The 203,884-nt window shown below is 39.2% G+C and overlaps 21 protein-coding genes and 3 pseudogenes across 37 annotated transcripts in view; 15 read left to right on the top strand and 9 right to left on the bottom strand.

Annotated features, from left to right (window-relative positions):
- The window catches only part of LOC115745221 (eukaryotic translation initiation factor 2A), a 7,482-nt gene extending 6,440 nt beyond the window's left edge, over positions 1 to 1,042 (top strand). Inside the window, exons 13-14 of the mRNA XM_030680668.1 lie at positions 623 to 645; positions 745 to 1,042. Coding sequence (XP_030536528.1) covers positions 623 to 645; positions 745 to 829 — 108 coding nt within the window. The 3' untranslated portion in view covers positions 830 to 1,042. The remainder of the gene's footprint in view (positions 1 to 622; positions 646 to 744) is intronic.
- A 2,534-nt stretch (positions 1,043 to 3,576) lies between these two features.
- Positions 3,577 to 14,585, bottom strand: LOC115745218 (something about silencing protein 10). 4 transcript variants are annotated; one of them, XM_030680660.2, is made up of 17 exons: positions 14,422 to 14,585; positions 14,071 to 14,211; positions 13,855 to 13,946; positions 13,383 to 13,446; positions 11,266 to 11,399; positions 10,917 to 11,063; positions 10,648 to 10,787; positions 9,245 to 9,332; positions 8,646 to 8,825; positions 7,539 to 7,715; positions 7,409 to 7,462; positions 7,164 to 7,303; positions 6,950 to 7,091; positions 6,278 to 6,531; positions 4,255 to 4,315; positions 4,087 to 4,155; positions 3,577 to 4,001 (listed from the first exon to the last, which is right to left on the bottom strand). In XM_030680660.2, the coding sequence occupies exons 2-17, from the start codon at positions 14,174 to 14,176 to the stop codon at positions 3,870 to 3,872; spliced, it is 1,980 nt and encodes a 659-aa protein (XP_030536520.2). In that variant the 5' UTR covers positions 14,177 to 14,211; positions 14,422 to 14,585; the 3' UTR covers positions 3,577 to 3,869. The 4 variants fall into 4 exon arrangements, with proteins under 4 accessions (XP_030536520.2, XP_030536521.2, XP_030536519.2 ...); XM_030680661.2 differs by having other exon boundaries at positions 14,071 to 14,208; positions 14,422 to 14,582; XM_030680659.2 differs by having other exon boundaries at positions 14,330 to 14,562.
- A 10,367-nt stretch (positions 14,586 to 24,952) lies between these two features.
- Positions 24,953 to 26,169, top strand: LOC115745305 (endochitinase EP3-like). 2 transcript variants are annotated; one of them, XM_048283632.1, is made up of 3 exons: positions 24,973 to 25,059; positions 25,201 to 25,420; positions 25,621 to 26,169. In XM_048283632.1, exons 1-3 carry the CDS (start codon positions 24,991 to 24,993, stop codon positions 26,028 to 26,030), a joined length of 699 nt encoding a protein of 232 aa, XP_048139589.1. In that variant the 5' UTR covers positions 24,973 to 24,990; the 3' UTR covers positions 26,031 to 26,169. The 2 variants fall into 2 exon arrangements, with proteins under 2 accessions (XP_030536645.1, XP_048139589.1); XM_030680785.2 differs by having other exon boundaries at positions 24,953 to 25,420.
- Positions 26,170 to 27,009: 840 nt separating this feature from the next.
- On the top strand, positions 27,010 to 28,648 carry LOC125313577 (annotated as a pseudogene).
- Positions 28,649 to 39,757: 11,109 nt separating this feature from the next.
- Positions 39,758 to 41,004, top strand: LOC115745306 (endochitinase EP3-like). 2 transcript variants are annotated; one of them, XM_030680787.2, is made up of 3 exons: positions 39,758 to 39,894; positions 40,036 to 40,255; positions 40,456 to 41,004. In XM_030680787.2, the coding sequence occupies exons 1-3, from the start codon at positions 39,826 to 39,828 to the stop codon at positions 40,863 to 40,865; spliced, it is 699 nt and encodes a 232-aa protein (XP_030536647.1). In that variant the 5' UTR covers positions 39,758 to 39,825; the 3' UTR covers positions 40,866 to 41,004. The 2 variants fall into 2 exon arrangements, with proteins under 2 accessions (XP_030536647.1, XP_030536646.1); XM_030680786.2 differs by having other exon boundaries at positions 39,811 to 40,255.
- Positions 41,005 to 41,844: 840 nt separating this feature from the next.
- LOC125313578 lies at positions 41,845 to 43,490 on the top strand (annotated as a pseudogene).
- A 20,995-nt stretch (positions 43,491 to 64,485) lies between these two features.
- LOC115732265 (E3 ubiquitin-protein ligase RNF144B-like) lies at positions 64,486 to 65,028 on the top strand. Its single transcript, XM_030662915.2, has one exon. It carries the CDS (start codon positions 64,486 to 64,488, stop codon positions 65,026 to 65,028), a length of 543 nt encoding a protein of 180 aa, XP_030518775.2.
- A 4,464-nt stretch (positions 65,029 to 69,492) lies between these two features.
- LOC125313580 (E3 ubiquitin-protein ligase RNF217-like) lies at positions 69,493 to 70,068 on the top strand. Its single transcript, XM_048273241.1, has one exon. The coding sequence runs from the start codon at positions 69,493 to 69,495 to the stop codon at positions 70,066 to 70,068; it is 576 nt and encodes a 191-aa protein (XP_048129198.1).
- Positions 70,069 to 71,676: 1,608 nt separating this feature from the next.
- Positions 71,677 to 72,422, bottom strand: LOC115745287. Its single transcript, XM_030680753.2, has one exon. The coding sequence runs from the start codon at positions 72,292 to 72,294 to the stop codon at positions 71,770 to 71,772; it is 525 nt and encodes a 174-aa protein (XP_030536613.2). The 5' UTR covers positions 72,295 to 72,422; the 3' UTR covers positions 71,677 to 71,769.
- A 1,089-nt stretch (positions 72,423 to 73,511) lies between these two features.
- LOC125313581 lies at positions 73,512 to 75,834 on the bottom strand (annotated as a pseudogene).
- Positions 75,835 to 77,837: 2,003 nt separating this feature from the next.
- On the bottom strand, positions 77,838 to 81,288 carry LOC115745273 (protein GAMETE CELL DEFECTIVE 1, mitochondrial). Its single transcript, XM_030680733.2, has 4 exons — positions 80,478 to 81,288; positions 79,055 to 79,244; positions 78,212 to 78,462; positions 77,838 to 78,174 (listed from the first exon to the last, which is right to left on the bottom strand). The coding sequence occupies exons 1-3, from the start codon at positions 81,191 to 81,193 to the stop codon at positions 78,244 to 78,246; spliced, it is 1,125 nt and encodes a 374-aa protein (XP_030536593.2). The 5' UTR covers positions 81,194 to 81,288; the 3' UTR covers positions 77,838 to 78,174; positions 78,212 to 78,243.
- Positions 81,289 to 82,517: 1,229 nt separating this feature from the next.
- On the top strand, positions 82,518 to 92,774 carry LOC115745268 (small G protein signaling modulator 1-like). The gene is made up of 13 exons (XM_048282757.1): positions 82,518 to 82,774; positions 83,034 to 83,236; positions 84,235 to 84,333; positions 85,265 to 85,368; positions 86,671 to 87,482; positions 87,626 to 87,748; positions 87,889 to 87,977; positions 88,054 to 88,254; positions 89,324 to 89,722; positions 90,346 to 90,429; positions 90,910 to 91,141; positions 91,642 to 92,006; positions 92,432 to 92,774. Exons 2-11 carry the CDS (start codon positions 83,114 to 83,116, stop codon positions 90,973 to 90,975), a joined length of 2,100 nt encoding a protein of 699 aa, XP_048138714.1. The 5' UTR covers positions 82,518 to 82,774; positions 83,034 to 83,113; the 3' UTR covers positions 90,976 to 91,141; positions 91,642 to 92,006; positions 92,432 to 92,774.
- A 5,630-nt stretch (positions 92,775 to 98,404) lies between these two features.
- LOC115745269 lies at positions 98,405 to 102,657 on the top strand. Of its 2 annotated transcripts, none has more exons than XM_030680724.2 (11): positions 98,405 to 98,681; positions 99,253 to 99,383; positions 99,907 to 100,043; positions 100,113 to 100,315; positions 100,388 to 100,669; positions 100,742 to 100,800; positions 100,981 to 101,017; positions 101,139 to 101,210; positions 101,350 to 101,500; positions 101,600 to 101,743; positions 101,888 to 102,657. In XM_030680724.2, exons 2-11 carry the CDS (start codon positions 99,266 to 99,268, stop codon positions 102,305 to 102,307), a joined length of 1,623 nt encoding a protein of 540 aa, XP_030536584.1. In that variant the 5' UTR covers positions 98,405 to 98,681; positions 99,253 to 99,265; the 3' UTR covers positions 102,308 to 102,657. The 2 variants fall into 2 exon arrangements, with proteins under 2 accessions (XP_030536584.1, XP_030536583.1); XM_030680723.2 differs by lacking the exon at positions 98,405 to 98,681 and adding an exon at positions 98,770 to 99,141.
- A 291-nt stretch (positions 102,658 to 102,948) lies between these two features.
- LOC115745270 lies at positions 102,949 to 108,779 on the top strand. Of its 5 annotated transcripts, none has more exons than XM_048282773.1 (11): positions 102,949 to 103,229; positions 103,625 to 103,800; positions 103,911 to 103,971; positions 104,120 to 104,168; positions 104,335 to 104,389; positions 104,463 to 104,550; positions 105,410 to 105,528; positions 106,711 to 106,836; positions 107,414 to 107,597; positions 107,905 to 108,059; positions 108,458 to 108,779. In XM_048282773.1, exons 1-11 carry the CDS (start codon positions 103,022 to 103,024, stop codon positions 108,515 to 108,517), a joined length of 1,281 nt encoding a protein of 426 aa, XP_048138730.1. In that variant the 5' UTR covers positions 102,949 to 103,021; the 3' UTR covers positions 108,518 to 108,779. The 5 variants fall into 5 exon arrangements, with proteins under 5 accessions (XP_048138730.1, XP_048138736.1, XP_030536588.1 ...); XM_048282779.1 differs by having other exon boundaries at positions 103,658 to 103,800; XM_030680728.2 differs by having other exon boundaries at positions 102,950 to 103,229; positions 103,613 to 103,800.
- A 2,407-nt stretch (positions 108,780 to 111,186) lies between these two features.
- On the top strand, positions 111,187 to 116,799 carry LOC115745266. Of its 5 annotated transcripts, none has more exons than XM_048282748.1 (5): positions 111,187 to 111,340; positions 112,259 to 113,265; positions 113,354 to 113,662; positions 114,282 to 114,373; positions 115,701 to 116,799. In XM_048282748.1, exons 2-5 carry the CDS (start codon positions 112,291 to 112,293, stop codon positions 116,569 to 116,571), a joined length of 2,247 nt encoding a protein of 748 aa, XP_048138705.1. In that variant the 5' UTR covers positions 111,187 to 111,340; positions 112,259 to 112,290; the 3' UTR covers positions 116,572 to 116,799. The 5 variants fall into 5 exon arrangements, with proteins under 5 accessions (XP_048138705.1, XP_030536579.1, XP_030536578.1 ...); XM_030680719.2 differs by having other exon boundaries at positions 111,303 to 111,445; XM_030680718.2 differs by lacking the exon at positions 111,187 to 111,340 and adding an exon at positions 111,480 to 111,949.
- A 675-nt stretch (positions 116,800 to 117,474) lies between these two features.
- LOC115745272 (F-box protein SKIP16) lies at positions 117,475 to 121,779 on the top strand. 3 transcript variants are annotated; one of them, XM_048282766.1, is made up of 6 exons: positions 117,475 to 117,728; positions 118,211 to 118,933; positions 119,356 to 119,415; positions 120,136 to 120,354; positions 120,955 to 121,061; positions 121,317 to 121,779. In XM_048282766.1, the coding sequence occupies exons 1-6, from the start codon at positions 117,525 to 117,527 to the stop codon at positions 121,393 to 121,395; spliced, it is 1,392 nt and encodes a 463-aa protein (XP_048138723.1). In that variant the 5' UTR covers positions 117,475 to 117,524; the 3' UTR covers positions 121,396 to 121,779. The 3 variants fall into 3 exon arrangements, 2 of the variants coding, with proteins under 2 accessions (XP_048138723.1, XP_030536590.1); XR_007199327.1 differs by lacking the exon at positions 121,317 to 121,779 and having other exon boundaries at positions 119,356 to 119,420; XM_030680730.2 differs by lacking the exon at positions 119,356 to 119,415.
- A 10,055-nt stretch (positions 121,780 to 131,834) lies between these two features.
- Positions 131,835 to 133,379, top strand: LOC115745254 (probable xyloglucan galactosyltransferase GT17). Its single transcript, XM_030680701.2, is given in 1 exon segment — positions 131,835 to 133,379. A coding segment is annotated over 1 exon segment (1,545 nt).
- Positions 133,380 to 144,237: 10,858 nt separating this feature from the next.
- Positions 144,238 to 145,931, top strand: LOC115745253 (probable transcription factor PosF21). The gene is made up of 4 exons (XM_030680700.1): positions 144,238 to 144,986; positions 145,139 to 145,271; positions 145,457 to 145,541; positions 145,696 to 145,931. The coding sequence occupies exons 1-4, from the start codon at positions 144,238 to 144,240 to the stop codon at positions 145,929 to 145,931; spliced, it is 1,203 nt and encodes a 400-aa protein (XP_030536560.1).
- A 3,254-nt stretch (positions 145,932 to 149,185) lies between these two features.
- Positions 149,186 to 150,972, top strand: LOC115745252 (probable transcription factor PosF21). The gene is made up of 4 exons (XM_030680699.1): positions 149,186 to 149,925; positions 150,086 to 150,218; positions 150,400 to 150,487; positions 150,638 to 150,972. The coding sequence occupies exons 1-4, from the start codon at positions 149,186 to 149,188 to the stop codon at positions 150,970 to 150,972; spliced, it is 1,296 nt and encodes a 431-aa protein (XP_030536559.1).
- Positions 150,973 to 152,096: 1,124 nt separating this feature from the next.
- On the bottom strand, positions 152,097 to 163,517 carry LOC115745285 (electron transfer flavoprotein-ubiquinone oxidoreductase, mitochondrial). The gene is made up of 18 exons (XM_030680751.2): positions 163,016 to 163,517; positions 162,782 to 162,858; positions 161,895 to 162,001; positions 161,245 to 161,326; positions 161,064 to 161,172; positions 160,136 to 160,182; positions 159,969 to 160,043; positions 159,673 to 159,789; positions 158,954 to 159,022; positions 157,599 to 157,691; positions 156,816 to 156,918; positions 156,178 to 156,302; positions 154,860 to 154,909; positions 154,700 to 154,766; positions 154,047 to 154,126; positions 153,128 to 153,256; positions 152,977 to 153,043; positions 152,097 to 152,417 (listed from the first exon to the last, which is right to left on the bottom strand). Exons 1-18 carry the CDS (start codon positions 163,341 to 163,343, stop codon positions 152,334 to 152,336), a joined length of 1,809 nt encoding a protein of 602 aa, XP_030536611.1. The 5' UTR covers positions 163,344 to 163,517; the 3' UTR covers positions 152,097 to 152,333.
- A 13,838-nt stretch (positions 163,518 to 177,355) lies between these two features.
- LOC115745276 (caffeic acid 3-O-methyltransferase-like) lies at positions 177,356 to 179,387 on the bottom strand. Its single transcript, XM_030680737.2, has 4 exons — positions 178,829 to 179,387; positions 178,267 to 178,586; positions 178,039 to 178,103; positions 177,356 to 177,844 (listed from the first exon to the last, which is right to left on the bottom strand). The coding sequence occupies exons 1-4, from the start codon at positions 179,227 to 179,229 to the stop codon at positions 177,542 to 177,544; spliced, it is 1,089 nt and encodes a 362-aa protein (XP_030536597.2). The 5' UTR covers positions 179,230 to 179,387; the 3' UTR covers positions 177,356 to 177,541.
- Positions 179,388 to 183,180: 3,793 nt separating this feature from the next.
- LOC115745277 (caffeic acid 3-O-methyltransferase-like) lies at positions 183,181 to 185,169 on the bottom strand. The gene is made up of 4 exons (XM_030680738.2): positions 184,706 to 185,169; positions 184,125 to 184,438; positions 183,763 to 183,830; positions 183,181 to 183,592 (listed from the first exon to the last, which is right to left on the bottom strand). Exons 1-4 carry the CDS (start codon positions 185,107 to 185,109, stop codon positions 183,290 to 183,292), a joined length of 1,089 nt encoding a protein of 362 aa, XP_030536598.2. The 5' UTR covers positions 185,110 to 185,169; the 3' UTR covers positions 183,181 to 183,289.
- Positions 185,170 to 189,026: 3,857 nt separating this feature from the next.
- Positions 189,027 to 191,086, bottom strand: LOC115745275 (caffeic acid 3-O-methyltransferase-like). Its single transcript, XM_030680736.2, has 4 exons — positions 190,609 to 191,086; positions 190,149 to 190,468; positions 189,521 to 189,585; positions 189,027 to 189,358 (listed from the first exon to the last, which is right to left on the bottom strand). Exons 1-4 carry the CDS (start codon positions 191,007 to 191,009, stop codon positions 189,056 to 189,058), a joined length of 1,089 nt encoding a protein of 362 aa, XP_030536596.2. The 5' UTR covers positions 191,010 to 191,086; the 3' UTR covers positions 189,027 to 189,055.
- Positions 191,087 to 197,218: 6,132 nt separating this feature from the next.
- Positions 197,219 to 199,338, bottom strand: LOC115745274 (flavone 3'-O-methyltransferase 1-like). The gene is made up of 4 exons (XM_030680735.1): positions 198,845 to 199,338; positions 198,235 to 198,548; positions 197,944 to 198,011; positions 197,219 to 197,723 (listed from the first exon to the last, which is right to left on the bottom strand). The coding sequence occupies exons 1-4, from the start codon at positions 199,246 to 199,248 to the stop codon at positions 197,421 to 197,423; spliced, it is 1,089 nt and encodes a 362-aa protein (XP_030536595.1). The 5' UTR covers positions 199,249 to 199,338; the 3' UTR covers positions 197,219 to 197,420.
- Between the last annotated feature and the right edge of the window lie 4,546 nt (positions 199,339 to 203,884).

A 203,884-nucleotide genomic window follows, 5' to 3' on the forward strand; every position in this document is an offset into this window, starting at 1 on the left:
TGTAAGTTGGTTGTTTGACTCTTAACGATTCTCCCATAGTGGAACTATCCCCAACGAAATGTTTGCAACACCATAAGAAGCATCCCAATTTCTTTTAGGAAAAAACGGAACACAGCCTTGGGCATCTCTCGCAGGATTTATTATATTTTAACTGAAGTAAAATTGAAAAGCATAAGACGGGGTCAATGGCAACAGTTTTGGTAGATACTTGCAATGATCTTGAGAACTGAAAATGCACATGACTTGGCAATTGCAAAACTTTGCCATTACTGTCATCTGTATGATTTTGATATCATTTCTTATGCTCAGTATGAATGTACTGCTAGATGTTTTTGGCTGATGTAAAAACTGCCTATCCTTACTTCCTCCATTTTAGCTACAGTTGAAGCCATCTTCACCCTTTTCATGTAAGAATGTAATATACCATGAAATGTTTACATGTGGTTACAGTCAGCTGAGTGATCATTATAGATGAATGAATTGAAACAGGAGTGCAATCTTCTTCTTCTTCTATTGTGCGGAACTTGGAAGTTCTACTTCTCGCTATAATAATGGTGGTATCATATTGTTTGATTTAACTCATGCCTATGAAATTCTGATTTCCTTTGTTTGTGTCGTACAGCTGTTTGGAGAGAGCTCTTCGGAGTAAGTTGTTCATTACATGTTTCGTCCATTGTTACATCATCCATTAGGTGACTAAATACTGGCCACTAATTCACAATGCTGGTTGGTTTTTGATAACAGAACATTGAGCAAGAACGCATTGAGAAACAAGAAGAAAAGGGAGAAACAAAAAGAAAAAAAAGCTGCGGAGGCTGGTGATTCCTGATGTGATAGTTACTGTGAGTTTCATGTCTAGAATCTTGGTCATCGGTTGGATTTCCCGCGCACAACAAAGGCGCCCCGGTGAAGAACAGCGGCGCAATGTCTTCTGGCAATCCCCTTGGAGTGGAGCTCCTCCAATGATGCCGGTATTGGGCTTTTGAGTGAAGATTGGAAGACTTGACTTGTGAGGAGATGATCAGAGTACTTCTTTGCTCTCTGTTTGCTCTTCTTTAAATTTATTGTGGTGAGGGGTAACACCGTGCGAAACTAGGAACCCCTTTTCTTCGAATAATGTTTAAGGCATCTGTGAAATAGCATGAATTATTTCTAGTTTCACTTAGCTTCTCTTCTCTAATTTGGCAAATGAGTCGTGTTCCCATGTGTCTTTGGTATATGAATCCACATATAACGAAAGCTACTTTTCCATCCCATTAGCGGTTGATAGAATCAGGGTCCTCGTTTCGAAACGCATCGATGAGGGACGTTTTGCTATTTATCAAGTAAATCTTACAATGGAGAACGTCTCTTTCCCGCATGCTCCCTGGTAAAATGGGGCCACAAACAATTTGCAAGATTCCTCATAAACATGGGACCCTTAAGAGGCAATAAGTTATGAGCGACCAGATTTTACCTTAAAAGCAAAAGGCGAGGCAGAGCGCACACCTGGTGCGGGAGTGACGAATGCTTGAGTTAGTCCAAACTCCAAAGTGGTCTTCCGACTTAGGAATTATTTTGCTTCCGTGGATCTCAAGACTTGGCTGCTTCATCCCACTTCATCCCAAATCCATCATCATCCTGATGCCCCCATCATGAGATCAATCTTGACTGTCACCTTTGCGGTAGGCAACGCCCTGACCCTCGTTCCGACTTCGGTCCTCAGGCAAGACTCGTCGACCTTCAGAGCGCTAGCAGGGACCATCATGCTTGCCTTCGCATCTGCTTTTGTTCTCTCCTGATGATCCCCCCGCAAGAAAGGCGGGTTTCGCAGCGAGAATTTGGCGATGGTCTTCCATGGTTGCCATGGCTGCAGTTTCAGTGTAGCTCCTGTCCGTCTTGGCCCTCCATCAATGGTGAAGCATGCACTCCAGGGGATCTGATCGTGTTCACAATGGTATCGAGAAGGGAGGCATGCATGGCGGGCCGAGATGGGCGATCGTAGACGGGAACGTTCAGGATGCTTTTGCTCTTTGTGGCTTTTAAAAGAGCAACGGCTCTCCAGCTAAGGACTTGCTGCTTTACCTGTGTTTATTTACTGCCTTCGGCTTCTTATCTGCGCTTGGAGGCAAACTGTTCCTCAGCTCCAAAATGGCAGGGATCCACGGCTGCGATGTACCAGTTGGGGTGGCATGGGTTGATAAACGTCGAACATGATCATCAAAAAGCCCAGCGCAGCTGCCACCGATCCGATCCCTGCCATTTTGGGGCTTTGGTACATCTTGCCTTCAAGAGCAGATAAGAACCCAAAGAAGTAAACAAACACGAGGAGGTAAAGCAGCAAGTCCTTATTTTGTGATGAACTGTTGCTGGTTTTGAAAGCCCCAAGAGCAAAAGCCACGTCCACGATCACCCATCTCGGCCGGCCGCACGTGGCTCCCTTCTCGCTACCATTGTGAACACGATCAGATCCCCTGGAGTGCATGCTTCCCTTCTCGATACCAATGTCCTCAAGGTAAAATCATTGAAGAAGCAATCTACCCAGATCGATCCAGGGCAATAGCTGCAAAAACAAAACACCAAAAACGAAAGAAGAAGAAATTGTGCTTTTTTGAGCTTTTCTTGTACTGAATGATTCTAAGGGTGAGCATGGTTTCGGGGTAGAACCGAGAACTTGAAACCGGAACTTATAGGATCCGGCCTGGTTCCGGGTTCCAAAAATTGAGCAACCTGTTCCAACGGATAGGTTTCGGGTTCCACTACCTAAAATCTGGAACTTGGATCCTAGATCTTGAAATAAATTTTTATATTTTTTTTTGTATATATTTTTGCACGATCCTACAATGTTCTATGGTATCCGATGATGAGTGTATAATACGGAGCCAAACAAATTTTTAGATTTCAGGTTCCGTAAAATGATAAACGTGTTCTAATGGATTGGTTTCAAATTCTAAATGTAACATGTACAGAGCCTAAAACCACTTATCTCTACTTTCTTTTAAATGTTGTAGCGTTCACTCTCATTTTGCTTAACTAAGAATGAAAACATAAAAGAAATTGATAGGTTCTCGGGTACCCTAGAACCGACCCTAGAACATGTGACAGGATAGGTTCCAAGTTCCAAGGTATGACGGGTAGGTTCCAGATTCCAAAAAATGAGGAACCCGTTTCGACGGATAGGTTCCGGATTCTAGGTAGAACCTATAAGGAACCTGAAACTACTCACCCCCAAATGATTCTCTCTCTCGTGTACGACCAGCTATGCATGCCTCTTTTTCCTTCTCGCAACCCTCTGGTTTACTCTTTAAAATAGCTTTAATTCTAGCTATAACTCTCTCTTAAAAAGGATCACCAGGCATCACTTGCATATATTGTAATGTGAGCACTAGCCGCAATGTGTCCTTCCCCGGCCATTTCTGGTAGGCCTAGCCTGAAATCAGAGCGTTGCACCTCACGTTCTAAGAGTATACCACGCTTCGTGATCCCATATTGGACCACGGTCCATTTTCAGCTCAAATTCATTCGACAGTATTCAGTCGTAGCTGAAGAGCAAATTCCATTTGGGCTGGAGTAGAACTGTGAACATACAGATTGGCCTTTTTTTTTTTATAAATAATGGAAGATGTTACAATCTTTAACACGAAATTCTCCCGACATCTCGTGCTAATAATACAGGCCTTCGACATTGAAAGCAATCTCAACTCAAGCAAAACTCCAGTCTGATACTAACAAAAATGGCCTGCCAATGATGGGAATATGGATCTGCCAGGGCTCCTAAGTCGTCCCTTACATCCCCGTTAGACACCAACTGATTCTTGTGCATCATAGAAACCAAATCACCGGCAGGTTGATCCAAAATCCGCACTACAGATTTCAACCCAAACTGGCATTTAGCTCTTGAATCTAACGCTTCGACTGATTCCTGCATTAATACCAGATGCTTCCCCACCATAAGGTCCGGAAGGCTTCCTGATCTCCCGAACTTGCCCTTTTCGTCGGACCACTGCCTTCTCATGCTTACTCTGCACGCGAAATGAACATAAATTCCATGCAATATGGAAAGTCGACATGAGAATATACATCAACAATCTGATTCTCTTTACTCACCCGGTACTTCTTCCTTGGATTTTTCAGTTGTTTCTTCCGATTACGCGTCAGTCCTCTATTTTTCTCCATCTAAAACATTTTCACAGCAAAAGGTTAAAATCTTTGCTATGGCAACGAATAGCCCAGAACATTAATGCAACTGATGAGAACCATCGCATGCAAGCCCACCTGATAACTGATAAGGCGCTTTCCATCGACTGTTTCAGGCAAGGATGGAATTGCCAGATTCCTGTAGGCGCATCAAAAGTTAAACCACAAATTGATCACATTCTGAAAGTAATTTTACCATGACATGACACTGAATATTTCTATTCAGTTTTCATATGTTACACAAAAACGAAAAAGAAAACTCATGCATTTCGCAAGCATAGGTCGATGATTTTGATGCACTGGTAGCTATCCCACGGCTTTTCCTTAATCTCCATTTCGCTTCTACTTTTAATTAGATCCAGAATGTTATGCACCCTCCTCGAAAGTTCCTTTATTTTCCTGCTATATTGTTAGTAATTAAAATATAGGATAAAGTAGCAAAAAGATTGACGAAACATCTTTTTCTTATTTCATGATAGCAAAAAAATATCATAGAAATGTAAGTTCAAGTTTTAGCTAAATCCAGATGCTTGATAAGGTTCAATATCCTATAAGAAGAAAGAAATGGTTTGCTTATATGAAGACAAATGGTACATTCGCACCATGTTAAGCATAAGGTTCAATATCCTATAAGAAGAAAGAAATGGTTTGCTTATATGAAGACAAATGGTACATTCGCACCATGTTAATTTTGCGCTTTATACTTGGTAATAACAATTGGACTGCATTCCAAAAGATTGCTCAATGTTAAGACTTTCCATTGTAAGAAAAAGTCTCAGCCCTTGATATCAAATGACTCAGAAATTTTTTCAAGATATAGAAATGGAGAAAATACCAATCTAAAATTAGGTATATTCATGAAGCTCATACATGACTGGAGAAATTTCTAGGATCTCCTTGTTCTATACCAGCACTTAACTATTAATATACTTTTCAAAGCATAGGTTGTAACCGGGCAAAAAGACACTTTTAGTACCAAAAGTTATGCACGGACATCATTTTGGTGTCAAAAGTTTCAATCGAATCACTTCGGTGCCGAGTCGGAGACAAAAGGATCACTTTGATACCTCCGTCGAAATTTTCCGGCCCAAACGACCACGTGTCATTAATAATTAATTTTTAATATAAAATGACATTTAAAAAATAATAATAAGTCCACGTGGACTACCACGAGCACTTATGCACTTTAAAATAAATTAAAATAAATCAAATTCAAATTTAAAAATTAGCTAAAATTAAATTCATTTAAAATACAAACTTTATTTTAAAAAAAATTAAAAATTAGCTGAAAAATTTAACAAAAAACCTTAAACTTGAAAAAAAAAAAACAGAAAAAACGTTTCTAGGTAGAGAACCAGGCCCACCGTCCCCACCATCTCCAACAATGGCCGGTGGTGGTGGGCCATGGCCAGCGGGGTTGCTGAGCCCCAACCTCGCCCTATCTAGGGGAGGTCCACGACCCTCACCCAGATCCGGGCAAGGGCTTGCAAGTCTTTGCCTGCCCGCCGACCCCCGGCCTAGGCTCGACAATCCCCGCTGGCCATGCCCCACCACTATCGGCCATTGCCGGCAAACGTGGGGGCGGCGGCAAGGGCTATGCAAGTCCTCGCCGCCTGTTCCGCAAACGTTCACATTTTTTTTTTTTTTAGTTTTGACTTTTTTTATTAATTTTTAACCTAATTTTGAAAAAAAATTGTATTTTTTATTTTTTTTCCAATTTTTCCAATTTTTATTTTTATAAACTAATTGAGTTTGTATTTTAATTTTTAGTAATTTTTTTTCAATTTTTACCTTTTTTAATTGCTGACTAGATTTGACCGGAGCCACGTCAGCTTCAAATAATAATAAAATAATGCCACGTCAGATTTTCGACGGAACAAATCGGACTAGACACTAAAAGGATCGTTTTTCAAAAAACTTGGCACTAAAGTGATCCGATTAAAACTTTTGGCACCAAAGTGATCTCCATACACAACTTTTGGCACTAAAAGTGTCCTTTTGCCAATGTAATTGATTGATGAAAATGGGTGGCTAATATCACTCTTCTGGGACCACGTTAAGATTTAGATGGAACATACTGGGCGAGCAACAGAAAACAAACCTTGAATACATCTCTGCTTTAGCAGCAAGTTTTGCAGCTCGTTGCTGCTTCACTTGCTTATAAAACTCGTCTGCTGACTCTTCAGATTCACTGTCCTCAGAGTCAGCACCTCCATTAGCCTCAAGATTCCCATCTTCCTCACCGAGATCATCCTCTGACGTAACTCCAGCTCCAGCCAATACTTGAAGCTCATGTTTCCTCCGCCTTTCTCCAATATCATCCCTCCTTGGCAAATCATCATCACCCAATATGACCTTCCAGGAGCAAGATGAAAGGATTCTCATTCATTATATTCATTTCAGCATTAATATGGTACTGTCAAATTAGAGCTTCCTTTGAATCCTTCCAGAATTAACATGGCACTATACGCTCGAGCTGTTTAATAATATAGTAGAAATCCAGCGCAAGGCCAATCTATAAGTTCCATCTATACTAGATTATCCTAACAGTTTCATCCATTCTAGAGCAACTAATTCCTGAATAATCAGAAACTCTAATAGGAACATTGTTCAAGGACCATGCCAAATGGAAATTTACTTTCATTTTGAATCTTCAGCCCATATATTCCCATTGGTAGGAAGTTGTCTAGTTGTAGCAAAAACATTTTTGATCAATCACATAACCTCTTGCACTTAAAGGAAAAATTTAACATAATCATGCTGAGATCCAAACCTTCTGTCTCTTGTTTTCAACCCGCAGAAGATTGGAGACTTTAGTTAATTGCAATGATCCTGCATGCCCATTCGTCAACCCATGACGAGATGCTACATCTTCAGTAGCATGATCATCGAAATCTGCATAGGTCTCTAGCTGCCTGTTGAAGAAGGAACTTAAGTAAACGCCTTAAATTAATACAAAGAGCAGTAGTGGGCAATTAGAGCAGTACCAGTTCACTGGTTTCGGATGTTTTTGGTTTTTCTCCCCTTTTGAAGCAATTGAACTAAAAACATTCTTGTGCCTCAATTTTTCCTCAAGGGCAGCCCTCACCTTTAACATCTTTAAGCTTTGCACCCCAAATTGTTCCTTCTGCCAAATTTTGCGAAATCATATACAAGAATAATCAAGCTATTTTATGCAGCTAGGAGAGAGAGGAACTGACATTTCTGGCGCTTTCAATTGAGCCAGACTCACCTGAGGTTTATGTTTCTCTCTGTTATTCTCATCTTCCTGAATGGGTTCATGAGGCTGCAAAACCAACGTTCATGTTCATACCAAGGACACAAGGAGGCAAATATACAATCTTGGCTAAGGTGAAACATACCCTTTTTGCCTCTTCTTGAACATCAATAGGCGGTAGAATGGACTCATCATCTTCATCAGAATCATCAGATTGCAATAAATTTTGATCATTCACCAACTTTTCTGGCATGTCATCTAAAGTACTTTGTTTTAGAATCTCTTCAAGATGAGATGGAAGGTTTTCATCAAGTTGTTTCATCTGCAAAATGTAGTAAATCTAAGATTTCTGACAACTATAAAATAAAGACTGAAAAGTAACAAGACAGTAGACAAAACCACATGCAATGCCGTGCAGTGATATGTTCACAAACATTGAGTGAGGAGTACAGTTTTATGCATGACTCACCCAACGAAGTCAACATTAACATCAACATCACCTTTATCCCAAACTAGTTAGGGTCGGCAGTCGATAAACCCAAAAATAAATGAAAGTAAAAAAAAGAGCAATCTTCGGGCACTTGCATAGTCAGTCAACACTCAAGGAAACCAAAAGCTAACTGAGATGTTGAAGAACACATCTACATGTGCAAATTCCTGACAAACTTCCAGTCATCCCCTTCTACCCTCAGAATACGACGCCACACTAAAGATTAGGGATTACAGAAGAAGATCGTTAATTTATAAGGATCAGGGGCCAGTTAACGTCGATTCCAGCATAATGAAAAGGGAGACACCACAAAAAAATGGCTTATACAGTTCAATCAAAGGGATCATTAGTCCTCACTAAATGGAAATGTAAAAATCAAAGTAGGTTTTAGTAAAGATTTTCAACTAGCAGAATAGACTGAACCAAACAGCCCTACATACTAAAGAGACAACTACAACAACATTTAGCAAATCACTGAACATAAGAAGATTAAAAAATGAAACAGGCTAAAAAGTACATCCACACAATCCTTGAGCAGCATATTCCCCATAATCATTACAATGACAGGAGCAATGAGGAGCAATGACACCATTCAGAGTATTGTGACTTTGCCTATCATGCCTAAGAGTGATTTCTAACAGGAATTAACAAGTAGGCCAAAAGTTGATAACGATATTCATCGGCATGCCATGCAGCATGCATGCCCAGATTTATAGATAAGATCACTAATGGAAATTTAGAACATATAGCTTCTTTAAACACCTTCTCCAATAAGCTTTTGATCTCCACAAGACGAGCTATAACAGGATGATCACGAACTGGTTGTCCCTCAGACTTAAGGAGGAGATAAAAGGTAATTGCTTGGCAATAGGCCAGCAGCAGAATCTGCTTCACTTCCAAATAGCGTGATCCTCCTTTCATTGTACTTTCCCTATTTTTAACCTTCAAAGAATAGAAGACACATGTCAAACAACAAGAAAATATGAGCTGTAAATTCCACATTCAACACAAACCGTAGGCAGCAACCAATAAAGAAACAATGCTGTATATGAGCCAAATGGACCTAAAATGTCATAGGAATACAGGTCAAACATTCAAAAAATATTAAAGAACCAAACAAAGAAAACTTCAAAGCGAGACACCAAAGCATTCCACCAAAAGCATAACAGAAAAAATTGGACAGCTACAATTCATCCCCTTTAGTGAGATCCTTCCTAGGGACCTTCAAAGTGATCGGTGTAGAGAAATAAATTTCTGCAAAGAAAACTTGAAGAAATCTTGAGTGAAATCATTCCATACTAGAGAGATTCAAAAAACAAGTCATCTGTTAGCACGTGCCTATTTGACAGAGCAATAAGTACCTTGCTTAGAAGCGGATTGATTCTGCTTTCAAGCTCTTCAACTGCATCATTCAGCTCAGACAGCAGTCCCACCAATTCTGGAGCAGAACTGCAAGAAAACCATTCTATAAAATAAAGAGGTAGGAACATAAAGTACATAAACAACATATATGCTCCCTTTTCCTGGTAAGTAGGAAATTCATTCAACGCAGGGAACTTACTTCATACATATCACTTATGTTTCATTTGTTAACTTAAGGAGTAGGATTGGATGCAGATGACTTCTGACAGGAAAATACCGTATATTATATCGAGTATGGCCAGGAATAAAATCTTTGAATGGATGACTAAAATTACATATGAGTTTTTTAAATTCATATGTAATCGATAAGTCCAACCACTTCTTTACTTGCTTCTCTCTTGTGGACAAGAATTTTTCTCATTCAACATTGCCAAAATTATTGCAAAATCTACCATGTCTCGACAATTCCATGCGTTTCCTCCTCTCATGTGTGGTCGTCTCCATTAGCCTTTACCACAAACATGTCTTCCTCATCTAGTTTGACAAATTCTTTTCCCAACAACGATGTGGCTTATAAAGATCTTATGAAATGAAAAAATGGAACATTTTCTCTGAAAGGCCACATCACAGGAAGGAAAACATTGTGAGATATACAAGGAGAAATCTGCCGATTGTCTTTCCCTTTGCATTCACAGAAGTAAAATCCAGAAAATCAATTCGTCGAATTGGCTTTATTCATTTCTTCAAAACCATAGCCAAACAATCCTCAAGCTGTCCATTAGGTTTTCTAATAAAGGAAGAAAAATGTTGCCGAGTTCTACTTCCGAACATTTGGTTTGATTGGTTTATCCTGCCTGAAATTTCAGTGGCTAGTTCTCATGAATCTAAAAGGACTGACAATCACCACCTGGTGGATAGGAATAGCTAAGATGCACAGTGGAATCAGAGAACAAATTATCCAATTTTATGCAAGAAGGATAATGCGAATTGCATAAGCTTCCAGAGTCTAATTTAAGGAAGCACAGTGAAGACAGTGAAGAATGATGAGCAAATATAGTGCAGCACTTTAATGTACCATAACCAATTACAAACACGCATTGGAAGATCCATCTTTGGAGATCTTTTCTATATTTGATAGATAAAAAGTTCAACCATAGGGCCCCAAGGGGGGTGAAAAACCATACACAAAAAGAGCCAAAAAAACAAAAGCCATACACAAAACAGTTCATAGTAAATATCAATTGTATGTTCATGGTCAATACATTGTGCCAGTCTATCTAATTTTCCCATACTAATCTTCCCAGTAAAAGATTATGCTCTTGCTACTTTCAGTTGAAATTCCATAACCAATAGCAACAAATCAACCAAGGCAGCTTTTAGTTCACTTTAAGAGAGGAAATACCTATATACAACATCCATTTGCTCCTCCTTTGACAGTGCATTCAAATCTTTTTTGACCTCCTCAAAAGCTGTTACAGTATCATCTCCAGTGCCTTCGTGTATGGCAGATTCAAAGTTACCTTTTCCTCCAGCCGTAATTTCCTGCAGAGTCACGAATAAGTTGCAATTGAAATAGCACTAGTACATTGAAACTCCACCTACCTCCAGGTGGAAAACATCTCAGAACCACTTTAAAGCCACACAGTAAACAAGGTTATCAGAAAACACTACCCCTAAAGTTGGTTCCACGGTAGCCTCATCTGGACTAATATCTTCAAGCCCAAAATCCTCCATTGATAATGATTTTGCTTTCTCCCTCTGCAATCTTAACACCTCTGCCTCCTCTTCTGCTGGAATTTCCTCATCACTAGAGGCTGCCTGTAGTTCGAATAAACAATCACAGAATTTAAGCCCGCTCAAACGCCAAATACAAATCCAGGTTCTTAAGAGAAATACTTTATACAAGTGAAATCACAATCAATTTGCAGTTTATAGAGAGCAACCCCCCAAAAAAAAAAAAAAAAATCAACTTAATAAAGCGTGTCATGAGGGATGAATTCAGATATCCAACTCAACTTACCTCATCGGCATTATAGTACTGTCTCTTACTTCTGCCCCAAACAGCCTTCTGGTTTTCATCTTCTTCCTCCTCATTGTGCATTTCGTCTTCCACCCCACCAATTTTCGTCCACAAAAACTTTTGCTGCCTTGCAACTGCAAACGACACAAATGACAATATGAAAATTGAACTTTAAAAGTGGCAAGTCAACATCACCAACAAAAACCAAGCATTTTTCCACTACATGGTCATTACGCTTTTAAGTAGTGGCGAATCATCATTAGGGGATTGATACCATTTTCTATGAACGAATGCATACATATTTGTTAATCATTCAAAAGACCTATTCGTAAGAATTTTTTTCCCAATCTATAGATAAAATAGGATAGAAGACAATATTATTAAGAAAATAAACACATTGTTACGCTTCCACATCAAAGTGAAATATAGTACTTAATTCTTTTTTCTTTCATTTTATGCCTATTGGTGTTCCGAAAGTACCCAGTTGTGAACCAAAATGACTTTTCTTACGGATAACTGTAACCATTACCATCTATCTAATTATCCTAAAAGAGTATAGATGTAGAGTCCCCAGCATGGCAGCACATGGATTTGATAATAGAAGAGCATACTGTTATTGGCTGCTTCACCTATACATTCTATTATGGCTGGCTTGGAGAAATCAGAGGATGATTTCCTCGCCACACAAATTCACAAGGAAATATTGAAAAAGATAGCAGAGCTCCCTAAAAATCATTATCATATTCAAGTAAGATCAAATTCCGTCACTTATATTTGATGTTATAACATCGCAAATTAAACCTTAAGGCTGCGTTTGGTCGTCGGGATTTCTGGTTAGAATAGGATTGGATAGGATAGGATAAGAAATCTAGGGATTTGGCCATATCCTATCCATCATTTGGTGAACTACGGATTTAAAGTCGGATATTCTCATATCCTATCATATCCTGCATTTGGTAGAAAGCGTATATCAATATAAAGGACGTATATGTCCTACGTGATGCTCATGAAATATTCCGATCTTACTACTATAAAAATAATGTTCTCATACAAAAAAAAAACAAACCTTGAAAATATATACATTTTATTAGATTTTCAAACCTCTTTGCAAAAATAAATAAATAAAATGAAAATAGAAACAAATGGGACAAGAAAGTTAGCTTTTATATGACGGATAAGAGAAATCCTATCCGACCTTATCCTACCCCTTCCCCTAGGATTTTTTTATCCGGGTTATATCCCCCTATATCCGACATTATACTATCCGGGACACCTACCAAACACGGGATAGGATAAAACATATCCTATCCCGAGTTTTATACGGACGACCAAACGCAGCCTAAAGGTTTTACCCTTGGAGTGACACGAACAGGCAAACAAGAGTGTAACAAAGAGCAAACCAACTCTTGGAGACTGGTTAAAAGATTAAACTATTTTTTAGGCCAATCTCATCAATAACTAGCACCTACTTCCCATAAAAACCAGACTCGACAAAAGTGAACAAGCACTTAGACTGCAATTTCAGGGTTCTTCATCTATTAGCAGTTAACGCATTTACTCTCAAGGGCTTCATGGCCAACAAGACTTCCAGTTTCTTAACCAGAATTATTGACTGCAGCGCTCATGCCTAGATGACAGCCGCAACTTGAGTGGCATTTTCTTCGTATAAAAGCTACTCTATTCTCGGACTATTCCCCATCAAGCAGTTATTCCACTATTTAGCAAATTAGCAGGAGCAGCTATTCCTTAGCTCCCCCTATGGAATATCTATGACATGGAATGAGGAATAGTTTCAAAACTAATTAGAACAAACCTTTTAGGTTTAATCCACTTCAATGGGATAAATGTCGAGCACAAGAGAATCGGGATACTGCCACCATAGACTTTTGACATGAAAGACTACATTGAGTGCGTTGACAGAAAGCAACCAAACCGGATACATTTCAACATGATATACTCCACTTAAGAGAACAGACACACATGGAACGATGAGCAGGTATGACGACTTATTCCAGAGAATTAGGAACTTTCCAATGAATTGGCATGTAGAAAAAGGACAACTTCAGTAGGATGTAGTAGTAACTCGAGAAAAGCAAGATAACATAAGAAAATCTTACTTTTGGCAGCAAGCCCTGTCAATTGAGTGTCATCATCTTCATCCTCCCCTTCATCATCTTTATCCTAAATGTGATTCCAAGAAAAAACATCTTCTGAATTTTTCTTGCCAACAAACTAATGTTGGGAACAACTAATGACTTTGAAGCGCCTATATAAATGACCAAACATCCAAAAGGAAGTCTCTCAAGCACGTTAATTTCACAACAGTTCACCAGCTAATGTGAAGAATATAAAGAAAACCGTCAAAAGAAAATCGTTATCAAAGGTCAGATCACCAGAAAAAGATAAATGTCACAACACCAGTTAGATCCACACAAATTTACAAAGGCAAATTCCATGCAGACATTCATTAATTATCGCTAAATTCCTCAAAAACCTTCTCTACCATGTGCTAAACAAAATTCCACTGCATCCCAAACCAAGTTGACTAGATGAACTGTACCGATTCTGCACCAAGGGAACTATGTGTACCTTAAAATCAAAGACAGGCTCTTCGTTGTCATCATCTGACTCCCCAGCATCACTATGAATGTTCAGCGGCACAACATCCCTTTGCTTGTGAACTGCAAATAAAAACATCGAAAAGAGGAACCCATCGATAAAGCAGCAACCTTCACACTGGTATTTACACAAACAGAAAGCACGCAACACCAATTAGCAGATGCTCCAGCGAGGGAGATAACTCACAGGCATCTATTTCGTCATCAATGTCTTCTGAGGCGACTTCATCATCTAAAGACCTCCTCTTAGAGCCCCCCTTCTCCTTTGTCCGACTCCTAGACCTCTTCCCCATGGTCTTGCTAGCTCAAGTCCTTCGAATTCTTACTGCTGGATCAACGAAAGAAACGAAACATTCAGTGGGAGACCAATTCCAAATGATTGATAAAACAATGCCGAACTAGTAACGAAATGCGAAAGCTTTAGCAGCCATAATGCATTCTCCTACCACTACAAGCATCAGAAACATAGAAGTGAAGCTGAACCGACCCTAATTGAATGAAGGGGCCACGAAATTCAACAAAAACGAGACAAACCCACCGTTTCGCAAAGAGAGAGCTGAGGAGGGCGCGAAGAAAGATTTAGGCTTTGATAATCAGAGGAGGCCAAATTCGCAAGAAGCCGAAGCCGAAGCCTTTGCACTGTTGATCTCCACTTGTACCTGCAGCTGCAACAGGCATGCATGAAATATATTTATTTTTGTTATTCGCGTTTCTTTTCTTAGGGTTGGAAGAAATATGAAATAAGAGAAACTGTTGGCCTTTTTGCCGCCTCCTACAATTGGGGTCAACTTCCTTGGGCCGGGCCGGGCCGGGCTGGGCCGGGCTGGGATTTGGACCTGGTTTTCAAAACTTCTTTTTCATTTTTTTTTTCCCTTTTTCTTCGACGCACAAATTTCCTTATCATTGAATTTATAGGCAAACCCATTCCATCTTTTCTTCCTTAAATATACTTTATTCCTTTATAAAGATGTGAAGTTTCAAAATTAATATCTATATACTGAAATTTTCAATTACATCACCCTTTTTTACCCAAAAAATAAAATAAAATTCATCTATCTTTTTATTTCCTCCCCGTCGAGAACTTTTCAAATGGAAAATCATGTAGATATACTACGTATCTACCATTGATCTTATTACTTTGCTATCATCTTTCGGAATCTTTCCGTCATTATGTCCTAATATATTTAACTTATACGTGGTCAAAATGTCTCCAAAAAATTAGGGAAAAGGAATTTTTCGAATGGGTAATTTAAAGTCGAAGGTTTGACACCTAAAGAAAGCAAAATATAAAGGAATAAGTACACTGAATGTCTTAAAATTTGTCAAAAAAGTACATTTAAATCTTAAAACTAAAAAAAAAAAGCATAATCAAGTTATAAAACTTGTTAAAATGGTGCAAGCGAGACCTTATGTTAACTTTGCTTAATTTGACTAACGAAAAATACTAACATGTTTTTTATTATTTTATGTCTCTTACATGTAGGGACGGCCGGTTCGGTGGAACCGCCGGTTCCCGTTCAGGAACCGGAACCGGCCGTGTTAATTTCCGGTTCCGGTTCCGAATCGGAACCGGCGGTTCCGGGCCGGTTTCGGTTCCGCTTCGGAACCGCCGGTTCATTCCGATTTCTTTTTAATAATAATTTTTAAAATAATAAATAATAAAATAAATATAATAAATTATAAATTATAAATTATAAAATACAATTAAATTGTACATTGTAATAAAATATGGGAAAAAAAAAAAGAAGGAATGGGCTTGAACTTAATGAATTATCATTAAGCGCCTACATATCTTCTTGGGGATAGAAGAATCAAAGCCCATGTAGTTCTTTTACATTTGAGAACCCCAACTTACCTCATCGTCAATCGTCGCTACCCGTTGTGGTACCCGTGGCGGTGGTATCTCCAACATCATCGCTAAAAAATTCGTGTTCACGATCTAACTCTTGATGTCGATATTTCGCCCTCGTCCAATCGCCGACACAAGCTTGAGCTTCCACAGAGTCCGGGCTTAATCTTGAACGGCGAGAGTCCAAAATTAATCCTCCAGCACTAAATGCTTGTTCAACTGCAACCGTTGAAGAAGGGGTTGCTAATATTTGACGAGCGATGAGGGCGAGAACTGGATACTCGATTTGGTGACTCTTCCACCACTTCAAGATTTCGAAATCTGTACTATGTTCTGCATCACGAAACTCAAATTGAGTGGTTAAATATTTTTCTAATTCAGAAATACTACCTGTTGCCCCTTTTTGTTTTTTTTGCCTACTCTTAAGCATATTATACCCTCTACTAAGTGAACTACCACATTCACTACATGAGGCAGTAAATTGTAAAGATCCGGAATCACTTAAATCATATCTACTACAAAATTCTCCATATAATGCTACTATAGATTCTTTAACATGTCATAATATATTTGAAATATCTATTGAATCTTCCATATGTAAACAATCATGATAATACACATTCAAATAATCTTGTAAACCGTCTAATTTAATACGTGGATAAAAAACAATACCAACTAAATAGACAAGAGGAATTTGCAAATAATAATGCAACCATTTTTCTCGCATTACTAAAATAGTTCGACCTAATTCGGTATCATTTTCATATTCACTAAAAATACTACCAATATTAACACACTCTATTAAAAATAAATGCGTTGTAGGATAATAAATACCAGATAAAGTCTTAGTAGCATCATTAAAAATTTTCAAAATATCTAAAATTTTCTTGCAAACGTCCCAATGTTGAGGAAGTAAAGTAATTTCGAGAATATTTTGTGAAATAAACAAACATAATAAATCTTTATATTCAAAAGTTTGTCGAAGCAACTCGTACGTAGAATTCCAACGAGTCGGAATATCTTTTGGAAATCTTCTTGGCCTTCTCCTATTTTGTTTACAAAATTTTCCCCATGATTTCATACATTGGGGACGAGTCCATAAAAATTTAATTACACTTTTTATTGGGACGAGAGAAGTGTCAAGAGTTCGTAAACCATCTTGTACACATAAATTTAAAACATGACAAGCACATCTAATGTGAAAAAATTGTCCGCCAAAAGTGGGTTTGCAAATATTTTCTAATTCGGGAATAGAAGCGGTATTTGCGGCGGCATTATCAAAACTAATTGAAAATACTTTATTTATTAAATTATATTATTCTAAAACTTGCCTAATTATTCTGTAAATATTATGAGCCGAATGTCTTTCATCAAAAACTCGGAATGCAATAAGTCTTTTTTGAAGCATCCAATTGTCATCTATCCAATGACACGTGACACCCATATAAGAATGAATTTGCCAAGGATCACTCCAAATATCGCTACCTATATGCACACGTCCATTGAATTCCGCAAAAAATTTTGCTAAAGATTTTTTTCCTTTTTTATAAAGATGAAAAACTTTGCGTTTAAGAGTATTTTTTGGAATAGTTGGCGCTTGATGAACCAACGCAGTATTTATCAAATATTTCATATTAAAATTTTCACCAGTATTAAATGAAGCATGATCAAGGGCAACATATTCACCTAATGTTTGTTTATAAAGTGCTTCAGTGAAACGAAATAAAGGATGAGGATTAGAAGTGGCGTACCCGGAAATTTGTTGTTGCGTATTGTCGATCCCCGCTTGTGTTGGATGTTTTTTGGTCAAATGCCGACGGAATGTTCCGTAGCCGTCTCCTTTCGTAAATTTATATGTTTGCGAACAATATTTACATTTTATATTATACTTACCTTCGACTTCATCACGTACCTTGTCGAAGTGTAGCCACAAGTCCGATGTATTATCTCGGCCCTTCCGTTCCGGCTCATTTACCATTGACGTTTCTTCGACACCGGTGGGAGGATGAAGACTTTCTTGTGTTGGGATGTGCTCGACGTTCGGAATCGGGACATAGTTGATATTATCGTCGTCGTCTTCCCAACTTGCATACTCACGAGGATCATATTCGGGAATGGGATACTCGGAATCTCCCATAATCATCTTGCCCTTGTCAGCATTTCTGCTTCCACTTGCCATTTTTGAGAGAATTGATCGGAAATCCGATTGAGAGAATTGAGTCGGGATTAAGAGAATTGGGAGAATTTGAGCAATTTGAGAGGATTTCAGAGAGAATTCGAGAGATTGTTCAGAGAATTTGTGACAAAAGTGAAAGGGGAAGCATATGTATTTATAACCTAGAATTATTTTTAATTCTTTTTTTATATATATATAAAGCAACGGCCAATTTGGCCGTTGCACGTTGGCAACGGCCCAAAGGGGGGAGGGGGGGACGGGCGGGCCGGGGCGAGAGCCCAACGGCTCTCGCCCCCGGGCCCCATTTTTTTTTTTTTGTTTTAACGGTTTGGAACCGGAACCGTGGGCCCGGTCAACGGGCCGGTTCCGGGCCCACGGGCCCAATTGGCCCCCTCTACTTACATGCTACTAATGTGGCTAAAAATGAAGGATGAGACCGTTTTCGTTTTGGTCAAATATAATCTTTAATTTAAATATTATTTAAATTCAACTAAAAAAATAAGAGTAGCACTTTTTTCACTCCCTCTTCTACTATCACACTCCTTGAAATAGTATCTTTATAATAATATCTCTTAGGAGTCTCACCTTTTAGCATATCATATTCATTAACAGATTATTAACTTCAAACGTGGACCCCATTTTATGTTTACTTATTTTTTTTCTTTTTCTTTCCCCTTTCTCTTCTCTCTCTTTGAGTGTTCCTCGATGCCTCTTTCACTTACGTCCTCCACCATGCCTTAGACCCCAAAGGCTTCATTGCTTGGGCCGTTCGCTCGCTTCGCCATCTCGCCGTTCCTCATCGCCTCAACACGCCATCATCAAGACCTTCTCGATTATCATCCACTCCACCGTGAAGGGGTAGTCACCTTGAGAGTATCGTCATGTTGGTCGCTTCTTTCTCATCTCTCTTAAGTTCCTTAATTTCATCATCCATGGTTGGATCTTCATCTTCAAAATCATTCAAGCATACGATGGGGCCAAGCTATGCCTCGACGATCTTGTGCCCCTTTAGAGTAGAGTAGAAGATGGTCAAGAAGGTCTCGATGACAGCGAGTCAAGGCCTCAAGGAACAGCGAGATGGAGAAGTAAGCGAACGGCACTACCAGTGGAGCCTTTGGGGTCAAAAGCATAGGGGAGGACGTAAGGAAGAAGACCATTGCAAAGAGAGAGAAGAGAGAGATAGGGAAGACAAAATTAAAAAATAAATACAAAATGGGGCCCACGTTTGAATTTAATAATATGTTAATAGAAATGATGGACTAAAAGGTGGAACCCATAAGAAATATTATTGTCAAAATACAAATTCAACGGAGTGTGATAATAAAAAAAGGAGTGAAAAAAGTGCAACCCAAAAATAGACTAAAATTTTCATTAAAAATAGAAAAAAGGAAGGAAGAAGCAAATAGCGAGGACCTTACCATTGCCGCCCCTCCATAGTTGGAAAGGGTCAGCAATGGTAGGATGGTCGGCTAGTGGTTGGCAATCGTCATGAGGGTCGCGAGTCGCCAACCCTCACCCAATCTAGGAGAGGGCCGCCAAAAGAGGGGATCGTCGGCTACCATCACCCACCACTAGCTGGTTGTCTTCCACCATTGTTGGCCCTTTCCAACAGTGGTGCGATGATGACGGCAGGCCCTTGTTGTTTTGCTCCTTCTTTCTTTTTTTAACATTTTAGTTTATATTTTTTAAATGTTTAAATAAAAAAACATATTTTGTACTAAGATTACGTCATCTTAGCTTTATCCTTTATGTTTGGCCACATCATGCCACGTAGGAGAGAGAAAATAATAATAAAAAATTCACATCCATATTTTTTTTTAGTCAAATTGGATGGAGTTAACGTAAGGACTTGATTGCACTAATTTAATAAATTTAAGGATTTAATTATATATTTTTTTGTAAGTTTTAAGACTCAATTATACTTTTATAACAAGTTTTAGAACTTTCAATAGACTTTTTATAAATATAAAAGGCTTGATATTTTTTTCATTTTTCCTAAATTTGGTCTTTCTTTTTTTAGTTTAGTTAGTGAGAAATAAATTACACGTTCCACGACTATGAAATACCAATAGTATCCCCAACTTAAACAGACTAATCCCAGGACATCTATCAACTATGTATAGTGGGACAACTGAACAAATGCGTGCTAGTGTGGGCCAATGCATTTTGCATCGAAGGAATAAAGAATTAAGAAAAATAACACAAATAGTTCTTAAATTTTAACCGAATATGTTATGTTGTCTTTCAAATTTTAATTTGTTCATAGATCATGAATTTTAACCTAATATGCAATGTTGTATCTGAACTTCTAATTTGTGAAGTACGATCCCTGAACTTTCAATAAAAGTTCAATATAATCCTTTAGCTATATGAAAATACACAATATTTTCCTTCTGTTAATTCAAACTAACATAATTTGCTGATTTGGATTCCAATGTAGTACGTTTGAACAGTGGACAAAAACATAACATTACACATCAATTATCCACCTAAAATATTCAACTCAAAATTCAATGAAAACATGACACATTAAGCTAAGGTTCATGGATCACATTGATTAAATTAAAAATTTAGGAACAATATTGCACATTGAGCCGAAGTTCAAGGACTATTTGTGTTATTTTCCCAAGAATTAATTGTCGTGCCCTTATAATGCTTCATGTGGATGAGCAAAGAGATGAAAAAAAGAAAAAAATCAAAGGAAAATACACTCCATTTTTTCGAAGAAAATGAATGATTTGGAACATATTTTCCTAAAACGATGGTTAGTATCACTTACAAATATGGATGAATAAAAATAATTTTCACTGCTTGAGAAAGTGTTTAGATATAAAATATTTTTGAATTTTTTTCTCTATTAGATAATTATTTCAAGCGATACCAGCGATCATTTTTAGGAAAAAAAAATTTCACATCATTATTTTTTAACAAAATAAAAGGAACGTTAGTTTCTTTATAAATAGGCGTGAGAAAGTAAGGTTGGCATGTGCAATTCACTAATTTGAAAACATGAAAAATAAACAATTGTGACCTTGCACACGCCAATAAATAATCATGTTTTTTGCAAAAATGATTTCAAGGACAATGAAAATTGATGATGGCAAGTGATGGAGTTTGAAGGGAGCAGAGTTGCAATATTGAAACTCACGATGCATTGTGGAGAACCGCAAATGACGTGCGGGGATTTGCTGGTGACTGAAGTTTTCAAGTCGAGATCAACTACAAAACCCACGTAAATTTGTCTTTCAAATGAGAGACAAGTTGAAAAAATCTCTAACTTATTAAACTCCATTTATTTCATAGAAAACAAATTTCAAAATCTTTTTTTTTCCAATTTTCAAGCATTTGGTTCACAGAAAATAAACTAATCAATGAAAACATTTTCGATCAATGGAAAAAGCACATTGAAAAATAAAGAAGAGGAAATCATTTTCCACCTCTTTCTTCCTTGCACTTCTTCATATTCTTTTTCTTTTTAGTTATTTTTTATTTTTATTTTCTTTTTTCCTTCTCCCTCGGCTGATTGCCATACACGGCAGCAATCAACGACGAGTAGAGAAAGAAAGAAAAATTACCCAAAAAATCATAAGCCTATTATAATTATGTCAATTCTATCCTAAATATTTTTAGCCAATTGAGTTCAAAATATTTAGTATTTATGCCAATTCAGTCCTCTTGACCGAACGGGGTGGACATGAACAAATTTTTAATATTATTTTAATATTCCTTATTTTTATTTTTTCCCCTCCTTTTATTTTTTTGTAACCTATTGTGGCCGGCGAGCTGCGGCCAGCATCGCGGAGCTTACCGACACACGGTCGTACACACCTTGCCTAGTGGTTGGCAAGTTCCGGTGACGTTGGTCGCAGCTCGTCAACCACAGTGGGTTACAAAAACAGAAAAGAAGGAAGAAAAAGAAAAAAGAAAAGGAAAAAAATGAAAAAAAAAAATTATCCGTGTTAGCATCAGCATGCCACGTCAATGCCGGTTAGCCAAGATGAATGAATTGACACAAATACAAAAATTTTATGACCCAATTGGCCAAAAGAAAGGTTTATGACTGAATTGACATAATTTCAATAGATTTAAGACAATTTTGGTTATTATCCTAGAGGAAGGAAAAAAAGAAAAACAAAAAAGTTAACAATTTCAACTTTTTGCTAATTTTCCCCATGCAAAATTTTCATTCCAAACGGTAGATAACTATTTTCCTATTCATTGTTAGATTTTAGTCAGACACCAAAAACTATTTTCATTTTTTGAAAAATGACTTTCTAAAATGTAGATATCCAACATAAAGTGAATTCGAGGAGGTTTTTCAACCCCTTAATCTTTTATAACATCTTTAATGAACAATCACGTCTAATATTAAGATAATTGCAATCATACAATAAAATTGGATGGAAGTGTAGCTTCGAAGAAGTCAAACTTTATCTATGAAGTAAATGTACTTACACAAAAGAAGTCCAATTTGAATGAAGCTCAAATTTTGAAACACTAAAATTGTAAAGTATTACGATATTAAGCTAAATGTACATATAGTTAAATACACAAAACTGAAGCCACTCTATTAGGCTTACACAACAGCTACCAAGTTCAAGCCTTTAACTATTTGAACTCCTCAGATCTGGAAAATCATCCGGCTGAGTTCGAGTAACCAATCTAATGAAGCAAATGTTTAAGGAGATTAGAGATTTTCTTATTAGTGAATATTATTAGACACATTACTTCATTTTTCGTTATTCTCTAAGGTAATAAATTTCCTTGCCCGCGTCTACTGCTCGGGTATAAATCTCCTCCTTTAATGGAGTGTAAAGTCAAATCAATTGAGTAAACATGTAATCGCTATTGATTCTTTCTCGCTCTCTCTCTAAGATTCTCGAACATTTACGCCATCGGTGGAAATCGAGTCGCTCAGGGTACGCGTTCTCCGTTCTCGAGTGAATGGCAACGGATGAGAAGAAGAGATGTTCTTCGCATGCTCCAGATGGTCGATCCGACTTAGTCAAAAGACGCTTCCCCCACGCAACCGGGAAGTGCGGAGAAGTTGAGGTCTGAACATTAACGTTCTATTCTGACCACATGGGGCTTGTCCCTCAATTGACCCTCAAATTTCAACCACGGAGGAACAAATTTAGGCCCATCACAACCCTTTGCCTAATTGACAAAAGTCATCACATCGAACGGAATTGGTGGAATAATTGGGCAATCCCATTTTTTTATTTATTTCTCCGTACCGTGTCCCAAAACTTTGGGATGGTTCTTAGAACGATCAAGAGGCTTTCATCTTTGGTTTATCAAGGGAGTGGCTCGGCCATACTGCCTCTAGTCTTCGACCTCGAAAAGCTTGAGAAGTTGGTTTTTCGTCCAGCACATACCGGTGCTGTCGTTATCGTGGAATCGGGTCGAGATGGTTGGGTGAAAGGCGCTTAATTTTAGGTCGCGTTAAGCATGTGAGATAAGAGCCCGATCAAATTCAGAAACTCTGAAACGAGGTTCATCAGCTTCGAGAGGCATGAAGAACCTCGAGATCGCGCAGTATCCGACTCGTGCTCGGACATAGCAAATCATTACATATCTATTCTGGACATGTACAAAATTATCTTTTCTACTGAGCCGATGATTCACCACTGCGTCGGTTGATCGAAGTTCGATTCTCCTATCTATCCAAGATAGGCCTTTTTTTGGAGGGATCGAAATTCTGGATAGAATTAACTTAGCACATATACGTATAGTTTCTCGAACTAAATCGATCGCCAATAAACGTTACGCGCATAAATGAAAGCTCATCAAACCGTCTCGCTTGACAAAAAAAAGAAAAAAAAAATTGACTTGGCAGAAGAGCCCCACTCAGCATTCCAACTTCTTCGCCCTTGTTTGGTTCAGCATTTGGTCAAGAGATTTTGAGAAAATACAAATACCTTTGAGCTAAAGGCCTTTTTCAAAACGCAAGTAGTGTTTGGTAAAGTGTATTTTAAAAACACATTTGTAAAGCAACTTTGGCATAAATGTTATTTGGTGAAAAATAAACTTTGTCAAATATTTTTAATTTTCGAAAAAAAGCTGCGGTCGGCAGTGTCGGCCAATGGGGTGTAGCAATCGGCGGGCGAGTGACGGGGGGCGGCGGGCGGGCGGGCGGGTGGCAGCGGCGAGAGGGCAGCCGGCGGGTGGCGGCAAGTGAAGGTGACAAAGTAAAAATAAGTAAAAAAAAATTAGTTGCATTTCACAAAAGTCTTTTAGCCCAAAGTACCTCTAGAGGTACTTTGGGCTAAAGGGCTTTGGAGAGCATTTGAGATGCAATTGCATCTCCCCAAAGTGAGTTAAAAAAGTAGCCAAACACTATTTACATTTGGCCAAGGAACTTTAGAGCCTCAATGCTCATTTTCAATGCTGAACCAAATAGGGCTTTCGTCATTCTTCGCATCGCATCATTGACTAACTCTGTGAAAATGATGGTATTACCCATTCCCTTTCCTTTTGGGCAGTGCTAAATCTAATAGGATTGGTTTACAAAATTAATTTATTAAATGATGTGACAAATTATAAATGAGTCATATTCTACAATTCAATAAATAAATTAATTTTGTAACCTAATTTAAGGCTCCGTTTATTTCACGAAAAATGAATGATTTGGTAAATATTTTTCTAAAAATCATAGTTGATTTTGCTTAAAATGATTAGCGGATAAAAATATTTTTATTGTAGATAATAATTTATGTCTCATTATTTCGTGATCAATGGAATATATTTTTTGTTCATTCATTTAATGAGTAATATAGGCTATTCTTTTTAGAAAAATATTTTTCAGATTATTTATTCTTTGTGAAAAGAATGGAGGATTAATAAGTTAAAAATTTCTTTTTCATTTTCTGACAAGTCTCGCGAAGTCTCTTCGCAGGGTCGAAGTGGACGCTTCCTAACGCGCACGACACGTCCTCCTTCGAGTCAAGATTTTGAATTTTTCCAATCCTAACTCAAAAACCTAGCAGCCTCAAATCAACTGTGTGCCTCATCTCTCAACTTTACCCTTATAAATACCTCTCGTTGCATATTCACATCCCTCACACCCATATTTATCCAGAATGGCCAAATCAATAGCAAGAGCCCTTCTAAACGTTCTCATCGTGTCCGGCCTCATTGCCGGATTCTTGCCGGCACACATCTTCGGTCAAAATTGTGGCTGTGCTGCCGACCTGTGTTGCAGCCAGTATGGGTATTGTGGGACCGGAGACCAGTACTGCGGGGCCGGTTGTCAATCCGGGCCGTGTTCCTCGTCGTCCACGCCCACCACCCCGAGTAGCGGGGCCTCAGTGGCGGATGTGGTGACGGATAGCTTCTTTAATTCGATAATTGGCCAGGCCGCCGCGAGTTGCGCTGGGAAGAGCTTCTACACTCGGCAAGCTTTCCTTGATGCTGACGGTGGTTACCCTGAATTCGGCACAGTCGGATCCGCCGATGACTCTAAGCGCGAGATTGCTGCTTTCTTCGCTCATGTCACGCACGAGACTGGACGTAAGAACCTCAACAACATGTTTAAAGTCCTTTAGTCTATACTTGCCATGTTTGTTCTTTGCCATGAATTTTATTCACTAGGACTTCTAAAAGACACGCAGTTTTATTTGGATGGTGAGCACACATTAAGATTCGATCATTCATGAACTATTGAAACCAAAATATAAGCATCAAGTAACAATTAATCTTCTTGGGCGCAGACTTTTGCTACATTGAAGAGATAGATGGTGCCTCGAAAGATTACTGCGACGAAACGAACACCCAGTATCCATGCAACCCCAACAAAAAATACTACGGCCGTGGACCCCTCCAAATATCCTGGAACTACAACTATGGACCAGCGGGACAAAGCATCGGGTTCGACGGCCTCGGCTCTCCCGAAACCGTGGCCAACGACGTGGTCGTGTCTTTTAAGACTGCCTTCTGGTTTTGGATGAACAACGTCCACTCCATTATTACTTCCGGTCAAGGCTTCGGCGCGACGATTCGAGCCATCAATGGAGGAGAGTGCGGCGGCGGAAACACCGGCGCGGTTCAAGCTCGGGTTCAGTATTACACTGATTATTGCAAGCAACTTGGTGTCTCTCCCGGAGATAACCTGACCTGTTAGAGAGCATAGAAAACCAGCTTCCTTATGGCATTATAGCCAACCTCGGTTAGCACCATGACCATACTCGATTTGCAATAATGTACGACACTCAATAATGGATCCCAAAAATAAAAAGTAATATCAGCATCTTGTTAAGTAAGAGTCTGAGCCATTTTGTCACCCTCAATAGACAACTCGATCCGCCAAAAAGACTTTGTCGAGTTATTATTTGATACACCAAGTCATTATTGCTTTACCATATTCAAGTGGCGTCGCAAACACCCGCAATCTTCTCTTTGAAATTGGTTCGACATAGTTAGTTAAACACCACACCGAGAGAGCTTTTTGGCGACACGAAAACGATGATTCGTTGAACATAGCTTCTTGACTTTTGGATCAAGATAAATTTTTTTTTTAATTGTCTGAGGATTGAATGCAATCTCCATGCCAATCAACGGTTCAATCACGCAATTTGAAAAGAATGAGTCAACAAGGTGCTGATGAATATCCACCGACCCAGAACCAGCACAACCTCCAGTTCAACTTGGGGAAAGTGACCCGTCGATTCACGACAGGACTTCATTTGAATAAGAGTTCAAAGTCAAGCCTTCCCTAACACGCAAGCTAACGATTGAAATCAGACATGGTTCTTCTTCCAGTCAATATAAATACGAAGTAGAGCCAGGTCACATTCACACGTCCCAAACTTCATCTCTTCACTCCTTGCCCCATTGATCACGGACAATCTGCCAATTTTAATCTAGTCCTGAAATGCTAGCCGTCATCATCATCGTTGCCGTAGCCGTTTTGGTCGCCGGGCCACCAAATGTCGTGGCCCAAAACAGCACATCGTCCTCACTAGAGGTGATATCGAGAGGGACAGCGTCTTTAGGAGAGTAATTGGTCTAAGTATCCTCGGGTCGCGCTGGGGTGAGCTTAGAGCCGGCAAAATGGTCTCCAAACTCATTTTATGACTCAGATTTAATGGGCCCAATTCAGCATGGGTAGCTCACTTTTTTTTTTTTAATAAAAAAGGCTAAATCGGGTTGAAAAAAAAAATATCAAAGCCCAAAAAACAGGTCAAAAGGGGGTTATTAAGGGCATATTTGATTACTGTTTTATTCCTCTATTTTTCTGTTCTTTTATTGCCCGAAACAAAAGAAGAACAGAAATCTGTGTGTACGTGGGTTAATTCTTCTATTTCCCGGAGTAGATCAGTGGCCGGTGAATAGATTTGCAACATAAACAAGAAATAAAAAAAAATTACTTTTCAGTTCCCCAAAAACAAAAAAGAGAAACATGAGCATGTAAGGGAAACAAGCTCAGTGTAACCCAGCCTGACCCACATATATCTAATGCTGGTCGGGTTGGCCCGAACCTATTTCAGGCCAAGTTTAGGCTTTAGTTTTCTCTTTTCATTTTATTTTGTAGAAGGCCATTTATATTTTTGGCTTCCATAGTATACTTGTCAACAAAATAATGTTAAGAGAAAATCGAAATAACTGATTTGATTTCTTTCTAATGTCTACGATAAGATTTTTCTTTGAGTATCCTCATTTACATTTTACATAAGTGCACCAAAAAATTCAAATGCAACGTGAAAGAATTGACAACACTGGAAGAACATTTAAATTTGTATTTGAATGCTTTATATCTACATGTATGAATTATGCTAACACTTGAGTTTTTTTTAACGTTTAAATTCGTATACTAACATTACGTTGGATTTTTGGTGGTCATCTTAGAATATCTTGATTAGTTATGTCCTTACTGAAGTCCAGTTTTATCCAAGCATGAATTGTTAAATGAATAAAATTGGGAATATAAATTTTTACGGTCGTACCAAATACATTTTTGTCCTTTACAATTACCAAACGCTGCACAGAAACTCACAGAAAAAATAGAAATAGAAAAAATTATTTCTGAAGAGAAATTATTCCCGAGGATGGAAATGTTGCTAAACACACCCTAAGTAAAACAGATTTTAACCTGTTGTAACCAAAAAGCCCAAATAACTTGCTTCCAGAGCCCATACTTCCCTTATTTTCACACGTGATTGAGACTTGAGAATCACGCCACAAGCTGTCCAACGTCCCCGTCCTCCCCCGGTGCCTCCTCAACTCCACCGTCCTCCTCCATCACAAGCCCCGCCCGAGGTTCTCCCCTCTCCTCGACCGTGTCCCTCGCTCCATCTGCCTCTTACTCCTCCTCTGCCTCCTCTTCCCTCACCCTATCCCAGCTCCGAGCCCCCGATCTCCTTCGAAGGGCCAAGCCCGAGGGGCTCGTGTTGATCTCCCTCAATGCACCGTGGAAGCATGCGCGGAGATGGTGAGCGCAAGTACGGAGTACCTGCCACGGTTTGCAGTTAGAGCTTGCTTGGACTTCGATTACGACAAGAGCAACGATGGAGGGAGCATTAAGTGAGCCATATGGAGGGTGCGTGAGCACGATGGAGGCGGTGGCTAGGGTTTTGATGGTGAGGGAGACGAATGGGGCAGAGGGCTGAAGGGAGGCTGATTGGGGCTTTGGAGGAGATGGTGATGTTGCTGTTGAGCTTCTTGAAGCCCGATAAACCTCCGAATAAGCTGTTGAAGAAAGGGAAGCAGAGTCTGCCTAGAGGTGTCAATGCACGTCTTTGACCTACTTTTTAACTCATTGTTATTCACTTAGGTTATATATGTGTTCAACAAATTTAAAAAATGGGCTAAATTGTCTGAACCATTTTGTTGCGACCCATATTTAAGGTGGTTTGGTCCAGCATTCTCAATAGGCTTTGAGGTTTTAAAGCCTCTTGGACAAATGCAAATGACGTTTAGCAAATTTTTGGAGAGTTTCGGGAGATGCAATTATATCTCCAAAGCTTTCCAAAAGCCTTTAGCTCAATGGAAGGTTGAAGATGCCTTAGCATTTTCGGAATGCTAGAGTTGGGTTTAATAAAAACTTGCTAATCGTTATATGGATAGCTCATTTCTAGCTCTGCGTTGAGAAACAATTATAGCCCAAACATAGGTCATGAATAGGTCACTTTGGCAATCCCTATTTAAATTATAAGTCAATCAGTTTGACGAAAAATAATATGACAATCGAGGTCTTCTGCTCCTACAGATTGAATTAACAAGTTGTTATGCATCTTCCACTTATTAACTATTTTAATGATAAATTGAATTTGGCGACAAAAGATATAGGATTAAATTGACTTGGATCAATAAAGTATGATTTCACAGCGTATGTTATCGCAACACATGCACACTTTTCTAGTTCTTTATAAGTATTTCAATCTATAAGTTTTTTTTTTTTACTTTGTTTACTAGCATTTTATTATTATGAAAATTTAAATTTTTGATGATATGAAATTTTTATCTAAGCAACATATACATGTGAAGATTTTAAAGTGTATTCATTAAATGGGTGCGAGATTTCACAAGTTGGATTAAATGTTGATGTGCTTTTGCAATATGAATTAGGTCTGGTATGGGCCGAATATGGATCGGGTATAGGTCACTAAAATTGTATTGCAAATAAATAATTGTAACCTTGCACAGGCCAATAAATAATCATGTTTTTTGCATAAATGATTTCAAGGACAATGAAAATTGAAGATGGCAAGTGATGGAGTTTGAAGGGAGCAGAGTTGCAATATTGAAACTCACGATGAATTGTGGAGAACCGCAAATGACGTGCGGGGATTTGCTGGTGACTGAAGTTTTCAAGTCGAGATCAACTACAAAACCCACGTAAATCTGTCTTTCAAATGAGAGACAAATTGAAAAAATCTCTAACTTAGTAACTCCATTTATTTCATAGAAGACAAATTTCAGAAAAAAGTTTTTCGGATTTTCAGGCATTTGGTTCACAGAAAATAAACTAATCAATGAAAACATTTTCGGTCAATGGAAAAAACAACTTGAAAATTAAAGAAGAGGAAATCATTTTCCACCTCTTTCTTCCTTACACTCCTCCATATTCTTTTTCTTTTTAGTTATTTTTTATTTTTCTTTTCTTTTCTTTTTCCGTTTTCCTTCTTCCTTGGCTGATTGCCATCCACGGCGGCAATCAATGACGGGTAGAGAAAGAAAGAAAAATTACCCAAAAAGTCATAAGTTTATTATAATCATGTCAATTATGTCCTAAATATTTTTTAGCCAATTGAGTTCAAAATATTTAGTATTTATGCCAATTCAGTCATCTTGACCGAACGGGATTGACATGAACACATTTTTAATATTATTTTGATATTCCTTATTTTTATTTTTTTCATTTTATTTTTCTTTTCTTTCCTTTTTTTTTTTTTTGTGACCCATTGCGGCCGGCATCGCGGAGCTTGCCAACCCGCAATCGCACGCATCTTGCCCAGTGGTCGGCATGCTCCGGTGACGTTGGCCGCAGCTCGTCGGCCACAGTGGGTTACAAAAACAGAAAAGAAGGAAGAAAATGAAAAAAAAAAAGGAAAAAAATGAAAAGAAAAATATCCATGTCAGCATCAGTGATGCCACCTCAATGCCGGCTAGCCAAGAGGAATGAATTGGCACAAAAAAATTTATGACCCAATTGGCCAAAAGAAAGTTTATTTCGACCAAATAAAAAAAAAAGGTTTATGATTGAATTAGCACAATTTCAATAGGTTTAGGACATTTTTGGTTATTATCCTACAAGAAGGAAAAAAAGAAAAACAAAAAAGTTAACAATTTCAACTTTTTGTTAATTGTTAACAGAATCACGTTCCTCCACAAAATCAAATCAGCAACAATCAAGCTTCATTGAATCAGATATCAATCAACAACAATCAAGCTCCATTAAATGAGATACCAAATTTTCCTCTTCTACTTCAATAATCAAATCAGATATTTAGTTTCCATTTGTGATTCCTTAATTGTAGGTATTGTTCACCTTGTAAAATTATAATTATATATATATATATATATGAGGTTCTATCAATGGAAAAATAGACAACAGAAAAAGATTGTATTCATTCCTCTTTCTTCTTCTTCGTCTTACGAATACTTCTTTCCCTCGTCATCATAACTTCTAATAATTCTAACATGGTATCGGAGCAGTCTAGCGAAAGCTCTTGATCCAACACAAACCCAATTCCTCCCCCCTCAACATCCAACCTTCATTTTGGATCCCCACCTACCATAGGGGAGAAGCTCACTGGACAAAATTACTCAATCAGCAAAGCTCAAATTTCTCCATACCTACAAGCAGCCAACCTCCTCTCCGTTCTTGATGGTTGAGAACCGGCTCCTCCGCAATACTTCCCACAAGAATCCGACAACACCACACTAGTTCTTAATCCGGAATACAAGGCATAGCGAATCCGTAACTCGATTACGATGGGGTGGACCCTCAATTCATCCACCTCCCTTGTCATCGCACAATTGACGAACCACACTAGCGTTGCAGCAATTTGGAAATACCTCTCCGAGTCCTATACAACACAGTCAATAGCACAGGCATCGGCTTTGAGGCTTCAATTTCAATCCATCACCAAAGGAAGCCGCACAATCACAGAGTTCCTTCAAGAGCTAACAACCATCACAGATCAATTGGCTACTATTGGAGAACCTCTCTCGGCTAACGAAAACCACACACACATCTTCGTGGTCTTCGCCCAAAATTTTTCGGATTAGACATGGCAATCTACGTCGTATCTCAATCATGGGCACTCTCACGCAACACACTTCACGGATTGCTATTTCAACACGAAGGAATACCAGAGTTGAGCAAAATGGCCTCCAACGCACCTCCACCTCCCCTGTCGTTGCACAATTGACGAGCCACACCGATACAGCGGCAATCTGGAAATACCTCTCCAAGTCATATGCAGCACAATCAACGATACGGGCATCAGCTTTGAGGCTTCAATTTTAATCTATCACTAAAGGAAGCCGCACAATCACAGAGTTCCTTCAAGAGGCAGCAACCATCGCAGATCAATTGGCCACTATTGGAGAACCTCTCTCAACCAACGAATGTCGCGACCCTCCTCGATCGGAACAGAGGAAGAGGGCTAATGGGTCGCCCTTCCGGCCCGGTCGCGCGTGGACCTTCGGACGCGGGCCTCTCCCAAGGCCCATTACCCAAATCGCGGCGGAGGGTAATAATCGAGTCGACCTTTCGGTGTGGTCTAGTGACATGTGCAACGTGTACATGCCAAGGAGTCGCCACCAATCGTTTCGTGGAAGGTACGATTGGAAACCCTATCGAATAGTCGGGAGTTTCTATTCGATTCTGCGAGAACCGGAGAAATGGGATCGGGGACTTAGTTACGCCAACTATCAGAGTTGACGCCCTTTCGGTACCTAAGTTGATTGAATTTTCTAACTTCGAGATTTCATGCGGAAGAGTAGGGTACGGATCCTAATCTAGGAGTTCATGCGGATGGGAGTGACTATCCTAGCAATCACAATCAATTAAAGTAAATGCACAAATCAAGGAATCCATAACGTGCGGATAAATCGCATCAAATCAGCGTGTCATTCCTAGTATAGCCCTATTGGCTTAGAGAAGGGACATTCAAAGCAATAGGAGGGGATCGGGAGTGATTTGGAAGTGATTCGCCCATAAGGGGTAAAATCGTAATTTTGAGAAAATTTGGGGACGATTTGCCAAAAAAGGGCAAAACCGTCATTTCGAAAGAGATTCGGAGTGAGAAATGTTAAAAATAGGATTGGCCACCTAAACTGACCCATTTCCTAATTTTCGACATTTTTTGGAAGCCCGGAGGAATTTTTGGAGACAAATTACCCCTAAAGGGTAAAATTGTCATTTTTTGAAAGATCGGGAGGAGAAATCTCAAAAATAGGATTGGCCAGTTGATTGTGGCCATTCCTCAATTTTTGAGAATTTTTGGGATTTTTTGGGAATTTTCTACAATTTTTCCTAATTTTTTTTGGATTTTTAAATGATTTTTCGAAATTTTTTTTTTTTTTTTTTTCGGACCGGGTCAACCCGGTCAACGGACCGAGTCAACCCGGCCCACGGACCGGTCAGCCCGGTCCGAACCCACGCCCGGACCGGCTTCCCCAAAAACGGCGCCGTTCGAATAGTTGGCGCCCAAAATTTCGAAAATTCCCGCTTGAAAGAAAATCGACGCTCGTGATTTCGCCACGTGGCGCGGCGTCGACAGCCGGATCATGCGACCGGAACCAATGGCTCAGATTAAAGAGTGACTCGATCTCCACCGTACATTCTAAACACCAAGATCAACGGTCCAGATCGAATGGTAAGATTAAATCTCAACCGTTCGATCTAATCATTTTTTATTTTCTGAAAATGATTTTTTTTTTTTTTTTTTATAATTCGAAAATTCGAAAATTTGATCCAACGATCGGAGTGGTGACGCGTGGCCAAACCTGGGCCACGCGATCACAAAATATTTTTTTTTTTTCGAAAAATGGAATATACTTGAAAAATGATTTTTATTTTTCAAAAATCCGAGATCTAGACACGTGGCGTATGGAGAGCCGTCGGATCATTTTTTTATTTGTAACAGACTTGCCGACGTGGCTGCCACGTGGCCGCCACGTCGGCGACACCTGGACGTTGACCGGGTCAACGTATTCGCCGGAGAAGACGATCGGCACCGGCGAACCTCGCCGGCGCCTCGCCGGAAGTTGATTCCGACGCCCAAACAACCCCAAAACGTCGCGGTTTTTTCCTCTTTCGATCTCACCACTAGCCTACATTGACATATTTCAAGTTTAACGCGAATGACTAAACCGAACTAACCTAAACCGGCCTCCAATGTCCGGCCGAACCCGCAACTTCCGGCGAGTGAATATACATCATCTACCGGCCACTCAAACTCACATTTAAGCATATATTGACATCAACAAATAGTTTCGGAAGCTTACCCGATCCTCTTAAGAGGTTTGAGCTCCTCATTTAACAGCCTCCAACTCAGAGCTCCGGCGAGGTGAGTACACGGGTTCGGACGAACATTTTTTGTCCAAATCAATGCATCGAAAAGAAGAACGAAGTTCGGGAAGCGTTTCGGATGCGACGGGAAGTGTGTGAAATACGATTAAGCGAGTTTGCGGGTTTATAATCTGGATCGGTATTTGTTGGTTCTCGGATGCATTCTATCGAACATGTGTTCTACGACTATTGAAGCTGAATGTGATCCTATCCGAGACCAAATCACCCGAAACCAAGCCTATAGCTGTGTTCCTCTAACTCAGATTATTCAAAATATCACGTCAATCCAGCTCAACGCAGGCGAAATCGATTGAAATCGTAAGTGTACGGTGTTCGCCGGAATACTAGCAGAGGGAATAGAGCTCACCTTTTACGTTGAAGGTGATTTGAGATGCGACGGCGATGAGCTCCCGATTCAAGATGCAACGATCACGAGCTCTCTCTTGATCTTCCACTCGTTCCTCCTTCCGTAACTCCTGTTCTCCTCTCTCAAGTTTTCTTCGCCTCTTCCTTCTGAAAATGCCCCTCCCCCCTTTTTTTGTTTGCGAGCACCACCGTTTCCGTTAATCCCTCACTTGCTCCCCCCTAGCGCCCTGTCTTCTAGATCCTTCTCGAAGCCTCTTCGTTGACGATCGCCGCTCGAAAAACGGACTCCCGCCCTCTAACTTGCGCCGGTGGACATTTGGGGGAGATGATGAACAGTCTCGGGTCTCCGGGTCGGATCCGCCCGACCCGGCGGACCCGGTTCTTGCAAAGAAAGGCCAAATTGAGCTAGCAATTAACATTTTTTTATAAAATTGATGTTAAAAATCGCTTTCCCATCATGGATTACCTCTGAAAATGAGATTTTCGTGAAAAATACCCCACGAATTGAACGAAAACCCCAAATATTGAGTAGGATCCGAAATTGATTTTTGCAAAATTGGAGTCCTTAATGAAAGAATTATCCTCAATTGAGCCTACCATTAGATTCAAGAGGTCAAAAACTATAGGATAGGCGTCTTGGGGTTCGATGGGTACCTCTTAGTGAGATTTAATTTTGAATTTGGCCTTCTAGGGACTAAAATGAAAGAATTTTATGTGCAATTAAGTCCCTAATGCCAAAATTGAGCAAATTAAGGTGCAATTGGATCAGAATGTGAAATGGAATACTAGAAAATCATGTCACAACCTTAATAATGAAGAAAGAAAAAATAAAATGACCCCAAATGGTATTTTTATGTCTAATTGGTGGGGTGCATTTGTGAAGGAACACACAAATCCGAAATGGAATTTTCAAACTCTAAGAGGTCAAAATGAAAAGGAAATTAAAAGAAAAATACTGACTATTTTTCTGTATTTTTGTGACCTCGAATGGTATTTTTCTGGATTTTTTGGGTATTTTCCTATTTTCTGAAAAATATCAAAAAATGCAAAAAATATGAAAAATTATTTTTTGTTCAAAAATGGTTCCTTGAGCTTGGCCAAGGCTACCAAAGTTGATTTTACAATTTTCTACTTTTTTGTGAATTTTTTATGAATTTTCAAAAAAATAAATCGAAAAAAAGATGATTAGAAATCGGGTGTCAACAACGAATACCACACATACATCTTTTGTGCTCTTCGCCCAGAATTTTCCGGATTAGACACGACAATCTCTATCGTATCTCAATCGGGGGCACTCTCATGCGACGCACTTCACGGATTGTAGTTTCAACATGAATGAAGACTAGAGTTGAGCAAAATGACCTCCAACGCACCTCCACCTATTGCTTTTGTGTCTCACCGGATACGATTTACACCTCAACATCCTAAAAGAAGGTCTCAAAATTTTAATCCATCAAATGCAGGAGCATCCAACACCAGTCCACTCTTGCCTACACCAACATGGTCTCTCAATTATCGGTTGTTTGGTGGAGGTGGCAAGCGACGCAACACTGGGCCATTCTATCAAATATGCTGCCGCTAAGGTCATCGAGCCAACAATTGTAGGGAGCACTTTAATCCCCGGTTTGTGACACCGCTACCACCTTAGACAAATTATTCAACCCCAACCGGAACGGCTCAACCAGTAGCCTATTATGCCCCTCCTAATAATCCACCTTCTTCCATGGATATCCAATCCTGGTATCCCGATTCCGGGGCCACCCACCACATCACGAACAGCGTTTTCAGCCTTTCTCAAGTCACTCCATATACGGGGAACCAACAATTGACTGTAGGTGATGGAGTTTCTCTTCCCATCACTCACACAGGTACATTCATGCCTTCATCGGGTCCTCAATTCCGTCTTTTCAATGCTTTGGTTGTTCTTAATATCACAAAAAATCTGTTGTCGGTTTCTAAATTTTCTCGTGATAACAATTGTATTTTCTTATTTTACCCTACCTCATTTGTTGCTCTATGTGCTCATACTGGTCGGGTATTCCTCCGAGGTCATCTTGAGAATGGTCTTTATCGGATCTCCACCTCCGACGTGTCTCCTTCTACCTTTCTTAGTTCCTTCGGTTTGTGGCATCAACGCTTGGATCATGCGTCATCAAATTGAGTAGCACGTCTTCTCCAGTCCACTCAAACTAAATTTTATAAGTCGTCTCCCTCACATTGTACGGCATGTGCACTTAGTAAGAGTAACACCAACCCCATCCCCCTTCCCCGTCTAGAGCTAAATTTCCTCTTAAACTGGTTCACTTTGATGTTTGGGGCCCGCCCCGAGTCACTTTTGTTTCGGGATATAAATATTATGTTTGTTTTGTCGATGATCATTCCAGATTTACTTGGTATTATCCATTTACCACTCGTGACCAATTTGCAAACATTTTCAAAGCTTTCCACAAATTTGCAAAAACTCAATTGTAGTGTCAAATTCAAACAATTCGGTGTGATGGTGCACTAGAATTTCGCCACTCTCTTGAAGTGCGTAACTATCTCCTCCAATACGATATACATCAGCGAGTATCTTGTCCCTATGCCTCATTTCGGAATGGCACAGCATAATGCAAACACCACCACATTATCGAGACAGGCCTCGCGCTTATGTGTCACACATAAGTTCCTTACCGGTTTTGGGAGTATGCCTTTGAAACGGCAAGACATCCGATCAACAAGACTCCGACTCCTCTCCCCAACAATCTCACTCCTCCGCAGACACTATTCAAAACACCACCAAATATTTCCCACCTCAAAGTTTTTGGGTGTACAATTTTTCCATATTTACGTCCCTATGCTACTTACAAGCTTGCCCTCGGATCTCAACGCTGCATCTTTCTTGGCTATCTTCCGGGGTACAAAGGCTATCGATGTTACCGTCCACGAACCAAGAAAGTCTTCATTGTGGCTGATGCGATTTTCGATGAGCACACCTTTCCATTTGGAGATCCACCTTCTCCACCACCATGCTCTGCTCCTCCATCTACAAATGTCGTATCGCCTCTACCTCCGATGGACAATTCCGAACTGCCCTCCACATATGTAGTAGTAGACCCCGACCCCGAGTCCACATTGTCTCTCTCACCAACTCCATCTGCAACTCCCTCCACAGCTCCGGACGCCGACACTTCCAACTCTTCTACTTCGACCACTTCCACCTCGGTTCTAGCGCATCCCATGGTCACTCAATTGAGAGATGGCACAATTCATCGGTGAACACTCACAAAAAATCAAACTTTTGCTTTGATTGTAGGCACATATACTCTCATTGAGCCTACTTGCTTCAGTAGGCATCCCGGGATCCAAATTGGAGAGCAGCTATGGCAGTAGAATATGACGCCTTAATCAAAAATGGAACTTGGGAACTTGTACCGCCACCTTCTCATGTCCGCCCCATCGGCTGCAAATGGATTTTCAAAGTCAACCTCGGGTCTAATGGCTCCCTTGAAAGATACAAGGCTCAACTGGTCGCTAAAGGCTATCACCAACAACCGAGAATTGACTATATGGAGACATTCAGCCCAGTAGCAAAACCGGTCACCATCCGCACAGTCCTTACTCGTAGCTTACTCCAAGTGTGGCCCATTCGTCAACTAGATGTCTTTAATGCTTTCCTTCATGGCCACCTATCTGAAGAAGTTTACATGACGCAGCCACAAGGATTTGTTGATCCCCAACGTCCGACTCATGTCCGCCGTTTTCGACACTCTCTCTATGGTTTGAAACAGGCGCCGCGCGCGTAGTACCAGCGGCTCAATTCATATCTCCTCAAAATAGAGTTCTGTTTATCTACTGCAGACTCCTCTCTTTTCATTATGCATAATTCTCATTACAGTATTTTTCTACTTGTATACGTGGACGACATCACCCTAACGGGGTCACCTCAAGCTCCTTTGCAAGCGTCACTCAACTTACTCCAAGGTGAATTTGCCATCAAGGACCTCGAACCACTTCACTATTTTCTAGGAATGGAAGTACAGCATACATCCACCGGCCTTCTACTCAATCAAGCCGGGTTCACTCAAGAGATCCCGCAACGGTCCAAGATGACCGAAGCTAGAGTTGCACCTACTCCTTGCACCACCGATGAACCGTTATCTGCTCGATCCGGTGATCTTATGTCCGATCCTGTGCTTTATCGTAGCATTGTTGGAGCTCTTCAGTACCTCACGCTAACACGCATTGATATAGCTTACTCTGTGAACACCGCCTATCAGTTCCTTCATGCTCCCACTACCATGCATTGTCAAGCTATCAAGCGAATCCTACGCTATCTTGCCAACACACCACAGCACGGACTGCACCTTACCTAGACGTCATTCACAGCTCTCCATGCATTCTTCGACGCTAGTTGGGCCAGTGATCGAGACGACCAACATTCTGTTGGTGGCTTCTGCATCTTTCTTAGTTCCAACCTTATTTTTTGGAGTTCTCGCAAACAACGAATAGTTGCCTATTCTACTCGAGATCGCGCAGTATTCGACTCATGCACGGATATAGCAAATCAGTACATATCTATTTTGGATATGTACAAAATTATCTTTTCTATTGAGCCAATGATCCACCACTGCGTCAGTTGATCGAAATTCGATTCTCCTATCTATTTAGGATAGACCTTTTTTTTTTTAATTGAAATTCTTGATAGAATTAATTCAGTACACATAGGTATAGTTTCTCGAACTAAATCGACAGCAGATAAACGTTACGCGCATGAATGAAAGCTAGTTAAACTGTCTCACTTGACAAAAAAAAAAAAAGAATAAAAAAATAAAGTTGACTTGGCAGAAGAGCCCCGCTGAGCATTCCAACTTCTTCGTAATTATTGGCATCGCATCATTGGCCGACTCTATGAAAATGATGGTATTACCCGTTCTCTTTCCTTTTGGGCAGTGCTAAATCTATTAGGATTGGTTTACAAAATTAATTTATTAAATGATGTGACAGATTATAAATGAGTCATATTCTACAATTCAATAAATAAATTAATTTTATAAGCTAATTTAAAGTTCCGTTTATTTCACGAAAATGAATGATTTGATAAATATTATCCTAAAAATCATGGCTGATTTTGCTTAAAATGATTAACGGATAAATTTTTTTTATTGTAGATAATAATTTATTTCTCATTATTTCATGAGTGATGGAATATTTTTTTTTTTTGTTCATTCATTTTATGAGTAATATAGGCGATTCTTTTTTTAAAAAAAAATTTCAGATTATTTATTTTTTGGGAAACGATTGGAGGATTAATTAGTTAAAAGTTTCTTTTTCATTTTCTGATAAGTCTCGCGAAGTCTCTTTGCAGGGTCGAAGTGGACGCTTCCTAACGCGCACACGACCCGTTCTCCTTCGAGTCAAGATCTTGAATTTTGCCAATCTAACTCAAAAACCTAGCAGCCTCAAATCAACTGTGCCTCCTCTCTCACCTTTACCCTTATAAATACCTCTCGTTGCATATTCACATCCCTCACACCCATATTTATCCAGAATGGCCAAATCAATAGCAAGAGCTCTTCTAAACGTTCTCGTCGTGTCCGGCCTCATTGCCGGATTCTTGCCGGCACACGTCTTTGGTCAAAATTGTGGTTGTGCCACCGACCTGTGTTGTAGCCAGTATGGGTATTGCGGGACCGGAGAGCAATACTGCGGGGCCGGTTGTCAATCCGGCCCGTGTTCCTCGTCGTCCACGCCCACCACCCCGAGCAGCGGGGCCTCAGTGGCGGATGTGGTGACGGATAGCTTCTTTAATTCGATAATTGGCCAGGCCGCCGCAAGTTGCGTGGGGAAGAGCTTCTACACTCGGCAAGCTTTCCTTGATGCTGACGGCGGTTACCCTGAATTCGGCACAGTCGGATCCGCCGATGACTCTAAGCGCGAGATTGCTGCTTTCTTCGCTCATGTCACGCACGAGACTGGACGTAAGAACCTCCACAACATGTTTAAAGTCCTTTAGTCTATTCTTGCCATGTTTGTTCTTTGCCATGAATTTTATTCACTAGGACTTCTAGAAGACACGCAGTTTTATTTGGATGGTGAGCACACATTAAGATTCGATCATTCATGAACTATCGAAACGAAAATATAAGCAACAAGTAACAATTAATCTTCTTGGGCGCAGACTTTTGCTACATTGAAGAGATAGATGGTGCCTCGAAAGATTACTGCAACGAAACGTACACCCAGTATCCATGCAACCCCAACAAAAAATACTACGGCCGCGGACCCCTCCAAATATCCTGGAACTACAACTATGGACCAGCGGGACAAAGCATCGGGTTCGATGGCCTCGGCTCTCCCGAAACCGTGGCCAACGACGTGGTCGTGTCTTTTAAGACTGCCTTCTGGTTCTGGATGAACAACGTCCACTCTATTATTACTTCCGGTCAAGGCTTTGGAGCGACGATTCGAGCCATCAATGGAGGAGAGTGCGGCGGCGGAAACACCGGCGCGGTTCAAGCTCGGGTTCAGTATTACACTGATTATTGCAAGCAACTTGGTGTCTCTCCCGGAGATAACCTGACCTGTTAGAGAGCATAGAAAACCAGCTTCCTTATGGCATTATAGCCAACCTCGGTTAGCACCATGACCATACTCGATTTGCAATAATGTACGACACTCAATAATGGATCCCAAAAATAAAAAGTAATATCAGCATCTTGTTAAGTAAGAGTCTGAGCCATTTTGTCACCCTCAATAGACAACTCGATCCGCCAAAAAGACTTTGTCGAGTTATTATTTGATACAACAAGTCATTATTGCTTTACCATATTCAAGTGGCGTCGCAAACACCCGCAATCTTCTCTTTGAAATTGGTTCGACATAGTTAGTTAAACACCACACCGAGAGAACTTTTTGGCGACACGAAAACGATGATTCGTTGAACATAGCTTCTTGACTTTTGGATCAAGATAAATTTTTTTTTTAATTGTCTGAGGATTGAATGCAATCTCCATGCCAATCAACGGTTCAATCACGCAATTTGAAAAGAATGAGTCAACAAGGTGCTGATGAATATCCACCGACCCAGTACCAGCACAACCTCCAGTTCAACTTGGGGAAAGTGACCCGTCGATTCACGACAGGACTTCATTTGAATAATAGTTCAAAGTCAAGCCTTCCCTAACACGCAAGCTAACGATTGAAATCAGATATGGTTCTTCTTCCACTCAATGTAAATACGAAGTAGAGCCAAGTCACATTCACACGTCCCAAACTTCATCTCTTCACTCCTTGCCCCATTGATCACGGACAATCTGCCAATTTTAATCTAGTCCTGAAATGCTAGCCGTCATCATCATCGTTGCCGTAGCCGTTTTGGTCGCCGGGCCACCAAATGTCGTGGCCCAAAACAGCACATCGTCCTCACTAGAGGTGATATCGAGAGGGACAGCGTCTTTAGGAGAGTAATTGGTCTAAGTATCCTCGGGTCGCGCTGGGGTGAGCTTAGAGCCGGCAAAATGGTCTCCAAACTCATTTTATGACTCAGATTTAATGGGCCCAATTCAGCATGGGTAGCTCACTTTTTTTTTTTTTAATAAAAAAGGCTAAATCGGGTTGAAAAAAAAAATATCAAAGCCCAAAAAACAGGTCAAACGGGGGTTATTAAGGGCATATTTGATTACTGTTTTATTCCTCTATTTTTCTATTCTTTTATTGCCCGAAACAAAAGAAGAACATAAATCTGTGTGTACGTGGGTTAATTCTTCTATTTCCCGGAGTAGATCAGTGGCCAATGAATAGATTTGCAACATAAACAAGAAATAAAAAAAAACTACTTTTCAATTCCCCAAAAACAAAAAAGAGAAACATGAGCATGTAAGGGAAACAAACTCAGTGTAACCCGGCCTGACCCACATATATCTAATGCTGGTCGGGTCGGCCCGAACCTATTTCAGGCCAAGTTTAGGCTTTAGTTTTCTCTTTTCATTTTATTTTGTAGAAGGCCATTTATATTTTTGGCTTCCATAGTATACTTGTCAACAAAATAATGTTAAGAGAAAATCAAAATAACTGATTTGATTTCTTTCTAATGTCTACGATAAGATTTTTCTTTGAGTATCCTCATTTACATTTTACATAAGTGCACCAAAAAATTCAAATGCAACGTGAAAGAATTGACAACACTGGAAGAACATTTAAATTCGTATTTGAATGCTTTATATCTACATGTATGAATTATGCTAACACTTGAGTTTTTTTAACGTTTAAATTCGCATACTAACATTACGTTGGATTTTTGGTGGTCATCTTAGAATATCTTGATTAGTTATGTCCTTACAGAAGTCCAGTTTTATCCAAGCATGAAATGTCAAATGAATAAAATTGGGAATATAAATTTTTACGGTCATACCAAATACATTTTTGCTCTTTGCAATTACCAAACGCGTGTTTCTACTAAGAAGCTTGTACAGAAAATAGAAGTAGAAAAAATTATTTCTGAATAGAAACTATTCCCGGAGAATGAAAATGTTACCAAACACGTCCTAAGTAAAACAGATTTTAACCGGTTGTAACCAAAAGCCCGAATAACTTGCTTCCAGAGCCCATACTTCCCTTATTTTCACACGTGACTGAGACTTGAGAATCACGCCACAAGCTGTCCAACGCCCCCGTCCTCCCCTAGTGCCTCCTCAACTCCACCGTCCTCCTCCACCACAAGCCCCACCCGGGGTTCTCCCCTCTCCTCGACCGTGTCCCTCGCTCCATCTGCCTCTTACTCCTCCTCTGCCTCCTCTTCCCTCACCCTATCGCAGCTCCGAGCCCCCGATCTACTTCAAAGGGCCAAGCCCGAGGGGCTCGTGTTGATCTCCCTCAATGCCGCATGGAAGCATGCGCGGAGATGGTGAGCGCAAGTAAGGAGTACCTGCCACGGTTTGCAGTTAGTGTTTGCTTGGACTTCGATTACAACGAGAGCAACGATGGTGGGAGCATTGAGTGAGCCATATGGAGGGTGCGTGAGCCCGATGGAGGCGGTGGCTAGGGTTTTGATGGTGAGGGAGACGAATGGGGCATAGGGTTGAAGGGAGGCTGATTGGGGTTTTGGAGGAGATGGTGATGTTGCAGGCGAGCTTCTAGAAGCCCGACAAGCCTCCGAATAAGTTGTTGGAGAAAGGGAAGCAGAGTCTGCCTAGAGGTGTCGATGCACGTCTTTGACCTACTTTTTAACTCATTGTTATTCACTTTGGTTATATATGTGTTCAACAAATTTAAAAAATGGGCTAGATTGTCTGAACCATTTTGTTGCGACCCATATTTAAGGTGGTTTGGTCCAGACGTTTAGCAAAATTTTTGGAGAGTTTTGGGAGATGCAATTATATCTCCAAAGCTTTCCAAAGGCCTTTAGCTGAATGGAAGGTTCGAGATGCCTTAGCATTTTCGGAATGCTAGAGTTGGTTTTAATAAAACCTTGCTATTCGTTACATGGATAACTCATTTCTAGCATTGTGTTGAGAAACAATTAGAGCCCAAAAAATAGGTCATGAATAGGTCACTTTGGCAATCCCTATTTAAATTATAAGTCAATCAGTTTGACGAAAAATAATATGACAATCGAGGTCTTCTGCTCCTACAGATTGAATTAACAAGTTGTTATACATCTTCCACTTATTAACTATTTTAATGATAAATTGAATTTGGCGACAAAAGATATAGGATTAAATTGACTTGGATCAATAAAGTATGAATTCACAGCATATGCTGTCGCAACACATGCACACTTTTCTAGTTCTTTATAAGCATTTCAATTTATAAGTTTTTTTTTTAACTTTGTTTATTAGCATTTTACAATTATGAAAATTTAAATTTTTGATGATATGGAATTTTTATCTAAGCAACATATACATGTGAAGAGTTTAAAGTGTGTTCATTAAATGGGTATGAGATTTCACAAGTTGGATTAAATGTTGATGTGCTTTTACAATATGAATTAGGTCTGGTATGGGCCAAATATGGATCGGGTATAGGTCACTATTTTTTTTTTTTTATGACCGAGGTTCCACGCGGTCGGCGAGCTTCGCTCAACACGGTGATGGAGCACGACTAGTCCTTGGGAGGGGCTAGCGTAGGAGCCCACTACCACGACCCTCCACTTAAGATATAGGTCACCAAAATTGTATTGCTTATAAATAGAAAAACTATTAAAAAAGCCCTAAACCTATTGTATTTTTGCTAATTTAGTCCTAAACCTTTTAGTTTGGCCAATTGAGTCCTAAACATTTTCACATTTTGCAAATTAAGTCTATTTGGTCAATTTTGACTGAAAATCGCTGACGTGAACAACCACCATCCTACGTTGAACGACATTATTTTTTTTGTTATTTATTTTATTTCTATTCTTTTATTTTCCTTCTTTACTTTTTTATTTTTCCTTCCATCGGCCTTAGGTGAGGGCCGCCCTCGCCCGGGCTGGCAAGGACAACCCTTCGTCGGCCTTCGGGTGAAGGGCGCAATCGCTCGATCTGGCGAATGGCGGCCCTTGCCGGAGGCCGTCGTAGGGAAATTGGAAAAATAAAAAAAGAAAAGAAAAAACAATAAAAAAACAGTAAAGAAGGAAGATAGAAGAAAAAAAAAAGGTAAAATTAAAAATAAATTAAAATTAAAATATTATTGAAAATTATCCATGTCAACGCCGACCTTGCCATTTAAAATCGCCGAAGTCCACGTCTGTGATTTCTAGTTAAAATTAACCGGATGGACTTAATTGACAAAACAGAAGAATGTTTAGAGCTCAATTGACAAAATTAAAATGTTTAGGATTGAATTGGCAAAAAGACAATAGGTGTGGAACTTTTTTGAACAATTTTCCCGAGAAAAAGATCGATGGCCTCTTTTATTTTTTTAACCAACAACATTTTTAACACGTGCCAAAAGTTAGAGACACGGAAAAGACTTCGTATTGTCGAGCATGAAACAATAGAATTCCATCTCCCCTTGATATAATACAAGGATGAGAAAAACAATAACCCAGCAAGAGAGGATTAGGGAAATATTAAAAGCCAACGTTTACCAAAACATGTCCACGAATCCTACTTCTTCACGTTATATTTTGCGTGGCGTGGCGTGGCGTCGCGAAGAAACCTCAATCATCTTCAAGCATTGTGGGAGTATTAAATTGACGGCCCCGCTATCCACGCTACATGCATTACTCTAGCGATCAAAAGCTTCTCCAATTGGTCGACAAAATCAAGCCGACATTACTAACATTTTTTATATCGAAAAGGGTCTAAGATTTGCCAAGAATGAGGGACCTACAACTCCATTTGTCTTGTGAAAAATAAATAATTTAAAATTTTTTTCTCTAACTTTGATCGTTGTCATCGGTTACAGAAATTGAGTCAATAATAAAATATTTTGTTTATTAATAATGACTCACACCTAAACATTTCTTATTGATATTAAGAAAATCTTCCATTACCTCTTTCCTAAGAAATGTTAATTCTCAAAATTAGAATAAAATTTTCTGAATCATTAGTCTTCCGTTTGTTCTATCTCTTTACTTTGGCCATTTCCACCTGTTCACTTTCACTTTCAATTGATTCTTCTCAATTGTGGGGGAATTACGTTGAAAAAGTGGACTTCTTTCCAATGTTTGTATTGTCTGAATTCGACTGATTTGATGTGAATATGTGCTCAATCTATCAATATCAGTGTACATGGATTAAGTGTCGGGTTTCGTGTCCTAGCTGGCAAAAGTGATGCCCGAAAGATCTGCAATGTCGGGTTTGTCATAATGGTTTAAAATTTGCTGATGTGCCTTTCAAGATGAACGGGAGAAACAGGAAACATTTGATGAAATGGCACGTTGTTATCAGACAACACACAATCGATCCGAGCCTTATTCGTGCTTTTAAATAACATGGTTGAAGAGCCCCCTCACGGAAGAACTAGAGACAGTTGGAGGAGGACAGCGTCATCCATGCATGTCCTTGAGGTCAATTTTTCCTAGCTTGCAAAGTGCAATTGCAACATTATAGCTATTGCCTCGCATCTCCATTGTTTTGAAAAATTTGCTGGACAAATTAGTCTCGTTTTGGCGCACTTGTCCGTACTTAGACTCGAGCCTTATCTAGTTGATGAGATCAAGATAGGTCCTAAAGGGGGAAGAGCCCCCCGTCAACACTGGTTCCGCGGTCTCAAAATGTCGCCTATCCCTTCACGGTGGTTTGGAACTTCTCTTCCTTACATGTGTTATCGGATGTTAACAAAAAGAAAGAAGGATTTCTCTAAGGTACATCATCGATGTAAAAATACTTTTTACACAATTCAGTCATGAAATAAAAACTCTCCCACCTGTTAATGGAATGAATACAGATGCCAAAATTAAAAAAGTTTAGAGCATGAATCTTGCTTGTATAATGATTTTTTATACCGTCAGTATACCATATAAAATTTCGGAAAAGAATGCTGGTGGCTTCGTATGGCCAAGTGATCAGTACTTAATTAATGCGCCTGAAAATGATCAAGTGTTTAAAGTGTAATCATAGGCTATGTTACTTTACGTGATTTATAGGTAATTATCACCTTTTGTCAATATGGCTTCAGTTAATATTAGCTCGGACAATGGTAATTTCATTATATTTTTACTGCCGGCTTTGTTTCGTAGACCTGGAAACCTATTTTATCCTAGAAAGTTAGAACATGAGTTTCTGTACTTTCAATATTGGGGATCTATGTGTATAAAACTCAAAAGTTTAGGGGCCACCACGTGGAATATTAAAACAAAATGGCGTGGCTAGTTCCAACTAAAGTGGGATGCCTTTCTGTTTTCTGAAAAGGTTGTTTATATCGTTTAGAAAAATGACCGAAGAAAAATATATTGATTATTCATGAAATTATTTAGCTATAAATTATTCTCGACAGTGAGATTATTTTTTTATCAATTTATTATTTCAAGCGCGCGAAACAAACGAAATATTAAAGAATCAAATTTTATTTAAGTATCACAGTGTGAAGAGTGTATAGAATTAGATATGTGCTTGCCCCATTCTAGTATTACTATAATTGAAATGAAAGTAATTTGCACGGAATATTTGTTAAATGTAAATGAGGAACCGATTTTAGATAATTAAATTACGAGTGCCAATGAGTCATTGCGTCACCAGCAACCATCGCAATCAAACACATCAACATTGAAACTTTAGGATGGCAACTTAAAAGAAAGAAACAATTGATCTTTTCTCAGCGTCTGTCTCCTTTTGCAACTTTTTACATATGAAGCTACATATTCTGCTGCCTTCTCTACTGTTCCATCAAACATTTGATCAACAAAATAAAGGAAAAAAAATGGAGAACAGACATAGGAAATTAAACCCCAATACAATTTGCCATTCACTTTCCTAGTGACCAGGGCCTTGAGGACTAGGCCCTGATTCCAAGCGCTGGAGCCACCAGGACATGCTTTGCCTCACTTGCTCGGACAGTACAGACGACGAATAAGAAGCCAAGTTGTTCGCTCTCGCAAAATCCTCCGGCAACACCCTCACTGCCTCCGCGCACCGGAGGCCGAGCAAAGTCACGAAGACAACCAACACGAGCACAATGGGGCCGATCACGGACCTTCGAGCCTCCATTATCTCCGAAATAATGTAAGTTGAGAGAGAGAGAGAGAGAGAGTAGTTGAGGGAGGGTTGTAATGTGTTGTGGTGAGGTTGTTGGAAAGAGATGATGGTGCATTTATATAGGGAGGAAGCAGGTGTAGGGTCAAGCCAAGCTGCTGAGACTAAGGGAGGCTCAAACTCTTTGACTTTGGAGGGATTACGTGTAGACCAAGGAATTTGTAGGCAATATCCCGGAGTCTATACATGTGCATCCCAAGTTTGAATATGTCAAAAAAAAAAAAAAATACTCGTGCAATTCTAATTCAAGAAAGTTCATCATAGAACACACATGTTGCTCGTCCAACGTTGAACGTGCAAGAATGTTGTTACACTTTTGACGGACTTAATATTAATCCTTTATTTGAAAAACCCGATAAAACTTTTTTGTTCAAATGAATTTAGTAAATTAATGCTTTTGGTAGCACTGTGAATTGCTCGATTTTGCGACTTTCTTGGGCTCCAGTCCAGCTTGACGTGTTCCATGCCATAGATTCAAAATAAGACACTTCTGTCTGAGTCATTTTGCTTTTAAATTATTCCATGGAAAGAAAGAAAAATATACGTTGAAGCTTATGGTCAAGAAAGGATGGTCATGGCTCATGTCATCTGGAGGAATCTCCCGTCTCTTTCCCGTATATAGGGAACTCATACGGAACCGTTGATAGCTATAGTCAAAGTGAATTTATCTCATGCACCAAGGCATTACATTTCTCTTTCCGTTTACTTCATGTATATAGAATATATACATACATACACACACATTTAATTTTGTCGGTTAAGTGAGTTTAGTTGGTTATGATCGGCAATCGGCATGGTTATCGATAAATGTACGATGTAGTTACTGACCATTCCATCAATGACCATAATGTACAGCTTTCAACGACAGTAAAATACAGCCGTCATTGAGTGACGAAGTGCAGTTGATCAGAGAAAAATGATCGACGAGAGCGCTTCGCGACATGAGTATCAATATCTGCAAAGAAGAATCTACGATTATGTGGAATCGTTATCGACGAGCAGCAGACGGACATTCAACAAAGTTCGTTGATGGAACGAGCAGCGACTCGGCCAATCTAAATTTGGCCGAGCGTCGGAAGCAATGAGAGAACATGAGGACAAGGACAACGATCGAGGGCAGGGATACCGAGCGATGGTCGAGTAACCCAATGACCTCGGACGTTGCAACTGTTTATGGGTGAGATAGGCATGCGAATAAATGCTGTGCTTAGAAGAATAACTGCTATATATTGAGCGGTTATAAATAAAAGGGATTATTTTATATGGCGGCGTGTAATTATGTAGGGCCCAACACAATATTCTCGGGTAGACTTTTATCTAGTTTTATTTATGTTACTTTGTTTTCGGTTTTTCATCATTTAAGGTCTTTTTACCTTTAAATTCATCTTATTTGTCTTTGTTGAACTCCCATCTAAAGTCACCATTGAATTCGTCACGCAAAAGAATCAATAATCAAATTTTTAGTGTAACGATATACATGTAGTATCCGACCAAAAAATATATAATAGATTTAGGTCGTTTTCGGTAATTTTTCCCGAGAAAATTGCAGAGAATTGAGGGGGCTGTACGGTGGAGGGTGGCGAGTGTCAATAAGCGATCGCGTGGTGGAGTGGTTTACCGGTTACGCCGTGAATTCAACACCACTGCTCGTTCTGGAATTTGTCTTTTCCCCACACCAGGAGAACAAATGGCTCGCGCGCTTCCTTCCTGCTTAGAACTCGACAATCTCCAAATAGAATAATTATTCCAATATCCAAACAATATTCAGAAAAGTTTTCACATGACTCTGTATATGTGCTTCCTGTATTTGCGGGGCCCTTTCCCAAAATATAACATATGAATTTTTGGTAACAAGTATCATCCCCGTCAACATTGAAAATCGACATGTTTTGGCATGGAAATGTCTGACACAAAAAAAGGGAACAAAATATGGGTACACTAGTTAAATAATTGTGTTGTGCAGCTCCGCGACACCGCCTTCCATGGTACCAACCCGAAAATTGAAGTAGCCACACCGACTCCCTAGATCCTGAGGGAGATTGGTAATGACCTTTGATCAATGCCGATTATGGACGATGTCGATGCGTTTGATTTAAGCTTGTGCTGTCGGATTTTAACTTTGAGACATCTTTAAGTCTAATTCATATCCTTGTTTGGATTGTAACTGTCATATCGATAATACAAGGGCTGAATACCTTTCACATTTTCCAGTTTCGAGCTTGGTTGTCATATACGAGTGTTTTTTTTTAGAGGGTTGGCATTCATTTGGCGAATTTACGGGAAACACATGGACACTGTGCATCATTCAGCAAAGACAAATGAATGTGACAAAAGTGTGTCATAACTTTGTACGTGCGAGATTGGAAACATGCAAAACTTATCTTTTTACACTATTAAAGAAACACGGTATTGATTTTTCATTTTTGGCATGTGATGATGTCCATAGAATTTATCCTTCAATCAGAATGTCCAAATCGTGAAAATCTCCCACCACGTGAATCTTCCCACATCACGACTATCGTTTAAGATTCAATGCATGCTGCGCGTAAACTTTGGGAAGCTCTTCACCAAGAACACTTCAAAGCAAGATGATGTTCTCAAGGATTAATTCTTCATGTATTATGATGCCCAAAAGAAGAAGCGAAAGAATTGAATAAAGAGAAGAACGGTATTATTGCTCGTGTTCACATCGTTTCCACTGTATCTTGGTTCACATGAAAATGAAATAAGTAATGAATAAACGGAGTAAAAGGAACAAGAAAAATGTGTCTACTGTATTGCCGTATACAAATGAAGCAAAAGCCATGGTGTATCTCGCCCTCTCGTTGCAGGCGAAGCGAGAACGAGCTCGTGGGGATCGCGTGTTGACTCGTGACGGTGGACTGAGTCGGGTCAATGACCGGGGCCACTAGGACTAGGTCCTGATTCCAAGCGCTGGAGCCACCACGACATGCTTTGCCTCACCCGCTCGGACAGCACCGGCGACGAATACGATGCCAAGTTGTTCGCTCTCGCGAAATCCTCCGGCAACACCCTCGCCGCCTCCGTGCACCGGAGGCCGAGCAACGCCACGAAGACGACCAACACGAGCACGATGGTGCCGATCGCGGACCTTCTGGCCTCCATTATCTCCGAAATACTGCAAGTTTAGAGAGAGAGAGAGAGAGAGAGAGAGAGAGAGAGAGAGAGAGAGAGAGTAGTTGAGGGAGGGTGGTAATGCGTTGTGGTGAGGTTGTTGGAAAGAGATGAGGGTGTATTTATATAGGAGGGAAGCAGGTGTAGGGTCAAAGCCAAAATGCTGACGCTGAGGCAAAGCTCAAATACTTTGACTTCGGAAGGAATTACGTGTTGACCAAGAAGCCCGCCTGCAATGTCCCGGCGTCTAGGTCCGGTCCATACATGCGAATGCTTCCCCGGGTTTGAATATGTCAAAATAACTCTCATGGACAATTTTGATTTAAGGGTATTTATCAAAGATATTTACAAAAGTATAACATGCATGTCGCTCATCCAAAAATTTCGGATATTTCTACACTTTCGACGAACCTAATATTAGTTCTTTAATTGAATACCCGATTAAGAAAAAATTCAAATTAATTCAGTAAACTTTCATGCTTTTGGTAGCACCACGAATTACTCGATTGTTGAGACTTTGCTGGGCTCTAGTCCAGCTTCACGTGTTCCTCGTAATAGATTCAAGATGGGGCTCTTCTGTCTGAGTCATTTTTTCTTTTAAATTATTCCACGAATAAAAAGGTCACCAAAAAAAAAAAAAAAAGCAAAAGCAAAAGGTTGAAGCTTATGGTCAAGCAAGGATGGTCACGGCTAACGTGATCTGGAGGAATTTTCTGTCTCCTTCCCGTAAAACGTGGAAAACTAGCATGAAAAATCAAAGTGAAGTTATCTTTGTACACAAAGGGCATTACATATCTCTTGGATTAATACCGTGAAAAAATCTCAAATTTTATATACTTGTAACAAATTTATTTCAAACTAGCTTTTGGGTAACCAAAAACTTCAAATCGGCACATGCGTGACACATTTACCGTATATTAGCTTTTATCAAATTTTACCGTGAAATTGCTAAGTTGGATGTTGCATGACGATAACTCAGTTGACCTGACATGTAGAAGGATAAATTTATATGTGTACATGTACTTTCGATGAAGGAAGGATAACAATTTTCCGAATATTAGGTTCTATGAACCTAGCTCCACCACTAGTAAAAGGTCTGCTCAACTATGCCCGGAAATCTATCTGTTCATTTCTCGGATTTTCACGTGCACTTGCCGGATGAACTTAGCTATTGTCACGTGTCATCCAGCTTACCAATTTCACGATAAAATCAATGAAAAGCTAACGTGAATGTGTCATGCGTGTACCAATTTGAGGTTTTAGGTGACCCAAAAATTAATTTGAAGTAAATTTATCACGGATGTATCAATTTGAACTTTTTAGTGATTCAAAAATTAATTTGAGGTGAATTTGTTCTTGGTGTACTACTTTGTGATATTTTGTGGTATTAATCCATTTCTCTTTCCATTCACTTCATAAATCTCATTTGACATAGAGATTTAATCGCATTGTACAACATATACGTAGCATGTTTGTGGAAAAGGAACCACAAATGCAAATTAGTCCAAAGTACCTAGAAAGAAGATATGCTGACTACGAAAAACTGTTTAACCTAAAAGAGGACAGTTCTTCGGTGGACCAGGTATGTTCTACACAAGAGAAAGCAAACCCAAATCATAAAAATCGCTGTTGTTGCATATATTAAGGGTGAGCTACCCGTTTTCTAATTAAACTAAAATGCATTGTGTGACATCTACTGTTGTTAATGTTAGCGGACACCCATTTTCCTCTAATTGAGCCATACTTCTCGGACTCGGTTGACTAAGGCCATGACCATATCTGAATATCTAGTACGTAATATCTTTATTAAGCATTAGTATTGTACCTAATTCCCACAAAATGTTCACGTGATGACATGTCGAATATAATTAGCAATATCTTGTTACTTATAGAAAAAAACATGGCTCCCAATTGATCGACTTAGTTTATTTTCGCATGCAGCACAAGCTTTGCATTTGCGTATAAATCTGGATAAACCGCGTCCACATGCTCTATCCTCTTTCCGAAATCTAGGCTTTTTTTTTTTGTGCCAAAATCTAAGTTTTAAATGCACGATTTTCATGAAAAACCCCAAACTAATATATTTGCGATAAATTTACCCAAACTATTTTTTTGACTATGAAAAACTCAAAATTAGTACATTTGTGGCAAGTTTACTTCAAACTATTAATTTTAATACAAAAATCCTAAACTGGTACATCTATATTGAATTTATCATAAATTAATTTTTTGACCACGAAAAATTTCAAATTGGTACATCTGTTACCTAAAAAAAAAATTAAACTGGTACACTTGTGACAAATATAACCTTCGTTAATTTTCGTTAAATTGGATTAATACCCCAAAAAATCCCTAAACTAATATACTTGTGATAAACATAGGTCTTAAATTGGTACCCCTATCAATTGCCAAGTTTCTTTCAACTCAATAATTTGACAAGAAAATTTAATAAAAGGTAAATTTGTCACAGGTGTGCCATTTTGGGGTAAATTTGTCACAAGTATACCAATTTAGGATTTTTCGTGGAAAAAAAAAATCATTTGGACTAAATTTGTCGCAAGTGTTTTAGTTAGGAGTTTTTGGTGGTCAAAAAGTTAGTTTGGGATAAAATTGTCATATGTCCACCGGTTTGGAGTTTTTTGCGATACTAATCTTTTTCTATATCTGACATCTTCATTTATTTTTTATTTTTATTTTTCTCCTTTTCTTTTGGTAGGTAAGGCAGATTCAGTTCAGACCAAGAAAAATAATAGAATTTTTGGGGAAACATATGGGAGCTTTTTTAGCGGGAAAGTTGCAGAGAATTGAGGAAGGGGTGGCGTACGGTGGAGCTGTCGACCGGTTGCGCCTTGGATTTAACACCACTGGGATTGTCATTGTCTTTTCCCCTCCCCCAAAACAACCAATGGCTAGCGCTCTTCGTGCCTGCTTAGAACTTAAAGGAGTCCTCATATAGAGGAATTATTTTTATAATTCGAAAAAAATATTCAGAAAAGTTTCGCATGACTTTGAATATTGATATAAATAAGAAACCAAAAGTAGTTTGTTTATAATAAACGTCGCGAGCCTTTTCAAGAAAAGTCCGGTAACAGATAAGTGTCGTTGTGTCGACACAAAAAATTAACGTGTTTGATGTGGACATGTTGATACGAAATAAGAGAATAGAAAATGGGTACACTAGTTAAAGAATTGCGTAGCACTGCTTCGCAAAGCCAACTTCTAGTGGTACTAACTTGAAAAATGAAGTAGTCACAAAGACTCTTTAGATCCCGGTGGCCTTGATCGACGCCAATTCGTTTGGTTTAAGCTTGTGCCGTTATATTTTAACTTTTATGCATCTTTTAAGTCTTATTCATATTCCATTCTGGACTGTAATCGTCTTATTGATAATACAAGGCCTGCATATATTGTTTGTTTCTATTTGCCAATTTCGAGCTCGGTTGTCATTGATGAGTGCTTTTTTTAGAGGATTGGCATCGACAAATTTACATAACAAAAGTGCATTACAACCTTATGCGTACGATTGGACCAAAAAAAAAAAAAAAAAACCTTATGCGTACGAGATTGGAAAGCTTTCTTTGAACAATGTCTAAATGCTGCACGTCTACTTTGGGAAGCTCTTCACCAAGAAGACTTCAACGGATTGGCGTTTTAAGTTTATGAATATAAGGAGCGTTTAGGACCCGTTGTCAAGCAATGTGGGAAAGTAACAATTCGTAAGGATCGACTGTTCATATATTATCATGCACTAAACAAGAATAAAGAGAAACGAAAGAATTGAATAAATATAGGAACGTTATTATTGCCCGTGTTTACAACCGTTTCCACATCTTGATTCACAAAGAGAATGGAAAAGTAACGAATAAAAATAATACGACAGAAACAACAAAAACGATTGTCTTCTGGTTTCTGTATTGCTGGTACAACTGTGAAGCTAGTGACCGGGGCCTCTCGGACTTGGCCCGGAAGCCAGGCGCTCGAGCCAGCAAGCCACGGTGGTTCTCGCCCTCTCGTAAGCTGCCGACGAGTACGTGGCAAGGTTGTTTTCCCTCGCGAAATCCTCCGGCAAAGCCCGCGCCGCCTCCACCCCAAAATGGCTCGCAACGGTCGCGAGAACGAGCAGAACAATCACGAACTTGCAGAAATTCATCTCTTCTTTTTCCTTTCTTCAAACGGGAAGCGAGATCTTTCGATTGGTGATTCAACTTTTGGTTGGAGAAGTCGTGGAGAGCCGGCTTGGGACGCGGTGTGATATATATAGCGGAAAGAATAGAGTGCAACAAGCAAGTGGTGCTGGCTCGCAGAGTTGGAACTCAGAAGTGAGAACGGGCGCTTGTGGGGATTGCGTGTTGACTCGCGATGGTGGACTGATTCGCGGGGGTGGGGGGAGGAGGGATCTGCCGGTTCGCCATGTTTGAAAGTTTGAATGAGTCAAACCCTCCAATCTCATGCGCTTTGGTTTTGATTATCCTCATTAGATGCCTTCCTTTATAATATATTAATCTTTTTCTGTCATATGTGATGCAATAATATTATTTTTCTTTGTCAACTACATTTTGTCTATTTCATTCCATTTCATTATAATTCTCATGAGTTACGCTAGCAAAGAGAACACACGTAGCATGTGTGCAAAAAAATTAACATTTAAAAGATCTTGCGAAGTCACTTTATTAGCAAGTATTTGTATCGTTGACGAATGGAAAGAAATTATACACAGCGGCTCCATTTATTTCACAAAAAAAGAAGGTATGTTTGGCATATATTTTCCATAAAGTCATTTCCAAGAAAAGAATAATATTTTTCTGTGTTCGGTTGAAACCGGAAATGAGATGAAAAATATTTTCCATCATTTGATATGGAAAATATGGTTTGATTTTCCTCCATGCACTCCTTTTGATAATTTTTTATTCATTTATCATTTTTTCAATTTTTTTATTTTTAATTCTTAAAAAATTCAAAAAATTCATTTTTGTTTCTCTTTTCTTTTCTTTTTACTTTTTCTTCTTCTTCTAGCCAAGCCCCTGCTTCGCCAAATTTGGTGAGGCTTGGACTCACTTGCCTGCGGCCAGTCGTTGGCTGTGGCTGTGGCGGCGACCAACCAAAAAAGAGGGAAAAATAAAAAAAAAAAGAAAGAAAAAAATTTAAAAGTAAAAAATTCTGATTTTTATAAAATAAAAAGAAAATATAAAATCCATTAATACACGACACCATACACATTTCCTTTTGATTTCTAATAAGGTATATTTATTCCATGGATGGATGTGTACTTTTCCCATCTACTCGATCACGTTTGAATCCTTCAAATATTGGTAATGGAGAATTCGCGTTGACATTTTCCGCAAGAAAAAGTTAATTCGCTGCCTTGTAGTTTCGCCTATGTACATACCATGTTTTGTACCATTTAGACTATATCCCCCTTATGCCGACCGGACGGGGATTCGCCCAAAGCATTCTCCGGACTGTTTCCGGTGCTCTTTTGTATTATTCGGAGTTCCATTTTGCGCCATACGCTTTAGCAAAATGAACGGGACGTGTTTGGAGTTAGTTTGGTAACCGCATTGTTTTACATGTATCAGAAAACTTAATGACAAGTGCGAATTATTTCTGTAACGACCTCGCTCGGTCTATGTAAGCCTGCAAGAACAATACCTTGTGGCGATCATTTGGGGGGTCAGTATTGGCTGACGAACCACTCAAGTGAACTTCCTCAATCGGCCAGCAAGATACTGATGTAGAACTTTGAGATATCCCAAAATCCTTCACTTAAAGAATTCACCGTTCCCCCTCATCCGATGTGCGGCCAGCCATAATCCTGACTCGCCACCATCCTATAAGGCTGTTAGGAGCAGCATCTCCTCTGAAATCTTCTCTCTCCGCCCTCATCAAAACGGTCACGGCCCTAGTCCGTCGGTGCACGACACATCCGTTGGAAGAGCCCTGTTCTGATATGATTCAAGCTCTCAAAAGGAATACTCTAAGCTGTAACTATTTGGATTGGGTATCGTCTTTTGAATTAAAACTTTATTTGCAATTGACTTAATAAAAAAGAATAATAATAATAATAAAAAGCAATAGGGAATATCTCCTTAATTGCTTCCGTAAACTCTAGGGACGTGAAAGGACAAGAAAGTGGGAACTCATCCTCGCATGGTTTGACGGAGAAATTGCCGGAATTTGACCTTTCTGATCATTTTCAAACACCGTTGCAAATTCCGAGGACTAAATATACAAGAAACAAGAAGGTGCGCACAAGGAATTCTTTTTGGTCGACGAGCCCAAAAGTCTTCACCCCTGACGAGTTCAACGATTTACCCAAAAAATAAAATAAAATTCGTGACACATTTTCGTTGCGCGATTGATTCGATCAACAATGATTTCGTGGGAAAAGCACCGCACCAACCGTCCAAAAGATCTCGTGGGACTCACCTGATAACATTTAAAATTTTTACAAGTCCGCCGCCGCCGATTGTTGTAAAAAACTTGATATGTTATCTAAACGCATGGTTTAATATTTTGATATCTTAATGCCTGTCGCAGTATAAGCAATTTTCGGAAAATAGCTATTCGAGAAAAAATAAGTCATTCGAGGTTTATAAGGTTAATTGAGGGAGATCCTAGATGGCACGACAACGAGAGACATTTAGAGGTAATAGAGAAATCATATCATAACAAACGTTGCTATTATTGCTTATTACATTTCTATTTGTTTTCAATATTGAGGACTCCATCGAGAGAAGTAAACGTCAAGGCTTCGGCTGATTACTCTCAGTTGACTTATCGTTTGTTTCGCAAGAAATAAATAATTTCAATATATATCTATATTTCTTTGAAAATGAGTAGTTATCGCATTAGCCAAACAAAAAAGTGATTCATTATCAATAACAATTTATGCCTAAATATTTTCGTGGATGATGACAATATCTTTCGCTTACATATTTCTGCGAGCGATATAGACGATTGTTTTTATGAAAATATGTTTTCAAAAAGCGGGTTTCTCGCCAAACAAAACCCAAGTCTAAGTGCTGCACATTTCCAATCCCCTAGAGTGGACTGTCAAAGGAAGAATTTAAGGGTAGCTCTAAGTTAGGTTGGTCAGTTCTTCCCCTCGGCGGATCGAGGGCAATTCTTCTGGTCAAGTCCAAGAACGTGATCTCACTCACCGGGTCTACCCAATCAAAATTGAGAAGAAATGCACACAAAGTTCAAAATTGAAGAACACGAGCTAAGCACGTTCAAATTAGGACGGTTGAACTTTGATTGACTGGTCCCTCCTGTTCCAACACTTTGAATCAAACTCTCTCCGCAAAAAGTTTAGATAGGCGTTTACTGGTTTCTCAGAGGAAGCAACCGGGCAAGATCTCATTTCATAAGTTGGTCATGATCATGATGATGTAATACTCGTCGATTCAAACTAATTGACTGCTTCCTGAAATTTCCAGTCCAATGGTTGTAATTTATTTATCGCGTCAGAAATAGCTACCAAAAGAATAAAGTAGGCTCTAAGAAAAATATTATCATTCTTCTTGTCTTAATATATATATATATATATATATATATATATATATATATATATATACACACACACACACAAGCGCGCGCATATATATCCGGTAAAATTTATTATGTTATTCGATCCAAAGTTATATGGTAACTCGAGCACATACTCCATATAAATTTTTTCAATCGAGCTTATATGGAATTTCACATGAATTTGATTAATATGGACTGGTTTAGTTAATCTCTTCTTGAGATTGAGTATGTATATGTTACAAAATACCGCACACAATAGTTTACAAGCAGTAACTTTATCGTAGGATAAATCACGAGTACGATTAACATATCAAAGTAATTCCATATGAAAACCAACTGAGATTCTTGTGGCAAATTTGTCGTGTGTCATGCGACGTCAAATATGTTTCATATTATCTAATAATGCGCATTTTCAAAATGTTTAATAAAATTGAAAAAAATCTGAAGATTGGAATAGTTGAGAGAGGGAAAAAAAAGAATAAATAAGTGGACTTTGGCCCCGTTTGGTTCAGCATTGGAAATGAGTATTGGGGCTCTAAAGTCTCTTGGCCAAATGTAAATGGTGTTTGGTTTTTTTTTTGGCTCACTTTGAGGAGATACAATTGCATTTCAAATGCTCTCTAAAGTCCTTTAGCCCAAAGTACCACTAGTGGTACTTTGGGCTAAAGAACTTTTGCGAAATGCAACTATTTTTTTTTTTATTTTGTCACTTTCGCTTGCCGCCACCCGCTTGCCACTTGCCGACCGCCGCCTGCCTCCGCCCACCGGCCGCCCCCGCTTTTTTTTTTTCAAAAGTAAAAATACTTTACAAAATTCATTTTTCACCGAACAACATTTACGTTAAAGTTACTTTCCAAATGTGTTTTTAAAATACATTTTACCAAACACCACTTGCATTTTGAAAAGGCTTTTTAGCTCAAAGGTATTTGCATTTTCTCGAAGTCTCTTGATCAAATACTAAACCAAACAGGGCCTTTCTCATGAAGTAGGGAATGACCTAAGCTCGTGATAACTTCACTTTTGAGCCAAGCCCAAGCTCGTGAAGCAGTTGGACTAGACTTATCTCTGACATAGCATAGGGCAGAGTAAGGGCCTCATTTTTGTCCAGGGCTTACAATGGTCATTGATTAAATTAAAAATAAAATAACTTGGAGTTATTTCCGTGCCTGATTTAAAAGAAGAAATGATTAGGACACTATCCTTAATCTTCTTTTTTGAGAAAGACCGTATGTTATGGGCCATAAAAATAAAAAATTAAATAATTAGAGGTTATTGTAGCGTTCTCTCCTTCAATAACGTGTGGCTCACAACATATTATTACCCTTACAATAGTCCAAAAACTGTTATGCTAGCAAAGTCTCGTTTGACTAAAAAGTTGTAGTTCCATTCGCAATATGGTGAAAACACGGTAAGCATCCCTTTACATCTCATAGATTTTTGATATTTATCTTGATTAAGGAACGGATAAATTTGGGTTTTTGATGAAAGCCAATCCAGTCTTAATTTGAAACCATAGGCTTTCCCAAATATTCCATTAAGGCCCATGCCAATTCGTTTAAAACGGATGAAGGAATGTAATCCGACAACGTACAAAATTCAGTGAATCTCAAAAACAATAGAAATTCTCTCATCCACGATATTTGAAATTGAGATTTTCGCTGTAAACTTCAACATGTATTTGCTCCGAGAAGAAAGGGAAACTTCAAAAAAATTATAAGAGTACTCTTACGAGAAACGCTTATATGCCTGTAATTAGGGTTCTTTGTCTCACGAACATCCTATCTCTGGTTCAATTTAGCTCTTGGTCTCACAAATAACCTAGATATAGCCACTACCAATTAGATTTTTAGGTCTTTGATTCGAGTTCGGACGTCTATTTCCGGCTGCAACAACCGCGTACTGCGAAATATGGAAGGAACAAGTCCTGTCGGCGTTGATCTTCAGGACCACAGCGGGCTGCAAGCCCTCCTACTGCAGAAGATGCTTGTCCTCGTACATCACCACGGCCATTGGCGATGGAGTTGCAAAGTGCGGTGCCCCGGTTTGCAATGCCGAGCCAGGCTCGACCCCCTCCAGGTCAAAGAGCTCCTCTCGAGAAAAACCTTTCTCGCATGGTGCGAGAGTCTGTGCGAGTCACACGTTCTAGGTCTTGAGAGGTGCTACTGCCCGAACTCGAATTGCCGAGAGGTCATTGTGAACGAGTGTGGACGGAGGGGCATTGCCAAAAGATTCGAGTGTCCTAATTGTCATCGACTCTGTTGTTTCCGGTGTGCGAGCGAATGGGTTGAAGGTCATCGATGCAGGGGAAGGCATGATGTGGACATTAGTCTATTGGAGCGCCTTGCGAACAGGAAGAAGTGGGCGCAGTGCTGTAATTAGTCGAGTGCAGTGGAGGTTGCGATCGAATCTATTGCAGGTAATTAAGAGTTGTTGTGGTTTCCTTTTACATATTACCATAAGACCATTTACATGTGGGGAGACGATACTATTTGTCCATGCTTTTAATCTACAAACCATGCTTACAAACAATCTAAGGGGCTTTGGTTTCGATATGAACTGCAGATGCGAAACGGAGTTTTGCTACAGATGCGGGCGCGGGTATGAGAGCAGCAGCTATGGTTGTTTATGTGAACTAAGAACTGGGTCGTTTCGGGAAGACTTAGTAGCTTTTCTAGCTACATACATCTTCTTAATGACTATCGTGTTCATTATAGTCCTCATCGCCACAGGAATGAACTCGAGTCGACAAGAACCGGCATTCCGTTGAGGCTGCGAAAATACCGTTCTCCTCCATTCGCCATCCATGGCTCCCACAAGACTCGTGCAGCTGTAAAATCTCGTTTGATTCTAGTGGTGATGTTGTCTCCAGTTGCCAAAGTGGAATAAGCTCTCCATCTTTGACTTAGCAGAAACACTGCTGCATCTTACGCCGGCGCCAAAGGGTTTGATTCTCACCAAACATACTATGCCCATGGTGCGTCGGATGCAGAAGTGTCATATTCACATAAGAACAGCACAAGTGCCATAACATTCATACAACACTCATTTAAGTGTCATATTCTCATAAGTTTTTTTCGATCACTTGAGTGCTATATAATTTTGAAATCGATTACTCGAGTGCCGTAAATTTTCAAAAACATTCACCTAAATGTCAGAAATCCGATTGTGGCATAGCGCTTGCAGGTGAAAAAGTTATGGTACTTAACTGATTGATTGAAAGTAATTGTTTTTTCGAAGTTATATCACTCAAGTGATCGAAAAAAAACTTATGAGAATATGACACTTAAATGAGTGTTGTATGAATGTTATGGCACTTGTGCTGTTCTTACTTAAAAATGGTGTGACTAGGGTTACATCTAAGGACACTAAGTAAAGCTAACTATTTGGCTTTGTCTCGAGATCTTTCTTGGCCCACCCACATCTGGCGCCCTCGCTCAATAGGAGTCGGCCAGCGACTCTTGCCAACCCTCAATAAAAAAAAAATAGAGTAAAGAAAAAAATAAGAAGAGGAAGAAACCAATTTTTTTTTTTTTGTAAAATATAAAACATGTAAAAATTATAAACAAAATGTCGGGCGATTTTCGGCCAAAGGGTATCAGTGCACTTCAGTTTACACACACAACCATAGTCGCCGCTCAAGCACCTGCATCTGTAGCAAAACTCCGTTTGGCATCTACAATTCATATCGAAACAAAAGCTCCTTAGATTGTTTGTAAACATGGTTTGTAGATTGAAAGCATGATCAAATAGTGAAATATATTCCAGAGTTTTTCATGATATGGTCTCGTGTAAATGGTGTAAAAGAAACTCCAACAACTCTTGTCCGTCTTCGCGAGATGTTCCAATTGACTAAGATCCCCATCCTGCCTACTTCTGCATTGACGTCCTTCGGTCCACACCTCCACACACCGGAAACAACGGCTTCGATTCCGTCGAGGTCCTTGCACCGGAGGGGGTCGAGCATGGCTTGGCATTGCAAACCGGGGCACCGCACGTTCGCAACTCCGTTGTCCATGCTCCAAAGCATATATATAATTTAATCAATGACCATTGTCAGTCGTGGACAAGAAAGAGACATCCATCCTCCATATTTAAGACCCTCGACACTGCTTTGTTTTTTTTAACTCTAGACACTTCGGTTGTAGAGCTAATACAATGTCGATGATCACTCCAATCCAACTGCTTCGTGAGCTTCGAGGCAGATGAAAAGTGAAGTTGTCGTGATATTTAAAACACACCAGACATGCAACATGACATGACACATAAATATGGCACGAGAAAGCTCACTTAATCTCGACTTGGAATTAGAGAATTCGATATATCTGAATTAGCTTTTACAAAATTCTAATTGTGGTATTTTCTTATATGTACACATTCAATCTAAAAAGGAAATTGATGAAATCTACCATGTTAATCAAACACTTGTGAAAAACCATGCAAGCTCACTCGACAAAAATTTAGCAATGAATATATGTACTCGAGTTACTTATCTTCGACATCGTATAGGCTCTTCAACCGGAGTGTAGGGTAAAAAAGCAGTGCCGACGGCCTACAATATGGGCGATGGATGTCTTTTTCTTGTCCAGGTGTCATAACGGTCATTCATTAAATTTAAAAAATAGAAATTTTGGAATTATTTCCCGGCCTATTTTAAATGCAAAATGAGTAAATTTTGTAAATAATTTTATTTAGGATTAATATCATGAAAAACTTCAAATTGTACACCTATGATAAATTTATCCCAAACTAACTTTTTGACCATAAAAAATTCTAAACTGATACACTTGTGATAGATTTACCATAAAATAATTTTTTGACCACTAAAAGTTTCAAATCGATATACCTGTGACAAATTTACCATCCATTAAATTGGGTTAATACCACGAAATATTTCAAACTTATACACATGTGATAAATAGAGGTAAAAATCCCAAGTTGGTACACTCGTCAATTGTCACGTGTCATACAACTTAGCACTTCAACGATTAGATTTAACAAAAATTATCAGAGGATAAATTTGTCACGGATGTACTAATTTTGGGTAAAATTGTTACAAGTATACCAGTTTGAAATATTTTGTGGTTAAAAAAATAGTTTGGGGTAAATTTGTTATAAATATACCGGTTTGAAGTTTTCTGTCGTATTAACCTATTTATTTATTAATTGATTGAGTATTAATTGGATAAGGTGAAAATTGTGGTGAAAATAACCCCATCCTTCTCAATGTGATACACAGTAAACATCTATATGCATCTCATTATTTTTAATATCTATTTTGATTGGAAAATACTTTTCCGACAGTTAGACAGTACTATCGGTTAGTTCTAATCGTAAATCCACACGACATCATCGCGTGTTTTACATAAATCACTCTTTAATTAGAATATCGTGGGAGTCAGAAATAATGACAGTATTATTAGACTATCATACTAGCAGGAGTCATCTTGATTAAGATCGGATGGGTTTTGATTTTCAAGAAAACAAATCCATACTTAATTTCAAACCACGAACTTTCCCAAACATGCAGTGAAAACCCATGACAATTGCTTAAAATGAATGAATTGCTATATTCTGTCGAATTGAATTTGATTGAATATCGACAACATACTATATCAAGTAAATCTCATACAATAGTTAATCTCGAAATTCAGATTTTCTTTCTCAATTCCTAGTCGTATTTCCTCCTAGAAGACACATAAAATCTCAGAATGTAAGTCTACTCCTCTAGGAGACGCATACATATTTACAATTAGGGTTCTTAGTTGCAAACTTCCTATCTGTATCTCTGGCTCAATTTAGGTCTTCGACTTGCAAACAGCCTAGATAGAGCTACCAACAATGAGATTTTTAGGTTTTAGATTCAGCTTCGGATGTCTATTTCCGGCTGCGACAACCGTGCGCTGCGTATATGCACAGAACCCATCCCATCGGCCTCAAGCTTCAAGGCCACAGCGCAGTGCAACCACTCCTTCTGCAGAAGCTGCTTGTCCTCGTACATCGCCACAAGCATCGGTGATGGAGTTGCGAACGTCGCGGTGCCCGGTTTGCATTGCCGAGCCAGGCTCGACCCCCTCCGGTGCAAGGAGCTCGTCACGAGCGAGTCCTTCCTTGCATGGTGCCACCTTCTGTGCGAGTCGTACGTTCTAGGTCTCGTGAGGTGTTACTGCCCGAACTTGAACTGCCGCGAGGTCATCGTGAATGAGTGTGGAAGGAAAGGCAATGTCAAGAGATTCGAGCGTCCTCGATGCCATCGAAGCGGTTGTTTCCAGTGTGGGGCGGTGTGGACCTCCGGTCACCAATGTGGAAGTAGGCGGGATGGGGATCTTAGACTCTTGAAGATGCTGATCAAGATATCATTTGGGCTGATTGACATCCTGATTGATATTGTTGAAGATATCGTTTGCGCCGATTGACATTGTATATTTCATATGATTGTTGTTCTTAATTGATTTACCAGAATACTGTATATAAGGGAATTGTGTGTGTGTGTGTGTTTTTTTTTCCTTTTCTTACTGGGCTCTATGTTGAAGATATCATTTGTGTTTTGTTTTCCTTTTCTTAGTTGTACTCATACGGTTTCACTATGAGAAAGCAATACATTTTCCCTCCAGTTAGCTCATGTCGTGGCGTGGTCTATTGGAACATCTCACGAAGACAACGATTTCGTGGGAAAAGCACCGCACCAACCGGCCAAAAGATCTCGTGGAACTCACCTGATAACATTTAAAATTTTTGCGAGTCCGCCGCCGCCGATTGTTGTAAAAAAACTTAATATGTTACCTAAACGCATGGTTTAATATTTCGATATCTTAATGCCTGTTGCAGTATAAGCAATTCTCGGAAAATCGCTATTCGAGAAAAAATAAGTCATTCGAGGTTTCTAAGGTTAACTGAGGGGGATCCTAGATGGCACGACAATGAGGGACATTTAGAGATAATAGAGAAATCATATCATAACATACTTTGCTATTATTGCTTATTACATTTGCATTTGTTTTCACTATTGAGGACTCCATCGAGAGAGGCAAATGTCAAGGCCTCAACTGATTACTCTCGGTTGACTTATCGTTTGTTTCGCAAGAAATAAATAATTTCAATATATATCTATATTTCTTTGAAAATGAGTAGTTATCGCATTAGCCAAACAAAAAAGTGATTCATTATCAACAACAATTTATGCCTAAATATTTTCGTGGATGATGACAATATCTTTCGCTTAAATATTTCTGCGAGCGATGTAGACGATTGTTTTTATGAAAATATGTTTTCAAAAAGCGGGTTTCTGGCCAAACAAAACCTAAGTCTAAGTGCCGCACATTTCCAATCCCCTAGAGTGGACTGTCAAAGGAAGAATTTAAGGGTAGCTCTAAGTTAGGTTGGTCAGTTCTTCCCCTCGGCGGATCGAGGGCAATTCTTCTGGTCAAGTCCAAGAACGTGATCTCACTCATCGGGTCTACCCAATCAAAATTGAGAAGAAATGTACACAAAGTTCAAAATTGAAGAACACGAGCTAAGCACGTTCAAATTAGGACGGTTGAACTTTGATTGACTGGTCCCTCCTGTTCCAACACTTTGAATCAACCTCTCTCCGCAAAAAGTTTAGATAGGCGTTTACTGGTTTCTCAGAGGAAGCAACCGGGCAAGATCTCATTTCATAAGTTGGTCATGATCATGATGATGTAATACTCGTTGATTCAAACTAATTGACTGCTTCCTGAAATTTTCAGTCCAATGGTTGTAATTTATTTATCGCGTCAGAAATAGCTACCAAAAGAATAAAGTAGGCTCTAAGAAAAATATTATCATTCTTCTTGTCTTAATATATATATATATATATATATATATATATATATATATATATATATATATATAGACACACACACACACAAGCGCGCGCGCATATATATCCGGTAAAATTTATTATGTTATTCGATCCAAAGTTATATGGTAACTTGAGCACATACTCCATATAAGTTTTTTCAATCGATCTTATATGGAATTTCACATGAATTTGATTAATATGGACTGGTTTAGTTAATCTCTTCTTCAGATTAAGTATGTATATGTTACAAAATACCGCACACAATAGTTTACAAGCAGTAACTTTATCGTAGGATAAATCACGAGTACGATTAACATATCAAAGCAATTCCATATGAAAACCAACTGAGGTTCTTGTGGCAAATTTGTCGTGTGTCGTGCGACGTCAAATACGTTTCATATTATCTAATAATACGCGTTTTCAAAATGTTTAATAAAATTGAAAAAAATCTGAAGATTGGAATAGTTGAGAGAGGGAAAAAAAAAGAATAAATAAGTGGACTTTGGTCCCGTTTGGTTTAGCATTGGAAATGAGCATTGGGGCTCTAAAGTCCCTTAGCCAAATGTAAATGGTGTTTGGTTCAATTTTTGGCTCACTTTGGGGAGATACAATTGCATTTCAAATGCTCTCCAAAGTCCTTTAGCTCAAAGTACCTCTAGAAGTATTTTGGGCTAAAGGACTTTTACGAAATGCAACTATTTTTTTTTTATTTTAATTTTGTCACTTTCGCTTGCCGCCACCCACTTGCCCCTCGCCAACCGCCGCTTGTCGCCGCCGCCCACTGGCCACCCGTCATCGCCGTCGCTTTTTTTTTTTTTTAAGTAAAAATACTTTACAAAATTCATTTTTCACCGAACAACAATTACGTCAAAGTTGCTTTCTAAATGGGTTTTTAAAATACACTTTACCAGGCCGAAGCTCATGAAGTAGGGAATGACCTAAGCTCGTGAAAACTTCACTTTTGAGCCAGGCCGAAGCTCATGAAGCAGTTGGACTAGATTTATCTCTGACATAGCATAGGGCAGAGTAAGGGCCTCATTCTTGTCCAGGACTTACAATGGTCATTGATTAAATTAAAAAAAAATAACTTGGAGTTATTTCCGTTCCCCGATTTAAAAGAAGAAATGATTAGAACACTATCCTTAATCTTTTTTTATGAGAAAGACCGTATGTTTTGGGTCACAAAAAATAAAAAAACTAAATAATTAAAATTACTGTAGCGTTCGCTCCTTCGAGAACAGGTGGCTCACAACATGCTATTATCCTTACAATAATCCAAAGACTGTTATACTAGCAAAGTCTCATTTGATGAAAGAGTTATAGTTCCAGTCGCAATATGGTGAAAACACGGTAAGCATCCCTCCACATCTCATAGTTTTTTCATATTTATCTTGATTAAGGAACGGATATATTTGGGTTTTTGAAGAAAGCCAATCCATTCTTAATTTGAAACCATAAACTTTCCCAAATATTCCATTAAGGCCCATGACAATTCGTTTAAAACGGATGAAGGAATGTAATCCGACAACGTACAAAATTCAGTGAATCTCAAAAACAATAGAAATTCTCTCATCCACGATATTTGAAATTGAGATTTTCGTTGTAAACTTCAACATGTATTTGCTCCGAGAAGATAAAGGAAAACTTCAAAAAAAGATAAAGAGTACTCTTACGAGAAACGCTTATATGCCTGTAATTAGGGTTCTTTTCTCACAAACATCCTATCTCTGGTTCAATTTAACTCTTAGTCTCACAAATAACCTAGATATAGCCACTAACAATGAGATTTTTAGGTCTTCGATTCGAGTTCGGACGACAATTTCCGGCTGCAACAACCGTGTACTGCGAAATATGCATGGAACAAGTCCCGTCGGCCTTGATCTTCAGGACCACAGCGCGCTGCAAGCACTCCTCCTGCAGAAGATGCTTGTCCTCGTACATCACCACGGCCATTGGCGGTGGAGTTGCAAACGTGTGGTGCCCCGGTTTGCAATGGCGAGCTAGGCTCGACCCCCTCCGGGTCAAAGAGCTTCTCTCCAGAAAATCCTTTCTCACGTGGTGTGAGAGTCTGTGCGAGTCGCACGTTCTAGCTCTTGAGAGGTTCTACTGCCCGAACTTGAATTGCCGAGAGGTCATTGTGAACGAGGGTGGACGGAGGGGCATTGCCGAAAGATTCGAGTGTCCTAATTGTCATCGACTCTGTTGTTTCCGGTGTGCGAGCGAATGGGTGGAAGGTCATCAATGCAGGGGAAGGCATGATGTGGACATTAGTCTGTTGGAGCGCCTTGTGGACAGGAAGAAGTGGGTGCAGTGCCCTAATTGCCGCATATTATTCGAGCGCAGTGGAGGTTGCGATCGAATCTATTGCAGGTAATTAAGAGTTGTTGTAGTTTCCTTTTACATATTACCATAAGACCATTTACATGTGGGGAGATGATACCGTTTGTCCATGCTTTTAATCTACAAGCCATGTTTACAAACAATCTAAGGGGCTTTGGTTTCGATAAGAATTGCAGATGCGAAACGGAGTTTTGCTACAGATGCAGGTGCGAGTGGGAGAGCCGCTATGGTTGTTTATGTGAACTACGAACTGGGTTGTTTCGGGAAGACTTAGGCTGCGCATGGTAACCATTCTGTTCCAAAAAACTGATTATGATTAAAATGATTTTTTCTGATTCTGTTCCTGAATAAGTTTTAGAGAATTAGAACGCGTTTGATAACAACCTCAAATTTATGTTCCTGATATAGAAACGCGTTTGATAACAGGCCAATATTTTACCGTAATAGTTGTCGATTTCGAAGCTATATATGATTGAATATCGACAACATACTATATCAAGTAAATCTCAAACAATAGATAATCTTGAAATTCAGTTCTCAATTCCAAGTCGTATTTCCTCCCAGAAAATACATAAAATCTCAGAATATAAGAATACTCTTCTAAGAGACATATATATATTGACAATTAGGGTTCTTAGTTGCAAACTTCCTATCCGTATCTCTGGCTCAATTTAGGTCTTCGTCTCACAAAACAACCTTGATATAGCCACCAACAATGAGATTTTTAGGTTTTAGATTCAGTTTCGGATGTCTATTTCCGGCTGCGACGACCGTGTGCTGCGCAATATGCACGGAACCCGTCCCATCAGCCTCAAGCTTCAAGGCAACAGCGCTGTGCAAGCACTCCTTCTGCAGAAGCTGCCTGTCCTCGTACATCACCACGAGCATCGGTGATGGAGTTGTGAACGTGTTGTGCCCCGGTTTGCATTGCCGAGCCAGGCTCGACCCCCATCGGTGCAAGGAGCTCGTCATGACTGAGTCCTTCCTTGCATGGTGCGACCTTCTGTGCGAGTCGTACGTTCTAGGTCTCGCGAGGTGTTACCGCCCGAACTTGAACTGCGGCGAGGTCATCGTGAATGAGTGTGGAAGGAAAGGCAATGTCAAGAGATTCGAGTGTCCTCGATGCCATCGAAGCGGTTGTTTCCAGTGTGGTGCGGTGTGGACCTCCGGTCATCAATGTGGAAGTAGGCAGGATGGGGATCTTAGACTCTTGAAGATGCTGATCAAGATATCATTTGGGCTGATTGACATCCTGATTGATATGGTCGAAGATATTGTTTGGGCCGATTGACATTGTATATTTGATATGATTGTTCTTAATTGATTTACTAGAATACTGTATATAAGGGAATTGTGTGTGTGTGTGTGTGTGTTTTTTTTCCTTTTCTTACTAGGCTCTATGTACTATAAATAGAGTTGTACTCATACGGTTTCACTATGAGAAAGCAATACATTTTCCCTCCATTTAGCTCATGTCGTGACGTGGTCTATTGGAACATCTCACGAAGACTATGAAGCGGATACCGTGCCCTAATTGCCACACGAATGTCTAAGTGATAAAACGATTTTAGTAAATATAGCATTACAATCATCTATCCTGGAGCTATTATATTGAAATTACCAAGTTGAATGAACCATTGCCAAAAAGATAAGTTCTCGATAATGTTCAATTTATTACAGCAACGCATAAAACCTATGAAACCTCTCGAATCCAACAAGAGATAAATAGGATGAATCCCATTAAAACCCACGACAATTCAGACTTAGGCTCGTTTTGTTTCGCAAAAAATGCCAAGTCTCACAAACTTCCTGTTTGCTTTATGCGGTTCAACATAGGTCTTACTCGCCCAAACATACCAGTTATAGTGACCAACAATGAGACTTTTGGGGTTCAGATTCGGTTTCCGACGTCTATTTCGACCGGCGACAACCGTGTACTGTAGAATATGCATGGAACATGTCCGGTCGACCTCGAGCTTCAAGACCACAGAACGGTGTAGGCACTCCTTCTGCCGCCGCTGCTTGTCCTCGTACATCACCCAGAGCATTGGTGATGGAGTTGTGAACGTGCGATGCCCCGGTTTGGATTGCCGAGCCAGGCTCTATTCCCTCTGGTGCAAGGATCTCCTCTCGAGCAAATCCCTTCTCAAGTGGTGTGACCTCTCCTGTGCGAGTCGCGCGTTCTGGGTTTCGCGAGGTGTTGATGCCCGAACTCGAATTGCCGAGAGCTCACCGTGGACGAGTGTGGATGGAGCGGCAATGTCGAAAGATTCAAGTGCCCTATTTGTCGCCGAAGCGGTTGTTTCCAGTGTGGGAGCGCATGGGTCAAAGGTCACCGATGCAACGGAACGCACGACGCGGAGCTTATCCTATTGGAACGTCTTGCGGAGAGGAAGAAGTGGGCGCTATGCCCTAATAATTGCCGTACGTATGTGGAGCGCGACGGAGGTTGCAATCATATCAATTGCACGTAAATCAAGAGCACTTGTAGACAATACAAACTCATAATCATGTTTTAGAAACGATTTGCCGAGAGCTCATTGTCTGCGAGGGTGCGAAAAGGCGGGGGCAATGTCGAGAGATTCGATTCGACTCAATTCGATTGTCCTAGTTGCCATCGGCGCATCGCTCTAGTATGCATGGATGCGGATACATGTCGAGAAGTGATTAATCACTCAAGTAGTAGGCGTGTTATGTCGTCCCGATAGCCACGATCCGCTCGAGAAAGTGGCTTCTAGTAAATTTATTTGTGTCTCCATATGGCCACAAGTTGGGGTTTCATCAAACAACGAATACCCGACCCGACCCGATCCGTTCTAATTACCAGCAATATGACCAATCACCCAAACATTTTGCTGTCGCCACTTCAGTTCATCTCATCAGAACAGAAGCAGCATTCTCGAATTCACCAATTTCATCATATTGCAATCCGAACGAGTTGCCCCGTATTGAAATTAACATTTGATTTATAAACAGAAAATTGACAAGTCAACTAACCGGACAAGCCCAGATAAATCGACGTCGCCACGCCGAGCGCGTAGACCCCGATCAACGACCCGACGACCTCCTTCCCGCTCCTCGTCGCCATCCCCAGCCCCGCGATCCCCGCCACCCCGATCGGCACCCGCGTCAGCACCGCCTTCCCCGCGCTCTCCACGACGGCGCCTGCGAACAGCTCGACGGCCCACTCCCTGAACTCCGCCTCCCCGAGCAGCTGAGGCCCATCGCCTCCCCCACCGCCGGCGGGCCGGGGCATACGGCGAGTGGTGGCGCGGAGGGCGCGGTCGACCTGGGACTGGGAAGGGGGAGACGGGACCCACCTGGACACGAGAGCGGAGGCGGAGGAGAGGGAGTGGTGGAGGCGGGCGGAGGCGGAGGAGAGCTGGTAGGGGAAGACGCCGTCGAAGGCGTGCTGAGTGAGGACGAGGCAGTGGTCGTAGGCCGAGTCGCAGGCCGAGTCGAACTCGGGCAAGCTGTGGAGGGAGGACCGGACCCGCTTCGACGCCGAGATTCCCATTCTAAGGCTTGGCTCGAAGATTGGACTGCCCGACGGTGAAGATATTTCTTCAAATTTCTCTTTTTTTTTTCCTCCTCTTTTTCATCGAAAAGCTTGGGGTACTTTTCCATTACTACCCTCGCAAATGTGCTGTTATTGCTACAAACTTGGAGGATTAAGGTACGGTCGATTCCGGTCTAGTGTCTAGAGACGGTTTTAGCCTTCCAATTTGACTCGGCTCGACCGGACCTTGTCTCGACCCTCGAGTAAGTTTTCTTAAAGCTCGAGCAATCTTAAGTTCGTACTTGAACTCTAAGAACATTTAATTGTTTAATTATGATCGTGCGACTTTAGTTGGATCAAGTATTTTCCAACCTTGAGGTCTACTTAGTTGAGTACTTTAAGGTAATCAAACTTGAGAATAACATAGTCGAGTTTGAGTTATGTACAAGAATCGAGCTTGTCCTAAAATATGCTTCAAAATGTTTGAGCTATGCAAAACCGAGTATTAAACACCTACCTTCTCTTTTCGAGCTTCCATCTAGATGTAGACCTCCAATGCAAATAACCATTTTGGTCGGAACCAAAGTACAATTTTGTAAGATCACAATTAACACTTGAAAATTTTAAGATGTTACATGATGGCGTGAATCATTATTTAATTATTCTAACACTCTCTTCACATGGAGGCTGAACTTTGGCATAAGACTGAAAACATATAATAAGATAGAAAAACAAAGGGTTTGGCAAAATTTGGACTTAGCATCTTTTACTTTTTATCGTATAAAGTTTAGAATAAACCACAATCAACCATTCTGAAAAAAAGAAATTTATGCTGCCAAATGAATACGTGATTCAATATTGAAAGTTCATCGTTCACAAATAACTGTCTATTGAAGCACCTAACCTTGAAAACATATTCAAACTGACATAAGATTCACGAAAACATTGAGCTCATTTCTGTGTTCCTTTCGTTTGGTGAACCCATTTTTATTCCTTGTACCAACCCACCATTTGCTAGGACATCGGAAAGTCAACCATATGATGTAATAAATAATGCCTCAAGGCTTCAAAAGTGCCACATGCTAAGACAACATGATGCATTTGACGTGTAGTTTCTCTATACATTGATTGGTACATCCAGAAATTATCGACCTTGAAAGTGACTATTAAAATCAACTTCATCTCGTACAAGTTGCAGTTCAGATCATGAAAATGGTGCACCGCTGACCTTGTAATCATTCCGCATTCGAGGGCAATGCAGAAGAAGATGAAACGGAAGATTGCTTAGAAGGAGAGGCAGTAAATGGAGATAACTCGATTAGAGAACTGGATGGTTCGCCACTAGTTGTGGCCCCGTAGGATGAGATAAGCGACGGAGCTGATATCGAATTCGAATGTGCACGAGATGACAGGAATCTCGGAACTAGCGATTGAGACGGAAGACTAGGCAGTGAAGCGTTGAACTTCAGAACATTTACCGTGTCTCTTATGGAAGGCCGACATAGACGGTCTGTTTGCGTGCACCAAAGCCCCACAATCATCAAGCGCTCCATTTGCTTCTCGTTGAAGTGCTCGCCTAGCTTCAGGTCCGCCGCATGTAGTAGCTTTCCGGTTCCATAGGGCTCCCACACCCACTGCATCATAAGCCGTGTTTCGCTTCCTTCTTCTCTAGGGTCGGTAAGTCTTCTTCCGCATGCTATTTCTAACAGGACAGCTCCAAAGCTGTAATTGTCGGATTCCTCGGTCGTTCTGGCTGTATAGACATATTCAGGAGCCATATAGCCCACGGTTCCAGCTGGTATGGTTGTTTGTGACCCTTTGGCACGGTCAACCAGCCTAGCCAATCTGAAGTCCCCTAGTTTCGCGGTGAAATCTGCATCGAGCATGATGTTGCTTGGCTTTATATCCCTATGATGACGCATTGCATCCACCCTTCGTGGCGGTATAGCGATGCAGAGGATATGTCCTGAGCAATTTTATACCTCCTTTCCCATGTTAGGAAAGCTTTGCTGTCGAAAAAATTGGAGTCTAGGCTACCATTACGCATCAATTCGTACATGAGGAGGAGCTCTTTTTTCTCGTGACACCAGCCGACGAGCTGGACTAAGTTTCTGTGCCAGAGTTGGCTGATGATCTTCACTTCTTTATCGGCCATGGCTTGCTCGAGGGACTAAGAGACTAGAGCTCAATACCCACGCATTAATAGCATGCGCCTTGATTCCGTATCCCGTTGTAGCCGAGAAACTGAAAGTCGCACATTCTGGCAAATAGTTCTTCAAGTTAATTGGTTGGTAAAGACTGGTATAATTGCCGTAGTCACCTGCAACTGTAACACTTGAATTCTGTGTGCTAGAACCATTAGTGACCTCGGCATGAAGTTGTCGACCATATTGTATGTGGTACTCCAACCAGTCGGCACAAACATTTTTCGCAGAAGGTATGCTATTTACATTGATGCCCACATGAACGCAGGGTGGATCCCATGAATTCCAATAGCAAGTATCGAATTCTACAGCAACGAATGGGAGTACTAGAGTTGAATGGACTTGGCTCAATTACAATCGCAAAATAAACTCCGGAGGAATTTCCGGGTATCTGAGATCCTCTAGGAGTAAGATAGAAAATCATTCCATCAGCATAGTCTGGGAAGGCTGCAGATTTGACAGTGAAATTAAACCGAGCGCTGAAGTCCGCCACATTTCCTGTGGTATTATCCCAAAGGTGCATCGATTGATTATATGCAGCCCAACCACTGATGTTATTGAAGCTCCCCGATAGGTCGTCAAGAGTAAGCCGTATAACGTTACCGGCTCCTGTTACATCTGCTTCTCCCTGACTGGATATGTCGCTCGAGTTGAAAGGTGGGAAAGTGTGAGAAATTTTTTCTAAAGGTTGCTGAACCTGCAAAATGGACATTAGGAGAGAAGATAGAGACTGCCAATAGTAGAATACGTCGAAATTCCATTGTCGGGAGGCAACAAACAAGATCAAGCATTGAGATCTTATGTGGGTCTCTTGATCTCAGGTGACCATGTGCTCGGCTTCCTCCTCATGTACAGTCCTGGACAGAAGCCTGGAAAATGAGCGTACATGAGTTCTCTCGTCCAGGACTGATTCATTCCATGGGATCGAAAACAGTTAAAAGTGGAAACTTTGCAATGAACAAAGTCTATTCCTAAGTTGAGGAATGAAGGTCAACGATCACAAATTGGATACGAGAGAAACGAAATGGAAACAAGGACATCAAGGATGTAATACTATATTGTAATTGGAAGCATGTATCAGACAATGAACATGCTGATATGCAATGTAATGAAAACCAACGGTCTCAGCAATTTGATTGGGAGTCTGGGCAGGCCCTTGAACGTCTCCTCCACTATTAGACTTAGATTGATTATGATAATGTAAAACAGAGAGCTTTACATGACCCATCAACATGGAGAACGAGACGCGCAACGAATGACTTAGTCATACTTGAGAGGTCAGACTCCTGCAAATGTTGGACCAGCTCTCGACTTTGATGCAATTAACTTTCTGATGAAAGTATGTTGTTGCCATGAGCATACACTCTAGAAGCCGGAAGGCCAGGCGCGTAGAATTAGGTAGAAGTGACAATTTATACTATGATGACATTCGCAGAGCCGGCTATTAGTATGGCACTGCTGCAGTATACCAACTATGTATCAATGGCATTGGCAAAGATTATCAAACCAGGTACAGCATATCAAGCGCAGAAAAGAAGGAGATTTACGGAGAAAAAAGAGCGGAAACAAAGTATTGGTAGGGATGCAAAGTCAAAATTCAATAGGGTACACTCAAGATCAAGGTCTGCTTGAATTTCCAGGGTGTTTGGATAAGGCTTTAATTGTCTCGCGCTTGAACTTCCTAAGAGCAGATGAATTCCAACGGAACAAGGTCCATGCTATAATTCTGAAGCTCCCGCTTTAAGCCTTCTTAGAAAACTAAATGAGCCTTGATGTTAAGCTGGTGCTAGACATCAGCTCAATAATTCGTGGAGCATGAAATTCATTTTCTTTATTACAATAGGTAAAAGTCCTTGCACATTGTAGTTGGAATCTTTCGCAGCTTGACTAGGGTCAACAGTTTTAGAATGGATTAATTTTCACCCTGAAATCGATGATCAAAAACCGAACTAGACATGGTGTATGTGGAACCGAGAAGGTGGGATTCCAACCTGTCCAACCTGGAACCAGACAGGTCAGTGCTGGTCCATCTAGGACAAGAATGGTACTATTCCTAGGAGATATTTTTGAAAAATCTTTTATTTTCTTCCTAAAAAATTTCTAAATATATTGAAAGTTGCTTTAATGTACAACTAATTGAATAATATCTGGGAAGTTACTAGTAAAAGAAGATATTACTCCCATAAATAATCCTTACTTTTTGCTATTACTGAATTAGAAAATAAAAAATATACGTTGGGCCAGTTCCACTGGTTGGTTACACTTTTTCCACATGATTAGGGAGGGAAAAGTGTTCAAAAAGTCCTAAACCTATTGTATTGGTGCCAATTCAATCCTAAATATATTTTTTTTGTCAATTTATTCCTAAACTTTTCGTATTTGTGTCAATTGAGTCTTAAATCTTTTGCATTGATGACAATGTAATCCTAAGGCTTTTTGCATATGTACCAATTAAGTCAATCCGGTCAATTTGACGGTTATTGTTAACGTGGCATAGTTGGGCTACCATGAACATTTTTAATATTATTTCAATTCATAAAAATTATTTAAAATAATTAAAAATATTAAATGATATTTAAAAAATATCTATGTCGACACCATCAATTTGCCATCAATTTCACATAGGACAACTAATGTCCACGTCGGCGATTTCAAATCAAATTGACCAAATCGACTTAATTGGTACAAAAATAAAAAATTTAAGGACTGAATTGACATCAATCCAAAAGGTTTATGACTCAATTGATATCAATAAAAGATTTGTGACTGAACTTGCACCAATGCAATAAGTATAAGACTTTTTGAACACTTTTGCTAAATTCGAGAATGAGGCCAATTCTTGCAAAAACCTCCCAAAACCATATGGTCCGGTCTCATTCGGTTCTCAAGTTGCCTCAGGACCATTGCAGGTTCCTAATTGACTCATGCAATTTTTTAGGGGAAAATTTCAGATACAAATCTAAAGTGGAGCCATTTTCTGAAAAATAGGATAAAGTAGGATTTGTGTCAAATAAAGCCTGCAATAGCCAGCTTAGAGTCTCACATAAGATTCTGAATTTGAGGCTTCATGCTTTTTTTTGAGTCGAGGGAACAAAATGAAAGCCTTTTTTTCAGACTTCTCACTTTGTTGGTTATATTTCTCAAAAATGATTTTTTTTTGGGTCGAATATTTCTCAAAAATGATTATAGAACAAAAAATCAACTTTTTTTTATTCTTATTTTCATTTCAAATCTATGAATCAAAGAATTTGAGAATCAATTATCAAAGAGGTTTCTCAACTTTTTCTGTTCCGAAAAAATTTAAAAAAATCAAAATCGTTGCCAAAGATACTCGAGGGGTCTGGCCACAAAACACACTATGAACACTTCTTTCCATCTTGCTCTAACTGGAACTAATTATAGAGCATTTCGACCATACACATAACCGGAGAGATCCTTGCGGAATCAAGGGTTTTAGAGGTAGCTATCTACATGATCAGCTCTAAAGTAAAATCATCAGTGATCAAAATAAAGTCCAGGTAGACCAAAACAATTGTGGCCTTCATTCTAAGTACTTACAGCTGAATTGTAACTCCGCAACAAAAAGAGGCGAGGTAAAGAAGGTGCACCAACAGCACAAAGATACATAAAAGTAAGAGGAAAGAAACAGACATTTCCCTGGTAATATAGCACCTAATCAAGTCACCCTCTATTCCGATAAAAAAAAAAAAAAAAAAAGTCACCCTGTATTTGAAAGAAGCAGCAGAACCAGAATCCAATGCGATCAAGGGAGTATCCTGCGTCGGCGACGCGGTGTCTCCCTCCGTACGTACATTTTCTCCATCTCATTAAGTGGCCGGCTAGATCCATCAGGTAAGCTTACGAATTTCCATCCACCACCACCTCCACGCTTCCCACGTGGTCCGAGTTTCTCGACTGTGATATTCCATCCTTCTGAGGGCCGGCGTCGGCTATATTTGTGGCATTTCACCTTCCCAGCCACCTGTAAACAGACCAAATCACGTCCATTAGTTCATCAATGTTCTATTGGAATTCAATATGCAAAACAAGAGAGTTTATACACAGCAAAGAGAGGGGAAAAGAACAGATATCAAAATGTCAGGAGGCCATTATGATTTGCAATCTCAACTTTTCTCCACAGAGCAGCTCTTCCTTTATGGAGCTAAGGGCTGGAAAAAGCTTTATCAAAAGTTGCATTGTACCAGGACACCAACCCATTTAATAAGAGCTTATATCCCATATTCTCAAGCAATTTGGAAATTCGCTTCTGTCCATACTTATCTGACCAGCACCAGTTGGTGAAGCATTTGTCATATTCAACAAGCTTTAGCCTATTAACAGCTCACTTTCTCTGAAGCTTTATCATATTAACAATCAAAAGAGGAAATTTTAGAAATTATCCTAGATGTTCATGGCATGAATATGTCACTTCAAATCAAGACAAATATCCAGATTTATCTATTGACTTAATCATTTCCACCTAACTTTACAAACCAAAGAAGCACCCAAATCCCGATTATATGTTTGATTTCACTATCTTTCCAAGAGTTGAGAAAAATAGCAAGTGTACTTACTTTCATCTTGTTGAAGTTCAGTCTTTGGACAAATTCTTGATACAGCATTTCATCTTCTTTCTTTGAGATCTCATAGTGGACCTCATCTAGATCTTTGACAGTTCCATCCCAACCCTCTGGCATAACCTTGAAGTCAGGTTTGTAAGGAAGGGATGCCACATGGAACTCCCTGCAATGGGAATTGAAAAATCTGCAAGGAGAAAATGATTAATATGACACTATTCCACCCGAGTTGAAAGAATTGCATTAGAATATCTAAAATTTAATATGAAGTCACAGGTTACATAGAAGTACCAAGTGATACTGTCTAAATATAGACTTATCAGTATTCTTGATTGAAAGTAGCTAGTTATCTTCAGTTCTCCCCACAAAACCTCATCACAAATCAAAAAAAAGTTCATGTCCCCTAATGTTGTGAATTAACTAAATCACTTGAAAAGTAAAGCCAACAATTTTGAGGCTATCCATTTTATTTTTCCTGGATAAGGATTCTGTAGAGTGCACTCCTAATCCACAAGAATGCATTCAGGGGATCTAACATAAAGCCAGACAGGATATACATTATCCAATCCCACACTTGGAGTCAATGAGATATAACCACAATAGTTCGGATATATCTCCAGATTAACTCTGGCCCCAAATCCCCGGATAAGACAGGATATGATTCCCTTATCTAAAAGCAATAATACCAAAATTTAGAGAGCACAAATCAGCAACATTTCAAAGGGAGAGAGTAAGGACAGAGAGAGGAAGATGAGCCTTGGACTCAGGCAGTCGCCTCTCTCTCTCCATGTGCGTGCCTGCGTGCGTGCGTACAGCAGCAGCTGGGCCATCGCAAATGAAGGCATGTAAATAGGTCATGAATTAGAACCTAACCTCTTACTTGTGATTATACTGCACAACAAGATTTTCTCCTCCTAAATTGACAAAGAAGTTAATTCAACAGAACTTGAGCAGTGTGCCACACCTGCTAATGGCCAACAGACAACAGCATCGGCTCATCTAAATCTACATGCTTGTATTATACCAAATTATTTTGTTCAACAGAAAGATCAACAATGCAAAGACAGTAGCGAGCTCTCTAATTACAGAGAATACAAAATTGAACTGATGTAATGATCAAAGCCTAAAAAGATCTTATTTAAAGCTCCTCACTGGCTACAATGCTCCATCGTCACAGAAAGTAGCAAAAGACTAGATTCCACACCAAATCCCAAACAGTTAATTTTGAGCATTCTTGAGTTTAAGCCCTAGTTGTCCTAATTGAATGTCCTCCCAACCATACAAACTAGCAAAATTAAACCGTACAGCCCCAACAAATGAAATAATCAATCCCATCAAATTGATCAAACCTTTTAAAAACCAATTGAATCACCGCTATAATATTGTGATGCAACAAAAATCGAACAAAACAATTCCTTACTCGGGGCAATTATCGAGCAAGAGCTCAACTGAATCGTCCAAAGGGTGGCCAAGCTTCTTCTCCTCCTCCTCCTCCATCTCCTTCAACCAAAGAATGGCGTGCACTCTCTGTCTCATGATCCTGTAATCTTTGGCCAGCTTCTCCACAGTATAAACGTCAGGGTTCTGCTTGTGCAGCCGATAAATCTCCGCCTTCTCAGAGTCCTTCAAATACGACCCTCTCGCCCCTGGTTCCCGCACCTGCTTCAGCAACACGCTGATCTCGCTCAGCCGTTCGCCCCAACCATCCACAAACGCCTTGCTCTTCCTGTTCTCTTCATCCATTTCTCTCAACTTGTCCTCGATTTCCTGTAAATCGGAGATCATCATCGACTGGTAAGGGTTCGAGTTAGGGTCTTGACCGCGGGTCGTGCTCGTGCTGGGGCTCGGGCTCGTCCTGCGGCCCACCGCTTCCCCATCGAAGTAGTCCTTGGTCATTCCCGTGGACCACGACGAAACCGAATCCCAACCCCCCTCATCGAAAGAACCGGGGAAGGACGGGTCGCCTCCGTCGGAGCTCGCCGAGAAAGCTCTGGAGCTCGCGAGAGAAGAAGCCATTTTCGCGTCGTTGTTGAACGACGGCGCGACGGCGCCTCTCGGCAAGGTCGGTGATTTGGCTCCAGCTCTGTGATAGGCGGCGGCCAGACGGGACGCGATGCGACAAAAGTTGTGCGCCATTGAAAGGTGCGCGAGTTGTTGGGAAGCAAAAATGTATACTGCGAGTGAGCTCTTGTTGAAGAGACGACGACGATGTAGCGAGAGAGAGAGGGAGAGCTAGGGCATCCTCAGTCTCAGCCCATAAAATGAAAATTACACTTCGAGGTATATTTATTTCCAAAATAGAATAAAATAATTCTAAAAATAATCGTATATAATGCTAATAAAAATAAATAAACGATTTAAAAATTTTTCAATAAAATATTTTTTGTTTATCAATTATTTCGAACGACAGCTCATATTTTAAAAAATATTTTTCAAATTATTTATTTTTTTTTTTTTTCAATTATTTTTCAATGAATCACAAAAAAAAATATGTTTTAATTTTTTTGATACTAGCTTTAATTATTGCTAATTTTTTTATTTGTTTTCAAATAAATAAAATAACTGATTTTTTGCTCAATTAAGTTTGCATTCGACTTTCATTTGACTTCATATATGTTAATCCTTTGTTTATTTTTTTTTTTACTGGCACGTATATTTTCTTATTAGGCCTTCACGAAGTTAAAATTACAATTTATTTAGTCCTCAATTGCTTTGAAATAAAAAAAAAAAAGGGTACAAAAGAAGAGAGAAATTGTTATAACCTCCCATGACTTACATGAGGGCATATTTTTCGACAACAATTATAATTACAACCGGATGACATTAATTTCGTCAACAAACCAAAGGATGAAAATATACTATTATCTTCATGCATTAGTCAAGCATATAAAAAGAAAACGAAGTATCAACATCATGCAAAAGAATTCTATTATAATTATTTTCATGCATTGGTCAAGCACATAAAAAGAAAATATAGCTATTTCATCATTGGAAAGTACAAAATAGAAATTAGAAAAATTATCTTAAAAGTTGGAAAGAAAAAATGACAAATTATCTCAACCTATTATAACTTTTATTTTTTGTATAACTAAATCATCATTGACCGTTCATTCATCCATTTATCTATCAATTTGTTTATACTATAATTATTACAATGCATACATCTTGACAATGCGTCACGTTTAATCATGTATGCATCAGTACATACATTTATCATTTTGTATATAATATGCATTCAAATGAAAAAAAAATGTAATGATAAAATAATCAAGCAAGTTTAGAACATAAACATTTGAAAATATTACCAAAGACACTTTGAAAAACAATTATATTTTGGGTGGCCCCCCCAAAAAATAAAAAAAAAAAAAGGAGAAAGGGGGAGAAGAAACGGTCTACGATTTGGTGACATTGACAAAGGGAGGAAGAGGTTTGCCTCCCTCCTACCCTTCGCCAGTTCGCCTAAACCCATCCCCCTCCGCCATCTTTTTCTCTCTCTCTCTCTCTCTCTCTCTCTCTGCTTCGGAGATCTCGTTTTCCTCCCTCCGAGCTCCAACCGACGCCCACCGCGTGAAGACGCATTGACCGCTGTTCGCGCGACGACGACGACGACAACGACGCATGCCCGTCCCCGATCTTTCTTCCCATTCGCCATCGAATCGGGCAAATCTGACCGCCGTCCTCGTTCGTTGTAATCATCGGAATGATGCATCGCCCCTGGTGAGCCCCCCCCTCTCTCCACGCGTCAGCGGTTGTTTGGTCGCTCTTCGCCGTTTTCCAGTTCCCATTCAGATTGCGATCGAGCAATGTAAATTCAATTCTCGATTCTGATCTTCACTGACCTCGCCCGAATCTCGATTGTAGCTCAAACGATCGACAAAAATGATTTTTTTGAAGCTTTCTTGGATTACTTGTCTGGTTTGGTTCCGATGGGTTATCGTGTATTCGACTGATTTTCGGTAGCTTGTCGGTGTTGCAGTTTGTTGTTGATTCTTGAGTTGGCATTTTGCTGGTAATGATAGCTGGTAAGAGAGGAAGTAGGGAATTTTGGAAAGTGTGATGTCTTGTGGTCGTGAGGAGAAGCCATGCAGATGCGGGAAAGCGAGCACGGTGAATCTGCAGAGGATGAGTTCGATTGTCCGCGATATTGGGGATCCTTGCCTCTCTCCATCTTCGATGAAGGTTATTTTATGGCAGTAATTTTCTACAGCGGTCTTTCATTTGTTCCTTCATTTATTTCCATGGTTCGATGAGTATGGAGCTGAATCAGTTCGTGTCCAAGTAGATTGACTGGTGTGGCCATGCTTATTGTTCTTGGTTTATGATTTTGTTGCCATCTCTTCTTTCACTTGCTTCTGTCAACATGAATTTGCTCTCTCCATGTCACTCTACCAGAAGATAGACAATGTAGGTCGAATTGTGCTGATGCTTCTGAAGAAAAAAGCTTGTTGCAACTCTTCCCTGTCTTGATGCATCCGTGCAACAGCTACACCACTGTGCTGATGGCTGATGAGATGTCTCCAATGCGATGGGAATATTTAAGTAGTTCGTGATGTGGTTTGGTGGTCCCTCTGTTAAAATTAAATCATATGTTTACATTGGCCTCTAATTTACACCAATCATGCACACTAGCTGGAAGGATGTAAGTGGATGCGCACGTCCTACCAGTCAGTCCTACAATTGGTGGGCACTCTAAGTATGCAGCTTCGGTGTTGCTCCTTTCTGTATTGGGGGAGACAGCAAAGAGGGAGAATAACTAAGTATATGAGCCAACAAATGACATTTATCTGAACGAAATTTTAATGGGCAACACATAAAGATAGTAATAGCCTAGTTAGGTCTTCATTTAACATCTCATGTAAGATTATGCGTTAAGGGAAATGACTTGCTTGGGTTCACTTAAGCTTCTCAAATTTTAGGACATTGACTGCCGAGGAACATCCTAGGTTCCTAAAATGGGAATGTAATACTGGCTGATTAAAGAAAGATCATGCTAATCTAGAAGCGTGTTCTGATTTGAAACTTTTTTAAGACAAATCTATGTTATTGCATGAACTGTTAATTAGTGACATGCACATTTTGTACTTTAAAAAGTATGTTTTTTTTTTTCATTAATCTGGCTCATGTAAACTTTTTGCTTTCAAAGTGGTTTGAGTTTTCTATTTTCTGTCTTGATTCAGGTTGGCCAAATGCTCAAGCCTGAAAAGTGGAGGGCGAGTTTTGATAGTGATGGAAAGGTTTTGGCTTTTCATAAAGCACTTAGGCTAATCATTCTTGGGGTATGTACATTTTGGGAGTTGTTTAATTTGCATAAACATGCCACGTGCTTTTTGCCCTTTTGAGTACGGTATGTTTTTTTGAGAAGGTCACACCCTTTACATAGTTGGTTCCAGGATAATGATATTCTCTAGAGAGATTTCTGCTCAGCATTGCTTTTAGGGCTTGCTTCACTTGACCTACTTCTTGCATAGACCAGTTGATATATTTTGTACCTAATATACCAGATGGACCTGACCCCATTTTGATAGCTGAATGTATTACATCGGCCCTTATGATCCTATTCCAAATGAAGATGTTTCAATCTTTACAAAGCTAATGGTCGTCTTAACTCAAAAGTATGGTTATTTGGTTAATTATTCCATACTCTCTGAACGAATTCATTACCTTTTAGGCAATTTAGCCGAGACTTTGGTTGAAGTATGGTTCGTTTGTTGACCATGCTTTACTCGCAGGGTGGGCAATCTTGTACCTACTGTATGCTTTAACTGAGACTTTGATAGCAATAGTGACATCATTGAATCACTGATTTGTCATAAGCATGGGAGTTTTCTGGTTTGTACCTACAATTAGAGAAAATGTGATAAGATCGATCACCTGAGTGCTTGACAAAAATTTGTCAGTATCATACTTGCTATGATCTCCTTTATGTTGTAAAAATCTGCAGAAGCAAATTCACGCCAATTCCTAATTTATGGGCAAATATTCTGATGTTTCATCCTTTTCCTATTTGCTTACCTCAGCTTTGTCACTGAGTTCACGAGATGTCTTTATGTGGTGGAAAATTTTATTTATTTGTGACTATTAGGCATTGTTAATTTATTTGTTGCTTCTGTTTCTCATAGGTATCATCAAACTTTGTTGAATGGACTGCTTTTTTATTTTGTAGAACGAATTACAGTAACCATCTTTCACTTTGTTTTCTGCAAGTAGGGTGTAGATCCATCTATAAGACCAGAAGTATGGGAATTTTTGCTTGGCTGCTATGCACTGGACAGTACAGCTGAGTTTCGAAGGCAATTGAGAGAAGCACGGAGGTCTTGGCCCACTTATGTAAATATTATTTCTGTGCTTGAAATGTTGCATGATAACAATATGATATAATCTCCTCTTTTCTTGTTCTTGCAAATAGATTAATCCGAAACATTGGATCCGATTGGCGTTGCTGGTGAATGACATGCCGTTCCACTTATTACGTCAATTTTTTTCCCTTTACTTAATAATATGATTGTTTATGTTCTTCTTTGTACTTGGCATTTCACAATATTTTTTTATGAATGATAAGTAAATTGAACTAAACAAAGATACAAACTGAGTGTACATGTTTATATATTTGAAAGTGGCAGCAAACTCTGACCAACAATAGAACTTTGAGAGTGTGGTTTTCCTTCTAGATATCCGAAAAAGGGAAGATGAATGTAACAACAAAGGAAATGTAATTGAGACTACAGAAAAGTCGTTAAGTAATATGGCAATCAAGTCAATAGCATGTTTAAAGCAATACATGTAACTTTTGACATGAGAACTGTAACCTTGAAATAAATCCTCCCGTTTCTTTTAAGCCATAACATCAAGATAATTGATAAAGGAGGAATTCTCCAATTTCTCTGTCTAAACTTCAGGATATTTGAGGTCCTTTACAAGGATCAAGTATATTTCAAACAATGCATGTGCTTTTGGTTTGCTATTTGTTCTGAATATGATGATGATTTTTGAGGATCTTTACTTATGTGCTCTAATGCTCTGATTTTACACTGTATGTGGGTTGTTTATGACAGTGTCGTAACATGATTTTTTTTTTAAATAAAATCTTCCCTGGAAATGCTATCATGAGAATAATAGGAGTTATATCTCCGTCATGCCAATCCAATTAGTCTCGGCAAAAGGAACATCTTGAAAAGTTCAAGAAGAATCGGAGCTAAGCGTTGGCTACCTAGATCAGCTAAAATTGCTTCCCGCACAAGATTAACTCATGTTACAATAATGTACCTGTATGAATGTGTGCTCAGGTAGGAAATTGGCATTTTAGCAATTCTTGGAGAGATGATTATTGTGAAACTAAAAATTTTCAGTAGGCAGATATTTATAGTGTTGGTAATATTCTTAAGATAATTTGCGTTTGCTTATATGTGCCTTTTACATTAGTTGGTTCATATTACGTGTGTTGATATTTTATGCATATTGTTAACAATTCCTCCCCCTCTACCCCCTTCCCCCCTTTCCTGCCCCTCCCAGTGCTGGAAGAGTTTGTGGAATTACAAATACCCCTTAACTTGTCATTTGCATCATGATAAACAAGGCTGAAAATTCAATCGTTAAAGCAGTTTATGAACTTGCAGGGATAGATACAGCAGTCTGATCAGACAATGCCAAATGATGAATTCAAGTGTAGGGACTGGTTCACTTGCCTATGTGGTGGGGTCTAAAGTTTTGGACACAAGGACATCTTCAAAAGATGACCGTGGAAGAGAAGACAAAACTGAAAGCAGACAAACTTCCATAGATAGTGTGAGTAGATTAGATAACTTCCAACATCTGGAAAATGATTGTACAGATATGTCACAGTCACAAGCATGTCAGAGGGAAAGTTTCACTGATTCGGCTGATCTTGTCAGTGTGAGGGACAACGATGTTGGTGCAGCCTATGACACTTCTACTTTACTGGCCAGTTCCCCTCCATATACTTCTGGTTCTCAAGAAGTTGGGAGAGAAGCAAATGGATCCCAATCTGGAATCCAAACTTATTTTGATTTTCCTCCATTGTCTGTAACTAATTTGTTTGAGGAAAAAGAAGAAGATAGGGAAGAAAAAAATGATGCTGACAGCAAATTTGCTACACACGATATGTTTCAAATGGGAGATAATAGAATGCATAGTTTCCAAATTACTAACAACACTGATTTAGTTATGGAGCAAAATGGTTTTCCTTCTAATGATGTCCCCCCCATTAAATCTGAAATAGAAATGATCCCACCTAATGCCTGTGGGACAGTGTCACAGTCCCAAAAGCTAGCTAGTAAACCTCAAATTGTAAGCAGTTTGAAGATATCTAGTATTCCAGAATCTCCTCTCAGAGGTACATCTTCATCTCGAGAAGTTAATGTCAGTGAAGAGAGAGTATCAGAATGGAGATGGACTCTGCACCGCATAGGTAAGTTGAGCATGGTTGTCTCATTTTTTCAGAAAACCTGTACGTATGTTTGTGGTATACTTACATAGTTTTTTTTTTGTTTGGTAAAGAGGTATACTTACATAGTTATATTCTATTGGAGTTGATTTCTGTTATTTTCTCAGTTGTAGATGTGGTGAGAACAGATAGTCATCTTGAATTCTATGAGGATACAAGAAATTTGGCTAGAATGTCTGATATCCTTGCAGTCTATGCGTGGGCTGATCCTGCAACTGGGTATTGCCAAGGTGCAGTCCCTTTTCTGCGTACCCGTGAATGTTTATAATCAGTCACGCCAGCTTTTTCCATGTGTTGCATTCATTTAGCTTGATTATGGGTGTTGTATTCTAAACTTCAACTTAAAGAGAGCTTTCATTGGAACTTTTAGGTATGAGTGACCTTCTGTCACCTTTCGTGGTTCTTTTTGAGGATAATGCCGACGCATTTTGGTGCTTTGAGATGCTTCTAAGGAGAATGGTATCGTTTCATTAGAAACCAATGAGATTGATAACATCATGTTTCCCCTCAACCTAAGCATTTCTCCCTTTTCCAGCGTGAAAATTTTCAAATGGAAGGGCCGACAGGAGTGATGAAGCAATTGCAAGTTTTGTGGTGCATTTTGGAACTCACAGACAGGGAGATGTTCGCGCACCTGTCACATATTGGTGCTGAAAGTCTTCACTTTGCATTCAGAATGCTGCTGGTGCTCTTCCGCCGCGAATTATCTTTTAATGATTCTCTTCGTATGTGGGAGGTCCGTATGCATCTAAACCTTACGTCCCCCTCCCTCCACACACCCCACCCCCCCTCTCCCCAAAAAAAAAAAAAGAAATGCAAAATTCCCCACAGATATCTCATGAGAGAAGAAAAGGGGAAGGAAAAAACTGTGGAGACTGTCTCGAGATTTTGCAAATAAAGTCATATGTCCAGGACTACTAAAACATCAATAAGACATGCAAATTTAGGACAAGAGCCTTTTTTAGGACTTGGAAAAGATCAATTGCTCATCCTCAGATAGGCATAAAAAGGGATGAGAATTTGGAAACTGAAAAATGAGCCTATTGCGGGGATGTTATCCTTTCTGATAGCTGCATTTTACCACTTAACATAACGGTGTGAGTCAGGTTGTTACTTATGCTAATGTAGAGGTAGTTGTTTTATGTGAATTGTTTTATCATTGTTGAAAAGGCTTAAGTAACTAAATTTGACCTGATATAGACCAGCATAATGTTATTATTGGCGACTTTTATCAGTTCTGCAATGGGTGTTAGGGAAAACATTGTCTTAACTACTGAATTTGAAGGATCTGAATCTGTAAAAATATCTGGAGCTCTTGTGTTTGTGAGAAAAATCTGACATTAGGTGAGCTTTGGGTGTTTGTTCGCTTCACCTAAGTGTCGTACAGCTACTATTTATTTGCCTGTATGGGAAATTGAACACGTCTGGCTTGCGTCTTTTCTGAACTATTTAATGGTTGAGAGAATTACTTCCTGATTATAGATTATCGTCTATTGCTACAGATCGTCTCTCTCAGATCATTGGGCCAGCAATCTTGATTTGGAATTCTTTTAGTTTCACCTGATGCAAAATACTTTTTCCCCTTAAATAGGCATATTAGAACCAAGATATTCCATGCTACTTAGTATTTCAATAGGATCAATATGCTAAGAAGAGCTTATTAATTATACAACCATTAAATCTGTTACAGGTGGCTTGGCTGCATCTTTGCAACCAAATTTTTTATTTTCTGAAGGCATGAATTTGATAGGCATGTGTTCATTTCAATTTTTCATTGTTGGTTCTGACTTTGATTTAGAATGCAGATGATGTGGGGTGCTGATTTTGACGAATCCCTACAATACAATTTGGAGGAGAATTGCTTGGATTTATTGGTGATTCATGACCCTACGGATCTTGAAGCTGATGCAGCATTAGCAGCTATAAATAATGGTAGCGATAATTCAGAAAGTGCTGCACAGTCAAAACACGGCAAGGGAGAGTCTAATTCTGAGAATACTGGAGTGAAATCTTCATCAACACGTCCCTTCTGTGGCTTGACAAAAAGTTTTTGGTCGAGGAATGATCGAGTGCCAATCTGCAGTCCAGTCTCGTCAACTACAAAAGGGGGTGACAGGTTATCTGTCTTTTGTGTGGCAGCGATTCTGATTATGAACCGCCAGAAAGTCATTCGAGAAACCCATTCATTTGATGATATGATAAAGGCAGGTCTATTGTGCTTCCCATTTGTGCTTATTTTCTGAGATCATGTATATGCAAGCTCTGTTGATCACTCTATGGATTTTTTTGCTCTAGTTAAGAGAACTAGTGTGCGATAATAAGTATGTACCACGTTTATATGATTGCTGGATTTATCGTGGCATGCTTCTCAGATATACTGGGGCTACTTTAATGTAGTTATAGGTCAAAATATTTTGTTTGGCTTTTCTTCTGCTGGTAACAAGTATGCTGATGCACACTTAAAATGCCTGATGCCTATTTATTATATTCATAGCATTCTTCGTTTTTGTGGGGTTAATGTTAACTCTTCTTGTGCCAGCTGATAGTTTTATGGCAAAAAACCATGGCTTGAACTTTTTTTATATTTCGACTAAAAAAAAAACTGTTTTTATATATGTAATTTGAGAACCTCCGTTAGTTATTAAAAGTCAAGTCTGAAAGGTTTTGAAACTGTCAACGTGAATATGAAAAGAAGCTTCCTTTTTTTCTTTTATAGAAAATAGGAAAGAAAGAAAGTCTCAAATACCTGGCTTGGGTTTTCATATATTATTCCCTCCGTAGTGATTTCTTCGAGTTGAAGGTGACATTTCTATGTGATGCATTGCAGATTTTCAATGATAACATGCTCAAGATCAATGTCAAAAGATGCATACGCATGGCAATAAAACTTAGGAAGAAATACTTTTACAAGGTTTGCTCTTGTACCTTTCTTTTATGTTGCTCCAATGATGTCCATGTGGCAGTATTTGGATATTTGCCATTGCTGTATTCGTTAATGCAGAAAACTTGTTAGTATTATATTTTCCTTGTCCTCTCTGAAAATATGCTCCCTATATGTATGCAAAAGAACTAGCCTTGCTTGGCAATTTCTTTAGGAAGAGGATATTTGGCTATCTTATGGTACTTCTGAATACTCTGATTTGGAGTAGATGTTGTGCATTCAGACGTGTCTATCAAGCATAATATTGATGATGATCATGTTGCCCACTTGAATTAATCTTAAATTGCGGCGGGTTTGATTGAAGTCGTAGAACATGATAAAGTATTTCACAACAAAAATTTGAGTCAACTGTATACTTGGTAGATTCACTTCATGCTAATACTGAAAATCACCATCTTTTGCAAGTGGATCCATTGCATTATTTACACCTTTGAGTTCTTGTTGAAACAGATCGTCAAGAGCAAAAGTGCTGCTCGGGATTTTGACTACTGCCATGCTTCCTCTCCAACCTCATAGCAGAAGCGCAGCTAGGTCATTCAATTCTTCTGTTTTGCCTGGTTCCGATGTTCTAGTATGGTGTTGATGCGTTGAGTACTGAGAAAAATATACTGCAGTTCAGCCACTAGCATGTTGTTGTTTGAAGACTCATCCATTTGTTGTCCTTTTCCACTTGTAACTTCAGGTAAATATTACGCAGTTGCTCCTCTCACAATTGGTGCTGCAATATTAGCAAAAAACACAGTTGGTTCTTCAGTGAGGATTACGTCTACATGGTTTAAGATATTCATGGATTTGAATCAGATTTCGGATCCATCTACATTGATTGACTGCCTCCATTTTGTTGTTGCTAGCAAATAACACTATTTGGATCTTCCAAATCATTCCTGCAGGAGATATTTTTTCTTTTTGCTTTCTTACTGCGAGAGTGGACCACTGCTAGGTTAAGACATTGTATTGGGAGACTGGTGAACGATAAGAGTGGACTGCTAAGTCAATAAAACACGGTAGTCTATGAAACATGCAGTAGTATTATAAATGTAGTAACTGGGATGCCATAACCATTGAAATTTCCACGGGGGAGAACATCGATGTAAAGGCTACGATGAAGAATTTAATTTTGCCAAATGCTGTAGCTTTGGAAGCTTGTTGAAGAGAACTTAACTGCATTTTTATTTGAAACAGCCTCAGTCATCGACAAGGGTGTTATCCGATGACAACGATACCACATAATGTTGGGAGTCTGGCACTCCTGTGCGATTTGCAGAATGATGGCATTCTTGGAAAGGTAAAAACCTATTGCAGCATGTGGAACATTCAGCTAGAAAGAAGCAGGAGACTATCGCACTTCAAGTTTTGGTGCCTTGCATTGTTTTTATGTTATGGAATGTCACTTTTCGGGTGGTGTAAGATCATTTATCGGTACCTACTTGTCAGCATATGATACTGGTGATTTCAGTCTGAGCACTGCAGAGAGGTTCTAGTAGCAGGGACTAGTTTGTCAAAACATAATGGCATGTCCGGGTTATTCTAGGGTTAAGCTGACACAGGTCAGGCAGTCAAAATCTCTCTCTCTCTCTCTCTCACACACACACACGCAAGAAGATGTTTGTGTTGAGTTTGAATCTCATAGTCAATGAGATGTTGACTTGCAAGAACTGGTAATTGACTATATTAGTAGGTGGGGAAGCATCCTTTCTTCCTTTTTTTAGCATCTTCTTTGGATTAAATTTCTAGGGTCTTGTCAACGAGTGCTGCCAGGGCATTGATTAACCATACTTGATAAGAAAATACTTCTAATTTTCAATAAACACTAATCGCACGACCAGTATAATGAAGTGGGGCACTTGTTAACAAAATCCTCTATTTGTTTGCTGCAAATAAGCACTTCAACTTATGTTTTTTGTTAGATTCCCCTTCTGCTTCACATCACCCTTTAACTCTGATTTGACGGCCTATGCATTTCTATCTCCAGGTAAGTATTTGATGTTTATCATTTGACTCCATAGACAAATGACATCTTGAACGCATGGAAACCAGCTGCAAGCTTGCGGTCAAAATTAGTGAGAGTTGTCGGCAGAGAGCCACCACCAGACCCCTCCAGGACAGGTTCTTGACAGGATACTATATGGATCTGTCTCTAACTTGAAGATGCTTTCTGGGTTTAGTAGTTCTCCCTGTTCAGTGGGCTGTTTCTTGATGTTCTAGGCCAAGTTGTTTATCTTCGTTGAAAAATGTTGTCTTCAATCATCTGGCAATCCTGTATTCCGGAAGATACAACAGTCTGATTGGTAATGCAGAACAACAACGTTACATAACGCTGTCTGTGTAGTAGGAAAATGTACAACTATCCACTTCTGGTAGTCACTTAGAAAAAATGAATTGGACCATAAGGAGCATGTGCAATAGAAATACATGGCAGAGGGGGAAATCTATGGAAGCCCTCTACATTGATGCTAAAACGTCTCCAGTCATGATCATGATCTCTTTCAGTTCTATTCTCTGCTTCTATTCTACATCTCTTGGTTCGAGGTTGGATCATGTATGGCCAATTCCTTTGAATTGTCTATGATTTAGGGCTGATGGCTTTTGTGAAGTTGGACGTGTGCTTTTTGAATGGATTCATAACTTTTACCAAAACAAGAAAAAGGAAAAAAGGGACTCGTGATTTTGTCTTCAAAGAACCATGTACCCAAATAATTCGATTGTTAGTTGAAATTAAGAATACACTTGCATATGTATTCTTAAAAAAACATCTCGATAATATTGAATTACTGATCAAGATTACTAGAGTACGATAAGCATATTAATGATGACACAGTAAACAATGTCGTTTTCGCAATGTCACACTCGGTTATCTAAATCTATGTACTGACGGTAATAAAAGCTCAAGGGCCCTAATACTTGTAAGGGGAAAATTTATCAAAAAGTCCTAAATTTATTATACGTACATCAATTTAATTTTAAATCTTTCAATCGTGACAATCGATTCCCAAGTCTTTTGACGATTTTTCAATGTTGTACATCTGGCCAATCTCTGTTAGAAAACGTTGACATGGACGATGATTGTCTTACGTGGCACGATTGAAATAATTTTTTTAATATAATTTTTTAATATATTTTCTTTTTTTTTTTCTTGTCTTTCTTTGTTCTTTTTTTACAACTCTGGGCCGGTGACGTCACCTACCTACGCTTGTCTAAACACAAGCAAGGGTTGAGAGGCCCCCGTCGGCCCTCTCTTGGATGTAGGCAAGGGCCATGAGCCCTCGTCTAAATCTCACCAGGCCATGATTGAAAGTAAAGAAAGGAAAGAAAAGAAAAAAAGACAAGAACAAAATATAAAAAAAAAAAAAAAATTGTAAAAATTGTCAAAGTCAACATCAGTCGTTTATCAGCTATGTCACGTAGGATGATTGGTGTTCGTGTCAGTAATTTTTATCCAAAATTTATCGGATGAACTACACGGTAAGTTGTGAAAGGTTTAGGACTGAATTAGTATAATTGAAAAGTTCATGACTAAATTGGCACAAACACAATAGATTTATGACTTTTTTGGCGATTTTGCTTTTTTACGGGATCACAATGGGTTTTTTTTTTTTTAAATTTCCAAATTATTCACAATTAATTTTTTATAAGTATTTTGTCATTGGACAAGCGTCTAAATTTACGATTTCATTTCATCATCTCACGCATTTCAATTTATTATTTGAATAATTTCTATCTTATAAACAACCTAACACAAAAAGTTCAAATCTTGAAATGTTCTCTCTTTACGCATCTATTTGTACAACTTTTATTTTGTAAATAAATTAGTGCCTTAGTCAATAATTCGAACATGCTCATAACAAGCGATTCTACAAAGTCTATTCCATGTCTTCCTTGTGCATACACCCAAAAGCATCATTTTGTCTCGCCTATAGATCCCCAGCCCAATCTCAATCATTCTCTCGTGCCGACACATTTCATAAATGAACACCCGCTTTCGATCTCTCCTTCTCACTTTTAGACTTCCTAAATTACCGTTGCTTCCTTCATCTCATGCTCCTCGGGTTCATGCATGACTAGTCTTTATATGTCCGTGCATAATTACCTAATTATCGGGTCAAGCATACAGTAATTAAGCCGCAAAGTGGGCTTAAGGTTAAGGTCAATATGGGCGATGGCAGTGGTCAGATTGAGAAGAAGTGAGCTCCCATCGCTTGCTTGTGAGTCAAACTATCAAACAAAAGGAAGCCCTCAGAGGTCAACGGAAACTGCAACACAATTAGGCGGAACAAATCAACTTCTCCTGTCTTCTTCCAACAAGAATTTTCCCATGGGCTGCTGTGTTGCTTTCCTTTTTTCCCTTTTCTTTTCCTTTTCCTCTTTCTCTTTTCTACAGAATAGTTCTTGCCTTCTTACTTTTTGTTTCTTTTAGCAGCCTGGGAAAAAGAAGAAGAAAGCTTCTTGCTTTCCTCGTTTGTTTCCTTAATCCCCAAGGGAAAAAATGTGGGCTGTGTTACACTTTACTCACTACACACCAACATTTATATCATAACTAACGTAACGCATGACAAATTGCAGATTATAAAAAAAATTTGTGTAATTATACGTGAGATTATGAATTAATTTATCTGAGCGGGAGATTTAATTAATCGAGATTCAGAAACGCAAGTCAATTTGTTTGATGCTACATAGATATAGGTGAAATTACTTGAGAAAGGTTAAAATACGCGCGCCCAGAAATTTCCTTTTTCTTCTACCAATAAAATAAAATAAAATAAAATTCCTTTTGTTCGGCAACTTCGGCTTATCACTCCCAAAGGTAAAAAGCAACCTAACTTGTTCATCCACCGGCTCGAATGGTCAAGTCTCTGGCTTTCTTTGTCCAAATTAGCCCACCAAAAGTCAAAAGTAGAGCAATTGACGACATGCTCAATCCGAGTACACGTACCGGTTTCACACGTACGGTAGACTCTCATCGTCCTAAAGGGGACATTGGGGAAAATTACCGATTCTCAATCCTAAATCTATTGTAAAGTCGAGAATTCAGTCCTAAATTTTTTGATTTCGCTAAAGCAATCCGAAATCTTTGCGCGAAATTTCGAACATAATCATTCCGACAAATTGTCATGACACGGTGGTCCACGCAAGACGTCATTTGGAGTAAAGTTGTCCATGTCAACATGTCACGTAGGATGGTCGATGACGATTGTACGCTACTATGTAAGCAATTTCAGGCCAAAATTTAGTGAAAGTATTCTATTGAAATTTCATATTAAGAAAAGGGGTTCAGGATTGCATCGACCAAACCAAAAAGTTTAGGAGTGAATTGTCATATATATATATAAAAGAGCGAGTAACCATGTTTGGTAGAATTCGATTTTCTTTAGCGAAGGGCCACACCCTCAAATCTGATAAGGCCGTCGATCGAACATGACCGAATAGGCTCAATCAGTAACAATTTTTCTAAAAAACGATCTCGACCTCACATGCTAAAACCCAAAACTATAGCTCAAAATTTGCCAACCAATATATATTTTTTTTTTTTGCCTACATAGTCAGATTTGTTAACCTTAAACGAACCATGGAGTGAACGAGACAATGATACGTCCTTATCTTTAAAAATAAATGGACCACCAAAGTTTCCTTAATGAAGTTATTCTTACAGATAGAGTCAGCAGTTCAATTGATGGGCCCCACCTCTTTATGTATGGCGGCAAAATGTTGTGCTAATTGCATGCGTAGTAGTTAGGCTAAGGCTCACCGGTCGACGTAGGTGCTTCCTTAACTAATTTGGCTTTCCTCTTTGTCTATTGTAGTGATAATCTTAATTAGGTTTCCTATTTCCCTTGGCAAAAAAGAAAATCCCTAAAATACAAAAAAAAAAATTGATAGCTTATTTATTTTATGATAAGTGCCTAAATTACCCGTTTTATCTCTCAACCTCATTTGTTCTTTCCGTTTTGTGTTTTCTGTCTTTCACTTCTCATTATCGATTTACGATGTCAATACCCGCAATCTCTTTTTTTTTTTTTTTCGGCAACAAAAACTCTAAAATTATGCCCTTCTGTCCCACCATATCCCAAACTTTTTCTTTTCCTGTCACGAAAACTAACAAACTCTCTCCACCAATTTTTTTCCTCACGGTTGTACAGATTTAGGGCAGTGGCGACACCAAAAAAAAAAAATTTGAGTATTGGCATCGTGATGGGCAAGGTTTAGGGTTTTCGGTGGTAGATCGAGAGGTTCTTTGGCACATTAGAACAATTTTTAAGGTTTCGGTGACGCCAAAAAAAAAAAAATTTGAGGTATTTGTGTTACCGTGGACACCGTTTTCGGGTTTTTTTTTTGGTGTTTTCTCCAAATAAAAAAAAATGGGTACGTCTAGAAACACGACATATGTGTGTGCATAATGTAGCAAACTATTGACCGTAGATTAATCAAGTACGAGATAATATGTTGCAATTAACGATGGACATCAAGGACCAAAAAGGATTTGCTGAATTTTTGTTGGTCTCTTTTTGACTCTCTTATGCCATCCAAAAGCCAGAGAAACCGTGTCTAAGTCACTCTGCTACTTCTCCCCCTTTTCCCAATTTTTTATCAGTCATTTTTCCTCAGCAATTCATGCTCTGATGCGACCCGCGAAGCTGAACGAAGACAAAGAACCGGCATAAGTCATAAGCTTTGACCATGACTTTCCCTTCTTTTTTTCTTGTATTTTGATCATTTGATTTTGGGTTAATACCATGAAAAACCCTAAACTCGGTATACCGTGACAAATTTACCCTAAATTATTTTTTTGACCACGAAAAACCCCAAACCGGTACACCCGTGACAAATTTACCCCAAACTATTTTTTTGACCATCAAAAATCCTAAACTGGTATATCTATGATAAATTTACCATAAACTAATTCTTTTGACCACGAAATACCCTAAACTGGTACACCCGTGACAAATTTACCCCAGTTAAATTGATTTAATATCACGAAAAATCTCAAATTGATAAATGCGCTGACAAGCGGATGGTCAAAACTCCATCTTGGTATACCTGTCAACCGTCACGTGTCACCAAATCAACGGTTTGATGCTTAAATTTAACGAAAATTAACGGAGGGTAAATTTGTCACATGTGTACCAGTTTAGGGTAAATTTGTCATAGGTATACCAGTTTGGAGTTTTATGTGGTCAAAAAAATAATTTGGGGTAAATTTGTCACAAGTGTACCAGTTTGGGGTTTTCCGTGGTATTAACCCTTTGATTTTTGATGCCTTTTGACCAGAAGTCCATTGGGAAACTGCAGCACGAAAATTTCAACTCCAATCCAGATTGCATGATTTCCAGACATGTGATCACGTCATTGCAATCGAATGATGCCTCCTCTGTTTTAGTCTCCACAAAACCTTGGAGTTGTTGTGCTGTAGGGAAGTGGATTAAGTTGAACAAAAGCTCTCTCTCTCTCTCTCTCTCTAGAGACAAATAAAAAGAAGTGTTTGACACGGTTTGTTGGTCCTTAAGCATTGAAGGGGAAATTGATTATCAATTCCCTCGTCGCCTCCCCCTAAAATGGTGCCAGCTTCCGAATTCGAATCGACGTCGTGTGATTTAAAAAAAAGAAAAGAAAAGCATAAAAGAGAGACTTACACGGATGATATTAATTAAATATATGTTTAAAGTTAAGCGCGCAATCGTATATTTCGAGGGCTCAGGAGCAGACCAATTATGCCGACACGGGTGAACGGAAATCTTCTTTTGTTCACATAAAAAGTATATAAATCGATGAAAAAGTATAAGGAAAGGTTATAAAAGGACATGGAATTTAATATGTAGCCTAACAAAAAGAAGAGGGAGTTTTTTGACTGTGTTTCGGTTGAGATTATTGACTTGGGCATCTCTCTCTCTCTCTGTCCTCTCTGTTTTATTATTACGAAAGTTGCAGGAGAGTCGGAATTAGGCTTGGATTCGGACAGCCCTTGAGTCAGGGCAGGGGGGCTCCTACATAACGATATTTATACGGCTCTCTTCACGTATGAACATGTCGTGACTGGAGACGGACACGGGATTTCGCCATTGGATTTCGTGGGTGTTGTGTTGTGGATTAAGAAGAAGGTGAAGCCGGCCCAGAACAGAGGATCCTTGAAGAAGATGCGGAGAGCCCAACTCCGAACCATATAGTTTCGCCGGCTTTTCCCGAGTTGCTTTGGATGTGGAGAAACCCCGCTTGCTCTGTTTTCAGCTCTGGTTAGTGAATTTCAATCAGTTCATTGGATGATCACATTCATCCTCATTCCAAGTCCTTGTTTCAAGAGTCTCCATACAGAGGAAAAAAAAGAACAGGACAAAAAAAAAGCAAAATCTTCTTGTCCTTGCGCCAACAATTTGGCAACAAGACGAAGAATGAATCTGCTTTTAGGAAAGGCATCATTGGCGTGTCATTGTTCATAAAGCCAAAAAAGAGATGAAAGCAAGCGTCTTTCACATTGAAACTGAATGTCTCCTCCTTTTTCCTTTGGGTATGATATAGGATTGGCCGCATGAGCTTTGTGCTTTACTTGCTTGCAAATCTACTTGCATATATGAACCTCAAACCTCTTGCCCAAACCATCTCTCTCTTTCTCTCTGTCCTCGGCCGGCTTTTGTTTCGGTGTCTGCATGAAATGATCATTCCTGCAGAAATGATACAAGTGTTTTCCTTTCATGGGTAAAGGATTTGTTACAGAGTGAAAACCCACAGTGGATTTTTGTTAACATTTGAGGTGTGAGAACTCTGCAGGCAATCTTCATTGCGGTCGTTTCGCTTCTGTTTTCGCAGGTTTCAAGTAGAAATGGGCTCCAGAAGTCGCAGACAAGCTGTCCTCCCTGTTCTTTTGATGATCGTGATCTTCGGAGTCAGTTTGAAAGTTATTGCAGGGAGCACATTATCGTCTCACGGTCGTGCACCAGGTGAGTGATCGCCGATCAACATGTGCCTTTTCAACTCTGTTATCGGTAATGAGGAATACTGATGAAATAAAGAGTTCTTCTCTCCATGTTATTGGCTTGGAAAGTATAGTTTTGGCCAGAGAGATAGAGAAAGAGAGAGCCGAAGATTCGAGTCCTTGACCTGTTCTGTGTAGATATAAGGATGTTTTGTTATCTTAACACCCTGCTCGGGGGCCTAGGGATCGACGACTGGCAGGTACAGGCATGAGGCGAGTGAAACACCGGTGGAAGGCGGTGTCAGCGGTCCCGGCGCACATCCCACTTCGTTACAATCCCTATCTCTTTTTCAATACGAACGAAACAGCAAATCGAATGGCAGATTTGTGCAAAACCAAGTTACAAAAAGTTTCTCGATGTCCAGTCTCATGAATTCTTTTGCTCCAAAGTTTTCCATTTCCATGCCAATTTGATTTGATTTCATTTAAATGATCGTGTGAATTGGTATCATTTTTTATGTTCGAAACTTATCTGTTTTTCTTCTCAGGGAGACATCTCCTTCAGGTTGACAATGCTTCAGATACCATAAGGTACTCGGGTGACAACACTGTTAGAGTCGATCCGCTCGACAATTTCAAGAAATACAGAGGAGGATATAACCTCACCAACAAGCACTATTGGAGTGTAAGACTCTCTCTCTCTCTCTCTCTCTCTCTCTCGTGGCTGATGACATTTTCGTCCCTAAACATGCAGTCGACAATATTTACCGGAGTTTACGGATATGCCGTCGCAATCTTGTGGCTTCTGATTGGAGTAGCATATGGGTTTTACATGCTATTGGCCAGGTTTTGTGGGAGAAGGGAAAATTGCAGAGAACTTCAGAAGAGATCAGAGTGTCACAAGCTATGCCCTCTGTGGCCTGTTCTAATCGCCCTCACCTTCGCCGTCTTAGCAATGTAAGTCATATGGAAAGCACGACGGTTTTCAGTGATAACAAAATGGGAATTCATGAATCTGAATTTGTGCAGAGGGGCGGTCGGGTTAGTGCTCGGGGCCAATGCTAAATTCCATTCAAGGGCGAAGACTGTTGTGAGCATAATCATCAATACAGCAGACGATGCATCGAAAACGATATACAACACCACAGGAGCGATGAGAGACATCAAGGACACTTTGGAAGTGTCGAATGGAAGCGCATATGCCTCTAGCTTCCTCATGACCACATCCGAGAAACTGGACTCCGAGGCTGCCGATATCCAAATACAGGCTAGGAAGAACCGGCGATTGATTGACAAGGGCTTAGAGATAGTGTAAGTAATTCTCACTTGTGTCTTTCCCTGATCTTCCAGGGCCATTTTGTGACATGCTTGTTCTTTTTACAGGTACATAGTAACCACGGCGACCATATGCTTGAACTTGGTTGCGGTCATAGCTCTGTCAGGTACAAATTCCAGGGCTCACAAGCTTACGTTGTTGACAATTGAGTTTGAAAACATATACTTTTGCCTTAAATGGATCAAAACAAAAACTGGAAACCAACAAAAATCTGACTATTACTGTTCTTCGTACCCGATGAAAATGTATAACTGATCATGGTTTCATTTCATTCTTCCTGATGCAGTTTCTGGGTTTTTAAGACTACGGCATCTGCTTTACTGGTAAGAAATTGGCCGTCCAACATCAAATAGCCATTCCTGTGCATGCTTGAAAGATCCTCCTTTATCCAAAGTACTAAGATTTTCTGAAGAGCGTGTTTTTCCTCTTATTTACTCTGGACAGGTTGATCGTGTTATGTTGGTTATTGACCGTCCTTTGCTGGATCTTCTTCGGGTTATATTTCTTCTTAGACAAGTAATGCCATCCGAGTTATTACGGCGCTTCTCGTAGTCGTATATGACCTTTTTCTATCACAAAATTGAAAGGAAAACAAAATAGGTGTTCTTTCTATAATGCAGCCACATATTGAGAGAACATCCTTTTTCTTGTGCAGGTTCTCGAGCGATACATGCACGGTTCTGGATGACTTCCAACAGGATCCGAACAACAACAGCTTGAGTTCAATCCTCCCCTGCGACGAATTGCGCTCGGCAAAGTCCATTCTCTCGGATGTCAGTGCAGGAATCTACGACATGGTCAACAAGGTACAAAATTTGCGTGTCATGAGTAAATCAATCACACCGCCTTTTGTTGATTGAAATCATCAGATTACAACTAAAAATGGAAAACAAATGTGCCTATAGGTGAATGCAAACATATCGTATCTTCAGGCGACATCATTCCCGAATCTCATGTACGTCTGCAACCCGTTCTCGCCGCCACCTGAATATGATTACCAGCCGGACAAATGCCCTGGGAACACAATTCGAATAGGAGACATCCCAAAGGTATGCGCAATGTTACCCTAGGCATATGTCTTTTTTAACATCGCCTGACCGAAATCTGTGTCATTTTATTCTGTGACTTGGAAATTTCGCTGTCAATGCTTATTGATTTCTCTGATTGTTTATCTTTTCCTTGTCCCCGTGAAGGTTTTGAAGATTTTCACTTGTTCTGACCCCAATGAGGATAACTGCTCCGGCGGCCAATACTTATCCGCCAGTAATTACAAGACAGTCGAGGCCTACACGAGCTCGATCCAGAGCCTGTTAAATGCTTACCCGGGCATGGAGAGCCTGATCGAGTGCCAATCGGTGAAGGACGCATTCTCGCAGATCCTGACCAAACATTGTGGGCCATTGAAGAGGTATGCCCAGATGGTCTGGGCGTCCCTCGTGTTCCTTTCAGTGATCATGGCGTCCTTGGTTCTGATATGGACCGCAAAGGCAATCCAGGACCAGAAACATCAACATTCCGACGGTTCGGTGAAGCCTCACTGCGCAGCACCGGATCCTCAGGAACCTGGGAAAACTAAAGAATTCCAGGACAATGTTGAATATGGCTCTGTCTAGGGAATGTTTGGGATTTGTCGGCCGATTTTTCGGGCGGGAAACATTGGGAGGAGAACGCGCAAGCGAATTCCGAGAACCCGGGTTATACGATTAACTATGTCAACTGTACAGAGAGATAGATAAAGATACACGAGACTGTCGCATAGCTTTGAGGTGAACAGTTGCTGGTATCTTCCCAGGAGAGAAGAACAAGCAAAGATTTGATTCTTTTTTTTTTTAGGTAGGGAGATATGATTTTTGGTTTTTAATATAGAGAAAATGTCAATCAGGGGATCCAACCCCGCCATAGAAATTCAATTCAATGTAATTTTCATTTTATAAGCAACTGTAAAGCAATGAAATTATCGAGATGAAGATGAAATTCAATCTACATTAGGTTTTGCTTTCGCTAGTTATATATCTGACTTCCCTTCATCGATTTGGATCTCTGACTATTTTTCGCTAGTTGAATCAAATATGTCACTTTGTGACCCACAAGAAAATGTGACGCAATGGCTCCAATTTGTTCGTTCACACAAACTGACTTGATTGGACAAATTGAAGAAGTTTTAAGGACTTAGCTGCTTTAATTATATAAATCTGAGGACCCTATTTTAAAAAAGCGTAAGTTCAAGGACCGGTGCACTTCTCCCCGTGGAATAGTACAGTGCTTCCGTACAAAGCTGGGAAGCTAGCGTTTCTCTCTGGTGGAGTTGCCTTGCAGGGAAGAAAGAAATGGCGGACTCAGGAGCGTCGTCACCGGGATCGAGCCCAGTGGAGCTCAGACACTGCGTCGATGAGCTCTTGAGGTTCACCCTCCAATCTCACGTCGCCGGAACCCTGAATCTCGCCTTCGATCTCGGCCTCTCTGTGGAATTCTGCTCCGCTCTTCTCAGAGATGATCCGTGCGGTCACTCTCCGGTGTCGCCGTCTCCTTCTTCGGGTACCGTTTCGCGCTATTGGCTTTGATTTTGGTCGTGCTCGCTCCTTCGACGGCCTTTGTCGTAGCTGATATTGCTGAAGTTAATGAAGAGAATGTTAAAAGCGACAATATTTATATGTTTGCTGTTAAAGCTTTGACAAATCGTATCGTTATATAAAATTGGAGGATGTGAAAGTTGAAAGTGTGGCAGAAAAGGTTCGAAAGTAGGACACCCACTTAAGAACGATGAGTGTCCTCTCTCCTCTGAGTCAGAATGGAAGAGACTTCAATTTTAATGGATAGAGTCGTAAAATGTCTTGTAAAGAAGTGCTTAATTTCTTTCCACGTCAAGCTCGCATCTTCGGCAGAATCATATTCTTATCTTTGGCGTCAACATCATGTAGAAATCGTTCAAGGTGTGCCCGCCTATCCTTTATACAAGCGTCTAGCTTCTGCTTTGGAGGAAGCTTTATCGTCCGGGGTGTCATTTCCGAGGCATGAGTCACTGGCATGGTTTAATCAAGAGGATGACATACACAATAAGAAAGTGCTGGACCAATTGATTTCGAGTAAGGGAGCTGAACTGCTGAATGTATGCATCTTTCTCATGCTATGGAAGTTACTACTTTGTGTCAAAGTTATGTCTCAAGGCCAGACGGAATCTAATTCTTTTTGTAGTGAGCTAACGTTGTATATCTACAGATTTTGAAGAGCATAAAATTTGAACTTCATGTGCAGGAGCCTTATTTTACTCAGCTTAAAGGTGCCCATCCAACTCTAATTCTCTCCTTTAAGGAACTGTATCATTTGTATGATCACGTCATTGTTATAATTGTATATTCCCAAGTAAGCCTGAAATAACGATGCATTAGGAATGCCTTTGTTTATCATGAATTTGGTAATGTTTTCAGATGGGCTGAAAACAATTGAAGGAAGATGTGCTCATGGAAATTATAAACGGTATGCGTAGTTTCTTATGGACATGAATATTAATAAGGGTATTCTTGGCATTTGCCTTTATTTTGTTGTTTTTTCCAATATGCAGCTGTGTTTCTGTTCTGCCTTGTAATCATGTTTTTGGGGCAAATTAACATCTTTGAGTTGCTCACATTAGCTATATCTTCAGCATTGTGTCAGGGGACTTGATTCTGTTCAACAAATGTCTGGTTCTTGAGGTTCAGGTGATGATCTTTTGAAAACATGCAGTTGATCCGTGCTACTTTGGCAACACGTCTATAACAGCTCAAGTTGCAGGATGTTCATTGGTATGCTTCCTTTTTCGAGATGTTGGGTGCAGAATGTTTGAGTGAAGTTCTTCCTGGTGTTAATTCAGTTGCTGAAGGTACTAGACTGCAATTGGATTTTTGCCTCCTTTATCCCGACGTCTTCTGCTTTGCCTTGCGGTTTTTGTGTGTCTTCTGCATTTGTTGGAATTATGTGCCTATTCCCATGCTGATGCTTTACACTATTTCCGTCGCCCTTGTGATATTCTTCCCACTGAAGTATAAAGTACATCCCATGACCAGTTCCTCATTGAAAAGGAGAAATCTCCAATTGTCTATTGGACGGTCAATGAGTTGGAGATTGAACTGGTGCTAGGTGTCTTCAGCAGGGCCGTGCATTTATTATCCTTATACACATAAACGAATAAAATTCTTCCATTGTTATGCATGTCTTTTAGTCTATTGTCACATCTTACTGTTCAATTTCATGGAAGCATCCAAACACAAGTTTGGCAGCTCAGTGATTCATCAAGTTCCCTGACTGGATAGTATGCAGTGACAGTATTTACTCTACCAGTGATCAAAATGCAGGATTGCTATGCCAAATGTCTGTCAACGAATAATATGCAGAAGTCACTCATTACTTTACAGTAGTTTAGTAAACTAAATGTCGTTCTTGTTCATCTAGTGTGACAAAATGGTAGTTTAAGAAGCATGATCTATCACTTAATACTTATCTAGAGATTGTAATGGGATCTACCTTTGAATGTTTTGCGTCGGACAATTTGTTTATTCTGGTGTCATTGACCTGGGATAAATAGAGAGTTCTTATGAAGTAATTCATGTTTTTTTTTTTTCTAATGTTTCATGAAAAAGACGATTGTATGACTTTTTTTGGGGACTAAGTATTAACTATCCTTCGACATGATCTTTCTGTTATCTTTTAGGCTGTGTGTAATGTGTCACAGCTACTTTCAGGTGTTCAATTTTATAGGAAGTTTTACACTGAAGAGAAAGAAAAGTCTAATGGTGTTCTTGCAATTGGTGTCTCCAGATCGATTGATCAGCCCTACATCTCTTTGGCTAGAATAATTTCTGTAAGTAAATTTGCTTTGGTCTTGCATATTCAATTTGGGCTTGGAGAGGTACCATTAATTCTTGTTTTAGAAGAAGAGAGTTGCTTAGATAATACCTTTCTTGTCTTTTGGCTCATTTGAAGAGAAAGAAACTAGCGCATTTCAAGGAGCTAGATCGTCATGCGTTTCTCCTTGGCCCAATTGGTTATACACCCTTCACCTTTGGCATAGTGCGGAATTCGATTTCATACTCATAATTTGTTGGATATTTTGGAAAAACTCTTTTATTCATATCTTCGAGGAGTGGCTTTGGATCTGAGGCTGTTTTGTATGGGTGCTGTACCCTGTAACTTTCTTATTAATACTTTTTTATGTTTACAAAAATAAAACAAAATATTAAAGAGGAAAAAAAAGTGCAGAAAGACTTTAAATTTGACACCACAGATAAGGACAAGCCAAAGAAAACGCAACTCATTAGTTAGTCAGGATAAGAATCCAAAAATCCAAAGTTCGTGATGCAGTAATCCACCCAAACCTATTTACCCTCCTAAATAACCTTTTTAAGATCAACTAGACAAACTGATTTCTGATGAAGCACGCAAGTCCATGAATTTAATAGTCTGTCGGTCTTGAAATATCCCTTGCAACAAACCATGCCTTAGGAGGATCATTCATAATGCTGGTCTTCAGTCCAAGAGTTTGATCTAGTCATTCGTAATGTACCGTTGACCAGGTCTTTTGATGCAAATTTTCACAACCATCGGCAAAGTTATATAACCATCCTCCAATTATCTGGATTTCACATCCAACTGTAGGTTTTCTTTTGTGGACTTGTAGTTCATTCTTGGGTGTTCATGGTTGAGAAAGACGGATTGTGCACTTCACATTTTACATAAAATAGTGACAATGTGTTGTCAAATTCATTACAATCATTCAACGATCTAGTGATGTGATTCTGGAAAAGATAGTCAAATGTATAATGTCATTGTCACTTTACACTTATGATGATGGGGCAGTCTTCTGAGATGTCACTGGCCCTTTAACTTGGCATGAGTGTGTATGACTAGAATCCTTGTATTCCTACACATTATTGGAAGCTGGTGATGGAAAACTCCAGATCTCACATCTTTCTGTCCGTTATTATATACAAACTCAGAGCATTTTGGTGCCAAAAATAGTACTGATGTAATTGTCCTGACACAGGGATTGACTTCTAAGGGCGTTCAGAAACTTCTAGGTCTCGTTCATACTGCGGGGACAGTTCCTGAGTCACTTCCTCCACCTAGATCTGCTCTTCTATCCGCATTTCAGCTGCCTTACAATCCAAATGTACGATTATGGTGCTCTCACTTTTGTCTCTTCTACCTGTCCTGCTTAGAGTACAGCTTTTCGATGGGGATAAGGTCAAGCAGGATTTGATATGTAATGGGACTTCCGCTTTACTCATAATGCTTACTCTGTCCTATATATCTTTCTAGAGACTTAAACAGAGGCCTGAAAGCTAGGATCTGTTGGTGTGGTCCCTAGATTTATCTTAATTGTACGTACCACAGAGATTCATGAGGTCACTAATTATATTATTATGGGTACTATATTTCCCCAATAATTTTATGGATAAAACCCATTCATGTTGTAGAATATAATTCCTTTTCTGCTGGTGCTGAGAGATTTGCAAAAGATGCTGATCAAACAACATAAACTCAAGTAGATGAATATTATATGTTGGTGTATGGTAAACAAATCACATGATGTTAATGTGAAATCTCTAATTAATGTACATATTGCTTTTTAATGTCTCATTCAAGTGTTCTACATTGCTCTGTTGAATGATTAGAAGGCCTTTTTTATCTGGTGGAAATTCATTGAATTTGATCTTTTGATGAGTTTTATCCTTTATCCATACGAGGTTAAAGGTAGCACCTTAACTGATGGAGCCAGGGCTTTGGCAAAGCATGTCAATAGGAGTAGTGACAAGTATTGGGGGAATTTCAAAGGGAGTGGTGAGAATTTGGGCTTGCTTTTGGTGCTTTATTGCTGCCTAATTGACTTATTCCACTCCAGCTATAATGATATTTTCCTGGCAAACTCAGGTTTCTGAACATGAACTCTATTAGTTAACTTCATCTGCATGCCTTACAGACATTTTCTGCTGAAGAAGAATCATTTGGTTTTTTGTTGATATGTTGTGCATACTTCGAGAATTTGCTAGTATGATCCTCTTTCTAAAGAAGCATAACACTAATCATTAGAAGCTGAAATATAAACTTTCCAGTGCACATAAAATAATTAGTTACCTCATAACAGAATTCATATTGTCATGGGAGTTCACAAAATGATGTCATTTAAGCACGTCTATGATCATCTACCGATCAAACTGATCAGTCCTTTTATCTTCAGATTCATGTAAGAATGAACTAGCAAAGGATGTTATCAGCCGGTTAGTTGCAACCTGTCAATGGCAGAATTTGCATGCTGGTCCACCACATGGAGTTGTCTTTGAGATAAGGGATGTTAGTGGTTATGGTGCACGGTGGTCAGAGGATGGTTTGAAGGTACTCGCCTTGAGCAAACTCTAGCTATGATGATAGCTCCCCTTTTACTGGCTGTGCAAATATATGCATCAATTATTGTAAACCTGCTTGGATAGATTGCAGCGGGTATCATTTGATTCTGAAAATTACCTAGAAATCTTGTCAGCAGACCCGAAGCATAAGTAAAATATCTTTGACTTGAATAATATGGTAAAAGATATGCCCACATCCTTATGATCCCTGTCTTTTGCAATGTTGACACGGAATAGGCCAGTGAAAGCCCGAGGACAGGAAACAAGAAACAAAAGGACATGTTCTTTTATTTAAATCTTGAACTTCATGCAGAAGCTGCGACACTTTTGTTTAAGGCAATTGCCTGGAGCTTTTAGTACTGACATTATCTGGCTGATTGCTCTCAGTTCATTGGATTTCTAGAGCCATATGTGAAGGATGGTCACGTCAAAGGATGGAAGCATTGAGTTGATCTGTGGAGATCTCGCTGGCGTGATCCTTAACTTGGGGTATACTATTGAGTAGTTCTGGGGGGCATTATCTGTACATCATTTTGTTTCCTCGCAGAAGAAGCTCAAAAGTCTTATCAGATCATTTCACATTATTGGTAACAAATGTTTTTTTTTTTTCAAGGCAGTGACTTTTCCTGTAATGTATGTGATTCCTTGCTTGACTGTTGCAGTTTACCTTTATCGTTATTAGCATTCTAAGTCATACTTGGGTGGTTCAACATATTAGTTAATGTTTTCATGTGGGGTAGTGGCATATCTTTGAAGCAGGTCGCTTGTTTGAAAATGGAAAGGGAGGGAGAATCAATAGAAGGGAAGGCGAAAAGAAGTAAGATGTGGGATTGCCAAAACATCATCGATAGGTTGGCCGATGTGTTTTTGGACGCAACGGTTTCTCATTACCAGCTAGATCCATTCCGGGACCAACTCGACAGATTTATGTTGTAAATCCCATGTCGACTGTATATACTATGTCCTCGCTGGCAAGAAATGGTGTAGTCACTAATGGTTATTTTACTCTCAAGTACGATGGATAGTCTTGGTTCTTTGAAAAAACAGAGGCATTGTGCAAGGAAATAAATAATTTTCCCACGTGTATATGCCATCGATGTAACAACATGATCTCCTTGCTTTTGTCGTAGTCATAACATCACATGAGCAACATGACAATGTTTGTTCTCAAATATAAGGTGGACTCTAGTTGCAACATTCGGTTTTACCAAGTATAAACTGTACTGACCGTCAATGTTCGAGTCGATGGTAACGTGACATGGCGGTCGAGAGCACTTGACAATTAATTTCTCATATGTTAGTCGCTATAGACTGCAATATTACTTTGTCCTCGTGACACTATTTTTGTAGTCGGAGAGCATCCAGCTCTGAATATGACGGGGTCCCAAGTTCTTCAACACTCGTGGCGTAGCCGAAATTCCTCCACCCTCATTCGGTTGACTTTTCCAGCCCCCTTCAATTTTGGCAAACTTCTTGTCCTTTTTACGGGCCAAAAGTCAATTCGGCGCTTTTGACTTACCACCAAATCATTTAGGGTGACGTAACCCTAGTCTTCATGCGGTTTCTGGATGCCTTTCACTAGTTCAAACGTTGTAATTAAGCCCTCCCTCTACCAACTTTATTACCAAATGATTAAGGCTAAGCTGTTTGATTAAAGTCAAGGACAAATGTGGTGGGCGGAACATGCCATTTTCAAATACGTGCCACCCAATTATCGCTAATCAAACGTTGTGATCTGCAATGGACCTTATAATTAAGCATACAAAGATGATTTAGATACTAGGAGTTAATTTGATCGAATTATTTAATAAGGGTCAGCTAGGGAAATTCTGATATTCTATAGTGGAATTAGTCTTCGAGAATATAGGTTGCTTCCGCTGATTAGGCTGAGGGAGAATTTGGAGCCTCTTGTGCTCTTCCGAGCTTACTTCAATACAAGAAATGATTGCGGCCACTGTGGTACTAACTATGCTCCAACTTTGCATAAATTTTAACGCTTTGGCAAAAGAAAACAGTGATTAATTTGGAAGCTTTCGTTGTTTTATTGGATCAGATTCGCACGCAAAGAGCATAGTAAGGTCATGAGCCACCCAACAAGTGTGCCGGCAAGTTTTGGAGCATGCGATGATTCAAGATAAACGTAATGATTGAGATGAAAAGATGAATCTGTATTTAGCTATTCAAAAGGTAATTTGTGTGTTTATTCTACTGAAAATTTTATGATAAAAAAATATTTGCTATGAAAATTAATTTTTTAAAAGAAAAATAGCTAGTTTTCATTTGCATTGTTATTCAGAGAAAACGGTTTCTTTTTGCTAGAAGGGAAAAACCGTTTTTCGCCAATTTAAATTTGTTGTTTTCGGTTCGTGAAAAATGTTTTCTTTAGATCGATTAGTTTTCCGCCGTTCAAGCACCATAAAAATCGAAAAATGATTTCTCGAGTACAATTTTCCATCGAATAAACGGCCCTATAATTCTGAAATTAGAAAATTGTATTATAGGGAAATTTTGCTTTCACTTTGAATGAAAAAAGATTAAATTCAATTCAACAAAAAAAATAAAAAAATAAAAAATGCACTACTGTCATTTTCCAGTGACATCATCATATAGCATTACCGACAAAGTTCATTTACTCACATATGTCAATCTGATTTCGACCAGAAAAAAAACATAGGGAATATCTTAATATGAACGATCAATTTCCAACCTCATTTTACTCGAATTTCGATTCCCTTCTCTTGTTACTTTCAGGTGATCCTAGAATATGGACCACTAGGACTTTTTTTTTTCTTTTTTTTTTTCGGGTCGAATTTTGATGAACTCATTATCCATCATGAATTTTATCGGAAAGAAATAATAACAACAATAATTAAAAAAAAGAAAGGAGAGAGAAAGAGGAAAAGGGACAGCGGAACAAACTGAGGCTTCGATTATTTTTCGTGATGGGGACACCTTTCGTGCCAGCCGACACGCCATTACCTTGTTCCTCGCACCCCACACCACTACCACCACCTCTGCACATGCCCTTGATTTCCAATTACTGCACAAAACCAGAAACATTAACACTGTACATCTTCATATGCTGAGAAGGAAAATCTCCACCTAACATGAAATAAAATAATCGTTTTCATTGTGTATACGTTATCGATAAGAACAATATCAAAGTCTCTGCCCGAGATTCCTTTCCAGTCTCTGTGACAAATCGACAGTTCATCTTGCTTCATCAGCTAAACCCAAAAAAACCAAAAAAGGAAGGAAAAATAAAAAACTGTACTTTGCATCTCTGCTGCTCTCTCTCTCTCTCTCTCCGAAATTCTGAAGCCCAAGAGAAATCTGTAGGGGGGGTCAGGTCTCATTTCTGGCTGCTGAGCCAGAGTAGGTCGCCCCCTTTTTTTTTTCTTCTTTTGTTGCATGTGTATAGGTGTTCAGACGCTGACACACAAGAGCGCTCTCTCTCTCTCTCTCTCTCTCTCTCTCTTCTCTTTGTGCATCTACCCAATGATGCAGTGAGGCTTACTTGGCTAGGCATCCATCGAACTATCTGCCCATTTACCATTTCTTCTGTTTTCTGTTGCTTTCCGCACCATCCCATGTTCAGTCTGCAGTTGGACACTTCTCAATGATCTTTTTCTCCTCTCATCTTCTTCCACAAAGCAAGCTCCTCCCTTTTTTAATCGTACCGCTTCTGGATTCTTGGTGGGTAATGAATGCTTCTTTACCTTTTGGTTAGAGTGTGCGAAGCCATATAATGTTTCCCCAATCTTGCGGCTCTTCCCATTGTTACCTTCGGAGGCGTTGCCCTGTGCGCACTCTGTGATTTTGCGCATCAGACGAACCATTGGTCCTTCTCTAGCTTCATTTCGTCCTTTTCTCTTCTGGGTCGGTCACTACAAATCTCTTCCTGTCTACCTTACTAGGCCCTTGCATTTATTCACTCATTTTCACGTTAATCAAGCCAGTGCATTTGAGTTTCTCCTCGAAATTTCATTGATTGATCCCCTTTTTTTGGTAACTCCTGTTAATAAGGCAACGATTGCTTTAATTAGATTTCTCGCTCATTTCTTTTTTACAGTGAAAGAAGAAAATTCGATCTTTGAATCTGGGTCATGCTGATGATGCTAGTTCTGCTGGATCTCCTGAATTTGCACGCAAAATCTTGAATTTTTCTTTACCTGGGTCTTTTCTCAGAGTGATGCTCACAGTCGCTGAAGCAACCAAGAATGGCGAATCTCGTTCCTGGTGTCCTCCTCAAGCTTCTACAGCACATGAACACGGACGTGAAAGTTGGGGGCGAGCACAGATCATCTCTGCTGCAGGTGGTGAGCATAGTCCCTGCACTTGCCGGCGGTGAGTTGTTCCCAAACCAAGGCTTTTACCTCAAGGTCTCTGATTCATCTCACGCCACCTATGTGTCCCTCCCCGATGAGCACGATGACCTCATTCTTAGTGATAAGATCCAATTGGGTCAGTTCATTCATGTGGATAGGCTCGAACCTGCCTCACCTGTCCCCATTGTGAAAGGGGTTCGGCCAGTTCCGGGTCGGCACCCTTGTGTGGGCACCCCTGAGGATATTGTGGCAACTCATTCTCTCGGGTTTCTTAATGGTAATAGCTCTTCGAGTTCGAAAAGCGAGGGGAGAGGGAGAAGTTCTGCTGATTCCAAAGTTCTGGTTGCTAGTAAAAATGTAACCAGTGAGAAGGGCAAAATGTCGCCGGTTAGGTTGAGTGTAGGGTCTAGAGATGAGCAATCGGATAAAAAATCGTTGGCATTCAGTAGATCAAAGGCTCAGTTAACGAAACCAGGGTTGAGAGTTGAGGTGAAGAGGGAATCTTTGACGAGGATGAAGTCATTGAATTCGCGGTCGATTCCTTCCTCTCCGTCAAGCTGTTACTCATTGCCTACTACTTTTGAGAAATTTGCAAATGGGGTGAAGCAGCAGACTGAGATAAAGGGGATGAAGAAGGTGGCTCCGAAGTTGGGGTCAGCGGAGAAGGCCAGTTCAGTTCGGAGTGTGAGTCCGGTTAGGAAGAAGTTGCCTCGTGGAAGCCCAATCAAGGATTTGCTCCAAGGGATTGAACACGGGGCCAAGGCATTAAGGAAGAGCTGGGAAGGCAACATTGAGCTGAAGAACATAGACAAGTCGAAACTCACTGCCTCCAAGCATGATTATAAGCCTGTCTCTCGGAGTGCCTCTGTAAGTTCAATGAACTGCATGCTTTTGGAGTTCTCATTCATATAATTTCTATTAAACCTTGAATTTAACTGATTATGCGTTCCTTCAGGCTCCACGGAAAAGCACTTCAAGTGAGAGATTACCATCAAAAGAGGAAAATATAGTGGTGCCTGGAAAGTCATCTAAAGAGGTGAACACCGTTCACATGTCAGCGAAAAATGTTGCTGGAAGTGGAAATGGATTGACGGATGATTACGGAAAATCTCTTAAGCAAAGACCAATAGTGAGGAAATCATTGACAGAATCTAATAACGGATTACCAGGGAACTTTGTCAGGTTTTCTTTGAATAGCAGGAGACTGACAGATGGAAATGTTGCATGGGGTTCACTTCCATCTTCTCTTGCGAAGCTTGGGAAGGTACAATCATCACCTTCTTGGCTTTTGTTTCTGCAGTTTAACTTCATATCTTCAATTTGTCGAGTTGTTGTGCATTTTTAGGGAACAATCAAGTCTGAGGACTCTAGGGATTCTTTGGATGTGCTTTGATAATCAATTTTTCCATAAGAAGGGGAAGTTTGTGGAAATCGAAATCCAGTGAAGCATTAGAGTGTCCATTCAGGGAAAATACCTTGTCATGTGCAAATTATTGTCATTTTAGTTTGAAGTGGCTGATAGCATATTCCCAACCTGCATGAATACTCCTCGGAACCTCCATGCCTTCACATTTCAATGAAAAAATGCCTTCTCAGTTTAGTTTCCTCTTGCTGATAGGCCCCATATGATGACATAAGCTGCCAAGGAGTTTGGTTAGTTTCGCATGTTTTGACCGTATAGGAAATGTCCTGTTTAAGCTCGATTTGTACTTTCCCTTTCTTATGCAACACAAATGAAACAAATTATTTGATGCATCACCCACTGAACACGTGATTGTCATGAGCTTGAGACTTGATTGAGGTTTATATGATTCTTTGCATCAAGTGCTTCGGATACCTGTATCTGCTGATCTGTTGCAATGAATTCGTGGTCGCTATTTCAGGAGGTAATGAAGCATAGGGATGGTGCACAAATAGCAGCAATAGAGGCTATGCAGGAGGCTTCTGCTGCTGAGAGCTTACTTCGATGCTTAAGGTAAAATGATTTCGATGAACATCAGTAATGGTTTGGTAGAAGTATCTTTGTAGGCATTTTGCAAGTTTTCTCTAGCTTCAATTCGATATACAAATTCAATCATCCCTTAGCTTTGGCCAAGACACAGCTCTCTATATCTTGTGATTTGTCAATTTTAGACCACTGCACCGGCTGTAGTGGTTGATTCCAGTATCTACGGACCTGATGAGGAGTGTAAGGTTTGGAAGACTAGAATGCCTGATTGACAAACCTTCAACTGGTCATCTCCTATAACATTATATCATCATGAAGTAGAATCATGGTCGAAGTTGGGTGTCATCTGAAGGTGGTGCTGTTACTGTTAGCACGTTGGCCATACTCTGTGCTTGCTGAGCTGTACTGCGCAAGTTTCCAAAGGATTACTGCCCTTGTCGGGCTCTAACTATGTAGAAGTATTGACTTTGTGTTATTGTGCCGTTTCTACTGAAGAGAGCACTGGACCTTATCTATGGCCCTCAGCTTTTTAGCCACCAAGAATTTGGAAAATATGAGGAATAAAGTTGTAATGGCTTTGAGAATCTCCTCCTGGCATCCTTTATGCTAAGAATGCTTAAAGAATATGAGACAAAAAAGGCTTGAAGTGGGCACAGAAAACACTGGATTAGAGGTTGTAACCTTTTCTTCAAGAAGTGAAGTTTCTACATGTAGATTTACTTGGAAAGGGTGAGAGCTCCAATGGGTTGCTTACAAATCAAGCTGAAAGTAAGCTCGAGCATTTATCATGGAGAAACTATATATGGCTGCATACTGCTAGAAAGATGAGGGCCAGTGAGTATCGATTGATAACCTGACTGGAGAATTAATTTCCATAATTGTGCTGTCCAATACATATAGAAGGCTAGTGAAGTAACTGCGTATCTCCCCATCTAAACTATGCAAACTTTGGTTCTGTTTGTTTGATTGCATTATTCAGGTATAACAGAGAAAATTTTGACGTTCTGGCAGTTTCTCCTGTTGTGATCTGGTTCCCCATATATGTTACTCTGGCCTGTGAACCAATATACAATTTCCGAGGCTCTTCTATGGTTCCTTAAGGAATGGTTTTCCAGTTGCAATGTGTTGTATGGTATATGTTATGTCTTAATTCAGATATGAAGTACTCATGTCATGATTCGAATATGAGTATTACATACATACACTTGAAAAGTTTCTAATGATCATCCCAGGACTATTTTTCTATGATCCAATGGCTTCCAACTCCTGAGAAATTGCTCCTCCAGGACTTATATATTTACCCTAGTTCCTGTCTTTCTTTAATAGTATCTTCTGTTGTTTGTGTCTCTGGCAGCCTATACACAGAGCTGACAACAAGTGCAAAAGAAGATAATCCGCAACCTACGGTGGAGCAGTTCTTGACCCTCCATGCAAACCTAAACAATGCTCGCACCATTGCTGATTCTCTTGCCAAGACCGTCATGATGGGATCATCATCCCCCAGTAGTGGAGAGACTTCACCAGAAGAGGCCCTGAAGATGACAGCGGAGAAGCGAAAGCTTGCAGCTTCATGGGTACAAGCAGCTTTAGCTACAGATCTTTCATCCTTCAGTGTATATACTAAAGAACCTATCTCAAGCTTAGGTTCGAATCCATCTCAAACCCAGAAGGTTGTATCTGGAAACCAACAACCTGTCCTACTCCTGGGGAGCTCGGGAAAGAATGATGCCGCCAAAGCACCGGGCAAAACCCGTGCAAAGCCAGCAGGACCCGCAACTCCACGGCGGGTTGGGGACACTGCTTCCAATGGACCGAAATTACCAGCTCCGCCTTCATTAGAATGGGAAAGAGGGGAAAGCCTCGATGAGGCAGTTGACATGGCGGAGGTGCTAAAGGTGGAGTCGAGAGATTGGTTTCTGGGGTTCGTGGAGAGATTCTTGGATGCTGACGTGGGCGCATCAGTTCTGTCTGATAATGGTCAGATAGCAGGGATGCTGAGTCAGCTCAAGAGTGTCAATGACTGGTTGGATGAGATCGGATCGAGTAAAACAGATGAAGGGGAAGCACAAACTCCAGGTGTTTCTTGTGAGGTCGTCGATAGGTTGAGAAAGAAGATCTACGAATACCTCCTAACGCATGTCGAATCAGCTGCCGCTGCTCTTGGAAACGGACCCACCCAATCTTCCCCTCTCGTCCCTGCAATGGAGCCAAGGTCGAGACGGTAATGGGGCCAGAATAGTAGCGTCAGTAGTGTCCTGTTATGTGTATATACAGTCCAACATGGGTATGGAGGTATAGGTGGAGCAAGCCACTAGCCACGGTCGATTATCAAACTGTGAAGTTTCGGGGTCACACTTCTTTTATGTATCTATTTTCATTCTTCTTCTACCAGGAAGAAGGGCGGGCTTGTTTGATGCAATGGAGCAAAATGAAGGATTTCTTGTATACTGAAATCGTCGCGAATTTCAGCTCTTATTACGCCGGAGTTGCTTGCGGGATGTGAGCTTATCGAGTTCTGTCGCGAGGAACCGGTTCATTGCCGAGGCCACAAAAAACAATGCTTTTGAGAGTTTGCGAAGCCATTTGCATTGGGGACATCCGCCATTGATTTCATCCCTTGCGAGCAGTGTCTGCAAATTTTTCGGCCTTTGTTGTGCATCTGCAATTTTGCCTGGGATTTTTTTCCCATATGCTCTTCTCGATCATGTTGACAGTGTCTGCAAAATTGTGGGTTTACTAATGAAAATGGAGATACAAAATCTTGATAAATGTTCAAGTTTTGATTTAATCTGAATTAGTTCAGATTATATTGAATAAATTAAAAGTTTGTGGATGATACCGTAAATCTTATTAAAATTGAAGGATTATTTGTGTAATTATGTCCTGTCAATAAATTTAAAAATTTTGAGACGGTATTGTACTTGTCGCTCAGTTCAAGAGCCATTTGAGAAGAAGGTCAAATCAGTCAATTCTCCAAAAGGCAAAGCGGAGCGTGCAGATGCTACAGAAGGAAAGATCGGGTACACCCACGCCTACTGAAGAGCAGTTGAAACGTCCTTATCGTATTTGCTTCGTCACTTTCACAGAAAATCTCTGAGCTCCAACCGCCATAGCCATTCTCTCTCTCTAGAGAGAGAGAGAGAGAGAGAGAGGGGATTCAGGTGAGGAAGAGGTGAAGATGGAGTTGGAGTCGGTGGGCGATTTGGCTCTGCACATAATCCTGACGAAGTTAGGGCCCGAGAACGTCTGCAGGGCCGCGTGTGTGAACAAGAAGCTCAGGCTCTCCGCCTCGGAGGACACTGTCTGGTCCAGGTTCTGCTTGCAGGAGCTCGATCTCTCCGCTCCTCTTGGTCCTCAGGGCGATCCTCTTCCTTCTTTCAAGGTCTCTCTTTCTTCCTCTCTTTTATCCCCCTATTCTGGTCCGAGTTTAGCTCCCTCGAGAGTTTCATTTGTCGAATTCGAATTGTCCGCTCGGGTGTTTTATGCCCTTGGTATGTGTTGTGCATGATTCTGTGATCGCCAAACCGTCAGAAGCTTAATCCTTGTGTTTGGAAGCGCGGATTGTTCCTTATTCCTCCAACATTCGCTCCTGTTTACGATGTCATTCAAGTTTGAAAGTCATGACACTGCATGGGAGGGCAAATGAAGAGCTTAGCCATTCGATGTTCTTCGCTACTGTGTAAATATTTTTGTTGGGGTAGTTTCCAGTTCTCTGGAAAATGAAAGGTGAGGAGGGCAACTTACTGGTATAGTCCTTGTGTGATTGGCCTTTCATGATCGTAATGCCGCCGAGGTTGTCTTGTTTGGGATTTTAGTGATTGAGACTTGACCATTCTTGTTTTCAAATTTGATACCCATACCTAGGCGGCCTATCAAAAATGGAGAGAAGCTTTCTGCATGTATCCTTGGCCCCTTGTCAGGCGAGTAAAAAGATGTTGGGACAGGCTGCAGGGATGGTTGTCCATGAATTTCCCTGAGGCTGCAGCCACTCTCAGAAAGGGTGCATCTGAAGCTGATATTCAAGAGTTGGAGAGCGTGTTAAGAGTAAAATTACCTCTCCCCACGAGGATACTCTATCGTTTTCATGATGGCCAAGAGTTTGCTGACAGTGATTTCACGAAAAGTACACTTGGCGGTTCCCTGGGCATCATAGGCGGATATTGTTTTTATGATCACTTGGTAAATGTGAACTTGTTACCTTTAAGTCAGGTGATTCTGGAGACGAATCATATTATACGGCACCTTGGGTTTTCAAGCAGATCCAACTACATAGTTGTGGCTGCTTCTTGCACATCTGGAGAGAAGCTGTTTTTCCTCAACTGTAGACATGGTCAACTTCATGTTGGCACTAGGAATCTTCCCACAGACGGAGAAATGATGCCATGTGTTCCTAATGCATTGATAAGTTCAGTTCATGATAGGAATGCTGATCTGCAGCAGGATGCCATGTTACTTTGGTTAGAGGAACATGGTCGTCGCTTGCAAAGTGGCATGATCAAACTTCGTGAAGAAGGAGGCGTCAGAAGTATCTGTCAGTTTCCAGAGGAACCTGCCCTCTGTTCCACTGCCATAACCAATGGTGTCCGGGTAAGTGAGTCAGTCTCTTTGCCTGCCTTTTTATACTTTTTCAGGAGCAACACGTGTAACTCCTATGATAGATGGATGATAACTATATTTTCATGCTCATGCTAATAACTATCTATTTTAGCAGTACCAATATGTCCATCTTCCTGTTTTTAGCGTCAGCATATGTTAACTGCCACAATACATGAATTATGCTAATTTTCATGCTAATGGAACTATTTATTGTGAAGTCTTGTGGTATAAAAGTCTTCCACAAGTTTTAGAGACCTAAAATAAGTCACTCAACATTGCCGAAAACTTGATGGATTGTTCTTCCAGATATGGAGTAAATTATTGTAAGTTTATGACCTACGTAGTCATTAAAGTGATAATTCCGTTCTATGTTGATATTTTACTTTTCAACATAATTCATACAACATTCAAAGACGAGGGAGGCGAAAGATGACAAGGATTCCAAAGCAGAGACCTGTGCCTCTGTTGAAATTGTAAGGTGATAATGTCCTTATATCTTGAAATTTGACTTTTCAACATAGTTAATAGAAGATTTAGAGATGAGGGAGGTGAAAGATGACAAGGATTCCAGAGCAGAGACTTGTGCCTCTGTTGAAATTGGAAAGGATGGATTCTTTCTTTATATTTGACATTGGACTTCCTAAGTATTGCTATATTACTTTTTAACTGACGTACACAAAACCATTATATGAGAGCTATCCACTAACAAAATTTGCTTCAATATTTAGCATCTGAAAATGCATAGAACACAGAACTGTGACTTTGGTTCTTCAAATTTAATTGCAAACTCGACTGGAAAATGCAATTATGCAGCTGTATCCTTATATAGAGGGAGCGTATTTGGAGAAGGAAAGAAGCCAACAGTTGATTAATTTACAGAAGCGTGTCGAGTTTGTCAATCTAGCCAATTCTTCTTTTCCATATGTTCAAGGTAGTCTAATGTGATTATTTCTTGATATGTGCACTTTCTTTTGTGTTGATCAGTGAATTGCTGATGATAATATACTATAAAATTGCTTGAGAAAAAGTTGGATTAGATTATATCCTTCCATCGACTAGTATGCCTAATTTTTTGTAAATGATCTGTATTTACTATGTGTCATCTGGTTATCTGTTCTGCGATGCCAGCACTTATGGGGCTCATATTATATTGATCCTTCCTTTATTTGTTTATTTTTATTTTTTTTCTCTAGATTCGAGCTTCTGCTGTCTTCGTTCCGGAGCACTCTGATCTCCAAGATGAATCTAACAGATACCTATTTTCATATTCAATTCGGATGTCACTTATTCCCGAGGGATGCATGGCCAATGGAATGCCCTACAACTATTGCCAATTGCATTTGAGGCACTGGATTATCCGTGACAATGATGTTATAGTCTCAAATGTCAATGGGGAGGCTGTCATTGGAAAGGTACGATGTGATCTGTGTGGAATTTTCCTCATGTTTTGTATCTTCTTTAGATATAACATGCATCTTCTCGTGTGTATCTTATGAACAATAGCATGCACAGGTGGTTTTGTTGTGGGTAGTTTTCCTAAGGGATTATCATTTTTAAACCACCAATTAGCTATGTTCGGATTTATACTTTTGTTACTTGTCTAGTTCCTGAGTCACTTTGTTTGGTCTTCATTCATTGGATCATTTATCAAATAGGTTATTGTACTGGTTGATGCTATAAATGTCCAGCATATTCCTTTGCAAGTACTCATATTCAGCTGAAAAAGAAAGCAAAGAAATTCCTTTGGATTGACAAAGTATGACCGTCCTTGTGTAGCTCTCAAACTGTTCACTTTTTTTCCCTTGCTTGGATGGTTGTCAAACTAGTTATATATTACAGCATTTTCCCTGTTTGGAAATTGGCCACATGACTTTTTGACACAGACAAGTAGGAGTTTCTTGTGAAATTGGTTATGAGAATCTTTTTTGTGTTGATCATCCTGAAAATGGCCATATATCGGAATCTTCCCATGAGGACCATTTGGGATCTGAATATCTTCATATATATTGCAGTTCCCTCTCTTGCATTCAGGTGGCAAAGAGTTTGTTTATCAGAGTTGCACAAATTTACAATCTTCCAGGGGATCTATTGAAGGCGCTTTCACCTTTGTGCCTGGAAGGTATACTATTTAAGCCCAGTTTTCTAATTTAGATCTGCTATTCTTCAACCAATGTCTTTAAAAATTGAACTGGTGAATGAACCGGTTCAGTGTCTTAGTTTGACTCTAGATAACCAATACCGTCACTCTGTTTTGTATTTTGATGTAGTGAGATTGGTTGGGCAGAGAAGCTCGAGTGGGAAGTTTTTTTGTTGTCTCTCTTTAAAGACGCCAGTGAGAACTAATTGGAATTGTTTCTACATTGTATATTTCCAGACTGGCAGATCCAAAGGGCGGTCCCTTTTCAGTTCAAGTGGCACAATTTCCTGTTCAGCTTCCAGATTATGTCTTCTAAGAGTATTTGTCGTCATATCGTGCTCAGCTTCTATCATGTATTTGCAATCCATCCTGCAATTGTGTTGATTGGTCTATTCGGGGAAGTCACTGAAGGCAAGTTCATATTTTTGGTGTGGTGTGTTTTATGTCCTGAATGGTTTCATTTGTTCTGAGGGCCTTTCTCTTATCTCCTTGTAGTCTAACTGGTCTTTCAGTTTATTGTCCATAAATAAGTTAGCTTATTCTTCTTTGCCTTCGGTCGTACTCAAAATAGTGAAGTTTGAGGTAATTTATATTGATGTGAACCCTTGACTTCCAGTTCATTCCGAAGCTTCGCTCCTGCCTTCTGTGTTACTTTGTGTGCATTCTAGTCTGGAAAGAAAACTTTTTGTGTTCTGCTTTATATTGTGTCTTTGGCTTCAAATAATCAAGAGGTGATTTCATTATCCACTTCTTTTTAAGTGGACTTATTGAATGTTGAGAGAAATATACGTGTATGAAGCCTCGTTTATTTTGCGATTTGCATGTCTAATCTCTTGAAGTAGATGAATCCTTGCGAAACCTTTGTTTGAATGTAGATGATGTATTTTTGATAGGATCGAAGTAGACTCGGTCTAGTGTTTCAGAAGGTGGCCCTTAAGAGCAGTACCACCGGGAAATCACTCTATCCAGTTCTTATAACCATTTGCAAGATTTGGACGTATGTTTGGTTCGACCGATATAATGGGCTGAGGTTAAAGGTAATGAAAATCGTGAAGATGAATGATCTAATTGAAATATGTTTCCTAGGGGTATCGAGGGTTCGGATCTCACTGATACCCGAACTGAACAAAACATTGCAGGTGACATGCCTTTTGTTGCCTGAACCGAGGCCTGACCCCTAATAGAACCTGAAGCGAAAATACGGTTCAGGTTGCTGTGCCCTTTTTTTTTTTTTTATCTTTTCATCCTCTTCCTGAGTACAGTTCCAAAAAGCCCATTTCCAAATGGAGCTCCTTACACCAATTTCGCCACTTGGTACAAAGCAAATCAAGCTGCTCCAATGATCAATCTCACTCGGAACTTGCGCGAAGTCAATAGACCAATATCCTCAGGATAGGCTAATCCAAGCAAACGAAACAGTGACAAAATAGAAATAAGAACAAGAAAAGATGGAGAAATTGACGACAATGGCAGATAGCAAGCGAAATGATTTGGTTTGAGTTGCCCTCGAGGCGGATCGGCTTGCTGTCCTCCTTGTGGATCTGAGAGGTCTCTTCAACGATTTTGGGTCATGAGGATCGATGAAGGTGTTGGAGAGAGAGAGAGAGAGAGAGAGAGAGAGAGAGAGAGAGAGAGAGAGAGAGAGAGAGAGAGATGAGCGGGTGGGATGGACGAATATCGTTTTGAGTGGTGTCGATGGAAGTAGGGATAGATGAGAGTACATGGAGTGTATGTCGATGGCTAAATGGCAATGCAGGATGGATTGCAATCACAACCAAGGCATAGAGGACGCACCACCAGTTGAGGATTACGATCGGGACTAACAAAGTTCATCACTAAGACCTACAGCATATCACCAGCTCAGGATACAGGACTTAGGCATCAGAGAAGCTCACTACCAAGGCCTATAGAATGTACTAGTCGAGGATACAATACTTCTTGGCTTACAACCAAGGAAAAATTCGACTTTTAAGGATACATATACCGGAGATAGATATTTGCTCATTTAGAGACAAATCTCATATATCCCAATAAAAAAGTTATTATATTACATTTCAGATTTTGCGTCTTTATATAGGGGGATTATTACATAGGAAATAGACATACATTAAAGACATGGAAAGTATCCAACATTAATAGGAACTTGAAAACACAATAAAGACTTAGGAACTAGAAAATGTATTAAAATAACTAGAGACTGAACTTTGATTTTTGAAACCTTCAACACACTTAAGACTCATAAAGTTGGGCTCAAGCTCGTTCATCATCCTAGGCAACCCAATAGACATCTTAGAAGATCGACAAACAACAAAGGAAATTGTCCAAAACAACCTTTTGATCGCTAGGTAGTCGATACATATTCTCGAAATCAACAACAAGCTTATAAATCGATATCTACCTAGTTAATTGCAACCATGAAATCGACAACTACTTTTTTGCATAATCGACATCTTTAACTTGAATCGAATGACAAAACCTGATGCTCTTGCGTCAATCTCCCTAGGTTGTTAAAGATTTGTCCTCAAGTTTGTCATGGCTTCATCTCCAAGATTGAAAGTAATTAATTTGCCATAACCATCCTTACTGAAGTAAGTTGATTTTGAAAAATTTTCAAGATGGCCTCGCCAATGAATTAGTTAATGCATTGGCTTTATATTAATTTCTTCAAAGCTTGGTCAAGAGATGGAAATATATCGAACATATTTTACAAATTGATGAGTACTTTGAGTGAGAATGTTTTGGGGCATACGAAATGAAAGTGACTAGTGATGTCTCCGGTCGATAATCATTCCCTCTTCGCCTATAACTTCAGCATTTGACTCCACAAATATTTGGAGATTCACCATCTATAATATCATAGTTACTTGATGGCATTTGGATGACTAACATCTCTTCTCCTTCAATTTGTTCAACAATCTCATCATGCTTTTGGGATTCAGGCTCGACATGATATGGATTTTGTTGAGTTTCTTGAAGTCTCGCATCAAGCTTATCAATTTCTTGAATGATGATAACCTTATGGTTAGGATAATTGTCGCGACCTAAAAAATTCGAGAATTTCTAGGCTAATGGATTATCAGGTTAATTATTTAACTAACCTAACTCGGACTCTCCCAAGCCCATACCAAATCGCAACTTGAGGTTCAATTGATTAACATGCAATGTATTTTAATTTTGGAGCCGCCACTAATCATTTATGGTAGGTCGATTAGAAACCTAAATAAAATAGCGGGAGAACTATTTTATTCCTACGAACGGGAGATTGAGAGTTCGGGGACTTGATTACGCCGCAGTACTCTAACGCTCTTTCGGTACCATTTTATTTCATGAAAAATAATTTGAGAAGGCAACATTAATTGATTTTAACCTAAGTCACTAACAAAGGTTATCATGCGGGTGCGCAATCAATTAATGAACATCCAGAAATCAATATAATCAAGGGAGCATGCGCCACGCAAGATAGTTCTTTTATTTTTTTGATTTTTTTTTATGAATGCATGAAAAACTATACTATATGCAATGCAATGTTATGAATTAAAAGCAAGACTAAACAAGATGACATGCACGTTAAATTAATATGCAAGTGAGACCGTGGTTTAATTAAATTAACTACGTGACGTGTAAATTAATTAAAACCTAGACATGCAATTCTAATACGCAATATAAGCTAAAATGCAACCTAATATGACATGACAAGAAATAATGACGTGCCAAAGATGACGTGGCATGTATGACGTGGCATGGATGACGTGGCAAGGATGAAATGATTTTTTTATATTTTCGGATGAATTAATTTCCTAAAATAGAACTATGCCAAAAGAATATTTATCTTGTATATTTTAGAGTTCAAATTGACCTAAACCCTAATATATTAAGATAGATTATTTTAGGCATAAAATTCTATTTAAACATGCAATTTCTATCCTAAAATGCAATCTAATCTAATTATTTACGAAAAATATTAGATATGCTATTATCTACATGATGCTATTGTTAAAAGATATGCAATTTTTAAATATGGAAAATGGATGAATGCAATTTTTTTTAGAATTTTCGAGATTACATCATACGACGGATATATTCTAAAAGATATGACAATCAAGCAATTCAAATCAAAGGAGGAAAGTGAATATGCCAATCAATGTCAATCAAGAAAGTGGATATATCAATCAAGTTTTGAAATATTTCGCGAATATTTGAGTCAATCTTTAATTCGTAATCCTACGATTAACGATTGAACCCAAATCCTTGTCTAATCGAGTATTCCATCAATAATCTTAAAGATGGACTTTCTTGATCATATGGCAAGTTGCGAATTCGGAAAGAAAATTTTCCTAATCAACATGTTTTTTTGAAAAATATCCACTTATGCAATATGCAAGATATGATCAAATATGCAAATATATGATATGCGAATATAATATGCAAATATGACATGCAAAACTATATAGAAAACTAGGCAAGCGAATATTCTACGAATACCCGAGATAAAAATTTACCTTATCTGCATATTACCTTTCCAAAATGAGGAATCGAATCAAATCGACTCGATCATGCTTACGGATAATCCGCCCAAATTCGAACGGAGGATCGTCGTTTCGGCGAAAGTTTGAATGGACTGGCTTATAATCGGCTCTCCGTGGAGGCCAAACGAGCATAGGGAAATCACCGGAGAGCCTGCAAGAAATCACTGGATCTGTTTTGCGGCTCCGTGGAGAATCTTTTCAGTGACCAAGTTAATCATTCGCTTCTTGTGTGAGTATTGGAACAATACGGGCGTGAATCCATGTGCAACCTGCAAAACAATAATATTTTTGTCTGAAAGGGTAGCTGACTCGGAGAAGCTCTTAACCCAAATGAGCAAGTTCACGATAGAATAAATTATCCTCGAGGCTCGGTGATTGGAGACAGCTATCATCGTTATGGAGACGCCAAGGCAGCAACTCCAAGGATCGGTGACCTTATCGTCACGGGCAATGGGTAACGTCGCAGAGGAGGTTGCTGATTACGGTGGCAACTGTGCATGGCGAGGACTCATGGCAGGCTCGGGACACGATAGTTTACTGGGACGGCTACGGACTCGGAGGGAACCTGCAAAGAAAAGGTGTTCGTCGGGGCAACGACTCGTCATGGTGACGGCCAGCGACGGTGCACCGCCTGGTTTGCGGTGGTCCGTCGTTACTTCGGCATGGATTGGTACGGCAAGTTCAACTAGCGACGTACGGCTCGACTCCTGGTGGTTCTCAACTCCTCCGTGGGTTTTCACATGAGGATTACACGAACGTTGGTCCCGTTCGAGATACTGATCGCAACTTGATACTTGGATTATAAATTGACCTGCAAAACAAAGGAATTTCACCAGTTAAGGATGGATTGTTTCCCTATTCAGCCCGTGAACCTTTCGAGACCCAGAATATCGCCCAGTCTTCTTCCTCTTATGTGGCCTCCGATTCTGCAAAGTGAAGACTCTTCCTCTTTCACGTGAATTACTCTCCACACAATATGACCGTGTATTCAATAAAGTGGCCTCCTCCTCGTGTTGTGAACAAGCTCCCTATTTATAGAACAAACTAGGGTTTCGTGACTTTCGTTTAATTACGAAGTAGTCCCTTAACTTCAGGTAATCGCAATTTGATCCAGAGACAAATTATTCAAATTCATAAAGTCTTTTTCTCAATTAATGAGCATCCTTAATTAAAAGGCTTTTTCCCAAATAAAACATTAAATGGGCTGGTTTAAACTCAAATTAGAACTCAAGACCTTAATGAATTTTTTTCGGAGTTGCCCCCTAGCTAGCCGAATTCTGCTCTTTGAGCTTTGGTCCACCGCTCTTCGATTGGAATCCATTTTCCACCGCCCATCCGATTCAATGTAAATGCAATGTAATGCAACATGATGCTAAAAATAATATGAAAAATGATTTGATTATTTTTGGTAGGAATTAAAATTAATTCCTCATTTTTATGCAAAATAAATAACTAAAAAGATAGTCAAAATTTAGGTGTCAACAATAATTAACTTGTAGCTCATGGCTGCAGCACTTGAAGCACTTGCTTCTTTTTGGAGCTCTTTAACGACTGCGGGGGGCTTATCCATTTCTTGATCCTATTTGGAAGTACTTGCAGTCTGTTTAGAATAAGCACCCTCAAAGAACCATGTACCTTTAGTTGAAGGCTTATCCAAAAATTTCCTGCCACCCTTTAGGTGTTTCTCTAGGAGGGGGAGGTCTCACTTCATTTTTCTAAGTACGAAGAGTAGTAAATGCTCTTGCAGTTGCTCCACATGTCTCGTTAAATCTTTTACCTCCACGTATCATAGATCTCTTTCTCGAGCAGTAGTAAACTCAACGTTCAGTCCACGTGGACGGCGACTAGCCATTTCTTTTTTTTTTTTTTTTTTTTGGGGGGGTTGATGGAAGTGTGAGATGTGATAGGAAATGGGTAGCAGAAGGAATCACTGAAAACGAGTTCAACATTGAACTTTGATACCAACTTGATGCTTGTGTGGGATAGGCGACTATTGTTTTGAGTGATATCGATAAAAGTAGGGATAGATGAGCGTATGGAATGGATGTCAATTGGTAAATGGAAATGCATGATAGATTACGATCATAACCAAGGCATACAAGACGCGCTACCTGCCAAGATCATGATTGTGATTGACGAAATTCACCACCAAGGCCTACAAAACATCACTAGCCGGGGATACAAGACTTTGGAATGGAAGAAGCTCACCACGAAAGCCTACAGGTTATCAATAGTCAAGGATACAACGTTTCTTGGCTTGCCACAATGGAAAAATTCAACTTTCTAGGATAAGATGCCTAGGATAAATATTTGTTCACACAAAGACAAATCTCATATATTCACAATATTCAAGTCATTATCTTACATTTGAGATTTTACCAATTTCTATGGGGGGATTATTACATAGGAAATAGATAAATATCAAAGACATGGAAACTAGCCAACATTAATGATATAGAAACTACAAAACATAATAAAGACCTAGTAGAAAATCTATTAAACACTTACAGACTAGAACTTTGACTCTTGAAACCTTCAACACACTTAAAAGACTCATAAACTTGGACTCAAATTCGTTCATCTTCCTAGGTAGCCTAATAGACTCTTTGGAAGATTGACAAACAACAAAGAAAATCATCTAAAACAACCTTCGGTTGCTAGGTAGTCGATTAGTAGTATCGAAATCCACAACAAGCTTGTAAATCGATATCTACGTAGTCAATGGGCAATTATGAAATCGACAACTTATTCACTGTGTCGATAACCTTTCTGCATAATTGACATCTTCAACTTGAATCAATCAACAATGCTCGATGCTTCCGCATCAGAGAGAGAGAGAGAGAGAGAGAGAGAGTACGGAAAGATGATGAGAAGGAACATGAGCGAGAGTACGGAAAGATGATGAGAAGGAACATGAGCGAGAGACCTTCGCGATCTTGGAGAAGGTGGATTCAAGAGTGAGCGGGCCTCAAGATAGTTTCACAATTTTGGAGCGTCTCCAATGGAGATGATGGATTTGGGAGTTGGGGAGTCTCAAATGGAGGCGATGGATTTGGAAGCGAGAGACCTAATGGTGGATTTGCTTCACGAGTACCAGGTATTACAACGTGTTTTGGTTCGGTTCAGGTTTATGACCGGAATCGAACTGAACCGTTCGTTACACCCTAATTTTTACATAATACCCGAACATGAAGAATACCATACTCGAAAAGACCTGAAATATGAGGTTTAGATCTGTGCGGGCTCCTTGTAGGCTCTAGTTTTGTTTTGGTCTTATTATTTATAAGGTCTTATCGGAGGATTTAGAGAAAGATTTAGCGGATAAAAAGAGATTTATGTGATCTTTTCCCATTATAATTTCGTCCATTCTTGAGTAATAGACGGAATTTGTCATTAAGGCAAACGAGTTCTTATGAATGACCTTTGGGCATGCCAATTGAGTTGGGATCCAGCTCAGGATTGATCTCTAATGTGTTAGATCACACCAATAGCAATCCCTTTTATTCCAAGACAAGAATGCAACAATCATTTAGCCAAAATCAAGGAACTATTCGCAAGTTATTAAATAAAAATAAGAAATGCCCATCTTTGATAATTTTTTCATCATCTAATTGTTTCCGAATGGGTCTATTCAACGTTGGAAAATATCACAATGTGATAAAAGAATCAATTAAAAAAGGTCCTATAATTAAAATTAAGAATTTGATTGGCCCTTTAGGAACAGTCCTTCAATTTGTGAATTTTTATTCATTTCACTATTTAATAACTCATAATCCTATTTTGGTAACTAAATATTTGCAACTCGAAAATTTAAAACAGACTTTTCAAGGAATTAACTATTATTTAATGGATGAAAATGGGAGAATTTTGAATCCCGATTCATGCAATAACATCGTTTTGAATTCATTCACTTTGACTTGGTATTTTCTCCATCATAATTATTTGGAAGAAAGAACCACAATAATTAGTCTTGTATATATAGCCAAAAATAAACCCCATCTCAAATCAGGTCAAGTTTTGATTGTTCAAGTGAATTATGTAGTAATAAGATGGGCCAAGCCTCATTTCGCCACTCTAGGAGCAACTGTTTATGGTCATTATGGAGAAATCCTTTACGAAGGAGGTACATTAGTTATATTTATAAATGAAAAATGGAGGTCCGGTGATATAACCTAGGGTCTTCCAAAAGTGGAACAAGTGTTAGAAATGCGTTTCCTAGAAACGTGTACGAAGTTTTCTCCTCAACCATGCGAGGGTTGCTGGCCTACGATTACGAAAATAAAATAAAATAAAAAATAAAAGAAACAAAAAATAAAAAATAAAAAATTCAAAATATTTGAAAAATTATTTACATCGGTGCCAATCGTCCCATGTGGCACAATCGATGATGACTAGATGGACTCATCAGTTATTTCCAATCAAAATTAGCCAGATTGAGTAAATTAGCAATTCATCAAGAGATTTAAGACTAAAATGGCAAGCCATGGAAAGTTTTAGAGCTAAATTGGCACAATTTATAATTTTGAGACTGAATTGGCAAATTGTCAAAAAGGTTTGGGATAAAATTGGTCAAATTAAAAGGTTTATAACCAAATTGACACAAATATAATAGGTTTGGGACATGTTTGGTAATTTTCCCCTTGCTTGAACCAACTCCTTAGAAAGTTGTAAAAGAGATTTGTTGTTTCTTAACTAGACTTGAGAATATGACTGGTCATGGAAATACTGATGTTTACGTGACCGTATGTCCTAGGGAGACAGTTGTCAAAGCTTGTAATGTGTGATTAGGAATGTATCATACCAAGAAAGGGAAAGGGTAAAAAGAGGGTACCAAATATAAACTTGGTGTTTGTATCTCAATGATTATTAGAATAATTGGAAAAATCATATGGAAGGCACCACACCAAGTAAAATCTGAAAATAGATGTGAAAAATTGCCAAGCAAAGCATGGTACATACAAGTAAAGTTTGTGGGAAATTTTTAAAAAAAAGTTACAGATTTATAACACTTGTGCCAATTCAGTTGTAAACCTTTTAACAATTTGACAATTGAGTTCTTTCGGCCAATCCATCCTAAAACCTTTTAAATTTGGCCATTTTTTTAAAAAAATTTTCCAATTGAATCATTCAAAGGCCGGAAGGACACAAATGATAAATTGTCAAAAGGTTAATGACTAAACTAATCATATTGAAAGATTGTAAGACTGAGCCGGCACAAGTGTTATAGGTATAAGATTTTTCTGGTAATTTCCCCGAAAGTTTGCACCTGTTCCATTATAGTTGTTCAGTGTCTAAACCAATCCAAAACTTCGTTCACTTCTATATCTAAATGAGCCTAGAGATGTCAACCTTTGACATTCCAATGAATCCCGCGTTGGGAATTTTAGTCCCGATTCAGGCGACCTACCAAACATACCATAATTCAAAATTTGGGAGAGGAAATTGATTTTTTATGGCAATAATTGTGGGTTGACTTAAAATAGAGCCACACCCAGTTGAGAGGATTACGGGGCATTGCTTCATCAATTGATTGATTACTATAGATAGTTCTAACAGAGGAAGCAATCGACTGAATTTTGCTGGGGGAGGTACACTTCATTGATAATGCCAAGACAACTGATTTCCCCTTGTCTGCTTGGGCATCAGCTGAATCTGATGTGATGGTTCAATTAAAAAGCACATGGGAAGTATTATGCAGTTAAATATCGTCAGATTGATCTTTTAGCTGGAAAAAAAAGGTGTTCTAACGCTTCCAATATGGCACATTGTGCCTGAAAAATACTTGGAAATTGGCAGTAGACGGTTGAATGAGCAACTTATGCCTGAAAAATACTGCCAACTCAGAACGTACGCCACTCGAAGTGTTGGGAAACGAAGGCAAATGTACCATTGGCTCGAACGTGATCTTGCCAACACGTATAGCTACGCACGTATCAAATCTTCTGAATTGGCGTATCGTTTTATGCGAATTCGGTATGATTTATGTAGGGATTTTTGGAAATATCTAGGAATATTGCCTCGTACTTTCATATGAGAGAATATCACGTTTGCTTAAGTTTGAAGTGACGCCTCTCGTGTACCAAAAAAAAAGTGACGCCTCACTTTCTCATGGTCTAATAGTCTGATCGCCAGTTCTGCTCTTCATTTCGCCTATTCCCTCCTTCCCCGTTTTCCGTTTTCTCACTCCTCCTCCGTAACCATCTCTCTCTGTTGCGGCTCTGCTCTAGCCATGTTGGCCAAGAAGCAAAACAAGTTCTTCAACAGCAAACACTTCCACAATCTCAAGTCCGCCATCATCAACTACAGATACGGTAGATGCATCGCTCTGTCTCTCTCCCTCTTCATCCTCTACCGGTTCTCTTCCCTCCTCTTCTTTCGACTCTGGAAGCAGCCACCTTCGCCTCTACATCGCATTCCTCTACAGCCGCTCTCCACCACCCAAAGCGCCGATTACAACAGTTTTGTCACCTCAACGCCTCCCCCTGCGTGCCGTGCGGGGGCCTTAGTCTACATCTACGACCTGCCACCCGAGTTCAACGTTGGCCTCCTCGAGGACTGCCAGCATCTGAACCGGTTCACCAACATGTGCCCGCACGTGGCTAACCGTGGCCTCGGCCAGCCGCTCCCTTCCTTGGGCCGCGCCTGGTTCGCCACCAACCAGTTCACCTCAGAGATGCTCTTCCACGCGCGCCTGGAGGGCCACCCGTGCCGCACCCGTGACCCCGCCCGTGCCGGCCTCTTTTATGTCCCCTTCTATGGGGGCCTCCACATGTCGAGCCGGTCCCGGGAGCCCGATCTTGTGGTGAGGGATGCACTGGCCGTGCAGATGGTGGAGTATGTCGTCGGCTTGTCGCCATGGTGGCAACGGCGCCACGGGAGGGACCACTTCATCACCCTTGGAAGGACGGCATGGGACTTCTTGCGTGAATCGAACAAAGGCCTGGACTTTGGGGCCAACGCGCTCCTTGACATGCCGGCTGTCAAGAACATGTCGGTGCTCGTGGTGGAGCGCCAGCCGTGGATCGGGACGAACCATCATGGGCTTCCCTACCCTTCCTACTTCCACCCCACCACCTCGGGCGAAATGCTGACATGGCAGGACAAGATGCGGCGCTCGAAGCGGCCCTACATGTTCTCCTTCATAGGCGGGGCTCGGACCGGCGAGGGAGCCAACGCTGCCATGAGGAACGAGATGATGAGGCAATGCGAGGCGTCGCCCCTGTGCGAGCTAGTGAGCTGTACGGCCAACGCCAGCAAATGCCGCCACCCGGAGGAGGTGCTCCAGGTCATGACGAGGTCCGAGTTCTGCCTGCAAGCCCCAGGTGACTCATTCACTCGGCGGTCGACCTTCGACTCGTTGCTGGCGGGCTGCATTCCCGTGTTCTTCTCGCGCCACACATGCTACACTCAGTACGCCTGGTTCCTTCCTCAGGACTGGAGATCCTACTCGGTCTTCATAGAATACAAGGGCTTGACCACGACGACTCCGATGAAGAAGATAGAGGTTGAACTTCTGAAGATAACAACAGAGACGAGAGAGAAGATGAGGTCCAAAGTCATAGGTTTGATCCCTAGAGTCACGTACGCACATCCTAATGGCACGACCTTAGGGTTTCGCGACGCGGTCGACGTGGCACTTGAGGCGTTGGCCAAGCATATTGTATAAAAGTCCATATCATCACAGGAGGATTTTGCATTTATAAATACAAATTCGATGGGTGTGTACCGTGTGATACGTATATATACATATATATATTTTTGGGTCGAAGTGTGATACGTACTTGATGGGGGAGGATTTTCGACCTTGTAACATGGAAAAAGTAATTTTTTTTTTCATCGATTGCGAGGTTGCTTTAATTACGATCATGGTTTGAACGATCCAACTAGCTTGACATTGTCTCTTTGGCTTTTGAACACCTCGATTTTCCAATTTCTTAGGGGATTAATCACAAAGTTTCTAGAAGTATTTACATGTGCACATATCGTTGTATCAACTTTACATACGTAACACAAGATGGTACCATATCCCGATCTCAATTTTCTAAAGCATTATATTTTCTCAGTGATTTATATTTAGGATCACCTTCCTTCGATTTGACATCCTTGCTCCCCAATGAGCTCACCAAGATCCTTCGGCACGATTAACTTGATGCTCCCGTTCCCCTTCCCCACCCTCGCGTTGCTGTCAAGTGCTACTGCTAACTTTTGTTCGGTTCGTTGTCATCGCTCCACAACGTTCTCCTCCGGCGAGACAGTCCGTTGTGACGATCTCCTATGCTCTCGTCCCCTACCCTCACGTTGTGCTCAAGTGCTACTACTCACTCCAAACTTGTCTTCTCTTTCGTGCGTATTTGAAAATCATACTTTGTCGGTTGCACACCAGTTACATTCTAATTATTTTGTGTCAATTGCTAAGTAAATTTAGGAACATATTAAAAATATATCTGTCTACACCTAAAAATGACCAACTTTTGAAGGGAAAAATACCAGAAAAGTTATAAACATATTGCATTTGTACCAATTCGGTCTTAAACCTTTCAATTGGACCAATTTAGTCCTATACATTTTGCATTTGTGCCAATTTAGCTCATCTGGCTAATTTAGATAGAAATTATTGACATGGACACCGGTTATCATATTTGGCACGATCGATGCTGACGTGGACAAAATTTAACAAATTTTATTTTTTTTATACATTTTTATCTTTTTATTATGGCTTGCAAGGTTCACGGCCCTCACAGCCTCCGGCAAGGGATTAGTGTTGCTCGCTCGCATGAGGTGATGGCACGGGCGAGGGCAACGGCCCTGGCTAGGGAAAAAAATAAAAAGAAAAGAAAAATTAATAACAAAAATACATAAAAATAATAAAAATGATAACATTTATCCATGTTAGTTCCGATCATACTACATAAAATATCCGACGTCCATGTCGGCGATTTTTGGCCAACATTGGCTGGGTGAACTAAATTTGCATAAATGCAAAATGTTTAGGATTAAATTGATTCGTTTGAAATGTTTAGGACTAAATTGGTACCAATGCAATATGCTTAAGACTTTTTTGGTACTTTTTTCAAATTTTGGTTATTATCGATAAGTAAAAAAATGAGTCGATATAAACAATTTGGTCAAAATAGTCGACAACTTTAAGAGGATCGACAACTGTCTAATAAAGTTATCAACAACAATGATTAGTTATCCACAAGAACCTTCGTCACGGATGAAGTTGTCATCACGAGTATGTAAGTACCAAGGAGTGATATTTCCAATATGTAAGTTTTTGTAGTTAAAAGTTGCTTTACAATAGGAGATTGCCGAGTCTTGTTACCGTAAATAAAAATAGAAGAGTTATTCCAAATTTAGTGTCGTTATATGTGATCGCCATATGTAACTGGCGGTAGAGGTTATAAATGTTGAGAAAATTTTGTATTGTTTTGAAGATGACAAAATAAGCAAAGGTTACTAATGTGCTTATTGGTTATGTAGAAATAGGTAAAAGATGCACAAGCCGTTATGCAAATGGTGTTCTACCATCATGTCTAAAGCATTTGAGTTTTCTATTAGTGAAGCACAAGGCACTGGGTATAGATGTTTCTGCAAGCTGGAGGTACCTAAGTAAAAGGTGAAAAATCCTAGAATGGGTAGTTTAGTAAAGCTTGGAGGTACAATGGATAGGTAAACAACGACGTAGAGCCATGACTACCAATATGCTTGGATGGAGAAGAAGATAGAAATTAGAGTAAAGTTGATATACTTTGCCTATATCGGATGTATCTGAAGTATGAAGTGAAAGATTAAAGAAAACTAGATGGACCTTTATGGAGGTGAATAAGTCACGAAGAACGGGAAGTTCGTGAAGACTTGGAGGTATCGGACAAGGCATCATGACCAAACACATTATTTTAACACAACAACTGCCATATGCATCACAATGATTTATCATTTCTTATAATGTAAGTATTTGCACTTCAAACCATATATCATCACTATTTCCTTGCTCATAAATTGAAAACACATCGACAAACTAAATAATCAACAACACAAACATCGACAACTCCAAGAATCAACCACGTGAATATCGGCAATTCAAGGAATTGACAACGTGAACATTGGCAATTTAAAGAATCGAAAACGTGAATATCGACAACTCAAAGAATCGATTATGTGATTAATCGACAACACTTAGCTAGTAAATCCTTAATTTATTCAGATTACAAAAGTATCACTTTGAGGTTTAGTTACCATCCTTTACACTATTAGAACCTCATGGACATCAATTATTCATAAACTCGGCATGTAGAGACTCATCGATTAATGACAAATGAACACAATGATTCAATACACAACCGATGAAACTTTCTCATATGTGACACCAAAATTCCAACTTAGTCTAAGTCAACAGTGCTAAGTATATCAACCTAACTTAGTCCTTAGAGTGTTCACTACCTTGAATAAAGAATTGGACAACTCAAAACCTTAACCACCTTGTAAACTCTTGAAATATAGAACTAGGAAAATAAACGTGAAATCTTCAACTTGCTTCAAAAGAGTTTGAGATGAAAGAGAATATAAAGTGGCATGGATCTCTATCTTTCTTTGCAAGAAAATAAGTTGGGATTTTCTTTAAAGCTTGAAGATATATGGAGATCTATTTATAGGCCAATGGAGATGAGACCAAGTTACCCAAGTTAAAAGAAATGCTGACTTGGGATTACAAGTGGCATAATTATATATCTCCATCCAAACATATGGCCAAGTGGAATGAACTTAGAAGACCAACTTTAAGAGAAATGATGACCTTGGGTTAAACTCACTGTGTAAAAAGAGGAATGGTTCTTCAATGTAGAGAATACAAGTGGCCTAATGAGAGTGGCTAGCAAGGAGATATTTTGAGATAGAGCTTCTTGGCCAAGTAAAATGAATGAGTCATCAATAGCATTAATGTGCTATGTTGTCATGAATGGCGTAATACATGATGTCATTACTAAACTAAGTTCAATGTCACAAACGATAAGGCTAAGAATATGCCTCTTCAAATACTTGGTGGAAAATGAAAAGAGAAATGTCCACAAGCTAGAGAACTACAAATCGACTCATCTATAGGGTTTTCAAAATGGGTATTTTGTTGAGTTAACAAAATATCTCATAAACCAATATATAAACGAGAAAAACAATTTCGTTCTAAACTTTGATATACCCAAAAAAATCTTTTGAATCCACTATAATACGAAAATTAGGAAAATACCAATCAAGTAATTTCATACTTGAAAATCATCAAATATTTACCATCACTATAATTAATGTGGTGATAAATTAACTACCGTTATTCTACACCACTAATGTACATGTCAACATCTATCAAGTTAATTATAATGCCTCGAATTTCAAGCGATTAAGGTCGCAGATAATCATCCTTGCACATCTGTACCTCACAAAATTAACAACTTACAAGTAATCCGAAGCTCCACGCTAAATAACACTTTGCAATCTAAATATCGAAAATTTCGGATGTCACAGTTTCAAAGCTTATGGCTTATTAGATATTGAATCCAATATTATTGTGAAATCAAGAGATGTTGAATTTCTTAAATATTCAAGTGATACCTCAACATATTCACGAATAACAATTGAAAAAAGCAATCCTTCATCAATAAAAAGAAAACTATTTGAGTCTCCAAGTGAGCTGGGAAGAGGTCAAAAAGTGAAGAAAATGAAAGATTTCGATTCTGATTTTGTACCTCTCTTGGTAGAAGGAGATAGGGAAAATGTCGTGACTAAATTACCCATGTTATTTCACTTGGATGAAGATACAAGGATGTTTAGTGAGGCAATAAAATCTAGAGATCCGTCATTTTGGAAAGAAGAAATTAACAATTACATGGATTAAATTTTTGCTAACAATACATGACATTACTTGACTTGCCTCATCGATCAAAACCAATTGGATTTAAATGGGTATTCAAAGAAAGTATAATCCTGATGTCATGTTAAAATATTTAAAACAAGGTTGGTGGCCAAGGGTTATAAGCAAAAAAAAAGGAATTGACTACTTTGATACATACGCATTGGTTGCTCGAATAATATCCATTAGAGTTCAATTAGCTATGACATTACTTTATCAATTGCATGCGCATCAAATGGATGTTAAAACAGCTTTTATAAGTGGTAAATTAGGAGATGAGGTGCATATGGAACATCTTGAAGGCTTAATTCTACCTAAAAATGAGAACAAAGTTTGCAAATTAAATAAATTATTATGTAATTTGAAGCAAGCATTTAAACAATGGCATGGAGAATTTGATTAAGGGGTTTCACCATATGGATTTAAGCATAATAGCATTGATAAGTGCATGTACTCAAAATTTACAAAAGACTATGGAGTTATAATTTGCTAATATATAGATGATATGCTGATTGTTGGTACAAATATGCATGGTGTAGATGAAACTATAAAGTAACTATCTTCTCAGTTTAAAATGAAAGATTTGGAAGAAAATAATTTTACATATCAAAGTGATCAAGCATAGCAGAAGTTATGCTTTAAGTCGGGGTCACCACATGGAGAAAATAACACAAAAATACAAGTATTTGGGAATTAAATAGTCATATGTACCATATGATATATCCATTAAATTGATGAAAAATACTGGGATATCTTTAGCACAATTAGAATATGCTAGTACAGTTGAAAGTCCGACGAACGCTATGCATTGCACTAGACCGGATATTGTCTTTATTGTGTGTAAATTATCAAGATATTGTCTTTACTAGTAATCCTAGTACTGTGATTGGAAGGCCATAAGCAGAATTCTTGGCTACCTAAAGAAGACAATACATCATGGTCTATCTTTTGAAAGACAACCAGCAATACTAGAAGGATATTCAGATGCTAGTTGGATAACTAGCACAATTGATAACATTCGACAACTCAATATGTTTCAAGCTTGCAAATGATGCAGTCGTCTGGGCATCAAAGAAGCAAACGTGTATAGATCTTTCAACTTTAGAATCTTAATTTATATCACGTTCAGTGGCTGGTAAAGAGCCTAAATAGTTGTAGAATTTCTTTTGGATATAGAGTTGTGGCCACAACCAATGATAGCTGTATGTTTAGAATGTGATAGTGTGGCAACTATGTCTAGGGCATATGGTAAAATATACAATGGGAAATCTAGATATATTAGTTTGCGACATGAGTATGCTTGATAAGTAATTACCAATTGAATTATTTTAGTAATTTATGTTCTAGCAAGTGCTAACTTGGTTGATCCATTCACTAAGGGACTCACGAAATTTTTAAAGTTCAGTGGGTAAAAACAAGCTATTGTATCTTGATGGTGATCAAATGCTGGGGAATATGGTTGGTACTCATGGAAACTAAGGAGGATGAGTGTAAGAAAACACTCTTAATAAAGTTTCAGGTTTCAGCAAGGCAATGCTAAGGAAATAAGTTTAGAACTTCACCTGTATGAACACAAGAAGTGGTGCTGCTTCTAACAAAAGTCGGATTAAATGTTGTAAATGTTCACGAATGGAGGAGGTAGCACCAGGCTATAAAAGTGTTCCACAAAAGTGCTAAGGCATAAGAAATTTCTAACCAAATATATATAAGTACATATGTGTGGTAATTTGATTAATAAATGGAATTATGGTTCAAAGTTGTATCTACCCCGAATTTCGTTAATAGAATTATTACACTGATTGAAGGTTCATGAAAAGAGGTGACTCTTGATTATGCAAAGAAGTGATTGTTCACATGAAAAGCGGTAATGATTCATCGTGAAAAGTGGTGATGGTTGGAATAAGGTACATTTTCCGAAGAGATATGTTGACTAGTTGTCTACAAATAGCACAAATTCATATATTGCTCATATCAATTGTTCATAACAACTTCTTCGTAACTCTCTCCTCTTTTAATACACGCAATTTTGATGATGCATTCAAGGTGCAATTCCAAGAGAGAAATTGAGTAATTGCTAAACTCGTTTCTCTTCGACTTTGGTGTACATCTTGAAGATATATTATTCTAAACCTGGCATCAACGTAAGTGGGCAAATAACCTTAAGGACATTAATCATCATCACGTATCAAATCATTAAAGATCTATAACTATTGCTCTATGTTCCTCTGCAATCAAATTTTTGCAACAACTTATTAGCACAAATTGATAATGAGACGGCCGAGCATTTTGATACTACAATCGCAGGAAGAGTGGCGAAGATAATCGACGTGAGTAAATCGATCTTCCTATGTATTACACTGAAGAGAAATTAAGGGATGTTGCTCCATATTCCAAGAATGGTGTCAACTACATCACTTGTCAGAAGTGATAAAGTTAATCGTTATCAATGTCATGAATGACGCCTCCAGGATCGCCCAACGGACATGGTCCTAGTCCTTCTCCATTTATTGATGCAAATAATGTTAATTAGAGTAGTTAACTCCCTATACGAATTATGAAAAGGCTTGAATCTTCTAATCAAGGTTAGAAAATTAGAAATAATAAGGCTAATGTTGGTCCAAATATGTAAATTGGTAACAATAATTTGGCATATAAAATTGCTTGACAGACTGGTCAACTACTAACTCTTGAAAATGTAAGGCTAGTGGCTCCACCCAATGTGAATTTTGTTGGGCCAAATATGCCGATTAATGTAGATAATTTGGCAAGATCAGCATCACCACCTAGGGGGCCAAGATGGCCAACCAAATCCACACCTGAACCTTGTATATTTTGTTGGAGAAGTTCGACAACGCTTGGGGTTTGTTGGAGCTGTTATCGTACTTGTTTGTAAGAAACAACATCCTGAGTGAGTCAATGATCCACGTTTTCTAAGAGACTTGAAAATCCCTAACTTTATCATTTTTACTGGCGAAAATGAACAATCAACCATCGAACACATTGTTGATTTATAGCCTAGTGTGGGGAATTCGGGACGAATGAGTTTTTAAGATTAGATTATTTCTTTTATATTTGTCAAACTTTCGACTTACTTTTGATAGATGGCCTAATTAAATTAACCAAAGGCCAAGTAATTCCAAGTAAAGAAGATTTATTAAACAGAAAAAGTAATGCAAATGGGGCCATTTACTAAACCATAACACTGTCTATTGTACTATTTTTAGGAAAACAAGTTAGGAGGCAATTCAGTAGCAAAAATGAAATTTGTCGATGTTAAGGAGACATATGCATCGTGTTTAAAACCAAAAAATGATCAATTTTTTGTTATTATCGACAAGTAACAAGCTGTTGATAAAGATAGTTTGGTCAGAATAGTCAACAAGTTAAAGAGAATCGATAACTCTCCAATAAAGTTATCAATAACAAACATCAATTATCGATGTGAACTTTCCCTGGGGATGAAGTCATTGACACCACCATGTAATTGCCCGAATAGTGATATTTTCAGATATATAAATTCTTGTAGATAATTACTTAATAATAAGATCATAGAGTACTTCTATTTTTTTTCACTTTCCTGGATTTTGCATCACTGGCAGCGATTGTTCCTAGCATTGTACTTTTAAATTCTTTGTCATTTACTTTCCTATCCAAAATCAACAAAAGACCCTTCACAATCTTTGTCGATTCATATCCTTGTTCATATTTTTGAAGGATATTTCATCAATTTTAGTGAAACAATAATATAGAGAATTGATGATTTCTTTTCAAAATATTCATAACATTAGAAAGAGTATTCATGATCATCTGTATCATATATGTCGAACTCTGTCGAGAGAGTTAAAATAAAATTAAACATAACATGACTCTTGAAAATAATGAAACATCATTTTGACTTAGCAAACACTTTTGACCAACAGTTAACACCTATAGTTATATGATGAAATCCTAAACAAACCGGCATGATATCATACAGTGGAACTTTCTCGATTTGTTTCATTTCCTCTTGCTCTTCAAAGCAAACCTAATTTTATCAGAAGTGATTGTGTTTTCAACTTGTAATCTATCATAATGTATCAATGAGAGATTGACTCACGTAGAAAATCACGTCTTCCATGAGCGAATTAGATTGTAGCCTAATGGTATGGAATCTTGCATCTTAAATTGAATCATCGAAGTTGTCCATATATCTTAGCTGAGAACGCTCCTCTTATTTTTATTTCTTCACAGTAATCTCTACGTTTACTACAATGTATAGATTTCATGCTGAACATTTTTCTGCTATTACAGAAAAGGGAGTTCATCTAACAATACAATCAATTAGATTTTGAATAAGTATATGGGTGAATTTGATTCAGTACAAAGTACTTTTAGTTTGGATGATTCGATGAGCTGACAAGAAACTCGATTAAACCTAAATAAGAAGTGGTAAAATCAGAAAATCAAGCATTCAAGAAATGTATAGAAAGCCGCAATCGTATCCTTTTCTCTAATCACTAGTTAATTAGATGGATAAATTTCTTGAACATCACATCCAATTTAGTGAAATTTGATAGGTACTTCTTACTTTATAAAGTAAGGAGTGACCACCAAATTTTCCTTAATTAGATAATATCAATCATAAGCACAAAATACTACTTCAACAAACATTGGTCCATTTTGAATTTATATATACATTTCTCAAATTTTCATTATGTGGAAACCATTTTAGGTAGGTAAAACTTTCAGCCATGGAATGTCCTAATTTCGGATCATGAATATCTAAGGCAAAATCCGAAACGGTCCAAAAATGGCTTATGAAGGTGTGACGCGGATGCCAGAAAACTTATTTCTAAGTATGTACTTTGGTAGAACAACACACCAGAGAATTTGAACCGTACCAATCTATTGCATGCTTCCATCCATTTTTTTTATTTTATTGTGTAGGCACTAAGATGGCATGATAATTCACCTAGACAATTGTGATGTTAACTGAAAATTTGCCTGATCTTGAGAAGATCGTGTGCAACATAGTTATTCGAAGGATGTTTTCCTTGTGAGCTTTTGGTTGCTAGTTCTCTCTGGCATTTGACGATGGTAAATTAGACCAATGCAGAAAAATTTATATGTACTATGTTTTCATTTTTGTACTCTTATAAAATGATAAACATGACGTGCAATAGGTGCTGTATAGACAAATCCAAATTTGGCACGTTTTTAAGTCATCACCTGTTGGAATTTAATTTATTTTAATCCTTTTAGATTTATATCCGATCGAGCACAAATTTGATGAAACCATCTTAACCCATATTCAACCCCTCTATGTCTACCTGTGGTAGACATTGGAGATTTGCTTTGCAGGATGGAACATCAAAAGTGGAAATTGCAGGTCGCATTGAAGATCCGGAAAGCTTATGGACGCATCAATCGTCTTGTTCGTGCTTATTATTAGCACAGGAATGTGGACTTCGTTAAGGTAATTAGGCAATGATTAGCTTATCCCATTTATTTACTTATCTTAATTCCTTTCCTTTTTTCCTTTTTTTGTTTTTTGCTATGAATCTTTTTAATTTTACACACTGCATTTATTAAGAAAATCCTATATGGATTTACACACTCTAGTTAGAGAAGTCAACGTGGTTTTCTAATTGATTTTATAGCATATGTTTTTTTTTTGTTTTTTATTTATTATTTTTAATATTTGCAACATTTTTCCGTAATTGGTTTGGCTTTATTATTCTTGATCTCATTGAATAATCATATTGCACGTGCAAATGAAACAGATTATGTGTTCTTTCTGCCCACAAAAAAAAAAAAAAATCTCAGATTTGATTACATTTCGTAATAGTTAATATAGACACCACGACAATCTTTTTTAAAATATGTGCACGCATGGTGTATTGTATGATCAACCGCATATTTGACCAAATATGGACCTTTTTCGAATCTAATCACACACGCCAATATTTATATACACACGCACATGCTAAAAAGATTTTTAATTTTTGTAACGAAATTACGTATCAACTACCGTTACAAATCTGCATAGACAACCTCATTAGAATTATCCTTTTCATGGATTTTTCTTTTATTACCAATTTTTACGACAATTTTCTGTTATGAAGATACCAACTAAACATGTTTGATCTTACATTCTTTAAATTAAATTTCGTACCCATTTTGCCAATTACGAAAAGGGAGACACACCTTCCTTTTTTTTTTATATTTTTTTTGTTCAAAAGGGAGATACACCGTAGATATCTCGTTTTTAAGGTTCAAAAGACTCAAAAACTGGTGAATGTGGGATTAGTTTACTTACCAAATTAAAGGCATTATCCTTCCATTAATTTAATTTCCAATTTAAGAGAGCCTTGTCTTTTCAATTTCGAGTTGTCATATTTACAGGTCAATTTTAGCTGTCGAGCACGCTTACTGACCTTACTCACTTACCATGTGCACAACAATTACCTACTATATCTTTCAATATTATCTGAATTAAACTCGTCCAACATAGTCCACCAATGGTCAATTAATTACATACTCACTTTAGTTCCTTATTTATAAATTATGGCTTGTCAAGTTTCCTATGTATATGTTGGGAGGATTAGCACCTTGTAAATGCTCTACTAACTCAATATTTTCTTCGGTAAAATTCTGGATTATGCTCTGGTAACGTTGAGACTTTTTTCATGTTCTCATTGATTTTTCAATATAGAAATTTGAGTTGGTCGGGTTGCTAGTGAGTCCAGTGTTCATGGACAATGAGATGTGCTATGTTCATGGAGGTGGAATACCATCTCCATCTGGTTGGTCCACTGGTTTTTCTCAAACTAATGATTCATTCGATGATATTTCGGAACAACGATCGAGTTTAGCATCACCCCCATTGGTTCCCGCTCCGAATTTTGTTCCCGAGCCCTGTATTCTTGGGCAAGGTGGAGGGGAGACCGATTCTAGCCAGTTTGGCCCTGACATTAGCCAAATGCTGGATGACCCATTTAGGAATCTCGGCCATCGATGTGCCCATTCCGAGATACTGACCAGTCCTGACAATGGCATTAACTTCGATGGTGATCTCGGTGTTCTGGGCGGCGGTTACGAGCCTTTCTTTTCTGATGAGAACGAGGAGCCTGACTTGTCTGGCATATACTTGGATATGGATAGACTTAATTCCTCGTCTGCTATACCACCTTTGTTTCAGGTGGGAGAACCATCCTCTGCAGTTGCAGCCCTTCTCCCTTCTCCTCTTTCTGCTACTGCTCCGCCCTTAGCTGCAGCTACAGGATGGGCATTGGGGCTTGGGTCGGGTTTAGCTGAGAGTTTAGCTAGCGACAGGCCCAGGTCGAGGCACCACTCCAGTCAGTCTGTCGACGGGTCGATGACTATCAACCCGGAAATGCTCACTTCAAACTCCGGGGAGCCCTCAGGAGCGGAGAGAAAGAAGGCTCTTTCTGCTGCTAAGCTCGTTGAGCTGGCTTTGGTCGATCCGAGGCGTGCCAAGAGGTAGTTATCTCTCTTGAACCTTGTAGCTGTATTGGACACTGTTCCTCCATGCTCCAACGAACATTTTCTTGTGGTTTTACTTCTATATAGGTTTTCTATAGGTTATTTTATCATGTCTTAAGATATTAAGGTAATTTCTTTGGTGGTCTTAGGATCTTGTTGAATAGGCAGTCGGCTGCGAGGTCAAAGGAGCGGAAGTTGCGTTACATTACGGAGCTCGAGAGGAAAGTGCAAACCTTACAAACTCATGTCACAACACTGTATTCTCAGTTAACCCTCTGGCAGGTAAACTCCAGTCCACTTAGTAAATTATTATATGCTTAATTGTAGATAATTGATGGTGCAACATATTAAAAGCATTGTAATGCTTGCCCTTCGAATTTGTTCAGCGACCTTATTCTCTTTAGGATATGCATAAATCCCAAACTCTTTGGATCCTAATACAGCAAATCTTATCTCTTTAACTACAGAGAGACAAAACCGATTTGAACACCAAAAATCATGAGCTGAAGTACCGCTTGCAAACTATGGAGCAACGGATTCAATTGCAAGATGGTAAGCATCGCTGTGTCATGCCTTAACTTTGAACGGCCCTTGATGATGCTTAGGGCGCCGTTTCATTTCTTACATAACATTTACAGCTGCTAGTGAAACTTCTCCTTCCACTGTGGACCTTACTAGATAGATTTTCCCGTTGATTACTTGACAGTATTGAACGATGCGCTTAAGGACGAGATCAAACATCTAAAGGTGCTGCCTAGCCAGGCCATGCCCAACGGTGCACCAGCCATGATGCCTTTTGCACCACACCCGCTGTTTTATCCTCCTAACAATAGTGACCCGCACCCTCCTATTGCTGCGCAACAGCTCCAGCAACTGTATATTCAGCCGCCAGAGCTGCAACGTCTGTTTCAGGTTCAACATCATCAACTGCCACAACTGTAACAACCAACTGGAGAGTTCAGCTTTTGCGGGCCCGTGCACTTGGCAATCCAGGGTGGTAACCATGCTACGGATAATTCTTCAATGCAGTGATTGTTGGCAGTCGTGATACATTTTCTAAATTATTGGGATTTCTTAAGATTGGTCAACTGACTTAATCATGAGAAAAAAGATCTTAGGAGAAATGTTCTTATAATGTGGCATGATTGCAAATCACTGAAGGAAAGAATTGTAGGGCCGTTTATTAACCATGATGACAAAAAGATCGTGCTCGGACGTGAGCCCATTGAGGGCTTGAATCCCCAATCATTATTGAAATTAGATCAATTGATTAAGGTAAAAGAGTCCACATTTGACTTCAGATGTCAAAGATAATCAAACATTGACTTATTAGGTTTCTTAACAACGTTATGAAAATCACGTTTATTTCCTTGGTCACGTAGCGATCAATAAAGTATCATCCTAGAGCAAGTAAAATGTTTTGAGATGTTTGAAGGTCATGAACTTTAGGGGGGACCTAGGTGGAATAGTAGGCATTGACTACTATAGTGCCATTCTGATCATTGTTAAGCTTCAACGGACACAGAAAAAGCCCATCCACATAGCCTAGAAATCATTGCAAATCAAAATAAGTTGAAATTACGATTTCCACAAAAGATAATTGTCTACGTCAAGTTTCTTGAGATGAGACTTGTGATGTTGGGAATAACAAGAGACGCTGAGGTTGGTTGCATGGCCATAATGTAAGCAGCAACACGGAAGAGTGAAGAAGATGTGAAACTGGAAGCAATTTATTTTTAGAGATGATGGGAAATTAGGATTAATGAAAGAAAATATGATGGTTGAAGAGATGGTAGAAATGAAGAAAAATTTGGAGATGCGTTGGACATTGTTGAGATAATAATTGGAGCATAGGAAGTATTGATTCGGGATAGAGAGGTTGAATTTTTTTTTGCCTGTTCCTCCTTTCATACCATGTTGATGTTTAGAGTCAAAAAGAAAATAATGATAGAGAGGTTGAATTTATGCATACACTTCTCAACTTTTCATTATGTAAAAACCATTTTAGGTAGGTAAACCTCTCTGCCATTGAATATCTTTCTAATTTCGGACCAAGAATATCTAAGGCAAAATCTGGAATGGTCCAAAAATTGACTTATAAAAGTTTGATGTGGATGCCAAAAAACTTATTTCTAAGTATGTACTTTGACATAACAAGACAGTGGAGAATTTGAATTGTACCAATCTTTGGCCGACACGTGGAACTTGACGGAGAAAAAGTTAATCAACCAAATGTTGCAATTTTGTGCTTTTAGAGAAGGTCTTTCATGGACATAATAAATGCCTGGAATGGCACACACTTTGCACGTGATTAGGATATAGATTTTTACCTATAAATATGGCCGTGTCTCAATACAGACTTGCGCATTCATAGGTTCTTTGGTTTAGGTGTTTGGGACTTTGGAGTTCTTGTCTCTTACAGTAAACCCGATTATAAGTTTGTTTCATTCTCATTCTTCGCCGTTTCAACTGGAGTATCTTTTTCCTTGAACACATTCACTAGATTTTGTCCATCTATTGTAATGTTCCATTTATTTTCTCTTATGGTTGCTAGTTCTATTTGACCTTTCATTTGTAAGCACGATGCTAAATTTGATCTACGCAAAAAAGTTGTATAGTATGTTTTCATTTTTGTACTCTTATAAAATGATTAATTTGACGTGTAATGGTGCCCTATAGACAAATCCGAATTTGGCACGTTTATAAGTCATCTCCTGCTTCAAACAAGCTAGGAAAAAGAAGAAGAAGAAGTCATCTCCTGTTGAAATTTAGTTTAATTAATCCTTATGGGTGAAAACTCTATCGAGCACAAAATTGGAGATTTGCTTGGCTTAATTTGCAGGATGGAACATCAAAAGTGGAAATTGCAGGTGGCATTGAAGATCGGGAAAGCTTACGGACGCATCCATGGTCTTGTTGGTGCTTATAATTATCACTGTAATGTGGACCTCATTAAGGTAATTAAGCAATGAATGATTAGTTTATCCTATGGATCTTTTCCTATATAAGTTCAGTGCATTTATTCAGAAAATCCTATGTGGATTTACATTAGACAACTTAAGTACACACTCTAATTAGAGGAGTCAACGTGGTTTTCTAATTGATTTTACAGCATAGATTTTTTTTATAAAAAAAAAAATCGATTCTACTTATAGTTCTTGTTTGATATTTTCCAACATTTTTCCACAATTGGTTTGGTTTTTAATTTTTCTTGATCTTATTGAATAATCATATTGCACAAGAAAACAAAACAATTTATGTATTCTCTCTGGCCAAGAACAGAAAACTTTGTGTGCTTAGATTTGATTACATTCTTCTAACAGTTAATATAGAGACACCGAGACAGCCTTTCTAAAAATATGTACATGCTTGGTGTAACGTATGATTAACCTCATATTTTATCTAGTATTCACTGTTTTCATTGACTAATCACATAGATATATATACACACATGCTAGAAAGATTTTTAATTACTGTAACGAAATTACGTATCACCTTCCTTTACATATTTGCATAGACAACCTCATTAACATTACCCTTGTCGTGGTTTATTATTATTATTTTTTATTATAAATTTTTGCGAATATTTTCCATTATGAAGATACAAACTAAACATGTTTGAACTTAGATTCTTTAAGTTAAATTTCATACCCATTTTTCAAGTACAAAAAGTGAGATACGACTTAGATGTAGCTTTTTTAAGGTTTGAAAGACTCCAAAACTGATGAAGGTGGGATTAACTTACTTACCAAATCAAAGGAATTATCCTTCACATTAATTAATTTCTAATTTTAGGACGAAAGAGAGCATTGTCTTTCCAATTTCGAGTTGCCATATTTACAAGTCAGTTTTAGCTGTCTCGCATAATTATTGATCTTACTCACTTACCATATGGACGTCTCTTGCCTTCTATATCTTTTGGTATTATCCAAATTAAACTCATGCAACACAGTCTAACATTGCTCGATTAATTACTTACTCACTTTAGTCCCCTATTTAAAACATTAGGGCTTGTCAAGTTTCCTAAAGATATGTTGGGAGGATTAGCGCCTTATAAATGCCCTCCTAACTCATATGCTCTTTCATCGTTGAGAATTTGGTTTATGTTTTTTTAATGTTGTTGTGTTTCTTCATATCCTCGTGGATTCTTCCATATTGAATTTTGAGTTGGTTGGTTACCATCGAGTCTAGTGTTCATGGATGATGAGATGTCCCATGTTCAAGGAGGTGGAATACCATCTCCATCTGGTTGGTCCACTGGTTTTTCTCAAACTAATGATTCGTTCAACGATATTCGGGAACAACCCCTTTTTGTTCCCGCTCCGAACTTCGTCCCCGAGCCCTGTATTCTTGGCCAAGGTAGAGGGGAAACTGATAGTAACCAGTTTGGCCCTGACATTAGCCAAATGCTAGATAACCCGTTTAGGAATCTTAGGCATCGACGCGCCCATTCCGAGATTCTGACCCGTCCTGACAATGGCATCAACTTCGATGGTGATCTCGGTGTTCTACGTGGCAGTTACAAGCCTTTCTTTTCCGATGAGAACGTGGAGCCTGACTTGTCTGGCATATACTTGGATATGGATAGGCTTAATTCCTCATCTGCTATGCCACCTTTATTTCAGGTGGGAGAAACATCCTCTGCGGCTACTGTCCTTCTCCCTCCTCCTCTTCCTCCTCATTCTGCTGTGGCTGTGCCATTAGCTACAGCTACAGGACCGACATTGGGGCTTGCGTCGAGTTATGCTGAGACTTCAGTTGGCGAGAGGACCCAGATGAGGCACCACTACAGTCAGTCGATGGACGGATCAATGACTATTAACCCGGAAGTGCTTGCTCCGAGCTCCCAGGGGCCCTCAGGAATGGAGAGAAAGAAGGCTCTTTCTGCTGCTAAGCTCGCCGAGCTGGCCTTGGTCGATCCGAGGCGTGCCAAAAGGTAGTTATCTCTCTTGAACCTATCGCTGTATTAGATATGGTTCGTACATACTCCAACGAATATTTGTGGTTTTAGTTCTATACAATGTAATGAAAATGGTTTTCTATAGGTTATTGTATCATATCTTCAGATATTAAGGTAATGTCTATGGTGGTCTTAGGATCTTGTCGAACAGGCAGTCGGCTGCGAGGTCAAAGGAGCGGAAGTTGCGTTACATTTGGGAGCTCGAAAGGAAGGTGCAAACCTTGGAGACTCACGCCACAGCACTGAACTCTCAGTTGACCTTCTTGCAGGTACACCGAGTCAAATTAGTTAATTACAATACAATCAATTATACGTAATTGATGGTTGGACATATTAACTACATTGTAATGCTTCCTCTTCTAATTTGTTCCGCGACCTTATTTTCTTAGGACGTGCATCTTTCCCAAACTCATTTGGACTGTAACAACGATAATGTCTCTTTTATCACAGAGAAAAACGACCTGTCTGAACACCGAAAACCATGAGCTGAAGTACCGGTTGCAAACTATGGAGCAACAACAGGTTCAATTGCAAGATGGTAAGCATCGTTGTGTGATGCCTCAACTTTAAATGGCCCTTTATGATGCTTAGGGTTCCGATGGATTTCTTACATGACGTTTACAACTTCTAGTGGAATTTCTCATCCCGCTAAACTGGATATTGTATGTTAACGTTGTTTTCTCAACAGCCCTGAACGATGCACTGAAGGACGAGATCGAACATCTGAAGGTGCTGACTGGCCATCCCATGCCCAACTGTGCACCAGCCATGATGCCTTCCGCTCCTTTCACACCGTGCCCGCCGTTTTATCCTCCTAACAATAGTGACGCAAGCCCTCTTAACGTTGCGCAGCAGCTCCAGCAGCTGCAGATTCAGCGGCCGGATCTGCAGCATCCTTTGCAGGTTCAGCATCATCTGGTGCCACAGCTGGAACAACCAACTGGAAACTTCAGCATTTGCGGGCCCGTGCACTTGGCGATCGAGGGTGATAACCATGCTGCAGATAATTCTTCTGGGAAATGAGCAAAAGCCCAAGGCGCCATAGCGCATTCAAAGACTATATATTTTTCTTTGTTGCTATACCCGGATATTAGCGTACTTTCCATTTGGACATTGCTGTGTTTTCATTCACTAGATTTTGCCCATCTATCATTCCATAATTTCAGAACCACCAATCTGCTATCATATATTGTTTTGGTTGTCCGGTTTTGTTATCATCATGGTTTGAAATCGAAATTTTTACCGTTCGAGGACATGCCTAATAACGTCCGAATTGTATGGTTGTTTTTACCAACCTTTTGTAGTAAACGAAATTATCTCTTTTTCTCCACACCGATCAATGCTTGTCAAGCTATTACGCTGTGGTCTTGTAGGACAAGGTTCCTTTATATTCCTCTTCATTCTGCAGATGCTCTGGTGGTTGTTGGAAGTTGTGTTGCAGTGCAAATAACTTCCTGTGCTAGTTTGCAACTTGATTTCCTGTAATAAATTGCTAAACCGAGTTGTAAAGTTACTTCCATATGATAGTTTTGGTACTTTTCACTCTGAAAAGTTACAGCTAAACATGTGCCAAAACTGATTATCACTGCTTTGAGAAAAACTATGGTTACGACATAGAGAAGGGGGGAAGGTTTTATCAAAGATCCCGCCTAGCGTGAAGGACTGTTTTACCCGAGTACCAGCACTCTTGCGATGCTTGGGAACTTTGCTTCTCCACTTCCAAGCAGCATAATTCCTCGGCGAATATTCATTCGAGTATCCTAAGCATACAAACCTACTTCCAATTGGAACTTCCTATAAGAAATATACCGTGTCTAAAATTTATTGACATCTGATAATTTTGAAAAACCACTTGTTACCTCGACAAGTTACTGAACAAAGTGGCAAAATGACAAATCACTGGTAAGAGAAATTGTCACCTCTCTACCGTAAAGACCTTTTTTTCACTTTGCTAGGAACTATTGGAGAGAGCTACTTATCAATGTATGTCAATTACATTACAACAAACAATCCTACATGGCAACTTCATTAAATATCGCTAAAACTCGCTTACTTCTACTCGTGGTTCGCTTACACTACAGTTTGAGACAATAACAGGATTTGGCTTGTTCGGAAATAATGTACCCGCTCATTGATAGATTATGATGGACCATAACACAAAATTAAACTGCCTAGTTATTACGTAAAAGCAGTAAGAGGTTAGACAAGAATACATCATGAATGATGTTTTTAAATTTAAATCGAAAGAAAGACAAAAAGTCCGCACAAGTCCCATAACTATGACATGGAAGTTCCTCTAAAAGCATCAAGCAAGGCCAAGTTGACACAGCATATTTACGATGTATTACATTTCAAAATCTGATGCATATACAGGATATGCAAAACTACATTACTGAGTAGCCAGGACCACCGCCTCCTTCTGGGACAGTCCATTCAATGTTCTGTTTCGGGTCTTTGATATCACAAGCCTGCAAAACACATACAGCAGGCACCATGATTTTATTGGCAGACAGAGCATGAGAGAGTGCAGATTCTTGAGGAAAACCGGACTAGAAATAAAGCAAAGAAAGCTTGCACACCACTTGAATCCCAAATTAGATATAGACGCACAAGATTTTTGTCATGGTAAAGTTAAATGCACGTTGCAAGTATTGATGGGAGTTGGAGAACTATAGGAGACGCTGCACATTAAAAGACCATCACACAAGAACGATGCATGCAAAATTGAATGCCAAAATGATCAAAAGATTTTCCTTTTGGCAAGGGGATTAGACAAAGGCACAATAGAAATTACCATCATCACCATCTAGACTTTGCCTGAACTTAATAATTGATGAGAAAATTGTCCTAATTTCAGGAAGTAATGCCACAAAAGAAAAGAAAAGAAAAAGGTAAGGTTATGGATTTACAAAGACAGTAACAATCTTCTCTACACAATTTGGGCGAGGAAGAAACACACTACATGAATGCTAAAAGTAGATGAATCCATGCAAGGTAACAAGTGTGCAAATGATATGTGAATTTTACCTTGCAGTGCAAGCAATTTTGAGCATTTATCTGCAATTTTAGCTCTCCCTTTGCATCTGGCACGTATCTACGGAAGATAAATCATAGAGTATATAATAAGATGTTCTGCATCAATAAATCCTAAAATCACATGAATTTTATTTCGCATTACTCATATACACGTGCAGGGCAATATCGCGATTCTGGTCCAGCATACACTGTCAAATTCACTAACTCTGGGATTGTAGGGTCCCTCAATCGAAGATGAGCTGGCTGGTCGTGTTCATGATTTGTGTTGCTCCTACAAAGTGGAAGGATAAGAGTGAAGAAGCATAAGCATCCATGGCTAGTGATCCCATGTCAAAACAGAAGAAGAACAATGATTCTACTGGGTGATATGTACCTTGCTTAGTAAATTGCAGCCATAATTTGCAAAGGAAAAGAAAGAATAAGCTAAAGTACTGTAAACCAAAAGAAAATGACAAGGAGAATAACTGGAGTTGATATCTCATGTAAGAACCCCAAGAAGCAAAGTCGTTTCAGTTGCATTTCCATGTATGAAAATAGAGGAAATTAAAAACCATGTGACACCCAACTATGCCACATGAACTGTCTTGATCTAGTTTCCCAATATTTCGTTTCTGACAGACTTAGAGGCTAAGTGCAGCAAAATGCACTCTGCAGGTCACAGAGTGGATAGCAACAATTTTTTCTTTTTCCAGAAGAGGCAATCCTCAAAAATCAATATGTCGAAAAGGACGAGTCCATTAGGGAACAGCATATGTCATGTGTCCAGTGCATTGACTTATATGATCAGCCAATAGAAGGCAGGATAGAAAGAGGCAATAGTGAGGATCTCTCTTCCTTCCGCTGGTTTCCTCTGCTTAAACCATTATTTTCATCAACTTATTTACTTCAAGCATTTCATCTCTTAGAATTCTTCTGAGATGTGGGACTAAAACAATCTGGCACTATAATTGGTTTTGTCTCGTCTCGTCATTCAAAGTTGGAAGGATGTCATGCAACCTGTCCTTTTAGTGTACACCACAATATTTAAGAACAAATTGCCAGAGGAAAGCATGATTTAATACCTGTGTAATGACATGGCCACATCAAAAGACAGAATGCCATCAGCCCGTGGGTATTCAATGGGAGTGTGTAACTTTGCCTCCTGCAAATGTTGAAGCAAAATGTATCAAATCCATAGTGAAGCAGAGGAGATTGATCCTTACTTTCTTGCATACTCAATAATTTCATTGTTTATAGTATGGGTGGCAAACAAAGTTGGCCAGTCAATAATGCCTTTCCTGCTCCAGTTATTTAACAATTTTTTGCAGGTTATCTATGGACAACAGTTTTTTGCTTGTGATACGGTCTCACTGTGTAGACATCTGTCCAATACATCAGTATATAAGATCTGCTTAGCATTATTGAACCAATTGTAGTGTGTCAAGAAATGTGAATTTTTGTACTATTCCAACAGAAGAATCTCTAGTCCTCGAAGAAGTGATAACAAGGGAAAGCAAAATATAACACGACAACAAGAAGCCATATCCCATTAGTTGGGGCTAGCTATATAACCATTTCGGAAACATTTCACGGTTCAGAGATATGGTTTCTCATATTTGTCACCACATGATTAAGTTTGCATTGCTGGAAGCTAACATAAGGAAAGAAAAATAATCTGAAGTTCATGACTAGACTTTATACAAAATATCACATTTTCGAGGATAACATTTCTCACATTTGTTGCCTCGTGATCAGGTTTGCCATGTTTGAGTGTGAAGGGCAACCTTCCTTTAAATAGATAGCTACAGAAATCAATCAATTCTGTCAAACAAACAGAGATAAGAGCTCCCATATGGGTAAACAAAAGTTCATGCAAATGAAAGATGTGTTCTTACTGCTCTAGACCACTGATTGCTAATCCAGGAAGAAGCCCATATTCAAATGCCTATAGAGGGGACAAAAGTATCCATTAGATAGACGACCAATGTGCTATGAACTGAAGGGAAATCCAACATGTTTGAATCTAGTATCACATTTTTTATATAATGCTGGATTCTATCTCGGGGGTAGTGTTTATATTAAGCCCATCACGCCTAACTTACACCTCTGTTAGTAAAAGCATGTAAGTAATAGGTATGCCGAGCTGGGGCAAAGCTAAAACTATTTTCAGAATCATACACTACAAGTTTGGCCTCACATAAAAAATAAAGAAAATTTTACCAATTATCGCCATATGACAAGAATATATCTGCCATTCATGCATGTCAATAACTTACCCAATTGAATTAACAACTAAGATCATACAGTTTCTTCGGTTTCATTACTATTTGGTGAATCAACAGAGAAAGCACCTACTTAGTTAAACATATGCTGTGTATCATTAATGAATGAAGCACATAAATGAATCTAAAAGAATTTATACATGCCAGAAAAATTTAACTGATTAAGCATTTGGAGAACATTGTAAAGTAATGGTCTTTGAGAGAATGTGACAAATTGACTGTGTATCTACTCCAACATTAAAGGAACTAAAAACAAGCAATTTGCTTTTTTTTGGTAAGGAAAGGAAAAAAAAAAAAAAAAAACAAGCAATTTGTTGATAAAGCAATATAGTGTTATACCACAAACGTGTCACACAAAACAGCAGACTTAGCTTGTATCTCAATCTTCCGTACAAAGAAAAAGAAATGTAGCTCAATCTCAATTTGTCAGACACTCCATCACTATGAATCTAAGTGGAAAAAGTTAAACAGTGAACAAAACATATTCTCTCTAGCTATCAGTGTATTGCATATCTGATCAATCAAGTATTTATGTCTACCTATGATGGAAGTCCATACACCTCTCTGGTTGGCATAGCACCATCCTGACCATTACCGTGCATAAACTTGGTCAAAATTACCATTTCCAAGGTAGATACTACACTTTTCAACCAAAAAAAAGGTAGATACTACATGTTGACTAAAAAATAGGGAGATACTTCACAATCATTCTGCATAGCATGCCATTTTTATTTAGCCTATTAATCCCCCAACTAACAGCGTAGAACTAAAGAAGATATAGCATCTACAGCTGGAAGAGCTTTTCTTTTGTTTAAGGCTGTGATTGCCTAAGAAATGCTTAGTCATCTGCACTGAAGATCGCAAAATAGCAAGAGGAATCAAATCCATCACCAAAAGAAAAAAAAATGATAAGTAGAAAAGACAAGCTAACCGGTCGATAGTTGCGAGCTTTCTTCAGTTCCTCCCATATCCATGACTGCCTTAGAAAATCCCAATAAACCTCTATGCTTGATCCTTCACTAAGTACTGAAAATGCAGCCTCTGCAGCTAGCATCCCTGTGAAATCAAGTGTTTTGAGTTGCATTGGTATTATTATTTTTATAAGATGGAAAATTCATTTCCTGAGCTTCCTGAATGCTCCTTTATACAGCAACAACATTGTGGACTTGAAGAATCCATATAGGTTAGCATCATCATTGACGTCATATGGTCTAGGTCAATTAAAAATTTAAAAGAAAGAGTGACCAGCTCGCAGCAAACGTATAGGAGGACTAATTCAAGAGGGGCAATAGGATGTAGTGCAGACACATGCATTTATGTTCTCAATCGCCTTCTTGTGTTATGGTGTAGGATGCAGTGCCCCAATACACATACATTGACGAAATGCAACATAAACAACCTGAGCTCTTGAATGTATCATGTAACCTTTGCATTTGATAGGAAATGTCAATCAATATTAACAATTCAATCATCTATTTATCAGTCACATGGTGCCAGAATGTCAAATGCATATGTAGATTAGAATAATTAGGTCAAATAGATGTAGTTCATCTGATACACTAGTTATACCTGATTTCATTGCGGTGTGTGTTCCCTTTATTTTTGGCACATTTAGAAAGCCAGCTGAACAACCTACAAGCGCTCCTCCAGGGAAAACTGGATATGGAATAGACTGAAATTTAACTGGCATCATATTCACATTTGCATAACATGCTATGGTTAAAGTAAAAGTGTGTGACATATAACTGGTGAAACAGCAATGAAAAGATAATGTCAAGCCTCCTTCCATCTCTCAAAACTTCATATCTGAAAGCTAGATACTGAGCAATGCTTAAGTTAATCCTGGAAAATTGTTTCTAGCTGAAATCATGACATGCACAAGGGGCAATTACATGAGAGGCATCTAAACTTAGGTAGACTGCACTTAAACCACCCATATCTTCAATTGGAACAATCAAAACCTGCATTTTCCATGAAAGTTCAATGGACCCCAGACTTTGAACTTCTTGGAATTCTTCATGCACCGTGGCTATTTACGACCACATAAAAAACCTTCCTTTGACTCGTACTACTGCAATGTTCAAACTATCTTCTCAATTTTCACCCTTCCAAGATCGAAACTTATATGAGCCTGAAAACAGTCCACGCATACATTTTATACTTGAAATCACTAATTAAATTCAGGTTTACTTTTCTGAAACTCATAAAACCTCAGGTTGTCACATGTGAATACTGCATTCAGTAACTACACTGTGATTTACCCTTGACACTTTGACTCAAACAACTCTGAACATATCAGATCAGATTCGCAAAATGCAACGGATTCCTTCTATTAATAAGAGGATGTCTCACCTGGAAACCACCTTCATTCAGCGTGCGAGCCCCATATTGGATAACTGTCCCACCTTCTAGCAATGATTTGATGGCAGGATGTTGTTTGAATTTCTATCAGAAGAAATTATCACAACTATATCAGATTAAAATTAGGTAAATTTCTAGTAAGAGTAAAATTTGAAATAAGGGCCTTCAGTAGGGTCGTTTTCTCAAAAAAGAGCCTGAAGTGGCCAACATAGTCTCAAATAAGGGCCCAAACTCCCCAGCTGGCCATATCTTTAGCGGTCAGCTTCTTCCAGCAGCTGGAGCAGGCGCACTCTTGTCCAAAAAAAAAATTCTGGATAAAAAATGGAGGAGGTCTGAAGAGTGAGATGCTCGTGAGGAGTGATTTGCTGTTGGGATGAGAGAAATTTACTTCTCTTCCTCCGTGAACTCATTCAAAGAAGACGAGAAGCCATGGACTCGTTTTTTTTTTTGTTTTTTCCTTTTTTTCTCTTGCTCTATTTTTCATTCACCCCAAAAACTCTCTGGAAACTCTTCTGTGTTTCTCTTTTCCTGCCTCTTCACCTGCATACTCCAAAAGCTCCCAGATTCTTTCTTTTTTTGTTCACTTTTGTCTTCTTCATCCACACACTCACTCACACATCAGGGAACTTCTCTGCCTCCCACACACTTCAGCATACAGGCACGAGCATCTCATCTTCAGACCTCCCTCTGTTACATGAGTGCCGGCAAGGAGCATTTTGCTGTGATATTCTACAACACAGACAATATTTGTACGGATATATACAATCATATTACGTGTATGAAGATCGTTGAGGAAGGAGAAAATATGAATCAGTGAATTTGATTTGGGGCTTTTTTATTTTTAGGGTTTCGGACATTCAAAAGTTAATTAGCATAAACCCTAAACTTCAATTTGGGTAAAATTGGCAATTTTTGAACCAAAGTACCTTGCACTAGCTGCCAAAAAAGCTGGCAGGCCAAAATTTTCGCCTTGTTTGAGACTAGGTAGGCCACTTCATGCTCTTATTTGAGACCGGATCCACCCTATGCCCTCTTTTAAAAGAACGACCCCACCTCAAGCCCTTATTTGAAATTTTACCATATATTACCAAGTCAAAACTCCTCAAAGCAATGACCTATAGATAATTTCAGTTCTCAGCAATCAATAGGGATGAAAGAAGGATGACATATCTCGCTAATTCTATAGTTTCCGAGATAGGGGTTACTGTTGCATACAGCCTGTGGCATTGTATTAACATGTTAAACAATCCCAGAAAAGATTTGTGAATTTTATGCATATTTATGGACCTTCCCCTGGAAATAGAAAGACTAAGAATAAGAGTGAACAAAAAAGCAACAGAGATTACCTGAAACTCCTCGTAGGGGTTTAAGTAAGGGTTTTGATAATTTAAAGCAATCACAAGGCCAATAGAAACCTGCCAACAAAAGAAGCCCAGAAATGTAGAAGGTACATAATAGCTCTTACTAGGCACATTATATCTCATATTCATGAAATTCCCAACAACAAAATTTAAATGCTATAGGAATACCTAGAAACAAAAGAACGTACCTAGAATTATGTAAAGTAAAATTGGACTGGTATGTCATACCCATACATGCATAACAGTGTGATACAAGCATTAATACCTAGAATACTTTCTGTATATATGTAGAGTCATTGCCTGAAGAAGAGACTAAAGGAAAAGGACTATTAAATGCGAGTGTTAGAGAAACCCAGACACAAGGCATCATAATTTTGATCCATGAATGATTAGATCAAACAATATCTTATCTCATTACATGGCTCAATCCATGAATGATTATATCAAATTTTCAAGCAATGTCATGTCACGGCAGTAATTTCCCTCTGCGTTGCATAAGTTTGGACTATATTAACAGCTCCAAAAACACCTGTTTTGCAGTATATATCTTTGAGACTATAAGAGGAGTGTTAAAGTATTACCGTACATCATTTGACTATGGGGTTCATTAGCCTTATATACACATGGTCTCCCTAAAACTAATAGCTTTGAGCTCTTGGGATGGACTTTCTAACAATGTGAATTTAGGAAAAGCTTCTGCTCACCTGTCTGTCTTTCATGTGGTACAGAAAAGATCCCCCGTATGTCTTATGATCTAAAGGCCAGCCCAATGTGTGAAGCACAGCACCGGGCTCATGCTTATTCTCATCAATTTCCCAGACCTGTGCATGACAATGGTTAGAAACATAAACAAGCTGAAAGGAAAAGAAAAAAGGAGGAAAGGTTTTCAAAAGCAGCCACCAAATGCATTTTGTTGGTAACTAATACAGCCATTTGACCAAAGAGAAGAGGAAGAAAATAACCCAAAAACAAAAACAAATTGTCAACATGACTGCCATACCTCTTTGATTCCTAAAGCATACGTCTGATGTTGTGCCTGCACCTTTCCCCGTAAGTTGTATTTACTTATAATTTTCTGTTAAACACGAAAACTACCACTCACTTGAGTTATCAACATATTGCAAATGTAAACCTCGGACACTAATTGCAGCCATGATATCTCCTAACCTCGGACAGCGATCCCCGGCAACCCTCAGCAAGCAGTGTTAACTTTCCTGTATTTCCTTTCTATAAGTAGTTGCCACTAATATCAACAGGCATAACACACAGTGACATGGAAACAGAAAGTAATGACACTCTCCAAATGACTGTTAAGAGTGGTTCCAGAATATAACAAAATGGATGTGCAACTACCAAAGATATTTTCTTCTTTCCCTGTTTTGATAAAAGAGAAACAGTTTAGTGAAAAGTGGGAGAGACTCCAAAGTCTTTTACCTGTGTTTCCCAACTGAAAGGAAAGATGAGTATGAGCTTGTAAAAAATATATCATGCTTCATTATGAGAAACATGGTGAGCTTGTTTACTGAGATTATGAATTCCCCTGTAATGATAATTAAAGGATTATCTAACATCTATTCTGATATGAAATTAGAAAAGTAGGTAGAATGGAGTTTTGTGGTAAGCCACATGTTATATCATGACAAAGCTCTGTTCTCCTACTTTTACCTTAATTTCAACAAAATCAAATAATTACATTGTACAGGCTCTAACATTAGTCAATCAAGAAAAAGAAAGAATCTAATCATTTATTTTCATATTCTAAGGCATGGATTTCATTAATCTTGATAATCCAATATGAATGTTAGCTAAACAAAGTCATCCTATTGAAAATTTTACTATTGTACACCAAAAAGAAAGAATAAAAACTTAATTTTCATCTCAAAATCTGATTAAAAAATGTGCATTCGAATGTTGTTGTTAGTAAAGTGGTTTTATGATAAATACAACCGCAACAAAAATTCCAAGTCAAAAGAGTTTTGAAGTTGTTCATCAAATGAGACTTCAGCTAGCGAACACTCTTGAAGGAGCACATTTATTGTGAGATGATGGATGGCATGGTGCATGCTTCCTGTGGGGTGAAAGAGAGAGGGCATACCCTTCAATTCCACCCCATGCTGAAAAGTTTCCTTCTTTGAACCATCTTTCGAGATGCCCATGTCATTAGTACCAATTCCAACAACATTGTCATTTGAATCATAAAGTACCTGAATAACTTTAAAACATCATGGGATGCAGTTGCACAAATTGCTGTTAATAAAACAGGTGAAAAATCGTACCTCTCCAGCTGCAAAGCCAGGATATATTTCTACACCAAGCTCTTCAGCTTTCACACCCATCCACCGTGTCAACTGACTCAAACTGCATCAATCATCGAGATAACCAGTACCTTACCAGAAGGTTTAGAACCAAAAGGAAAAACAGATGAAAAAAGTGCTAAAGGGAAAATGCCAGTACGTTGTGATCCAGATGCTGTAATGGAAAAGGTAATTGGTCCATCAATGTAAGGGATTCTCAATTAATGTTCGATGAGAATGTTACAGACAGCATCTCAACAAAATTTTGAAAGGCCTAACCACCTGGTTTGGACTAATGTATCATGCATTTGGTTATGCTTCTTTACTTTGATGACTGAATCCTGTTGTAAACTGCAATATTCAGAAATGAATTAAATGAAGGAAAATCATTTATGCCTGATCTGAAAAGGTCTCAGTTTTTCCTTTCAAAAATACTTTACAACCCGACAGCACAAATCTGTGATTCACAGGACAGTATCATCTTAACTGTCATGCAGTGGAGAAGAGTCAGTATATCATGGAAACATGATATCCAAGGCACAAAACCATAAGTTTGGTTTCTGGGTATTGACAATCAGTTAGCAATATTAAGAAGCATGTACACAGCCCGAAATAAGAACTGACTTCGCTACCTTATAACATAGTTTCCCCTATTGTCAAAAGGGCAAGGAAGTGCAAATGCACGATCCTTTGTGAGGTACCAGAACTTGTCTGATGAAACAGGTACATCAACCGGAGCCTGCAGATATATTTTAAGAAGATGCATGAGAACGAAACCAGTTAGCTAACATGCTCATCATACTTTAGAAAAGCACCATGAGTTCACTGTTCCTTCTTCAATGCTCACTTTTAAGAGCCATAATTGAAGCAATAAATCTTCTAAATTACCCTATAGTCAAAAAGTAGTTTATATCCATCAATATCGAATCAGAGTACTATCGTCATTTCTAGAAGAGAATATCAGTCACCATTAGCAGTTATTAGGAGCGGTAAACCTGTCCCCATATTCAAAATTTCACCCCGACCATCTTATAAAAGCACAAGCCATGCCAAATTTCCCTTCAGCCCAACAAAAGCTGGCTATGTTTATACATGTTCAATTTTGGCAAAAGTTCCCTTTAAATCCAAAAAACTGTTGGCGGCCTACATTAGGAAAACACAACAGCCCACTACGGCTGAACAAGCCTAATAGCTAAATAGCTGTGTGGAGGAAACATGTGTAAAAGGCACCAAAGATACGGAAAGAGTACTAGCCCGCGTCCTGAAATTTCAGATAAGAGTGCAGACCACAACTAGAGGAGCTTTCGAATTTCTAATCCAACATTACCATTTCATGCAGTCAGCCGACAATTGCAATTATACCCAACAGTGGCAATAAATTTCTGAAGGAAAAAACCTACAAGAAATTGACGTACATAGGAGCACTCAACCGACCAACAGAATTCACGTAAGCTGAGGTTCTTATTCATACAAATATGTACAGGACTACACATATTACAGTACGAGAATCAAGTTCCACCTCTTCATTCCTCCAATCAGGGAGAAGTTCATTGAGCGCCCGTGGCTCGAAAACATTTCCAGATAGGACGTGAGCACCTAAAATCACCCAACAACCATCAAAACGTGGGCAAAGCAAGCCTTTTTCATAGCACTATTCCACAAATCAACCACGCTAAGCCGCTGAAAGCCAAGAAAAGAGGCCAAAGGATTCTGAAACTCGATTACAATTCAAAGTAATGGGGTAAAAGCATACCAACTTGGGGTCCTTTCTCAACAACGCACACTGACAGATCGAAGTCTCTTTCCCGGCACAAGTGCTTCAACCTTATAGCCGCAGACAAACCAGCAGGTCCAGCTCCGACGATGACGACGTCGTACTCGATCGATTCCCTCCTGTCTGTCTCGCTACTGAAGCTCTTCGCTCCACCCAAAAACCACGGAGCTCTCAAGAACCCACTTCCCGATACTCTTGATACGTGACCTGGATCGCGAAAAGGCGAATACCCATTCGGAGAGACGAATCGGGAGCGGCTCGCCCTGCTCCTCGAAACGCAAATGATTCTCGATAATAGCCTCCCCATGCTGATTGGAAAGCGAGAGAGAGAGAGAGAGAGAGAGAGAGGCGTAACTGGCAAATGCTACTACGAATATAATCACGGGTGTTATATTGCGACAGGGTGCTGATGCAGCAAGCTCACCGCTGATCGCACCTATAAGCTGGAGCAGCTGGAGCGGCTGGAGCTGCAGCTCTTATCTCGCCACCACATCCCGGGGAAATATTAAAACAAAGAGCATTACATTACTGGGTGTCTCGATTTTTTTTTTTCCCCTCACTCCACTCTTCCGTGTGCATATCATCGAATCGCGAACCCGATACTTACCGATCCCATTTCTAACCACTTTACCAATATGATCACATGTCTATTGATAAATATCTCAATTCGTCTACTCCATATATCTCATCGGTTTTATTACACAAATTTAAATGAGATTCATCATCCTCAAAAGCTCGCATCATAGGAAAAAAGAAGAAGTTATTTTGTCCTATAACAAGTAATTGTCAATAAAAAAATTTCTATAGACACATTTAATGAGAAAACTTGAGTAGTTAAATATAATTATCTATAGTCGGATGCAAGTCGTTGAAGTCAGTGGGTCATAACAAAATGCTGCACCATGAGTAGTAAATATATGCGGCAAATGCTATGTTACAGTACGAAGAAGGCTTTCCTAGTTATCTAAAATCTTGGGTGGCATCACAAGAGGTGATCTGTTAGCAATACTTTGTTATTATATGAGGATCTTATCGACCAATGCCTCAGGTGTACTTGTTAAACAATTGTTTAAGAAATTTTTGCAAATTCCAATGCTATGACTGTCTCATATTTTTTTTTTTTTGGGGGTCAAAAAATAACTGGCATTGCTGATAATTAGAGTTTCGTACAAAAAAAAGCCCAAACGAGAGCAGCGACACATAATAAGTCCAGAACGCGATCCGAGCAGTGCAATCTTAGCGACCCAATCAGCGGCATAAATTGCAGTCCTCGTGCAATGGGCCACGGATACATTTTGGAGATGGGCTAGAATTTGTCGGGCCTAGTGGGTGAGAGCAGGATCTAGGGAGTCAGACTCCATGGATACCCGAAACTTCTTTTCCCAGATCTCTCTCCTTGCTTCGAGCGTCCTCAACTCAGCAGTCAGGGCTTGCGCTTCAGCTAACAGCGCTGTACAGGAGGAGATATTCCTGAAGAACCCGTCAATCAAAGACCCACTAGAGTCCTGGAATATGCCCGCAATAGCACCATCAGGTTCGGCTCCACCTACGGAAGCATCGACGTTCGGCTTTGGATTTGGATTTTCAGGCGGCACCCAATAGAGAGGCGAGCGTTTCTTTCTTCAAAAAGTTTCGATCTTTGAGATTCCACTTGCTATAGCTTCCAAGGAGAGCCTCCGCTTCTTCGATTAGAGTATACGCACGAGGGTTTTCACCCCCAAAACACTGAATTGTTTCTTGATTTCCAGATGCACCAGAGGATGACCGCGATCAAGTCGAACGTAACTGGGGTGTCGGGGTCTTCTAAAATTGCTTGGATCCATGCGTCCATACGATGGACCTGTGAAAATCGTCACCATAAGTTTAGGTTCCTCCAGATTTGTTCGGTCCACGGACGAGAGAGGAATATATGTTCTGCTGTTTTTGCTTGTTGGCTGCATATAGGACATAGTGGGTGGGGGATTATGTTTCGCCGAAAGAGGTTGTCTCTTTGTAGACACGGCATTCTAAGCCGTATTCCAAAGAAAGATCCGAATTTTAGAAGGGATATTAGCCTTCCAAATTCCGTTCCAGAGTCTTCTTGATGGTTGAAAGGAGGTGGAAAGCCAAATTCATACTCTGTTTTGACTCTCTTTCTCTTAAAGAGTTATAGGCACTCTTTACGGAGAACCCCCCTCCCTTGCATTTCCCATCCATTTCATTCTGTCCTCTCGAGGAAGAGGGCTCAAGGGAATGGCTAGGATCTCCGTTGCTATTTCTACATCAAACAAGAGTTCGATTGTTTCGATGTCCTACTCTGCTTTCTCTTTTAAAATTAGCTCTGAAACTTTCACGGGATCCGATTTATTTGCTGGATTGCCAATGATTCCCCTCCTAAGCCAGCGATCCTCCATGATGTTAACTGCCTCCCCCGTACCTATAAACCAACATGGTGACTTTGCGATGATCTCTCTGCCATGTGGAATGCGTAGCCACCCCCAAGAAGGCCTCGTGCCTCTCTCTGCATGTAAAAAGCTTATGCTTGGGAAATACATGCCTTTGATAACTTTACTCCATAGGGAGCTTTGATTCTGGGTGAATCTCCCTGCTTCTTTACCCTCTAAAGCTTTGTTGAAAAAAGTCATGTCTCTCAGACCTATCCCTCCATTATCTTTTCTAGATTTTAGAAGCTCCCACTTATCAGCTTTTGTTTCACTAATCTTCCACCAAAATTGAGCTATCCTTCTTTCAATCGATTTACATATCGAAATTGGGATTTTGAATATCGACATAACATAGACCACTGATTTACTGAGGGTCTCCTTTCCAGCCTTTGAAAGCAGGTTTTCCTTCCATACTTCTAGCTTCATGTCTACTCACGCATTGATCCAAGAAAACATTTGTTTCTTTATTTCCCCCCAGTTAGAAGGGAGACCCAAATAATTTCCTATTTTCCTCATCACTGGAACTCGGAGAACATTTGCAAGGCTATCTTGTAGCTGCTAGGGGCAGTTTGGGCCCATAAAGATTCCAGATTTGTTTAAATTAATCTCTTGACCCCGGAGCATAACAATACTGATTTAGGATCATCGCCAGATTTTGGCATTCAATCAGTTTACCATCCAGAAAGAATATCGAATCATCCGCAAAAAAGAGATGTGATAGTGAAGGGCAGAACTTGTTCAGTTTGATTCCCTTGATTGTCCCCTTGATGACTGCCTTTCTCATCAGCATAGACAAAGTGTTTGCCATAAGTGTAAACAGATATGGAGATATAGGGTCGCCTTATCTGATGTCTCTCGAAGGTTGGAAGTACGGTAGAGGTTCTTCGTTGAAGTTCACACTTAATGTGGCTGAAGTTACGCAATTCATTACTCTATCCACCCACCTAGAGCAAAAACCTGTCTTGACTAGACAAGCTATAAAGTCCCATTCAACTCTGTCATAAACTTTCTTCATGTCAAGCTTCAGTATAGCTTGGAACCTCTTCTTTCTCTTTCGAATTCTCAGTTGGTGCAGTATTTCCTGGATGACCAGGATGTTATCTTGGACTTATCTCCCTCCTGCAAAAGCACTCTGCTCTTTGGCAATAATTTTAGGCAGCCAACTTTTCATCCTGTTTGCCAGTATTTTCGATATAATTTTGTAAGCGAAGTTGCACAAGCTTATAGGCCTGAACTGGTAGAGCCTTTCAGGGTTCCTCACTTTTGGAATAAGAGGGATGTGTGTTTTGTTCAGCGCCAGGTTCATCCTCCGTGTCGAAAAAACACTTAACTTCCTTGAAGACTCCTGCCTTGATATGCTCCCAATTCTGCTGGTAGAATAGCCCATTAAGACCATCTGGTCCAGGGGCCTTTTCTGACCCCATCTCGAAGACTGCATTCCATACCTCTTCTATGGTAACATCTGCTTCTAGCTCAGCATTCATTTCATCTGGGACAAGCTTAGGGCATTGAGCAAGTACCACGTCAAAGTTCCGAGGGCCAGCTGGGCGATATAATTCAATGAAGAAAGTTGAGGTCATTTCCTTTAAGAGAGCTGGATTTTTAATCTAGGTATCCTGCCCAATCGCTTTTAACATTGATATTCTGTTCCGTTGCCTTCTCTGAATAGTTGTCGCATGAAAAAATTTGGTATTCTTATCCCCCATCTTAGCCAATTTACTCTTGACCTTAAGCTCCAATACATTTCTTCCCTTCGTCACAAATTTTGAATTTGATCCACAATTTCTCTCTGGATGCTTATGTCTGCAGGTACGTTTCGATCATTTATAATCCTCTGGAGCTCAAGTTGAAGCTTTTGAATCTGCTTTTTGCTATTGGGGAACTCTTTTCTATTCCATTTTTCCAAAGCTACAGAGACAGCTGTTAATTTTCCCTCCAAATCAGCTCCTCCTCTTTCTGATTCCTCCCACTTATCTTTAATTAGGTGATCATATTCTATGCTTTCTAGCCAAAAAGATTCGAACTTAAAGGATTTCTTCCTTTTTACCTTATCAGTGGTAAGGACAGCAAAATGGGGCTACGGTCCGAGCCTGTTGCAGGAAAAGTGAAGGCCTCCGCTGCTGGAAAGGCAACCCTCCAGGAAGGTTGCAGATAGCTCTATCTAGTCTTTTTTTCACCACATTTTCCCCATCTCCATTGTTGGAGCAGGTGAATGAGCAGCCCTTGCTCTCGATGTCCATCATTGCACTGTCCTCTATAGCTCTCTAAATGTCTGCATTCTATAATTTCAGTCTCCCTCCTGCCAACTTTCTCTCAAGTGTAAAGCATCTCGTTGAAATCTCCAATCCAGACCCAAGGAAGATTCCTATCTGATTTCATTTGTTTGATTCTCTCCCATACCCAGAGACTCCTCGTAAGTTGCTGGTGCATAACAGCAAGTCAGCCAAAAGGGTCTACCTTAGGTTGGGTCTTCGTATTTTAGATCAAGGAACACATTTGAAGCGTAGAGGATTTCCACAACCACATCATCATTCCAAAATAGTGCTAAACCCCACTCAAACCAATCAGATTCACCACCCACTGATTCTGGAATTTCAGTCTCTTCTTCACACGATGAACAACCCCCTCTTGATTCTTAGTTTCGCAAAGAAAAACTAAACTGGGCCTTTCTTGAGCTGTTATGGCTCTCAGGGCTTGAACTGACAAAGGTGTGTCCAACCGTTGACAGTTCCAGGCAAGGATGCTCATTTGTGACCCGGTGGCTTATTAGGGCAAGCCACCAATGCTTGTAAGTTTGATTCTTCAGTAGAACCGACAGCTGTTTCAAGTAGATTCGATTCATCCAGCAGCATGATTTTTGTCTCCTTATCATTAGTAAGGTTGGACATCCTTCCTTTCTTCGTCTCCCTATGAACTGGTTTTTTTTTTTTTTGGTTCTTCCTTTGGGTGTTACTACCATGAAATGAAGAGAGTTCTAATAGGAGATGCCTCGCACCGTCAGTGCCTACAGTGTGGTTAGCCAGTTCCCAGGTTGAGGTGAGTTCGTCTATATCACTCATTTTCCTCTTTCCCCTTTCTTCACTGGGTGTTCCCCTCTTCTCTTTATCCCCCTCCTTCCTTCGAGTGCTGCTGGTGGGAGTAGGAAACTCTCGGGTTTCCGAAATCGTGTCTTCCTCCACTTTTTCTACTATTTTTGCTTCATAGAATGATATCCACTGAGGGCTAGGAGTGTTCATCTCTGTTTTCAACCACGTCCCATAGAATATGTTTTCATTCTTTGCGAACGACTCTTCCTCATAGGGGATTTCTGTGCAATTTTGGGCATAGTGTCCAATTCTCCCGCACAAGAAGCAAAAAATGGGCAATCTCTCGTGGCGACAGTGGCTCGTGGTTATTGGCCTAATAATAGCAACGACGACATCCTCTGATCTTAGGTGCAGTGAACGACGGCGACAGCTTTTGATGGTCTGGCGACAGTGACCGGCCAACCAGTGGACATCGCAGGGCATCCGTGGCAATAACAGCAAGCTTCGCGGGAGGACTTCGTCAGCGTTGGGATAGTAGCACCATCACCGGTGAAGTTCGGCTCCTAGTGACCAGCAACGAGTGGACGTCGGATCGGCAGCGGAACAGGCGACGACATCAAGTTGTGCGGCTCGTCGGGGCTATGAACAGCAATCGGCAGTGACAATGAGGCTTCGAGCTTGTCCGCTGGGTCTCGGGGCGTTGTCGGCGGCAGAGGATGGCAAGAAAAGTGGTGAGAGGGGACGACGGCAAGGCTTTGTCGGGTGAGGTGTCGACCGTTGGGGGAGAGCTCTCGGCTGGGGCTCCCTTGATCCCTCACTCTCGCTTTTCTTACATGAATTTTCTGAATACAATGTCCGACCTTGAATAATGAGGCTTAAGCGCGCTTAAATAGACTTTTCTAGGATTTCGAGCTATTTTTGATTAATTGTAAAATAGTCCCTCAAGTTTTGGATATCTGCAATTTAGTCCATTGTAGATAACTAAATTTTGTTTTTATTTAATGTTGCATAAAAATTAGGAGTTAAATTTTAGTTCCTACCAAAATAATTAATTTAATTTTCATGCATTCATATTTGATTTTGTCAATCATGCATTGCATTTATATTGTATTGGCGGCGGGAAATCGAAACAAAATTTGACAAAAGATAGGCTTGAGTCCACATATGAAATTCGGCCATGGGGGAGGAAGAATGCCGAAATTTACAAGGCTCTGAGGCCTGTTTGAAACTCAACTCAGCCCGTTTATATTTGATTATCCTAACGAGGCTTTTTGAGTTAACCTTCATTTAATCAATTAGAGCCTAAATAAAGCCGGAAAATGCGCAATGCTGATGACCCATTACACCTATCCTGACCGAAAATTTTGATTGTAATTAGGCTCTAAGGAACTCAATTTGTGACATATTTTAATCTCGAGGTCGGCTTTATAAAATTCGGGAAATTCGAGCCTCAAACGTGTAGCAGTTTAGTCTATAAATATAAATTTATGAATAGTGTTTGGATACACAATTCTTCTGCCGAAATCACGTGAGAAATCAAGAGAGTAAAAAAGGGAATAAGTACCCCATGAGTATCATAACTTGTGTATGGTGTTCATTTGAGTACAGTAATTTTCAAAACGTTCATTTGAGTGTCATAACTTTCAAAAATCGTTCACTTGAGTGCTACGTCAACCTTTCCGGCGTCCACGTCAACTTTTTGGCTTCCACATCAACGATGGCAATCAAGTGAACGATTTTTGAAAGTTATGGCACTTAAGTGAACGTTTTGAAAGTTATGACACTCAAGTAAACGCCATACAAAAGTTATAGCACCAATAGTGTACTTATCCCATAAAAAAGAGAGAGCACAGCCGAGAGCTTTCCTCCGTGCGACACTGTCCCGCCGTGCTGCTGCTCCGCCCAGCCACCGCCAGTTCCTCCTACAGCCGTTGCCACCACGGCACTAACTCCATCCCCGTCCTGCCCGAGACCGTTTCACTACTGTTTTATCCCAGTTTAAGATACTGTTGGCGCGGTTTTTCCTAGCGGTTTCGAGGCTTATGTCATTGTTATTCGAGGTTCTTCCCGGTTGTTTCTTTACTGTTTTGCTGCTGTTCAGAGTCCACAAGAGCACCGTTTCAGAGGGCTTTTGTCTACTAAACAGTGTGAGTTTGCTGCAGGTTTTAGGGTGACTTACCTACTATTTCGTGGGTGATTCTTTTGCTGTTTCGTGCTGGTTTTTAGGTGAATTCATGTTCAAAATTTGCTGCTGCGAAGGAAGTATCATCAAAGCCGTGAACTTGCCTGCCGAGCTCAAATCTACGCGATTCCCCACCAAACGAATCTTGATCCACAAGGTGTTCCGAGTTCGAATTCGGCAATTAGCTTTGTCAAATTAGGTACTGAATCCCTATTCTTGAATAGTTTTTCTGGACTTGTTAGTTAATTTCGTTGAATTGCATATGAATTTGAATATTTGGCATATCTTGATATATTGTGGATAAGTTTTGATCGAATTGGAACATATCTTTTCAAATTCAGTGATTATATCAAAATATTTTTTTCAAAATCTCAAAAGATAATTGCTTAACTTTAAAAGATGCGAACTTTAGCGGATAGGGCAAGGGGGCCCTACCAATTTTCGGCCACCCCACCATATTTTCGAAATTATTTGCTTTGCTGGTTGATTTGTATTTTTATTTTTAGTATGTCTATTTCTTTGCATATTGTTTGTTAATTGTTTACTTTTATTATAAAGTTTGTACAATTATAAATAAATATGCTCATAATACATGCTCTGTTTCTAGACCCTTCGGAATGTGCAAAAGGGCAACATTTGATTTCAATCTTAAAGTATGATTGTGCTTGCATAGAAATTACATACTATGTCCTCAATCTCGATGGAATGGGCTGTTGAATTCACGTAGAATCTCGTAATATGCCCTTCCTATAATGATTCTATATCGTATCCGCTTACTAACACAAATTTAAGAGCACGTTGTGGATAAAAATCGAAATTTTTGGAATAAAAAGATGTATTATAGGCATATTTGTTTATTGTTGTTTGTTCTTTGCGTTTCTTTTTTCTTTAATTAGATAAAAAAAATCCCAAAAACAAACCTCATTTTTTCTTGGAGTAAAACATGTTAAAAGTCCTTTTGCATGTCATAAATAACATCAAATATAAGTTAAGACTTTGGAAAATCATTTTCTTAATTTAAATCGGATGTTATTTCACTTTAGGGCAGGTTTTTATAATAATTGTCTACTTACTCCAAAAATACAAAAAAAAAATTATCATTTACATATCGTATAGTTTAGATCATATTTTTCCATGTTATTATGTCATTCATATTCCTATGTCATGTAGGTTAGTCGCATTGCATTTTTTAAAAAAGAAAATCATTTAATTCACATCATCAAGCTGAAGGAATTTTTCGTGAAAATAGGTATCGAAAGGGCATTGATTGAAAGATTAGCGTAATCAAGTCTCCGGACTTGTTAGCTTCGGTTCGCAGAAGTAATTTAGTTATCTTGCTAATTTACTTAGGTGTCTAATTGGCCTACCAAACAAAGATTAGTGCTGGCTCCAAATTAAATAAACTTTGCGTGAAATTAAGCCTAAGTTATGATTTGACAGGTTTGGGATAGTCTGTATTAGGTTAGTCGAAATAATTAACCTAATAATATGTTAACCTGGAATTTTTAATTTAGATTGCGACATCCATGAGGAATTATTTTTGTTGAATTGAATCCAATATGATCGGTCAGTCCATTGAGTGGGCTTGACCGGCTTGTGGACTTGTATGCTCTTTGTCTGGGCTGAATTAGACCATTTTTCATTTAATAAAACTTTTAATTAAAGGCGGCATTATTTCCACTTCCTAATGGCTAAATCCGCCCAATTTTCACCAAAAAAATAAAATTGCCCTCTATTATTCAATTAAGATTTAAATTGCTAGTCACAAATTTATTTACTTTCCTTTTTTTTAGTTTTCTATATTCATATAGGTTCTACTTCCCATAATTGAGAATTTCTTTTTTTTAGTTTTTATTTATTGTAGAATTTCCATGTATATTTTAGGCACTATGTTATTTTATTGTTATATAGTACTTCCATAAAAAAAATATTTTGTTGGAAATAGAAATTCTCAAGAAACCTAGTTCTTTTTTGCATTGTCAATCGAATTTATGGATAAATTTCTAAGTAGATAAAACTTGATAAAATCATAACATTGCATATAGTAAGAATTCTTTTCTTTTTTTGTGAAAATGCTAGCGAAATGTCACTACTTTAGGTTGACAAAAATTAATATCATCCATCAACTCTTTACGAAGAAATAACAATATATCTCATAGTACATCATATTTTTAGTGTATTAATAAATATTTCTCTAAGGTCTTATATGCTCTGTATAAAAGTATCTCATCAATATATTATGGAGAAAAGATAAGTTCTTTGGTATAGCAAATAAACTTACTTGATATATATTGTATACTAATGAATTTAAAAAGAAAATCTTCGTTTGATCAAGCCTATCGGATAAGACAAAACGAGGATGATCATCTGACCGTACCTGATCCTTAGTTCACTAAGAAAGCGAGCTTTTGAGATAAGAGGAACAAAAAAATAAAGAAGTTGTTTTAAGATCAACGATGAAGAAGAGACTTCTCAATTCTATACTATATCAAAGAATGTCTTTTTTCCTTAATATCAACGAGATAATTTTATACGGAGCATATAAACCAATATAGGATATGTGAGAATATATTTTTCTTTAATATGCCCAAAAACAAAGCATGTGAAATGCTTAAAATTATGGTAACTATCCTAGATAGCAAAAGACAAACAGAAAAAAGAAAGAGTAGGGCCAATCACTTTAAACTGCAAATGAAAGATTGAGGGCCTTTTTATCTTGTTAGTATAAATGGGGGTGGATTTTGTCAATTAGGAGGTGGAAATAGCATAGCCCTTAATTAAATACCTATTTAATCAATTAATATTTAACAGGCTGAATTGCGCCTCAAATACGTGATAAAGGCCTTCTAATTTTTTGCACATATCTCCTCTCATGCTGACCGAATTCCACGATGGATTTCTCGGGTTTCTTTTTGTAAAAACTACTTTTCTTGCCCTTAGTTTATTCCTTGATTTTTCGTGTTTTTTCCACTGTCCATAAGTCTCTCACATTATAGCTTCTTCAGCAATTAGAGATCGATGAGAATATGGAAAAGTTACACAGTACGAAATACGAATGGATATGCCTATTCAAATCACGTTCTTTAAAATATGCAAAAAATACTGGCTGTCCGTCAAAGAGAAAAACACATTGCATCGTTTGTAACTTTTAGCGACATGGTCCTATACACTAATAAAGAGAATAGGCTTCTTGTTACACGAACTAGATCTTGTATGATCTTGTATTTATTAGGGAACATGATGCAAGTGATCCATAATCTTTGGCCTAATATATGCCATGTGTTCATTAAACTTTTAATTTGTTTAATTTGATCTATGAAATTTAGCTCAATATGCAATGTTGTCCCTGAACTTTTGATACATATTCAATCTAGTTCCTGGCTTATATAAATGTTCAATGTTATCTTTAAACTTGAATTAATTAAATGATAACATTGAATATTTTCGTATTGTCCAAGGACTAGATTGAACATGTATCAAAAGTTCGTGGACTGCTTTGAACAAATTGAACGTTCGGGGTTGTTTATTAAGCCAAAGTTCAAGAACCATTTGTATCGTTATCCTAGTTATTGTTCGCCGGTCCACTTGGGAAAACGACACAGTAATATCGCAATCAGATCAAACGCTATCTTTTCTTCCACCAACTAATCTCAGAACTAGCTTGTGCTAATTTTATTGGCGACAGAAACTGAAAGGAAAGGGACGACTCGCGTATGGAAATCTATGAACATGCTCGTAGGGTTGGTAAAAAGAGATGGTCATTCGTTGCATGCATGCTAGAGTTCAGTAGAAGATTCATAGCACGTGTAAATCAACCCTAATCATATTGACTTTCTCTTTTGTTCTTTCCTTTCCTTTTTTTCTTGTGGAGAAGTCTTCTCTTCATTCACTTTCAAAGGTAAGGCTTCACAAAAAGAAAAAAAAAAAAGGAGGGGGGGTGGGTTGGTGGCGAGGGGGCAGAAGGCGCAGAAGGTGCATTTTTATTAAAGTTGTAGCTCCATGTGGACACAATTAACAAGGGTTTTACTCTTGGACAACTACGAAAAGTGGCCGTCGGATTCGTTTTTAGTTGTAGAGAAGTTTTCGATGTAAATACTAATGTTGTGTAGAAGGCTTCGAATAAAGACATAGTTAATTTGACAAATAAATCTTTGGCCGGAGATCCCAACCTAGAAGTTATTGATCTTCACGTTCGATTCCTTTGACCGCATTGATTATGGAGCATCTACTCCTTTCGATGGTACTCATTCAACACTCATAACGGATTTGCTATGGAAGTTTCTACTTGTTATAGTGGTAAGCTTCGGTCTAGCGTTGGACCTAAGAAACGGACCAAAACTGGCAGCTCTTGTGGTTCCCGTAGGAACCGGTCCCGTTCCTATTCCAAAAACTCAAAAACGGGAATAGTCAGCTTTGTTTTCGGTTTTTGGTATGAAACCGGACCAAAGAATTGGGACCGAACCCAGGTAACCTTCATATTGCCTATGCTTTGTTTGCTGCGCCTCTTTTCTGTCGCTCTTACTAGTCTCCCTCTCTCAATTTCTTCTCTCAGTTCAGTCCCCTCTCCCTCACTCACTCTAATTTTCAATCTAGTAATATGTACTCTTCATTATTCAAGTCTAGAACCGGCACGGCCGCTTCAAAGCTCAGATCTAGAATTGACAATGCTTGAGGGGCGAGTATTTCCTCCTAGAAGCTTTCGATGACAGAATCAAGACCTTGAATCACTAGATCTCGGTCCGTGACGCCCTCGAAACGTTGAGCATCTTGAGCAGATTGTTCAGGATTTGAGTTGGTCTTGTCAAGATTTGGCTTATAGCCTTAGCTATGGTCTACTAGGATGAGCCCCCACATTTCAACCGAGGCGTGTCGACCTTGTCACGGGAGTGGTGGTCGCCTACCCCAGCATCCTCTTTCCTAGCTAGTTTTTTCCTCAAATTTTGCATTCCTGTTTAAAATTAATATTGCATAAGATTTTAGTTTTAATCAGTTATTGTATCAAGAAAATTGAAGTATTTGACTTATAAGATCCATTTATATATATATATATATATATATATATATATATATATATATATATATATAATGAACATGTAAACCCCGTTATCAAGTGTTAAAGGACACTTTCAACAAATGTGAATCCAGTAGCATGTTAGGGTGGAAAGTTTGATAATTTTCTCATGAATTTAAGAGAGTAGTGTCAAATAAATTTTAGTCCACCATCGGTCTAATTAAAATGCAAATGTTATGCATGCAGAAAATTAAACTATCCTAAATGCCAATTATAAGAAAATGATTTAAATGTTTTTGGTAGGGACTAAAATTAGTCCCTAATTTTTTATGTAATTAATCCTATATGATTAGCCAAAATTTAGGTGTCAACATTCAGGTGCGGCGCCATGGAGGACGCCCGACGTCCACGTCAAATTTTCTGGAGAGATAAATTTGCCTATGTCACTGAAACGATTAATTTTTTAAATTGTGGCACTTAAATGAATAAAAAAAATTATGAAAAACAAGTGACCATTGTGCAAAAGTTATGACACTGTTGCTATTCTTATCTCTCGCCTTTACATTAGCCACTTTCCTCACCGTTGACCGGTTGGATAATTATTTTGAGAATAGACTGATTATTCAAGTCAAAAGCGACAAAGATTGTGATATTTACATATATCAAATGAAACTTATATCGTCTTTTCCATATTTTTACTTCAAAATTAAAACCGTTTATCATCTCCTCCACCGTCTGTCCAGCTAAAAAGGACCCCAAGCCCACGATTGTTATTATTGGGTTCGCTTGGTGAGAGTGAAATTGTTGCTACAAGACACGTGCTCAACCAAAAGAAATGGAAATTCTCATCCTTAAAAAGTCCAACTCAAAATTCAAGCTACTAGTTAATGGGAGATCACATATTTATGATCCATCATCAAGCGATGTGGGATATTATTTCAACAACATCTCTCATATATGAAATTCTTTGTTTTTCATATCATTTTTCTAATTAATTACTAATATCCACCTCTCAACCTCAATCCTCAATGTCCATCTCGTCCAATAGTCAATGCGTTATATTGTCTTGTCGCGTAGTTTGCAGAGCCCTATTATCTGAGGAAGCATCCATCGAGAATGTTTCATAACAACGTCAACATCATAACAACGCCAACTGTACATGCCGCGTTCATGTCCACAGACAAACACCATCAAACTCGCCACCCTCAAATCTGTTCATAACAACGTCAGCCGCACCGATTGCATTTCTTCACCGGTCCACAATGAACGCCAGCGCTAGATCGATAGTGACAACAACCTCCAGTGCGACGGCAACCTCTTGACGCATAGCTTGCATAACAATTACGACAACACACAACAGCCACGTAACTAGCAATATCATCGGATGCCGGTTCTCTCTTCAGCACATTGAATTGCTTCAATAATCCACTAGGCTTTTTTGGATATTATTATCCAAACTTAAGTTGACTTTCATTCTTCTTAAGGAAGATGTTAGAGATATTTAGGATATCTTTCTTATCTCTCGTAATTATACGTATATCAAAGAGATTCTTCATATCTCGATGGTGCATATCTTGATTGAGCACTTGATTTGATTACTCCAATAGTCATCTTATAGGGCCTATAAATAGGCTCATGCACTTTTCATTAGACATATCAAAATATACAAAGAAAAAATTCCTCAAATATATTTTGCGCCTTGTTTTTAAGTCTCATTTTATTTCAAAGCACCAAACCATTACTTGTCAACATATGAATGGTCTCTCCATCAACTGCTTAAAACACTCGAACGACAGGAAATTCTTTTGTTAACATAATGAAACCATCATCAAACAGAGACTAGGCGATTGACCATCGCGATCATCAGATTTTCTTGTGAAGCTCGATCATCCATACGTTGAACGCGCGCAGAACATATTTCGGGTCGTGGAACCCAGAGGCCCTTGCGAGTTCGGCGTACTCCCCCCGGGTCCGGTCCTTCCCGCATGGGGTGATCCTGAGCATGTTCATGTCCATCAAGTACGAGCTCCGCGAGAGCTCATCCGTCCCCGGATACTCTGGGAGCACCACCTCCACGATCACCACTTTGCCCGTCGGCGGCAATGCCTTCCAGCAATTCTTGAGCACCTTCACGCAGAACTCATTGTCCCCACCGTGGATAATGAACTGTTAATCATTAGAACAAGAAAAATAAAAAAATGTTAGGTTAGACTAATCGAAAACATTGCACTTATTAGGTTTTCACCATACCAGAAATTCTCGTGTCTGAGTTATGACTGTCATCAAATGGATCAACTAGCACTAAAGCTAAGTTTGACTAGCAAGACGATTCGATGATAGGGTAAAAATAATCAAGGAACCTTCATGAAGTGGACATCTGCTTTAGGAACGGCCTTTAGCATGTCTCCTCCAACATGCTCAATACCTGCAAACGAAGATAACATATACTTTTGTGATCCAACTAAGGAAAATACCTTAACCCGAAAAGGAAAAAATTAGGGTTTTGTGTGTAACATGAACTTGTACAGTGAGTTCTCAAAAAGGATTGTATGCACACCAAACATTCCCAATCATTGGAATCGATTTACCAGGAATTGGAGGAGCAGCTGCGATCACATGAGGCAAGTCAAAATTGATGGCACGGATGTGGGGGTTCTTGGCAAGCATGATCTTCAGGGTCTCACCGATGCCACCGCCCACATCGACCACCGTCTTCACCTTTGAGAACCCGCGGTAATGCTGAGCGATCTTGGGCAAGTACACGGCCGATGCAGCCCTCATCCCGTTGTTGAACATCTCGGCGAATCTCGGGTCTCGGCCTCCACTCATGTAATCGAACAACTGCACACCGTGCGTGCGGGTGAAGAGATCTATTCCTCCTTCCTTAACTGCATCTTTCAGGCAGTGCCTGCAGAGCATGCAAAGCAAATTAGCATCGTTGTGCTCTTAGGAGACATCCCAACTATCCGTTCACATTCCTCTAGGGGTCCTACAATAACGTCGTAATCGCTGCTCAAGTATCCACAATTTTCACTTGTACCCATTACTATTTACGGTTGATTTATTGAAATTAGCCTTCCGCGTTCTATTTACTACCAAGAAAGCAATGAATGTGTGGATTAAAAGTACGTGTCTCATATACACACGAACCAGGTTGGCAGGACAGTCTTGTCTTGGAGTAGAATATGAACTGGGGTACTAGAAGCGCCGTTGTTGTCCACAAATAACTTGCTGCGTGGCCCGAGGCCGTAGAGCCTCCGAGGGAGGCCGCCTTTGTTCTCCACGAGAGTGCACGAGAGGATGGAGTAACTGGCGAGGAGCCGCAGCATCCGGTCAATCATGTCCGGTGCGGCCGGGTTGTCGATGGAGAGGCGAGCCGCGATCTCCGTGGGAGAGAGCTGGCCACTCTTGGCCAGCAATTCCGGAATCCCCAGCTCAAAAACGCCTTTCAAGACCATGGGAACATAAACCATTGAGGGGATCTCAAAGGCTGTCAACATGTCTTCATCTTCTTGGGGGGTTGAAATGACTTGGGCTGCCTCCAAACTCATGTTTTATTCTTTGTTCTTTCGACTGTTTTTCTTTTGGGTCTCCGCCAATTGATCAATTTGAAGGAGAAAATGGTGAAGATGCTTTGCGTGATCTGGGAGTGCGAACTTGCCTCAAGATTTATAGTGCACGCTTGGAGAAGTTTGAAGGTTTTATTGGCAGTCTTTTTCCTTTTGTTTTCTTGTAATTTTGGTTGAAGTCAGTCATTTCTTAAGAAGCTTTTTGCCCTACACATATAGGCAAAGATGCACTTGTTAATGTAAGCTATGAAAGGCTTGAGTTATTTGGTTGAAGAAGCCGCCCTAGAAGCACATGAAAAGATGCACTCGTAAATGCACTTCTTATCCTTTTTATGTATTACTCTCCTGATGTTTCCTCATTCCTATTTAGAGTTCTCAATTTGTATCCCGTCTTGCGTAGCGGACGAAAATTTACCCCTGCAAAAAAGATGATCAAAGTTAGCTCACTCTTGCGGGATTGCAACCCTCTGTCCCCAAGCTAGATCTAAATGTTGGCTAGATAAGTGTCCCGTAGTATGAGGATTGGATCCTTCCTGATGTCTCCCAAGAATAATCTCGCATTGGACAACCCAGTACATTGATATGCGATCAAATTTAAAAGTGAGGTAATTAGACAACATTTTGCTTCGAAAATAGACTAAATACTCCCAAGTGACGGATCTTGAAGTAGTACCGTGAGGGAATCACCGATCAGCCATACGGCAGCGAATAGGTTCGTTCTTAGGTTTTCAAGGCATTGCATTCTCACCCTATTTGCCTTATTGAGTAGAATGCCTTTTGATGCGAAATTAAGATGTGACAATCAAAGAATCTATCATATAATAGTATCCTATGAGATCCGATAGTTTCTTGTTCATGCCGTGTAGAAATAGGAATATGATATGACTATGAGCAATTCGAACACTACGCATTTATTATCGCACTGTCTCAACACAAGTATCACATGCCTAATAAAGCAAGTTACACGCCACAACATGACTAAATGAATTTTCAAATATGTTACCAGATTGACCCTCAATAACATACAATAGATTAATCAATTTACAAACAAAGGTTAATATGTGCATACCATAAATGCATAAAACCCGTTCCTATACGAAAATTTGTGTTTACTCGTCACATTAATCAAAAGCGTACCATAGAATTAGCTTGTCTAATGACTTTTGTATGGAAATATGTTTTTATCTTAGCATTTTGCCTTTTTGAAATTGGTGTTATTTGTAGAAACTTCTAAAGCTAGTATGAGTGTTTAATGTGATTACGTGTCCACCCGTCTATGTTAAAATCAACATGTTTAACTGCGTATTCTATGTCGTACAAATGGATACGCCCGCCCTACCTAAAAACTTTTTGGAGGTCCAAACACCAAAAAACGTTAATGAACTTTTTCTCGGCAGAAAAAAAATATCCTGACTTTTCACACGACTATTAAAAACCCACAAACTTTCTGAGGGACAAAAGTACCTACCGTTAAGTTTTCCGCCCAATGCAAGCTAACGTGGCACGTGACGTGATTAACAGAGACAAGAACAAAAGATGTCGTAGACACATTAGTTAAAGCCAGACAACAACTTTTCTCTAAAATGTTGTCATTTATAATTTCTTTTGGAATAATTATCCAAAAAAGTCATAAATCTATTACACATTTTAGTCCTAAATCTTTAAATTGCATCAATTTAGTCCTAAACCTTTCAATTGTGTCAATTTAATTCTAAACCTTTTAAAGTTATACCAATTTAATCTTAAATCTATTATTTGAATAATTGTCTGCAAAGACTATACTGACAAGTCGTCAAAAGGCTTAGACCTAAATGTGTACAATTAAAAGGTTTATGACTGAAATAGTCACGATATCATAAATTTAGGATTACATTTTCCTTAATTTATTTTAATTGGAATTGATATGCTTCGCATATGCTTCAAGACATTACCACAGCTCTTGTGACATTCTCAAATTCGACCCTATTCATGATGTAATGAAATAATGATTTTAATCGATGCACTGTTAGTAATTATCGCTCTAAAGTGATCACTCATGAGAAGTTAACTAAAAGGAAAAGGCTATTAAGGATATAAGTACGCTCGACACGAGAACTCAACCATGGGTCGACGGTTCGACCATAAGGATTGACGAAGGACAGTTTTGAGCCATTAAGGACCGATGAAGGAATGACTATAAAACGTTTCGACAATAGTATACAATCGGATCGCGGGTGATTCTGCTCGACTATTGTATAGATTGCGAATGATCCTAAACCAATTCCCGATGATCAAGTAAATTGGAACTAGTGATTAACCCCTGGCAATTACATGACAACCGAGGTCGTCCATGGTTTGAGAAAGCTGAAACGTAGATTGATATTGAGTCAAACTACGGGATCGAGTACGCGTAGCTCTTGGAAGCCCCCCATCGCCTTGAAATGAACTATAGTTGCGATTGATTGACGATTGACCATGGATTATAATCCGAATATGGGTATCGAATTTTCAAGAATCTTATGACTAAACTTTAAGACGTCGCCTCATTGAGATGCCAATTTATCGATTTTCTCGAGACTCCCGGTTTAAGGATCGACGAGCCGAGATTTGGAGCCTACGAAGGAGCAGGCCAAATGAGGACAAATTGGGCCTCAAGCCCAAGTGAGTTTTGAAATAATAAATGATTCTTTTATTCAACTCAAAACATGTGAAACGTAAATTCGCATATACTTTTCATAATTTTGACATTTCCATAGTATTCTAATTGTATTGAGAATTAAATAAAAAATATGCATGTTGCTTATCTTTAAGTAGAAACAAACTAGCTCAAAAGTGAATGATTTTTTGTGTATTAGCATGCCTGCAGGTAGATTCAGTCTGAACTTGGGGTAAAAGATTAGATCAAAAGGAAAAAAAGAGGGAAGTCAAATGAGTGTCTATAAGCTTTTTGACTTAACAAATTTTCGTAAGTGCCGAGCAAACCGTCCAGTCCACCTACGATGAAGAAGTTTCACCCGTATGGCACCGAGCATGGCCTACTCGAGGTTATATTTGAATGGCTAGGTCGTACTTTCGAATAGGAAGCTGCCGCATCCAAATCCATTATTCGTAGATGACTCAACTTTTGATTCTCATTAGAGAAGATAACACAAGTGATTTGTGAACTTTGGTCAAATGTGTAATGTGATCCTGAAATTTTTGATTTGTTTAATATAGTCCATAAACTTTTGGTATATGTTCAATTTAGTCTTTAGACTATATATAAATATCTAATATAGTCCCTGGACTTGAACCGATAGAAGGATGACATTGGATATTTTTATATAGTGGAGGGATTAGATTGAACATTTATCAAAATTTCTGGGATCACATTACACATTGGATTAAAGTTCATTGACCACATTGAATAAATTAAAAATTCAAAGACAATACTAAATATTGAGCCAAAGTTTATGAACCATTTCTGTAAATATCCCTTATTATAATTATTGCTCAGTAAAGTAGTAATTATTGGTGGCTTGGCAATTTGCAAGTAGCTAGAATGAATCCTAACTTGGGTTGGCAATCAAACCGCTTCTACCGTGCATGAATTGCACGGAGTGGGGCAAAGTCATCTTATTGTGGTAGTAGGACACTAAGCTTGATATGAGAGATCCGTAAAGATTTAAGTTTCATTTGTTTCGCAAAAAACTAAATGACTCGGAAAGTATTTTTCGAAAAATGATTGCTTGTATCATATGAAATAATTAGCCAATAAAAAATATTTTCATCATCGACGGCAATTTATATCTGAACATTTTTGTGAAAAATGAACTATTTTTTCATTCATTCCTTTCTGTAAGCGATATAAGCGATTGTTTTTTAAAAAAAATATTTTCCAAATCATTGGTTTTTCGCTAAACAAACGGAGCCACATAGAGAGACGCTCTTATTTGATGCTTCACGGAAGACATAGAGAAGAAGATCAAGAAGCTCATGTTTGATGATTCACCGAAAATGCGGGGAAGGTACAAAACATTTATTCCAATTGAAAACAAAGAGAGTGGCAATCAGACATAGCAATTTAGGCGGTTTTGTATAACTCGAGCACCCACATGTTGTGGATCCGGCAGGCAACTTTCAAGGCTCCGAACCCAGCCGCGCGGGCCATGATCTCAAGTTCCTTCAACGTTCGATCTTTCCCTCCGTTAGTCATGCCCAGCATGATCATGTCGGACGTGAACGTGGTCCGGGTCACTAGGTCGGTCCCAGGGTATTCCGGGCTTATCGGGTCTATGATCACCACCTTGCCCGACGCCGGCAATGCGCTCCAGCAGTTCTTCAGGAGCTGTAAGCTGAACTCGTCCCCGAAACCATGAAATTGCCACTGTTATAGAAGTAAGAAAATCAACAAACTCGATTGAAGAAAATCAATTAATATCGACATATTCAAATGAAGGTACGCAAACGTGATTTATACGTTTCTTTTAATTTCATTTTTGGGGAGCTAATTGATGGACAAGAATTTCCTGGGCTAAATATTTGATCTAAAGTAACCTTCACTAAGAGAACGTCTCCTTTGGGAATAGGGTCATCTACAAAGCTCCCTGCGACATGTTCCAAACCTGCCATCAATAACTAATTGTGTCATTTCATCATCATTGCAATATAAGACGTCATTAGAAAGGCCAATTAGATATAGGTGACAATAAATATATAGGACGAAAACGGTCAGCAGGCCCGGAGAAAAGGATATACTTTCAACATAAATTAGAATGAATTAGAAAGGTCCGATCGTTGAGAGAATTAACCTAGCATTATAATTTGCGTAAACTTTGTTTGTTCATAGAGGAAGGAGGAAATTTTACTCTCTACAAGGGAATGAAAGAACCCCGTGATATGGTGGCAAAATTGGTTACCGGGATAAGAGACCCCGTCTTTGACGACGTAGGGTAGATCGAAGTTTATGCCGCGGAGATGAGGGTGCTTGGACAGTATTAGCCTAAGGGATTCGCCGACTCCGCCGCCGACATCGACCACCGTTCTGGCACCCTCGAATCCCCGGTAAAACTCCATGATTTTACCCATGTAATAAGTGGACCCGCACTTCATGGCATTGTTGAAGGAGTTGTTGAGCTCCGGGTCTGTCCCGGTGTACTCGTAGAGGATTGCGCCGTTTGCGAGCTTGAAAGGGTCGCCTTCTCCCTTAACCACTGCCTCCTTTAAGTGGAACCTGTAGAGGAAGAATTTATATGCACACCCTAGTTAGCAACATTTCCTCCTCCCCATCAAAATTATCTTTCTAGTCTTTAAAATTGTGTATAACATTCTCATATATGACGTTGAAATTTAACTCGAAACATTGAACTAATCAATTTTGCATGAGATGCGAATAAAGAAGTTATTACTTGTATGTATTATGGATAATAAACTGAATTTGAAACATTGAATGTGACAGATCCTACTAGATGACACTATCGATATTCATTTGTTTACGTACCACCCGCTCAAGGAGACCTTGTCCAATAGAAAGAGCACCCACGGCGCGATGTTATGCCCTTGGCCGTTCACCAAGAACTTGCTCTTGGGGCCTAAGCCGTACAGCCTCTCGGGCCTCCCGGCTTTGTCCTGTGCCAAGGTGCACGAGAGGAAAGAGTAGCTGGCGAGGAAACGCAGGATGCGATCGAGGGTGACGGTAGCATCAGGGCTCTTGATGGAGAGGCGTGACGCGATCTGGGCGGGCGAGAGCTGAGCAGAGCTCTCAGACAAGAGCTCAAGGATGCCGAGCTCCATGGCAGCCTTCAAAACCAAGGGCACGGAAGCGATCATGGCTTGTTCCATAGCGAACAAGACTTCTTCTTCTTCTTGGGGGGTGGTGACTACTAGGGTTTCCGCCGAACTCATGTTCGCTAAATTTTCTTATGTCTTCTTGTTAATTTCTTTCCGCACCGTAGGGGAGATTTCACTTTGGAGTGGAAAGTGACGATGGAGTTGCTTTTATAGGGCAACTGATGAGCTACGTGTCATCCTGGATTTCTCGGGTTTCTTTCTGTAAAAACAACTTTTCTTGCCCTTAGTTTATACCTTGATTTTTCGGGTTTTTTCCACTGTCCAAAAGTCTCTCACATTATAGCTTCTTCAGGAATTAGAGATCGATGAGAATACGGAAAAGTTACACAGTACAAAATACGAATGGATATGCATATTCAAATCATTTTCTTTAAAATATGCAAAAAAATACTGGCTGTCCGTCAAAGAGAAAAACACGTTGCATCGTCTGTAACTTTTAGCGACATGGTCCTATACACTAATAAAGAGAATAGGCTTCTTGTTACACCCACTTGATCTTGTATGATCTTGTATTTATTATGGAACATGATACAAATGATCCATAATCTTTGACCTAACATATGCTATGTATTCGTTGAATTTTTAATTTGTTCAATTTGATCTATAAAATTTAGCTCAATATGCAATATTATCCATGAACTTTTAATTTGTTCAAAGTGGTCCATGAACTTTTGATACATGTTCAAGCTAGTCCCTGGATTATATGAAAATGTTCAATGTTGTCATTAAACTGGAATTAATTAAATGATAACATTAAATATTTTCGTATTGTCCAAGGACTAGATTGAACTTGTATAAAAAATTCAGGGACTACTTTGAACAAATTGAAAGTTCGGGATTGTATATTGAGTCAAAGTTGAAAAACTATTTGTGTCATTATCATAGTTATTGTTTGCCGGTCTACTAGGGAAAACGAAACAGGATCGTCGCAATTAGATCAAACGCTATCTTTTCTTCCACCGACTAATCTCAGAACTAGCTTGTGCTAATTTTATTGGCGACAGAAACTGAAAGCAAAGGGACGACTCCCGTATAGAAATCTATGAACATGCTCGTAGGGTTGGTAAAAAGAGATTGTCATTCATTTCATGCATGCCAGAGTTCAGTAGAAGATTCATAGCACGTGTAAATCAACCCTAATCAAGGTGACTTTCTCTTTTGTTCTTTCCTTTCCTTTTTTTCTTGTGGAGAAGTCTTCTCTTCATTCACTTTCAAAGGTAGGCTTCACAAAAAAAAGAAAAAAAAAGGCAGAAGGTGCATTTTTATTAAAGTTGTAGCTCCATGTGGACACAATTAACAAGGGTTTTACTCTTGGACAACTACGAAAAGTGGCCGTCGGATTCGTTTTCAGTAGTAGAGAAGTTTTTTATGTAAATACTAATGTTGTGTAAAAGGCTTCGAATAAAGACAAAGTTAATTTAACAAATAAATTTTTGGCCGGAGATCCCAACCTAGAAGTTATTGATCTTCACGTTCGATTCCTTTGACGGCGTTGATTATGGAGCATCTACACCTTTCGATGGTACTCATTCAACACTCATAAAAGATTTGCTATGGAAGTTTCTACTTGTTATAGCGGTAAGCACCAGTCCAGCGTTGGACCTAAGAAACGGACCGAAACGAGCAGCTCTTGTGGTTCCCGTAGGAACCGGTCCCGTTCCTATTCCAAAAACTCAAAAAGTGGAATAGCCAGCTTTGTTTTCGGTTTTTGGTGTAGAACCGGACCAAAGAATTGGGATCGAACCCAGGTAACCTTCATATTGCCTATGCTTTGCTTGCTGCGCCTCTTTTCTGTCGCTCTTACTAGTCTCCCTCTCTCAATTTCTTCTCTCAGTTCAGTCCTCTCTCCCTCACTCACTCTAATTTTCAATTTAGTAATATGTACTCTTCATTATTCAAGTCTAGAACCGCCACGGCCGCTTTGAAGCTCAGATCTAGAATTGACAATGCTTAAGCGACGAGTATTTCCTCCTAGAAGCTTTCGATGACAGAATCAAGACCTTGAATCACTAAATCTCGGTCCGTGACGCCCTCGAAACGTCGAGCATCTTGAGCAGATCGTTCAGGATTCGAGTTGGCCTAGTCAAGATTTGACTTATAGCCTTAGCTATGGTCTACTAGGATGAGCCCCCACATTTCAACCGAGGCGTATCGACCTTGTCACGGGAGTGGTGGTCGCCTACCCCAGCATCCTCTTTCCTAGCTACTTTTTTCCTCAAATTTTGCACTCCTGCTTAAAATTAATATTGCATAAGATTTTAGTATTAATCAGTTATTGCATCAAGAAAATTGAAGTATTTGACTTGTGAGATCCTTATATGTAACGAACATGTAAACCCCTTTATCAAGTGTTAAAAGGACACTTTCAACAATGTGAATCCAGTAGCATGTTAGGGTGGAGAGTTTGAAAATTTTCTCCTGAATTCAAGAGAGAAGTGTCAAATAAATTTCAGTCTTTGGAATGTTGTGATCTGAGTAAGTTGTGGATGTGTAAGCTATGTTACACTCGATTTAAACTGGCCATTGTCAACACCGTTGACCAGGGATAGTAATTTCGAGAATCGACTAATTATTCAAATGAAAAACCTATTTCGTCTTCTCAATATTTTTAATGCACGATTAAAACCGTTTGTCATCACCTCTACCGGTCTGCTAAGGAAAAGGGACCCGAGACCCACAACAATAGTTATTGAATTTACAGACATGCAATCAAGTCCTAGAAGTCCTAAATCTTTCGGAAATCATTTGATTGCACTTATAAAATTTGTTCAATCAATCCCTAAAAGCTCTAAACTTTCAAAAAGTGTAATCAAGACCTAAAACTTATCAAATTTGTGCAAACAAATTTTTTTTTGTTAATATCATAATTTTATATAATAAAAAATGGTGACGTGACAATTTAAATTAATTTGTCTCTCAATCGATGGAGAGAATAAACTATAATTATCTTTTCAGGATGGAATGAACATATATGGTAGAATTGTAAGCATAGAATATGAGCTTGAATACAACTTGTAAAAAATCCAAGGAGCAAGACAGGTATAGGAACCATGACGTGGAACCTTTGATTATGTTTTTCTTCCAATCTTATTTAAATCAGATTAGTGAACTAAAAAAAGCTAAAATTTTCTTTGAAAAAACAGCAATGAAAAAAAAAAGGAAAAAGAATAGCACAGCCCCAGTAGTGGGTTGTCACCACTTGTTGTTAGAGGGGTCTGCAACCGTTGCCAGCCTTAGGCGAGGGTGGCCTGACCTTGCTAGCCTCGAGCGAACCCTTGCCGCCCAAATCTGGGTAGGCACCCACATTTAGCAACAAGGGCTTGTGTTGCGCAAATCTGGGCGAGCCTTACCCAGGTCGAGCGAGAATAGTCAAGCCTCACTTGCGGCCAGTGAGGCCTCACCAGGGGTTGCGAGGGCCATCCATCCTCTCCCTTGGCCAGTGATTTCTAATGATGGGCGGTGGCGATAGCATCCCATCGACAAGGCCCTGCCATGTCTTTTTGAAGTTCTATTTTTCAAATAAAATTTTAGTCTTTGTTAGTTTTTTATCTAATTTAAAAAAGATTTGAAAATAAAAAAATAGCACATAGAAAAGAGATATTAATTAAAAAATGTCATGTCAGCATTTTTCTTTACGCAAATTAACAGTGTGAACGAAAGGACTCGATTGTATCAATTTGGCAAGTTTTAGGATTTGATTGCACAATTTTGAAAGTTGACTTTTAGTTCGCTTTTCCTTTAGAATTACTCGGTGACGATGGAATTATTGCCAAAGCACACATCCTAAATCGCCAAAAAAATTGGAAAATCTCATTTTATTTGGAAGGACCAAAACATTGCTCGTCGACATAAGACAATGCATTCGACAAAAAAAAAAAAAAAACCAAAGACAATGGGGTCTCTCCAATAATTACTTGAACACTCAAACCATATGTAATTTATTTGTTAACATAGTGAAACCATCATCAGAACGAGAAGAAGCCATCGACCATCGCGATCTTCAGATCTTCTTGTAGAGCTCAATCAACCACATGTTGTACGCGCGCAGAACGTATTTCGGGGCATGGAACCCCGAGGCCCGTGCAAGGTCCGCGAACTCCCTCCGCGTCCGCTCCTTCCCGCTGGGGGTCATCCTGAGCATGTTTGTGTCCATTAAGAACGTGCTCTGTGAGAGCTCGTCGGTCCCCGGATACTCCGGCATCACCTCCTCCACGATCACCACTTTCCCCGTCCGCGGCAACGCCTCCCAGCAATTCTTGAGCACCTTCACGCACAACTCATCGTTCCGGCTATGGAGAAACCGCTGTTAATGATTAGACTAATCAAAACATCGTACTTATTAGGTTTTCACGATACTAGAAACACTCCTGTCTCTGTTATAATTGTCGTTAAATGAATCAACTTGCAGTCAAGCAGATTTTGAATAACGAGAAGATTCGATGATACGTAAAAATAATTAATTGACCTTCATGAAATGGACATCTGCTTTAGGAACGGCCTTTAGCATGTCTCCTCCAACATGCTCAATACCTGTAAACGAATATGTGATTGTGTTATCGTACTAAGGCAAAGACCCTTAACCCCAAAAAAAAAAAAAAAAAAATCAAGGGCTGTGTGAAACATGAAGCTGAGGGGAAAACTGTCCAAAAATCCTAAACCTTTTGTGCTTTTGTCAATTAAGTCAAAAATTTTCTTACGTTTTGCTAATTAAGTCTATATAGTCCACGCGGCCTTGCCTACAGCCTTACTCATGCCTGCGATGGTATGAGCAAGGCCACATTACGAAAATAAATAAAGAAAATAAAGAAAAAGACAATAAAAAAATTGTAAATTTTTTTTTTTAAATAGAAAAAAAGTCCACTTTAGTGTCATGTCCAAGTCAATGATTTTCTGCCAAAATTGGTCAGGCATACTTAATTCACAAAACGTGAAAATGTTTATAACTCAATTGGCAAAATTAAAGGATTTAGGATTGAATTTACTGAAGTACAGTAGTTTTAGGACTTTAAGGATAATTTTCCATGAAGCTGAGTGAATTCTCGGTAAGGTTCGTGCGCATATAAAACCTTCGAGCTCATTCGGGTCGATTTTACCAGGAATGGGAGGAGCGGCTACGATCACATGAGGCGCGTCGTAGTTGATGGCGCGGATGTGGGGGTTCCTGGAGAGTATGATTTTCAAGGTCTCGCCGATGCCGCCTCCCACATCGACCACCGTCTTCGCCTTTGAAAACCCGCGGTAATGCTGGGCGATCTTGGGCATGAAAATCGCCGACCTGGCCCTCGACCCTTCTTTGAACATGTCAGCGAACCTCGGCTCTCGGCCTCCGCTCATGTAATCGAACACGTTCATGCCGTGCGTGCGGGTGAAGAGATCTGTTCCTCCTTCCTTAACTGCATCTTTAAGGGAGTGCCTACAGAGCACGCAACACAAATCAGTATCCAGAATACTATTTAAGGTTGAGCTATTGAAATCGTCTTTTCGAATTCGATTTTACGACTAAGAAAACAACTAATGGATGGGTCGAAATTCGTGGGTCATGTGCACACAAACCAGCATTCCAGGACAGTCTTGTCTTGGAGTAGCATATGAGTTGGTACAGCAGAAGCTCCGTCGCTGTCCACAAAGTATTTGCTCTGAGGCCCGAGGCCGTAAAGCCTCCAAGGGAGGCCACCTTTGTCCTCCACGAGAGTGCACGAGACGATGGAGTAACTGGCGAGGAGTCGCAGCATCCGGTCGATCATGTCCGGTGCGGCCGGGTTGTCGATGGAGAGGCGGGCCGCGATGTCGGGGGGAGAGAGCTGGCCACTCTTGGCCAGCAATTCAAGAATCCCCAGCTCAAAGACGGCTTTCAAGACCATGGGAAGAAAAACCATTGAGGGGACTTCAAAGCAAGACAAGACGTCTTCATCTTCATGAAGCGAAGTGAAGACCTGGGCATCCTCCAAACTCATTTTTCGTTTGTCTGGTGTCTTTTCGTTTGGGTCTATGCCAGTTGATCAAATTGGAGGGAATAGTAGTGTTTTGCCTTTCGATTTATAGTGCACACTTGAAGAACTTGGAAGGCTTTATTAGCACTCTTTTTGTTCTTTTTGTTTGTAAAATTTGTTTGAATTTAGTCATTTTTCGTAAACGTTTTGCCCTAGACATGAAGGGAAAATGCACTTGTTAAGGTAAGCTATTGAAGGCGAGAGCTGCTCTCAAGGCTTGAGGCAGCCGCCCCAGACGTTCAGGAAAAGATGCACTCGTCAACGCACTTCTTTTCCGTACATTTCTCACCTAACCTTTTTTTTTGTTTTTTGCGCAATTCATACTAACGATTCGTGTCGTCTTGTACTAATTTTATTTTGTTGAAACAGGGGTACAATATAAATATGACTAACTCGAACATAAAAACTGATAATGTCATATAACACACCCGATAAAGCAAGTCATAGGACATAACACGGTTAAACGATTATCAAGTCGCTATATCGAGTGTCGACGGGACACAATATATTAACATGTGTACGAATGTACGATGTACACGATAAACTTATAAAACACATTTATACATGATAACTTGTATCAACACATTTTTAGATAATATTAATAAATTTTGTGTTACATTAATGAAAAAGTATATTATTGAGGTAGTATTTAACTTTAACGACTTTCGCGTGATTTTTCTTTTGTATTACTATTTATTCATTTTAACATGGGTGTCATCTTTATAAACTTCTATGAATAAATAAAAAAATCTTCAAATACGAATATTAAATGTGTTTGATTGTGTTATGCTAGAAAAATTGATATCTTTTTTTTTTTTTTTTGTGGTCGGGTAGAAAAATTGATATCTTAACACGTGAGCTTTAACGCATCTATTCATTTCTAAATGGCTTTATGGGTCAATCCATGTAAGTGACGATTTTGATTGTGTCGGCTCTTATGTCATCTTATTTATGACAAACCCAAACCTGTTCAATTGGGGCTGGCGGCCCTTCCCCTACTCTTTGTGGGTTGAAATTACCGTTCTTCCACTCGAAAGGCAAAGGTGCCTTGACTTTTCGGATGATCCAAAAATACCCACGAACTTTTCTAGAGACAAAATGCTTTTCGGTCTAATTCAAGATGATACGGCACATAACGTGACTAAGTTACTAACAGAGATGAAGTGTTCAAAAGGACATGCCAACAAGAGCCAAAAGACGCCTCAAACACACTAGCAAAAGCCATCACACCACTTCTCTAAAACGTCTTCATTTCTAATTCCTCTTAATTTGGACTTATATACTTTGTATACGTTTCATCAACTTGATTGAACAGATAATTTAATACATCTCTTTTCTATACTAACTCATTTCTCCAAAAAGTTATCGTTAATCGCATCATCAATTCGCTTGAACACATAATTTAATATTTATTCCTCAAATGAAGGTTCGTGAGTGTCATTTTCGAAAATCATGGTACTTTTGTCCTACAGACAAAATTTCAGGTGTTTTATACTTATTTGGCCCTCTTTGGTCCCACCCACCCACCCCCCCAAAAGAAGCGGTCTAAAAATATTGTATAAAAATGGAAGAACACCAGATAATTTTTTTTAAAACATTCCACCAAAATTAATAATAAGTGGAAAATGGCGAACCCTTTCGTTGCTGTCCAATTCACCCGAAGTCATTAATGAGATAGCTTTACTTTTTCAAGTCATGGAGGCTATAGCCATATCAGGATACAAGAAAGTTGTTTGAACTACAACTGAAAATTAGTAGTCCTTTAATTGCGTAGTTTCTAGTTCTACACATATTGTGCTATTACCATCAAACAATTTTTTTTAAACTTGTAGTAAATGAAGTTTGGTAAGCATATTTCATAAGTACCTGAGCATAGCGCTTAGCTTTTTATGATGTTTCTTTTAACCCATAAATACATAAGAATTGATTATGTAACAATTTTTGGGTGACTGTAAGATTGGCAACCCGTTTTGAGCCACAAAAAATAAATAAAAATTAATTAGGAATTGTAGCGGGATTCGTTCCTTTAAGAATGTATGACCCACAACTTGTTTGAGCAGATAATTTAATATTTATTCCTCAAATGAAAGTTCGTGAGTGTCATTTTCGAAAATCATGGGATTTTTGTCCAATAGACAAAATTTTAGGTGTTTTATACTTATTTGGCCCTCTTTGGTGGCTAAGAGTGTTAACTAATCTTTTCTTTTTACAATACATATGGACAAAAGAAGGAGCTGGGACAAAAAAATATAAAGAAAGTCCCTCACTATGCTCTTTTCCTTTTCTCTACCCCCCAACCAACAGAAAAAAAAATGTATTATTGTATAAATGCGATCATATGATCACACAAGTTATAGCATGATAATAAGGTCCCAGAATTCGTAATACGATAAAAAAGTTTCACGTGCAAAATCCCCAAGTGATGAAATATATATCTACTTGTTCCAAAAATATATAATCTAACAAATTTTGCTATAGTTGCAACAAAATTAGAAAATATTATACATAATTATGAGTTCATAGCTATTAGTATAGTACGGTCCAAAATTATTTTCGCAGTTTATATAGGTCACATAACTCACAGAAAGTTCGTAAAGAATAAAAGAAACGGTCCACATATTTATTTATATTGATGGACTCTAAAGTTAAAATCGGTTTATATGGTAACTTTTTTAGAGAATACTTGATTAATGGGAATTGAAATATTGTATAAAAATGGAAGAACACCAGATAATTTTTTTTAAAACATTCCATCAAAATTAATAATAAGTGGAAAATGGCGAACCCTTTCGTTGCTGTCCAATTCACCCGAAGGCATTAATGAGATAGCTTTACTTTTTCAAGTCATGGAGGCTATAGCCATATCAGGATACAAGATAGTTGTTTGAACTATAACTGAAAATTAGTAGTCCTTTAATTGCGTAGATTCTAGTTCTGCACATATTGTGCTATTACTATCATTTTTTTTTTTAAACTTGTAGTAAATGAAGTTTGGTAAGCATATTTCGTAAGTACCTGAGCATAGCGCTTAGCTTTTTATGATGTTTCTGTTAACCCATAAATACATAAGAATTGATTATGTAACAATCTTTGAGTGACTGTATGATTGACAACCTATTTTGGGCCACAAAAAATAAATAACAATTAATTATGAATTGTAGCAGGATTCACTCCTTTAAGAATTTATGATCCATAACATACTGTTATTTCATAATCACTCAAAGACTATTATGCTAACAAAACCCCAAATATATAGACACGTATTTATTTATTACTAGATACGATAAGTGATACTAAGTTAACTTATTTCTCGCTAGACATGCTCCAATACCAACTTGAGATTTGTGGCTTGTGGTAAAAGAGAGGAAAGTGTAGCATAGTCACGTTACCAAATAAAGAGTACAAGTCTTCCTTTATATGGAGGGTGAGAAGGCAATTAGGTGCAATTTCAATTAGTTGAACTACAATTAACCTAATTTCAAATATATATACATCTAACGGTTGGTTGCATCTTATTTTTCACTTTTAGCATTCTCAATCTTTTGATAGCATCTATAAGTAGAGATATGGATTCACTGCATAAAGAGAACCTTGTTTTGCTCCATGCCCGCCCTCACCTATTGTTGCACTTTGTAGCCTTCGTACAACTACCAAGAGAATCTTCTTGTTGGTGGGGTGTAGTTGTTGGGAAGTATATTGATCGTATGGGAAAAAATGTAGTCAGATTTTAAGGCATGGATTCACTTGCTTGAAGGAATTATTTGCCTTACAATGTTGCTAATGGTTACTGAAAAAAATTCTCCAAGACACAATAAAGTCTTATAATGAGAATATCATATAACAATTCTGATATTTCTCCAAGAATTCTCAAAGGAAAACAATTGAAAATAATGGATGTATTTCTCTTTTGGAAAGAAATGAAAATGGAAGTTTTTAAGTGAGTGATTATTGCACAGAATCATTGAATATATACTAGCGAAAATCTTTAAGAAAAGACACGTTATTCCGAAATGAATACAACTCTTAGTATTTGAAAACTGTAAATTTGGACATAGCTCTTCATATTCGAAAACAGTCATATCCTAAAAATTGCAACCTTTCAAACGTTGTAAGAGTGCCTTGTAACTGTTGGGCAAAATTAAAATTTAAAATTTAAAATAATAATAAATAATTGTAACTCCTTTGTGAATAATCACATTGACTTGCTAGGACACAACCATTATTTTTTATAAATATTAAATTAAAAGTATAATAAATTAATAATAATCGTTGATTAGTGGCAATTTTGATCTACCCTTGGGAAAGCGTGCAAAATGCTAAGTGCGAGTAATAATCGCGCACCTAGACACGAGTATAGTAGGGTCTATCCCATTTAGCTCAGTATCTTCATTTGAAAGCCTGGAAAAGCCTTTCACTAATATATTAGCCCTCACTATCCCATCTTTCCTAAGTGGGACAAGAAAGAGGCATCACTTTGTTTTACAAACAAATTATCAACAATAGTTCATACTCCCAATCAACAAGAAAGCACGGGAGTTTGAGGGAGACACATTAGCGGAAGTCTCAAGGGAGCAGCACCCATTGGACGCCGGAGAACTTTTATAGTATTAGCCCATATTTTACTCTTCATTTTGTTGTGATTTGTGGGACAAATCCGAACACATGTGTAACTAGAATAGTAATAGCCAATAGAGCCGCACATCTTACACACACACACACACACATATATATATATATATATATATGTATATATAATGTACACAGACCTTCTTATACTTGACTAATTTTTAGAGGGCACAGAAAACATCATGTCGGGATATGTCGAATAAAATCTCACATTTATGGTGTCGGGCTAGAGCCCCCAAGATACATCAAGTGGCATAACATATTTGATTTTGAACAAGGATCATTCAGAGCCAAAGCATCGCTCCTACGTGTGACAAGTCAACTTTTGTATTTACTTTTACTTTTTTTTGTTTTTTGACTAGCCCGAATTTTACAGTGCACGCACTTTCGCTTTTATTCAGCTCTAGACATGTAAAACGTGAATGTAGTTATAGTCTGTTTACATATATATATTTGTTAAATTTCAATAATGTCTTAAATTTTGATGATGAATTAAAGAAAAAGTACTTTTTGGTCATCTTTAGGTGGAAACAAACTAGTTTAATCCACTTACAACCCACATATAATTCGGCGTACAACTCAATCCTATTAATAGCTCATTTATTAAAACTTGACTAATCCTTATTTGAATGACTAGAGAGCAAACTTTTCTATCACAAGCATTGTTTAGTACTTCTCTATCACAAGTGTTTCTAGTTTTCTACTATTACACAATACTTATCTTGTCACTTGTGTAGAAACTTTCGAGGATTAAACACAGACCGAAAAAAAGAAAGAATCTAAAAGATTTGCAAAAGAGAGAAAAAAATTGAGAATGGTGCATCATGCCACCATCAATTCATCACTGTCAACCTCACCGGGCACATTTGCTTGGCAACTATATAACTAATTGACGTCAGTTATATCATTAAAAAAAAACCATAATTTCCAGAATTTGGAACCCCCAATATATACAATTTCTTAACGATAATATAGGGTTATTTGAATGCAATCAACTTAAAATTTAGACTTTTCTTTCTTCCGGTTTGAATGATATGCATTTACATTGTGTTTTTTTTAACAATTCAAAGCCGAACCATAATTAATTAGTTACTTGGAGAGAATTAGCACAGCAACACACCGTCTTGGCCCCCACTTAAATCTGAGTTACATAGGGTAGGAATCGAATCCAAAAGCACATGAATGCCATTGCCACCGGGTCAATTCTGTGGTGGGCTATTTAATTCATGTTACAAACTTGAATGTAAATTTCACCACGTATACATCATGATATTCACCATGTCTTACCATTAATTATGCGCATCGATGGGAAAAAAGAGAGACTGAGTACATATGACAACAAGAGAGACATTTCATGTTTCGCTTGCCTCGAAACTATAAAAGAATATGATTAGATAAGCAAAGAAAATAAATTCTGACCCCCTCCCCCTCCCCCCCCTCAAAAAAAAAAATCAAAGAAAATAAAAGGGAAAGCAGAAACTTACTAAAGAAAATTCGAAGTATTTTCTAGGAGTACTGTATCCTTTTTTTCGCAATTGCAGAGTTGGTAAGCGTAAGCCTTCTTGTATTTTTATTTCAACGGAAATAAATGGATAGTGAAGACCATCTGCATCAGTGCGAACTAGGAAACGATTCTTGGAAAAATTGAAAGCATAACAGGAACAATTTTATTTGATTTGAAAGACGAGCACAATATGACGTAGCATACTGCGAGATCGATTCGACAGAGAGGATTTTCCGGCAAGCAATCTAGGCGGTTTTAAATATCTCGAGCACCCACATGTTGAAGACCCGGCAGGCTACTTTCAGGGAGCTGAACCCGGCCGCACGGGCCAGGACCTCGAATTCCTTCATCGTCCGGTCTTTCCCTCCAGGAGTCATGCCCAACATGACCATGTCGGAGGTGAATGTGGACCGGGTCAATAGGTTGGTCCCCGGGTATTCCGGGCTGACCTGGTCTATCAACACCACCTTGCCCGATGCCGGCAATGCGTCGCAGCAGCTCTTCAGGAGCTGTAAGCCAAACTCGTCCCCGAAACTATGCAATTGCCACTGCAAAGAAACAACGAACTCAACTGAAGCCATGATTAGAGAAATAATCAAGGCTCCCGATCGCCTATTTATCCTGAACAAAATGCTCGTACATTGGAAATGTCTTAAACTAGATTGGTTAATGCGAAATTAATTGCGAAATCATATTCAAATTATTATACGCTACGTAATTTACACGTCTCTTTTCATTTCGTTTTGGAGAGCTTGTGTCTAAAGTAACCTTCAGTACGAGGATGTCTCCTTTGGGGAGGGGATCATTCACAAAGCTCCCTCCTACATGTTCCAAACCTGCCATCAAAAACTAATTGTCTCATTTCGTCGTCATTGCAAAATGAGAGAACGATGAATTTTCAACTTGAATTGAAATGAATTTAGAAGGGTCCAATTCGTTGAGTCAAATTAACCTAGCCGCAGTGTTTGCGTCAAACTTTGTTTGTTTATAGAGCAAGCAGGAAATTTTATTCTCTCAAGGGAATAACGAACCCATGATACGGCGAGAAAAATCAATTACCAGGATAAGAAAGCCCGTTTTTGACAACATAGGGGAGATCGAAGTTTATGCCCCGGAGGTGGGGGTGCTTGGACAGTATGAGTTTAGTACATTCGCCAACACCGCCGCCAATGTCGACGACTGTTTTGGCACCCTCGAATCCGCGGTAAGAGTCCATGACTTTGCCCATGTAGATAGTAGACGCGCACTTCATGGCATTGTTGAAGTAGTCGTTGAGCTTCGGGTCTGTCCCGGTGTAGTCGAAGATGATCGCGCCGTTCGCGAGCTTGAAAGGGTCGCCTTCTCCCTGAATCACTGCGTCTTTTAAGTGGAACCTGCAGAGCAAGCATTTTATGTACAATCCCTAGTTAACAACATATCCTCCTCCTGATAAAAAAATTGTCTTCTCTCGCTAATATTATCGACCATGCGTGAATAGCCTATTACGTTACTTCTTCTTTTGCTTAACTACACTGAAATTTTACTTCAAGTATCAAGTTAATCGATTTCACATGTGATGCGAACCCGATAGTATTGCATGAACTTAGTATAGGCACTAAACTAAATTTGAGCTATCGAGCATGGCGAGTCCCACCAGATGTGGGCAGTCCAGATTCATTTAATTACATACCACCCGCTCAAGGACACCTTGTCAAAGAGGAAAAGCAACCACGGCGCCAAGCTAGCCCCTTCCTCACTCACAAAGTGCTTGCTCCTAGGGCCCAAGCCGTACACCCTCTCAGGCCGCCCAGCTTTGTCCTGGATGAGGGTGCATGAGAGAAAAGACAAGCTGGCGAGCAGACGCAGGATGCGGTCGATGGTGACGGCGGCCTCGGGGTTCTTGATGGAGAGGCCAGACGCGATTTGGGCGGGCGAGAGCTGAGCGGGGCTCTCGGACAAGTGCTTGAGGATGCCGAGCTCAATGGTGGCCTTCAAGATCATGGGAACGGACGAGATCATGGTTTGTTTGAAAGCGAACAAGAACTCTTCGTCTTCTTGGGCGGTGGTGACCACTAGGGTTTCGTCCGAACTCATGTTCCCTAAATTACTTTCCGTACACCAAGAGAGATTACGCTTTGGCGTGGGAAATGAGAGGACTAAGAAGCTGTTCGAAAAGAGAGTGTGGCAATGGAGTTGCTCTTATAAGGCAACTGATCAGCTGTGTGTCATGCTACATTTCTCAGACTCTTTACTTTTCACACAGTAAAAATAACCTTTGCAGCTCTAGCAAATTCCAAGATTTTACCCAAGGAAGAATTCCACGTGGATATCTATTGTAATTTTCCTAAAAAACGGCGTTTCCGCTAAGGAGGAAATGCCATAGCATTAGCGCTGTACTAACTTTTAGCGAGTAGGTGCAAATACTACACCATCTAAAGAGAATATAGGGTTGCTTGGTTTAGGATATCCTGTGCCATGTCGTAGTTACTATCATGCTATATCCAAGAACCGCCGGTCCACAAGTGAAAAATACCGAGTATCACAGCCACTGCTAGAAGATCAAAAGCAATTTTGTCTTTTTCTTCCACCAACTGCGCTTGTAACTTGCCAAGAGGGAAGACCCCTATGCCGCCAACACGCTCTTATGGGTTGGTACAATAGTAGCTTCTACTGCCCTGCTTTAAGAGCATACCCTAGAAGATAAACAAGGAAGATAATTAAGTGACCCAAATTCTAGAAACATTGATCTTTCTGATAGTATATGTCCATCGAATCGAATCGAATCTTGATGTGTCTCTTGTCGCCGATTCGTTTAGGGTGCGCATGATAATACTTTTGGAAATGGATTTCTGTTTCAGAAGTGCTTTTGGAATAGAAATTAGTTTGGTAAAGTAACTTCTGAAGTAGTAATCCGTTTGATAAAAAATTTTACTTCTGAAAGAAATTTCTACTTCTGAAGTGAATTTTCACTTTTGAAGTTATTTTTCCACCAATTTAAGAAGTTAAAAAAAAATTGCTTCTCAACTCAAAAAATACTTCTTGAACCAAAAAAAAAAAAAAAAACTCAAGAAGTACTCATTGCCTCACTCTCTTTTTGATCACATCGACCTCTGCCGCCGCCCATTGCCGACCATTGCCCACCGTCGCCGGCGACCTCTACCACGCCCCTCTTCCCTTCCCTCCCCCCCGAGCGCCAAGTGCTATCACCGACCATCACCGGCCGCATGCCATCGCCGCTTGACCATTGCCAATTGCCAACCATTGCCCACTACAAACCTTCGCCGGTCGCCGCCCACGACCACCGCTACTCGCCAATCACCTTCCGCTGCCAACTATCGCCGACCTCCACCCATTGCCGCTTCATGACCACCGCCACCTGTGGACCTCCGTTGGCTGCCACCAACCGCCGACCACTACCGACCACCACTTGCTGCCCCCGTCAAGCATCTCCCATCACCGACCTTTATTAACCCCCGCCAATCGACGACCATTGCCTGCGGCGACCGCCGACCACCGCCCACTACCGACCATCACCTCCTCCCCCCCCAACGCTACCAACTATTGACCACTGCGCCGGCTACTGCCGCAATCTACCCCCAACCTCAGTTGGCTACCAAAGTAAAATATAAATAATAATTTTTTATTTTTTTTAAAGAAATTTAAAAAGTTTACAAATGAAGTAGAAATTGTTCGACCGCCGACAATAATTTTTCATAGAAGATTTTGTGTTAATAATGTTTTAAAAGTAGAAATTTTCAACCATTGCTAAACGAATTTCTCTTATCAGAAATGAACTTCTGCTTTTGAATAAAAGTAGAAAAATCAACTTTTAGCCAAAAGTTGGTTTTGCAAGCAGAAGTGTTGCCATGTGCACCCCATCTCTGTTCTTCCTTTTAATATCGGGGCACCATGTAATGGGGTCATATAGCTCATCGGTGGAGGTGTCAAAGGGGTGGGTCGGGGGGTCGAATATGGTTCGACCCATACCGACTCATTTAACCTGTTTTGACCCATTTATATTGTGTGGGGTCTCGCTTCACTGATCGGTTTAACTTTTTCAATTAGGTTTATTAATATGGCATCAAAGCCAAGTAATGCCCCTACTTATTTTGTGTGTAGTCTCTCTCCATCTATCTGCTTATCCTTTTAACTCTTGCATTCTCATTCATTATCACAATTTTTTTTATATTAAGAATAGCGTATTCGCATTGGAAATACACATAGGTGAGATTATCAATTTTTTATTTTCGTATTGGCCGACATATGATCCAATTCCAAATTCAGAAAAGGGCTCTAAACTTGTCTCAACCTTCAAGATAGAGCCTTCTTGGCCTTCGTCCCTTGTTTTAGCCGAAATGCCGTGTGTGCCTTCCATGTATGGATCGCTCCAAGCAAGAAAAGAGTTGTTTGGACAAGTAATTATCAAATGGAAAGAAATAGAATTAGATTTTGAGGTATGATAATACTTTTTTTAAGAAAATCCTATGCCCACCATGTTACTAATGGTTAGTGACAAAAATCCCCCACGATACAACAAAATCTTGAAGAAATTATCATATAGCAATTTTGATATTTCTCCAAGAACTCTCACAATAAAACAATGAAGAATAATGGCTGCGTTTTCAAGACAAAAAACAAGAAGAATTGAAACTACACTATTAAATAGAAAACAAATGTTAAGAAGTGTTTGCGAAACTTATGTCTAAATAGATACAACCTTTTAAATGTTAAGAAGTGATTTCCAAACGAACACAACCTTTCAAAGGTTTTGAAGTTTTGCCCGAACAGACATAACGTTCCAAATGTTGTAAGAGCGCTCGATAATCAGTAGGCAAAAAATAGAAATTGGAAATTAAACAACAATGAAAAATAACTACAACTCTTTTGTGAATAGTGACACTATTTCAAAAGGACACAATAGTTATTTCATAATTATTTATTCAAATTTTAATACATGAATAATAATAGTCGTTTTTTTTTTGTCTCATATAATAATAGGCGTTGATTAGTCTGAAAACGTCCAAACTGAAAATCTCCTCCACACGATCTTATCCCTTCTAATCGATTCTGTCACCAGATACAGCTCAGCAGATTGTAGAGGCCGGGAGCTTTGCTTCGATCTTCCGCCGGTGACCGCCGGTAAAGGCCTTTCCTCATGCATAATAGGTGTTAGTTTATTCCCTTAGCCGATGGGTTAATGGGCTAGTTAAGGCCAGCAACTTCTAAGGCTTGCTTGGTGGATAAAATGGACCGGGCTTCAGTTCCAAAAAAGGCTATACATCAGATCAACCAGGCTTCTACCTTTTTTTTGGTTTTTTTTTTTTATCTATTTCATTTGCTTATAAGAACGAATGCTTTAATTGTTGACAAATATTTGGGTGTCAACAATTAGTGGCAAATGTAGTTCATGTGTAGACTCATATCTTTTCCATGTGGGACAAGACACATCTTAATTTGTTTAAAATCCCAACAATCGCCCACTTTATTTGTAGAACAAATTATAGAAAAAAAATTAAGAAAAACATATATACATAGCCAAAATTTTCATAAGATTAATATACATACATAAAGGTCTCTTTTGAGTTAAACTTCTAATTGAGGCAAGTGTCTCACAATTCTATAAAAATTACAAGTAACTATAGCTAAGGGTGCGAAAGAACCAGGAACCACCCGAACCTCCCAAAATCAGCCCGGAATCGGTAGTTCTTATGAGGAGCAGTCCGTTTTCTAGTTCCAAAAATTGAAATTGGTGAGTATTGGTCGAGTTCCTAGTTCTACACCTAGAACCGCCCACTCGTCCATTCGGATCGGACCGGTAAGTACAAGCAGTTGTTTAAACTTAAAATCTTTTCGTGACTATTTGCTGTGCAAACCATGGGAAGAATCATGCTAAATTTGAGGACTTAATAAATCATTATGACTGGTTTCATGGACTCACTCGGGAACCGGATCGGACCGCTAATTCGATTCCCGGGTCGGTGTGGCAACCTAAAACTCAAGATTCTCGGGTTAATGGATTACCAGATTAATTAAATTAAATTAACTAACCTAGCTTGAGCTCTCCCAAGCTCTACCAATTCATGACTTAAGGCTCATGATTAATTATGTAAAAATATTATCAATTTCGGAGCAGCCAATGATCTTTTATGGCAGGCATATTAGAAACTTAAATAAAGTATTTGGGATAAAACACTTTATTTCATGCGAACCGGAGACTAAATGGATTCGAAGACTTGATTACATTAATTTTTCTATTAATGCCTCTTCAGTACCCAATTTTCAATAAAAATCCTTAGTTTGGTGATTTGAATTAATGCAAATGTAATATAAATAAATGACATGGCAAAAACTATGCTATATGCAAAATTGGCATGCAAATATGATGTGAAAAATGCATGAATGATGTGTATAATGACATGACAAGAATGCATGACATGGCAGTTATGACGTGGCAAAATATGCATGACATGGAAAATATGATAATGCAAACTAAACTATATGCTATGCAATGTGAATGATATTTTTGGTATTTTTTGTGTATTTTCTGAATTAGGAAAAATGACAGTAAAAGACTACCCTAAAGTGATTAAATAACATCCACTATAGCTTAAGAAATTAAATCCTCAAAGTCCCAACTTATATTAGATGTTATTTTTTACATGAGAAAGTATAGAAAAATGGGTTTTACCTTGAGAAAAGGTGACATCTTTTCTGGGATTTTTTAGGGATT

Source organism: Rhodamnia argentea, chromosome 1, assembly GCF_020921035.1.
Source record: "Rhodamnia argentea isolate NSW1041297 chromosome 1, ASM2092103v1, whole genome shotgun sequence".
Classification (NCBI taxonomy): domain Eukaryota; kingdom Viridiplantae; phylum Streptophyta; class Magnoliopsida; order Myrtales; family Myrtaceae; genus Rhodamnia; species Rhodamnia argentea.

Bases quoted from the DNA above. Each gene is read 5' to 3' on its own strand.
- LOC115745218 (XM_030680660.2), bottom strand. From the start codon at position 14,176: ATGGGGAAGAGGTCTAGGAGTCGGACAAAGGAGAAGGGGGGCTCTAAG. The intron at 13,947-14,070 runs GTGAGTTATCTC...TTTTATTTGCAG, and splicing joins TGATGACGAAATAGATGCCT to TTCACAAGCAAAGGGATGTT. The intron at 8,826-9,244 runs GTACTTATTGCT...TATTCTTTGAAG, and splicing joins TCAATCCGCTTCTAAGCAAG to GTTAAAAATAGGGAAAGTAC.
- LOC115745305 (XM_030680785.2), top strand. From the start codon at position 24,991: ATGGCCAAATCAATAGCAAGAGCCCTTCTAAACGTTCTCATCGTGTCC. The intron at 25,421-25,620 runs GTAAGAACCTCA...TCTTGGGCGCAG, and splicing joins TGTCACGCACGAGACTGGAC to ACTTTTGCTACATTGAAGAG.
- LOC115745306 (XM_030680786.2), top strand. From the start codon at position 39,826: ATGGCCAAATCAATAGCAAGAGCTCTTCTAAACGTTCTCGTCGTGTCC. The intron at 40,256-40,455 runs GTAAGAACCTCC...TCTTGGGCGCAG, and splicing joins TGTCACGCACGAGACTGGAC to ACTTTTGCTACATTGAAGAG.
- LOC115732265 (XM_030662915.2), top strand. From the start codon at position 64,486: ATGTCTATTTCCGGCTGCGACAACCGTGCGCTGCGTATATGCACAGAA.
- LOC125313580 (XM_048273241.1), top strand. From the start codon at position 69,493: ATGAGATTTTTAGGTTTTAGATTCAGTTTCGGATGTCTATTTCCGGCT.
- LOC115745287 (XM_030680753.2), bottom strand. From the start codon at position 72,294: ATGGGAATCTCGGCGTCGAAGCGGGTCCGGTCCTCCCTCCACAGCTTG.
- LOC115745273 (XM_030680733.2), bottom strand. From the start codon at position 81,193: ATGGCGCACAACTTTTGTCGCATCGCGTCCCGTCTGGCCGCCGCCTAT. The intron at 79,245-80,477 runs GTAAGGAATTGT...TTCTCCTTGCAG, and splicing joins TTGCTCGATAATTGCCCCGA to ATTTTTCAATTCCCATTGCA. The intron at 78,463-79,054 runs GTAAGTACACTT...GTCTGTTTACAG, and splicing joins TGAACTTCAACAAGATGAAA to GTGGCTGGGAAGGTGAAATG.
- LOC115745268 (XM_048282757.1), top strand. From the start codon at position 83,114: ATGTCTTGTGGTCGTGAGGAGAAGCCATGCAGATGCGGGAAAGCGAGC. The intron at 87,749-87,888 runs GTGCAGTCCCTT...TGGAACTTTTAG, and splicing joins TGCAACTGGGTATTGCCAAG to GTATGAGTGACCTTCTGTCA. The intron at 89,723-90,345 runs GCAGGTCTATTG...GATGCATTGCAG, and splicing joins CATTTGATGATATGATAAAG to ATTTTCAATGATAACATGCT.
- LOC115745269 (XM_030680723.2), top strand. From the start codon at position 98,975: ATGAGCTTTGTGCTTTACTTGCTTGCAAATCTACTTGCATATATGAAC. The intron at 99,142-99,252 runs GTAAAGGATTTG...CTGTTTTCGCAG, and splicing joins CAAGTGTTTTCCTTTCATGG to GTTTCAAGTAGAAATGGGCT. The intron at 101,744-101,887 runs GTATGCGCAATG...GTCCCCGTGAAG, and splicing joins GAATAGGAGACATCCCAAAG to GTTTTGAAGATTTTCACTTG.
- LOC115745270 (XM_030680728.2), top strand. From the start codon at position 103,022: ATGGCGGACTCAGGAGCGTCGTCACCGGGATCGAGCCCAGTGGAGCTC. The intron at 104,390-104,462 runs GTGATGATCTTT...CTCAAGTTGCAG, and splicing joins GTCTGGTTCTTGAGGTTCAG to GATGTTCATTGGTATGCTTC. The intron at 104,551-105,409 runs GTACTAGACTGC...AGCTACTTTCAG, and splicing joins TGTTAATTCAGTTGCTGAAG to GTGTTCAATTTTATAGGAAG.
- LOC115745266 (XM_048282748.1), top strand. From the start codon at position 112,291: ATGGCGAATCTCGTTCCTGGTGTCCTCCTCAAGCTTCTACAGCACATG. The intron at 113,266-113,353 runs GTAAGTTCAATG...GCGTTCCTTCAG, and splicing joins CTGTCTCTCGGAGTGCCTCT to GCTCCACGGAAAAGCACTTC. The intron at 113,663-114,281 runs GTACAATCATCA...TCGCTATTTCAG, and splicing joins CTCTTGCGAAGCTTGGGAAG to GAGGTAATGAAGCATAGGGA.
- LOC115745272 (XM_048282766.1), top strand. From the start codon at position 117,525: ATGGAGTTGGAGTCGGTGGGCGATTTGGCTCTGCACATAATCCTGACG. The intron at 118,934-119,355 runs GTAAGTGAGTCA...CAACATTCAAAG, and splicing joins CCATAACCAATGGTGTCCGG to ACGAGGGAGGCGAAAGATGA. The intron at 121,062-121,316 runs GTATACTATTTA...GTATATTTCCAG, and splicing joins TTCACCTTTGTGCCTGGAAG to ACTGGCAGATCCAAAGGGCG.
- LOC115745253 (XM_030680700.1), top strand. From the start codon at position 144,238: ATGGACAATGAGATGTGCTATGTTCATGGAGGTGGAATACCATCTCCA. The intron at 144,987-145,138 runs GTAGTTATCTCT...TGGTGGTCTTAG, and splicing joins GATCCGAGGCGTGCCAAGAG to GATCTTGTTGAATAGGCAGT. The intron at 145,272-145,456 runs GTAAACTCCAGT...CTTTAACTACAG, and splicing joins CTCAGTTAACCCTCTGGCAG to AGAGACAAAACCGATTTGAA.
- LOC115745252 (XM_030680699.1), top strand. From the start codon at position 149,186: ATGGATGATGAGATGTCCCATGTTCAAGGAGGTGGAATACCATCTCCA. The intron at 150,219-150,399 runs GTACACCGAGTC...CTTTTATCACAG, and splicing joins CTCAGTTGACCTTCTTGCAG to AGAAAAACGACCTGTCTGAA. The intron at 150,488-150,637 runs GTAAGCATCGTT...TTTTCTCAACAG, and splicing joins ACAGGTTCAATTGCAAGATG to CCCTGAACGATGCACTGAAG.
- LOC115745285 (XM_030680751.2), bottom strand. From the start codon at position 163,343: ATGGGGAGGCTATTATCGAGAATCATTTGCGTTTCGAGGAGCAGGGCG. The intron at 161,327-161,894 runs GTAGCGAAGTCA...TGATTGATGCAG, and splicing joins AGGGGAAACTATGTTATAAG to TTTGAGTCAGTTGACACGGT. The intron at 160,183-161,063 runs GTATGCCCTCTC...AAGGAAATACAG, and splicing joins GCATGGGGTGGAATTGAAGG to GAAAGTTAACACTGCTTGCT.
- LOC115745276 (XM_030680737.2), bottom strand. From the start codon at position 179,229: ATGAGTTTGGAGGCAGCCCAAGTCATTTCAACCCCCCAAGAAGATGAA. The intron at 178,104-178,266 runs GTAAATCGATTC...CTTCGTTTGCAG, and splicing joins AGCTGCTCCTCCAATTCCTG to GTATTGAGCATGTTGGAGGA. The intron at 177,845-178,038 runs GTTCCTTGATTA...AATGATTAACAG, and splicing joins CAGATGTCCACTTCATGAAG to TTCATTATCCACGGTGGGGA.
- LOC115745277 (XM_030680738.2), bottom strand. From the start codon at position 185,109: ATGAGTTCGGCGGAAACCCTAGTAGTCACCACCCCCCAAGAAGAAGAA. The intron at 183,831-184,124 runs GTAACCAATTTT...TATTGATGGCAG, and splicing joins AGACGGGGTCTCTTATCCCG to GTTTGGAACATGTCGCAGGG. The intron at 183,593-183,762 runs GTTACTTTAGAT...CTTCTATAACAG, and splicing joins GAGACGTTCTCTTAGTGAAG to TGGCAATTTCATGGTTTCGG.
- LOC115745275 (XM_030680736.2), bottom strand. From the start codon at position 191,009: ATGAGTTTGGAGGATGCCCAGGTCTTCACTTCGCTTCATGAAGATGAA. The intron at 189,586-190,148 runs GTAAAATCGACC...ATTCGTTTACAG, and splicing joins AGCCGCTCCTCCCATTCCTG to GTATTGAGCATGTTGGAGGA. The intron at 189,359-189,520 runs GTCAATTAATTA...AATCATTAACAG, and splicing joins CAGATGTCCATTTCATGAAG to CGGTTTCTCCATAGCCGGAA.
- LOC115745274 (XM_030680735.1), bottom strand. From the start codon at position 199,248: ATGAGTTCGGACGAAACCCTAGTGGTCACCACCGCCCAAGAAGACGAA. The intron at 198,549-198,844 runs GTATGTAATTAA...CTTGCTCTGCAG, and splicing joins AAGGTGTCCTTGAGCGGGTG to GTTCCACTTAAAAGACGCAG. The intron at 197,724-197,943 runs GTTACTTTAGAC...GTTTCTTTGCAG, and splicing joins GAGACATCCTCGTACTGAAG to TGGCAATTGCATAGTTTCGG.